At 46.1% G+C, this 288358-nt stretch overlaps 5 protein-coding genes and 4 long non-coding RNA genes across 11 annotated transcripts in view; 6 read left to right on the forward strand and 3 right to left on the reverse strand.

The window, feature by feature from the left end:
* Positions 1–6813: 6813 nt before the first annotated feature.
* Positions 6814–18421, forward strand: LOC142497777 (chymotrypsin-C-like). Its single transcript, XM_075606077.1, has 8 exons — positions 6814–6917; positions 11193–11281; positions 11366–11463; positions 13120–13242; positions 13636–13772; positions 14442–14587; positions 15894–16046; positions 18258–18421. The coding sequence occupies exons 1-8, from the start codon at positions 6878–6880 to the stop codon at positions 18273–18275; spliced, it is 804 nt and encodes a 267-aa protein (XP_075462192.1). The 5' UTR covers positions 6814–6877; the 3' UTR covers positions 18276–18421.
* A 4137-nt stretch (positions 18422–22558) lies between these two features.
* On the forward strand, positions 22559–36937 carry LOC142497776 (chymotrypsin-like elastase family member 2A). Its single transcript, XM_075606075.1, has 8 exons — positions 22559–22632; positions 28656–28744; positions 29155–29252; positions 30228–30356; positions 32137–32273; positions 34185–34330; positions 35372–35524; positions 36786–36937. Exons 1-8 carry the CDS (start codon positions 22575–22577, stop codon positions 36801–36803), a joined length of 828 nt encoding a protein of 275 aa, XP_075462190.1. The 5' UTR covers positions 22559–22574; the 3' UTR covers positions 36804–36937.
* Positions 36938–48156: 11219 nt separating this feature from the next.
* TMEM147 (transmembrane protein 147) lies at positions 48157–57639 on the forward strand. Its single transcript, XM_075606079.1, has 7 exons — positions 48157–48315; positions 48500–48569; positions 49357–49422; positions 49585–49721; positions 49994–50078; positions 50163–50284; positions 57359–57639. The coding sequence occupies exons 1-7, from the start codon at positions 48209–48211 to the stop codon at positions 57477–57479; spliced, it is 708 nt and encodes a 235-aa protein (XP_075462194.1). The 5' UTR covers positions 48157–48208; the 3' UTR covers positions 57480–57639.
* A 2726-nt stretch (positions 57640–60365) lies between these two features.
* ATP4A (ATPase H+/K+ transporting subunit alpha) lies at positions 60366–102758 on the reverse strand. Its single transcript, XM_075606078.1, has 23 exons — positions 102655–102758; positions 98749–98883; positions 96552–96611; positions 95591–95794; positions 94906–95019; positions 92959–93093; positions 92362–92479; positions 91646–91914; positions 90714–90912; positions 90380–90489; positions 89585–89719; positions 85745–85937; positions 82382–82557; positions 80921–81057; positions 68344–68494; positions 67668–67836; positions 66951–67105; positions 65808–65931; positions 65169–65314; positions 64184–64317; positions 63648–63749; positions 62115–62206; positions 60366–60945 (listed from the first exon to the last, which is right to left on the reverse strand). The coding sequence occupies exons 1-23, from the start codon at positions 102664–102666 to the stop codon at positions 60917–60919; spliced, it is 3099 nt and encodes a 1032-aa protein (XP_075462193.1). The 5' UTR covers positions 102667–102758; the 3' UTR covers positions 60366–60916.
* Positions 96702–173013, forward strand: LOC142497781 (uncharacterized). 3 transcript variants are annotated; one of them, XR_012802319.1, is made up of 7 exons: positions 96702–96926; positions 99604–99699; positions 113241–113311; positions 113559–113616; positions 114869–115016; positions 118691–118800; positions 172853–173013. It is a non-coding gene; the product is annotated as an uncharacterized LOC142497781 (long non-coding RNA). The 3 variants fall into 3 exon arrangements; XR_012802320.1 differs by lacking the exon at positions 172853–173013 and adding an exon at positions 120319–120715; XR_012802321.1 differs by lacking the exon at positions 114869–115016.
* Positions 138918–168103, reverse strand: LOC142497778 (uncharacterized). The gene is made up of 4 exons (XR_012802318.1): positions 167398–168103; positions 158621–158897; positions 141663–141754; positions 138918–139875 (listed from the first exon to the last, which is right to left on the reverse strand). It is a non-coding gene; the product is annotated as an uncharacterized LOC142497778 (long non-coding RNA).
* A 10344-nt stretch (positions 173014–183357) lies between the features above and the next one.
* On the reverse strand, positions 183358–190879 carry LOC142496560 (uncharacterized). Its single transcript, XR_012802058.1, has 3 exons — positions 190108–190879; positions 185620–186682; positions 183358–183642 (listed from the first exon to the last, which is right to left on the reverse strand). It is a non-coding gene; the product is annotated as an uncharacterized LOC142496560 (long non-coding RNA).
* A 7266-nt stretch (positions 190880–198145) lies between these two features.
* LOC142497782 (uncharacterized) lies at positions 198146–223326 on the forward strand. The gene is made up of 4 exons (XR_012802322.1): positions 198146–198552; positions 201399–201466; positions 221264–221404; positions 223017–223326. It is a non-coding gene; the product is annotated as an uncharacterized LOC142497782 (long non-coding RNA).
* A 49792-nt stretch (positions 223327–273118) lies between these two features.
* LOC142497783 (neural cell adhesion molecule 1-like) overlaps positions 273119–288358 on the forward strand; it is an 18679-nt gene continuing 3439 nt past the window's right edge. Inside the window, exons 1-7 of the mRNA XM_075606080.1 lie at positions 273119–273274; positions 276635–276718; positions 277690–277905; positions 278742–278885; positions 279580–279717; positions 281337–281448; positions 286998–287161. Coding sequence (XP_075462195.1) covers positions 273175–273274; positions 276635–276718; positions 277690–277905; positions 278742–278885; positions 279580–279717; positions 281337–281448; positions 286998–287161 — 958 coding nt within the window. The 5' untranslated portion in view covers positions 273119–273174. The remainder of the gene's footprint in view (positions 273275–276634; positions 276719–277689; positions 277906–278741; positions 278886–279579; positions 279718–281336; positions 281449–286997; positions 287162–288358) is intronic.

Below are 288358 nucleotides of genomic sequence, written 5' to 3' on the forward strand. Positions count from 1 at the left end.
CAAAACATCAGCGCCAAGCAGATTAAGCGGGCAAGTAGAAGAAACTACAAATCATGCAAATAGTTCAGGGTAGGGACCTATCTGCAGGGGTCGTGTTAATGGGCTAGAGCTCGGTGTGCCATCTACCCCCACACATGAAACATCAATATCAGACAAATAGGAAGGGTCGGGTATGTCTGCAGCTCTAATTACACTCCTGGCTGCACTTGTGTCTACCAGGAAGGGGGTGAGGTGACATACATTATTGGGGCGCCTTCTACCTGCTTGGGCGTCTGCCCATATAACCTTGGTCCACGGTCGGGTACTGGGGGGTGTCTGGGGTTAGTGTTCCAGGTCATGTTCGCCTCCTGTGCAGCGGCCTGTGACTCACTATCTGAGTCAAAACTACCGGGCGCACTGTAGTGGGCACTGCTGCTGGGTCTGTATGCTATTGTTGTGTCAGGGTAGACTTGAATCCCTACCGCTGGGGCAGTGGTTGTTTGGGGTGAAAGGGCTGGCATCAGGGGCATTAGGGGCGTAGTCGGGGTGTAATAGGAACCGTCCGCCTGCAGCACAGGATATAGTTGTGCTACATGGGCAGTCAAGGTTGGTTTGTCATTCGTGGCGGGGTAGTGGGTTGTAAAGGTGGGGGTGCTGCTGGAGCTGGGAGCGAAGGTAACAAAGGAGTGAGTATAGGTGAATCAGTCACACGGGGGCGCTGAGCACCACAATTAAAACAATCTTCCCTGCATTGGGGGTTTCGGGTGCCACACCTTAAACATGTCCAGGGGGGTGGGTCAGCACCAGCATAGGGTGGGGGTTGGTCATTTTCAGGGGGGTTACTTGTACAGTCACCGCAAGGGTGATAAAGAAATACAACCTTCCCTCCCTTTTCTATCTCCTGCTCGGTCCATTTTTTCTCTGTGGAAAGCCTTGGCAACATTAAACCAGGCTTCCGCTGTCTTCCGCAGGTTGTTATCACTTAAAATTCCTCTCTTTTCTTTCAATATTTTTCGCCACATTTCTGGTTGTAACCTGCCTTCTGCTGCAGTAATACCACATACTTTAAACAGTCTACTTGCTTTCTTTTTCACTTGTTATTATATTAACTTCTGTCCTGGCAATGATAAAAATAAATGCAGCGGGACCCTTCTGTCCCTCAACAGAATTCTTTTGACCCATATTAACGTAAGGTATGTTTCCCTGTGGGATTCAAAAACACACAAGACGACGCTCACTGAGCTTCTCCCTCCCACAGAAAAAGACCCCTCTGTCATTTAGACATCTGCACAATTTCCGTATCTTTTGCACATTCCTTTACAGGAAAAAGGGGGGTTTTGGCGCGGTCTGTGCTGCTATTGTTCGGATTCTCTTTCTAGCTGCCATTAGAACAGAAGGAAAAATAATATTTTCTGGTTTTAAAAGACCCATTCGTGTGGCCAGTACGAACAAACCCTTTAAATAATTTTTTACTAGTGGTCTACTCCCATTCCTTCCGTTCTCTTCTCTCTCTTTCCGCCACTAGGTGGCAGGCTAAGACTCCTTTCTCTGTCTTACTTGCCTGTGTTCCCATGGTTTTTTTTTTTTAAGCTACACTGCAATTACTAACAAAAATGCCCTGCCTTTTTTTCCCGCTTCTTTCTTTTACTTATAACACTTTCTTTCCCTTCCAAATAATATACACAGTCTCTTATTGTATCCCAATTTCTGCATATAAACCTTTCATAAAAATAACCCTCAATACCAACTTCCTCAACTATTGGCAAATTCACTTGCTATTTCTTTCCTATTCACTTTCTTTTTTACTGCAAAGCGTACCTTAACGCGGAAAAAACAGGAGTTCGGGCAGTTTAACGTCGTCTAGGGGCTATCTCTTTTACTCTCAACAATCCCCACCCGTCCTCATGAATTCTCAACACTAATACACAAACACATTTTGGACATAACATACAACTTGATTACGAGAGAGAGGAAAAGGTTGTTCAGGAATCAGTCAGCAGGATTCCGCGCTGTTACCAACCGTAACGCGCCTTAACACCCTTCCCTCTGCAACGCGCCAACCATGCAGTCACTCCAGGGATCATGTGTTCCTCTCTGAACCGACTATCCCTTACTCCCCCCTTTCCCCTCCTTCCACCAAGTTTACAACGTACAATGACAAGACCCCTAGTCAGCCGGCAAAAATCCCACTCCACTTTGGGCTCCCACTTGCGGCACTGACTAACACATATAACATATACCGGGTGACAGATAGTCTAGGTAACAGGTTTGAGTTTAAAACGGGCTCTGGGCAAGATATCTACCTGTCTTTAGGTGACCTTCGGAGAGCCGTATGAGACACAGAAATAGACCAACAGCGGAGACTGTGCGTATCGGTAGATAATAAATGTTATCTTAATGTACTCCAGAGGTGATCAGTCTCCTGCCGCGTCCGCACTTGGTCCACCCCGGTCCCTCTGCTCACGGCTGTCTGTTGGTTCACAACCCAGGCCCCACGTTGGGCGCCAGCTGATTTGGATCAGAACAACCGTCTGCAGAGTATCTGTCCCCGTCCAGATTAGTTTCCTACGTAGGTAATGCGTGCACTGAGAAAAAATCACGCTGACACACGTTCAGAATGATAATGTCTGACTTTATTCCTACACAGCCTGCGTTCATATACAGGGGCTGTAGGGGAGGGGGTTTGTATGCAAAAGAGCTGTCTCAGGTCTAAAGGTTATTTGTCTCATTGGTTCTTTGTTAGGTCTTGTCCTTGTATGGTCTTGTTGTTATGATTTATGGTCTTGTTATTGCAGTTTTTTTAACACATCAGCATTGAAGTGGAATTCCTAGGTGGGGAGCTATCTTCCATACTTGATGGGAGGGGTAGCTGTGGTAGCCATTTTGAGTAAGGAATAATAGCAAGGTACACATTACAGATGAAGAAATAGGCATTTTATCCAATCCATCACAAAGGGGCCCCTTTGCAGACCAGGCTGCACACTGCCCAGGGCGCCATGATAACGAGACACTGCAGCAGAAGATGCCACTGGACAAGGTAGGAGACAGTTACAGAGGCCCTGCACTCTCCCCCGGCAATCAGTTTCCTTGTTGTGGGGAAGAGCGCGGGCATCTGTAACCGCTGGGCTCAGTGCAGAGCCACCGATGGCACCACCATCTTAAATCCCATTTATTCTTTTTGTACTTGTTAGCCACTATACAGTAGTTCAACATACTGTGTGTAGTTCAACACACATGGCTAAAAGTCCTGGACTGCAATAGTCTACTTGTGTGAGGTTGGTGTAAGGGTAGACACCATTTAAACCCTTTGTATGTCGTAGTGGCGGATGAGCATGCAATGTACATGCCTTGATTAAATACTTTTGAGCTATAAAAATCCCTATACAAAAGAGATCTACTGTAGTTCACAAAGCAGATCCTTACCCCCACATTGCTCCGGAGAAAATCTGGTGGCCAAGGCTTTCAGTTGCTTATGAACTTACTCTTTCCGCATACCAATGGCTTAGTTCAGTTGCTTTAGAATTTTCGTAAACTTCTAGTCTTTGGAAAAGTCTTCAGCAAATGATGGCATATGAAACCAGCAGTTGGCACCCAACATTTGCTATCATATTATGTACTGCTAACATTCTTTAAGGTTTGCAAGGAGAAAGATGTATGTGCCTGAGAAAATGTGACCATCATTAATTAGATCAACAGCTCCCAAGCACACCATCTAAACTCAAAGAGAGAGAGAGAGAGAGAGATTGCCTTAAGGCATTGATCGCGCATGCGAGCAGAGGCAGGAGGGGGCGCGCATTGAGCAAGAAATCAGTTGAAATTGATATTTCTTGGCGCGACACGCAGGTCACGGGAGCGGTTCGCCCTATGAGGGCGAACCAGCTCTGTGACACACCTAGGAACGCCCCTCCCATGACCTGTCCACCATGGCCAGGGAAAGCACCCGCTTCACGCGGGTGACTTCACAGCCTCCGCACGCCTCCGTGCAGGCGAAGGCGCCATAGCCCGGGCCTTAGCATAGCAGGATGATCAGAACGCTAAGAAGCTGTTGTTATGGTAACTGTCTGATCTGGAAATCAAATGGTGAAACAGAATGTTGGAGGTGTAACAGGTATATAACATCAGGGCATCTTGTAACGTTGAATATCACCATATACTCGCACACGGAGGCAATGCTTAGAATGTTAGATAATAATTGGATTCTACTGGAACCTGACGAATCATTAATGCCTCAGTTAACCAATAGTTGTTTTCTACTTAAATTCTTGATAGACGCTTCCATGTCAAGGCTAAAATAACAAGATGCAGATGCTTTGTTCACACACCACAGGTGTAGAACGTCTCAGCGCAGTGCTACACCGCACAGTAATATAGTGGTGAAAGGCAGTGAGTACAGTGTAATGGTACAGGGGGTGACGCAGTCTTACCGCCTCTCTTTATATCCACATCTTCAGTTTTACATTTCAAAGACTTTTGCTTCTAAAGAATATCTCCCTTTATTTATCTTATAGCAAAAGCTTGAAATCCTGGAAAATTAGGTATAATTAAGAACGCTGGTAATTAGTCAGGATTTTGCATTCCTCTATCCAAAAACCGTATGTGAAATATGTTTGCAAAGGATACAATAAACATCAATCCATTTGGCCTGTAGAAAAAACAGGATATTCAGCGCTCGTGCTGTGTGATGGTGTGGATGATCCCTTTGCAGCATGTACATAAAGCGTCTCCCCAGAAACTCTCAAATCTAGGTGAACCCCCCTTGTAAAGGGGGGAAGGCACCCTGAAATACAAGATAATAAAAAATGCACAAATGCGCACCAGGGATTAGTGGAAGGTAATTTATTAAAAATACACAAAAACTGAGGGGATCCAACCCCACCTCAGAACAGCTGTGCAGCTGGACGGCTAAGTACTACCAAGGAGAACACCTGATGGTGACTAAACCCTAGGCTGCACAGTATTTGTATTTGTACAGTAAAATTTATATAAAAAACATGAAAGAAAAAAACAAACATGAGTACAACCTATCAACAGATTTGTATAGAAACCGCCATAGGGTTGGTCACTGGTAAGGGGAAACGGACACTCACACTGAGACAGTCAGCACACTCGCGGTGTCTGCACAGGATCCGGATCTTGGCACCGCGGAGATGGAAAAAAAAACCTCCTGACGAAGTACTTGGTACGAAACGCGTAGAGGTCACGACAGGTCATCCTGCGCGTGTATGCTGGTAAGCTGAGACGGAGCCTGCAGGAGACAGCAGCGTTTTTTTCCATCTAAGCGGTGCCGAGATCCGGATCCTGTGCAGACACCGCGAGTCTGCTGACTGTCTCAGTGTCCGTTTCCCCTTACCAGTGCCCAACCCTATGGCGGTTTCTATACAAATCTGTTGATAGGTTGTATTCATGTTTGTTTTTTTCTTTCATGTTTTTTATATAAATTTTACTGTATTTGTATACTGTGCAGCTTAGGGTTTAGTCACCATCAGGTGTTCTCCTTGGTAGTACTTAGCCGTCCAGCTGCACAGCTGTTCTGAGGTGGGGTTGGATCCCCTCAGTTTTTGTGTATTTTTAATAAATTACCTTCCACTAATCCCTGGTGCGCATTTGTGCATTTTTTATTACCATTTGGCCTGTAATTTGCTTTTCTCCAGGACCCGCACGAGTAGCGAACAGGGCTATACAGGGAGGGATTTTAATAGTAAATAAAAAAAAATGAAATGACACTGATTATTGGTAAGACTTTGCCCTTATGTGTATAACAGTGCAGGGCACATCTATGTAAGGGCATACGTATAGAGGTTGACTAAGGAGGAGCAATTGAGATGGTGCTTGGATGCATAAAATGAATTATGAGGACATGTTAAAGGACTTCAAGAGGTAAGAATATAACTGCTAAAACCAGGGACCATGCACTGAATCTGCTGGATAAAGGACCAGTATAATTTTGAGAAAGCTCTTGAAAAGTTAGACGCACAGAGCGACTTTTCATGGCCGGGAAATAGGAAATTGAATTGTAACCCATTTGAAAGTTACTTACATTGTAGTCTCAGAGGATTATTCATTAAACTGAGATAGTTCCAATCGGGGAGGGAGTGGGGGCACTATCCCACTGAAACTCCCGTTCAAGTCAATAGGGGAGATAGCGCCCCCAATCGTCACTATCGCAGTTTAATGAATAACCCCCTCAATGTCTCACACTGTGTCTGACTAGTGCAGAAATAATATCCCACAATGGGCAATGAAAGCCAACCTAACATCAAATGAGAGGGTTGAGATGTTAAAAATGACCTGAAATCCAAGGTAAGATGATCGATGGTCCTCAGAATGAATCCCTGTCCCTCCTAACCCTCCCTTTACCCCATTTTTTATTAACGATTACATCCATCAACGCAGTCTTTGCTTTAAAAGCCACTCTCCTTGAATAGTTTGACACAGAAAGAAGTCATGTTTACTGACAGCTGTCATTATTTTGTTACCAAACCCTGGAATGGTGCCTCCAAAATTAGACCTGTCACAGAGTATGGATTATTAAACAAAACTTGGGTCCAGATCCACAGAAGGTTGCCTTGCTTCACCGTGGCTTTACTTCCATGCATATGAGTTGGCCTTGGTTAGCTAAAGGCATGCTTGTCTTCTCTGGTTTTGAAGTAAAATGTCACCTTTTTTCCAAGCTAAAAACACTGATAAAGTCAAAGTAAATACGTTGTTATCAAATCTCATTAATAATGAGTCCAAAGTGAGTGTGGATTTGGAAGGAGGTCACCCTATCACTGAGGTTATTTGGGGAAAAATTGGCAATGACCTTGGTGGCTTCTGTCCTCTCATTGGCTTTGACCTTGTATACAAGGGACAGGGTATATAAGTAGCTAGAAGTGACTAGTGTTTCCCACAAGTCACAATGTTCAAGTTTGTGTTTCTTGCGATCTTGCTGGGCTATGGTAAGTTCAACATTTACCTTAATCGTCGTTCACAGAATTTAGAAAATGATAAAAGTTAAAAGTTAGAGGAAGTTTTAAAGCTGCAGTTCAAGCTGCCGTTTTTAAAAATATATATATATTTTCCCCATTCAATATGTGCATCAATACAATCTGCACACTGACAAGTGATTAGCTAAGCTGCAGATCAATCTGTTCTCCTGTAATCGATCGCTTGCTCCGGGTTATTTAGTTCAGTTCTTGCACAGCATTTTGGACAATGTAGTTCCTAGAATATGATTGGGGTTTGAGCCAAGAATTAAATTATGAAAGGGTCAATTCAATAATATAGAATGATTTATACCATATATTCAATTAAATGGCCTAATGATTTAGCACCGTTTAAAGCAGAAAAACATGAAATCTTATGTTTTTTTTCTTAATAAATCAGTTCTGTAATATTAAATAATACTTACTGACGGTTTATTTTTTTATTATCCAACTCAATACAATTTGTAATGAGTTTTAAAGCACCCTTTGATTTCTATAGCAGGCTTTAGCCCACCTCCCAAGCAGTGCAAGATTTTGCAATACTTTCCTGTTTGGGATAATTTGCTGCCAATATTCCCAGCAGTTTGAGCTGTAAACTGTAACACATAGATAACGTTACCGTTGTAATATAAGAATACATTGTAGCTGTTGAGTTACACTGACGGAAGGATTGATTGAAACGGACAGGCAGCCATTATGTTAGTCACACAATCAGTATTTTGACAGATTTATAACAGGAGCACCAAACGATTGCCAGCTTAGGTAAGAATGTAGGAACAAAGATAGAAAAAACTGAGAAATAAGGATCCAGAGGGGGCTACTTCATAAAAGAAGAACTTATTGGATCAAACAAAACAACGAACCCCTATAGAAGTAGGGGAAACACACAACGCATTTCACGCCTAAAGCGCTTCACCATGGTGTGAATAATTGTAAAAAATTAGCATATTTCAATGCTGGCGCGAGCGTGACGTCAGACACTATATTCAATCGGTCTCACGTTCCTCCTAAGGCTGCTGTCCCAGTAACTGCCTGTGCGCACGGCGCGGCGTGCGCTGTGCGTGTAAGCACCGCCCCTCAATGGCGCTGGGCCCAGTAGACACCGTCACGCAGAAGGTGCAGCCGCGCCGTGCTGCAGGGTTTTTTACAACTCAAATTGTACAAATCAAATTGAGTTCAAACCTTGCGACGGAGGCGTGGCCACGCCCCCACCGGCGGTTCACCCAATGAGGGCGAACCAGCCGCGTGACGTAATGGCCACGCCCCGCAAATCCCCGACCACGCCCCCTCCCGTCGCAAGCTTCCCTCTCCCCTGGAGACCGCAGATCGCGGTTAGCGCTGTGCACGCGCCGCCACCCCCCCCCCCCGCCGGGCGCGCGTGTCACAGAACGCACTGGGGACTCAGCCTTAAGCTGTGAGGATACGTGAGTTTCTATTGGTTCAGATATTTTTGAAACACAAAACTTTATTTATAAACATTAACTGAATTGAACTAACTAGACACCCGACCCCTGCCTAGGTTTGGGAGCACGCTTGCTTCACGGACGCACTACACCTAATCTATCCAAACTCTATAACTTTATTTAAACAAATTGTGGACAGATCAACCCATAGGCAACTAGAGTATTAAAGCATAAGATCACATAGAGCCAATAAGGTGTCTCTGTGATCTATATCCAACAAATGCCACATTAAATAAAACAATCTAAATTACATTACAAATAAGAAAAGAAAAGGGCGGGCGGGGGAAGGAAAAACACACCGGGCAAGGGGGAAAAAAAAAGGGGGGGGGGGAGAAAAGAAAAAGATAAAAGAAAGGAAAAAATAAAAATAAGAAAGGGTAAAAGATATAATAACATAATAAAGTTATCATCGACATATATGACTTTATAAAGTGTCATAAGAACTAATAAAACATATTAATAATGAAGACTTTGTTTCTGAATAGCCATGTCCAAAGAAAAACACACAAACAATAGGGGTAGTATACAACTATGGAGGAACTAATCCCATATTATTAAAAAACAAAGAGCAACACATGAGTGTTTATCAAATACAAAGAAAGAACATATATGAATTCATATTAAATCATAAAGATTATCAAAAAGACAAAAAATAATAATGATAGCATGTTCTTGTATAGCGCTGCTAGTTTTACATAGCACTTTACAGAGACATTTTGCAGGCACAGGTCCCTGCCCCATGGAGCTTTCAATCTACTGTATGTTTTTGGTGCCTGAGACACAAGGAGATAAAGTGACTTGCCCAAGGTCACAAGGAGCTAACACCAGGAATTGAACCAGGCTCGTCCTGCTTTAAACTCAGTGTCAGTCAGTTTCTGTACTCACTGAGCCATTCCCTCATTGGAGGAGATTATATTAAATCATTTAGTATAGATATAATAAAACATATTATGCTCCATAAATAAGTAAAAGACGACTTCATAGAAAAACATTACTGTCAATTCACAATTGATCCTAAATAGTCAAGTAAAAGTAAAAAAATATATAATGCCCCAAATAAAACTAAAGAGGGAATTTCATCCATGGGCAATAAGATTGAGAATTTGCAATAACACTATTTATCTTATACAAACAGACACACAGGGGCCTATGCACTAAAGGTTCATAAAAAAAATCACCGGGCCATTTAAATCACCCTTTTTATGAGCGTTGCTATCTCGGTATTCAGAAAGCCTTCATTACCTGTCATAGAAAAATTCACAAAAGCTTAGCTGGTGATCTGATGAACGACCCTCTGAAAAGGCCTTACCCGGCGAGTTGTATCTGCTGCAGAGAGAGCTGCTCTGAGAGAGCCGTCTCTCCCTGTGCAAATCTCGCCCGAAATTTATGTGTATAAAGTGTGCGTTGGTACACATTAATATTAGCACCAGAGACCCCTGGCAAGAATCCTATGCAATAAAAATGCATTTATAGTAAACTTCATTACCATAGCGGATAGCCTCAGGGACCCCCTACTTCCCGAGATACAGGCCCCGTTATGGGGTGCCGGTATCTCCTATGCATTTTATTCCCATGGTCATGTGACGTGGACATTGAAATGTATAGGAGATCCCGGCACCCCATAACGGGGCCTGTATCTCGGGAAGTAAGGTGTCCCTGAGGCTATCCGCTATGGTAATGAAGTTTACTGTAAATGCATTTTTATTGCATACGGTTCATGCCAGGGGTCTCTGGTGCTAATATTAATGTATATCAGCTCCAGAGATTCCCGACATCAAACCTATGCAGGAAAAATGCATTTTTTTTCTAAGTCCCGCCTCGCCGCTTCTCTGCAGGTTTCTAACACCTTTAAGCTAACTTTTTCTTGCGTGAGGATTTTGTGATAAAATCCCCATTCTAGAGCGGTGATAGGCGTTCATAGCCTAATCACTGCTACTAGAATTGCGCGTGTTTATGAACATGCCGAAAGCAGTGATAAGTGGCTTATCACCGCTGCCTCTGTGATTTTTTTTATGAGCAATATTTTTTGAGCGATTCAGTCTTTTGTCACCCACTTATCACCGCTTACTGAATAGTAGTAGGCATTTTGGGCGATAAGTGCTTGATAAGTGGCTTATGAACGCTTACTGCATAGGCCCCATAGTGTCCACAATAGAGAAATCCGAAAGGTAAAAATGTAGAGTTATACATTGTCACTTGCTTTACATATACAAATAAGAAGAAAAGGGGTAAAGCAGAACTGTTACTTTAAATACGGTATGTGCCTTTGTTCCTATCATTGGTTTGAGGATTGCAACAAATACAGTATACCTATAGCTTGTACAGCTTTGTCAGCATAACACATTTAACAGAACACATTTCCTGGTGCAAAGATCAAGTAAACAGATTAGTATTGAAGAGGTATACATTTGCGAATGCCTTCTAATTAACCAAAAGTGTCATTCTTCATGAATATAATTGGCTGTCTGAAACCTGTCTCTTTTTCCGGAATAGATGGAGAAGGTGAAAAGCAATGAAATGAAATTAAAACATTTGACAATGCGATGTGTTTTGTTAACAGAAGGGGATACCTTTTATTGGGCCAATGTGAGATGTCTTCATGGATGTAATTATTACATAAACTGACAAGAGTCTCCTTACCAAATTAGATATGGCTCAAATATGAATGAGTTTCCCATCCCAACGCAGGATGTAAGGCTGCCTAGGCATACAGTAATATTTATATTAAGCTTGGGACATGTTGACTAACTTGATCTGATGCCACACTCCCCCTCCCATGGTTCAGCCCACAGCTGTGGTGTTCCAAGCAATCAGCCCAACGTATCCAGAGTGGTGGGAGGAGAAGATGTGAACCCAAACAGCTGGCCCTGGCAGGTATGCAGAGCACGGGCTTGTTTCACATGTTGGACCGTTGGGTGCTGGAAAGTGATACTTCATATTGAAACTTTGTATCTGTAGATCTCCCTTCAGTATTCCGCCAGCAGCGGCTGGGGCCACACCTGTGGGGGAACTCTCATCGCTCCCAACTGGGTCCTGACTGCCGCTCATTGCATCAGGTACCATTAAAGGACGTCCCTTTCATTGGTGTGTTTCATGTATAAACGTTTCCTTGGTGCAGCACAGACAGCAGAATGATCAAAGAAAACAACCTGCTGTGACAGTGCCATTTCATGCTTAACTTTAGTAATGATGGTGCCATGTTCGGCACTGGTATTGCACCGGTATTGCACCGGTATTGCACCAGTGCAGCTCTTCTGGGAGACACAAGGACAGGGGCAAATACTTCCTGAGTTTACAAAGCCTGTGCGTCCTGTGGGATTCCTGCCAAAACCTCTTTATCTAAAACAGTATATTACTGGCTACTAAACACCGGGTGGGTAATCGTATTCGTTTTGGGAATACGGATTATCACTGAAGTCAGAATAAAATGTCTTTTCTATATGTGGACAGGGGCAATTGTCCCATCTGCACGTCTGTTTTTAAAAGAGACCCCCAGGATAGGATAACTGTGGATGGTGCTAATCCATAAGGTCTCCTTTGAATAAGCTATAACGTGCTTAGCACGGCTCAGGAAACATGGCCTTATGTGTCTCAGGGGCAAATGTAGGGTTGGAGTCATAGCACAGAGTAATTCAGTGGGCGCTAAGGGCCTGTTCGCGCCTTGTAAAAATAAGGGCCCAATTTAGAGTTGGCCAAAAATAGGTGTAAAATACAGTTTGCGCGGGGTCATTAATAGAACAACTGAAGACATGTCTATTCCTAATTTATTTAAATAAGCTCAACATGGGAGTACACAAGTTAAATAGCACCCGAATTATATTAGTGTCCAATTTAGCGTTGAATTGATAGCTGTTCTTAATTTAAGAACCCTTCTTTTTTAGATGCCTATAGGGGATCAGGTACAAATAAGACTGCACTATAAGAACCAATCAATTGCACCAGACATTTTCCTCATTTTGCAATGATTGCCCTATTGATGTGCAGACTCGAGCTGGCAATGCTTGCTACTCTTGTGAATAGAGGACAACTCCGGGGAAGAAGAGAGATAATGTGTAGGGATCCACAAGATTAGAATTACACTGGCAATGCTTGCTAGAGCGCCCAATGTTTGGCCACATCCGTCAACATCTCATTCATTTGGGTCATTTTGTAAAATAAAAGATCTAGCTCAGTAGATTTGCACGTGATCATCTTTGTAAACATTATAGATGGGGGCAAAACTGTCAATCTGTTTCGCGGAATTTTCCGAGATTTCCCTTCAATCTCCGTTCCGCGGTGTAAAATCTGTCGGCGGATTGTTCCAGTTTCAATCCATGTGGGGTAGGCAAAAAGCGCCATTGGATACAATCCGCAGGTGGATTTTACCAATCCAATATGTGGAATCCGCAATGGATTGCTGAATCCATGAATTGGTTCTTAAAATTCACCAGAGAATTGCGGAATCCGCAGACTGGTTTGAAGGTGATAAGAAAAATCCAAAAAAGACAAATCCCCCTCTTTGAGACGGATTCGCAGAGATCTGCGGACCAAAGGAACCGGCCATTCCGTGGCGGATTCAAAATCCACCCAAGAAATGTTCCCATCTCTAGTAAACATTCCGTTTGTGCTGAAACACCCCGGAAATGGTATTGGATTGTGTCCACAGACCGGTGGACTGGATGGTGCCTGCCCAGATTAGATGCATTGTTATTTTCTTGTCTTTCCTGTTTTAGTTCTGGCCGTATCTACAGAGTGGTCCTCGGGAAACACAACCTGAAGGAGGAGGAAGCAGGATCTGTCATTATCTCTCCTGAAAAAATTATTGTCCATGAGAACTGGAATTCCTTCCTTATTGTGTACGTAGCTGGGGCTTGTTGAGTGGCGTGGAGATTCTGAGTGGACATTCTAACCGGTTAGAGGAGATTTTCTCATATGCGAGTTGCAGCTCAGACCTAGGCATGTACGTCCAATGTAGGAGTGATGTCAGGTTCCTTGGGGATAGATATGACATGGGATTTTCAGGCTTTGCCACACAATGGGAGATTCTGTCAGAGTACTTCAACCCTTTGACCTAAAGCAGCTCTAATATATCGGAATGATGCTGACGTACTGTAATAGGGTTCTGACCTGTAAAGGTATTCTTTTTAATAAGGGCACTGAAGCTTGAGGTTCTTATCTGTAAGGGCTCTGGCTTAGGGTAGCATTGTCCTGTGGGAGGTACACCCTCATTCTTTCTATTCTTACCACAGCAATGACATTGCCCTGATCAAACTGGCACAAGCCGTGGAAGTGACTGAAGCAGTCCAGCCATCCTGCCTGCCTCCTAATGGAGTACTGCTAGCCCAAGACTCTCCTTGCTTCGTGACCGGATGGGGACGTCTGTATAGTAAGACAGAAGATGTGTCTAGCTGTAACCCTCTCATCCTTTCCCTGCAAAGCATTGGCTAAGATTTGGGAGGAGCGGAGTATAATACAATCATATACAGTAGTATCAGAACCCACATGTAAAAAAAAACATTTGTGATATAACATACCTGATGTCTTAACCAACATGCCTCTACAACACATTGTAGAAGCCACATGTAATGAATGATCTTCTACCATAGAAACAGCCTTACCTGTCAACCATACAGACCTTGTTATCTATTACTAATTGGTAGTTTATAATTATTAGGTGCTGACCATGTACATAGTGCTTTGCATTATAAATCTTTCAAAAAGTGTCAATTACGGAGGATACAAAACACAATATAAGATCACATCCCGATTTATAGAATGGAACATTGGGCGAAGAGAACCAATGTCCCAAGAGCTTACAGTCTATGTGGTGTGGAGTATGTGCATACTATACTAAGGATAGACACACGTACCCATGCCACAACATGTAAATACATTTTCCAATGCGCAATTAAAGAGTAACACAGCGCTGGCATATAAAGTGAGGCCAAAATGCCTCCTAGCACCACCCTCTGACATCAGTGATTACTTGTGACCGTTACCATCTCTATAACCTCCTTGAAATTGTATGGATAATTTGATGTGTTTTGTGTTCCAGCCAATGGGCCCATCGCTGACAACCTGCAGCAAGCCCTTCTGCCAGTGGTGGATCATGCCACCTGCACCCTGCGTGACTGGTGGGGAAGCCAAGTCAAGGCCAACATGCTGTGCGCTGGAGGTGATGGAGTGGTATCCGGCTGCAATGTAAGGAACTCAGCCTGCGGTTCTGTGTTTTAATATGGTTCATGTATTCTCTACAAACTCTCACAAGGCTAGTCATCTTGATAAGTGCTTATTTGCGTATTTAAAGTGTCTATATCATCTAGACACGCAAGTCCATTGGTTTCTGACTAAGCAATGTGGTTTCTCAGGCTGCTGTCCCAGTAACTACTACAGCGCACGCCTCGGCGTGCACTGTGCAATCAAGCTCCGCCCCCCCAGTCAGGCCGGTCCCAGTCCCTACCTTGTAGCGCACCTTTCCCCAGTGGTGCGCGACAGGTTTTCAGACAGGCAGGGGCATTTGAGATTAGCATTTGCGACGGAGGCGTGGCCACGCCCCGCTGGCGGTTCAGCCAATGAGGGCGAACCAGCCACGGGACGTCACGGCCACAGCCATGCCGCCTCCCATTGGCAACCTTCCCTCTCCCCTCAGACCGCCGATCGCGGTGTAGCGCAGTGCACGCGCAGCCCCCCCCTGCCGGGCACGCATGCCACAGTGAAAACTGGGGACTCACCCTCAGACAGAAGCTTAGACCAGGAGCTCTTAAACTTTCCCACATCATGGACCACGTCACTGTTAATAATCGTCTGCCCAACTCCAGTCCTCAAGCCCCTCAACAAGTCAGGTTTTCAGGATATCCCAGCTTCAGCACATGTGGCTCAATTAGTGGCTCACTGCTTCAGCACATGAGGCTCAATCAGTGGCTCAGTCAAAGACTTATGCTGAAGCTCGGATAGCCTTAAAACCTGGCTTGTTGGGGGGGTCTTGAGGACTGGAGTTGAGCACCCCTGGTCTGGAAGACCACCATACTTACCTTTATCTCTGTTCATATCAATATATTTATATATACTTGTAACATATATTTACAAAATGCTAGACCTGTATCTAAAAATCAGCCCTTAGTAGTGGTAGAAAATGCACAGACTGCAGGAGAGATTTGCCTTGAAGGGAATTTTTAAATGCTACAGGGATCACCCCTGATGTCACCATGAACCACAGTTTGGAAACCCATGACTTAGCCCATATTGTGCATGGAAATCAGTCTGCACAGAGGAGCACCCAACAAGAGGTCCATTGGTCACTTATAAACATGAAAAATCATGTTCTCTTCAGGTGACTTCCAGGACATACTTGCAAAGCAGATCTTTATGTCATTGTATAAGTCCTCCTGGCAAAGACAATCAAGGTGGATTGAACACTGACTAACTTTACTACAGAAAACTATTGCACAATGGTGGAGCACACAAAGAGCCCTTCACATGTGTTGCTTTGTCTCTTGGCTTATCACAGGGAGATTCCGGTGGTCCTCTGAACTGCCAGACAGCCAGTGGAACTTGGGAGGTTCATGGAATTGTGAGCTTTGGCTCAGGTCTGAGCTGTAACTATGTGAAGAAGCCCACAGTCTTCACCCGTGTGTCTGCTTACATCGACTGGATCAACCAGGTGGGGGTCATGTACAGTATTGCACGTCTTTTAGCAGAATTGTATGTACGCACAGAATTACATACATGTACTACATGGACACATGACTACACAGAACTCTCTCTGCAATAACCCCCTGGCTTCTGCCAGCAGGTCATTTATAATTGCCTGTTTGTTTTCTTAATACTCCTATTTTATTGGTTTTACAAGCAGTTCAATATTTATTATGTGGGGGGAGGGGGCATTTGGAAAGGGGGTACAGAAGGTAACAGGGAGGGAGCGGGTGAGGGTAGTGTCACGGGAGAACAGGCATTTACACCTTTTTACCAGGATCATTCATTGTGCAAAACAGGTCAAGTGAAATAAATTGTGATTTATTCGCATGAAAAGGCAGACACACAATGTTACACAAACTACATAAGAAAAGACACACTTACTTGGGAACTGGGGTAAAAAAACTAGACTTTCCTAGCTGCTGTGCACTCTACAACAGAGTTTTTCCTTGACCGGGGGTTAGCCCCAAACATCCTGGAACTAAAATCATCTTGAAATCCCAACCGCGACCAATACGCTCGTTTATGAGAACTTGGCCGCAAAAAGCTGGACTTAGAAAATATTCCGGGTAGGTTTTTTTGAAGCCGGTGCCTTGCTATTCGCGCAAGAGCACTTTTTAAAAAACATTTAAAGAGCCTGCCGCCGGTCTGCCGCTGAGAATCTCCCGACTGATTGGCTGAGAGGTTTCTTATAGTATTTTGGAGTTCATTCACAAAATACTACAGCCAATCACAGCGTGGGAACTTTCTTACTAGTCAATCAGAGTGATGCCGGTCAGGAAAGCCGGGTAAGCGGAGAATCTGAATCTGCCAAGGCACATGCGTAGGTTTGCCACCTCAGTCCCTTGCTATTCAGATGCCACCCGCTGGGTCAGGCTCCTCCAAGTCCGGAGGGACAAATGGCAGCCCGGACGACTTTCATTCATCCCAGGACGTGGGTACTTGAGCCCATCACTACTACCCTATTGGTCTTCACACCTCAGGCATCCTCTTGTGGCTTTCATCTCTGATGTTCTGCAGACTTACTGGCACCTAACTTGGTAGCCCTGGTAGCCTGTCAGAACATTGGTTCTGAAAGTCCCAGCTCATTTACCGTGCACAGCAGTATATACCATATTAAACATCTATTAATAAAATATACTTTTATATGTCCTAAGTCTCTGAGTATGAGGAATAGAATAAAAGGCTGCACTTTATTTCCTACTTGCCTATATTCCCCACACACTATCTCATAGACTTGTAATGGACTCATAGTTACAGGGTCACTTTACATCCCTTTGCCCCATTTACCTTTCTGGGCTGTGCTGAAGCAGGGAACCCTAGCGGTGAGTCATGCAAGCATTTTCAAGGGGAGATATTGCCGGGACAATGTGCCTACATGTATCCGAGAACACAGCATGATTTGCCTGGTGCAAAAAGAAACGGGGGAAATATTGGGGGCTGCGTATGAAGACGCAGAAGTGTTTTTCTGTTCTTATTAAAGTACATTATTAAGTATTGTTAAAATGACTTAAAAATGTTTTGCCTCATTAATGTTTGCAAGTAATATAGAGCACGGGCGCTCAACTCCAGTCCTTAGGACCCCCCAACAGGTTGGGTTTTAAGGATATATCGCCGCTTCAGCATAGGTGGATCAATCAGTCCCTGCTTCAGCACAGGTGGTTCAATCAGTCCCTGCTTCAACACAGGTGGCTCAATCGGTGGCTCAGTCTAAGACTGAGACACCGATTGAGCCCCCTATGCTGAAGCTTGGATATCCTTAAAACCTGACCTGTTTGGGGGTCTTCAGGACTAGCGTTAAGAACCCGTGATATAGAGAGAGGCCAAATGGAGGAGTCGGATGAGTTAGGGCCGGGGTTACTTGGTGCATATAAGATAATAGGATGTAATAACGGTAATGACTCCTGTAATTATTTTCCTTCTCCAATTATTCACACGTATTGTTAACGTTTGCATAGAAATGTTCTTATATTTGACCCAGATGCTGCAGACGGGTAGATTAAATAATAGAAGGAAGGCATGGTAATATTAACTGATATGTAGCCCCTATGATAAACAACCGCTCTTCTTAGTACATACATACTGTACAATATACCTTAGTACACCTGTGCATGTGCATAATTACATGTACTGACTGTGCATGATTCCAGCTGTCTGACGCTTTTGTTTATGTCTGCAGAAAATTGCCGCCAATTAAGGAGCGAAGTCAGATTTTCAGCCACGACTCCCTTCAAAGTTTCTCCGCCGTAGGAAATCAATAAATTGCTTTGTTCATATTTCCGTTAATGCCTTGTACAACTGTGCAGATGTTGTTATTCCAATAAAGAAAAATAAGCAGAGAGATTCCCATTGTATGTGTAACTGAATCATGCAAACGCCTACATTTTATCACTGTGAACTATCAATATTTATTCATGGTGCAGTGCTGGAGTTAGGTTACCATTAAGTAATGTGTCCCACTGCCCAGCCTCAATGTCCTCTAACACCTTCCAGATACCAATAGCTATTTTTTTTTTTTACCTCAAGGAGAATGAGCTTTGATGGTTTTAAAGTGTATAAAGACACTTGGTACCACTCTGAGCTCAACATGGTCATTTACACAGGGATTGGTTCTTTAATCTACACTTGTTTTAATTTAAACATGAAATATTGGTGTACACTCAAAAGGGAACAAAATATGTAACGCCATAATATTGACATTAAAAATGTGTAACAGCGAGTGCATCACTGAGATGCAATTATTCTCATTGCATATCCCACAAAACACTTGCATAGATTTATTTACATGATTATGTGGGGGGGGGGGGGGGGGGGGAAATCTCTTCTATCATTTTTTCTTATTGGATAAATTACAGACCGACTCCCCAGTAGTGTTTCTCGTGGAATGAAACCCACTTTATATTTTTAGTGCAGGGGTGGCCAACACCGGGCCCGGTATTAGGATAGATATAGACAGGGGGAATGTTCTGGATGGCAGATTGCAGATCCCAGGAGGAGGCGAAGTGGTGGGATCTCACTGTGAATAGTGTATATACGTGCATATGATAGTATATGATAAGGATCCCCTGTTATTTTTGTTATAGAGAGGGACAGTACCCTGGTTAGGTAGCATCCCACAGAGATGGCTCCCTTCATCATTGGGGGTTCATGGAGAGGCAGCTTATGCCCAGAAGGGACTCAACAGACCGTAGTCCCGATGCCTAGTCAGACCAACCCCATCGGAGGGTTCATAGCTGGCTTCACAAGGTGGCACACAGTGCCAGAGAGGGACCCCTTATTCCCAGCAGCGGGGGATAAACACCTGGCGTGCTGGGCCCGAATGAGATAGAGTTCTCCCAAAGTCACCGTGAACGGGGCTTCCGTAGGTAACAAATGGAATCAAGCCTCAATACCTCCCCGAGACATGGCCAGCTAGGGAAGTAGGTTCAGACAGCCCCTGGAAGACTGAGCCACTGGTTGAGCCACCTGTGCTGAAGCAGGGATATCCTGAAAACCTGACCTGTTGGTGGCCCTTGAGGACTGGAGTTGACCACTCATAACCTAGAGGATGCTGCTAGGCTTGATGAGAGAGGGCTACATATTGAGGCTGCTGCTTCTGGCCTAAGCAGCCTCCTAGAAGCTGTCCGGCCCTGCCCCCTACTTGTGTTATCTCTGCTTCACCCGTCAATCTAAGCTAAGCTGGTTGATGTTTCTCTTTCCCCGTGAAAGTTAAAAGTTGCCAGAATATGAGCATATATAAGTTCTGCTAGTGTTAGTTCAGCATCCATTTCTGTTTGCAGTGCCGGGGGAATCAGATGGTTCTCATATAGCTCACAGGCCCTGTAACTGGAGGTTCTGGGCAATGCCGGCCTGCCCTACTACATTTGCACAGAGAGGGGTTGAGGGCCTGATGTACAGGATTCCCCTGCTCAGGCTTCACACTGTATAGTGGAGCGGGCAACTGTGTACAGCTAGCCACGGCTCCATTTGGCTTGGGGCAGGTACCTTTGCAAACTCAGTTACACTGGCGATAACTGATTCTCAGTTCTATATTCATGTATGTCTGGTAGAAAATACAGTGCAACGTTCACAACACGCGTATGAGCGGTCCCTGTGCTCGGGGACACAAATAAATGACAGTTGTACTACAAAAGTGTCTGGCGCCCATTATTTGTACAGCCGTTCTACCTCATCGCCCAGCCGCCTGAATCCCGCCCCGTAGTCACGGTAACCCATGCGGACCAGCCATGCATAAAGGAAGGAATGTGATTTACCACTGGCATCATTTTTTTTTGGTTCCCAAAATAATTCCCTTTCTAATTTTGTCGGTATTCTCAAAGGAAAATCAACATGGCTACGGTGGTGCTCTATGTAAAGTCATAATGTCCTTCTTCCATGTGAAGTTGGTATTTGGCCCTTGGTGGGTGTTTATACCTACCGGGTGGGTAGCAGGAGGGGTTAACCCCTTCATTGCCTTAGCTGTATTAACCGCAAAGGTAATGAAGGGGATAACTCCAACCGCAATCCCCTCCCCCCCCCCGCAAGGCCTAAACACCCACCAAGGGCCAACTACCACCTTCACCCATTCCCGTTTTCCACAATAAATATGGCACTGGTAGTTAACCCCTTCATTGCCTTAGTGGCCAACCGCTAAGGTAATGAAGTTGCCTGTAAATGCCTTTTTATTGCATGGGATGGAAGCCGGGGGTCTCCGATGCTGATGTTAATGTGTATCAGCTCCGGAGACCCCCGGCATCAATCCGATGCAGGAAAAATGCATTTTTTTTCTAAGTCCCCTCTCGCCGCTTCTCTGCAGCTTCTCCCCAGCCCCACGCCAGAAAAAGTTTTTCTGGCGTGAGGATTTTGGGAGAAACTCGCCATTCTAGAGTCGCGATCAGCCTCGATCAACTAATCGAGGCTTCTAGAATTGCACGAGTTTCAGAACCTGCCGATAAGGGGCTTATCGCCGCTCACCCGGCGATCTGTTTTGGACAGCTGCAAAAATGGGCGATTTATGCCTTTATAGCCCACTTATCGAGGCTTAAAGAATAGCAGTAGGCATTTTGGGCGAAAAGGCCTCGATATGTGTGTTATGAAGGCTTATAGAATAGGCCGCTCAGTCTTCAACTGAGCCTCTGATTGAGCCACCTGTGCTGAATCAGGGACTGATTGAGCCACCTGTGCTGAAGCAGGGATATCCTGAAAACCTGATCTGTTGGGGTTGAGGGGGGCCTTGAGGACTGGAGTTGGGCCCCCCCATGCCTGGGGCATATACTGACTAATATGTCTAGAACAAGGGGCTCACTAGAGGTCAGAGGACTTCAGATCAGCTCCGGGAACACCCCCTGATTGAGGTATGTAAAACCATTAAAAAAACAAATACACAGCAGTGTAGATTTCCGCTTGAAAGCCTATGATTCGCATATTAAAAAAATTATAGCTCTCCAGGCTTGAGGTGTTCTGCACAGAATATGTTAAACTGGTCAATAAAGTATACAGAACAACCTTCCTTCAATGGCTTGGACACTTCTAAAAAAATGAGGCATTCCCTAGTCCTCCGATCACATTTTTGAGATCCCCTTGAATCTTTCTCTTGTGACTCTCCAGGCAGGAGTCAGTGCCAGCAAGCACTGTTTAGTTTTTTTAGTAGATGTAGAGAAATAATTAATTCGCCTGGAATAAAAGAATGAGACGTATTAAAGTTTGTATCAATAAATGGTGCAAGTTTGTGTAAATTAAATCTGCCAGATTCAAACTGGCTCAACAAATCAGCTCTAATCCTAATCTTAAATAACGAGTTTATAACATATGCTGCTTAATGTATGTACTATTTAATGCCAATGAAAAAGTTTGCTCAATGCCATGGAGCAAATTGCATCATTAAATTGTTCTAATGCTTAACTAAAACGGTTGATACAGTCCTGTAAAAAATCTCTTGCAATTCAGGATACTGAGTAAAGGAATTAACCGATTGCACAAAAAGTATTCGGGTCTTTCTGCGTGATAGCAACGCTGCCGAAAATGGCGATTTAATAACCCTGGCGATTTTTTTCTATTGGGCCCTAATGTCCCTCTCTGATGTGAAGTTGGTATTTGGCCTTTTGTGTGTGTTTATACCTACCGGGTGGGTAGCGGGAGGCGTTAACCCCTTCATTACCTTAGCAGTATTAACCGCAAAGGTAATGAAGGGGTTAACTCTACCCGCCACCCCCCCGCAAGGCCTAAACATCCACCACGGGCCAAATACCCTCTTCACCCCCCCCCCCGCCCTACCCACAATAAGCATGGCACTGGTGGTTGATAAAGTTATGTGGAAAAATATATCTGTACAAGGTCTTATGTCTGTGCTTTGTTTGCAATCTGTCACGATCCTGGAGGTAAACTTTCCGCATGGTGAGAAAAAAGCCATCCTTTGCTCAGAAAGCTCTTATAATTAGCTTTATCGCGCTGGAAACAGAACACGTGAACAAAACAACGATAGCCTTTTTGGATAAATAAACCCAAGCGAGTGATAGTAATGCTCAAGCAGACAAACATGTGTCCATTTCTTGCGTTAGTGCTGTTGGTTGCCGGAGGTATGTACAGTATATTGACATTTGTGGATTGCTAATGTTTTTCAGTTTTAAATTGAAATACTTTAATATACTTATTACAAACAGCTGAGTTAACCCCACCCCCTGTCTTGAATGGGTTAAAGCAGGGGGTCTCAACTCCAGTCCTCAAGACCTCCCAACAGGTCAGGGTTTCAGGATAGCCTTGCTTCAGCACAGGTGGCTCAATCAGTCCCTGCTTCAGCACAGGAGGCTCATTCGAAGACAGCCTCTGATTGAGCCACCTGTGCTGAAGCAGGGATATTCTGAAAATCTGAACTGTTGGGGGGTCTTGAAGACTGGAATGGAGAACCCCTGGGTTAAATTAAGCTTATGGGTCACAGTCTTAACATCAACAGTATGGAAATGACCGTTTTTGGGACGCTGACTCCTAGGCATACATGGCTGGCTGCCACAAATCCATCTCCCCCTGCTTCAGCAGCCAGAAGATTCCACCTAATCTGGTTCCCCTGGTTCTTCTCCCATAGTCAGATGAATGGCCTTGATTTTTTCTTAATTCTACATATAGCCCTACACTTTGGAGTGTAGCCCCCTTCTGCCAACCACAGCCCCCCCCCCTTCTCCCTTCTCTATACCACATAATCTGCCCCAGCATTCTCTGCTACCTTCTTGGACTCTACATCACCTGTATGTGTGAAGGGACAATACTGTATACAGTCAAGCTATATTTATTTGCCAATGTCATGTAAGCCTTGCACAATGTTATGTTGCTGTGTACTGCATGCTCATTTGCATAAAATAACATGTAAGTCATAAACAAATAAAAACATTGTTTAATTCAAAATCAACTACCCCGGTTTCAAAACGTGATCTGAATGGGCATAGCAAGATGATCACAAACAACTCTGTTTCTTTTCGTACCGTATCACAAATGACATCAGAACACCGTTCCTCTTGCACCCATTATTACCAGGATATGTGCAGCAGTGGTTGGTAGAGACGGGCGAAACGGTCAAAATGGGTTTATCGGCATTTCCCGAGCTTTCCATTCAAAATCCGTTCCGCGGGGGAAAAAATCCATCGACGAACCAGTTTCAATCCGTGCGGATTCATCCAAAACCGCCACTGGATACAATCCGCTGGTGGGTTTTACCAACCCACAGATTCCGCATTCCGCTGGTGGATTTTAACAATACAATCCGTGGATTCCGTGGCTTGGATTGTTAAAATCCACGAGCGGATGGCGGAATCCACGGATTGGATTGAAGGTGATATTACAAAAACCTGCAAAAGACGAATCGCCCTTTTTGAGACCGATTCGCGGAAATCCGCAGACCAAAGGGACCGACCGATCCGAGGCGGATCTAAATCCGCAAAATAAATTCGCCCATGTCCAGTGGTTACAATGTTGGCCACAGGGACATGTTTAGGTCACAGACACTGAAAACCTTGCTGGTTCTTTAAGAGCCCCTAACATAAGATAAGAGGTTTCAAAGTTTCTCTCATGTAAAATAGCACCAGCTTTGTGTATTTCCCTTTTGTGCTATCTTTGTAGGAGGAAAGATACTTTGATACATTGCTTCAAGGAATGGAAACTATGTGGGTGACATACTAGGTGTAATACATTGTTTAAAAGTGCAGCCTGATGAATGCATTCACACAGTGATTAGGAGGGTAAGCAATAGAATAAAGTGCGATGCTATTCAGAAGTGCCAGTACTTTGTTCTATTACATGGAAGTTCCCTTATTTTCAATTAAGTCGCCTTTTCTTTTGCAACAAAGTTATTATTTGATGTGTAATTATAGTATAAACCTTTTGAACAAGGCTTACAATTATCTACATACTTTCATTCAGTTCAATGCCCCTAGTTAATATGCCTGGAAGCCATCTTCCTAGGGTTGCAGAAGAGTTCAGCTTCCTCAGCATGAACAGGAGTACAATCTTTTCCAGCACAGGGAAAACGGAGAAGTTTAGGTTAAGACTATTTAGTGGTCCATGTATCAAGGCAATTTTGGAGCAAAATCGGGGCAGATCAAAGCATTTTGCTCCAAATTTGCCCCATCTGCCCCAGCTTGCACCTTAGGGGGAGTCAGTAGAAGGAGTTGGGAGGAGTTCTGTTGAACGAAACGCGCATCGGGTATCAGGGCAGTCAGATGTTGTGACGTCACGAGTACGACAGAGACGCATGTGCGTAGTGATAGAGTTATCTTTGAGTCTAGTTATAGTCTAGTCAATTATAGATGGGCAGCTTCATAATACCTATATCACAGTACTAGCTAATATATACGGATACGCTGCATACTAAGGCTTCGCCCATGCTGCTGCTGAGCTCACTCATGTTTGAGAGTGGTGGGGTAACCAGCTCTACAAGCATGAGCGCTCGCTGTCCTGCAATCATTTTAGAGCAGGAGCGGGGGTGCGTGGCTATTAAGGGAGGGGGCGTGTCATTGGCTGGATCTTGGCTGTGTGTATGTATGTGTGTGTGTGTCTGTGCGTGTCTGTGTCCCTCCATTTTCTCTCTACCCCCTTCCCTTCTCTCTCCCCTCCCTCTCTCTCTCTTTCTCTCCCTTCCCCTCTCTCCCCCTTCCCCTCCCCCCTCTCTTCCTCTCTCCCTTACCCTCTCTCCCCCCCTTCACCCCTCTCCCCCCCCTTTCACCCCTCTCCCCCCCCCTTTAAACCCTTTCCGCTCAGCCCCCCCCCTTCCACCTCTCTCCGCTCAGCCTACACTGCCTCTCTCACCCCATTTGTCAGCTCTGCGCTCTAAGCACTCTTTCCCTTGGCTCCGCAAGCACCAAGCTTGGGAGAGCGTGCGTGCCCGCGCATGAGTGTGGACGGGTGGATGAAGATTCAAAGAGGTAACCCCGGCCAGCGTCGGTGGGGACTCAGTGGAGCAGCTACAGTGCAGTGTATAGATTCGGTACAACTAATAGCTATTGAGATAGTATTGTGATCCGTGTATACACTCCATGGGAACGTGTTTTGCTAATTATTACCATTTCATTTGTATTTTTCACACCAATCGCTTATATAAAATCTTGTTTTATCTGGTGTTTGTTCATCCCTATATATCCCTTTGGCGACCTTCTGATTAGTACCCAGCACCTTAGCACTTTAGGGATTACACCGTGTGACTCAGACCGAATGCTACATTCTGTCCTTATGCTCAGTACTCTACTATGTAACTCACACAGTCGCTGCCCTAGTAGTTTTTAATATAACTTTTATTTAGTTCTCTCCTTAATTTATTTTATTCTAAGAAATAATGAAAAGTTACATTTTATTTTCAATCAGCAGAAGCTCGAGTGTATCATATGGGGAACCCCTTCCTGTAAATATTATCTAGTCCAATAGTTCCCAGATTGCACCCCTCCAGCACTAGTATTTATACCAAGCTGAGCAGGCACCCCACTCCCAGTGCAGGAGTCACATGGTGCCCACATTATAATGAGATGTATCACATTCTGCGTCTCTGCGTCAGCTTGCACCTTGGGGAGAGTCAGTAGGAGGAGTTGGGGGGAGTTACATGGCGCACACATTATAATGAGATGTATCACATTCTGCGTCTCTGCGTCAGCTTGCACCTTGGGGAGAATATGTAACGGGTAAACAATGTGTTAACCCACCAGGCGCTCAGAAAGTCACAATGCTGTTGAATGGTATTATAAAGGTAATCTTGGGACACTGGTTATGGCTGCCCCCCAGACAGGTGAGTATATATACAGTCCTTCCCAGCAACTGGCTTGTATTTAGTGTTAAGACATAAAGACTCACTCACGAGTGGGGTTAGTGGTGCCGCAACATCCAGGTCCTCGTGTCTTTTGTGGAACCACAGGTCCTTCTGCAGTGACTCCTCTGTGTACTAGGAAATGCTGGATCAATGTGGCGCTGTGACGCCACGAGCAACCGACACCTCTTCTAGCCGCCAACCCTGCACCCGCTCCGTCGCGGTGTGTGGTCATGTGACCGGCGGCAGTGTCGTGACTTCCGGGTTCAGCAGGAGCACCAGTGGAATACCAGCAACAGCCCGGCGTGCTAACGGCAGTCAGCAGTGCTATGGAAATCCTCCCCCAGGAGATGTAGACGCAGCACAGCCGAGATGAAGAGATGAGAGAAGGCTGATGTAGTGACTATAAAAAACTTTATTGGCACAGTGTGCAAACGGATCCTCTGACGCGTTTCAGCCCATCAGGCCTTTGTCAAAGGCCTGATGGGCTGAAACGCGTCAGAGGATCCGTCTCATCTCTTCATCTCGGCTCTGCTGCGTCTACATCTCCTGGGGGAGGATTTCCAATGCACCTTGGGGAGAGTCAGTAGGAGGAGTTAGGAGGAGTTACATGGTGCACACATTATAATGAGATGTATCACATTCTGCGTCTCTGCCCCAGCTTGCACCTTGGGAAGAGTCAGTAGGAGGAGTTGGGGGAGTTACATGGTGCACACATTATAATGAGATGTATCACATTCTGCGTCTCTGCCCCAGCTTGCACCTTGGGGAGTCAGAAGGAGGAGTTGGGGAGGAGTTACATGGTGCACACATTATAATGAGATGTATCACATTCTGCGTCTCTGCCCCAGCTTGCACCTTGGGGAGAGTCAGTAGGAGGAGTTAGGAGGAGTTACATGGTGCACACATTATAATGAGATGTATCACATTCTGCGTCTCTGCCCCAGCTTGCACCTTGGGAAGAGTCAGTAGGAGGAGTTGGGGGAGTTACATGGTGCACACATTATAATGAGATGTATCACATTCTGCGTCTCTGCCCCAGGGAGCAGTTGGGAAGGAATTACATGGTGCACACATTATAATGAGATGTATCATGATTTGCATCTATCTGCTCCGCTCTTTTTGCCTTTTATTTGCATCCCAAAATCTTCCATATCTGAAGTGGAGTAAGTCTAACATTCTGCCGGTGCTGGATTTAAAATGTTGCCAACCATAGACACTTACCCCGTGCCGCCAGCTCCTGCAGCGCTGCCCTCCTTCTGCAGCGTCACGTGATGACACGTTTCCATAACAACACGACGCCATATGATGTTTCGTTATCATGGTAACTCATCACCATGTGACATCACCGCATCATTTGACGCCGCGATGCTACACAAGGAGGAGGGTGGCGCGAAGGAGAAGGTAAGAGACCTTTACAGAGGCAGCACTCTCTCCCCCGGCAATTAGTGGGGAAAAGAGCCACCCCCAAATTTTGCCTGGGCCTAATGGGAAATCCACCACTGCATTCTGCATCAGATGTAAGAAACTGCTCTTACACACAGTATGCCGCAGCTCTGCTCCAGAAAACAGCAGTGCATCTAAACACACGCTCCTCTGCGCTGATACGTAGTCCCCTCTGGCTTTGAATTTGTGGGAAGGTCGGTTCAGTTACTAAAATGATTAACCAAACAGTGTCTACAATTATCACCTCTCATTTATTATCATCTTGTTCTATTAACACTGTTTAGTTTTTTTCCCCCACAAGTTGGCTTAGGGAAATACTGCATGTCCGTGTACAATGTGTGTATGTGGCAAAGTTTAGGCTGACATCTTGCCCAGTGCAGTGTTTGCAGATCTACAGTTTGCACATCCTGCAGCAAATGCCTGAGAGTGGGGGCATGATGGAATAAGCTGCAGGCGGTGCATGCAAAGTCATGGCAAAGTCAAACATCCACAAGCTGAAACAAACTGCTGGGCAGTGCTAATACCACTTTGCTGAAGGAGTGGCTCAGTGAGCCAAGACACTGACTCTGATACCTAATAACACTGAGTTTGAAGCAGGGGAACCTGGTTCAGTTCACAGTGTCAGCTCCTTGGGCGAGTCACTTTATCTCCCTGTGCCAAAAAATAGATTGTAAGCTCTCTGGGGCAGGGCCTGGTGCCTGCACAAATTCTATGTACAGCGCTGTGTACACTGGCATGGCTATACAAGAAAAAAAAAACTATTTATAATTATCATCTGGTTGCAAATGTTATTAAATTTGGGACTATTTGATGAGTACTTTAGGTTCAAATAAGGTTGAAATGTTTCACTTTTCTTCTTTGTATTGTCCCATGCAGCTTCCGGCTGTGGAGTTTCCACATACCAACCTGCTGTATCCCGAGTGGTGAATGGGGAGGAGGCTATTCCAAACAGCTGGCCCTGGCAAGTAAGGCTGCGTCCACGCTAACGCTGAGCGCGCTTGGCGCTGAGTGCATTGAGTTCAATAAATCACAATGTGTACGGCCATGCTCACACGGCGCGTGCGGGCTCGTCCCTGTACGCTCGCGGGCACTAGACACTTGGAGAGACAGATTAATTTGATTTCCAGGCGCGCTGAAGGGTCACATGATCATCAGCAATCAATCAGCACCAGTCACTACTCAGCCACGCCCCACCCCCCCCCCTACTCGCGCCTGGAAAAAAATATGCAGGACAGCCGAGCGCTCATGCTTGGAGATTTGGTGACATCACCGCACGCTCAGCAGCAGCTTGGCCGCAGCCTAAGATGTTTTGGCCTCGCTCTACCCGAATGCATGTCCAACACCGTGTTGATTTTGTACGTTTCCTTACTTACAGGTATCACTCCAGTACATTTACAATGGGTACTGGTATCATACCTGCGGCGGAAGCCTTATAGCATCAAACTGGGTCCTGACTGCTGCTCACTGCATCAGGTGTGTATTTATTGGAACAACTACTATTATTAATTATTATTAACTACTATGGTGTCATTATCCTAATACTAACATCACTTTCGCATAGGGAGGGAGGAGATAGCACACATATCGATGGTCAGCCTCTCCAGCATGGAAAGAGTTAATAAGAGTTGTGAAAAAGTGTGCTCTCCGCGGGCCATTTATCACAGGCGCCCAGCTGCGAAACGGGAGCAAACAAACTGCCCGGAACTTACTGTATCAAGAAAACCCTTTTCCCACTGAATTCCATGGGATGTTTTGCTTTGATACATCGGGGGCACCACTTTTGCACCAGATTTGCAGAGAAAAACTTTGATCAATAACACACAGTGTTTCTTTGGTTAACTCTTCCACTGCTGGATGAACTGCAGTGCTTTCCATTGTCCAGCCTGGAACTCCAAAACCAGCATTATTACTGTATGTTACCTCCACACTCTGTAGTGTTTCTATCTGAATTGGGTATCATTTGCCTTTGAGTGCCAATTTACCAACATGTCAACTCCAGATGCTCTTCCCCCGACCGCACAAATACACCAACACCCACAGATACACATACAGACACACTGATGCACCCCCAGTGCACATACAATAACGCACTAATTCATTTAGACACTGATACACACACACAAAGGCACTGGTACACAATGTCTACATCAGTGGTGGCCAACTCCTAATGACTGAGCCACTGATTGACCCACCTGTGCTGAAGCAGCGATATCCTTAAAAACCAACCTGTTGGGACTAGAGTCGGCCAACCCTGGTCCAAATACAGGCACATTAATACATACAACAATACACACAGATTGGCACATGCATCTTCACAGAAAGCTACCCATGTCTATTTACTATTTAGAATTGTAAGCCTGTAATCTCTGATTATATGGGGACTATCCCCTTATTAGTCCAGTTGCAAACTTGTATAACTCACTCTTTTTTTCTTCTTCTTCTTCTTAGTTCCTCCAATGTCTACAGAGTACTGCTTGGCAAACACAACCTTGGACTGAGTGAACCAGGCCAGAAAACCATCAACGTTATTAAACTCCTTAACCACTCAAAGTGGAATCCAAACCGGTTGTCCAACGGGTAATGTTGTCCTCTAACGGAGGAGGCTTCCAGTATGATATTATGCATAGTTAAAAGAACTTAATGCTTCCAATAATCAGAGAGAGGATTACAGGTAGAATACATATTTACTAACACTTAACGTTGAACAAATCACTTACTTTTATTGGGAGGAAAAGATGCAAGAGGGGCGAGTTTGTGTATATACATATTGTAAGAGATGTGTGCAGAGGTACACTAATGGAGACCGATTTGGGTGCAATTAAAACCTGGTTTAATTGATCCTGTCCCTTTAAACACTGTACAGCATACAAAAACAAAATAAACAAACACCTACTCCACTTTGGAGACTAAATAGACAATACATGCCCTAACTATCTGTGACTGGCTGGATAAGCCAGTTCCCAGCCCAAAAACATATCAACATATTTATCAAGGAGCACTATATAAGAAAGTTTTATCTGACTGTGCTGGTCCGGAGTCTCCAGATGCAGGCGTTTCAGTCCTGTTGCTCCAAGGAAGTCTCTTGTCAGCAACAGCCCTGGTGTGTGCTTCAATACTCTCTCCTCTGTCTTCGCCCTCCTTTGTCAGCACAGTTGTGTGCTAAGGAATCTCTCTGCAGTTTCACACCAGAGGCTTTTTTACAGCTCTGATTAGCCAGGTGGAGACTGGTTAAATGCCTGGCTGCAATTAACCAGCTCCCTGCTGCATTACTCAGAGCTCTGAGGCAGCTTTATTTAAAACAGGGTTAAGTCCCTGTTACACACACACATACTGTATATATATATATATATATATATATATATATATATATATATATATATAAAAATTATATATATATATATATATATATATATATATATATATATATACACACACACACGCAAATGGAGGGAAAGTGCACATCAAAAGGGTTCAATAAAGTAAGAATGTGGGTGCAGTATGCCTAAACACAAAGTGTTATGCCTAGAAAAAAACACAGGAACTCCATGATCAGAATTAAGTAAAAATGTATTGGTTTCCAAACTATTGACTATATATGTAAAAAAAATAAAAAATAATAATAATATATATATATATATAAATATACACAGTATACACACAATTTTCCATACAAATGGGAGGACTTGCGAAGCTCCGATAATTTACTTTAATGGCAGTTATTGACAATCAAGTTGCGATAAATATTATCTGAGTTTCATGAACGCCCCCTCTGGGCATAGGCTGCTTCTCTGTGAACCTTTAGAGTATTGTGGAGCTATTTCTAGGAACGCTATCTAAACAGGGTACTGTCCATAACTAGAAAACAATAGAAGGAATCCTTACCCTATTAAACATATGAACATATCTACACTATTGACAGTGAGATCCCACTACTGCAACTCCTCCTGGGATCTAAGTTCCAGAAGCTTGCCCCTCACTATACATATATCCTACCGTGACTTCCCTGTCTCCAGGCAGAAGTGAGCAGGGCTTAACTTCCTGCTGAGTCACCCCAGCACCATGTGATGGGAAAAGGGGCATTACTCTGTGTGGGCCCACACAGTTAACCCCTTAAGGCCCAAAGGGGGTTACAATCATAATAATTATTTATTCAAATGATTTAGACATATTAGCTTTAGCGCAAGCAAAATTAGTGCTAACAAGCTCTTGTTAAGTAGTAGTAATTTTGTTGTATTGAAAAGACTAATAGTTTTAGCAAGGTATCTAACCCACGGTGTCTCTCTTCTCTATGCTACTGCGACCGGTGCCTTTTTGTTGAATTTGAACCCACTTTCTAAATATCCTTTTCTTTCCCCAGATTTGATATCTCCCTCATTAAGTTGGAGGAGCATGTTACTTACAGTAGCACCATCCAGCCTTCCTGCCTGCCTCCCGCCGGGTATATCCTGCCACACAATTCTGGCTGCTATGTTACAGGCTGGGGAAATGTGCAGAGTAAGTGACAAAGCTTCATAATGTTGCATTCAGCCAGGAAAATCATTAAATAGCAATATTGAGGCAAAAAGTATAGAAAAGAACAATACAGTATCTTCTCTACAAACAAAAGTGCTGGCTGCCAAAAAAGTATACTTAGGTCTAAATTAAAGCTGCAGTTCAGTCAATATCCTGCATGTGTGTTTTTTTTTAATAAATCAATTCTGTAGTAAGAAAAAATACTTTAAGCATTTTCTGTTTTAAAAAAAACAACTTTGAAAGATCAATTTTCTTGTATTTTATTTTAACAACCATTTACTAAGGCACTGCCCCTTCATGTCCTGTCACAAGCTCTGGCACACCCCTTTGTCAGCACTGCCCTCCCTCTAGCACATGTCAGTGCAGGAGTGCTCATGAATATTCATAAGCTTCCACTGAGTGACAGAAGCAGAGGAAAAACATATCCCATATCTAAAGATTTCGCCAATCAATACATGGAGAATGAATTGACTGACAGCTATACAGTTCTTTAGGTAATTAGAGATTGCCCCCATGAAACTATTGAATTAAAAAAATAAATAAAAACTAAAAAAAAGACTGAACTGCAGCTTTAATCCCGTGGGATTCATTAATAACACAAGATATGCAGTGATCTAAATGCTGAGTATGAGCATCTTTCTCTCCGTGCTCCTGTGGCTGGGTTATGTAACATCAGGATGTGATGGTGCCAAGCCACTCAGAATAGAAGCAACTATTGATTATCTCACTAGGTTATTTTATTGGTGTTGTAACAATGTAATGTAGCAACCCACTTGAATGTAATATGTTATCCACAGTGATGATAGTCACGTTTTTAGTTAGCGGTGGTCAGAGACACCGAGATATTCACAGCAGTCTGTGCATCTCAGAAAACACACTGATACAAAGACACAGGCAGCGCTCACAGATAAGCCAACACCCAACATATTATGATCGTTCCTTACATTACAGATTAAACTGCTTAATCAGGACAGGTTTGGTTTACCTGGGTGCACTGCCGTCTATAACAGGGGTGGCCAACTCCAGTCCTCAAGGGCTACCAACAGGTCAAGTTTTCAGGATATCCCTGCTTCAGCACAAGTGGCTCAATCAGTGGCTCAGTCTTCAACTGCACCATCTGTGCTGAAGCAGGGATATCCTGAAAACCTTACTTGTTGGTGGCCCTTGTGGACTGGAGTTGGCCACCCCTGGTCTATACCTTTGTTAATGAAAATGAAGCTTTCCTACAAAAGGAGATTGTGCCCAAAACATTCCACATATAAAGCGTTTTCTGCACCAGCACTTTGGCCCATATGTACTATGTGGTGTAAACCCATAAGGTACAGTACATGATGTCCCTTTCAGGTGAATGGGCCACAAGGTGTGTTAGAGAATATGTATTTAGGATTTCTATAAGTATCGCCGCCTCTCAACAGAAGAATACAATTTCTATTAGAGAAGGAAACACAAGGAATACGGGCGCGCTGAAGCACTGGCTGCAAACACAATTTATTGACGAAATGTAAATTAATTTGCACTTAGCTCAAACAAAGAACACACACAGTATGTGACACGGTTGCAAGCCTTTTGGTTGTGTCCCCGCACAGCTAACTGGACGTTTTAACATGTAAACTGAGGTCTGTGGTGTCTTGTTTCTGCAATCACTGTCCCAGAGCACCTCTTCTGTCTCTGAAATAGGAACCTAGACAGGAGCAGGTTGCAAATCGAGATACCATGCACCAGTAGGGAGAAGAAACAGCCAGATAACACTATTCATTTACATCAACAATCACAGCCCTAAACACGCACATAGAACCTCCTTCCAAACCCACACTGCAACAGAGACATCATGGAAGAGATTCCTGTTAACTGTGACCAGGTTTCAGCACTGACATTGTTTGGTTATTTCTGCAGCTAATGGTCCTTCTCCGGATAAGCTGCAGCAGGGCCTTTTGCTGGTGGTGGATCATGCAACATGTTCTCAGTCTGACTGGTGGGGGAGAAGTGTGCAGACCAACATGATCTGTGGTGGCGGGGATGGAATTATCTCCAGCTGTTATGTATGTCACCACATTGTTATTCCTTCTACCAAATCGCTGTCTTGTGTTTTTATTATTCTTATTACACTGGGTGCTCATTTGCATGTCATTACCCAGAATCCCTGGCTGCAGTGGAAACAGTGGCGGATTTACAAAAATGCCGCCTCTGGCCTTGGGCACTTACCTGGTGCCGCACTTTTCCTTCGTGCAACCCTCCTCCTCCTCCAACGTGAACTAACGCTGTGACGTCACATGGCATCGCGTTACCACAGTAATGCGACATCACACTGCGTCACGTTGCCATGGTAACACAACACCGTGTACCGTCGCAGCGTCATTTGATGCTGAAGGACGAGCGCGGCATAAAGGAGAAGGTAAGCAGTTTACAGAAGTCCAGCTCTCTACCAAGGCAATCAGTGGGGAAGAGAGGGAGCCTTTGTATATTGGGGGGACGGACGGACACACAGACATTTTCCGCCCCCAGGCCTGGGCCTGTCAGGAAATCCGCCACTGAGTGGAAGCATTGTATGCTAAGAGGAAAAGGGGAAAAGCAGGGATGCCGATCTGTCTGAGGAATGTTAATGCCCTCACAGGTGGTATTTGTATTTGCTATTATTGTTACATATTGTATAAAGCCTCCTCTCCCCTTTCCTCTGTCAAGGGTTGTTCCCAGGATTATAGTTGCAATGCCAGGCAGCGGATCACTATGGCTCAGCATTATAATAATGTATTTGTAAAGAATGTCAAGGACTTTGCAGAACACAGCAGCACAGGCAGAACCAGCCCAGCTGTATCAGCCGTGAACTAAAATAGGTGTTATCATTCGAAAGAATCCTGCACATTAGTATATATCCCAAAACGTGTTCAATCACAAATAACATATCCGGGCCCATTCTGCAGCCCATAATTGCTTAGCAAATGAATCTTTAAATCACTTCAAAACAGCCCTCTACCTGCTAAAGTCTTCACCAGTGACCCATAAGATGTGGAACCCGCCGGCTGTATTATATTCTGTATGCTTCTGTGTCCTAATGCTAAGGCTCTCCGCATTATATCTGGCAGGGCGACTCCGGAGGACCTCTGAACTGCCAGAACGAGGAGGGTAAATGGGAGCTGCATGGTGTGGTCAGTTTTGGCTCTTCGAGTGGCTGTAATTATTACAAAAAGCCGTCCGTCTTCACTCGCGTTTCAGATTTCAACAGTTGGATCAGCACGGTAAGAGCCTCGACGTGCAGTGTCAGCGCGGTAAGAGCCTTGCCGCGCAGTATCAGCGCGGTAAGAGCCTCGCCGCGCAGTGTCAGCGCGGTAAGAGCCTCGCAGCGCAGTATCAGCGCGGTAAGAGCCGCGCAGTGTCAGCGCGGTAAGAGCCTCGCCGCGCAGTATCAGCGCGGTAAGAGCCTCGCCGCACAGTGTCAGCGCGGTAAGAGCCTCGCCGCGCAGTGTCAGCGCGGTAAGAGCCTCGCCGCGCAGTATCAGCGCGGTAAGAGCCTCGCCGCGCAATGTCAGCACGGTAAGAGCCTCGCCGCGCAGTGTCAGCACGGTAAGAGCCTCGCCGCGCAGTATCAGCGCGGTAAGAGCCTCGCCGCGCAGTATCAGCGCGGTAAGAGTCTCGCCGCGCAGTTCGGCTGACATTCAGGTGGTTGACTTGTTCCTGCTCAATAGCCGAGAAAAATAAAACACTAAACTCTGCCTTTCTTAATGGGATAAGAGCAGAAGCCGCCCCGAGGCTTGTTTGGAAGATAATGGAGGGTGTTTATTAAACTGTGATGGTGCTGGAGTCAGTCGTAGTTTCCTTGCTATACTGATTAGCACTAACTATAGCTAACTAGCTATCACGTTAGTTTAATGAGTAACCATAGCGTTTCCATTTAATGAAAATATACATAATTGCACCTACAGTACATTTAATACAAACAGCATTGGGGTTAAGTATATGTATCTGTGCATGTGAGTACACATGTATATAGGACTTGGAGTGTGTGTGACTTCAATTGTGTTTTATGGGATACTGTCCCGATCGGCACTATTCCAGTTAATGGAATATCCCAAAATTGGTTATTAGCTCGGAAGTATGATTTCATTTGAATTCTTCTTTTAATAAATGTTGAAACAATGTTTATCTTTGCCATAAGGTTATTACTACTATTTTGACTAAGCCACGGATTGAGCCACCAATGCTGAAGCAGGGATATCCTTAAATACTGACCTGTTGGTGGCCATTGAGGTCTGAGACAATGGGGCTTTTGGGGACCAGTGGAAGACGTAGATGAAAGTGCAGAATTGAATGTAAATGCGTCCCTCCACTTCTCATCTTCCCGTGGCATTGGAAGAATAGCATCTTAATGACATTGTATGTGATAGGAAAGTAGCTACACCTCTCTCATATTCAGCTGGCCAAGGTTAATCTGTTTTTCATTAATGTCCATACACAGTACAGAATAAAAGTACAATTTAATGTTTATCTTTTTGTCCCCAGACCATGGCATCCAATTAAACACTGCGGAGAATCTCGTGCTGAGAGCAAGAAAAACGTACAGATTTCACGTCGGATATAACACAGATGCTATAATAAATAAAAGCAATCACATTGATTTTTCACAATCTTTGAATAAATTATGTCTGTTCATTTTTCGTCTATAAGCCTGTATTAGTCATGTACGTGAACAAATGGAGTTTTGATAAAATGATGTTTAATTTAGAAATCTGTATATATAAATCCATATATAACTGATATTTATGAATATCAGACAACTAATGGGAATAGTGAGCGCTGGTCTTGTTTAGTAGGGTGTGCACACGTATTTTATACTTTCAGATCAATAACAATATAAAGTCAGTAGCTTCTGCATATACTCAATTGGTGCCTGATTGATTTATGTACGTACAGCAGCTGTCAAGCTCAAGGACCGAAGTGTATTAGTTTTGAGGATCCAGTCTCATAAGAGTGAGGTTTAACTGTGGAAAGCTTTCAAACACGTTGATGAGATTGGATTTGTAATCTGTAAACCCATCATCACAATGTATAATATATAGTATTTTTAATGCACATATATACTATACTATTGACAAAGGCATCTACATTGAGTTGGTTCTCCAAGCACAAGTATCTTTAGAAAGTAGGTTTCAAGAAAACACACACCCAAGAATAGCACTGAATAGCATTTTCCAGTGGTACATTTTCTTATTTATTGGCAGAAATGTTCTGTAATATATATTGTGCTGTTTTATGCACCATGTCCAAGCATGTCAAACTCGAAGGCTAACACGGGCCAAATAAACAAGGTTTAAGTTTATGTGGGCCGCAAAAAAACAAAAACTTCAATTTTCATAGAAACGTACAGTAGGTTTATTTCGAAAAGTACAGTATAAAAAAAGAACAACGATAAAATTAATGTTTTCTTCCTGACACTTGGCATCTCTGACTCTCTCTCTCTCTCTCTCGTGACTCTCTCTGACTCTCCCTCTCTCTCTCCCCCTCTCTGACTCTCCCTCTCTCTGACTCTCCCTCTCTCTGACTCTCTCTCTCTCTGACTCTCTCTCTCTCTGACTCTCTCTCTCAGACACACTCTCTCTCTCAGACACTCTCTCTCTCAGACACTCTCTCTCTCAGACACTCTCAGACACACTCTCTCTCTCAGACACTCAGACACACTTATACACACACATACACTGAGACACACACACTGAGACACACACACACACACTCAGACACACACACTCAGACACTCACATACACACGGGGGAATCGGACCGGAATCGGGGGGGGGGGGGATCGGAGCGGGGGGAATAGAAGCAGGGGGGAATCGGAGCGGGGGGGGGATCGGAGCGGAATCGGAGCAAGGGGGGAATCGGAACGGGGGGAATCGGAACGGGGGGGATCGGAGCAGGGGTAGATCGGAGCGGAATCGGAACGAGGGGGAATCGGAGAAAGGGGGGAATCGGAACGGAATCGGAACGGGGGGATCGGAGCAGGGGGAGTGAAATCGGAACGGGGGGGAATCGAAACGGGGGGGGGGGATAGGAGCAAGGGGGGGGGGGAAAATCGGAGCAGGAGGGCAAAAAAAAATTCTGGCAGCGTGCCAGCAAATCAGGAGGGGGGAGTTTTTTTTTTTTTCTTTGGAGAGAGCGCACGCTGCCTGGCACATCGCAAGCTAAATATTGGCTGGGCCGCAAAGATAATCGTTGTGGGCCGCACGCGGCGAGTTTGACATGTTTGTGTAGACTGATATATAGTCCACATACCTTACCTTAGGAATATCATTACATGCAGGATACACACTTACGCCCTCAAAACTGACACATTCATAGCAAAGCCCATAACCGAAATGGAAATTACATCAACAAAATATCATAACGCTTACAATATATATGTATATATATTTTAATAAGCCCTACTATGTCTCAAATGAGACATTTGAGAATGTTGCATAAATATAATTACAGCAAATAGACTTTTACAATATGTTTGAAAAGGACATCACATTCTTAATATCACAACATATGAGATATCAGAGGAACCGCCCTGAAGAAGGTCGTTCTCTGCAGACCGAAACATTGGCTCGGGTGCCTGTATTTTTCTACAATACAGAATCATTTTGAATATAATTCCTGGTGTGCTGTCTCCTCATTACTGGACTCCAATCTGGTAATATCTCCAATATATATATATAGTGACAAACGGCTTACTCCGGGACTCCGTCGTTTGTCCGGGACTGTTTAGAACACGGTCTTTTAGGGTAGGTTAAATGATGAGGCGTCACGTACTGTTCCTTTAAACAGGCTATGCCTGGTTTATTCAGTCCCAGGCACTGAGACTGCCACAGTGCATACAACAGAAAACAGATCAAAACAAAAGCTGCTCACCTGAGCGATAACTTAACTTAGATATCCCTGACTCAGGGTTGTACGTGGCTTTTCCACTTCCAACATCAAAACACGGTACTTTTGCAGTCTTACACAAATGAACAGAAAGATTGAACCTGTTTGGGGAAGAGGCTTCTCCCCTCTGTAGTTCAGCAGCCTTCCAGCCTCCTGGCTCTTGTGGGGAGACCAGAGCAAACAGGAAATCAGTCTTTCATACCTGATTCCTAATTAGCATGACAGGTGACAGAAATCAGGCAGCAGACAAACTCTGGTCTGGATCTCTCATCCCTCAGTTCCAGCGCTTGCCAAACTGTGGGATGGAGTGTATGTATTATAAGGCTGCACTCCCAGGCCAAACAGGATAGAAACTGTCTAGTATCCTGGGAGCCCTATATACGGAATTTATTACCATCCCCTGGTTTCTGTCACATATCCTCCCCCCCAGCTCAGACCTCGAGGGATGAGCGACCATGGATATTAGGGAGTGCATCCTTGACAACCCGTCAGCATTGCCATGTTTGTGCCCTGACCTGTGTTCCACAGAAAATTTAAAGGGTTGTAGGCTTAGGAACCACCTGGTCACTCTAGCATTCTTTTCCCTGTTTTGACACATCCAGGTAAGGGGTGCATGATCTGTGACCAACCGGAATTTTCTCCCCAACAGGTAGTATTTGAGCGTCTCTACAGCCCACTTTATTGCGAGACACTCTTTCTCTACTATGGAGTAATTTTTCTCCTGGGGATTTAGTTTCCTACTTAAATAAAGGATGGGGTGCTCCTCACCTTGAGACTCCTGGGAGAGTACAGCCCCCAGCCCAACCTCAGATGCGTCGGTTTGGACTACGAACTCTTTGGAGAAGTCAGGTGTGACCAACACTGGTTGGGCACAGAGAGCTTCTTTCAGGATTCTAAAGGCCTGTTCGGTTTCGGGGGACCACTTTACCATTAGCGGTCCTCTTGCTTTTGTGAGGTCAGTTAGTGGGGTTGCCTTAGTTGCAAAATTGGGAATAAACCTTCTATAGTACCCAATTAACCGCAAAAAAGTCCTTACTTGTTTTTTTGTAACTGGTCTTGGCCAATTTTGTATCGCCTCCACTTTGAGTGTTTGGGGTTTGAGTAAACCTCTGCCAATAGAATATCCCAGATACTTGGCCTCCTCCAGACCAATAGTGCATTTAGCGGGGTTAGCAGTTAGTCCAGCAGACCGGACTGCGTCAAGCACAGCTTGGACCTTTGGAAGGTGGGATTGCCAATCTTCACTATGGATTACCACATCATCCAGGTAGGCGGCAGCATACCGAGCATGTGGTTTTAAAATTTTATCCATCATTCTTTGGAATGTGGCGGGAGCTCCATGTAAGCCAAAAGGCAACACCTTATACTGAAAGAGGCCGTCTGGGGTTGAGAAGGCTGTCTTTTCTTTTGCCCTTTCTGTGAGGGGAACCTGCCAGTACCCTTTTGTTAGGTCTAGGGTTGTGAGATATCGGGCTTTGCCCAGTCTCTCTACAAGTTCATCTACCCTGGGCATAGGATAAATATCAAATTTTGACACCGCGTTTAGTTTCCGGTAGTCATTACAAAACCTTGTTGTACCATCTGGCTTTGGGACTAAGACTATAGGGCTGTTCCACCCACTTTGGGATTCCTCAATTACACCTAGTTTTAGCATTTTTTTAACCTCTAAACTTATAGCCTTTCTTTTGGCCTCTGGGATTCGGTACGGTTTAAGGTTAACTCGGACCCCTGGTTCAGAGACTAGGTCATGTTCAATTACGCTAGTTCTACCTGGCCGTATAGAGAAGATTTCTTTGTTTCTTCTCACTAAATTCTGAACCTCTCGTTTCTGATGAACAGACAGGGTTTCAGCTATGCTAACCTCTGGGTCAGTTTCTTGATTCTCTGACGGACCTGGGGGTACTAGGGTTAACAAGACTTCTCTATCTTTCCAGGGCTTGAGTAGGTTTATATGGTAAATTTGCTCAGGTTTCCTCCTACCTGGCTGTCTTACCTTATAATTTACTTCTCCCACTCTTTCCAAGACCTCATATGGCCCATGCCATTTAGCAAGGAATTTACTCTCCACGGTGGGAACCAGAACTAGTACCCTATCACCTGGAAAAAAAATTCTGACCCTAGCACCCTTATTATACGTATTCCTCTGTGCTTCTTGAGCTTTCTCCATGTGTTCCCTCACTATGGGTAGGACTGCAGCAATGCGGTCCTGCATCTGGGCAACATGCTCTATTACACTTCTGTAAGGGGTAACCTCGTGTTCCCAAGTCTCTTTGGCTATATCCAGTAAGCCCCTTGGGTGTCGGCCATACAATAGTTCAAACGGGGAGAAGCCTGTGGATGATTGGGGAACTTCCCTAATGGCAAATAACAGGTACGGTAACAAACAATCCCAGTTTTTCCCATCTTTATCAACCGCCCGCCGTAACATGCTCTTTAAGGTTTTATTGAACCTTTCCACTAAACCATCTGTTTGTGGATGATAGACTGAGGTTCTGAGATGCTTGATTTTTAGGAGTTTACATAGCTCTTTTGTTACTTGGGACATAAATGGTGTTCCCTGGTCCGATAGAATCTCTTTAGGAATCCCGACCCGGGAAAACAGAACTACTAACTCTTTTGCTATGTTTTTAGCTGAGGTGCTACGTAGGGGAACTGCCTCCGGATATCGGGTGGCATAATCTAATATTACCAATATATGCTGATGTCCCCTAGCAGACTTTATTACGGGTCCTACTAGATCCATAGCAATCCGGTCAAATGGTACCTCTATTATGGGAAGGGGTACCAATGGGCTGCGGTACGCCTTGAACGGGGCGGTGATCTGACATTCTGGGCATGAGGAACAATAATTCGTAATTTCTGCCAGAACCCCAGGCCAATAGAAGCTTCGGAGAACCTTTTCTTTTGTCTTTTCCACCCCTAGGTGTCCCCCCAATGGATGACTATGTGCGAGGTGTAATACTACGTTACGGAATGTCCGTGGTACCAACAATTGTTTAGTTGTAACTGATTTCCTTTTATCAACCCGATATACTAGGTCGTTCTCTACCTCGAAGTAGGGGTAAGCAAGTGACCTATCTGGTTGGCCAGGAGTACTATTCTGGTCCCGTATATTTCCCCTTGCTACCGCTAATGTGGGGTCTTCCCACTGGGCCTTCTTAAAACTCCCAGGACTGACCTCTAGGTCAGCGAGGGTCTTATCCGGTTCTGGGGTGGTAAGTGTCTGCTCAACATCTTGATTTGGGGTATTCCCTACCAAAGTAGTGATGGGGAAGGGAATTTTACAGCACTCCTCCTTTTCCCCCTTCTTATTTGGGCCCTCGTCAACCTCCATTTCTGAAAAAGGGAAAGGATTTGTTTCTTCTAATACTTCGTTATGGTCCGCTATTGAACTCTGGGCGCTATTCTGAGCGGGGGACCACATTTTTAGAAAATGGGGAAAGTCGGTCCCTATTAACACATCATGTGCCAGTTTGGGTACAATACCCACCTTGAAATCTAAAGAACCAAACTCTGTTTCAAAAAAAACATCAACAGTGGAATATTCATGATTATCCCCATGTATACAACAAATTGCCACTCTTTGTGAACTGTTTCCCTGTTTCTTCTTAATGGGCAAGAGGTATTCGGACACTAGTGTGACCATGCTCCCAGAGTCAAGAAGTGCCCGAACCCTCTTACCATTAACCTTTACAAATGCCCACAGATGGTTATTCAAGGGGTCCTCTGGGCTAGGGCCCATACATTGGGACAACAGCGAATAAGGTTCCACGCTGTTGCATTGCATGGGCTCATCATTTAGTGGGCAGATTTTTGCTGTGTGGCCCCTCTCATGACAATTTACACATTTAGGTACATAGTCTGTGTCCCACTTAGAGCCTTTTCCCTGCTCCCCATGTTGGCTATTGCCCTTAGTGTGCGAACCACTGTTGCTGGTGCTGCGTGAAGGTGGTCGCCGCTCTTCAGCGCCCCTTAACCCCGGTACCCTTTTACCGTCTCTGGAAGAGTCCTGGAACCTCGGGTAGTGGGGTTGCTCCACGACTGTGGGTTGCGGGTGCTCTTCTGCTGCATTGTACCTTTCTACAAGGGCCACAAGCTCATCCGCATTGTGGGGGTCACTCCGACTGACCCAACGGCGTAAGGCAGAGGGAAGTTTCCTCAAGAACTGGTCCATGACCAACCGTTCCACGATGTGGCTGGCTGAGTTGATCTCGGGTTGTAGCCACTTCCGGGTGAGGTGGATGAGGTCATACATCTGGCTTCGGGTGGCTTTATCCATCGTGAAGGACCATGCGTGAAACCTTTGGGCGCGAACAGCCGTGGTTACGCCGAGGCGGGCGAGGATCTCGAACTTCAATTTTGCATAGACGTTAGCTTCGGCTGGCTCTAGATCAAAGTAAGCCTTCTGGGGTTCGCCGCTTAGGAAGGGTGCGATTAGACCAGCCCACTCAGCTTCTGGCCATCCCTCTCTCTGTGCCGTGCGTTCAAACGTGAGAAGATAGGCTTCCACATCATCCGAGGGTCCCATCTTCTGAAGGTAGTGGCTTGCCTTGGTCATTTTCGGAACTGGGGCTGCCGCTGCCAGTGGAAGGTTACTGATAGTCCCCCTCAGGATCTCGAGTTCCTGCTGTAAGCCCTGAGCGAACCGCTGTTGCTCCTCTCTCAGCAAGCGGTTTGTCTCTTGCTGGTTTGCAATCGCGTTTTGCAGGGCTTCATTCGTCTGTTGCTGGTTTGCATTCGCCTGTTGCTGGTTTGCATTCGCCTGTTGCTGGTTTGCATTAATCTCTTGCTGGGCTATTAGCAGCTGTTGCTGGGCTGCATTCGTCTGCTGCTGGTTTGCATTAGTTTCTTGCTGGGCTATTAACAGCTGTTGCTGGGTTTCATTCGCGTCTTTCTGGGCAGCGACATTGCGTACCAGCGCACCCACCACGTCTTCCATCTTGTTTGCAGAGGATGAAAAAAACTTTTTTTTTTTCAAAGTTCTTCAACCCGCAGACCCCCTAGTGCTCTGCCCGCATTCTCCACCATATGTGACACACGGCTTACTCCGGGACTGACACATTCATAGCAGAGCCCATAACCGAAATGGAAATTACATCAACAAAATATCATAACGCTTACAATATATATGTATATATATTTTAATAAGCCCTACTATGTCTCAAATGAGACATTTGAGAATGTTGCATAAATATAATTACAGCAAATAGACTTTTACAATATGTTTGAAAAGGACATCACATTCTTAATATCACAACATATGAGATATCAGAGGAACCGCCCTGAAGAAGGTCGTTCTCTGCAGACCGAAACATTGGCTCGGGTGCCTGTATTTTTCTACAATACAGAATCATTTTGAATATAATTCCTGGTGTGCTGTCTCCTCATTACTGGACTCCAATCTGGTAATATCTCCAATATATATATATATATTGTGACAAACGGCTTACTCCGGGACTCCGTCGTTTGTCCGGGACTGTTTAGAACACGGTCTTTTAGGGTAGGTTAAATGATGAGGCGTCACGTACTGTTCCTTTAAACAGGCTATGCCTGGTTTATTCAGTCCCAGGCACTGAGACTGCCACAGTGCATACAACAGAAAACAGATCAAAACAAAAGCTGCTCACCTGAGCGATAACTTAACTTAGATATCCCTGACTCAGGGTTGGACGTGGCTTTTCCACTTCCAACATCAAAACACGGTACTTTTGCAGTCTTACACAAATGAACAGAAAGATTGAACCTGTTTGGGGAAGAGGCTTCTCCCCTCTGTAGTTCAGCAGCCTTCCAGCCTCCTGGCTCTTGTGGGGAGACCAGAGCAAACAGGAAATCAGTCTTTCATACCTGATTCCTAATTAGCATGACAGGTGACAGAAATCAGGCAGCAGACAAACTCTGGTCTGGATCTCTCATCCCTCAGTTCCAGCGCTTGCCAAACTGTGGGATGGAGTGTATGTATTATAAGGCTGCACTCCCAGGCCAAACAGGATAGAAACTGTCTAGTATCCTGGGAGCCCTATATACGGAATTTATTACCATCCCCTGGTTTCTGTCACAATATATATATATACACCGGTGCTGCAGTTACCTGTTGGCTCATAGGGGGCCTAAGCCTCCGCCACGGGAGCCTGGGGTGATATAACAACAGTCTCGGTACAGCGCCTCCACCTGAGAGGGATCCCAGCTTGGTGGGAAGAGCCCCTCACAGGAACCAATAATGATAATACACAGATTAAAATAATAACCTTTACTGCAACACATGTATATCTTAACGGCTCTACTAAATGCTAATAAGATACAGCTACCCGCCAAGCGTTACTCGGCCCACCACCGTGCACCCAACACCGTGTCCTTAAAGTCCCGCACCCATCCCCATATCTGAGCCAGCGCTGTCCCTCTTAGGCTAAATGTACAGTTGGTGCACGTGGTGTATTTAAGGTACAGTGCCAGCACCCGGGTGCGCCGACTGACAACCAGAAAGGATCCGCTGATCCAGCGCTGGAGCCCGCCTCCGCGATGAGTCCGCCTCCGCGCGGGGTGGTATCCGGCTGGAGTGTCCCACGCGAAGATAGTCTCTATGATGCAGGTGTCTGGTCCCAGACCACCTGTAATCAGGATACAGCTGTGTCCCTCAACCTGGTTCTACAGGGTAGTGTCCCTATCTATGGGCCTGTCCCTACAGCAACCACAACCTACACAAGGGAGTCGGGGACTATTGGGGGTACTCTGGCCTAGTACAGGGGTCACAGCCCCCTGAACATATACACCCTACCCTGATGGCGCCCCAGCTCTGACTAACATGTCCCCGGCACGCCAAATGTATCCTTTCCCTGATGCAGGGAATGCTGCAGCCCTATTGGCTCTGCTTGGGCACCTGACTGCATGCCCCTGTGGATGCTGGGGGCTGTAGTCCCCGCGGGACCTTTTCCTATTGCCGACTTGCGCGCCAAGTGTACTGTGCATGCGCGACTCTGGCATGGCTGCCGGGCTCCCTCTGCTCATGCGCGAACCTCCGCCCGTGCGCCCGACCTTCCAACATGGCGGTGCCCTTTACCAGGAGCCGCCAGAGCCTCCGGCGAGCCCGTCGCCACCCCCACCTCCCTGCAACATCACTCGCAGCAGCGGAGGTAAGGGAGAGGGGACAGAAGAACTGGGGGACCAGAGGGGACCTGGTTACTATCAAACAATATGAATAAAGGGTGCAAATCAGTGGATCAATAAATAAAAAATAATATCAATACACAATGTGTCATTGGAAGGTGTCCAAGGTGGCAACAAAGTCCCAAATTCTTTGATCCTAAGGAGAATGAAAAAAGGGCCACAATAGTGAAGTCCTAAAAGGCAACTTTATAAGCAGGTAGAAAATTGGCTACTTACAATGTAGTTGAAAATATCAGGCAGTGTGGGTGTGTGTCACCACACAGACAATCTGCATACAGATCAGCGACTCCCTCTCTGTTTAGAATCCTCTGTCTTGAAAGTAGATCTTCCGACAGCGCGGTGTCACGTCTCTCAGCCGAGTCTGCTGTGCCAGCAGGTAAACATTAGGCCTCGTTCAGGGTGCAGGCTTCGGAGGGAGGGCGTGCTGACGTGCGTGCGGCCGTCTGACACAATGTATTCAAATTGAATACTGGTTGTCAGGGTAGCAGCTGCACTGTCTCCGAAGTACGGAGTTGACGCTGGCTACAGTTTCAATAACAACCCAAGTCGTTTTTTGAAGCTGCAGCAGCGTCACTGGGACCTCGGCAGCCAATGAAATCATTCTTGAGAATGATTTCAAGACTGCAACTTGGATCCCTAACCTCCCGTCTGTAGCCCCTCCCCCTCCCCGTCTCCTGAAAAAGTATGCTGGGGATGAACATACATCGCCCAGCAGACTGCCGCCTGCCCTCGCGAACGCCCGCCCTCCAACTCCTGCCTCTGGCACCCTGAACGAGGCCTTAATATGCTCTCACACCAGTCACCAGCGTTGCTGCTACGGCAGTATAATCCCAAGATCAATGTCAATACCGGGAACAGTCCATTGTGAAACTCCAAAGAGCAAACAGTCCCAAGATATTTAAGCCAGATGGGTAACAGATTGTCAAAGAGTGGATGTTGCTGGATAAAAGCACTTACAATAAATGCACAAGAATAAAACCTTACGCGTTTCGTTCCTAGCGTGGGAACTTCTTCACCTCTGAAGCAGAACTTGTATATTAAAAAAAATCTCACTGATTGTGGCCTGTGGAGGTTGACATTGCTGAGTGTGAGCCTAGTGAATTACTGAATCATTTATTCCAGCTAGTTAAAACCACTGAATACTACAGAGTGGTAACAATGAGTCCAACAAAACAAAAACTTCAATTCACCTGATTTTTAAGATTAAAGAGGTTATTCACAAAGCTCCGATAGATATCAAAACGTGATCAGCATTGCGCTTACTGCAATTCAAGTCCAGAGCCGTTAACACCGATTCCGATCTGATTCCCATTATCTGAACTTCCTCAATCCCCCCCAATGGCCTTATCGCCAAAAGACATCAGATACAGATCGTAAAAACACGTCTAAAACTTTCATTTACAATGAAGAATGGAAACGTTGAACTAAATGATTTATACAGCGGTGCGCTATGTATGTTCTATTTCTTTGTGGTGTTTACATTAGATTTATAAGGAGGTTTGGATATACAGTATTATATTTGTATGCTGCGACCCTTAGAGAATGTATAGTGACACATTGTAAATCCAATAGTTTTTTTCATGTTAGGTTTACTCCCAGCCTTATATATTGAGCATTGGTAGCAGATGGCTTGTGTCACTTTCCCCCTAGGGGGACACGTGATATACAGGGCAGCCGCCCCATGTGCTACACCCATTGAGCAAGCATACAGACGATGTCATCAGTGCGCATGCGCGAAGCCTTCATTTACCGCGTCATGTGACACTCCACGGAGCCCTCGTGATTGGTTGATTGTTGGCAGTATGCGCTGACTGATTGGACGGCTGTCACGTAGCGCGTGGAGTGGTTTAGCCGGTGCGCATGCGCAGCAGTGCCGCTGTCACGGTCGCCATGACGCTTTTTCACTTCGGGAATTGCTTCGCCTTGGCGTATTTCCCGTATTTTATCACTTACAAATGCAGCGGCCTGTGAGTACCAGTCTGGTGCGGGAGGGGGGGACCGGGTCTGAGGGAGGGAGGGCGGGGGGACCGGGTCTGAGGGAGGGAGGGCGGGGGGACCGGGTCTGAGGGAGGGCGGGGGGACCGGGTCTGAGGGAGGGCGGGGGGACCGGGTCTGAGTGTTCTCTAATGGCTCTGTCCGTGTGTGTCACAGTTCGGAGTACGGCGCCTTCTGGAGATGTGTGCAGGCCGGAGCCACCTACCTGTGTGTGCAGCTGTGCAAGGTGAGGGGGATGCGGAGGGGGGAGGGGGGGTGCAGCAGTATTGGATCGTAGAAAATAAGCTAATAAAGTATTTACTGTGTGTGTGATACCCACCCTCATACTTGAGCACCCTTGCTCATGCCCACCCTTTCAACACCTTTGTTCGTTCATGCTCACACCCTCTCATGCCCACCCACCTTCACCCTTGGTCACGCCTGCCCTCGCATGTGTATATTCGGCATATGTGATAGCGGGCCACAAGTGACAATTGTATTGTATGTATGTCTTTATTTATATAGCGCCATTAATGTACATAGCGCTTCACTGTAGTAATACATGTGGTAATCAAATAAATAACAGATAATATAAATAACAGATCATGGGAATAAGTGCTTCAGACATAAAAGTAACATTAAGGAAGAGGAGTCCCTGCCCGGAGGAGCTTACAGTCTAATTGGTAGGTAGGGAGAACGTACAGAGACAGGAGGGAGTTCTGGTAAGTGTGTCTGCAGTTTTTTTGTGTTTCTTTTAATTATGTTATCTCTGCACCCTGTCTGTGTTGTTCTGCCCATGTTTTTTCTTGATTTACCTTAATGCTCCTTCACGTCCTCTTTCAGAATATTACCTATATGGGTTAATTATTTTGAATCATACTTGCATGGTATATTAGTGGTTTCGTTTGGGGTTTTACATGTTGCTGTGGGTATTTCAACCAGGTGAGTTGTGTTAACTCTGTTCTGGTGTTTGGAGCCCTGGTTTTCTTGATTATCAGACATGCATGTTAACAGAACCTCCTTTTTTTCTGTAGATGCTCTTTCTTGCAACATTTTTCCCTACGTGGGAGGGAGCTGTTGGAGCGTACGACTTTATCGGGGTGAGGAGAAAAAAAACACCTTATTACATCCTTCCCCTCCTGTCACTTACTAAAGCACTCACTGTTGGATTAATTTACTGTGTTGATAGATTTTACTGCATGAGAATGTGTTTTGACGCTTACTGAATGAGCAATGGATTTCTTACTCCCTCTCTGTCCCAGGAGTTTATGAAGGCCACAGTAGATCTGGCTGACTTGTTGGGACTGCACCTAGTAATGTCTCGGAATGCAGGAAAAGGAGAGTACAAGATAATGGTGGCAGCGATGGGTTGGGCAACAGCTGAACTTGTCATGTCCAGGTGAGATGTGTGTGACTGTTAACCCTTTTACAAGGGTTTAGATTTTGTGTATGTATGGACACACACACACACTTATGTTTGCGTGGCAGACTTGGCTGCTAATAACTAAACCGTACTAATAACAATAACTAATTAGATAATGGGCAATATTTCCAAGTTGGGCCAGGCCGTATTGCGCTTTTCAGCCGTTTTCACGTGAATCAATGCTTAGCGAGTAGGGCCTGTTATATTTATTGTGTCCTTATGAGTAACTCCCTTTTTTCTTGTTGAAGGTGTCTCCCTCTGTGGGTTGGAGCACGTGGAATTGAATTTGATTGGAAATACATCCAGATGAGCATTGATTCCAACATCAGTTTGGTAATAAGGCCTACAGACACTGATTTATTAGTGCAATAGCTACAAAGACATGGCCAATTGATATGAGTCTTCTACTTTTCTTAGGTACATTATATGGCTGTCGCTGCCCTTGTCTGGATGTGGACGCGATATGACCTCCCCACACATTATCGGCTGCCAGTTACTGTCCTTTTAGCACTAAGCATGTACAAAGCCTTCCTCATGGAGTGAGTATTTCTTTACCACCTCTTTCCCTGTCATTACCTTAACACAGAAGAATAACCTATTGCACATTCTACACTGCTAATAAACAACTCTAACACTTTCCACAATTCTGCATTCACTGCCATTACAATTCTCTATCTTTGCCCTTATTTCAGACCATGTTCTCACCAAGTAATAACCAAGTGTCCCTTTCCTTCAGGAGGGCTTTTTTTTTTTTTTGTTCTATTTAGCCTTGTGTGGTTAAAAAAACAAATACAATACATACATACCTAGCCACTCAGCCTTAATACTTCATGGTGTCTGTCGCTGAATAATCAGAGGTGCATATAGGGAAAACAATGATATGTATAGACTATAATGATCCCCAAACGGGTCGTATCATATAGGAGAAAAAAGAACCCAGTCTTCCAGCACTCAATCACAACAAATGTATAATTGTAAATTTAAAATACTTTATTAATAACCATGAATAAAAAATAGGGTGTTAAAACGTAATTAAATGGTGTATTTCAACAGCACGTGACTGTATCCTTCATAGCCCACCTAAGGCTAGGTGGGTGGATGTAATAAGATCCCTTATAGATATTCGGGATCAATACGCTATAAGTTATAGCTTCCTTAAAGGTATAGGAACGGAGCCTTTGAGAGCTCACCAAAAGGATAATCTCAATGTTGGTGTATCCGGGCGTGTAGTGCACACTCAATTGATACACTGAATATATGCATTTTCTGTGGCATGGTATGCGATAGGTAAGACCATATCTGCCCCTGATTGAGGTTGCACTGGTTACTACATAAACTCTCCAGCGCTGTCAGTGCTAGGTCTATGGTAGAAACATATATTGCCCACACAATAAATTTGCGCAGACTAATAGGCAAACACTCAGGTAAGGTATATACCGGTCGACATTGCTAAGGCATATGATATAGTTACCAGAGCACCTATACTGCAAAAGGTGTTTAATGTAGAAACACCATTACTGGCACTAATGATGCAGTGGTGTTTATAGGGTTAATATAAACCAATAAGGCACACCCTCGCTTCGGTCAGTAAGGTATAGGTGGTAATTTGTCAGTGTGAACCTCTTTGTGCATTGTACTTTCCACTCAATGTTGAGCCATTATGTTTGAAGCCACATGAAAAAGCCCTGCATACACAGATAATCACCCTTCACATAGCAGGGTGATGTGGTGCGCGGGGTGAGACGGGCTAATGTAAAAGCAAACTCCACTGTATTTGTGGTGGCACAACCGATGTATACACTGGCTAATGAGGCTGATGCATGCACATGACAGCTATAATATGCTGAGAAGCTACTCAGCAGGTAACATGTAAATGCACTTACGAAATGCCAACAATAACAGCTGATATATAGACCGGGTATATGTGGGGTTAATAATGGGATAAAATCAGTGTATGATCACCCCACCCCCCTTCCATAAAGAACAGCTATATACCCAATACCAAATATAGAGGAGCCGGTCTTACTGTTGATCGCATGGTCCCCTATATCAGCGCTGATCTTGGTTATATCAGCGCTGATATGCTCGAGGACATGCCTGTCTAGCAGGTGAGTGAATCAAAGACCCCTTGAGGTAGGAGGATCCCGCGGTACAGTTACACAGCGCGATCCAAAATGAACATGCACACCGAGGGAAGACGAAAGTCTAGTAACGCGGATCAATATCCATGAGCTGTTGCATTTAAATAAACAAGCTTCCCGCGTGTGCAGGAGGGGAATTGCCTTCCTGCACACGCGGGAAGCTTGTTTATTTAAATTTATTTATTTGTTTATTTATTTATTTATAAAATATTTTACCAGGAAGTAATACATTGAGAGTTACCTCTCGTTTTCGAGTATGTCCTGGGCACAGAGTAAAACAAATAATACATGGTTACAAGTACAGTTACGTAAATGAACAAGGTATACATTATATACAAGACATTGCGTGCACAGTTAAAGAAAATATATATTATGAGCGTATGAAACAGTTACAGACCAGGTTAAAGTGTGAGACAGCCTTAGATTTGAAAGAACTTAAGCTGGTGGTGGATGTGAGAGTCTCTGGTAGGTTGTTCCAGTTTTGGGGTGCACGGAAGGAGAAGGAGGAACGTCCGGATACTTTGTTGAGCCTTGGGACCATGAACAGTCTTTTGGAGTCTGATCTCAGGTGATAGGTGCTGCATGTGGTAGGGGTGAGGAGCTTGTTCAGGTAGCTGGGTAGCTTGCCCAGAAAGTATTTGAGGGTGAGACAGGAAAGGTGAACTTTGCGCCTAGACTCTAGTGATGACCAATCTAGTTCTTTGAGCATTTCGCAGTGATGTGTGTTGTAGTTGCATTGGAGAACAAAACGACAAATTGAATTGTAGAGGGTGTCAAGTTTGCTAAGGTGGGTTTGAGGAGCCGAGCCATATACTATGTCTCCATAGTCAATAATTGGCATTAGCATCTGCAACAGCGCATGGATATTGATCCGCGTTACTAGACTTTCAGCTTCCCTCGTGTGCATGTTCATTTTGGATCGCGCTGTGTAACTGTACCGCGGGATCCTCCTACCTCAAGTGGTCTTTGATTCACTCACCTGCTAGACAGGCATGTCCTCGAGCATATCAGCGCTGATATAACCAAGATCAGCGCTGATATAGGGGACCATGCGATCAACAGTAAGACCGGCTCCTCTATATTTGGTATTGGGTATATAGCTGTTCTTTATGGAAGGGATGTGGGGTGATCATACACTGATTTTATTCCATTATTAACCCCACATATACCCGGTCTATATATCAGCTGTTATTGTTGGCATTTCGTAAGTGCATTTACATGTTACCTGCTGAGTAGCTTCTCAGCATATTATAGCTGTCATGTGCATACATCAGCCTCATTAGCCAGTGTATACATCAGTTGTGCCACCACAAATACAGTGGAGTTTGCTTTTACATTAGCCACCTCACCCCGCACATCACCCTGCTATGTGAAGGGTGATTATCTGTGTATGCAGGGCTTTTTCATGTGGCTTCAAACATAATGGCTCAACACTGAGTGGAAAGTACAATGCACAAAGAGGTTCACACTGACAAATTACCACCTATACCTTACTGACCGAAGCGAGGGTGTGCCTTATTGGTTTATATTAACCCGATAAACACCACTGCATCATTAGTGCCAGTAATGGTGTTTCTACATTAAACACCTTTTGCAGTATAGGTGCTCTGGTAACTATATCATATGCTTTAGCAATGTCGACCGGTATATACCTTACCTGACTGTTTGCCTATTAGTCTGCGCAAATTTATTGTGTGGGCAATATATGTTTCTACCATAGACCTAGCACTGACAGCGCTGGAGACTTTATGTAGTATCATATGGGAGAAAAAAGAACCCAGTCTTCCAGCACTCAATCACAAACAAATGTAGAATTGTAAATTTAAAATACTTTATTATTATTACCAAGAATAAAAAAAAGGGTGTTAAAACGTAATTAAACGGTGTATTACAACAGCACGTGACTGTGTCCAATTGTAACCCACCTAGAGCTGGGTGGGTGGATGTAGTAATAAAATCCCTTATAGATATTCGGGATTTGGACTGCTATATGTTATAGCTTCCTAAAAAGTATAGGAGAGGAGCCTATAAAAACTCACCCAGAGGTATTGTCAATGTAAGTGTATCCGGGCATGTAGTGCACACTCAGATGATACACTTATGGTGCAATTGTATTAAGGTATACTATGCAAGGTCAGACCGTATCCACCCCTATTGTGGGAATAAACGGCTTCCTGCGTGATATCTATAGCGTAATCGGCGCTAGGTCTATTGCGGATTCATATTGCGCCCACATAATAAAGTAAAACACAGGCTTATAGGCAAATATTAGGTGAGGTATATATTAGCATTCATCAGGTATATAGTTTATTTACTGCAGAGTGTTGATTGATATAGAAACACCATAGGTGGTAGTGATAATGCCGTGGTGTTTCTAGGTGTGCTGTAAACCCTAAGGGCTCACCTATGGTACTGTCAGTGAGGTGTAGGTGGTCTTAACTCAGTATAGAACTCTGTGTGTATTGTAATTGCCTGTTGAAGCAACCTCCACTATGTTTGTGGTTGCTGCAGCTGAGATCAGCACTGGTTATGGGGCTAATAAATACACATAACAACTGACAGAGTATATGAATCTACTGAGCAGATGAACACACTGACGAAATGCCAATAGTACCAACTAATAGGGTATGTGTGGGGTTAATGATGGGATGGATTCAGTGTACAATCACCCCACCCCCCTTTCCCTGTATAGCAGCTATATACCTAATGCCAGTTTATAGAGGGGCCGGTCTAACTGTAAATCGCATAGTCCCCTATATCAGCGCTGATCTTGGTTATATCAGCGCTGATATGTTCGAGGACATGCCTGTCTGTAGGTGAGTTGAATAAACCCCTAGAGGTAAGAGGATCACGCTGTATGGTTACAAAGCGCGATCCCGGCTTAACATGCACGCCGGGGGAAGCCCACTATGTCATTGTTTTGTTTGTACTCAATTCATTGTCAGAGTGTAGGTGTATGATGGCTTCCGAGTGGCTGTCAGTATACTGCAAATAGTGCAGGGGAAAGGAACATGGGGGTTGTTTTACATTTAAATTTAACAGCAGAGGGATATTGATCCGCGTTAAGAGATTTGTGGCTTCCCCCGACGTGCATGTTCAGCGGGGATCGCGCTTCGTAACCATACAGCGTGATCCTCTTACCTCTAGGGGTTTATTCAACTCACCTACAGACAGGCATGTCCTCGAACATATCAGCGCTGATATAACCAAGATCAGCGCTGATATAGGGGACTATGCGATTTACAGTTAGACCGGCCCCTCTATAAACTGGCATTAGGTATATAGCTGCTATACAGGGAAAGGGGGGTGGGGTGATTGTACACTGAATCCATCCCATCATTAACCCCACACATACCCTATTAGTTGGTACTATTGGCATTTCGTCAGTGTGTTCATCTGCTCAGTAGATTCATATACTCTGTCAGTTGTTATGTGTATTTATTAGCCCCATAACCAGTGCTGATCTCAGCTGCAGCAACCACAAACATAGTGGAGGTTGCTTCAACAGGCAATTACAATACACACAGAGTTCTATACTGAGTTAAGACCACCTACACCTCACTGACAGTACCATAGGTGAGCCCTTAGGGTTTACAGCACACCTAGAAACACCACGGCATTATCACTACCACCTATGGTGTTTCTATATCAATCAACACTCTGCAGTAAATAAACTATATACCTGATGAATGCTAATATATACCTCACCTAATATTTGCCTATAAGCCTGTGTTTTACTTTATTATGTGGGCGCAATATGAATCCGCAATAGACCTAGCGCCGATTACGCTATAGATATCACGCAGGAAGCAGTTTATTCCCACAATAGGGGTGGATACGGTCTGACCTTGCATAGTATACCTTAATACAATTGCACCATAAGTGTATCATCTGAGTGTGCACTACATGCCCGGATACACTTACATTGACAATACCTCTGGGTGAGTTTTTATAGGCTCCTCTCCTATACTTTTTAGGAAGCTATAACATATAGCAGTCCAAATCCCGAATATCTATAAGGGATTTTATTACTACATCCACCCACCCAGCTCTAGGTGGGTTACAATTGGACACAGTCACGTGCTGTTGTAATACACCGTTTAATTACGTTTTAACACCCTTTTTTTTATTCTTGGTAATAATAATAAAGTATTTTAAATTTACAATTCTACATTTGTTTGTGATTGAGTGCTGGAAGACTGGGTTCTTTTTTCTCCCATATGATACAATCAGTCTCCATCCAGTCAGCACCTCACTGTGGTTAGCATCAGCTGTGCGGGTTTTTCTTTGTGTATAGACTTTATGTAGTAACCAGTGCAACCTCAATCAGGGGCAGATATGGTCTTACCTATCGCATACCATGCCACAGAATATGCATATATTCAGTGTATCAATTGAGTGTGCACTACACGCCCGGATACACTAACATTGAGATTATCCTTTTGGTGAGCTCTCAAAGGCTCCGTTCCTATACCTTTAAGGAAGCTATAACTTATAGCGTATTGATCCCGAATATCTATAAGGGATCTTATTACATCCACCCACCTAGCCTTAGGTGGGCTATGAAGGATACAGTCACGTGCTGTTGAAATACACCATTTAATTACGTTTTAACACCCTATTTTTTATTCATGGTTATTAATAAAGTATTTTAAATTTACAATTATACATTTGTTGTGATTGAGTGCTGGAATACTGGGTTCTTTTTTCTCCTATATGATACAATCAGTCTCCATCCAGTCAGCACCTCACTGTGGTCAACACTAGCTGTGCGGGTTTTCTTTGCGTGTATCCCCAAACGGGTCAAAAGAAGGTCCCTAGTTGACTGCACTCTCCTGAGGAGAAAAGGAGCGTCATTATTATGTTCCACAGGCTTGGATAAGCATGATTGGCATATGTCCATAGTCATATCACATTGAGATTATGACCATACTAAATCCAGGTCACTCTGAGAATAGATCATGTACGCTTATGTAGAACTTTTTATTTTATACCTAGTAATTTTGGAGACTAATGATGGGGGTCTCCCCAGTAATAGGCTACTGGGTTACCCATCATTTGTGACACCAATATCTATTGTAAGGCTATCTCTAGCCAAATAGTCTTACCTTTCCTCCTCACAGTGCAGTCAATTAGGGACCCTCTTTTGACCCCTTTGGTGATCATTATGGTCTACGCATAAAAAAACAAATACAGTAGATGTCTATTCCATTGAGTTGATTTCTACACCTTAATTAAACCCCATTGATACGCTGAAGAAAAATATAATTACGTTTTATCTAACTTATGTCGGCAGGGTGTAAAGACACTGATCCTTATGGGGATGCTGAAGTTCGGGCTTCTGGGCTTACTCGTCAATGTAAAGGAGAATAGAATTGTAGGATAGGAAGAATGTCTCTGTCTAGCTTAGTAAATGTATCTTTTAAGCAGGTTGCACAAGTGTCTTAATACATTGTCTTCTTTTTTTCGTAGCTGTTTTGTGCACATTTTCTTGCTGGGCAGCTGGACGGCGCTTCTGCTGAAGGCTGTGACTACTGGTTTCCTGTCCTTTAGCTGTCTTACTCTCTTTGTGAGTCTCGTTCATGGCAACTGAGACATTCTAGACCCTGGATGCTGCCATTGAGGAACAAGCTTTTTGGTTCCAACTCTTCAGGGGACGATGAGTACCGAGGCAGAGGGTTGGGACTCTATGAATTTAGTTTTAAATTAATTTCCTACAAACTTTATATAATAAAATATTTGCGGACCATTAATATCGGATTGTGCTGTTTCCTGAGAGTGATGGTAAAACTAGCCAGATAATTAGGAGCTTTTAATTCCATTCTTGATGAAGGTCTTTTGCTGAATAACCATGTACTTTTGTTGCAATAGTCTGTTTATTTAATTAATAATCCTATGAGCGTTTTTATATTGAACGTTTTCGAACAACATTCACTCCCCCCCACCCCCCCAAATAATGCACTTAGTATATGTAGCTGTGCTTGGTCCAGCTAGCTCTCTGCCTACCCTGTCATTTACAACACCGACAGTGATAGGTTGTCCCATGGGGTTTTCCCCCTCCTGCTGACTTCCTGAGTGACTGATGGGTGGGGGGGGGGGGGGGGGTAAAGAAATGTGCAACATATATTATTGCAAACAGTTGGCGTGAGCACTTGTTTTTGAAATAGTAAATTAAATAAGAAAAAAAATTTCCCCCTCCCATTCAAACTGTAATACTTCCTAACTCAATATACAGTATCAGGCTGTTTAGCAAAGCTGTTACTGAAGTTTATTCTCCAAAATAAATATGCAGTAGATATGTGCTTGCTGGATTTTTGCTTGATAAAGTCATTGATCAGACTTTATTAAGACTACATTGCACAGCTCTGTGAGCAGAGTGTATATGTATATGGCAAATAACGAGATACAGCAAAACCTATATGAGAAAAGAGCTTGCTGTTTTGTGGGAGAAAAAGAACAAGTCTGGCCATTTCTGTCTGTAGCACTTGTTCCCCCCCGGCCACGGAAGATCTAGCACTACTTGGGTATTGTCCCCAGTGCTGTAGCTCACCTGCTGGTTTAGGAGGTCTGAGTGGCTCCGCAGTTGTAGTTTGGGAGCAGCAACAGGGCAGGCTTTCTCCATCTCAATTGTGCAGCGCCTCCATCCCATGAGGATCCTGCTGGATGCAGGATGGTCCCCACAGGCAATACTCCTTTACAATAACCACTCACCATAGTTGGTCCAATGGCAGGTTTATTGCATAACTGCATGATCGTCCTCCAGCCCTGGAGCAGACCCCAGGGGCTTGAGGGCCATAAGAGCCCCTCCAATCTCCTTTTCCCTCTTGTAGGGAAAAGGGGTATATCACTGTCCCATAATCAACCATTCAATTTGGTGGAGTGTCAGCTTTTATACCTGGGGAAGGGCTTGTAACACCGCCCCATAACCGGGCAGGTCCAGGTACTGACAGGCATCACACCATATACATGTGACCCAGTCAGTACCCTCCCCAGGTATGACACTCCAGCTGCCAGTTTAGGCCTGCCCCTGGATAAGGCAACATCCAGGCTGCAACTGCAGGCTAGGCCCTGCGCAGGAGTTTAACCCCAACACTGCCTGTTCCTATCAGGACTTATGTTGAGGCCAGTAGAAGGCTATAGCCAGGGACACTTGGGTACATATGTATAACTGACCAATATTCAATTTGTAATCCATTCACTTGGGTACGATTCAGGATTTATGTGTCTGTGTGTACTACGGTAGGAAGGTGTCATATAAAGAATATTTGCAAGTAAAGCAGGATGAAGACTTTAAGATGAATGAAAATGCACCTCGATGCTATAAGCAAGAAAGATGGAGAGTTTCTTATGGATGATTACACGTGGGGACCATGCAAAATGTGCCCTTTCTGAGTCTCTGGGGAGAGCGGCGGCTGAGGCAAGAGTTCTCAAAGTGATTCGCAAAACATTGTGCATTGCAAGTTTGTATAATATGCAAAATTCTGTCCAATCCCAACATTCGTTTAATGCCGAGACTATAAATGCAGCACACACCCTGTTTTTCTCACTGGCGATAATTTCACTGAAAGCTTACTAATTTGGGGACATTAGTCCTTTAAGGATGGGGGGAAACTGCCTAACTTCACAAATGCTTTTTGATCAGGTTTGCTAATTTTTCATAAAGTAATTAACTTAATGCAGAATTAAAAATATAAAGTGGAGGGTGTGGGAATAGAAACACATGGGCTCATTTATGGCTATAGGTCTCAATCGAGCTAGTAATGTCTTGTTATAGCCAACTGTAAATATATGTTCCACACTTGGGAGAGGCAGGTCACACAGTTGAGAGGCTGAACATTGGGCTTTCTCTGCTACTCTCCCCCTTGGGGGAGAGTGAGTGTGTACCATTCCTACGGCTCTGATAGAGGGGTAGGGAAGAGCTAAGACTGCTGCTGGTGCCCTTGGCCTGTAGTGTAGGTCCAGGGACCATCCTTCAGCTGGGTAGCCGATCCAGACACTGCATTGGGCAGGCAACTGCCGTTTTACTATGCTGGTACAGAGAGAATAAACCGTTCCTGTTTCAATATACCTCTGGCCTGGTGTGAGGGAGAGGTAACCGTTTCTACCGTAGGAGATCGCCTCCATTCATCTGGAGCCTACAGCAGATGGAGGCGCTGCACTGCTAAAGAACCATGCGGGTAATGTACCCCAGACACCTGATCCTGTGTCCCCACAACCATCGGCGGACAGCTCAGCCCTCCTGTTACCAGCAGGTATCATGTACCACACTCCCTGTAATGGCAGAATCTCCCGTAGGGTGGGGGAAACATATATATATATATATATATATATATATATATATATATATATATATATATATATATATCAGGATTTTGAATGTATTGCTGCTTTGTCACACTTTTGCTAATAAACATTCTTCTCTTTCTTTCCCATGCCTCATTGTCTCTACTTGCAAAACAAAAACACAATCACCGCATGGTTTCATGTAATAATTTATTAGAATAACTGACATCTTCTGACATTCACACTAAACAGAGCTGCGAAATCACGCGAGAGGCGTAAAAGAACTTTGATCTCTTTGCTGTTGGAGCGTCGGGCATCACAGCTCAAACCACCCAGCACCAAAAGGATTCAAATGCATTATTACCATCTGCAACCATCTCTGGCATGATGTTCCTTTACTAAGCGTGTTCCTTGATCCAGTAACGATTAGCCGGGATGGGTCAGTCTTTGTTTTATGTCAGGGTAACAGAGCCAGACTGGCATTTTAAGAGCCGCTCACAGGCTGCGCCATTTCTGAAATCAATTTGAAAGATTCCCTTTATTTACAGAGGATTCACTTTGATTTGCTCTCTATTTTGTAATAATTCAGACTGCTGGCACTGTGATCATGGAGGAAATCAAATCGCATCAATCACGCGACTCCAGAAAGGCGAACTCTGTGTGCAATGGGCTCTCCACGTGAGCGAGAGGCCCCCGGCTCTCTGTGTCTGCGGCTGCAGAGGACATGTGAGAAGGCTTGGGAAGAGTTTAATAATACAGCTCCTTGTCCCACCAGCCTGAAGAAGAAAACAAGTTCAGTAAGTTGTAGGATATAAAGTAATTTTTTAACCAGTTATCTTTCCAAAGTCTGTTTTTACTAAATCAACTTTTGGTGCATAGACTTGGGCGAAAAGGTAGAATGGAACTTGGCTACAGTTGGTTGTAAGCAGCATAAGGCATATAGTTAAGGAATTGAAAAACAGGCCTTGATACTTGGGGGGTAATTCTATATGGTCAGAAGCAGCTGTTCTAGACTGAAAATCCCCTATGAGTAATGAAGGTTTTCAAACAAAAACATCCCACACAGCTTTGGACAATATAGAATTACCCCCTAGAAGTGACAGGAAGCCTCCTCTTCTCAGCCACTGGGAATGATATTGTCACTCTTGTGCTCTTTCACCTTGTCCTTAGTTGAGCAATTTCAAAAGCTGAGATTATACTCAGCGCGATGGTGCTCGCGCAGCAAACACAAATGGCATCACCCCTGAGCGGCCGCCCCTAGCTTTGAAAAGACAAAAGATGTTGTCTTTTCAAGCATGGCCATGTGACGTCGGCGTCATGTGAGCGGTTCAGCCAATGAGGGTGAACCAGCTTCATGACTCCTCCGCCACGCCTCCCCAATCTCCTGCAGCCAAGTTCACACATCGCTCGGGCGAGAGGCGCCCGCGATTTGCGCATGTGGACTATAATGAAGGCCTAAACTTACTCCTCATCCTATTGGTTTGCCTACATCAAACAAATTATATAGTTAAATACTTATTTGTTACTCTTCTCATAATCAAGAGTCATTTAGTTCAATTCTTTGGCCAAAGTATTCTCAGCTTACAACCACATCACAGTACGGCCCATCTGTAGGTCCTAACAATGCTGCACCTGCAAAAAGCTCTCATAACCTTTCTAATGGAAGGAGATCTGTCTTAATAGACAGAGAGGAGGGGCCACAATATATTACTTTATAACATCACAGAATATTATTTTAACAATTTTAATTTATATATGCCAAAAAATGATTGAGTCTTTATTACCACATTTTTCTCGGTACCCCTGGTAGCCCCACACAGAACCCCAGGATTCCATAGAACAGTTTGGGAATCATTGCCCTAAGATGTAATGTAACATATGCCTTGATGGGTGAAAGTGACTCCGATCCACATCCCCTCATTTGTGGTCTTTAAAGAATACTTACTTCCTGGGTGCCGGCGAACTCCGAGCTTACGGATTTCATCATAAACAAAGATCAAAATACCATATGGAAGAGGAACAAGCCACCACTGGAACCTGTGAATGTAAAGGGGGTAGGAAGGGGGGGATCCATTAAAAAGATACTCCTGAACGCCTACTGGGATTCCATAAACCCATTAACATTGGTGTTCATCAATCACATTCACTATAAACGTATTGATTCTCTTTGAGACTCTTCCCTTGCAGCAAGTTCATATGTTACAAGGTTTGTACTTGGTAGATCTGGATGGATGGAGAAGAAGTAATGAGTGACACACTTCTCATTTGCATGTCATTACCCAGAATCCCCGGCTGCAGTAGAAGCACTGTTTGCTAGGCAATAATGGGAAAAGAGAGGGTTGCAGACCTGTCTGAGACACGCAAATGCACCACACGTGGTATTTTTATTTGCTGTACTTGATAAATAATACAAAATATCTGCAGTTTTTGGGGGAAACTTTATTGAAAACAAAAAAAAAGGGTGTGTGGCGAGCGCGCACGTTTTACGTGAAACTTCTTTCTGTTGTGCCGCTGAAATTGAATGAAAGACTTTTGAGAGTATAATTACAATCAAAAACATCAAAACCAAAAAACAATTTCAGTGACAAAACACATTTAGAATGCAGGTGCTCAGCACACACTTTGTTTGGTTATTGGATGGGTCATCAATGGGTTAATAGTTTAGCCTGACATGACTAATCCTGATTACTCTTTGTGTGTGTGTGTGTGTGTGTGTGTGTGTGTGTGTGTGTGTGTGTGTGTATATATATATATATATATACACACACGTATATAGCAAATAAAAAGATCACTTGTGGGCACATCCACATGTCTCAGACAGGTCTGCACCCTGCCTATCCCCATTATCACCCAGCATACAGTGCTTCCACCGCAGCAAGGGATTCTTGACAAAGGTCCATGGTTGGAATGAAATGTTGATCCTGTTCCAATAAACATCTTTTTTTTCTTCACTAAGACCACTGGAATACCTTTATATTTCTTCGTTTGCTATTTGCAAGCCTTCCTCCTGGTTACTTGATCTTATGTGGCAGGACTGCAGTACCGTGAGTGCTCCTAACCTTGCTCATACTTTTATCGAAGACGACACATTCCAAAGTAAGGCGCCTTTCATTAATGGGTAATAGTCTGTAGCACTCATTAGCAAATAACTCCCATTATGGTGAAGGTCCAGGATGGCGAGCTAACCCAAGTAATTTATATCCAACCCTATCTCTTGAACACAACCCTCCCCAGGATGATGAGGGTTTCAGAGTTACATTGGTAGAGGGCTTTTGTATAAAGGTTAGGAGGGGGGGGGGGGGGGGTGGGGTGTGTGTGTGTGTGTGTGTGTGTGTGTGTGTGTGTGTGTGTGTGTGTGTGTGTGTGTGTGTGTGTGTGTGTGTGTGTGTGTGTGTGTGTGTGTACAAATGGGGTTAGGTTTCCTTCTGTGGACAGAAAGCAACGATGCACTTAGCTCTTCCCGCATATGGTCACTTACCGGAGTGGCATAAAGTTGAAGATGTTTGGCATCCCAGGACAGTAGCAAAGGAAGCAGCCAAGGCACAGTTGGAAGACTATGGCTGCAACCAAAACCTTGTTTCTGTAACAGAAAAGAGGCCATTTTGCATGTGTGGTGATACAGGACATACATGCACCCAAATACAAACCCAATGATAATTGGTTTAGGATCATTACAAATTATTAGGCTTAAATGAAAAACAGCCTAATTCAATTTTTTTTTTACAAAGGGGGCACACATCTTTGTACTCAAAAGATTTAATCTATAAGAAGATATATAAAGAGATTATTTTTAAAATAAGTATTTTGGTTTGAAAACATCTTTAAAATGTAATTATCTTCCTTGAAGCAATGTAATCAAAGCTAAATGTTTGCTTTAAATGTCGTAGTTTCTTTGGCAAGGATAGAGTTCCTTTTCATTGGGCCTCTCAATGAGTGCCCGTCAGCGTTGGGAGCTCCACAGCATATTAAATAGCAGCCAAAGAGAGAGACGAGAAGGCTCTGGGATGATGGTACCTGAAGAATCCTTGCTGGAAGGTGGAAAGACGACGGGTTTTTCTGATCAGAACGTCTGAGATCTGACACACCTCAATACTGATGAAGAAGACGGTGTAACAGGTGTACTGCTGATACAACCGCTGGCTGAATGTCTGAAAAGTAAAGTCATCAACATTCAGCAGGCAATAAAGGACAGAACACACGACTGAGTCACATGAGTAAAAATAGGCACATTTTGGGGGAGAATTTGGATTTGTGGCAGTTCGGCCGGTTCCATTGGTCCGCGGATTTCAGCGGATCAATTTCAAAAAGGGGCGATTCAAGACTTGTGTATTTTTGATTATTATTGCCAATACACTCCGTGGATTCCACCACCCGTGGACGGATTTGTAGGATCGAATCCACGGATTCTTGAAAATGCACCAACGGATTGCTGAATCCGCGGATTAGATTCTACAAATCCGTCCACGGGTTGTACCCAATGGCGGATTTTGATCAATCCACACGGATTGAAACCGCCCAAATTTGTTTCAGATTTTATACCGCGAAACCGATTTTGGGGGCAACATCAGCAAAAATCCGGGAAACGGATGTGGGCGGATTCTCCCATCTCTACACATGAGGTTATTGTAATAAGATTCTCATCAGCCATATGTGAAGGATCTTAATCAAGGAGACCAGACCACAGCTAAGAAAACCGCTACATGCTGAGATAGAGTATCAGTAACAGTTATCATCATCAGCTGCAGGGCTCTTCAGAGTGACAGGACCAGATTGTCCCTCTTCTCCTGCCTGCCAAGCTGCATTACCAGTTAGGGATAAGCAATGGAAATTGTGGACGTGTGTAACAAACAACTTTTATGCAGTCGTCATGTGCTGATCGTTAGAATAATGCGGGGATGAGCTGAAAGAGAATTGCTGCAATCGCTGTGCAATGATGGCCTCTCTGACACCAAAGGGGTTACAGCTCTTGTGTCCCCATGTATAAAGCCCATCATCATACCCATTCCTGGCCGTAACTGTCCTCCAGGTCTTGCAAATGGTCATTTTCCCACTGAGCACGAAGCCCCAAGCAGTATGCAGGGTACCAGCCCTCCTGGGCCATAACTGTGAAATAATCTGCAAAACCAGCAAACGACTGGATAACCCCTGGGGACGGAGAAAGAGGGACACGGAATATGACATGCAAGTTAACTTGGAGAAGAACTGCTACATAAAACACCTTCTACTGACTTGTCTGGGTTATAAGGTATCTTCCGACCCTAATATAGCATTGCTTAGTAAATACAGGCTATAATATCAAATTAGGGTTTGAATTCTTGTTTTCCAAAAAAGTGCAAACGTTGAAGGATAAAAAAATGTGGTTAAAATGATGTATTGGAAATGTAATTTTTCTGCACTGTTTATACGTTGTGCCCAGGTGTTTAAGAAAGTTTTTTTTATTAGAGCCACATAAAATTGCCATTGGATCTCAGACATCCCTCTGTCACTTCAGTGCTCCCATTTACCAGGTTACTCCCTGGCTTTATTTCATATCACTTGAGGACATTGTTCAGATTGTCTTCTGTCGGTAAAGCTCATAAAATGTATTGGGGCTGAGTACAGCAAGTGAATGAGTTTTCCACCTTTCCTCTGCACGTACCGATCTGGAAGTAGGAATACACCGCGAGAGCCTCGTTCACCAGCCGGTCCTTGCGAGGGTTCCTGGGTTTCAGGTGCATGATGTCGCTCTCCGCTTTCTCGTATGCCAGAGACACGGAGGGGAACTAGAGAGACAGAGACGCAGGTAAGGAGCCCTGCAATTCAATGTGTAGCAAGTGGTTCTGCAGAGGTGACGTAACAAGGGGAGGTTCTCACTACAACCCTCTGCATACAGCAGGCGGGGGAAAAAGCTCAGCAGGATGTAGGTTAGAAGAGCGATTTAAACATCTGATCAAATATTAACCCTTTACTAGTAAGAGGGTGCTGCTTTGCAATACATTGAAGCCTTTTTGGCAGCAAAGATGTTAATTAAAAGACTTTATGTATGTATGTATGTATATGTATATATATATATAATGGGGGCGTCGGCAACAGCGTGACGTCAGCTGTCGCAATCGCTGGAAGCCAGAAGATTTTGTTATTTCCAGTGATCGATGGGTGATGTCACGGGCACGTGAGAGGTTCAGCCAATGAGGGCAAACCACTCACGGCCACGCCTCTGTCACGCCCCCCAGTCGCGATCTCTAGCCTCCTGCACCAGAGTGCAGGAAATTGGTGTAGGACGGTGACGGCTGATGTCACGCGGTCGTGTTGCCATGGCCGTAGACCACACGATAAACTCGGCCTTATGTGTGTTCCTTGTTCAGCACAGGCATGTCTCCCTAATTTATTTGGAGGGACGTTTGAGGGGATATATATGCAACTGACGACTACTAATACAATTAGAAAGGTTTGCTCTCTCACTCTCTCGCATCATGATGAGTGTGTTCCACTAATTCCTATTCTGCTTTGTTACTGGAATCTAGTACAGTATTGGAACTTTTCAGAGATGATTAATGTGCTGACAGTAATACATTAAATAATATTATAAAATGCCACTATATATATTTGTTTATAAAAAAAAAAACTTTACCAACTAAATAAACTGAGGTGTGCGCCTTGTTTTTAAGTATTTTCCTGGATTATACTGTATGCAGATGATATAAAGCGATGGTTGGCTGTTAAGTGTTTGCCCCTCAGGCTATTACCAGAGAGTTTGGTGAAGAGTATTACGAGAGAATGTGCCTGTCCAGCCCCTACTCACGATATCCGTGGCCAGCTCTATGAAGAGGATGGTGATGCAGCCAAGGGGCAGCGGGACACTCGCTGTGATATAGATGAGATACGGGGCCAGTTCGGGGATGTTCTTTGTCAGTGTGTATGCGATGGACTTCTTTAGGTTATCAAAGATGAGACGTCCTGAGACAGAAAACGCATAAATCAGTGGTCCAATGAGAGCAAAAAGTTAACTTCTTTCACATATATCCCTATACTTTGTAACATGCCCCATTGGGCTCCACATCATTTATATGTATATGCATTCTAATGATAGATCCGTTTGTGTACATGTGGAGCTATAGATACATTTAATGCTAAACCCTGAGTAATCTCAAGGGAGGGAATAGTTCAATCTCCAATGTGCATTAACGTTTATCCTTTTTTCTTCCCTCCTTGGGATCATTTTAAGGACTTTAATAAAAGGTGGATATTTTATTTTAACTAGGTGCCATTTTTCCCATGGTTTGAGTGCTGTTCTGTGGTCCTCTGAAAGTTATTATATCTCATGAGTCGCCTCGCCATGCTTTGCAACTGTAATGGCGCTTCCCTGTATGTTGGAGCTTGCTTGTCTTATTACATGATTATTATATCAATATGCAGGACCATGGACAGCACCATATGAGACTATGTGCAGATCAATGCATTGCAAGGTTAAGCAGCACAGCTCAGGAAAAGAGAATCCATGCGTTATTCCTGCTCTCACCTTGTTCCACGCCAGTCACTATGGAAGAAAAGTTATCGTCCAGCAGGATCATGTCAGCCGCGTTCTTTGCAGCGTCCGATCCAGCTATTCCCATAGCCACCCCGATGTCTGCTTTCTTCAGAGCCGGGGAGTCATTGACACCATCACCTGTTACAGCCACAATGGCGCCCTGGGCAGAGAGAGAAAGAGACAGGAGCTAACAGCTTAGCGGGAGCAAACTGTTTCTTGGGGGGTGGGAGGGGGGAGAGATTAACCCCTTCTCTTTACAAAAAAGCACAGCAACACATTGCATTGAGGTTAAATTAACCTCTTTGTTGCCGGATGGGCTAGCAACTCATTGCAGAGGGATGCTGTGGAGATTGATCTGGAAGAGATCTGGTTCTCACAAGTACAGATAAGAAATTGCTCTGGTTTAATGTGCTTATTAACTTGCATTTTTAATGTGAAACAACTGGTAAAAAATCACCTGTGTTCCAAAGTTAAATTCCCACCTGCAGGCCGGGTGCGCAAGGTGCCAGAGTCACAGGTGGTGAAAAGTACCACTGCTTTATTTTTTCATTTTCAAAGTGACACATCCGCATTTAGAGAAAATTGCTTGATGTGTTCTCCTCTCGTGTTATTATCACGAGTTGGCCCCGCTCGGTCGGTGGCGCGTTTGGCGGAGTTTGGGGATTACCAGTTTCTGGCAGCTCTCCACAATGATGAGTTTCTGCTGGGGGGACGTTCGAGCAAAGACCATCTCGGGGTGCATCTTGAGACACTCCACCAGCTCCTCGGGGCTCATATCCTTCAGCTGGCCCCCATTGATGACACAGGCACGAGCATCCCTTTGGAAAGACAATCAGTGGCTAGAGTCTGGAAGTGTATGTATAGATATGTAGTGACAATGAGCATGGCACCATCTATATGTATATACTGTAATAGTGGTGTGCATGTGGCACCCTATTTAAAGTCCACAGAAGCAGTGCACACAGCACTTAATTTAGGTGTACTGGCAGTGTGTACAGTACCCTGTATATTGGGCTGTGTGTACAGTATGACACAGTATTTCCTTATCTTTATCAGGAGTGGCCAACTCAAGTCCTCAAGGGCCACTAACAGGTCAGGTTTTCAGGATTTCCCTGCTTCAGCACTGGTGGCTAAATCAGTGGCTCAGTCAATGACTAAGCCACTGATTGAGCCACCTGTGTTGAAGTAGGGATCTCCTTTAAAGGTGGCTCTGAGGACTAGCGTTGCCCACTCCTAGTTGTTAGTGCTGGTTCTGCATTGCATCGGCAGTATACATATACATACATATACTGCGTGTGGGGCTGTGCTTGTGATACTGGATGTGGGGCTGTGCTTGTGATGCTGCGTGTGAGGCTGTGCTTGTGATGCTGCGTGTGGGGCAGTGCTTGTGATACTGCATGTGGGGCAGTGCTTGTGATGCATGTGGGGCAGTGCTTGTGATACTGCGTGTGGGGCTGTGCTTGTGATGCTGCGTGTGGGGCAGTGCTTGTGATACTGCATGTGGGGCAGTGCTTGTGATGCTGCGTGTGGGGCTGTGCTTGTGATGCTGCGTGTGGGGCAGTGCTTGTGATGCTGCGTGTGGGGCTGTGCTTGTGATGCTGCGTGTGGGGCAGTGCTTGTGATGCTGCATGTGGGGCAGTGCTTGTGATACTGCATGTGGGGCTGTGCTTGTGATGCTGCGTGTGGGGCAGTGCTTGTGATGCTGCGTGTGGGGCTGTGCTTGTGATGTTGCATGTGGGGCAGTGCTTGTGATACTGCATGTGGGGCTGTGCTTGTGATGCTGCGTGTGGGGCAGTGCTTGTGATGCTGCGTGTGGGGCAGTGCTTGTGATGCTGCATGTGGGGCAGTGCTTGTGATGCTGCATGTGGGACAGTGCGTGTGATGCTGCATGTGGGGCAGTGCTTGTGATGCTGCGTGTGGGGCAGTGCTTGTGATGCTGCGTGTGGGACAGTGCTTGTGATGCTGCGTGTGGGGCAGTGCTTGTGATGCTGCGTGTGGGGCTGTGCTTGTGATGTTGCATGTGGGGCTGTGCTTGTGATGCTGCGTGTGGGGCAGTGCTTGTGATGCTGCATGTGGGGCTGTGCTTGTGATGCTGCATGTGGGGCTGTGCTTGTGATGCTGCGTGTGGGGCAGTGCTTGTGATGCTGCGTGTGGGGCTGTGCTTGTGATGCTGCGTGTGGGGCTGTGCTTGTGATGTTGCATGTGGGGCAGTGCTTGTGATGCTGCGTGTGGGGCTGTGCTTGTGATGCTGCATGTGGGGCAGTGCTTGTGATGCTGCGTGTGGGGCTGTGCTTGTGATGCTGCATGTGGGGCTGTGCTTGTGATGCTGCGTGTGGGGCAGTGCTTGTGATGCTGCATGTGGGGCAGTGCTTGTGATGCTGCGTGTGGGGCTGTGCTTGTGATGCTGCATGTGGGGCTGTGCTTGTGATGCTGCGTGTGGGGCTGTGCTTGTGATGCTGCATGTGGGGCTGTGCTTGTGATGCTGCGTGTGGGGCTGTGCTTGTGATGCTGCGTGTGGGGCAGTGCTTGTGATGCTGCATGTGGGGCAGTGCTTGTGATGCTGCGTGTGGGGCTGTGCTTGTGATGCTGCATGTGGGGCAGTGCTTGTGATGCTGCGTGTGGGGCTGTGCTTGTGATGCTGCGTGTGGGGCAGTGCTTGTGATGCTGCATGTGGGGCTGTGCTTGTGATGCTGCATGTGGGGCAGTGCTTGTGATGCTGCGTGTGGGGCAGTGCTTGTGATGCTGCGTGTGGGGCTGTGCTTGTGATGCTGCGTGTGGGGCAGTGCTTGTGATGCTGCGTGTGGGGCAGTGCTTGTGATGCTGCGTGTGGGGCTGTGCTTGTGATGCTGCGTGTGGGGCTGTGCTTGTGATGCTGCATGTGGGGCAGTGCTTGTGATGCTGCGTGTGGGGCAGTGCTTGTGATGCTGCGTGTGGGGCTGTGCTTGTGATGCTGCGTGTGGGGCAGTGCTTGTGATGCTGCGTGTGGGGCAGTGCTTGTGATGCTGCGTGTGGGGCTGTGCTTGTGATGCTGCATGTGGGGCAGTGCTTGTGATGCTGCGTGTGGGGCTGTGCTTGTGATGCTGCATGTGGGGCAGTGCTTGTGATGCTGCGTGTGGGGCTGTGCTTGTGATGCTGCATGTGGGGCTGTGCTTGTGATGCTGCATGTGGGGCTGTGCTTGTGATGCTGCGTGTGGGGCAGTGCTTGTGATGCTGCGTGTGGGGCTGTGCTTGTGATGCTGCGTGTGGGGCTGTGCTTGTGATGCTGCGTGTGGGGCTGTGCTTGTGATACTGCATGTGGGGCTGTGCTTGTGATGCTGCGTGTGGGGCAGTGCTTGTGATGCATGTGGGGCAGTGCTTGTGATGCTGCGTGTGGGGCAGTGCTTGTGATACTGCGTGTGGGGCAGTGCTTGTGATGCTGCGTGTGGGGCAGTGCTTGTGATGCTGCGTGTGGGGCAGTGCTTGTGATGCTGCATGTGGGGCAGTGCTTGTGATGCTGCGTGTGGGGCAGTGCTTGTGATGCTGCATGTGGGGCAGTGCTTGTGATGCTGCATGTGGGGCAGTGCTTGTGATGCTGCATGTGGGGCAGTGCTTGTGATGCTGCGTGTGGGGCAGTGCTTGTGATGCTGCATGTGGGGCAGTGCTTGTGATGCTGCATGTGGGGCTGTGCTTGTGATACTGGATGTGGGGCAGTGCTTGTGATGCTGCATGTGGGGCAGTGCTTGTGATGCTGCGTGTGGGGCAGTGCTTGTGATACTGCATGTGGGGCAGTGCTTGTGATGCTGCGTGTGGGGCTGTGCTTGTGATGCTGCGTGTGGGGCAGTGCTTGTGATGCTGCGTGTGGGGCAGTGCTTGTGATGCTGCATGTGGGGCAGTGCTTGTGATGCTGCGTGTGGGGCAGTGCTTGTGATGCTGCGTGTGGGGCTGTGCTTGTGATGCTGCGTGAGGGGCAGTGCTTGTGATGCTGCGTGTGGGGCAGTGCTTGTGATGCTGCGTGTGGGGCAGTGCTTGTGATGCTGCGTGAGGGGCTGTGCTTGTGATGTTGCATGTGGGGCAGTGCTTGTGATGCTGCATGTGGGGCAGTGCTTGTGATGCTGCGTGTGGGGCTGTGCTTGTGATGCTGCGTGTGGGGCTGTGCTTGTGATGCTGCATGTGGGGCTGTGCTTGTGATGCTGCGTGTGGGGCAGTGCTTGTGATGCTGCGTGTGGGGCTGTGCTTGTGATGCTGCGTGTGGGGCTGTGCTTGTGATGCTGCGTGTGGGGCAGTGCTTGTGATGCTGCGTGTGGGGCAGTGCTTGTGATGCTGCATGTGGGGCAGTGCTTGTGATGCTGCATGTGGGGCTGTGCTTGTGATGTTGCATGTGGGGCTGTGCTTGTGATGCTGCGTGTGGGGCAGTGCTTGTGATGCTGCGTGTGGGGCAGTGCTTGTGATGCTACGTGTGGGGCAGTGCGTGTGATGCTGCGTGTGGGGCAGTGCTTGTGATGCTGCGTGTGGGGCAGTGCTTGTGATGCTGCATGTGGGGCAGTGCTTGTGATGCTGCGTGTGGGGCAGTGCTTGTGATGCTGCGTGTGGGGCAGTGCTTGTGATGCTGCGTGTGGGGCAGTGCTTGTGATGCTGCGTGTGGGGCAGTGCTTGTGATGCTGCATGTGGGGCAGTGCTTGTGATGCATGTGGGGCAGTGCTTGTGATGCTGCGTGTGGGGCAGTGCTTGTGATGCTGCATGTGGGGCAGTGCTTGTGATGCTGCGTGTGGGGCTGTGCTTGTGATGCTGCGTGTGGGGCAGTGCTTGTGATGCTGCGTGTGGGGCAGTGCTTGTGATGCTGCGTGTGGGGCAGTGCTTGTGATGCTGCATGTGGGGCAGTGCTTGTGATGCATGTGGGGCAGTGCTTGTGATGCTGCGTGTGGGGCAGTGCTTGTGATGCTGCATGTGTTGCAGTGCTTGTGATGCTGCGTGTGGGGCAGTGCTTGTGATGCTGCATGTGGGGCTGTTCTTGTGATGCTGCGTGTGGGGCTGTGCTTGTGATGTTGCATGTGGGGCTGTGCTTGTGATGCTGCGTGTGGGGCTGTGCTTGTGATGCTGCGTGTGGGGCAGTGCTTGTGATGCTGCATGTGGGACAGTGCTTGTGATGCTGCATGTGGGGCTGTGCTTGTGATGCTGCGTGTGGGGCTGTGCTTGTGATGCTGCATGTGGGGCAGTGCTTGTGATGCTGCGTGTGGGGCAGTGCTTGTGATGCTGCGTGTGGGGCAGTGCTTGTGATGCTGCGTGTGGGGCAGTGCTTGTGATGCTGCGTGTGGGGCTGTGCTTGTGATGCTGCGTGTGGGGCAGTGCTTGTGATGCTGCATGTGGGACAGTGCTTGTGATGCTGCATGTGGGGCAGTGCTTGTGATGCTGCATGTGGGGCTGTGCTTGTGATGCTGCATGTGGGGCAGTGCTTGTGATGCTGCATGTGGGGCAGTGCTTGTGATGCTGCGTGTGGGGCAGTGCTTGTGATGCTGCGTGTGGGGCAGTGCTTGTGATGCTGCGTGTGGGGCAGTGCTTGTGATGCTGCATGTGGGGCAGTGCTTGTGATGCTGCGTGTGGGGCAGTGCTTGTGATGCTGCATGTGGGGCAGTGCTTGTGATGCTGCGTGTGGGGCAGTGCTTGTGATGCTGCGTGAGGGGCAGTGCTTGTGATACTGGATGTGGGGCAGTGCTTGTGATACTGCGTGTGGGGCAGTGCTTGTGATGCTGCATGTGGGGCAGTGCTTGTGATGCTGCGTGTGGGGCAGTGCTTGTGATGCTGCGTGTGGGGCAGTGCTTGTGATACTGGATGTGGGGCTGTGCTTGTGATGCTGCGTGTGGGGCAGTGCTTGTGATGCTGCGTGTGGGGCAGTGCTTGTGATGCTGCGTGTGGGGCAGTGCTTGTGATACTGGATGTGGGGCAGTGCTTGTGATGCTGCGTGTGGGGCAGTGCTTGTGATGCTGCATGTGGGGCAGTGCTTGTGATGCTGCGTGTGGGGCAGTGCTTGTGATGCTGCGTGTGGGGCTGTGCTTGTGATGCTGCGTGTGGGGCAGTGCTTGTGATGCTGCATGTGGGGCAGTGCTTGTGATGCTGCGTGTGGGGCAGTGCTTGTGATGCTGCGTGTGGGGCAGTGCTTGTGATACTGGATGTGGGGCTGTGCTTGTGATGCTGCGTGTGGGGCAGTGCTTGTGATGCTGCGTGTGGGGCAGTGCTTGTGATACTGCATGTGGGGCAGTGCTTGTGATGCTGCGTGTGGGGCAGTGCTTGTGATGCTGCGTGAGGGGCAGTGCTTGTGATACTGGATGTGGGGCAGTGCTTGTGATGCTGCGTGAGGGGCAGTGCTTGTGATACTGGATGTGGGGCAGTGCTTGTGATGCTGCGTGTGGGGCAGTGCTTGTGATGCTGCATGTGGGGCAGTGCTTGTGATACTGCGTGTGGGGCAGTGCTTGTGATGCTGCGTGTGGGGCAGTGCTTGTGATGCTGCGTGTGGGGCAGTGCTTGTGATGCTGCGTGTGGGGCAGTGCTTGTGATGCTGCGTGTGGGGCAGTGCTTGTGATACTGCGTGTGGGGCAGTGCTTGTGATGCTGCGTGTGGGGCTGTGCTTGTGATGCTGCGTGTGGGGCAGTGCTTGTGATACTGCGTGTGGGGCAGTGCTTGTGATGCTGCGTGTGGGGCTGTGCTTGTGATGCTGCGTGTGGGGCAGTGCTTGTGATGCTGCGTGTGGGGCAGTGCTTGTGATGCTGCGTGTGGGGCAGTGCTTGTGATGCTGCATGTGGGGCAGTGCTTGTGATGCTGCGTGTGGGGCAGTGCTTGTGATACTGGATGTGGGGCTGTGCTTGTGATGCTGCGTGTGGGGCTGTGCTTGTGATGCTGCGTGTGGGGCAGTGCTTGTGATGCTGCGTGTGGGGCTGTGCTTGTGATGCTGCATGTGAGGCAGTGCTTGTGATGCTGCGTGTGAGGCAGTGCTTGTGATGCTGCATGTGGGGCAGTGCTTGTGATGCTGCGTGTGGGGCAGTGCTTGTGATGCTGCGTGTGGGGCAGTGCTTGTGATGCTGTGTGTGGGGCTGTGCTTGTGATACTGGATGTGGGGCAGTGCTTGTGATGCTGCGTGTGGGGCAGTGCTTGTGATACTGCGTGTGGGGCAGTGCTTGTGATGCTGCGTGTGGGGCAGTGCTTGTGATGCTGCGTGTGGGGCAGTGCTTGTGATGCTGCGTGTGGGGCAGTGCTTGTGATGCTGCGTGTGGGGCAGTGCTTGTGATACTGGATGTGGGGCTGTGCTTGTGATGCTGCGTGTGGGGCAGTGCTTGTGATGCTGCGTGTGGGGCAGTGCTTGTGATGCTGCGTGTGGGGCAGTGCTTGTGATGTTGCGTGTGGGTTAGTGCTTGTGATGCTGCGTGTGGGGCAGTGCTTGTGATGCTGCGTGTGGGGCTGTGCTTGTGATGCTGCGTGTGGGGCAGTGCGTGTGATGCTGCGTGTGGGGCAGTGCGTGTGATGCTGCGTGTGGGGCAGTGCTTGTGATGTTGCGTGTGGGGCAGTGCTTGTGATGCTGCGTGTGGGGCAGTGCTTGTGATGCTGCATGTGGGGCAGTGCTTGTGATGCTGCGTGTGGGGCAGTGCGTGTGATGCTGCATGTGGGGCAGTGCTTGTGATGCTGTGTGTGGGGCTGTGCTTGTGATGCTGCGTGTGGGGCTGTGCTTGTGATGCTGCATGTGGGGCAGTGCTTGTGATGCTGCGTGTGGGGCAGTGCTTGTGATGCTGCGTGTGGGGCAGTGCTTGTGATGCTGCATGTGGGGCAGTGCTTGTGATGCTGCATGTGGGGCAGTGCTTGTGATGCTGCGTGTGGGGCAGTGCTTGTGATGCTGCGTGTGGGGCAGTGCTTGTGATGCTGCGTGTGGGGCAGTGCTTGTGATGCTGCGTGTGGGGCAGTGCTTGTGATGCTGCATGTGGGGCAGTGCTTGTGATGCTGCATGTGGGGCAGTGCTTGTGATGCTGCATGTGGGGCAGTGCTTGTGATGCTGCGTGTGGGGCAGTGCTTGTGATGCTGCGTGTGGGGCAGTGCTTGTGATGCTGCATGTGGGGCAGTGCTTGTGATGCTGTGTGTGGGGCAGTGCTTGTGATGCTGCGTGTGGGGCAGTGCTTGTGATACTGCATGTGGGGCTGTGCTTGTGATGCTGCATGTGGGACAGTGCTTGTGATGCTGCGTGTGGGGCTGTGCTTGTGATGCTGCATGTGGGGCTGTGCTTGTGATGCTGCATGTGAGGCTGTGCTTGTGATGCTGCGTGTGAGGCTGTGCTTGTGATGCTGCGTGTGGGGCAGTGCTTGTGATGCTGCGTGTGGGGCAGTGCTTGTGATGCTGCATGTGGGGCTGTGCTTGTGATGCTGCGTGTGGGGCTGTGCTTGTGATGCTGCATGTGGGGCTGTGCTTGTGATGCTGCATGTGGGGCAGTGCTTGTGATGCTGCATGTGGGGCTGTGCTTGTGATGCTGCGTGTGGGGCAGTGCTTGTGATGCTGCGTGTGGGGCAGTGCTTGTGATGCTGCATGTGGGGCAGTGCTTGTGATGCTGCGTGTGGGGCAGTGCTTGTGATGCTGCGTGTGGGGCAGTGCTTGTGATGCTGCGTGTGGGGCTGTGCTTGTGATGCTGCATGTGGGGCAGTGCTTGTGATGCTGTGTGTGGGGCAGTGCTTGTGATGCTGCGTGTGGGGCAGTGCTTGTGATGCTGCGTGTGGGGCAGTGCTTGTGATACTGGATGTGGGGCTGTGCTTGTGATACTGCATGTGGGGTTGTGCTTGTGATGCTGCGTGTGGGGCAGTGCTTGTGATGCTGCATGTGGGGCAGTGCTTGTGATGCTGCATGTGGGGCTGTGCTTGTGATGCTGCGTGTGGGGCTGTGCTTGTGATGCTGCATGTGGGGCAGTGCTTGTGATGCTGCATGTGGGGCTGTGCTTGTGATGCTGCATGTGGGGCAGTGCTTGTGATGCTGCGTGTGGGGCTGTGCTTGTGATGCTGCATGTGGGACAGTGCGTGTGATGCTGCATGTGGGGCAGTGCTTGTGATGCTGCGTGTGGGGCAGTGCTTGTGATGCTGCGTGTGGGACAGTGCTTGTGATGCTGCGTGTGGGGCAGTGCTTGTGATACTGCATGTGGGGCTGTGCTTGTGATGCTGCATGTGGGGCAGTGCTTGTGATGCTGCGTGTGGGGCAGTGCTTGTGATGCTGCATGTGGGGCTGTGCTTGTGATGCTGCATGTGGGGCAGTGCTTGTGATGCTGCGTGTGGGGCTGTGCTTGTGATGCTGCATGTGGGACAGTGCGTGTGATGCTGCATGTGGGGCAGTGCTTGTGATGCTGCGTGTGGGGCAGTGCTTGTGATGCTGCGTGTGGGGCAGTGCGTGTGATGCTGCATGTGGGGCAGTGCTTGTGATGCTGCGTGTGGGGCAGTGCTTGTGATGCTGCGTGTGGGGCAGTGCTTGTGATGCTGCGTGTGGGGCATTGCTTGTGATGCTGCGTGTGGGGCAGTGCTTGTGATGCTGCGTGTGGGGCTGTGCTTGTGATGCTGCGTGTGGGGCTGTGCTTGTGATGCTGCGTGTGGGGCTGTGCTTGTGATGCTGCATGTGGGGCAGTGCTTGTGATGCTGCATGTGGGGCAGTGCTTGTGATGCTGCGTGTGGGGCTGTGCTTGTGATGCTGCATGTGGGGCAGTGCTTGTGATGCTGCATGTGGGGCAGTGCTTGTGATGCTGCATGTGGGGCTGTTCTTGTGATGCTGTGTGTGGGGCTGTGCTTGTGATGCTGCGTGTGGGGCAGTGCTTGTGATGCTGCATGTGGGGCAGTGCTTGTGATGCTGCGTGTGGGGCAGTGCGTGTGATGCTGCGTGTGGGGCAGTGCTTGTGATGCTGCATGTGGGGCAGTGCTTGTGATGCTGCATGTGGGGCAGTGCTTGTGATGCTGCATGTGGGGCAGTGCTTGTGATGCTGTGTGTGGGGCAGTGCTTGTGATGCTGCGTGTGGGGCAGTGCTTGTGATGCTGCGTGTGGGGCAGTGCTTGTGATGCTGCGTGTGGGGCAGTGCTTGTGATACTGCATGTGGGGCAGTGCTTGTGATGCTGCGTGTGGGGCAGTGCTTGTGATGCTGCGTGTGGGGCAGTGCTTGTGATGCTGCATGTGGGGCAGTGCTTGTGATGCTGCATGTTGGGCAGTGCTTGTGATGCTGCGTGAGGGGCAGTGCTTGTGATACTGCGTGTGGGGCTGTGCTTGTGATGCTGCGTGTGGGGCAGTGCTTGTGATGCTGCGTGTGGGGCAGTGCGTGTGATGCTGCATGTGGGGCAGTGCTTGTGATGCTGCGTGTGGGGCAGTGCTTGTGATACTGCATGTTGGGCAGTGCTTGTGATGCTGCGTGTGGGGCAGTGCTTGTGATGCTGCGTGTGGGGCAGTGCGTGTGATGCTGCATGTGGGGCAGTGCTTGTGATGCTGCGTGTGGGGCAGTGCTTGTGATACTGCGTGTGGGGCAGTGCTTGTGATGCTGTGTGTGGGGCAGTGCTTGTGATGCTGCGTGTGGGGCAGTGCTTGTGATGCTGCATGTGGGGCAGTGCTTGTGATGCTGCATGTGGGGCTGTGCTTGTGATGCTGCATGTGGGGCTGTGCTTGTGATGCTGCATGTGGGGCTGTGCTTGTGATGTTGCATGTGGGGCAGTGCTTGTGATGCTGCATGTGGGGCTGTGCTTGTGATGCTGCATGTGGGGCTGTGCTTGTGATGCTGCATGTGGGGCTGTGCTTGTGATGCTGCATGTGGGGCTGTGCTTGTGATGCTGCGTGTGGGGCAGTGCTTGTGATGCTGCGTGTGGGGCAGTGCTTGTGATGCTGCGTGTGGGGCAGTGCTTGTGATGCTGCATGTGGGGCAGTGCTTGTGATGCTGCATGTGGGGCAGTGCTTGTGATGCTGCATGTGGGGCAGTGCTTGTGATGCTGCATGTGGGGCAGTGCTTGTGATGCTGCATGTGGGGCAGTGCTTGTGATGCTGCGTGTGGGGCTGTGCTTGTGATACTGCATGTGGGGCAGTGCTTGTGATGCTGCGTGTGGGGCAGTGCTTGTGATGCTGCGTGTGGGGCAGTGCTTGTGATACTGGATGTGGGGCTGTGCTTGTGATGCTGCATGTGGGGCAGTGCTTGTGATGCTGCGTGTGGGGCTGTGCTTGTGATGCTGCGTGTGGGGCTGTGCTTGTGATGCTGCGTGTGGGGCTGTGCTTGTGATGCTGCGTGTGAGGCAGTGCTTGTGATGCTGCGTGTGGGGCAGTGCTTGTGATACTGCGTGTGGGGCTGTGCTTGTGATGCTGCGTGTGGGGCTGTGCTTGTGATGCTGCGTGTGGGGCAGTGCTTGTGATGCTGCGTGTGGGGCAGTGCTTGTGATGCTGCGTGTGGGGCAGTGCTTGTGATGCTGCGTGTGGGGCAGTGCTTGTGATGCTGCGTGTGGGGCAGTGCTTGTGATGCTGCGTGTGGGGCAGTGCTTGTGATGCTGCGTGTGGGGCTGTGCTTGTGATGCTGCATGTGGGGCAGTGCTTGTGATGCTGCGTGTGGGGCAGTGCTTGTGATGCTGCGTGTGGGGCAGTGCTTGTGATGCTGCGTGTGGGGCAGTGCTTGTGATGCTGCATGTGGGGCAGTGCTTGTGATGCTGCATGTGGGGCTGTGCTTGTGATGCTGCATGTGGGGCTGTGCTTGTGATGCTGCATGTGGGGCAGTGCTTGTGATGCTGCGTGTGGGGCTGTGCTTGTGATGCTGCGTGTGGGGCTGTGCTTGTGATGCTGCGTGTGGGGCATTGCTTGTGATACTGCGTGTGGGGCTGTGCTTGTGATGCTGCGTGTGGGGCTGTGCTTGTGATGCTGCGTGTGGGGCATTGCTTGTGATGCTGCGTGTGGGGCTGTGCTTGTGATGCTGCGTGTGGGGCTGTGCTTGTGATGCTGCATGTGGGGCAGTGCTTGTGATGCTGCGTGTGGGGCAGTGCTTGTGATGCTGCGTGTGGGGCTGTGCTTGTGATGCTGCGTGTGGGGCTGTGCTTGTGATGCTGCATGTGGGGCAGTGCTTGTGATGCTGCGTGTGGGGCTGTGCTTGTGATGCTGCGTGTGGGGCATTGCTTGTGATGCTGCGTGTGGGTCTGTGCTTGTGATGCTGCGTGTGGGGCAGTGCTTGTGATGCTGCGTGTGGGGCAGTGCTTGTGATACTGCATGTGGGGCAGTGCTTGTGATGCTGCATGTGGGGCAGTGCTTGTGATGCTGCGTGTGGGGCTGTGCTTGTGATGCTGCGTGTGGGGCAGTGCTTGTGATGCTGCGTGTGGGGCTGTGCTTGTGATGCTGCGTGTGGGGCAGTGCGTGTGATGCTGCGTGTGGGGCAGTGCGTGTGATGCTGCGTGTGGGGCAGTGCTTGTGATGCTGCGTGTGAGGCAGTGCTTGTGATGCTGCGTGTGGGGCAGTGCTTGTGATGCTGCGTGTGGGTCTGTGCTTGTGATGCTGCATGTGGGGCAGTGCTTGTGATGCTGCGTGTGGGGCAGTGCTTGTGATGCTGCATGTGGGGCAGTGCTTGTGATGCTGCATGTGGGGCAGTGCTTGTGATGCTGCGTGTGGGGCAGTGCTTGTGATGCTGCGTGTGGGTCTGTGCTTGTGATGCTGCATGTGGGGCAGTGCTTGTGATGCTGCGTGTGGGGCAGTGCTTGTGATGCTGCATGTGGGGCAGTGCTTGTGATGCTGCATGTGGGGCTGTGCTTGTGATGCTGCGTGTGGGGCTGTGCTTGTGATGCTGCGTGTGAGGCAGTGCTTGTGATGCTGCGTGTGGGGCAGTGCTTGTGATGCTGCGTGTGGGTCTGTGCTTGTGATGCTGCATGTGGGGCAGTGCTTGTGATGCTGCGTGTGGGGCAGTGCTTGTGATGCTGCATGTGGGGCAGTGCTTGTGATGCTGCATGTGGGGCAGTGCTTGTGATGCTGCGTGTGGGGCAGTGCTTGTGATGCTGTGTGTGGGGCAGTGCTTGTGATGCTGCGTGTGGGGCTGTGCTTGTGATGCTGCGTGTGAGGCAGTGCTTGTGATGCTGCGTGTGGGTCTGTGCTTGTGATGCTGCATGTGGGGCAGTGCTTGTGATGCTGCGTGTGGGGTAGTGCTTGTGATGCTGCATGTGGGGCAGTGCTTGTGATGCTGCATGTGGGGCAGTGCTTGTGATGCTGCGTGTGGGGCAGTGCTTGTGATGCTGCGTGTGGTTATATTTATTTGCTGCTCATACTGTTTGTTCACTTGTTCCACCGGAATGCGCCGACGTGCAGCGATATCCTCCACCGTCTCACTGCCCTCGGAGATGATTCCCACACTCGCTGCGATGGCCTTGGCGGTGATGGGGTGATCGCCAGTAACCATGATCACCTGAGCAACAGACAAACCACTTTCATTATGCCCTGACTCGTAACACACACCGCTACTGGTTCAATTCCATGTCAATGTCTACAGATGTAGCAAGATTTACTGTCCCCGTGACAAGGTGCGAGATCACAGCCGCGCGGGCAGTATGTTCACCGGGCTTGGCTACGGTCAGCCGGCAGAATGATTTGTGTGGTTATTTATGTCATTGCAATGCAGTGTGTGTGTCCGGCAGACGGCGCACTTAATATCTTCGCCTATGATACTCAGCAGTTATCACGGTGCCGTAAGTGTGCCGCAAATTGCAAATAAATGCCGGGGATTTACACTTGGTTTTGTGCAGTGCTGAAAACAGTAAGTCTGTATGTGTCGTCAGTTCTCGCTTAGAAACTTCCACACAAAGCCCTTCAGTGTAGTAATGAACTCAAATGAAAGCTCTCTGTACATTATCATCGACAAGTTAAATCGTCACTGGGTAATGAGCCTGTTTATCGGTGACTCACAGGGATTGTCATTGTATATGGCAACGTAACAACATGGTGTACATAGCACAGAGCGTGTTAGCCAAGGGGTTCCCATAGGTACAGACAGGTGTTTTATAGAGTGAAAAAAGTGGCAGAGGCCTAAGCAAAGAAAACATGTTCTATGTCTAAAGTACAGGTGCATTCTCCGGTTGAAATCCACTTGCCAGGGACGCGACTTGTGCCGCCTGCCAGCTGTGTCCCTCTGCGGCGCGCGTTCACCCGCTAATGCTGGTAAAAAGACGGGTGGGGCACGCACATGATGCGGGTGTGTGTGTGTGTGGGGGGGGGGGGCGGGGCTAGGAGTTCCCCCGTGGGAGCCGCATGGACGGCAAGACAGAACCGGAGAGAGCATCTGTGCGATACTCAGCTTCAAATAAAGAAATCTGATAGAAAAAGCCTGCATCTACTCCGAGTTAGTATCCCAGCCCCCATTCCTAATCATTTCAGAATTACTACAATATACTGCAAATACAAATATAGGACAAAGTATCTGTTGTCTAAATTAGCATAGGTTGAACTTGATGGACGTATGTCTTTTTTCAACCTAATATGCAACTACTCTATATGGAGTGTCCTGTTGATCCCTAAAGACAATGTGTGAGAAGGTAACTCAAATAAATGGTGCAGAAACTCTGTTCCTCTGAGTCTCCCCACAATAACAGTCGTGGGTACACAGCATGTACACGTGATACTTAGTTAAGGTTGTATTGTGGGATATAGAGTGTATTGATATTGGACTCTCAGAGTCCTGCAGATTACAGCATTGTGTTTGTTTCTCAGGGTACAGCGTGTGCCCCCTTACTTACCCGGATTCCTGCAGTCCTACATTTCATGACGGCATCGGGCACAGTCGCACGGGGAGGGTCAATCATGGAGATTAATCCAGCAAAGCACAAGCCACTGGTTGGGAAATTCATCTCCTCCGTGTCAAATCTGTAACCACGGGGGTACTCCTTCTCATTCAGGTACAGGTGGCAGAAACCTGCGATGCACAGGGCAATAAGACACACTATCTGCTTTTTCCCCATTAAGTTTCTCTTTTCCCACTACAACATGGGCTATTTCTTTATAAGTCCCCCGTCCTATTACTACCTGCCCTCTAATACGGTAGATACATATGAAAAACATGGCAACTCCTAACTACCTCCTATCATTGCCCTGGACCCCCACTCTATATTGAGCATAAAGCGCGTTTCACTGTAGCTTCTCGATATAACACGTACAATCTTGCAGGGATCCCATATCCATGTGCCTATCATTTAAGCTCTCATTACTGTATGTCTGCTTCATTCCAGATGTGTGGGTGTAACCAAGTCAGACATAAAATGCAATGAGCCAAAAGAAAATTCAGCTGGCGTTGTCTGGCAACACAGCCATGCTTCCCGATGTATACACACCTGTGTATACATCGGGAAGCATGGCTGTGTAGCCAGACAAGCAGCCATATATGCAGTACCCGAACACCATCTGAATTTTCTCTTGGCTCATTGCATTTTATGTCTGACTTGGTTACACCCACACATCTGGAATGAAGCAGACATAATGAGAGCTTAAATGATAGGCACATGGATATGGGATCCCTGCAAGATTGTACGTGTTATATCGAGAAGCTACAGTGAAACGCGCTTTATGCTCAATATAGAGGTAGGGTCCAGGGCAATGATAGGAGGTAGTTAGGAGTTGCCATGTTTTTCATATGTATGTTTCTTTACAGGAGCCCTGGTGCCTGGCTAGCATCTAAAAACAGTTAACAGTCATCTCTCTACACCCAGTGTGGCCAACTCCAGTCCTCAAGGGCCACCAACAGGCCAGGTTTTAGGGATATCCCTGCATCAGCACAGGTGGCTCAATCAGTGGCTCAGTCAACAACAGCCACCTGTGCTGAAGCAGGGATATCCTTAAATCCTGACCTGTTGGTGGCCCTTGAGGACTGGACTTGGCCACTCCTGCTCTACACTGTCTTCTTTCTTCCTCAAATGTCTCCACTACACTCTGGCCTGCACGGGAGGCCACAACAACAGCGGAGAGAGGCGCCTGCTGCAGCAGGGGAGCAAATCTGGGACCCGGCAGTCAGACACGGAGCGACGCCGGGAAAGCTGGGGCCCGGCAAGAGGTCAGGTCCAACTGTCAGTGCCAGCCGGGCCCCCCGCAGCCTCCGGGCCTGGGACAACTGCCCCAGCTCTCCCCCCCTGTCGGCGGCACTGCTCCCACCCACCTCTTTCATGAAGCATTTTTTTTTTTACAACTTACATTTTATTAAGAACGTACATGGTTTACAGACATGGCATACAGTTGTAACAAAGGAACCACCTCCAGTTGGTAAAAATCAACCACATATAGGTACTTACAAATACAGACATACGGGGCAAACAGACAGACATACATACAACACAGCCCCCAGGGAAAAAGAGGGGGAAAAGGGTGTTGTAGGGGGGGAAGGGGTCCTCCTGCCATGGTTCCGCTTATTGCTTTGCGCCTACTGGCTCTCTGCGTCCGGGGAAACCGAGTGCTCTCCTCAAGTCACCCTTGACCTGCTGTAAAGTCTATCTATCTCTGTCTAGGGGTCTCTAGTCTGTCCAAATAGTCCGTTTCGTCCCAGCGTAGTGTCGTCAAGTGAGAACGCACTTTCCTCTATTAATGCCATATCGTGGCCCTTTCTACCTCTGGTATGTCTGTCTGGGCCAACCATGGCAGCCAGACTTTTAAAAAATTTGTACCAGTGTCATTGACCAAGCTCGTCAATTTTTCCATTTGGCAAACCGACCAAATCCTATTCCGAATCTTAGCAATTAGTGGGATTTCATTTTGTTTCCACCGTGCTGCGATCTCCTCTCATACCGCCATCGCAAAATGCGCCACTAATTTATTTTCACCTTTGGAGAGACCTTGTTGTGGCCTGTTGAGGAGGAACAGCCACGGGTCTAGTGGGATGTGTGTGTCTAGGATCTTATTCAGCCAATCTTTAATCGAGTCCCAGACCGGGGCAATCTTGGGGCAAGACCACAACATGTGCAACAGGTCTGCATGCTGTCCGCATTATCTTGGACACAATGGGGAGTAACTGGGCAGAAATTTAGCTAATTTTGCCTCCCCCAAATCAGACTCCCATTTAGTCATATATCCTGTTTTTTCCGTCACTGTCGCGCTAGAACCGGTTACCTCTTTGTACATCTGCGATGTGAGTCCCTTAGTGGATGTCCCTGATCGACAGAGCTTTTCGAAATTCGTTAATTGGGTGTGTGGCTGAATTGCCTGATAAAATGCTCTGATCTGGAGGTATCTAAAAACTCGGCATTGGGGATGTTTTTGCTTTATTTAAGTAGATCAAATGTTTGTATGCCTCGCCTACCCTCCAGATCTACTAGCCTATTAATAACTTTGTGTTTCCAGATAGTGAAGTCCACGTTGTTCTGGCCCGGAGCAAACATTGGATTACCCCACAGAGGGGTCATACCTGAAGATTTGTGGGTCAATTTGCATTTGAGCCTGGTGGCCTCCCATACTGAGAGCGAGTTGGTCATTGAGGATAGCGGCATTTTGGTGCCTAACCGCACCTTTTTGGGAAGCCAAATTAGATGTTCCAGCTCTAAAGGGGAGCATAGGTCTTTTACTAGAGCGACCCATCTTTTCGAATCAACGTTGGTGTGCCATTGCACAATTTGTAATAAGACAACAAGCAAGGTACCGCTAGCCCTTCAGGAAGCATTTTAATAGCACAGAGAACATTAACTAGACCACAATCTCGCTAACCCCACTTACTGACCCTCTTTGCTACTCACTACATTTCACTCATACTCCTAATGTACCTCTCTCAGTGTTTACCACGCTACTTTAACAGCAGTGATTCTCTTCTCCGGATGTCTATTTTTACACCAGCTGGTCAGGTTTTAAGGATATCCCAGCTGCAGAATAGGTGGCTCAATCAGTCCTGAAACAGGGACCGACTGAGCCACCTATTCCGAAACAGGGACCAATTGAGCCACCTATGATGAAGCTGTGCTATTCTGAAAACCTGACCTGTTGGAGCAGAGGCTTTAGGACTGGAGTTGAGCATCCATGCTCTAATGTATATTTTCGACTTGCATTGTTAAGGTTTCGGTCTCCATGCCTCTGTATATTGAACATATATCTTTCTGTATCTGCGGCTCCTATCATATCTCTCTCCTTACCCAGCACTCTCTCTCCCAAGCCTCCTAGGTCCATATATGCCGTCTGGAAAGCCTCCTTCCACTGCTCGTCCAATGGCAGTTCCTGCCCCTTTATCATGATACTGGAGCATCGTTCAAGGATGCGTTCTGGGGCTCCCTTCATCACCAGCAGGTAACGGAGGTCCAGGGGATCCTGCAGCTCATGGATGGATAGCTGGGAAGAGAAGCATCAATATTATAAGTGTTAGAAAATTCTGAACCGACATATACGTTTATGATTAACATCACAAAACATGTAACAACCCTATTCTTCAAAGGTTCAGAGATTCTTTGTAGAATTAAAAATATTATTATTAAAGGGAAAAGATGTGGGGATTCTAAATGAAGATGAATTTACATTTTTATGTAGGGAGAAAATGAAATTGCCTCGCTTTTACTTTTTCCCTAAAATTCATAAAGACATTATCAACCCACCGGGGAGACCGATTATATCGGGTATTGAGTCACTAACTAGCAACCTGTCTCACTATATTGATTGTTTTTTAAATAAATATGTGACCACTCTTATATCATATGATAAAGATACTACGGATATTATCAGGATTTTAGAAAATATTAAATGGCAAGATGATTTCATATTAATAACGGCAGATGCGACGTCCCTCGACACATCTATTACACATAGAGATGGGGTGGAAGCCATAGAGAGAATGTTGAGAACTGTTGGAGATTTTAAAGAAGACCAGATACAGTTCCTCATTGAATCCATTATGTTTATTTTAGAAAATAACTCTTTCTGGTTCAATTATAGATTTTATTTGCAAAAATGTGGTACTGCCATGGGTCCCAGGTTCGCACCGAGTTATGCCAACATGTTCATGGGCACATGGGAAGAAGACAGTATTTGGTCTAACCATGAATTCGGTGCGAACCTGGTCACATGGCGGAGGTTTATTGACGATATTTTGTTCATTTGGCGAGGGACTACAGAGGAAATGGAAGCATTTTTTGTATATATGGAAGACAATCACCTCAATTTAAAATTTACAACGAAAAAAGCAAAATTGAATTGGAGTTTCTTGACCTTGTCATTTATGTAGAGAGCAGAAAATTGAAAAGCAGAACTTTCTTTAAAAAGGTAGATAGTAATAATCTTATTATGGAATCAAGTTGTCATAATCCTAATTGGATAAAAAACATTCCATATGGACAACTCCATAGAATTAAGAGGAACTGTAGAGAGGAGCATATATACCGCCAACAATCAGAGATTCTGATCAAAGAGAGGAATTATAGCCCCACTACAATATTGGGAGCTGTTAACAAGACTGATAATATCCAAAGAAAAGATCTAATAAGAGAGAAAAGTGAGATGGTTACTACTAGCAGAAATTTTAACATGTCTTTTTTAACACAATATAATAGAGAGGCACCAAAAAGTTGAAATATATTGTGCAAGCATTGGCACATTTAAAAAAATTACCCTATTCTTAAAGATCATCTACCAGAGAACCCCGATGTAAGTTTTAGAAAAGTCTCAAATCTTAAAAGTAGATTGGCCACCACTACTTTTAAAAAGAAAATAGTAAGTAATCCCACATGGCTTGATAAACCAAATGGCTTTTTTGGCTGCATTATGTGACAAGCCTGTGCACATAAAGATAAGGACAAATTACACTTCTCATCCAAAACCACTGGAGAGTCATTTGATATTGAGGGATACATCAATTGTAAATCAGAATTTGTAATCTATTTGTTGGAGTGCCCTTGCGGCCTCAAATATATAGGTTGCACGTCCAGACCACTGAGAGTGCGTATTTTATAGCACTTGGGGAATATTAAAAAAGGAATTTTATCTCTCAATGTCTCTAAACATTTTAGTATTTATCACAATTCGGACACCTCATTTTTAACTTTTAAAGGCACTGAACATATATCCAGACATTGGAGGGGTGGGGGGAGGGGGTGATAGAGTTAACAGTTTAGCTAAAAGAGAAACCTTTTGGATCCACAAGATGCAGACCTTAGTACCAAAGGGGTTAAATGTGGACATAGACATTGGTGCATTTTTAATATAATATTTATGATATCTATTTTTATATGTTTTATGTACTCAATTCCCTTTGTTTTGATAATCTTTTGGTATGCACTGTCACTTCACGGGGATGATACTTTTATGGTTAACTTTGCATGTACTGTATAGGTGTATTTGTACTCTTGAAAATATGATTATCCATTTTTTGTATTTTAATATTTATATTACATGGAAATACCTTTACGGTTTGATACAATATTGAATATCTGTTTGCCTTCTATTTTTTAGAATTACATTTAGTGTTGTTAGGTTTTTAGGATTAGTTATACAATAAATTATATAATTTGTGATGTACAGATTATTTATTTGCTTATTATGTGTATCATAGGACTATTTAAGTCAGTATTATTGTTGTATTTATTCATTCTGATTGATTCACTGCTGCTTTCCCACATCCTTCTTCACTTGTGACTAGCTGTTATGTGTTGAACGGCTGAGTATGTAAATCGCCAGTACCTCCTGCATAATTAAATCTCCTAAGTAACAATTGATTGAAAGATTGGTGCAAGACATGAGCTATAAATAGTGAACTAAAGCAATAGGAAATATGATTCCTGATGAAGCCTAGCGAAACGCGTTGAATCTGTTTCCTGGGAGGACCTGAGATCCAAGTACTGGCTGCCGAGTGTCCAGAGAGGCTACTTCCGCCCTGATTAGAGCCGTCACAGGAAGTGACGTACATGGATGCGAAGGAGTGAGCAGTCAGAGACCGGCAGAGCGCCAAGGATCAATAAAGAGTCCTCTCCAACGAATATTACATTAGAATGAAATGTGAGTGAAATATTTGTATCTGTGCAATTTATATTCAGTTTGGATACATTACACTATTGTGAGTTCTCTCTGTTTTTTTGAGCTATTACTGGATTACACAAACATACACTTCAGAGGAGGGACCATTGCAGTGCTCCCATCAGAGAGAGGTGGATCTCTGATATGCTATTTGAACTAGAAGCAATTTGTGAGTGGGACCAACATATTCTTTTAGATAAATAGTTCCCTTTTATTATTGGCTACAACATTATTTGTATTTTTATATTTACATATTTTCCACGTGTTCAACAAGCCTTCCCCTTACCTGGAAGACTACCGGCTACTTTGGGACAAGAGGACGGTCCAACTCAAGGGAACTGCTTAATTTCTTACCTCCCTTATTCTATATGATTGGTTTGCACTTTCAATTGGTGAAAGTTTAGCACACTATTCATTTTGAGGTATTTGTATTATAATACGTTTATTTGTATTTGGGTAATAATATTTTATTTGTATTGGTTTGCACTTTGCAGTTTTACTACCCATTAGTTATAGGAGTGCCTAGTTACACCCCTCATTTTCTCTATTCTTCAAAGCCCTGAGAAAACATATCCAAAACACTTCTAATGTATGAGCCTACTAGGGACAGTGTTATATAAGGGGAAATGCACCCATTAGTCGTATGATTTATACATTTGCTATTTTACACATATTGCTCAAAAGGCCCATAAATCTGCATTTCCCGGCCTTTGCCAACGTTGTTACAGATCTTCCTTTTATGTCGATTTTTCATTTTTAAGTTAATTTATTTTTGGGAAAACAGCCCACTCTTCCTCTATGACATGTAAATATAATCCTGGACAAGTGTTAAATGTAATGATGTCAATAATACTCCTACAGAGAAACCCTAGGGGCAATGGAGACTACATTTGTAGACAGATCTCCCCATTAATAGAAAGACACAGGGACACACACGATAGCGTTTTTATTCTGGGTATGTGGTCCTATCCTCTCACCTGGAACTTGTTGGTGGAGTTAAACGGTACTTCCGTCGCCTTCTTGAAGCGATCTCTGTATTCCGTCACATTCCCCACTGTCAGCTCCGCGAACTTCAGCAACGCTGTCTCTGACGCATCACCAATCACGATACGCTGTGGGATCAGTGTACTACTCACTTCCCAATAAAGCAGTCAGTGCTTAACAGGGGCCCTGGGGTACTAGCATGTTCCAATTTGGTATCTCACTTTACTGGCGTATTCCCATTAAGACTGTTACTGCCATGTTCACATTACAATTCTCATGTGTGTTATGTTACTGGTGTGTGCGTACTGACACTGGAGATGTGCCATTTTTTTTCACAGAATTTAGAAAATCAGGTAACAAAAATGGCACACTGCATAATAATTAGCCAAATCCCAACACAGAAACTAATGGCATCGGGTCACTTGGCCTGTTATATGCTGCCAGTTTTGCAGAAGTCTCTAAATGTTGCAGTAATCTGGTGACAATGTTGCACCTAAAGTCTCTTTTCGATCATTCCTCAAAAAACGTTAACAATTATAGGAAGATAAATCTGAAGACATTTGCACAACTGTAACTGTCCCTGTGTTATATATGAACAATGTAACTGATATATTCACATTAAGAATGTGGTTGTTTTTAGATCATGTTACTATTATGTTCCTGGTGTGTTTCTGCAGCGGTGCCTAGTGTTACTGACATAGACAAATCAAGGCTATGTTACTGATGCCCCATGTCATTGCCATGGTATCTCAACATACCATTGTCTATGTTCCTAGCGTGTTGCTTACCCTGGGCACTGGTACCCCGTCCTGCCCGCCTTTGAAGGACGCTCTGTTGCAGAGGGTGACCACCTTACTCAGAGCTCTCCATGTGTCTGACGTCTGGTCAAAGCTTTGACCTGTAACATCAGAAGAAGGGAGTTTAAAGCAACCACACATCTGCAGCAAGACAAGGGTTTTAAATTAGCACTTGAGATTTGTAAACCTGCAGATAGTTCAGGTATTTAAATAATCCCATCTAATTTAAAAAACCTGAGCTCTGTTCACAACATCTGGATCCAGATGGCGTCCGTAGATCGGCATTCTATAATGTAAATCCATAAATCTAATTAAGGGAGGTCACCTGATTGATCCTCAGTGGTGTCAGCTGAATGGATTTGGTTGTCAAACCACAGGTGGGACACAGTCATTCTGTTTTGGGTCAGAGTTCCCGTCTTGTCAGAGCAGATCACAGATGTTGAGCCCAAGGTTTCCACAGCCTCAAGGTTCTTCACAACACAGTTCTTCCGCGCAAGACGCTTTGCTGTGAGAGAGAGACACACCTGCCAGGGCAGAGAGAAGCAGGAGGTGAGAAGGGGAGCAGGGAAATAATAGCAAATGAAACACCTGTAAAGACTGGTACACCTGTGCTTGCTTTGATTGACAATTTTTTTAACCTGATTTGTACCAAAAATGGAACATTCCTGAATGCAGTTGGCATTTAGTGGGCTTTTTACTTAGTAGGTCTTTTTACAAACTTCCACAGAAATACAGTATTAGGTTAATGCTAGAATTAAGATTATGCAATATTTAAAAAACAATTTATAGATCAGGTTTTTTTTCCCTGTTTAATCAAATGCAAGGCTTAGACTAATTTTGACACAATTTCAAACAATTTGACACAACACAAAAATGTGTATTTACTGGCGAATTGTATGGGCACCTCTGAGTTACCTAAGGTTCATTTTAAACTTTAAGAGGTCTTGGGAATTAACCAACTGACTTCAAATTAAAAGAACAGCTTAAGTCAGCTCAGATATTTTTCATTTGAGTTGAAGATTTAAAAGCCCAGACTGCCTAAATGTGAATTAATTCTCCTAATATAGTTAAAGACGTAAACGTCTCCTTTTCCAATTTCCAAACCAACAGCAGCCCATACATGCACAATGCTAGGTACAGGTGTTCCTTCAAACCCACCCAACATGCATCTCATGCCCATGTGTATAATACTGTATGGGTTGAAGGTCACACCTAGGCAGCCAGGGAGATATTCATGTGTGGGAAGAAGGTTCTCACCGTGACAGTGGCCAGCAGACCCTCAGGGACATAAGCTACCACAATAGCCATGAAAAAGACCATAGCTCTGAGGAAAGGGTACCCGATCACCATAGCCACAACAAAGAAGGTGAAGCCAAAAAAGACAGCAAGTCCTGCGATGATGTCCACAAAGTGTTCAATTTCTATGGCAATAGGAGTCTTCTCGTTCCCCACACCTGACGCCAGGGTGGCAATGCGTCCAATGATGGTACGGTCTCCTGTGTTGATTACAAATCCTGTGGCAGCACCTAGAGAGTCGAGAGGAGTCAACACACAAACCAACTCCATAGCCTGTAATACACTAAGAGACACATTACCCGCTCGTCCTAATGCACTTCCATGTAGTCCTAATGTCTCTCTTCAGTCTTTGTATCAGTGCAATTTTGCTACTAAATTATCACAAAGAGAGGTGCTTTGTTTGGAATTCCAGAACCAACTCTTGTGTCAGGCACCAAAAATAAGATTGCTAGCTCTTTGGGGCAGGGTCCTACTGTGCCTATAAAATTCTGTGTTACACCTCCTGCTCTATGTAAAAAATATATTATTTTTGTAAAGCTGTGGGCTCACAGGTTTTGTGGGTACTAAATAAGTACTAGGTAAACAGGGAAGTCGGCCAAGAATGGGGGTGATGGTGCCCCAATCAGCACTATAACAGTTTAATGAACTGTTACTGTAGCTGAGAACCTGTTACTCACCTTCCAGACACATTGTAGAGAAAAAGGCAATGTTTCTAGTCTCCAGGGGGCTCTCATGGGTATATTCTGGGGTGCGAGTTTGGGGCTCAGACTCCCCTGTGAGAGATGAGTTATCCACCTAAGAAAGAGATACAGTGGATGTGACAGAGGTATCAGGAATCAAAGACCCCTTAACACGTAACTTTTATGTATTAGTAGACCCCCAACATTCCCCCTTCCCAAACCCAATCCAATGGTTGAAACAGTGCCCACTACTCAAATCTGTTTATGCTGTTTGTAAAAAAACAGATGTTGGGCAGAAATAGTTTTTTATTGGCTTGACACCAACATTGTATCCTGGTACCAGGACCACCCTTATTTGGTGACTCATACAGTAAGACTGCATAAAAGTGCCCAAGTCTTTGAACTCAACTGTGAAATGTATAACTTCACCCTCAGCACTTCATCCCCATGATATAAAAGCTATGTTAGGCACCCAGCTGTGAAATATATGTAGGGAATAGGATACCATCATCCCTCGTTCTCTGTTATAAAGACATGGCACACAGTAGAGTTTAACCTCGGTGTGTTTGGGTCATTTCATGGTCAGGGGGCTACCTTGCATCCTTGGGATGTTACAATCCTTATATCAGCAGGCACACGGTCTCCTCCTTTAATCTCCACCAGGTCTCCCACTACCAGTTGGCTGGCGTTAATCTGGAACTTCTCCCCATCTCGCACCACGGTGGCTTGCTGGAATGACAGGAACACGCAGAGTAAATTATATGGAGCATGCGGCTCTTAAGGCAATTTTAAAAGACATGTTTAAATATGCACATACAGATAGAGGAGATATATCATTTGGAAGTTAGTACACAAATTGATATTAGCAGAAAGGCAATAGTACGAGTTAGAATTTCTTTCAATCAGACACAGTACCATTACTTTTTATAACCACAGTGTATATTGGGTTGCTAGCCACATAAAAACCCTGTTTTGTTCTGTGCTCTCCCCAGAAATCTTCAGTTCTGCAGAAATGTTACTGGGTTTAATGGACCATCAGAAAACAGCTGGAATAGGCAATTTTTTTGTTCTTAATCTATACGCAATTTTCTATGTCCCATAGGCAGCAAAGTCCCTGTTGGTTTAATTCTTTAGTGCCTATTTGTTAAATATTTAATCTTGCAAAAACACCTGAAAAACAAAATTCAATTTGGTTCCATCAAAATAGGGAGTTTTTTTGAACCAGTTTCTTTGATATTTGGCAACTTGGAGGATTGGAAGATCATGAATAACGGGGTGAGAATACCTAAATTCGTAGAAATTACATAATTGTCCGCCAGAAAAACCATAATGTTACAATGGATAAAGGAAATACCCCCTAACATGGAGAAGTTAAACAAATATTTAACACAATTATTCATGTTAGATAAAATGGAAGCTGAAACCAATAAAGAGCTAAAAACGGAAACACTATTTAAAAAATGGGATCCCTTTATTGAAATTTTACCAGACAGGGACAAAGAGGTTGTGATGCGGGCATTTGACCAAACGTCGTGGTATTTACTAAGAAGTCTGGTACGTGAGAGGCACAGAAGGTGAAGAGTGGGGAAAAGAATAAAATATCTAATGTCTGTTATCCCTAGATAAGGTTAGGACCTGTAGCTCAGAAATAACAAAGGGAACTGTGAGTAGGGGGTGGGGGGGGGCGAGGGAGGTACGGAATTAAATTATGCAATGCAGATAGAACTGACGCATCGATTTAAAATGTAATTTCATTTTTTGTTTGTCATTGTCTAAAGTATATGTAATTTTAATATATTATTTACTGGTTTCGTGCACTGTTAAATGTAAAGGAATACTGTAATCACTGTCAACTGTTTTTCTGTGGTCTTGTTGAAATGTAGTAGGTTTTGTTATGGAAAATGCAATAAAAAATGTAAACGATAAAAACAAAAACCAAAAGAAAGTTGTACTTGGGCTGCCAGGTGTCCAGTATTGAACCGGAATGTCTTGTATTTGGACACCCTGTCCAATAACAAATTAGAGGTAATACTGGACATGTGTACTGTATAATCAGTATGACCTCTCTGGACATAGTGACCTGACTGGCTTGGGGGGGGGGGGCGGGGCTGCGGGATTTCTCTGAGTAGGGAGAGAGCAGGGCTGTTGCTAGGGGGCTGGGCAGCTTCCTACATCCTGATTGGCTGCTGCTGGGTAATGCCAATCAGGAGGAGGTGTCAGGAGCCTGGGGGTGGGGGCAAGGAGAGAAGGAAACAGCATGGAGCAGAGAGAGTTGTGTGAGTGTGTGACTCGAGCGCATCACACCTTTCACCATTGTGTCCAGTATTTTTGGAGAAGTCACCTGGCAACCCTAATCACACTTCAACCGATGGATACTAATCACATCGCAGTAAGAGCACAAATGACTGATTTCTGTACATTTATCAGAGTTTGAGCAGCAGTGGCACAGATGTGGCTTGCAGCATTGTGGATTTCTACGGGTGAAAGAAAGTCCATGTTGACCACTGTTGGTAATCTATAGTTCTTCTCTCTCTTCCTTACCTGGGGGACGAGGTTCTTGAAGCTGGCTATGATGTTCGTACTCTTGAATTCCTGGTAATAACCGAAGCCGCCAGTGACAACCACAACAGTGATGAGAGTGATGGCTAAATACAGCTGAAAGGCAAAAACAGAAGATTCAGAGAGGAGACTAGGTTAGGTCTATGGTCTCATGGGAACATATAAATAGATGCTTATATATATATATATATATATATATATATATATATATATATATATACTGTATGTATGTATATATATATATATATACTGTATATATGTATGTATGTATGTATGTATATTTTTATTTATACAGTATAGGGCCAAAGTGTACGCAGCATTTTCACAAAAGAGACAATAATTTACAGGTAAATATAATACAATAAGTGCAGCAAACATAACATCAGACAACAGGAAACGAAACCACTGCTGCACCAGAGAGCTTACAATCTAAGTTCATATGAGCCAATGAATAAGTAGCCTGGGCATAACCCAATTTTATTCTGCAAAGAGGTCCATATCTCCGGAACAAGGGGTAAAACTCAGATCACCCGTTCCGGTTAATAAAGAGATAATTTTATCCCTGGACCGTGCGTTAGGAAATGAATGTGATACACAGTGTGGGGGAGGAGGCAAGATTTGTTGTTGGGGGTAATACTGTATGACAGAAGGGAAACACTATACTCACATTGTCAGCGCTGGTGAGATCTTTCTGGGCCATCTGGATCCCAAAAGCAATGAGGCAGATAACTGCAGCGACCCACATAAGGCACTGAAGCCCCCCCGCCAGCTGCCGTGCAAACTTCACATACTCAGGGGTGCCTTTCGGGGGCTTCAATTCGTTGGGACCGTCCCTGAGTAGCACCTCTCCAGCATAACTGCTCTTAAGACCCTATGGGAGGAGGGAACGATCATATATATATATATATATACGCACACAGTACATACAAAACTCAGGAAGTTAAGGCACTCTAACAAAAGGGAATTCCAGGGTGCACGGCATAAAACTAAATATAGAAGGACAAAAATGGTCAATACGCCTGGATACTTCAATATGCAGTTTTATCCCGTAAAATCAACCACATATTGAAGTATCCAGATGTGCTGACCATTTTTGTCCTGATATATATAGATATTAATGTTAGATAGAAGACAATCAATTGATACAAATGTACCATATAGATTGAATATATTAGAAACCTATTGTGTTCATGTTACTATTATATCCAGTGGAAATGGTATTGTTGGTAATACAGTGATATTTTGTGTTATTGCTGTGACTAATGTCACCCAATGCAAACGGTGCAGGCTGGGTACAACAGATAGATATCCTCCCTCTGGTATCTGTCTTCCTTTGAAGCATTCGCATGTCCCAGCCATAACGTCTCTAGTGGACTATCTTTGTAATACAGGCCCATATTTGCTAAGTGGTGCAATTCCACAAGACAATTTCCAGCGCCAGAAGCCTCAATACAGCCCATTGGCCACTTCTGAAATATCCCCCCAAATGCCTTATATGTCACTTGGAAGGGCATTAAACACTGACTGGGGGGGCAGTGCCCATGTGATGTATCCAGTGTGCAGGTTCCATAGATCAGGTTGGGTGCCAGTCTCTCTATCTCTCTATCTGAGGGACGGGGAGCACTCACTTTGGTCATATTTGTCTGATACTTTAATTCCAGATCCTCCACAGACAGCTCGTGGTCATCCTGAAACATACACAAAGAAGTGTTATCATTGTAACGAGCCTGGTTTGTACTGATTATCTTACCGATCGTGTATATATTCTTTCTAGAGACAATACCGCGCCTGGAACCTCGGCGTCTGCAACTCAGCATGTGACGGGGAAACACATCCCGTAACTAACTCATTTCTGAAACCCTTATATTATAATAACTACTGTCTGGCTGTGGCTGTGCTGTCTTGTACCTTCTGGAATATGAAAAGGAACAGTCTCACCTAGGATCACAGGGAAACAATGGCAGTGATACAGTAATACCAAACTGACGCCATGTCATTATCAGGTAGTGATCCAGTCCTGTTTTAACTTTTATCCAAGTGCATTCTAGTTTAAAACGGTGGCGTATTGGTATGGGGAACGGAGGCCTGGATACCTAGGACTGGACTACAGGCTCAGGATTTGATATAGAAATAGTCACGTTTTTTTGTATTGCATTTCTAAATAAATCACTCTTAAGTCACGGAGGTATGGGGAAAAATATAGGCGATTAATATTTAAAAGAAATAAATTAAATGAGACAAGTATAAGTGTCAAATATTTGTTAACCTTTTCACTGCCAAATGTGCTGCTGCCATATATACTATATAAAAGTTGCCTACATTGCTGCCAGACTGGTCTGCCAATAAAGCGGATATACTGTACACTTAATGCTTCTTTAGTAGCCAACTACTTTGGGGCGCTTTTTAATTTTTTTAGTAGACAACACACAGGGCCCCCGACAGATTTCCCGGGGCCCAGGACTATAGTTACGACTGGGGCTCCCCCCACCCCGTGTTGGCGATCTTGAGAGCCTCCCCATTTCCCACCTCGTGAGCCCCCTTCTCTATTATTCCCTCTCTTCAGGTCGGGCCCAACTGCTTTGTCCAGCCGCCAGGATCCCCGCAGCCCCCGGGCCCGGGACACTTGTCCCGGCTCTCACCCCCCTGTTGGCGGCCCTGACAAACACACCATAAAACTTGGGGACTGATTCTATATGTGACGAAGTCGCTGTTCGGGCGTTTTTTAGCGGAAATTCCCTATTGAAATCAATGAGGAATTTTGTCTGAAAATGACCTGATTGGCTGGTTCGGATCATATATAATTAGCCTTCCCCTCACTGATTGGCTTCTGTGGGGATTTCCCAAGAGTAAATCTCTTAAACCAGCTGGTCCCTGGTGATACAGAAGCAGCGGTTCTGCTCTGCGTGACCCCATGACCTGGGTCATCTAATAAAATATTACTGTGTGGAGTAGCTACCAGCCTTTCTATTCAGAAATACAAAACAATATAGTGCATGAACCCAAGATAAGCAGACAAAACATTTTTGAATTTCAAACTTGTTCACAGAAGTTAGTGTTTTCCCCCCATTGGTGAACTCAAAAGTCCTGGCTCCAAATTTTGTTCCAAAGTTTGACTCAAACATGGGAACAAACCTGAGATTTAAACTCCACCCATTATTCGTTCATTCTAAAACACAGCGGCTCATCGTAAGCTTCCGTGATTTTCAATGGAGCCTACTATATACTGTATATAGGGTTCCTACTATATAGTTTCCTTGTATAGGGATTAAACTGAGCAAAACAATGAAATTAACCCCTCCAAAAGCGCTAACCTACACTAAACTAAGTGATAACAATTTGTGCTAAAACAATGATAAGTGCTCGTGCAACATCAAAATAAAATGACTTGCACAATGCTGTGATAAACAAAGAGAAAAAAAAAAAAGCAGCTAGGTGACAATAATAACAGGTAATTCCAAAACCTGATACAAAATAGTGAACAAACAAATATAAAGTCCCCAGCGCTAAAGTCCAAGATACCGTGATCTTTAAGGCAGTCTCTAGTCTTTAAGATGGTAGTTGGGCTCACTATGTGAGTAGGATTCTTTCACATCTCAGATAGGGCTCTGATTGCTATAACACACTGCGCAATCAGGTGTGTCTGCTTATCTGTTATTTCAGACGGTGTATCCATCTACATCAAGGACATCTATCCCATCTGGAGCATCTAAACCAGAGCCCAACTACCATCTTAAAGACTAGAGACTGCCTTAAAGATCACGGTATCTTGGACTTTAGCGCTGGGGACTTTATATAGGGATTAAACTGATCTATATTTCCTCTCACAATGTCCATCTCCTTTTTCATGCTCTCCAGCTTCTCTTTCTTTTTGGCTCCTTTGCCCTTCTTCTTCTTGATTTTGACATCCATCTCTCCGTTGTCCTCTCTCTCCATCTCCACCGAGTACAGCTCATAGTTATCCTACAGAAGGGGAGGGTGGGGGGAGATGAGGAAGTCGATGAAATTCAGACAAGACGACATTTGTCCTTCAGTCAGAGTTGAGTTAATAATAATAATAATAATAATAATAATAATGAGACACAGGAGTCTTATGTGACAGACACAGACCACGTACAGCATGTTATGTCTGGGTGCTCTGTCAGCGATGCTCACCTCCAGTCCTCAAGACCCCCCAACAGGTCAGGTTTTAAGGATATCCCAGCTTCAGCACAGGTGGCTCAATCAGTGGCTTAGTCAAAGACTGCACCACCTGTGCTGAAGCAGGGATATCCTCAAAACCTGATCTGTTGGGAGGTCTGGAGTTGAGCACCACTGCTCTGTGTGATCTTGGTAACGTGCCATACGGAACTTGAGATGCCTGTGAGTTCTGTATGTGGTATGAGCCACTGTAGGAGGAGTTCTAAATAATAAAGTCTTGCGGCTGCAAAACTGGGCTAAAAACCAGGAAAGAAAAACAGCATGATATTTATCAAAGAAAAAGAATTATATTGAACTCAATGGAAGAAGTTACACTCGAGGGCTTGGTATGTGTAACATGTTATGACACTCCTGAGACCTGTGTTTCATGCAACACGCCAGGGTTCTGTATGTGTCGTGATCTTCACTTGAGAAAGACCACGTTTTGTAGTTGAAACGTTGTGTATATGAAGTAATACATTCATTCTATTTACAAATCCGCAGTGCCCTGGTACATCTCTCTTTTTTGGCTTACCTTGGCGTTTTTTCACTGACAGGGACCAGGAGCACCGGTAACAGCAAGTATCTCATTTACTTATGGTGTGTAGCATTATTATTCTTTATACTACCATATAAGACACCTGTGTGTGCTTTATTTGTCTCGTGGCTTCTTCCAAGGTCACTGGTCGTAATTTGTACTCAAACACCTTTGCACAACTTTAAAAGATAATCTAGACAAGCACCCAAAATAAACACACGTGATGACTGACGATACCGTGGAGCCCAAACCCCTCCCCTTTTGTGTACGTCTTGATTAAAAACCCCAGGTTATATAATGTCAGGAAGCCGTTTGCTATAATGTTTTACTGCTTAAAGCTGCAGTTCAAGCTGCCGTTTTAAAAAAAATATATAGCTATTTTTTCCATTCAATATGTGCATCAATACAATCTGCACGCTGACAAGTGATTAGCTAAGCTGCAGATCGATCCGTTCTCCTGTGCTTTATCGCTTTGCTCTGGGTTATTTAATTCACTGTTATTGCTGCAAAACTACCCACGATGCAAAGTTCTGTGGGGAAGATCATGTGACCAGGCAGTTACTAGATATAATTGGTGCACTGCTAGAGAGAGGTCAGGGCTCAAGAGCCAGGGCCTGTCTCAGAACGTAAATGGTTTCTATAGAAACACAAATGCTTGTTAAATTAGAATACATTAAAAATGTGTTTACATTTTTTTTTAAATGCTATAAGTATTTTCTCATAGTACAGAACTGATTTATTAAATAAAAAAAACACACGTAGGATATTTCTTGAACTGCAGCTTTAATACCCTCACTGCTGAAAAAAGCATCTATGTGCTTAACAAAGGACATTTCCATTGAGCTGAGTACTGAACTAAGGAAATTTCCATTGAGCTGAGTACTGAACTAAGGACGTTGCCATTGAGCTGAGTACTGAACTAAGAGCGTTTCCATTGAGCTGAGTACTGAACTAAGGAAATTTCCATTGAGCTGAATACTGAACTAAGGACGTTGCCATTGAGCTGAGTACTGAACTAAGGACGTTGCGATTGAGCTGAGTACTGAACTAAGGACGTTGCGATTGAGCTGAGTACTGAACTAAGGACGTTTCCATTGAGCTGAGTACTGAACTAAGGACATTTCCATTGAGCAGAGTACTGATCTAAGGACGTTGCCATTGAGCTGAGTACTGATCTAAGGACATTTTCCTTGACTGAACTAAGGACTTTTTCCTTGAGCAGAGTACTGAACTAAGGACATTTTCCTTGAGCAGAGTACTGAACTAAGGACATTTTCCTTGAGCAGAGTACTGAACTAAGGACATTTTCCTTGAGCAGAGTACTGAACTAAGGACATTTTCCTTGAGCAGAGTACTGAACTAAGGACATTTTCCTTGAGCAGAGTACTGAACTAAGGACTTTTTCCATTGAACAGAGCACTGAACTAAGGACTTTTTCCATTGAACAGAGCACTGAACTAAGGACTTTTTCCATTGAACAGAGTACTGAACTAAGGACTTTTTCCTTGAGCAGAGTACTGAATTAAGGACTTTTATCTTGAGCAGAGTACTGAGCTAAGGACTTTTTTTTCCCATGAAGCAGAGAGTGGCATTTTCCAGTATTTTGATAAATATTTACTAACGAACTTATTTGGTTGGACTCAACTTGTTTCTTGTACTGCTTTACTTATAACTGAGTATAAGTATACACTCCTGGCTTGAAGAAGGGGTTTTCTTGAAACTTTGCTTCTCTTATTTGAGTGCATTTCTGTTACTCTTAGTTACAATATGTGTATTGCTCACTTTGCTTGTTTTCTGTATTGATTTCTATGGAGATCATCTGTCCATGACACGTCACATGTGGACACTATATCTGCTGACGGATGAGTTTTCTTTTATATCTACTACTCTTGGTCAGTTATTAATACATCTATTGCATATCATTCATTCGCATCACCTGTGTATAATATTGTGATCTATTTTTGCATTAAAGAACAATTTTTCTAAACTCCTATAGTGTTTTCCCAAATACTAACAAATCCAGAGCTACTGAAAGCTGTTAGACACAAATTAACTCATTCACAAACATCTGGTCTATTATAATGATGTCAAGGGTCATTAGAGGTGACATTGGAACTCAAGTTGGGTTTTGCCATGTCCAAGGCCAGTGTCTTTACAAAACGTTTTGAGATAAAAGTAGGTAAGGGCAGAAAACATGGGTTAACCCTTTGCCTACCAGGAGTGTTGCTATGTAATGCTTTGCTGGCCCCTCTGCTAAAAAATGGGTTAGGACAAAATTTCAACACAGGCACAAATACAGGGTGGCATCATTTTAACCCCTTGGCAGCCAGAAGGACTGCAATAGGTGTGACATGAAGCAAACAGAGTAAAAGTTTGGCAACCACTAAACTAGGACTATCCTGGACATAAGATTATATAACCCAGGCGTGCGCTTATAGTAAGCACGACGCGACGGCGAGACAGAGCGACGGCTTGGTCGTGAGCGCTGGAAGTCATCTCTATTTGATTTTTCCAGTGACCTTAGCCTGGCGTCGCTATAAGCGTAGCCTTAGGTGCAGTTTGATTGTCATATATACATCTGCAAATTTCAAACTATACATAAAGGACATACAGGATTGCCACTGGGGCAATGATGCACCATTATAATCACTTTGTTTCGTACAGTATAGCACTTTTCTACCAATGGGACTCAAAACTCATTATAGTTACAGTATAGCGGGCGGTACGCAGCACTTAGGAATTTTTACGGACACAGTCCCTGTCCAGATAAGCTCACAATCTATGTTTTTGGTGCCTGGGGCACAGGGAGATAAAGTGACACCAGGAATCGAACCAGTACCCACTCATTCTAACTCAGTGTCGCTGTTTACTCTCAGTGTTTTTACTCCCTGAGCCACTCCTTCTCCCTATGAAATAGAATATAAACAGTTTGGTATAATACCGCACTGCATCTCCATTCAGTAGTTGCTATTATATGAAGATATATCCCTCACATAATATTGCTGAGAGAGACTCACCGTCTTCCCCATGTTGTTTCCTTGAAGTCCAGGAGATAGTGCCAAGAAATCTTGGCTGGCTCTTGTGGGTGCCTTTTAAAGCGCGACACCCCTACCCACCCAGAACCAACGTGTGCATCACACACCCCTCACTCCCGGCACCTTTACGTCTTTCATTCAGATCCGATCTCAGAGCTGTGATAAAACAAGGACACAGAGATTACAGAACCTTCCCCTGTCCTTCAGTAACCTCCGTTCCCCCAAGCACAATACATACTGTAACTGGGGCAGAGGGCGCACGTTCCCCGGGCGTACTTATACCCAGGTGTGGTCGTGGGCAGGAGTTTATAGTGGCAATGTTACAATTCTGAGGGGCCACAATTAATACAGATTATCATTACTTTATCCTAACATATATTTTTATGAAATATAAACCAATGATCCAGCACTCACTGACTTTACCAAAAAATTGGAAGCCAAAAATGATTTTTTTTATATGTATACACAAGATAACAATAACTTGGAGAGAGGTCTCACAGTGGACAATGACAGGGTATACATGGTATAGGGAAAGAACACAGGGTAAGGGAGTGAGAAAGACAAAAAAAAAACAAGGTGTGGGGAAAACAAACACACTGGGGGTGGGTAAATTGGGGGGCAATGTTTCGAGGTGAATACCCCTTCTTCAGGCCCGTTCCCTCTGGTCCATAAGGACCATAAGGTACTTCCCTTATCCCTCTTTCCCCAAGCAATAGTCTGCCAGCTGAATCCCACAGTCATAGATAATATGATATACAGCAAAACAGAGCAACAGCTCAAATTAGCCAGAGTCCAGAACCAGCCAGAGTTCCAATCCAGTGAACAGCAAATAACAGAAAATCAAACTCTATGATCCTTGGCAGAAATGCACTCTCTCTTCTCACTCCTGCTGTGTGGGGCTGGAGTGAGAAAGAAAGAGTGCGTTGCTGCCAAGGATCATAGAGTTTGATTTTCTGTTATTTGCTATATGATATTCATTAGCTATAGTGCTGGGAAGAGATCAATGGTCTTGTGTATAAATATGGAAAACCAACTGTCTCCCCTAGTTTCCACACATAGTAATGTGGTAAAGTTGGGCTGGGGAGAGGCAATTAATGAATGCCTGATCTTTATTTGACCTATATGCTCAATTCCTTAGTATGCACAGTAATCAAATATCTATGCCATACAGCAGGGCCGCTGATGGCTTTCCTGGGGCCCACGACTACAGTATTCCCTGACCAGTGTTGGCAGCCCTGTGAGCACCCCCTCTCACACACATCCTAACTCTTTCCCTCCATGTATCCCCCCTTCCCTATCTTCCACTCCTTCTCCCCATGTATTTCTTTCCCCCTCTCACTCCGACCCTCCTTCAATCTTCCCGTTCACTCTCATTCTCCCCGTCTTTCACTCTTGCCCCCCCCTCTTTCTCCCACATTGTCCCTCTATCTCACTCTTCTACATCCTCTCTCTCTCCCTTCCCCCCACTCCCTCCTGTCCTCTTTCTCCCCTCTCTCCCCCTCCCACAAGAAAATCCAATTTCTTAGCGATGTATTTATGCATTCAGTCACTCTTTTGACCTAGTTCATAAATGTAAGAGCTCACTAATAAAATGTGTCAATATCAGCATAAATCAATTGTGCTGGGAATATATCATCTTAATCTATATAATAACTAGAGGGCAACTGTACCCAGTTCTCTAGTCATGCAGAATAAAGTGATAGTATAAACATCAGACGATGCTAGGGAGATTCTCTTCAGAATGTGACCCAACATACAATGTGACTCCATTCCCTATTGTGCTCAATGTTTAGTCGCTATTTCTCTAGCACAGTTAGTACAATCTGAGCCTGCTGTTAATAGAGGAAAGAATCAAAGCAAACACTGGATGGGTTTGAAATTCTTGAGATTTCCATAACTTCTGATATACAGCGCACAGCATATAGAGCTAATTCTGCTCTGTCTGATGGATGTTCAGACAAAGTTATAAAGTCCTATAGGTAGGAAATAAAATTTTCATTTGTGAGCCCATTCACACGTCTCAGACAGGTCTGCACCCCTGCCTTTCCCCATCATCACCCAGCATACAGTGCTCCCACTGCAGCAAGGGATTCTGGGTTACATAGTTACATAGTAGATGAGATGAGGTTGAAAAAAGACATGCATCCATCAAGTTCACCCTATGCTAAATTTAGATGACAGATACTTTATCCTATATCCATACCTAACATACTCAATACAGTATATTGATCCAGAGGAACGCAAACAAAAACCCCAGTGACATATCATCCAATGATATCTCATAAGGGGAAAATAAATTCCTTCCTGACTCCAAGAATTGGCAATCGGATTAATCCCTGGATCAACATCCTTCCCATGTTTACTTATTTGGTATATCCCTGTATACCTTTCCCATCTAACAAGTTGTCCAACCTTTTTTGGTCAAATCTATTGTGTCTGCCATCACAGTCTCTATGGGTAATGAATTCCACATTTTAACTGCCCTTACTGTAAAGAACCCTTTCCTTTGTTGCTGGTGAAATCCCATTCCTCCAACCTTAAGGGATGGCCCGAGTCCTTTGTACTGCCAGTGGGATGAATAGTCTTTTTGAAAGCTCCTTGTACTGTCCCCAAATATATTTCTATATAGTTATCATATCCCCTCTTAGACGCTTCTTTTCTAATGTAAATAAATCTAATTTAGCTAGCCTCTCCTCATAAATCAGATTGTCCATCCCCTTTATTAATTTGGTGGCTCTTCTCTTCACTCTCTCCAGTTCCATAATGTATTTTCTAAGGAGTGGTGCCCAAAACTGTTCTCCATATTCAAGGTGTGGTCTTACTAATGTTTTGTAATGGGGCATAATTATGTTTACTTCCCTTCCATCCATTGACCGTTTAATGAAAGATAAAATCATGTTTGCCTTTGCAGCTACTGCATGACTTTGGGCACTATTGCTATGCCTGCTGTCTACACGCACTCCTAAATCCTTCTCCATCAAGGATTCCCCTAATTTATCCCCATTTAATGTGTGTCGCCTGTTTATTCTTGCTTCCCAAATGCATAACCTTACATTTATCTGTATTAAACCTCATCTGCCATTTACCTGCCCAAGTTTCCAGTCTCTCCAAGTCCTTCTGGAGAGAAATTACATCCTGCTCTGATTCTACTACCTAACACAATTTAGTATCATCAGAAAAGATGGAGACTTTGCTCTCTATGCCAACCTCATGGTCATTAATAAACAAGTTAAAAAGCAGGAGTCCCAGAACCAATCCCTGAGGGTCTCCACTCACGACTTTAGCTCAACCTGAAAAAGTTCAATTTTTGATAGCCCTCTGTTGTCTGTCCTTCAACCAGTTTTCAATCCAGGTGCATATATTTTTACTGAGTCCAATTTGCTTTATTTTGTACACCAACCTCTCGTGTGAAACCGTATCAAAAGCCTTTGCAAAATCTAAGTAGATCAACTGCATTACCTGGTCTAAATTCCTACTTACCTCCTCAAAGAAACAAATAAGGTTAGTTTGGCATGATCTATCCTTCATAAATCCATGCTGACTATTACTAATAATTTTGTTTTCCATTAAGTATTCCCGAATATTATCCCTTATCAAACCTTCAAGTAGTTCCCCCACTATTCAAGTCAGGCTTACAGGTCTGTAATTCCCCAGTTGTGATTTAGCTCCCTTTTTAAATATAGACACCACATCTGCTTTACGCCAATCTTGTGGTACTGAGCCTGTGGAAAAGGAGTCCTTGAATATTAAATGTAATGGTTTGGCTATTACTGAACCTAACTCCTTAAGAACTCTTGAATGTATGCCATCGGGGCCAGGTGCCTTATTTACTTTCATTTTATCAAGCCGCCTATGAACTTCTCTCTCAGTTAACCAATTGTTCATTAAAATAGAGGTTGTGGCTTCCTCCTGCGGCACTACAATTAAATTGATTCTTCCCTGGTAAACACAGAGTCACATAATTTGTTTAATACCTCTGCTTTTTCCTTATCTCCAATAATCTGCCTGCCCATCTCACACTAAAAAGGTCCTATATTTTCTTTTCCGATTTTTTTGTTTGTTATTAAGGTACTTAAAGAACTTTTAGGGTTGATCTTACTTTCTATGGCAATCCTTCTTGCATAATGAATTGCATATATGTAACCAGGGTTAATACACACGGCTAAACAAGCCACCTCACCTTTCTTCTGCGCAAGGTACTTTCAATTTGTTACCAACATTAACACCTTGTGTGCCCAAAATACATTACACCGGTGTTAGCTCCTTGTGGCCTTACATAAGTCAATCTGCCTCTCTGTACATCAGGCACCAAAGTTACATCAGGAGCCCTATGGGACAGGGATCATAGGTAACACTATATTATTACTGTTAGCATGTCCTTCCATCCAGGGGGTTGAAATTCAGATGTTTGGATCTAGCGCTGAATCTTATTAAGCCATTGCTAGTATATCCTCCCTGAGATAATGCACAAGCCACGCTTTCTACTCGCACGCAAAGCTGCCCAAGTACCAATCTGATTGCCTGCGAAAGTACTATTAGGGTTTCTGTATTTGATGTCTTTTGGGCCTGTAGTGAGAAGAAGGGAAGTGGTTTGGAGGTGTGATGCACCTGACTTACATGTGGGGTCTGAACACTGTTACTGTAAAACAGCATTTCATTTGGTCAAAAACTGTTTTGAAAGTCATTTAACCCATTCAATGCCAGGGGTGGGGGGAGTTGGGGGGGCAAAAATATGTGAACTCTTCTGGCTCTGCAGATCTTGCATTGCTGACCCACAGGCACTAGATGGGTTACATTTCCATCTATTTAATGTTTTCTGACCAGCCTCATTCCCTGGTTAACTACGAGGCGTGCAATGGGCTCAGCCAGTCCTGGTGTTGCGGGTGCTATACACTGGCATAGGAAAGATCTGTAGCTGCGAGGCTATCACTGACAATATGGCGACAGATAGACATCCCGACGGCGTGCGCACTACCCAAAATATATGGCAAATTATATAGTGAAATAAGTATCTGTCTTTCTGCTCATAAGGGTCATGTAATCAAATTCTTTGGCCAAAGTATTTTTAAGCCTGTAACCATGACAAGGTATCCCCTTTTTACAAGTCCTACTGTAACACTACCTGCAAATGCTCTCATAACCTCTCTAATCGAGGGGGGGGGGGGGGAGAAATGTCTTAATAGACATGTAATTCACTGGTGCATAACAAGTCCTGCTATATAAAAGAGCGATGGGGGAGATTAAAACCAGGGAGGAAGGGCTTTGGCTGGAACCCGCCCTTACCTGGCTGCTATGGACATTTTGGCTACTGGCAGCCTGCTATATTGGCTGCATCTGTTCCAGGGCTTAAATAGCAGCCAGTGACTTCCAGCTCCTGCCTGAGCATTGTATAGTTTTCCCTGTGTTCCTGGCCACCTTTGGCTCTAGTAGCTGAGCCTTCCTTGTTTGTGAGCCTTTCCTGTTGCTGTGCCTAGCCTGTTGCAGAGCCTTCCTTGTTTGTGAGCCATCCCTGATGCTTCCCTGTTCCAGAAGCTAGCCTGTTGCTGTGGCTAGCCTGTTCATTTGGAATCCCTGTTGCTGACCCCTGACTGTGACCCCGACCTCGCTGCCTGCCACCTGCCCTGCCCCTTTGCCTGTTGCCTGGACTTTGCACGACTGCTGCCAGCCCTGACCTCCTGCCTGCTTACTGACTACAGTTACTCTAACAGGACTCTGTCCCTGGGCTCTGGTCGGTTAATTTGCATCCGTACCTAAGCCCTGTGGGTCCACTTCCTGATCGGAGAAGAGCACCGTCACAAGCCAACACAAGCGGTCACATGTCTACACAACCCCCTGCTATGCTCTCTGTGTATGTTATTGTGCAGTTCTCTCTTCAGTCCCAGGAGCGGTTCCCTGTCACCACAATCATTGTTACGACTTACGACCTTCTCAATGTCATGTGATAAGTTTGCTCGGCCTATTGGACTGAAGTCTTGCTACGTCCTGGGTCTTTATGCACTTCTCTTATCATTAGCTGTAACCATATCTAATATATAAAAGGGAGATACAAGCTGCCAAGAATGTGGTTTGCCAACACATTTTGTGAAAACTCTCAGTAAGGCACCTAGTGTAAATATGCTCACTGGGTACACTCTCTCACTCACGTTGTGACTGAGACACAAACACACACATGTAACTGAGACACACACACACGTTATGACTGAGACACACACACAAATGTTGTGACTGAGACACACACATGTTGTGACTGAGACACACACACAGACACACACACGTTGTGACTGAGACACACACACACATGTTGTGACTGAGACACACACACACACACACTGTGTGTCTGAGTTGTGACTGAGACACACACACAAATGTTGTGACTGAGACACACACATGTTGTGACTGAGACACACACACAGACACACACACGTTGTGACTGAGACACACACACACATGTTGTGACTGAGACACACACACACACACACATTTTGTGACTGAGACACAAACACACACACGTTGTGACTAAGACACACACACGTTGTGACTAAGACACACACACGTTGTGACTAAGACACTCACACACACATGTTGTGACTGAGACACACACACACATGTTGTGACTGAGACAAACACACGTTGTGACTGAGACACTCACACAGAGCAGGCCTGTCCGGTCTCACTCATTTGGAATATGAGATACACTGGAAGGCAGTCTCACTCATTTCTAGCATGAGCAATTCCATAAACATCTATGGAATCCCTGGGGTTGCCAGGTGGCTTTCCAAAAATACTGGACACAATATTGACAGGTGTGACGCACTCGAGATACACACACACACACACATACACACCCCTCCATGCTGTTTCCTCCTCTCCGTGGCCCCACTCCCAGGCTCTTGACACCTCCTCCTGATTGGCTGCTGATGGGTAATGCAGCCAATCAGGATGGAGGAAGCTGCCCTGCCCCCTAGCAACAGCCCTGCTCTCTCCCTGCTCTGGGCAGTTGGGGGGGGGTTTAGGATTGGAGTTGAGAACCCCAGCATTACACACCGTACGGTGTACAGTAACAGAGCTATATATCCCCACTGTTATCATAGAACATTTAGAAACACATTTACATTCTTTCCCTTCTCCACGCAGTGAACACACAGTTTAAAAAAAAATTGTTTTATTAACCAACACATTTCCATGTTAATTATTCATAGCAGGTACATGTAAGGGATTAAACAGGCATAATCTCTCAATAGTAGCGACTATAGTAAGGATTATTATAATTATAATAATAATAATAATGTGCAGAAGATGATTTAACTGCAACTAACGTGATCCACGTGATGTTGATAGCGATTCCCAATCCTAGTGCCACCATATTCAGAATAAACGCTATACGTGATGCTGTTCCCCTCTGGAAGTGTCTATTCTCCCTTCTATCACTGACACTGATCAACCATCAGTGGTGATGCGCCTATCGGCGGGCCACTACAGTGGTACGGCAGAGGCAGAGCGGCTTACCTGTGTCTTGGTCCCGCTGCACATCGACATCCCTCGGCAGCAAGCACTGGTGCGGCTGGAGCCGCGGAAGAGTCCCACGGCTGTGGCGACTCCCAGTGTGTCGGGGGACATCCGGAGACGGGATCGGAGGAAGAGGAACCCATTGCAAGCCAGCGGAGTGGTGAGGAACCTCCTTACTCCCCACAGGCTCCGATGGAGGCGGCCGTGGAAAAGGCCCCAATTAAGGCTCATGACCTGACGGTGGGCCCGTGTGACACCATAACCACTACCATAACTGAACTGAGTGTGAGCCCGTGCGCTCCCTCCCAAATGGTCCTAGAACTGGGATCCAACGCTCCGAGTTTCCAGAAAGTGAGTGGACTGCCCCAGAAGTGCCGGGGAAATGTCCCAAGACAGCCGAGGTGGTAACAGTCAGCGTTCCTGATGACCTGCTGGACACCGTGAACCAATGCAGTGGTAAGGTATCAACCCTTTACCCCCTGCAGGATGTAACAGAGACTTTGAGTACAGAGACATTGCTAATTGCTCGCTTCCCAGTGGAAGCCTCCAAGTGCTTAGGGATAAGGACTGTGTTGTGAGTGATCCAGTGAAATTCGCCTCCTCTAAGCGTGACATGGAGCGTTTCATTCGCCATGTGGTGGGCCGAGGAAAAGGTCAAGAGCTCCTGGCCTACCGCATCCATGCCGCAGATGGCCGGGTAAAGGCCTGGCCAAGACCATTCCTTCCACCAGGGGGAGGAAGTAGTATGGAACCAGTGACTGTTGCACCTGGTCATGAGTTTGCGGAGGCTCACAAAAGTCAAAGTGAGGTACCCCCACACAATCAGTTAGGGGCACCCACAATTGGTCTCAGCAAACAGCTATTTTTCAGCTGGCTTCGGGTATTACTGTGTGTGATATGTCATGTACCAGGGATGTTAAAGTCAATATGTTAAGTTGTACAATTCATGCAATGCATTTTTATTGTGTAACTTTCTGTAATGTGACACTGTCCCAAGCGAGGCCGTTGGGGAATTCACCAGGGGGAGAGTGTAGCAGGGTCCCCCCTGGCCCCCCTCACCTGCGCAGAGTAGCGGTACCCCTGCGGTGTGTCAGGCAGTTGCAGGGGCGATCGCGGCTCCCGGCGACATCAGTGATAGGGCGCCGCCATCTTGTGCGCGGTCGCGCATGCGCGGTGCGCATTTGCAGTCGTGGCGGCCATTACTCCTAACGCAGGAAAGTGTAGGCGGGCAGGAAGGCCCCCTAGATGTTGCGCATGCTCAGGAAAGTGGTGTGGCGTCCATTAGTCTAGCGCAGGCGCAGATAGAGGTAGGCGGCCATTAGAGAGGCGCCCATGCGGTCCTCATAGGGAAAAGCCCCAGAGGGGACTACAAATCCCAGCAGGCTTAGAGGCAGGTGAGTCAGGTGATTGCAGGCAGCCAATAGTGTCTACAGTTTCCCCTGCAGAGAGTGGATACATTGTATGGGCAATGTGCTGTGAGTCAATTGGTGCTGGGATAAAGTAGGGGAAGGGTGTGTAGGTGCAGGGAGCAAGTGGCCCCTTGCACTAGGCCAGAAACCCCCCCTTAGGCCCCAGCTAGACCCCACTCCCCTTCAGTTTGTGACTGCTTTAGGGAAGGCCCCTTAGGTAGGGACTTTGCCCTGTTAGCAGTCAGTTTAGTCAGTGAAACAGCTGCAGTGCTGTGTGCTCTGACAAGAAGGGTCAGTGTTGCTGTGAATCATTCTCTGCAGAGCAGAGACAGAGACTGTCTGAGCGGTGACCTTGCTCAGAAGGAGAACTCCATCGCTGAGGCTTCGGCGCTGGACACAGACAGGTCCTCTTCCACAGTTCTGCAGTACCCTGTTGCAGGAGAGCCGGGCAGGTATTATCCAAGTCACCAAGTGCACCACCTATACATTTCATCTTAGTGGGCAGCGCTGTCCCACACGTGGGTGGGGTTGCGGGACTCTTGGGACTTTTGGGTACAAGGACTTTGGGAATACAGTGTGGGGTAAGGCCCTGCGAGGTGTGTGGATAGTTGTGCTTAGTGGTGTTACAGGGGGACACTGATGTTATGCACTGTTGATGTCATATGGCTGATGCATGTGTATTGTGTGATGTTATTATCTGCAAATAGTAAACCTGTGTTATATATACCTTTGGTGTATGTGGTTAATATATGTGGGTCCTGTGTGGGGTACATTCTACACTCTTAGAATCCTGCACAGGTGGAGGCGCTGTAAGGAAGATCGTTCCAGAGGAGTCACCCCAGGCTCTCACTAGCGGAGGCTCAGACCTCCTGTGAGCCTGACAGGTATATTGCACCACACCTGGTAACACATAGGTTCCCCCTCACATGCACTCTATATGCGATTGGGTGGGGGAATACCCATTACAAGTGTATCAAATACGGTATTATAGGGAAATCAGTAAAGGTGAACGGGAAGCAGGAACCTTAGAATCAGCAATTTCATCTTGGGTTCCCCAAGAAAAAGAAAGGGGTTTCTCAGAGAGCTTTAAAATGGGTTTTGTGCTGATATGAGTTCGGTGCTCCTGTATGTAACGTTCATCCAGAAGGTTACTGGGGGCACCCGAATCCGACAGTGCAGCTCCAGGACATGGAGACAGCACAGAGCGATGCAGCATGGCTTCTAGTCTCCTGTTGCTGCAAAATATGGATGGTAAAAAGCATCTCCTGGCTGTAAGGAAGTCATTTCTCCCTGAGGGCACTGCAGCATATTGCGTATTTCTTGCATCTCTAGCATGGCCCTCCCGAGGGATAAATAACTTTTTTATTGGCTTCACAAACGATGAGGTCTGAGTGGGGGAATTCCACGGGGGGAAAGACTGTAGTGCAAATTCACCTGGGGTTGTCACAGATATCAGCATACCGTTAATGCACTACTGCAGAACTCAAGACCGTGCAAGATACAATCAGTGAACTATTACGGCATCAGATGACTGGGGTCCGGACTAATCAGTGAATGAAACTGATAATTAAAAAAAGTATTACAGTACACACAGTTTTTAATACAGTAATTTATTTTGTGTCATTGTTTAAACTTTTTTTTTTTTTTTTACAGATTCGTCAGGCCGGTCAACAGCGACAACTTGTTCGAGTAGAAAACACATCCAGCGATAATGAATAATTAAGGTAATGTATGTGTTCCATTCAATTGGCAATACCTGTACCGCCCATGCGCACACATTCAATGAAACGTATATGCATTCTATACAGTCCACATACCAGTAGAACACACATGCGCAGATTCAATTAAACTCATATGCGTTCTATACAGTTCACATAGAACACACATGCACATAGACACAGCAGCAGTGTAGTCAACGCATCTCTTTCTTCTCGATTATTAATAAATAACAATCTCACAATTATTTTACAGTTGAAACTGTACCAGCGAAAGCCAGAAGAAGTTGTCAGTTGTAGAAGATTCTATTACTGTAAGAAGATTGTATTAATTCACAAAGTCTTTGTTATTTATCTCTAAGCTCTAATTTACTCTAAAACAAATGTCACACATTAAAAATACGTTTTAGTCATCTGAAGTTTGACACGAGTAGTGTTGGTTAACCCTTTCTATACTCTGCGGTTAGTCAGGGCAGCCATTTTGGTGGTTTTGGGCACAATTACGTTTTCTCTTTTATTTTATTTTGTAAACTGTATGTATCTATATACTGTATGGTTTTTGTAATAGTTTTTTCTGTAATACGCTCTGTACTCCTTTTGTAATATTAATGCTAAAATATAATAAGTAAAGACTTTGAGCGCTAATTGAACCTATTACCTTTTGACCAGGTTGAGCATTTTCGGACATGTTTTGCTAAATCGGGTTTCTGTTTTGATTACATATTTTGCCAGTATAAGGCGGAGCGAGGACTCCTGAGGTTTAAGCCCTTAAATTATTGCTGATGGTGGCAGCATAATTGGGGTGTAGTGAGACGGTTTGGGTACATTGACATAACTTACTATTATAACAGCAACATACCTGTATGGTAAAGCAGTGAGGATTCATTTTTCAATGATTGTGTTAATAATAATAACAATAATATTACAATTTTATATGCAGGGTTTTAGGGGACATAAACTAGCGTTAGCAGCTACATTCACTGGCAGAGAGGCCATAGATGCATCGCTCTGCAACGTGTCACTGCTCCTCTGTCAGCGAAAGGGTTAATTAAGTGAACATATAACAGTAATGGGAACACTGTATAAAGGGATGTTTGGGGCTAAAAAAAAATAATAATGAAAAAAACAAAACAAAATGAAATAACCCGGAAATTAAACAAATATACACAGCACTGTATACAATGTGAGGGCTTAATACAATGAAACTGCATCAGATGAATTGATGAAGAAACCCTATTGATTTCAATGAGGTGCACATATTTTGTCCCATAATTGTAGAAGTTTTGCCTTGACAAGTAGGCCCCATGAAGCCCATGGAGCATTTCTCTTACACAAATATACAAATATACACAATCACACACCGAACATGCAAGATTTCAGGTGATAGACACCTCCCCTTTCACCATGAAGAGCGTACCGCGGGCGTATTCTTCATCTTCTGTTTGCGTCATCCTCACTATCTCCCGTAAGCCTGGCTTACATGAAAGGAAATGTTTCCTTAATATGTGTATTTGACAACAGAGTCCCATGTCATTAATTGAGTGAGGCCAACATTTTTCTTCATAGCCAGCCACAGTATGGAATCGATTGGACCCCCCATAGCTTTCTGCATTATCCATAGGAATAGGGTTGATATGCTACAATAGCATAGATGACGCACGCGATCCATGCAACATTGATGGCAAGTCCGATACCTAGCGCCACCATATTCAAGGTAAACGCTGTGCGTGAATTACTCTCCGCTGAGGCCATGTCCTGGCGGCTCACGGAGTCCCGAGTCTGAGGGAGAGAAGGGGAGAGGAGTCACTGCCAGCGCTGGCTGATTATCAGCTGTACAAACCCTATTTTAGAAAGATATATACACTATTTTATGCTACAGTGTAAAAACAGAAAGACAGATAGCCTTTCTAAAATACATCTTTATTTATTATTATTTTTTTTCAAGTGGCAAATATAAAATGAGTGTTATTTTGGTTTTGTAATAATAATAAAAAAAAATGTGTGGTATTCTGTACCCTTAAGTATTGCTTTTCAACCATTGATCCCATACACTACCTTTATTTCAAATCCTACTGTATATTGAGAGAGGATATGACATTCTGTATATAACATGCCTGTGTTTGGAGGCGCACAGTGTACACAATGAGGAGACCGGCCTTATTGTATGTTATCTTGTGGTTATTACTAGTTATGCAGCACAGTGTTTTCCTGCAGATCCAGAGATGTAGTTTGAAGCAGAGCACAGCCAAAACAGCAGCCAAACTTGGAATTCAGTCAAGGGATCTCTATCAACGATTTCTTGCTAGGGGGTATAATTGGAGAGATCTGGATAGATCTCTTAAAGCGGTCTCAGTTATGGATGGAAACTCACCCTTGAAACAGTCATCTAAAAAACCTTTAGTTAATGAGAGTCCCTCATTCATTACATTCTATAGCACACAAGCAGAAAGAATAACATATATTTTAAAAAAATATTGGGGTGTGTTGTCACTCGATACTGTTTTAAAACCTTCCATCTCTTCAGGCTCCAACATCATTTTTAAAAGGGCTAAAAACAATAGCGAATACACTATCACCAAGTCTTTTTAGGCTTAAAACTGAAAATAAGTCTGCATTACCCAAAGGGTCATTTAGATGCAATCATTGTAAGATCTGTGTCAAGATGAGTTCTATGCTTACTACTTTCACATCCTCAGTTACAAGGGAAACCCGCGAGATCCCCACGTTTATCAATTGTAACTCAACTTTCATCATCTATTTGTTAACGTGTGGCTGTGGGCAACAGTATGTGGGTAGGACCACGAGGTGTTAAAAAATTTAGAATCAGGAACACCTTCGACTCATTGTGAAAAAAGATCAGAATCATCCTGTTTCCAAGAATTTTTCGGCCTGCCCTAGGGTTAGCTGTGTCTTTTTCAAATTAAAGGGCATTGAGCATGTCCCCTCCCTACCTCGAGGAGGTGACAGACTAAAGGCACTAGATAGGCACAAAGCCTTTTGGATTTTTACCCTAAGAACTAGGACACCATTAGGGCTAAATGTTGACTGGGATCTAAGCCCCTTTCTCTGATTCATTTATTCATATAATATCTGGGATTCTATGGTTATAGTTTTACATCTCGGACACTATTTAGAAATATTTATCCTTAGTGTGTCCTTAATATATATTCTCTCTTTATTGTTACAGCAATTTTTGATATTGCGATTCTTATGGGATCCTAAGTCAATTTAACTGAGGTTTTCTACCATGTTCTGTGCATCATACACCAATACATAGGGCAAATAAGTAATAATGCTAGATCGTTATGTTTATTAGTTGTTTATCATTATTTTTTAATAAAATACCTATTTTTTATAGGTTATTTGTCCTTTATATTGGTCTATGGTTAAGATGAAACCCAAGGTGACAAAGACTCCCTGTCTCTGCTATAGATAATACTATAGCATTATTATATCATTCATATTCATTCTTTAGGGGTCTATTGGAAATTTCCACTCTTTATATGCATATATTTAGAATAGAAGCCATTACACATATTTACACATTTTATTTATTTAAAAGGTAGTGCACTTTATATTTTTGCATTACTTTATTTACATTGATACATTACTATGTGATTCTTACCTTTAGCATTTGCACAGTAATTTGCATATTATTCATATCATTGTTTTTATACTGTTTGTGTTTTTTTTTTAAACTTTCTTTTGTTTCCGTTCGTCAAGTTTTTATGATTAAAGTTTGTTTTATTGAAACTTCATACCACCTGATCTATTCAGCCAATGAGAATGAACGTGACGTCAGCGCGACTCTCCTCGCGGTCGCACGCCGATGACGTAATTCTCGGCACTATAATGGAACAGGCTTGTATGTATAAATAGGCATGTTGTTTGCTCTCCTTTACACCTTGATAAAGTGCTCCGGCATGAAACGCGTAGGTGCGTTCATCCTGTCCCTCTTTTTCTGAGCTGCAATAAATTGATCTGCTTATGTGGAGTTTGCCTGGGATCTTTCTATTTTTCCAAGTGTGGCTGTGGTTTTGGCTGTGCTCTGCTTCAAACTACATCTCTGGATCTGCAGATACTTCAGACTGCGCGCCGTGGATGCTATTGGATGGTCATGAGGCTGACAGGTAACCGGTCATGAGGCTGACAGGTAACATAGTGCCCTGTTATATCCTAACAACTTAAAATAGTTCTATATACAATCTATAGTCCTGATTGGGTACTTATTGGTGTGTCTCAATTTGTGGTTGTCAGGTGGACACCTCTCGTCACATAACCCTCTCAGGCCAACTTTAATCATTATATATTGAACATTATTATTATAGCATCTGGATGCTTATGTTTAATATCAACAAGTTGCTTATAGAAACCACATTTGATATTTTGAGCCCCACTATCTACATTATACAGTATCAGTGTTTTCCTGCAGAACCTTAATCCTGTCCTGTACACCCCACGCTCTCCACAACGCTACACAACCTTATTCCAGCTCTATCCCCTCCCAATGCTCGGCTGTAGCACCTTCTTCTTGTCCCGATGCAGCCCATGCTATGCCGGCAATAGCCCCTCCCCCCCCCCCCCCCCCCCCCGCACCCAGTTACCTTGCAAGAGAAGATAGTGGCAGCAATTCCAATGGGCAGACAGCACAAGAGCATGTTCATGATGGACAGTCCCAGATAATCTCTGTAGGTGGGTTGTGGCACGTACATCATCGGCATGGGCTGCGTTGTCACTACCGGAGCAGGGTAGTACCCTGGGGTAGGGGCTGGGGCATGTGGGTATGGTGGGGATGAAGGATACATTTTTCTGCTGAATATGTTTAGTTCCTTTAGCAGGAGCGATGCTCTCACTCCCTTTCACTCTTCAGACACTGCAAACTGTCTCTGGGATGAAGCCGCTTCTCTTTATATAATTTGCTGTTAATAATGGTTCCTGGCTTTCATAATGGGGAAACCCCGGCCTTTTGTTTGTGATACTCCCACACAGACACACATTTCGGACACCAGGTATTGGGAACTTTTCAAAGAATGACTACGCCAAATGTATTGTTCAAGTACTGAAACGTGTCATGTTATACATGAACAGTTTATTTTAGGGAAATTAACTTCCTTAAAACTTGGCCTCCTTCTTCTTATTACAGGAAACTCAAACTACAACATAGCCAGTGCCCACTGAATCTTCCCACCTGGGCCTACAAACAAACTGGAGTCAACCAATGTTGGTTCAATAAAATGTATCTCACTTCCTATTCCTTTTGCATATGGGGGAACAGAGAGGCTTGTATAGCACTGTACGGCGTGCTGTAGTTGCAGGAGGATAACAGATTAGCTCTGTCACAGACATTGTTCTAAAATCTAAATAGTGGATTGTTTGGCTTTTTTTCAGAATTTATTGACAGTGTTTAAATTGACGACAATTGGAAACATTTAGGAGTGTTAAACCTTCCTGAAAAGCAAAGAAGAATTCTCAGGAAGAAACAATTTCTTTAGTTGCACGTAAGTAATGTCTTGAAATTGCATAACTAATTAGAATATTGTAATACATATAGCTTTATTGTGTGCCCAGGACACCATTGAAAATTATTTTTAAATATCTGGTGTATTTCACTAAATGGAAATCATTTGCATATGACGTTGAAAACCGAAGAGGTAGCATAAAAGGTTCTCTTTGTTTTAACGTGATATGTTTCATGTGCTCACATAAAAGAATTTGCTATCTCTGCCAACTATATTTCATCTATATAGAAAAAATTAGTGGTATACGCGCTCTAGCGCCGAATCCATATAGTATAACTTCCAGAGTAATCAGAAATAGTCAAAGCACAGGGTATGGGGCTAGTAATGACACATGGTGAGTCAGAAAACTACTCCCAGGTGGTGTGGCGTCCTTAAAAGAGACAAAATAAACCCTGAAGGGAGAGAGAAGGGGGTGTCAGCCCTATATATATTTCATCAATGAAGAATTTTTGTTGGTCTATGAAAAGGTGACAAAATATTCTAACTAACCTACACTTTTCCAAGGCCAATGCGGCTACTGAAACCGAGTTTGAACGAAATAATATAAATATTGTGGGGAATTTGTGACCACAAATTATTTCTTTTAAAAATTATCCCATAAAATATTACTCTGCGTAAAAAAGGCCCTTCTGGGTGATAAGGGGTTAAACCAAAAATCAGCATCTGACGTTACATCCCAAACAACTGTCCTCACAAAGTATTTTTTACACCATTAAATAACCTCGAGACGTACTGCAGTCCCTAAGTAATACAGTGTTTACTTTAATATGAATAAAATCTTTGGGAGTTTATGGATTTTGTGATGGGGTCGCCAGTAATCATTGCAAAGCACTGCTCGTGTTTTGGGGTCAGTCTCTGGGATTTTTAGTAAACGGGATCACACCCACTTTAATGGAATCTCACGGGTAAAAATGGGAACTTTTTCGTTTTACACTACCCTACCGTTACATTTTTTTCGGTGCAGAAACCCCGAATCTTCCTGACTTTCACCCTCGGAGGGTGACGTTTCGGTACTTAATTGTAAAACTAGTTTAATTTGTTCAGCAAAGGATGGCAACATAATTACTTTGCAATGGACAACGTTCATTGACAGTTTAAATAAGAGAATATATATAGTGTGTAAAAATCTTATACAGCAAATCAGAATATCATGTGTGAGCACATTCACAAGTCTCAGGCCTCTGTGAGCACGTGACTTGTATATGGGACAAGGGTTAATACACACACAGCCATCTACTCATCCAGTCTTCACCTTACAAGGTCCCACAAATAAATGACATCTCCCCCTAATCCATCACATTTTTCACGAACGGCGCACGTGTGAGCATGTCAAGGGTTAATATACACAGCTAACTCTCCTTTCACCTACGCAAGGTATTTCAAATGAGTAAAACCATATATAAGAAATAATTGAAAAGTAATTATACTTGTCTCTTTTAAGGCATCAATCCCCAGCACATATGTAATCTCGAGTATAAAACATGCCACTGTCATTAGGTGGCGCTGATCCTGGATGGGAGGGCACTGTGCTCCTCCTGCCTAGGTGTGCAGAAACCTGAGCGTGTCAGTGCTGGCAGTGATGTAACAGAGGGAACAAATAGAACACAGGCGTTTCTGGGTGTAGCAGGAGAAGGGTTCCCGTACCTGTGGCATTCTGTGCCAACATTCTGGGGAAACTAAGACAGGTGTCTTATGTTCTCTCTATGAAGTAATAAAGGGTTTACCAGCTTTGAGTGAATATAATGATTTCCTGATTAGCCTTTGTTTTAAATAGAACTTTATTAAGTGATTTACCACTTCGCAAGTCTAAGATTTTGTGAATTACTTGGTATTATGTGAGTATATAAGTGAGGAAGGAAAAACATCGGGACTTCCCTCTGATGCTAATTTATGGGGTTATGGAAAGCCACATACACATTTTTGGTGATATCAATATGTTTCGTGAGCACATTGTTTTCTACAAGAGATATATTGATGACTTGATATTCATCTGGGATGGGGATGTGAACACCCTCCTAACATTAATAGAAGCACTGAATTCGAATGATGAGAATATATCTTTCACTCATGAGCACGATTGTCACCATATTAACTATTTAGATCTCTAACTTTATATTCATATAAACTGCAATATACAGACAGACATTTATAGCAAAAACCAACTTGCAGAACACGTTTCTCAGAGCAAGCAGTGGTCATCCTAGGTCTCTAATTAACGGAAATCCCAAGGGTCAATTCTTTAGACTGAGGTGCATTCGTTCCAGTGATTGACACCTTCTTGGAACAAATCGAGGCATAATTAGCCTGTAGATTTTTATCAAAGGGATATAAAAATTCAGATATTGAAGATGCGTTAAATAATGCATGTTGGACTAATAAATCGGATTTACTGTTACCTGTAAACTATTCAAAGAAGGGTATATATACTTTATAAAATTTCTACAGTAGACCCTAACTCTCTTCTAACTATCGATCTGTCTCCCTCCTGCCTTTTGCCTCTAAACTCCTTGAACATCTTGTATTCTCTCGCCTGCTCCATTATCTCACCACCTATTCTCTCCTTGACTACAATCTGGCTTCCGCACTGCTCACTCCAATGAAACAGCCCTCACTAAAATAACTAATGACCTCCATGCTGCCAAAGACAGAGGTCATTATACTCTGCTCATATTCTTGATATCTCTACAGCATTTGGCACTGTGGACCATCCTCTCCCCCTTCACATTCTCCATACTCCTCTAACCTCTCCCATAGTACTTTCAGAGTCTCTTCTGCTAACACCTCCTCCTCCATCGATCTGGGGCTACCGCAGGGCTCTGTCCTGGGACCTCTCCTCTTTTTTTCTGTACACACACTATCTAGGTGACCTAATCACATCTCTTGGGTTCAAATATTATCTGCATGCTGATGACACACAAATTTACTTTTCAACCGCTGACCTTACTCCTGCTGTACAGACCAAAGTTTCTGAATGTCTCTCTGCGATATCATCCTGGATGGCCCTCCGCCGCCTTAAACTTAACATGGCAAAAACAGAGCTCCTCCTACTTCCTCCCAAACCGGGCCCTATTTCGTCCTTCCACATTACTGTTGGAAGTTCTGTCATACACCCAGCAGCTCAAGCATGCTGCCTAGGGGTCACACTCGACTCCTCTCTTACATTCTCCTCTCACATTCAAAACGTAGCTAAAACCTGTCGCTTTTTCCTCTACAATATAACAAAGATACGCCCTTTTCTCTGTTGCTCGACTGCTAAAACTCTGACACAGGCCTTCATTCTATCATGTCTCTATTACTGTAACCTCCTGCTGTCCGGCTTTCCTGCCTCTCAACTGTCCCTCCTAAAATCTATCCTAAATGCTGTTGCCAGAATCACTCTACTTTTTCCTAAATCTTTCTCAGCGTTTCTCCTACTGAAATCACTCTCCTGGCTTCCTATCAAATCCCGCATCTCACACCCAATTCTCCTCCTCACGTTTAAACCTTTACATTCTTCTGCCCCTCCTTACACTGGCGACACAGTTTATTGCACTGCGGCCAGATCCGCAAGCCGGGAGATTTCCCGGCTTGTTAGTGGCCGCCCCTCGGTGTGCCGCGCGTCACCGACGCGCGGTCACGCGTCATCGGGAGCGTGCGCCCCCTGCACGCTCGTCCAGGGCTCCCCGAGGGACGGCGGCAGGGGGTTCCGGGGGACCCGGCGGACCCGGCAGCGGGAGGGAGAGCGCCCCGATCGGAGGGCGCTCTTCCGCTGCTTCGGCGCGCGCCCGTCACCCTCCGGCGCGCGCCAGGCTACTGCTGCGGCCGAGGACGGGCAAATGCTCGAATAAACTCGGCCGCAGCAGTACATCTCAGCCCTAATTTCTCGCTATGCACCATCCCGACTCTTGCGTTCTGCTCAAGGATGTCTTCTCTCTACCCCCTTTGTGTCTAAAGCCCTCTCCCGCCTTAAACCTTTCTCACTGACTGCCCCACAACACTGGAATGCCCTTCCCCTCAGTACCCGACTAGCACCCTCTCTATCCACCATTAAGAACCACCTTAAAACACACCTGCATAAAGAAGCATATGAGTAGCTCCATGGCTGATAATTTACACCTCATACATTAACCTTTGCCCCTGCAAAACAGCTCACCTCTCCAGGTAGCGGTGGCCTGAGGTGTCAGCCTGGCTGTCTGCAGTAAACAAGTGACTTCCCAGAGGGTCAGGGCACGGACGAGAGTGCTACAGTACTACAGTGGGGAATGATAGCTGCCCATAGAATGTTATAGCCATGTGGCAGCCGTATTTTATATTGTCTATTAGACCAAATAAAGTGATATGTTACCTTCTAATCATGTATACACCCTCATTTGCCTATTGTGCATTCACTATTTGGGTTAATTACCAACTGCTACATCTACATTCTATCTACTGGTAATTTACCTGTTTGATATTCCATTATTAACCCCCCCCCCCCCAGCTGCCCCCCCACCAACCCAACCCCAACCTGGATAGATCAGTAAGTGCACACTATTGGGGCTTTTTCCTTAGCCTACTCCCCACCTTGGAGAGGCTCCTTGGCTCTTGCATCCCGTTTTTTGCGCCATAGCCAAACTTTGAAAGATATATTGGCCTGGCAGTGGCAAAAAACCATTGGCACTGACAGGGTTAACTACAGCCTCCCGCTGCAAATCAGGGACGTAACCAGTGTGAAAAACAGCATCATATTTATCCAAGGAAAGTAATTGGAGATTTTCCTTTGATAAATCTTTTCTTCTTTTTTTTTTTCTTTCTGCTACGAGTGTCTAAAATAAAAATGAAAAACCTTTTTTTTTTCCCTTCGATTTTTCTTAACGATGTACATGAAAACCTACAGGGAACTGCATCTTAACCCTTTCACTGCCAGGGGGCCAGCCATGCTCTGGGCTACTCAATATACCTCCAGGATTTTCTTGGTGTTGCAAGGAACAAGAAGTAGTGGAGATTGTGGTGGGAAGTTAGTTAGGGCGCATGGATCTGACCTTTTAGGCCTCGGGCATGGTCAGCGCTTATGCGCTGACCCGTGTTGAGGCGCGCTTACGCTCGGCACTGAGCCCCTGCAGCCGCAATGAGAGTCTTAGCAAAATGTTACATTTTCGCGCTCATGGGAGCACAGGGCCGGTCATGTGAGCGGTTCGCCCAATAGGGGCGAACCAGCTCCGTGACATCACTGGACCGCCCCCGGACGGCGCACGGTCTAAGGCCAGGGAAAGCACCCGCTTTCCCTCAGCCTCAGCGCGCCTCCGCCCGGCATCACTCACCATGGACGCAGCCTTATATTGCTCAATAAAGCAACTTCCTGTTCCTAGTTTCATCACAAGTGAAATAATGTCTCCATGAGGATGCCAAGTTCTGTTAACGTGAGTCACTGACTCATCGCTCAGGGCAGGGCAGGTCTGGGCGTTTGTGGGGCCCAAGGCCAATCGCTGGCAGCGGGGCCCCTATAGTGTAAGTAGTCAGGGCTACTTACCTGCCGGGGCAATTTATGGCAGAGCGGCCCTCCTGCAGCGGCGCAGCATCATGTTGTCATGGCAATGCGTCGCCATGAGACGCTGCGGCGTTATTTGAGTCACCATGACAACGTGATGCTGTAGGAGGCGGGCCGCTCCGGAGAAGGTAAGAACCCCCCATTCCCCTGTTAACACACACAAACCTTGGGGTGAGAAGCAGTCCGGCCAGTCCATGGAATCCCACGCTCCCCACTCCGGTCAGGCGGATGTTGGATCCCGGCGCTAACAGGGGGTGGGAGAGGAGGCAGCGCAGGGGGCCACCCGAAGAAGGGGCCAAGGGAAACAAGCCTCGGGTGCACAGGAACGCCCCGTCCGGGGGTGATCAATGCAAACGGAAGTCCTATGAAGGGAAAATACCGGCACTCCATAGGTCTTGGTTAAATGTTAAAAAATATTCTTTATTTGTGGAAGGATCGATTTTTCGATCCCAACCTGGAGCTTTGTCAAGATTCCACAATGGTAAATCTTCTGGAACCAGGATCACATGTGGGATGTGAGTGAGTCCAGTGGTTTAACTCATCCCCTTTTGAGAGCACACGGAGTCCTTTTATTTTCTTCAACTTTAATGGGGGAGTCAAAAACAAATATAAAGGGTACTTGCAGATGGTAATGTGTGGTGAGAGAGGGCTTCTCTACAGTATGTGAAGGTGCTCTGTTATGGGGGGAGGATAAAAAAGGATGGCCTTGCAGGGGTGTAATGGAGGAAGCATGTACTCACTAAGCCAGCTAGTTAGATCAAAGGCACATGTTCCTGTGACAAGCAGGAAGAGTCCAAGGACCAAAGTAACTGCTAGGAAGGCAGGGGAGTAGGATTGAACCAATATTCTATCTATGAGGATTGGAAGGTTGTCAGGACAACCAACAAGAACTGTGTGAAGGGTAAATGTAGCAATAATGTTGCTTTACACATGCAGCTAGCTGCTGGAACAGGAGAAATACAGGCAGCTGAACAAGGGAGACAGGAATAGTCAAAACTGCAAAGGGAGACAGAAAATGTGTAATCCTGTTCCAGGACAGTAAAGTGAGCAGTTAAAATACAAAGAGTGGGCGTGAGAAGAATACCTGAAATTGACACCAAAACTGTTGTTTGGAAACGCCAGGCAACTAAACCATACGTGTCTGTGTTATGAAATATAACAAATCTCGAAGCAGGATGTGTTGTGTCTTGAATAGATACTGTAGCTGTAGAAATGTTCTAGTCCAGGGGTTCTTAACTCCAGTCCTCAAGACCCCCAACAGGTCAGGTTTTAAGGATATCCCAGGTTTAGCACTGGAGGCCAAATCAGTGGCTCAGTCAAAGACTGATCCACCTGTGCTGAAGCAGAGACTGATGAAGCCACTTGTGCGGAAGCAGGGATATCCTGAAAACCTGACCTGTTTGGCGGCTCTTGAGAACCCCTGATCTAGTCTTAAAAAGAATACCAAAGGTGATTTGTGTAAAGTGAAAAAATTACACTGGTAAACCAACTAAAAAAAAATGAGACGGTGTACCCCATTATACAAAGAATAAATAAATATATAACTCTATAAAAGAAATCAAGCAAACTTGAAAAAGGAAAACTAGATATATGTGAAAGAGATGTGTATAACAAATCAATCTGGAAATATATTACCCATGTAGAGAATAAATAAACACACAAGATGAGCTTAAAGCTGCAGATCAAGCAATATCATGTGTTTTTTTTTATTTATTTAAATACATCAGTTCTGTACTATGAGAAAATACTTAGAAAACTAATGTCCCCAGCATACAAAAAAGGGTCCAAAGAGGAGGGGAATATGCCAAACAAGTTTTAATGAACAAAAAAACACAAATCCAAATCAACGTAAGTAAAAAAACAAAGGAAGGAAAAAGAAGAAAGAAGAAGAAAGAAAAGGAATACGGAAGTAAAGAAAAGAAAAAGTAAAGGACGGAGCAAAAAATGGAAAATACAGTAATATCCATGGGTAACATGTAAGGATCACAGAAATACCTTCAGGTCCCATTCTGTATTGAGACCCTTAGGTATTAATGTGCAAATGGTGAACATCCAGAATGCTTCACGTTGGTAAAGAGCTCTGGATCTATCTCCACCACGTTTATGAGATCTAACATGCTCAAGAATGATACATTTAAAGTTACTAAGGCTGCCAAATTGGCATTCTTTGAAGTGATTAGGCACGGGATGTGTGATATCTAGATTTTTTATATGTTTAATATGTTCCAACATCCTTATTTTAAATAGAAGGGTAGTTAACCCCACATACCGTTTATTGCATCCGCAAGTGATCATGTAGATCACATGGTCTGTGTTACATGTCACGAATGACAGAATTTTATATTCTTTAGTAAATTCTGTATTGGTAAAACTTTAAATTTTTTGGACAAATTGACATATCTTACATTTCCCGCATCTATAGCACCCCTTTAGATCTGGAAATAAATTTTTTTGTTCATTCTTGTCTGAAACCATGCTAGCTGAGACCAAGTGACCCAATGTATGTGCTTTCTGAAAAACAAATTTGGGGTCCATAGAGACCATGTCCTTTAAAAGATCATCAGTATAAAGAATGGTCCAATGCTTCCTAATTATTGATTTAATATTCATGGCCTGACGGCTGTACTGAGTAATGAAAAATGGCGGTTCACATTTATTAAAATCATTTGGTACAGAGTTATTATTCTGTTTCACATGAATAAAACCAGAAGGGTCAGAATTCATAAGATCCTCTCTTGATTTGTTCCTAGCCTTGGTATATGCCCATTATACAGATCGTAGGTCATAGCCTCTATCCACAAATCTTTGGATAAGGTCATAAGAACCATTATCAAAATATTCCATAGTCGAGCAATTCCTTCGTAAACGAAGGAATTGTCCATATGGTAGTCCTTTAAGTAGACTGGGGCTGTGACAGCTGGATGCATGTAAAAGTGTATTCCTTGAATTAGGTTTACGATAAATATTTGTAAAAACATGATTGTCCATCCCCACATAAAGACACAAGTCCAAGAAATGTATGCGATGATGGTGATATTGATGTGTGAATGATAAATTATAAGTGTTGGTGTTGAGGTACGTGAAGAAGGCATGCAGTTGTGAAACAATGCCAGACCAAACTATAATGAGATCATCTATATAATGGTGATATGTGATAATGTGATGTCGATACGGGTTTCCATCTCCAAACACGTGGGTATGTTCCCAACACCCCATAAAGAGGTTGGCGTAGGAAGGCGCAAATGATGACCCCATGGCAGTCCCACGTGTTTGGAGATAAAAAACCCCCACCAAACATAAAATAATTATGAGTAAGGAGGAATCTGATGGCATACAGCAAAAATGTGATCTGCGCTGGAGCAAGTGTCGCATCAGACTCCAAAAAGTGTCGTGCAGCTGTGAGACCGTGTTTGTGTGAAATAATGGTGTACAATGAAGACCCATCTAACGTGACCCAGAGGTGTGTGGGTGATCAGATGAAGTCAGAAAAAATAGAAAGAAGATGTGAGGTGTCTAAAAGATAAGAGGGAAGTGTAGTGACTAAGGATTGAAGATAATAATTGACGTATTGTGACAAGTGCTCCCCCAGTGAACCAATACTGGCAATAATGGGTCTACCTGGGTGATGAGAAAGGGACTTGTGAACTTTAGGGAGGTGATGGAAGATGGGTAAAACCGGGTGGGTAATATGTAGATATTCATATTCTTGCACAGAAAGTACTTGAAGGATTCTACCAAACTCTAGTAGTTCATATAGTTCCAATAGGAAACACTGAGTTGGATCCATATGTAACTTAGTGTAAGATTTATTATCCTGGAGTTGGCGTCAAGCCTCATCAACATAATAAGCATAGTCTAGGACCACCACCGCTCCCCCTTTATCGGCATTCTTAACCACAATTAGATTATTATCTTTCAAAGATTTAATGGCTTGTCTTTGTGTAAAGTTCAAATTATTTGAACTATAGACAGTATTTTTAGTTGTGGTAATGCCTTGGGAGAGCAGTAGTAGATCCCGTTCTACAGCTGATTTAAACACATTGATCGCATGACCTGTAAAGTGCATCGGATGAAACATAGATTTATTTTTAAGACCTGATGATTGACTGCCCAAAAAGCTTTGTGGATCATATCCTGTTTCAGGTTGATCATTTAATAACTCAATCAAGTCCTGTATGTGACAATTGTCCCGAAATGTAAGCTGCGTCCTGATATCAAAAATTGGACTTGGTGTGTCATTGTTAGGTATTGTAATATTGACATTGGGTATCTTGGATATTGTCTGCGATCCGTCATGGTTAGGCATAGATATTAAACTGTTCTTGTGTTTGAAAAATCTTTTGAGGGTTAATTTCCTGGTGAACCGGTGAAGGTCCACTATAGTGGAAAATAGATCAAAGTTATTGTCAAGTGCAAATGTAAGTCCCAAATTCAACACACTTAATTCAGAATGGGATAGTGTGTATTTATAGATGTTAAGAATATTGGTGTCTTCTAATTTCAGTACCTCATCTTTTTTACAGGGACCACCCACCAGCTTATGCCTGGATCTTCTTCGCCTCCGATGTCGTTTTTTGACTGTGGGTGTGAAGGAATATTCATGGCATATGTCTGTATTCTCACTGGTAGAAGTATTTCTTCATTAGATGATGCCCCAGAGTCAGCACCTGAAAAAGACACACTAGGGGGAACATATTCAGAATCTGAAACGTCAGACTCAATATTTTTCCCTGGATGTGTTTCTGATTTGGAGTTTTCCTAAGTATGGATTTGGGTTTTGAACTGGTTTTCTTATTACTATTATAATTTGTATTCTGTGGATTTTTCTTAGAGTTAATTTTGTTGTTGTATCGTTTCTGCCAAAGAGATTTATTTTTTCTGATAATCAATTTTGTCCCTTTCGTATTTCATTTGTTTAGCCAGCATTATACTTTTTTCTAGGTTTTTAATCCTCTGTGCTAATAGTCTGTCCATATCTTTGAACCTATCAATATGTACAAAAGCTTGCAACTGAGATTGAAGATCTGTAACATGTTTATGTGCAACAGTTTTCTCTGTGGATTTGTGTTGAATTATTAATTCAATTAATTTAAAGGAACATTGGTCCAAAATTTGGTTCCACTGTTTCTCAAATTCTTGTGTTTCAAATCCAAAAGATGGAGCTTTTGTCATGGGGAGCCCTCGGGGGATTCTTTTATTCATTTGATAGTTCTCCAACGTAACAATGTCCCACCATAGTCTTAGATCATGCGATATAAATTTCTCCAAACGAAAAAATTGCGCTTTAAGATCTTGTGTATCCTCGCACACAATATTACAGTCTTTATCAAACAGAGATTCAGCTTTTTTTTGTGCTGGCTGCCAAATTAAAGCAATTGAAGGCAAAATGAGAGCTTAAATCTGGTAAGGGCACTGTAGACGTATCCATGTTAGTTGAGAAAAAAATAGAATCAGTGATATAATGGTATAGAGTCCAGCAACCATATAGAGGAACAAAAAGTCAAGGGAGTATCACATCAAAAAATAAAAACCAGGGTTAATATTACCTACTGGAACACTGGTGAGTCTGTGTAGATGATCAGTAATTGAAAATCTGGGAGGGATCCGAGTGCAGGCGGTATGAAGATGCAGATGCCAGAAGAAACCGTCTGTCCCCTCTAGGACGACTCCCACAGCTGTTCAGCTTGATGAAAGATTGTGTGGAGCAGGAAAATAGCCTTACCGAGAAGCGGGGTAAGAGCGCTTGCAGACCCGCCTTCCATATGGGGCCAGCGGCTGCAGTTGCAGCAGCCCACGGATAGAGTTCACGTAACTCACAATGTTCTCGTTCCCGCTGCTGCTCCCGGCTGTGTGCTCCCCTGGAGGGGTGAATGACACACTTCCTGCGCCACTGCGATCGGAATGTAGACAAAAGGTAGGATGGTTGCTATCAGCGCTGCTCCAATAGATTCAGACTCACCAGGTGAAATAAAAATGATTTATTAAGACTACATAAAACAGATACTAAAGAACATAACAAAAAGACCTCCTCCCACGCGTTTTGGGCGAGTTCGCCCTTTCTCAAGGAGTATAACAAGACATAAAGGGAGGGTATTATTTATAACTCCCCTCTGATGATTAACAGATGTGTTGCACCTGATTAGAAAACAATTATGCAAATTTCAACACACTGGGCTCATACCAAATAATCACATAAGATATAGTTCATGAAAAAAGAGTTAATGTATAAAACATAATAAGTTCTCATGATACATAGTCTGTACTAACATGATGCCTTACAAAATAACATTGTATATATCAATCAATGTATGAAATACAGATGATCTTTCAAACCACTTATTAGCTGTAAATATGTTATTGTAATTCGTATAATTCGTCACTTTAATACAGATATAATACATAATAATATAACAGCATAGCAATAAATGTAATAAATCAATAAAATAATATAATATAGTAAAATAATATGAAAAAAAAGAAAAAAGAAAGAGAAAAGAAGGGGGGGGGAAAGGGAAGGAGGGGGGAGGGGTGGAGAAGGAAGGGGTGGGGGGGAGAGAAGGAGGGGGGAGGAGGGGAGAGGGGGGGTGAAATAAGGAAGAAAAAAAGGAAGAAAAAAGAAAGAAGAAGAAAGAAAAGGAATACGGAAGTAAAGAAAAGAAAAAGAGGAAACGAAATAGTAAAGGACGAAGCAAAAAACGGAAAATACAGTAATATCCATGGGTAACCTGTAAGGATCACAGAAATACCTTAAGGTCCCATTCTGTATTGAGACCCTTAGGTATTAATGTGCGAATGGTGAAGATCCAGAATGCTTCACGCTGGTAAAGAGCTCTGGATCTATCTCCACCACGTTTATGAGATCTAACATGTTCAAGAATGATACATTTAAAGTTACCAAGGCTGCCAAATTGGCATTCTTTGAAGTGATTAGGCACGGGATGTGTGATATCTAGATTTTTTATATGTTTAATATGTTCCAACATCCTTATTTTAAATAGACGGGTAGTTAACCCCACATACCGTTTATTGCATCCGCAAGTGATCATGTAGATCACATGGTCTGTGTTACATGTCACGAATGACAGAATTTTATATTCTTTAGTAAATTCTGAATTGGTAAAACTTTAAATTTTTTGGACAAATTGACATATCTTACATTTCCCGCATCTATAGCACCCCTTTAGATCTGGAAATAATATTTTTTGTTCATTCTTGTCTGAAACCATGCTAGGTGAGACCAAGTGACCCAATGTATGTGCTTTCTGAAAAACAAATTTGGGGTCCATAGAGACCATGTCCTTTAAAAGATCATCAGTATAAAGAATGGTCCAATGCTTCCTAATTATTGATTTAATATTCATGGCCTGACGGCTGTACTGAGTAATGAAAAATGGCGGTTCACATTAATTAAAATCATTTGGTATAGAGTTATTATTCTGTTTCACATGAATAAACTAGAAGGGTCAGAATTCATAAGATCCTCTCTTGATTTGTTCCTAGCCTTGGTATATGCCCATTGTACAGATCGTGGCTCATAGCCTCTATCCACAAATCTTTGGATAAGGTCATAAGAACCATTATCAAAATGTTCCATAGTCGAGCAATTCCTTCGTAAACGAAGTGGCTTCTTACACTAGGCCAGGTTACCCCCAGGCCCCAAGCAGGCCCCACTCCCCACTAGGTTAGTGGGTAAGTTCATTGGGAAGGCCCCTTAGGTAGGGACCCTGCCCTTAGGTGAGTGTAAGTCTAGTCAGTGACACAGCTGCAGTGCTGTGTGCTCTGACAAGAAGAGACAGTGTTGTGTGCAGTGCAGCTAGAGGAGTTGCTTTGGCTGTGTCAGCAAAAGGCCCCTCATAGGAAGAGGGGGGGTTGCTTTCTAAGTTATACAGTGTGTGTAATATCACCAGTGCCAGTTGCATATGGTGAACTGCCAGAGTCTGGGATCAGACAGAATCTACAGCAAGAGATATTCTGCATGCAGGGGCTAGGGAGAGGTATACCCCCAGGGCTCAATTAGTCCCCTGAGACACTAGAGGAATACTGTATGTGATAGGGACTGCCTTAAGACAGGGACTCCTTCACCATACTCAGAGAGGAAGAGAAATGCTGCATGACAGTGCCTGACTGTCAGTACAGTATGTAGCAGGAAGAGTGCCTGACTCCATAGCAGAGACTGTGGTAAAGGCTCATTCTGGCTGGGGATCCCTCCCCTGTGGAGTCAGCGTGTATATCCATTCCTGCAGAGAGCAGCGCAGTGCGGCATGGGATCACTGTGCGGTGTTGCTGAGTCCAAGGATTATCCTGATCTGTAGCAGTGATCAGGGAGGTAGTATAATAAGTGCACCACCGGGCCCCAACACAGGGAAGCGCTATCCCTCACACTCACATTCACCTTACTGTTGTGGACACTCAAGGGATAAAGCACATCATTATCAAAGGGTCTGAGGGTGATGTGATGATGGACATGTGGGTGAGGGGATGGTATGCATTCAGGGTGATGCAATGTTATTCATATGATGTATTGATGTTATGCCAAGAGAGTTTCATTGAAGTTATCGTTCATGCTCAGTAAATACTGTTTATTCACATTGTGTGTATTTACTGTATGGTTGTTTTGGTGAGGGCACACTCCCACCACATTGGGATCCCTCATCAGTGGAGGCGCTGCACCGAGTGTAGGTATATACCCCAGGTTCCACGTGACGGAAGCTCAGCCCTCCTGGTTGCCAAACAGGTACCGCACCACACTGATAAGTAGTCAGATAAACCTACCCACCCCAATCTCACTTAGGGTGGAGGAAAGAGGGCTACACTCCTTTTTTAAAAGAAATTATTAATATATTATATATGGTTTATCCCTGGGTCTCACTCCACTCCCTGTTTGAAATTATTCATTATAAGTGATTAATCCTAGTTTCTCTTTCTCCCCCATTTGTATTTTATCATTTTATATTTTATTTATTTTATATGTTTAAGTTTAATAAATTCATTTTTAGTAATTGGACACAGGATTATGTACTCATGTGAGATAACCTGTGGTTAACTTAACTAATCATATTTACATATTCAATTGATTCGCTAATTTGCATATTGCTATATATATATATATATATATACTGTAGAACACCTATTATGGGTAATATTGTTCTCCTGATGAAGCTGATCTGAGTCAGCGAAACGCGTTGAGCTAGTGGAGTGTAACGTGACACCGAGAGGATCAGCCGTCGCCACATTTGTCCATTTCCCTCGTGAATCCGGAAGACAGTGATTCCGGCGGATCTGACGTCAGACGCCATCCGAAGCGACCATACTGTGGGAGGATTCCACTGACAGAGACGGCTTCGACTACCCATCTTCTCGGCAGTATCAAAGTTGCATTCGCCTTTACCTGATGTGTCTGTATTTTTTGTACAGAATGTGAGTACATTACTGTTCCTTGATTTTATGTCGATAAATTTTATACTGGTCTGCACTATTGGCTCTCTTTTGTCTTTCTCTGAGACATACAAGGCAAGACTGGATTCCAGATCTGCTGACACTGCTTACATCCACTGCTGTTTTTATATCTGCCAGTCTGTAAGTATATGAGCCAAGACTCTGAAGAATTGTTTTGTCACATTGCATACCCAGAAGTGCACTATATTGTTTTTCTCTTTATTTGGGGTGAAATCCTGACGACCATGCTCCCTCCAAATCCTGGAAGTGACCCCTATAAATAATCACTATCAAGGAGTCTTGGTATGCTCCCATGCAACAGGCCGCACTTCTTCTTCAGGCGATGTCCTGCAGCATATCTCTCACTCTTACTACTGTGGAAGGGTCCCTATCTGAGGCCTTTCCCTACAGTATGCAATGTTCACAATATCTACTGGGGCTCAGGGGATCTATATCTATTTCTTCCCCTTCCAGGGGAAACAGCCGTCTCACTGGTTCCCTAGCGTCAGGTGGTACGCAGCCCCTAACCACTATGGGGCTTGTAGTCCCAGCGAGCCTTCACTACATTGGGGCCACGTGCGCATGGCGTTCTGCGCATGCGAGACTCGTAATGGCTGCCGACTGCGCTCTGTGCACCCGTGAACCTCCGGGAGTGCGCGCGCAATCAACCATGGCGGCGCCCTGTAGAGGGGGCCGCCGGCGAGCCCGTCGCCCCCTGCACCTTCCACAACATCCCCCGCAACCGCCGAGGTATGGGAGGGGAAACGGGGGGACCGGGTTACATTGGTCTGCAGCTTTAATGCCTCCTGATGAAACAACAACAACCCGTTTATAGTTGTAGGATAATGTCACGAAAAAGAGAACATTGACTCCATCATCCATGAGGTTATTAATAATGTGAATGACCTTTTCAAGAAAAATGCTTAGTTAGGATTTTCACGCAAAGCATATTACAACTTGGAATGACAAAGGGGAGTTTATTTATATATAAAAAAAAACCAGGTTCTACCAGGTGTGCTGGATTTGGTACGTGGCTTTACACAACGTCACACTGTTACAATGCGCCAAATGCCCCAGGGATGGGGCGATCTTTTCATTGCGATGGCTGAAATGAATGTCCCCTCCACGGTTGTAGGTAATGCGGAAAATAGAGATTTTATTTATTTATAAAATGTTTTACCAGGAAGTAATACATTGAGAGTTACCTCTCGTTTTCAAGTACGTCCTGGGCACAGAGTTAAAATGACAAATAGTACATGGTTACAAATATAGTTACAGTACATAAGTGAACAGGGTATATATTATATACAAGACATTGCGTGCACAGTTAAAAATAATATATACGTGTTATGGGCGTATGATACAGTTATAGACCAGATTAAAATGTGAGACAGCTTTGGTTTTGAAAGAACTTAAACTGGTGGTGGATGTAAGAGTCTCCGGTAGGTTGTTCCAGTTTTGGGGTGCACGGTAAGAGGAGGAGCAGCCGGATACTTTGTTGGGCCTTGGGACCATGAACAGTCTTTTGGAGTCTGATCTCAGGTGATAAGTGCTGCATGTGGTAGGGGTGAGGAGCTTGTTCAGGTAGTATTTGAAGGCAAGACAGGAAAGGTGAACTTTGCACCTAGACTCAAATGATGACCAATCTAGTTCTTTGAGCATTTCGCAGTGATGTGTGTTGTAGTTGCATTGGAGAACAAAGCGGCATATTGAATTGTAGAGGGTGTCAAGTTTGCTAAGGTGAGTTTGAGGTGCCGAGCCGTATACTATGTCCCCATAGTCAATAATTGGCATTAGCATCTGCTGTGCGATACGCTTTCTGACCAGCAGGCTTAGGGAGGATTTGTTCCTGTAAAGTACACCTAGTTTGGCATAGGTCTTGGATGTCAGGGTATCAATGTGCATCCCAAATGTTAAATGGGAGTCAAACCATAAGCCCAGGTATTTAAAACTAGTAAAAAGAGTTAGGGTGGTGTTAGCGATGGTTCTGATCTGGAGCTCAGTCACTACAACCCCCCTTTAACCTCTTAAAAAAAGAACCTCTGATTTGTGGTACAATTCTTTAAGCGCCCCTGGTTTTTTTACAACCCAAGAGGAAGAGTGGACTACTAATGCAGCCGGCTGAGTGGCTGAGCCTGTAAATACAATTTGAATATTTGATTATGCTATAAATTATGTATAGTTCCTCTGTAAAATAATTTTTTTGGGGTGAAATAGAAAATGTACCAACTGTAGGAATACACTACAACCTCTAAATGGTACAGTTTTTTTCCCTGTGAATATGCTATGTAATTAATATTTTAATTATTTATTTTTAAAAAATGATTTACCAGGAAGAAATACATTGAGAGTTATCTGTCGTTTATAAGTATGTCTTGGGCACGGAGTTATGACAACGATACTTGGTTAAATTAAATGCACAGAGGTTGTGCAGTCAATTCACAGACATTTGACGGAAAGTTAGAGATGATTATTGGCGTAAGTAACCTTTTACAGGCATCTCATAAGGAAGAGGTAGTGACCTAGGGGGTATATACATATTGATCACTTAATGTAGTCAGTGTGATCAGTTTATATTACTGCACCACATTCTGTAGGTGCATTGTATATTTCATAATTGACTCATGGGCAGGGTGCCTGAATACAGAAATACTATAGGTGCTAACTGTATATTTCTCTGGAGAATTTGGAATTACCCAGTATACCGAGGCTGCTAACAGGTAGTGCACACACTTTATGGCAACTTGATTGAAGAGAGACCCAGCAATGATAATCCAGGATAATGATTTCATTACGGCATTTGAAAGGTTGGTAGAAAGAGACCTTCAAATTTTATCTAAAGGTTTCTCCTGCTCATCTATGCATGCCAATAACCTGACATACACAGAGATTCATGAACTAGACACTTTGAAGCATAACAAAGACATCATGTTTAGAAATGCTGATAAAGGTGGAGCCCTTGTGGTTCTATCCACCCTACAATACAAACAGGAGGCATTACGGCAGCTAGGGAATCCGGATCAGTATAAACTTCTTAAAAAGGATCCAACACAGGACTTTATTAGTCAACTAGATGAAATTATTGAATTTGGAAAGATACTTTGTACATTAGACAAACATGAGATTGAATTTTTGAGAAGTCCACATCCCGTGATTCCGGTATTCCACCATCTCCCAAAGATCCATAAGTCACTGGTCGACCCTCCTGGTCATCCTATAGTGGCAGGTATTGGATCTTTGGGAGATGGGTTATCGCGGTATGTGGACTCTTATCTCAAACCATTGGTACTGGCATTACCGTCATTCATTAAGGATTCCACGGACCTCATGGTAGATGTAAAGGATCTGGTCTGGAAAAAGGAATACAGATGGGTCACCCTTGACGTGATCTCTCTGTATTCCATCATTAATCACGATCACGGGTTATTAGCTATCACGCACTTTTTACAATTATCACATCTGTCCACTTCACTTTGCACTTTTCTATTAGAATCTATTAAATTTTTATTAACTCACAATTATTTCTTATTTGATTCACGTTTTTATTTACAATTATTAGGCACTGCAATGGGCACAAGTTTTGCACCATCATATGCAAACTTATTCATGGGGTTATGGGAAGCACAATACATATATCACAGTAATAATTCTTATCGCTCACAAATTATTTACTATAAAAGATTCATCGACGATCTCATTATTATATGGGACGGCGATGAATCATCATTTGTAGCATTTATAAATACACTTAATATCAATAATGTTAATATTAAATTCACTTATGAACAAAATATAAATTGCATTAACTATCTGGACCTGCTCCTTTACATAGACCATGACATGCTAATCCAAACTGACATATTTCGCAAGCCAAACTCCGGGAACACACTACTGTCACCCAAAAGTTGTCATCCACAATCTTTAATCAAAAGTATTCCGAGAGCCCAATTTGTAAGGTTGAGACGGATATGTTCTGATGATGAGAATTTCTCTTTGCAGTCACAAGCATTATTTGAGAGATTCCAAGCCAGGGGTTACAAATATACAGATATCCAGACAGCATACGAGTACGCTATGACTTTGGATCGCCCTGGAATCCTTGATCAAAAGAAAAAAGACAAACATCATAAAGGGTACATACAATCTAAGAGCAAGTATAGTGATATGAGTCCATTATTCATCACCACTTATAGTCGCCAATCCAAGCTTATATGCGACATTGTGCATAAACATTGGCACACCCTGTCCCTTGATAAGGATATTGCTGAATTTACCTTGAAGGGACCAAAATTTTCATTCCGTAGGGCTAAGACACTAGCATCGCACCTCTCGCCAAGTCACTTTCAAACTAAAACTGATCTTAAAAGAATTGGTAGTATTCCTAAAGGCTTTTTTGCATGTGTAAATTGTTCCATGTGTAAATATGTTCATAGTACAAAATTTGTCCAAACTGACATCAATGGAAAAAAATATTTTATTAAAGAATTTTTGAATTGTAATACATCCTACACCATTTATCTTTTGAGATGTGGTTGCAAAAAATTGTATGTGGGACGAACCATTCGGCCAGTTAAGACCCGCATTGCCGAGCATGTCAGGCTTATTAAAAAGAATGATGTATCTCATCCAGTCCCCAGACACTTCTCCAGATGCCCTAAAGGGGGAATAGCTAACTTTTCCTATATGGCAATTGAACATATCCCTTGTAACGCTAGAGGAGGCCATAGAGAGGGGGTATTAAATAAACAGGAAATGTATTGGGTGTACACTCTGAACACACTCCATCCGGCCGGCATCAATCAGGAGTGGGAACTGAAACACTTCCTGATGGGGTAATGGCTAAGTTTTGGGGTGGGTTCACAGTGTTCACCCAATTACATTGTGATCTGGGAGGTGACATATTAAGTTACTGTCTGTCATGCGGTTGCCACTGTATTCATGGATATGAATTATGTGGATAAATTGATAAAATGTTTATATCCCTTTAAGGTGAATCTTGATACTGAAAATGCTTTATAAGTACTGAAAAGATTTTATAAGTACTAGATATATGAAATCCTTTGTTATACATCTGTATACTTCCATTAATTGATATAGCTTTATATAATAATAATGATGCTGGTAACTTAAAACATCAGTAGTTTTTAAATTTATCCATTATATGTTCTGTTTTGTTTTTAAGATTTCTTATGTGTATGTTGTAAATACCTTGTTGTGCAGCCATTGCTATGGGGATTGTTGTGGAGATAGTTATCCACTTTAATGATTAATTTACCACAGGTGAGGTTTAAATACGTTCCCTGTTCCTATTGGTGGCATACACTCACCACTCCCTATATCTATTTGGCTGCCATACACTATCAGCACTCTTTGAAAAAGTCCATAGCCTGGACGAAACATGTTAGAGTGGTTGCCTGATGTTTGCTGCTAGCGATCAATAAAGTTTTTTTAGACATCCATGCGTTGGCTGCTTAAGTTGCTGTGAACCACGGACCATCCTACCCCCTTCTTTCTGTATATTTCTCTGGTCAATCCTAATGGGCAACAGGGGCTTAAGGATAAATAATGAGATGTCCAAAATAGCCTGAATAACAATACCACTTAGTTCTCAATAGATTAACACTTTATCAGAGTAGAGAGAATAATCCGCAAAAAGATTTTTGGGTAAAAAAACAGGGATAAACCATACAAGAGCTGCAATTTCTAGTAAACATAGTGTCCAATAAATCTATATATGCACAAACACATATCTACATCAGGGGTGGGCAACTCCAGTCCTCAGGGGCCACCAACTCAGGTCGAAGGCCGAGCCACTGATTGAGCCACCTGTGCTGAAGCAGGGATATCTCTAATACTTGACCTGTTGGTGGCCCTTGAGACCTGGAGTTGCCCACCCCTGGTGTATATGAATGTATCCATGTATACCTATGTACTCACGCACAGAGGAGGCAGAAGAGTATATAATTTCCATAAATAGAAGGTTATCAGACCATCCACATAGTATCACGATTTCACAGGACATCCGGCTCCAAAACTTGACACAGGGAACGGGAGGTAGGACACAACCGGGAGACGTGGGGACAACAGGAGACAGTCCCATCCAGATATAGGACCTGGTGAAGGGGAACACAAAGATCAAGTGTTAAACAGCAGTACTGAGGTAGACCTTCATGTCCCCATCAGTGCCGTCTACTCCTACAGCTTCCTTTGCCTCTAAAGAAAACAACCGAGGTTGTAACCCTCATTTAGCCCTTCGGGGCAAGTGTATGCGGGGTATCTATCCAGTGGAGTTCTCCTTGTTTGAGGTGGGGGATGCTGTCACCCCTTCTTCGCAATGGTGGGCCACTCAATAATCTGGAATCTCAAATGCGACGGGTGCGTAAAAAAAGAAGTCCTTTGTTTTGGCGCACAGAAATGGGCCGCGTACTGATGTTAATAGTATGTACTAAAAATAATGCGTCTGTGCGCCCCAAAATAGTCTGCCGCGGATAACTTGATGCAGCAGGGATGATTCATTGTATAGGTCCGGGGTTCTCAACTCCAGTCCTCAAGACCCCCCCCAACAGGTCCGGCTTTGAGGATATCCCTGCTTCAGCACAGGTGGCTCAGTCAAAGACTGCACCCCCGGTGCTAAAGCTGGAATATCCTCAAAACCGGACCAGTTGGGGCGTCTTGAGGACTGGAACCCCTGGAATAGGTTAACAACATGTATTATTTTCACAGTATGGCTATTATAAACAATTTTACACTATGAATTGATATTTACTTAAACTTCTTATAAATTATGAATTACACATTTCTGTTATTTAATTTGAATTTGAATTGTATCACAACAAGCCCAGATGCGTAAAAACAAAAATCCAACCAGAAATGATGCAACATTTCGAGGCGCCGGGGATACGACGCACGGTTTTTTGAAGGTTTGTATTATTTTTTAGCACTGCCGTTTTTTGACGCGACACAAATTTGAAAAATATATATAAGTCCATAGGTCCCATCGTTTTACCTTTAATGTACCATTCACTTCAAATAAGTTCATATCAGCACAGAAGAGGTTTATGTATTAGGACAAACGCTGGGTAAACAACATTTATCCAACAAAAAAGTTATTTCAATAGGATATATATATACTGTATATATATATATATTTTTATATATATATATCTATATAAATTTATTTTAAATTTATATCTTGTGCAGTTTTTTGCCTCAGAATTGCTCCATATTTGCCATGATACATGGGGGGGGGGGGGAGGGGGAATAATTCCTCAAAGTCTCTCTCTGATCCACCTCCAAGCAAAGAGTACTGACAGCTAAAACCTGTCCTGTCCTCTTTACTGTTGTGGATAGACTGATGTCTGTAGGGAGATACTATCCTCCCACAAATAATCTAGTATAAGAAACCATCTATACCACTTTTGCTGCCTCTAACATCTCAGCTAGCTAAGCCGATGGTGGCTAATACCTGTCCTGTTTCTCTTATTAAATTTGGAGAACAAAGCGGACACAACAATTCACTAATGGTGCTATAGCTATACCCCACAGTGTAAACCTGTCCTGTCTCTTCCATTTATCTAGAGAATGAGTGTGGCTATGATAAACCGTAGCTCCTATATTTTTGAGATGGGTGTGACCTCCCCGATATCTTAGTTCTGCCTTAAGGGATTAGCCTGCTCTGCGATTCTAGGGACTGTCCCTAATGCAGGAATTCACACATCCCCATCACTCACCCTTTAATAGGTGAGGCACAGGGAGAATGACTTATTTCTCCCAGCTATGTGTGACACGATTCACTTATTTTATAACATACTGTGTGTTGTCTAAACGTCATTGCTTGTCATCTGTCATTTATTTTCCTAACAAAGGTTTTATATTAAAAGTCAAGTTTTAATTACGTTACCATTTCACCACACACTGATTCGAGTGCTGATCAGAAGCAGCTCTTCCCTGGCACTAGCGAGGATCTGTTTGGAAAATCTCCCGGCTGCAAAACTGGGACAAACAAACAGAACAGAATTGATTAAGGACAAACAGTCCCCTTGAAACCAATTGTATTTTCTTCTTTCAATGTATAGTACAATATTTTTGCCCTGATTAAGCTCCAATTTTGTCGCTAAAAGGCTTTGATAAATTGTCCCCATAGAAAACAAAGAGAACAAACTACCTCTGATAGCCAAGCAATATTAACAGGACGCCCTTCTGCAGGCCTTTCTCAAACTAAATAGTTTGTAGGCAGAAAAAAGGATATAAACTGATTCCACAATAGTCTCTGGGCCCCAGAGAAAGCTGGTTCATTGTGATATATAGTTCAGACTCCGCAAGACTAGAAAACATGTACTGTACAATATACCCCAACTATACTGTATGTATCTTATTGAAAATAAAAAGCATAAGAATAGAAACTCTGTTTGACCGACACATTTTTAGCCACTCTGATTATTCCTAAAACTGCTAGTGCCTTTCTATGGTCTTATAATTAGTTTATTCTGAAGCCAGGGCACGTTGGTATGAATGGCTCCCGATAGCATTAACACAGTTCCCTTTTAAATCACTCCAAGTCCTGTAATATTTCCTCCACTTTATTGGGAAAAGGTAGCAGGGTACAGATGCTTGTGGATGGTGTGTAGTGGTGATTATTAGTTAGGAACCGGTAAAAAGAGATGGCCTCACCAAGGGTTATAAACAGAGAAAGGTTCTTTACTCACTGTCTCCAGGGTTGAAAAGGAAGTGAGGTGCGGTGTGGGCAAAGGAAAAGTCTAGGGGCAGACCATGTCTGAACAAACAGGAGGGGGGGCAGACTAGCCCATTCTGGTGAGGATCTCAGAGACTGCTGTAGCAGCTCACTGATGTCATGCTCGCGGGCAAGGAGTGCAACATTGTTGCAAGCCACGCAGGCACAGTATGTGTCTGCAGACTCCATGCAGCTGGGAATAAACTCTGACAGGCAGAAACTGCAAAGGAGAGAGGGGGGGGAGTCAGAAATGTGGCTCTTGTTCCATAACACTCCCCGTCTGGTATCTGTAGATACCACTATATGGCAAGCTATGTGGAACATATGTGCAATACATACAACATAACAATATACTGCAAAGGTCCATATTTCCATAGCAATGTGATACGGGCTGGTACCACTGGCATCAAAGTCCTTTGGCCAGGCCTTCCAGTAAGGGAAGCCAGGTGGGTGCGCAGCTCTTGGTTAGCTTGACGCACCACAATGTCTCTTAAAAGTCCACGGCACTCTTGGTCGCGCAGGTATCTTTGGATACTATTGTCTCTATTGTCCTTAGTGTTTATTTGTAATTCCTTGCATGCTCCAACGAAATTGGTACCACAATCGGAGCGTATTTGTTTAACTGGTCCTCTGACGGCAAAGAACCTTCTGAGGGCATTTATGAAGCTTGAAGCATCCATAGATTCTATAACCTCGATGTGTATAGCTCATGTGCTCATGCAGGTGAAGAGTACCGCCCATCGTTTGCTGTTTGCTAGCCCGCCTCTAGTTCTACGTGAGATGACCATCCAGGGCCCAAATACATCGAGTCGTACATAGGTAAAGGGGGGGTTCTGTGTTAAGTCTGTCGACAGGTAGATCCGCCATCCTTTGGTCTTGGCTTTTGCCTCTCAGCATTCGGCACCTAACACATTTGTGGAGATTACTGGCCACGCACCTTTTCATGCCAACGACCCAAATGCCCGCCGCCCTAATGGCGCCTTCGGTGAAGTGTCGTCCCTGATGCATGACTTGTTCGTGGTAGTGGCGCACCAACAAAGTGGCGATGTGATGCCGGCCAGGGATGATAAGAGGATTGCTTTCCTCCCTGCTCAGTTGGGGCTTATTGAGGCGGCCTCCTACTCTCATGAGGCCGTCGTTGTCGATGAAGGGATTCAACTTCCAAAGTGGACTGTTTTTGTTAACACTCTTCTTTCCGCGAATGCAATTGATCTCTTCCGCATATGTTTCCCTTTGAACATGACTCAGAACAGTTTCCTTAGCCTTTGTAATTTCCTCTACGGTGCGCAGCTCTTTGCAGATGTGCCAGCCGTGGCAACCGGTAGTTTTACCGTCTGGTGTCTGGCGGAAGGAGGAGGCTATATGCCCAAGATGGGCTACTGTTCGCAGAAGGGCCGTCCACTTTGAGAAGCGTTGGAATCGATGTGATCCGAATGCGTTTTTGTGCGATACATTGGTGAGTACCACGGATACTTGTAGGGGCCTTATCTCCGTATCCTTTTCGGGATCCACGAGTTCAAAATCGTCAACTGGGGTTGGTAGCGTTTCCGCAGGCTGCGCAAGAAACATTGGTCCTGTGAGCCACGACGTATTCTGCAGTTGAGATGCGGGTACTGATCTGGTGGCGTGATCTGCGGGATTTTGCTCTGTGGGCACGTGGTGCCATTGTTCTGGTTGGGTTGACTTCCTGATTCTTTCTACGCGGTTAGCTACGTATACGTAGAATCTCCTTTTCTTATTGTAGATGTATCCCAGTACCACCTTGCTATCTGTGTAGAGTTTGACGGCATCTGGTTTGCTGTCCATCTCATTCTCGATAAGCTCCGCCAGTTCTACTGCTAGCACTGCACCACACAGCTCGAGTCTGGGTATAGTATGGTCAGGTTGTGGCGCCAGCTTAGCTTTGCCAAGGATGAACCTGATGTGGCAACTTCCATCCACGTCCGTGGTTTTTAGGTAGGCCACCGCTGCTATAGCTTTGGTGGAGGCATCTGAGAACACGCAAAGCTCTTTGCTGTGTGCGGCGGTGAGAGATATAGGTGAATAGGGGCGTGGGATTTGAAGTTGCTCGAGGGCCTTCAGGGAGTGTTTCCACGTTTCCCACTCTTTCCGTTTTTCTGGAGGTAGTGGGGTGTCCCATTCCTGTTTTTCGAAGGACATTTCTCTGAGGAGGGACTTCCCTTGTATAGTGACAGGAGCCACGAATCCTAGCGGGTCGTAGAGACTGTTAACGGTGGACAGGACTCCGCGACGTGTGAAGGGTTTTTCTTCGATGGCTACCTGGAACGTAAAGGTGTCTGTTTTAAGATTCCAGCTTATCCCCAGGCTCCGCTGTATGGGAGGCGTGTCGGTCCCCAGATCCAAATTCTTGAGATCTGGTGCTTGATCATCTGCGTGAAACTCCTTCATCACTGTGGCACTGTTGGAAGCTATTTTGTGCAACCTTAGGTTGGCCTTCGCTAACATCTTTTGTGTCCTCTTGAGTAGATCTACGGCTTCTTCTTCGGTGGGAACTGATTTTAATCCGTCGTCCACATAGAAGTCTCTTTCGACGAAGCTCCTGGCGTCTTTCCCGAACTCTGCTTCTCCGTCTTGGGCCGTTCTTCTGAGGCCGTAGGCTGCCACTGCAGGTGATGGGCTGTTCCCGAAGACATGTACTTTCATGCGGTACTCCGTGATTTCTTTTTCTACGTCGTCATCTTGGTACCACAGGAATCTTAGGTAGTTACGGTTGTCTTCTCGCACAAGGAAGCAGTGGAACATCTGTTGAATGTCTGCGGTTACGGCGATAGGTTCCTTGCGGAAGCGGATCAGCACTCCCAGAAGACTGTTCGTCAGATCCGGCCCGGTGAGGAGAACATCGTTTAGGGAGACTCCCTGATGCTGAGCGCTGGAGTCGAATACCACTCGGATCTGGCCAGGTTTCTGGGGGTGGTAGACGCCAAACGACGGGAGGTACCAGCATTCTTCGCCTTCTTTCATTGGGGGCGCCGACTCTGCATGGCCACTGTGGAAGATTTTTTGCATGAAGGCCACAAAGTGTTCCTTGGTCTCCGGTTTCCTTTGTAGGTTACGGCGGAGCGAAGCGAGCCTAGACATAGCATGGTCTCTGTTGTTTGGGAGGCGTCTTCTTGGCGAGCGGAAAGGTAGTGGGGCCACCCAACTGCCCAATTTGTCCTTGAAGAGCTCCTTATCCATTAACCTCAAGAATTCTTTGTCTTCCATTGATGGCGCCTGTTTGTCGTCGTCCTTTGTTGTCTGGAACACTGTACTCCCTAGGTCATTGGGGTATTTTCTTGCCACAGGCGCGTCTCCGTAGTTCCTTTTGGTCTCGAGCTTCTCGTGGACCTGAAAGTGGTTCGGACAAGGTTTGAAGTGGGATATACGACCGTTCTCCAACAAGTTCGTTCGTAGGGCGCCTACGTTGTCGGGTCCTCGTATCCTGTCTATGCATACTTCTCCCACTACCACCCATCCTAGATCGAGCCTTTGAGCGCTTGGGCCGTTGTGGTCCCCATTTCGCTGTTCGCGGATCTTGTGTGCTCTCATGATGTCTCTGCCAAGTAGCAGCAGGATCTGGGCATCTTCGTCTAGTGGTGGGATATGATCGGCAATGGTTTTTAGATGGAGATGGTGTCGCGCCACGTCTGGCGTGGGGATCTCAGTCCTATCTTCTGCCATGTGATTGCACTCGATGAGTGTGGGAAGGGGCATGCTCACTTTGCCGTCTATTGAGCATATGGTGTAGCCATTCACTCTTCTCCCTGTAGTCTCCATTCGCCCTGCGCACGTTCTGAGAGTGTAAGGAGAAGTACTGTCTTGTATGTTGAACATATCGAAGAATTCTGACCTGACCAGCGATCGGTTGCTCTGGTCGTCGATGATCGCATACATCCGTTTGGCTCTTTGGGGTTGTCCCTCTGGGTGCACTGCTACCAGACATATTTTAGAGCAAGATCTACCGTCGTTTCCTTCTCCGCATACTTCTGTGCATTTGGATGCTACTGACGTCGGGGGGGGTGTGTCTCCCACTTCTTCCTCCCCGCCCTGCTTTGTCGGAGGGTTAGGGGCTTTGCTTGCTTTGGGCTTCATAGCTTCCGGGTGTAGAGCGGCTATGTGCCTGTCGCTATCGCACTCTGTGCATTTCATAGCTTCTTTGCAGTCCTTGAATAAATGAGTTGTGGAAGCACAACATTTGAAACAGGCTCCCCATTCCCTGAGTAGGTTCTTTCGCTCCTCTATGGGTTTCATCCTGAATCCGAAGCACTTGTTAAGTGGATGCGGCTTTTTGTGGATAGGGCATTCTTTGTTAAGGTCCCTTGGTTTTTTGTCCCTGTCGGCCGTCTGGCTGGGACTCGCGTGGGTCGTAGGGGGCACGTCCGTCCTGTGGACCGAGATGGGTGTTCTGGAGTCCTTGCACCTTGCTGTTGACCTTTCGTTCCTCGGGTGGCTGGCGCTGGATGTGGTTTGCGCCCCTAAGACGAAGCTGGGGTCGTTTCTTGTCTTTGCCGCTTCGCAGATGAAGCTCTCGAAGAATGAGAATGGGGGGAAGACAACCTGCTTCTCCCTTTTGTATTTGGAACCTTGTGAAAGCCACCTTTCTTGGAGGTTGAAGGGTAGCTTCTCCAGGATGGGTCTCACTCCACGAGCTGAATCTAGGGCGTTGAGACCTATTAAGGAATGGTCTTTCCTTGCGAACTCCAGTTCTTGCAGCAGGTCTCCAAGATCTCGTAACTTCGAGTAGTCTTTACTCGTGATCTTGGGGAAGCTCTCGATTCTTTTGAAGAGTGAATCCTCGACTGCTTCAGGGCTGCCATAGGTCTCTTCTAGCCTTTCCCACACTAGGTCCAGACCTACTTGGGGTTGATGTGCGTTTGCCGTCCGAAGTCTCTGCGCTTGCTCCCTGGATACGTTCCCCAAGAACTTAACTAACAGGTTGAGCTCTTCCCTTGCTGAGAAGTCCAAGCTGTCGATTGCGTCTTTGAACGTGAACTTCCACGTCCGGTAGTTCTCAGGGCGGTCGTCGAAGCTGATGAGTCCTGCATGCACCAAGTCGCGCCGGATCATGTACTTGGCTATGTCTGTCAGACCTGAGACGTCGGCGCGTTTGCCCCGTTCTGAGGTAGTTGCTGGGACGGTCTGTGCGGTCGCCTCTTCCTTGGCGTGGACGCGTGATGGCTGCTGGCCAGTGTGAGGGGCTGTTTTCTCCCGCGTGGGTGTACCTGGATTACGAGCCTGTTGTGGTGCATCCGTGTGCGCTCTGGCGTGTGGATCACTGTTGCGGCTGTGGCTATCCCAGGCAGCGTGTGCCATTGACGGAGCAGCGTCTTCTCCTCGTGGTCCTAGCGAGTTTTCGTTGTCTGTGGTGTCGCTCCCTCCGTGTTGAGATGGTGCGCTGGTGTTTACACTGAAGAGGCTCCTTACGTAGTCTTCAGTGCGTTGGGCTGGATCCTCTGAGGCTATCCGTCTGTACGGTAGCTCCCCGCCATCCTGTTGCGCGGCTGCTTCTAGGACTTCAGCTTGGGCTATGGCGGCGGCGGCTTCCTTCTCTTGATTAAGCGCCTCTAGTTCCGCATCAAATTCGGCTTTCCTACGCGCAGTGGCGGCATTGGCAGCGGCGGCGGTGGTAGCAGCAGCGGCGGCATTTGCAGCGGCAGCGGTAGCAGTGGCATTCTGCTCCTCCTCTTCTACGCGCGCTTTTTCTGCCCTTACTGCTGCCTCTCTGCGACTATATTCGGCCCTGGCACGTGCGGCCTCTGCGGCGGCTCGCGCCTTGGTAGCGTTTGTGCTTGCGCTGGACGCGTTAGATTGCACTGATCTTGCTGACCTTGATGAGTGTCTGGATATGCTTGAGCGCTGCGATGCAGTTTCCAGCAAAAGGTCTTTTCTCTGGTCTTCGGCCTCAGTAATAGTGGTCTGCACGAAGCCGTCACGCTCCAGGTCAGTTGCCTCCTGCTGGTCGCGTTCGCTGAGGCTTTCCTCTGTGTTAATTCTTTTTAGGTAGGCGAGATATGTTTGTGACAGCATTTGGTAACGTTTGTGACTTGACCTCAATTGGGCTATAGCTTGCCTAATTTGTTTCTCCTGATCACTAGTGCTTGCAACGTTACATATTTCACGACCAGTGTCCTCCCAGGCCTTCTCTAACCTTTCGCGGTGTGCTTCAATGTCGCTCTCATATTTTTCGCGGGCCTTTTGTGTCAGTGTGACTGTCCGTTTAGGCCTTGCGCCTGCCTGCGCCTGTTGCAGATGCGCAGCGGTCTCTGTGTCTGAGAGATCGCTTTCCTGCGTGATGTCTGGTGAGGCTCTGAGTTCTGCCATGCTGTAGGTGTGTGTAGGCCTTTGCCAGTGCGTGTGGCGTGCGGTCTTTTACCTTGTCAGCGATGGGCGTCTGTCTCAGATGATGCCGAGCGGTGTCCTGCAGCGTGCAGCGTTGGGGTAGCTGTACTTACAGATGTCCGTTGGCTCCTCACTGTGGGGCTGAGCAGCGGGTGGACTCAGACAGAGAGAAAGGCAATTAGGTATTGTGAGAGAAGCACTGTTAGTTGCAAGGCTGTGTGCAGTTTGCTGTATAAAGCTTGCTGCCCTGTCTGGCAGAGTGAAGCTGCTGCTTGTCCTGGGGTGCAGAGACTATTCTGTATAGCATAAAGTCTTTGAGTAGTAGCTGCTGTGTGATTCCTTTGTGTAGTATTAGCAAAGTAAGGCTGCTCACTGTCTTTGCATAAAGCTGTGGTAGTTTGCTGTGTAGAGGCTTGTGGCTCTGTGTAGCAACGTGCTTGTGCAATGTGGTGAGAGACTGCTGTTTATTTATTTGCTACGTAAGCTGCTCGCTTGTATCTTTAGCATAAAGGCTGTGGGTAGCAGCTCCTCTGTGTGTATTTCCCAAGGCACACGGTCCTCTTTTTACTATTCTGAAGCCAGGGCACGTTGGTATGAATGGCTCCCGATAGCATTAACACAGTTCCCTTTTAAATCACTCCAAGTCCTGTAATATTTCCTCCACTTTATTGGGAAAAGGTAGCAGGGTACAGATGCTTGTGGATGGTGTGTAGTGGTGATTATTAGTTAGGAACCGGTAAAAAGAGATAGCCTCACCAAGGGTTATAAACAGAGAAAGGTTCTTTACTCACTGTCTCCAGGGTTGAAAAGGAAGTGAGGTGCGGTGTGGGCAAAGGAAAAGTCTAGGGGCAGACCATGTCTGAACAAACAGGAGGGGGGGCAGACTAGCCCATTCTGGTGAGGATCTCAGAGACTGCTGTAGCAGCTCACTGATGTCATGCTCGCGGGCAAGGAGTGCAACATTGTTGCAAGCCACGCAGGCACAGTATGTGTCTGCAGACTCCATGCAGCTGGGAATAAACTCTGACAGGCAGAAACTGCAAAGGAGAGAGGGGGGTGAGTCAGAAATGTGGCTCTGGTTCCATAACATAGTTAGTTAGCAACTCATAGGAAATGACTGAATATATTCTGCTATATGTAACCCTGTAGTATGCAGACATACGTGTTGACTAAAAGCACCTTTAAAATTACATAAAATATCATATTAAACTAAATGTATTGTCAGTTATAAACATAATGCGTATAATGAACTTTTGCACTATTTCTTTTGTACTTTAAGTGTACTGTACTGTATTTAGGTCAAAATGCCCATAAAACAAAACATGGTTGCACTGTGTGTGATCATGAAAATAACAAACTTTACAAACCAAGGGGATAAGGTCACACAGTCACATCGATCAGATCTTCAAATGTCTTTAATTAGCCTGGTCCAATTGGTTTACAAAGTTGGGTGTGTCTTGATCATGGAACAGTGTTACTGCTTTAGTGTGATATTTTAAATAAACCTACATGGCAACAGATAACTGTCAACACCGTCCACTCAGGACATATTTCTTGTAGCTCCTTTGCTGCCAGGGTGTTAGTTTGCATACATTGTCTGTTACCATCGCCCACTCTAACAGGGGTATTGTAAGTTATTCCATGCATGGATTCTCTCTAGGATTGCTTGCTTTCCTAGATAAAGCTCGTATCCTTCTATCTCACTATCACCTGTTCTCTACTCTCCCAAGAAGCTTCTAGTGTTGCGACAGACAGGATACTGGATGAAGCATTTGGCAGCTCCTATGAATGTTCTTATTACGTTGTTTCTATCTTTTTACATTCTCAAGAAAAAGAGACCTGTGACGTTTCAAAAGCTCTCTGTGCATTATATTGTCTTCTATTGGGCCACTAAAGTATCACAACCAACAATAATTTGCACTTCTGCTGGACAATTAGGAATGCTAGAACTATACTTTTATACTGTAAGATGAGTACAATAGATATTGGTCGGAGAAAAAAGATCCCTATGGATCTTAAAAGACATTGGATAGGAGACTTCCGGTGACGTCACAGCCGATGGTTTGCTAGTGAGAGAGCTCCTGGCGCCCTCACTACTTAAACTAATAGAAAAAGCTTTTCCCCCACCCCAAACTCCACGAATTTGGACCCCACATTAAGTCCAAACACCGGAGAGATGACAGGGAAGACACAAAAGAAGAACCAGTGCCCAGTCACCAAGTTTTCCCCCCCGGCACAGCGTCTGCCTGATATCAGCCCCGGTGGGCAAGATGGCGCCGAGGAGGAACCAGAACACGAGGCGCGCAGCGGCCGACAGAGCCCGATCGACGCGGACCCCCCCCCGTCCTAAATAAAGATTTTTTTGACTCCCTCATCATTAAAATGAGGAGGGGGGTCCAAGAAGACACAGAAAAAGCCCTCCAAATTATACGCGCCGAAGTGGGAGCGCTAACGGAGCGGACTGAGGACTTGGAAGTGAAAATGGAGGGAATTTCAAACGAGCAAGCAGAGACCCACGAAGAAGTCCTAAGATGCGGGGACGCGATCCGCAACATGCAAAGTAAGTTGGAGGACCTAGAAAACAGGGAACGAAGGCAGAACATCCGCCTCAAAAATATCCCTGAGGACATCACACACGAGGAACTCCAACCTTACCTCCGCAGACTCTTCCTGCAGCTTGTCCCCGATCTATCAGACCACGATCTGCACACCGACCGAGCCCACAGAGCCCTCGGCCCAAAGCCAGCAGATCCCAACCGTCACAGAGATGTGGTGCTCAGAATGCACGCTTATTCTGCAAAGGAACGCATCATGATGGCTGCCAGGGATCTACGCTCCGTGTCAATGGACGGTGTGCAGATCCAACTATTTAATGACCTCTCCCAACTAACAATCAGCAAAAGAAACGCGATGCGCCCACTTACCTCCCACCTCAGGGACCAAGGGGTTAAATACCGCTGGGGGTTCCCCTTTAAGTTGGTGGTGCTCCGCAACGGCCGCCACCATACAGTGTCTGCCCCTGAAGATGCTAAGGACTTCCTAAAAGCTTTAGGGGTCCCCCCCCCTCCACAGAAGAACAACCGCCCCCGCACAGATGAGACGTCGGAGACGGCCCCCCAAGAAACCCCCCGAGCATCGGAGAGACTGGCCAGTCAACGACTCCGATGAACCCTGATGCCCGCGCTGCCAGTTGAGACTCAAAAGGGAAAAAAAAAAAAACCGCAAGACTCCCCTGCAGACATCCTACAACCCAGAGGCCCTAAAAGACCGAAGCAGATGACTATCACCAAAACCACCAACAAGCGAGAGGCCCCTTAGGCCCTGCAGGTCCTAACACAGCTTCCCACAAACCTTCGCCCCCCCTCCCTCCCCACAAAAATTCCCTGAAACCCCCCTCCTTTCTCTCTCCCCCCCCTCCTCTCTCCCTCCCCCCCTCCTCTCTCCCTCCCCCCCTCCTCACTCTCTCCCCCCCCTCCCCTCCTCCATCCCCCCCCACCACTGCTCCCCCCCCCACACTCTCCCCCCACCCCCCAGCCCCTTACCCCCCCTTTTTTTTTATTTTTTAAACATGGACATACTACCTACTTACCTTCCCGCTCCCCCCTGATGTCAAGTGGACCGAAGCTGCACCCGCGGAGTTCCAGACACCAGCTTCAGGCAACAGCAACCGCACCACTCCTCAAGCTCCTCAGAAGACGCCCTCTCGCGATCTCTGCGGACGAGAATACCTCACGGGCCCCAACGCGAGGAGGCCCGACTCCAAGATCTCCACTAACAGACCCCTCTTGCCAGGGACACCTGCCTGACCCCCTCCCCTCACCGGTCCCTCTTCTCCCCCCCCCCCACCACCATCCCCTCCTCAAACCCCCCCTACCCCGCCCCCCCTCCCTCACCCGGAGTACCCAGCTTATTTACCCCCATGCTTCCCCCCGATGCCAAGGGAAACAAAAAGCTGCACCCGCGGAGACCCAGGCTCCAAAGAAGAGAATCAGCACCCGTGCTGCTCCACAAGCCCTTTCCCCGTGTTCCCGCAGGACAAGAACCCCCCCCCCCCCCCCCCCCGGGTACCCAACCCGAGGAGGACTAACACCGAGACAGGAGATCCAGGGACTCTCCCAACGGTCTCAACCACCCTAAGACTGCTGCGGGAGACCCCCTCCCCCCCCCCCACCCACAACAGACAGGTTGTATGAACAAACATTGACACCCTCCTCTCCCCATACCCCTTAATAATAAAATGTGATGTACCCCATTATCTCCCAAAGAAAGCCTAGTTAACAATGTATAAACTACATATGTCCAATCAAGGTATAATTTCACACTTTAAGTATGACCCAGGGTTAAGAAGGAGCTCTCCTCAGGAGCACCCCCCAAATACTAAAGGATGTTATAAATAAAATGCACTTCCCCCTTCCCCCCCCTCCCCCCCTCCCCTCCCTTCCCCCCCCACCCCCCTTCCCCCCCCACCCCCCCTCCCCCCCCCTCCCCTCCCCCCCTCCCCTCCCCCCCCTCCTTCCCCTCCCTGAGCAGATCAAAGACCCTCTTAGCTATCCCTCCATAAGAATCCCTCCCCCCCATCCCACCCCAAGGTGTCCCCCCCCCCTCCTCCCCCCCCAGGGTAGATCGGATATGTTTAACCAACCTGTTTCGCTCCATACTAATGTATACACCAATACTGATTGTATAGAAGACATCCACAATGTTTAAGCAATACCCCGGCCTAGGAGAAGAACTTCTCCCGTGAGCAATATTTTTTCCACCGGTTAAGGATGTAAATTCTGTGTTCCCCCCCCCTCCCCTTCCCAAGGCAAATCTGCTATGTATAACCAACCTGTTTCGTTCCATATCAATGTATGCACCAATATTGAATGTATAGGGGGAAAAAAAAAAAAAAAATGTCTAGGCGATACCTTAGCCTAGGAAAAGAACCTCTCTCGAGAGCAATGTGTCAACCCCACACTGACGATGACAACACCATGTACCCCTCCTCCTCCCCCCCCCCTCCCCTCCCTCCTATCTTCCCCCCCCTCCCTTTTCCTCCCCCCCTCCCTTTCCCTCCCCCCCCTCCCTTCCCCTCCCCCCCTCCCTTTCCCTCCCTCCCCCTCCCTTTCCCTCCACCTCCCCTCCCCCTCTCCCCTCCCCTCCCTCCCTCCCTCCCCCCTTATCCCCCCCCTTCCCTCCCTCCCCCCCCACCACCCCCCCTCTCCCCACCGCTCCCCCCCACACCCCCCTCCCCCTCCACCCCCCCCCTCTCCCCTCCCCATCCCCCCCCCTCCCCTCCCCCCCTCCCCCCCATCCCCCCATCCCCTCCCTCCTATCTTCCCCCCCCTCCCTTTTCCTCCCCCCCTCCCTTTCCCTCCCCCCCCTCCCTTCCCCTCCCCCCTCCCTTTCCCTCCCTCCCCCTCCCTTTCCCTCCCCCTCCCCTCCCCCTCTCCCCTCCCCTCCCTCCCCCCCCCTTATCCCCCCCCTTCCCCCCTCCCCCCCCTCCCTCCCCTTTGTACCCCCCCCCCCCCCTTGACACCAGAATGTCAAGAGGAATCTTTTTCGGGCTGCAGGACAGCCCACCTTCTTTCTTGCCCTATTGTGTCGCCCCCCCCCCACCCCCCTGTTGCTCCACCCCTCCCCCCTCCCCTACCCACAGCCTACCTATGGCGCAACAGAAATTCCCCCCAGCATACTCACGACAAGGCCCAAGCCGACCCTGACATGGGAATACCTCAGGGACAGGGGTTTAACCCCGAGACCCCCCCCCCCATTAATGGCGTCAATAAAGATCATTTCCATGAATGTTAAGGGACTTAACTCAACACGCAAACGCAAACTAGCCCTACAAGAATTTAAAAAGACCAATGGAGACATAATATGTATCCAAGAAACCCACTTCAACACTGCTGACCCCCCCAACACATTTAAACACACGTATCCCCAAGCATTCTTTGCATCCTCCCCCAACAAAAAAAGAGGGGTAGCTATTCTGATTAAGAACAATACCCCATTTGCCCTCACACAAGTAACCAAAGACCCGGAGGGACGATATATTCTCCTCAAAGGCACACTGTCAGGCTCCCCCATAGCCATCCTCAACATCTACGCCCCGAACGCAAACCAGACCCAATTCCTCCAGAATCTTCTTAGTACCCTTGACCACCCGACGCTTTCCTCCCTCCTCCTCGTTGGTGACGCAAATATGGTCCTTGACCCGGACCAAGATAGGTCAGCGCAGACAGCGGCCCCATACTCTAGCCAACTACAGACAAAGGCCCAAAAGTTCCAGAATATTCTTAGAGAGTATTCGCTGACAGACATTTGGCAGACCCAGCACGTAGGCCAGAGAGACTATTCCTTCTACTCAGCCCCTCATCAGTCTTACTCGCGGATCGACTACTTTCTGGGCACCAACAATGTACTCCAGGCATCCTCCCACTCTGATATAGGCCCGATAACCTGGTCCGACCATGCCCCTATCATACTCACCCTCTCTCTGCCTTTCGTCAAGACAACAGTATATTCCTGGAAACTCAGCGACTCGCTTCTCAATGACCCACAAGTGATCAAGACAATTAAACAAAAACTGCGCACCTTTTTCCAGCTAAACAAAGGCTCCGTCCCTGCAGCAGCAATGCTCTGGGAAGCACACAAAGCCACCATAAGAGGGGAACTCATATCCCTAGCCTCCTATAGGAAAAAAATAAAACAGAAAGCCCAGAAAGAACTAACCGAAAAAATCATAACGCTAGAGCAAATGCATAAACAATCCCAATCGAAAAAGGTGTTTAGAACCCTCGAGAAAGCGAGATCCGATCTAAAAATACTCCAACTTGACGAGGTAGAGAGAGCCCTGAAATGGACCAAACAGCGGTTCTATGATAGGGGTAACAAGGCGGACAAACTCCTGGCCTCAAAATTAAGAGGCATTAGGACAAAGGCCCAGATAACAAAGATCAGAACCAAAAGTGGTCAAATCTCACATAATGAGAAAGATATCGCCCGTGAATTTGCAGAGTTCTATACCGACCTCTACAACCTCCACCCCATCAACCAGTCAGACACCAATGATAAGAGCACCTCCGACTATCTAACCCAATGCAACCTCCCCTCCCTCTCACAAGAAGAACTTGAATTCCTAAACCAGAGCATAACCCAAGAAGAGCTAGATAATGCAATATCCTCACTCAAAATAGCAAAGACACCAGGACCGGATGGCTTTACCAACGGTTACTATAAAAAATTAGCAAAATCCCTATCACCCTACCTCCTAGAAATGTTTAACTCATTTCTCCAAGGAGAACAAATTCCTGGCACTATGTCAGCGGCCAACTTGGCTATCATACATAAGGAGGGCAGGGACCCACTTCAATGTGGCAGCTACCGCCCCATTTCCCTACTGAATACTGACCTCAAACTTTTCAGCAAAATCCTAGCAAACAGACTGAACCCTATTCTCCCAAGACTAATTCATATAGACCAGGTGGGATTTGTGTCAGGAAGACAGGCCTCTGACAACACCCGCAAAATTATTGATATTATAGACCACGTGCACCTCAAACAGTCCCAGGCCTTGATACTCAGCCTCGACGCAGAGAAGGCCTTTGACCGGATCAAATGGTCCTACCTTGACCAGACGATGTGCCAGTTCGGCTTCTCAGGCCCATTCCTTGAAGGAGTCCGAGCCCTTTACACCAACCCCACGGCCTTATTGAAACTCCCGGGTGGCTGCTCCAACCCAATAAAAATCCAAAACGGTACTAGGCAAGGTTGCCCCCTTTCCCCTTTACTCTTCGCCCTGTCCATAGAGCCCCTAGCCGCCAGAATCAGAACTGACCCATCCGTAAAGGGAATCCTAGTCGGAGACAGGGAGTATAAAATCTCCCTGTTCGCCGACGACATCATCCTTACCCTATCAGACCCCCTCACTTCCCTCCCCAACCTAGAAAAACTGTTAGCCCAATTTGGCCACCTATCAGACTACAAAGTCAATACAGACAAGTCAGAGGCTCTCAATATATCACTGCCGAACCCCATATGGACATCCCTACAAAAGAAATTTAAGTATAGATGGAATAGCTCCCATATTAAGTATTTAGGGGTTAAAATAGCGAGCTCATATGGCTCGCTATATCAATCCAATTACCCCCCCCCTCTTTCGTCAAATCATAAGAGACCTCGAGACTTGGCAGTCCCACCAAATATCATGGTTTGGAAGAATAATATCCACCAAAATGAATATCCTCCCCCGCCTGCTTTACTATTTTCAGACCCTCCCTGTCCCCGACTCCCCTCTCAGCCCTGCTTTGGACTCACGCCCGCAAGGGTAGGAGGCCCACGAGACTCAGCCTTGGAGCAATGAGATGCACGTGGTCGACATGGTTGAAAACCAAAGGGAAATTTGGCCTAGCTTCAACCCCCTCTCAATTGACCCCTCTATTCGGGAACCCGGATTTCCCGCCCGGTTGCTCCCGACCCCAATTCAGCCAATTTCAAGGCCTAAACATCAGAGTGGTTGCGGACTTGCTGGAAAGCGATGAGGTCATGCCCCTCCGAGAACTAAGAATCAAATTAACGTCCCCTGATCTTCCTATATTCCAATACCTACAGATTCGTCACTTCTTGAGAACCCTATCCCCTAGCTTAAAATTCCCACTGTGCTCCAGATTTGAGACCCTCTGCCTCAGAGGCGAGTACCAAAGAGGCCTCATCTCTGGGATATATAAAACATTAGAGGCGGCCCAACCCACCCCTAATCACGCATATATGCAAAGATGGAGCCAAGACCTAAACACCAACATAGATATAGAGGACTGGGAGGATATCTGGGAGGCAGCCTCCAAAACTTCAATTTGTTCCATCACAAAAGAAAATATTTACAAAATATTATTCCACTGGTACCTGACCCCGAGCAGACTGAACCAGATCTACCCAGCTACTCCTGACGACTGCTGGAGGGGATGTGGTCAAAGGGGGGACATGTCCCACATTTGGTGGACATGCCCGGAGATCCAAAAATTCTGGACCCGGATCCAGGGCCTGCTGACCGAGACCCTGGATATAGAGATACCCCTAGACCCCCTGACCTACGTGTTGGGAAAACCAGTCGACGACCTCCCCCCCCCTATAACTAGGCTCATGGCAGCGATCCTGACGGCCGCCAGATGCTGCATAGCAGCAGCCTGGAAGAAAATCAAAGCCCCATCCAGAAGAGCGGTAATCACTAGGGTAAATCAAATTATGGGTATGGAAAGATTAACGGCAATGCTGAAGCAAAAAATGCCGCAATTCTACTCGACATGGGAACCTTGGCCAGGATCACTCTCTGTCCATCACAGTCACAGTATCATAGGACGGACCCCCCTATCCCCCAAGTCCCCCCCATCTCCGCCCCCCCCCCTTCCCCTCTCTTTGTCCAAGTCGTTCCCAACTATCCACCCCTCCTTCGTCATCCCCCCTCTTTTTTTCACTACTGAAAACTGGAAAATGGACTATTGTGTGTCATCAACCTCACCCAAACTCTGTACATGTATCAAACTGTATTCCTGTGTTGATTCGCCCAATCAATGTAAATAACATGTACCAATCTGCTGTTTGACACCAATAAAGGAAAAATATTTAGAAAAAAAAAAAAAGACATTGGATAAATGAGCAAGTCTTAACAACATAAACACTGTTAGCATTTCATTCATGGGAAGCAGCAATCACCCTGCCATATTACAGCATGAAAATGATTTAATTTCTCGTTAAATGTAAACACATTTTTCAAATATCCTTCGTCTACAGTAATTGTTTTCAATTACCACTGAATATCGTTTGTCGGTAGCTGGCTGCAGATTGTGGCGTCACGCAGGCGTTTCCCCTCACATCTTCTCCCGTCAATACGTCTTAGGGATAGTTGGAATGATTGGCAGATTAGTTGTTGGCGATGGCGCGTTTCTTTCGCAAGTTGAGAAAAACTGCACAACATATGACGCCCAGGACGATTCCTACTGCCAGTGACAAATAATTCATAATCTTCATTCCCCTATAGTACTTCAGTGCTGTGCGTTCATCTCCACGACGCTTTGCGATCCATATCTGAGACAAGGAGAAGTCAAAGAGAGAGATGTCACTCTCCACTCTCAGTATGCACGTCAGAACGTCTGTTACATTTATATGTGTGTGTATATATATATATATATATATATATATATATATATATATATATATATACACATACATACATAGACTAGAAACACAGAACAACAGAACAACACATATAGTAATATGTTTGAAATGCACAGTGTATGAAAAAGGCAGATGGTATTACAGTTAGAAATAAGAAGTGGAGATCAAGCTCATCAATGAGGTAGTAATCTTCCTGAGGCTCTTATATAGAAGACACAAGAGCACAGTGTAGGAAGAAAAGCAGCGGGAGGGAGTCCAGCTGTCTCAGTGCGGTCCAGTGTTCGGTCTGGTACAGGAACTGTCACAACAACTCGTCCTTCGTTCCTGTACCAGACCAAAAGTCAGACTGGGAACACGGGGCAGGACTGAGACTGCTGGACGTCTGCTGCTTTTCTTCCTCCTGCCGTTCTGGTACCAATCATTTGGAGGTGACATCAGATACAGGTGCGAGGATGGTGGTTTGAGGAGAGAGACGGACACGTTTAGCCTACAGGCTCATGTGTTACATATATGTATTGGCACCGAGATTGCATTATTCCCAAAGCGACTGTAGTGCATCAGCATTAGATTGTATCATGTCATCACATCAATGGAATTGGCTGCCATGGAGATGTGTTGCTAATTTCCACTAGTCCATTGTACGACGAGAAGTTGCAAATTAATTGTAACGTAATTCCTATGGAAGCAGTAAGGGTGTGCTTAGTTTTTCACACATGGCTTCTCCATTTTAGCTTTATTTTTGTTAAATAAATCATGACACGGTGTAATATGTCATGTGCTGTTGTTCATCTGAGGTTGTATTTGCCTAATTTTAAGACCTGCTAAGGAACAGATGATTGTTATTATGTCCTGATATGTAAAACCATGGAATTCAAAGAGGGTGTACTTTCTTTTTCACATGACTGTATATGTGTATTATATATATAATTAGACAAAACCAAGACAAAAAAGTCTCAAAGATGAGCACTCTGAATATCCACTATAGAATAAACAAACTTTAATGTCAGATATAACATGATTAAAACATATAAAACCAAAAACAGGGGGGGCAGGACCCAATATATACGCTACATGCATATAAATCAAAGACTGACAGGATAGGTATGCTGCGTCACCGATCTAACTATAGGTGGACACAATGAGGTATATTGTGCTAACCTAAGGAAAAATGTATCTTCCTAGGTACGCAAGACCAGACGGTCAGATGTGAACAAAGGACCTGAGAGATACAAGAGTCAAAATACTAATGTCTCACCATATAAACACCATGCATGCCACATACAGAGGTAATAAGGACAATAGTGTGGCAAGGTGTCCCCCAGCGGGCGCCCCAGGGGACAGTCAGCCCCGCCGTGGCCGCCACTGCCCTGCTCCCCTCGCCGGCATGTCATCACAGTGTGCGGCTGTTGCAGGGTACATGCATCTACACACGTGGGTTTCTTGACAAGGCTTCTTTATTTAGCCTTGAAAGATATACAGCACACAAAACAAAAATAGCTTTTCATCAGCAAACCAAACAAAACAGTTTCTCTTTAGCAGACAGTCTATAAATCAGGCAGTTACCCTTTTCCTATGCAGGGGACAGACAGTTCACAATTCAACTGCCTTGCTACTCAGACCTTGTTTTCAGGAATCTCTTTACTTCTTACTCCTCTCTCATCAACAGCCAGGCTCCATGTGTCTACAGCCTGGGTTTTAACACACCTTGATTAGGCAGCTGGGATCCAACTAATTGTCCTGAGGTTCTCAGCTGAAGTTAACCTAGTCAGTGCTGCACTGCAGACTAGACATAGGTTTTCCAGGCATATAACTGGTGGCTTTTATTTACCCTGTCACATTCCTCCCCTGTTAGTGTGTGGCTGGGGCTACGCACGGCTGAAGCCCGACCATCCACTCCTTCTCTAGAAAAGAAGTCAGCATTTGCGTTCTCTTTTCCCGGCCTATGCTGAATCTCAAATGAGAAGGGTTGGAGGGCCATATACCACCTAGTCAATCTAGCATTGGAATCCTTCATGCTATTTAACCACTTCAGTGGAGCATGATCCGTCACCAAAGTAAAATGGACTCCTGCCAGGTAATGCCTCAAAGCCTTGATTGCCCACTTTACTGCGAGGCACTCTTTCTCAATCACTGAGTAGTTTTTTTCCCTTGGGAACAATTTCCTACTCAGGAAAAGGATAGGATGTTCAACTCCCTCAAACTGTTGTGACAACACTGCCCCTAGCCCTATCTCTGATGCATCTGTTTGCACTATAAAAGGGCTGTTGAAGTCTGGGCTTCTAAGGATGGGACCCTCTGATAGACACCTTTTTATGTCCTCAAAGGCTCTCTGACAATCCCTTGACCACACCACTTGTGTAGGGGCACACTTTTTTGTGAGATCCGTTTAAGGGGCTGCCACTTCCGAATAGTTGGGGATGAACCGCCGTTAGTACCCTGCTAAACCCAGCAGAGAGCGTACCTGCGTTTTTGTTTGGGGGGTCAGAACTTCTTTCAGGGCAGCTACCTTGTTGGCTAGTGGCCTTACTTTTCCACCTCCCACTGCATACCCTAAGTATTTGGTTTCCGCTTTACCCAAGGCACATTTCTTAGGGTTGGCTGTGAGCCCTGCCTCTCTTAGAGATTTGAGGACTGCTTTCCGCCTATTTAGATGGGCCCGCCTGTGTTTACTATAAATGACAATGTCATCTAGGTAGGCTGCGGCATAAGTCCTATGGGGCCTCAGTACCTTATCCATGACTCTCTGAAATGTGGCTGGGGCTCCATGCAGTCCAAATGGCATTGTCACAAACTGGTATAAACCCATGGGAGTGGCAAAGACTGTTTTGCATTTGGACTTTTCCTCTAAGGGTATTTGCCAGTATCCTTTTGTCAAGTCCAACGTGGATATATATTCCGCGTTACCAAGGGCGTCAATTAATTCGTCCACCCTTGGCATCGGATATGCGTCAAACTTGGATACCGCATTGACTTTTCGGAGGTCCACACAAAATCTTACCTTCCCATCGGGTTTAGGGACCATAATTAGTGGACTACACCACTCACTGCATGATTCCTCAATCACTCCTAAGTGTAACATTTCTTGTACCTCCTTCTCTACCAGAGCCCTACGACTTTCAGGCAACCTATAAGGACGGGAACGTACTTTTACCCCAGGTGCTGTCTCGATTGCATGGGAAATTAAGTTAGTTTGTCCTGGTAAGTCAGAAAAAACATCCTGGAATTGTGTAATTATTGCTAACAAGTCCCCTTTTCGTTCAGAGGACAACTGTTTACCCATTGGGATTTTATCGTCACTCACGATGTTCTCCCGTGGAGGCTGAGGACCCAAGTCCGTTTCCTTCTCCACCGGGTGGATGAATAGAGACCGCTGCATCTTCCAGGGTTTCAGCAAGTTAACATGGTAAATTTGTTTACCCTTCCTTGACCCTGGTTGAGCGATCTCGTAATCCACATCACCCGTACGGCGGAGTACTTCGAATGGGCCCTGCCATTTGGCCAGGAGTTTACTCTCGCAACTGGGTAACAATAACACCACCTGGTCTCCTGGGTGAAACACTCTCATGCGAGCATTCTGATTGTAATGTCTCTCCTGACTGTCTTGGGCTGATTTAAGATTCTCCCTGGCAAAATGGCCGACCACATCTAGGCGCTTCCTAAGGTCTAGTACATATTGCAGGGTATTCTTAGAAGGGGACTGCTGTTCCTCCCAGCACTCCTTTAGGAGGTCTAAGATACCCCGGGGTTGGCGGCCATAGAGCAATTCAAATGGAGAGAATCCCGTGGAGGCCTGGGGAACTTCCCGCACTGCAAACAGCAGAAAAGGGAGAAGTTCATCCCAGGCTCTCTTCTCTGAATCTACAAATTTCCTCAGCATCCCTTTTAGAGTTCGGTTAAATCTTTCCACCAATCCGTCAGTCTGTGGATGGTAGACCGATGTCCGAACAGACTTGACCCCTTGTAACTTTAAGACATCCTGCATCAGTTTAGCCATGAAATTTGTACCTTGGTCTGTCAACATAACCTGGGGAAGTCCAACCCGTGAGAATAGTTCCAACAACTTCTTGGCTACTTGCTTCGCCGTTGCTGTTCTCAGGGGGAACGCCTCAGGATATCTTGTCGCATAATCAACAATTACAAGGATAAACCTGTGTCCTTTCGCAGAAGGTTCTAGAGGTCCTACCAAGTCTACCCCAATCCTCTCAAAGGGAACTGACACCAAGGGTAGAGGAACCAAAGGGGCTGGTTTTTGTCCTTTTGGACTAGTTAGCTGGCACTCCGGACATGCTGCACATAGCTTAGCAATATCACTATGCATCCCTGGCCAATAGAATCGGGATGAAATACGGTCCAATGTTTTATCCCTGCCCAGGTGACCACCCCAAGGGACAGTATGGGCTAGAGTGAACACAGATTTAACAAACGCCTTGGGAACCAATATCTGTCTGGTGAATCCCCTGTTTGTGTCTGCCTATTCACCCTATATAGGATATCCTTTGATAGCTCAAAATGGGGGAATACTATCACCCCCTGTGCATCTAAAATCTGTTCATCAATTTTCACCACCTTGTCATACTGTCTAGCAAGGACTGGGTCTTCCCTTTGCTTCTGGCGAAAGTCAGGGAGGTACAGGTCTGGTAAATCTCCAGGGCCCATATCCCCCTTCCTTTGGCCATCCCCAGCCATCACTTGTGACCTCTGACTACTAGAATGGTCACCTTGAGACCCACATTTCTGCAACCAGTCCTGTTTGTCCAAGCGTCTTTGCTTCCGAGTCTTTTGAACCCGGTGTCTACTGGGAAAAAGGTCTGCCGAGAAGGGGAACAGTTTGCCAGGGTTCTCCTGAGCCCTAGAAGGAGGCTCCTCGTGAAAGACTGGGGCCATTAGGTCCGAAAAGAAAGGCCAGTCCTGACCGAGCACAACGGGGGCAGGGAGCCAAGGAGCGACTCCTACTTCGAGGTAAGCCTCCTGACCTTTTACTTGTAGCCGGATTTTGGCTGTCGGATAGCGTTTTACATCGCCGTGTATACATTCTATGCTCCATGGGGAGTCAAAAGAACACACGTTGGGCGGTAACAGTTCCTGGAGGACCAGAGTTTTCCCAGAGCCCGAATCTACAAGGGCCTGGACGTTTTTTCCCCCAATCAGGGCTGGAAGTGGGCTGGGCTTGTAATTTTCTCCAGTGAAGGGCGAGGTGACGGTCCTGCTGAATGAACACTCCATCAGTGGACAGTCCACATACCGGTGGCCTTGTTCTCCACAGGCAGAACATGGAGAGGGTTCCCTCGCAGGAGGAGGCTGTGGATAGCGCTCCGCTGGACCGGTTACTGGAGACCAGGCATCTGGTGGGTCCTGTGGGCGACGTCCTCGGAAGTTCCTCTCATTTTGCGACGAGCTGACATCCGGAAGGAGATGAGGGTCTCTGCGGGGACCAGCATTTGGACTCCGTCCTTGCTGGAACGACTGCTCCTTCCGTTGGACTTGGCGGTTCCGTGACGGGCCATAGGTTCCCCATTGTTTCGACCTCCCTCTTTGGGCGTCCGCAAGTGCCCGTGGAGTCGGGTCCAGGACACTCGCCTGCTGCTCAGCCCCAAGGAAGTTCTCCACAAGTCGGACCGCCAAAGCTAGGGTTTCAGCAGCGTGACGTTTTACCCATGAGCGTGCGGAAGGGGGTATTATTTGTAGAAATTGTTCCAAAACCACCTGCTCAAGAATTGCCTCCTTAGTGCACTCCTCGGGTTGTATCCAGCGCATACACAAGTCCAATAATCACTGAGCGAGGACCCGGGGTCTCATCTTAGCGGTGTACTTCATGTTCCGGAACTGTTGCCGGTAGGTCTCTAGGGTCAGACCTAAGCGATCCAGTATGGCGGCTTTTACTTGTCGGTAGTCCATTGCCTGATCTGTAGGGAGGCCCTGATATGAGGCCTGGGCTTCTCCTATGAGGAGCGGGGCCAAAGCAGTTGCCCAGCGATCTGCAGCCCAGCCCTGAGCTTCGGCGACTCTTTCAAATGTCAGTAAAAAAGCCTCTGGATCCTCGTTCGGAGCCATTTTCCTCAGGAGTATCGGGGGTCTGCTTGCCAGTTCTGCACTGGCAGACCCTTGGAATTGGGTCAGCAGCTTGGCAATCTGCTCATCCTGTGCGGCTTGTAGTCTTTCATCTCTCTCCGCTTGCAGCCGGGCCTGCTCGCACAGAAAGTCTTTCAAAAGTTCTTCCATTCTTGTGTGTGTGTGTGTGTGTGGCCCTTTAACTGCAGGAGCCTTTTGAAAAAATCCTTCCCAATTCTTGACACCATATGTTGCAGGGTACATGCAACTACACACGTGGATTTCTTGACAAGGCTTCTTTATTTAGCCTTGTAAGATATACAGCACACAAAACAAAAATAGCTTTTCATCAGCAAACCAAACAAAACAGTTTCTCTTTAGCAGACAGTCTATAAATCAGGCAGTTACCCTTTTCCTATGCAGGGGACAGACAGTTCACAATTCAACTGCCTTGCTACTCAGACCTTGTTTCAGGAATCTCTTTAGCAATCTCTTTAGCAGCTTACTCCTAACTCCTCAACAGACAGCCTCCATGTGTCTACAGCCTGGGTTTTAACACACCTTGATTAGGCAGCTGGGATCCAACTAATTGTCCTGAGGTTCCCAGCTGAAGTTAATCTAGTCAGTGCTGCACTGCAGACTAGACATAGGTTTTCCAGGCATATAACTGGTGGCTTTTATTTACTCTGTCACAGCGGCCAAACAGGTTTCCAGGCTGCTTCTTCCCCCCACACTGTGGCGGCATGAAGCTAGTGGTCGGGCAGGCAGACCGGCATCCCCCCCCCCCCCCCACACCTCATGCGGCGGCTGCGGCGGCTGCGGCGGCTGCGGCGGCTGCGGCGGCTGCGCCATCATGAAGATAGCTGGGCTTAGTGTAATCTTTGGGGAGGCGGCAGGGTGGGGGGGAGGCGGCAGGGTGGGGGGGAGGCACACTCTGCTGTGCACACACACCCATGCACACACACACACACACACACACACCCATGCATACACATACACACAGACACACACAAACACACACACACACACGACAAGGGGAAGAAGAGGAAAGGTCGCGCGACCGAGCACCACCACTGTCTCGCTCGCCCCTCCCCCCCCCCCCCGTGACCATCTCCCGCCCCGCGCGGGGATCGGCGGGAAGTCGGGGTAAGCGGGGACAGGGAGAAAACAAACACGTGTGCTGCTTGGGCCAATATTTACTCGCCCGGAGGTTAAATCCACTCGCCCCGGGTGTGTAAATGTATAGGATTGTCGAACACTGTATATATGTATATAACTGTCAAAAGGAGTGCTAGTGGGCGTGGCTAAATGTATACAACAAAAAACCGACAAAGATGCCCAAAGCTACTTCCAATGTGACAAAAATACACAGTGCAATACCTATATATCCTCTTGAAAAAAGGGACATTTAGTTTAACCCTTTGGCCAAAGCCTCTTAAGCCTGCTGCCACTTACAAGGCATGACCGTAGCAGGTCCTAACACTCCCTGGGTTACAATTCTTATTAACCTGTATAATTACAGGAAGAATGATCACATTGGATCTGTCGTAACCTGGCAAAATTAAACTGACCTGCTAACTTGGAAAGTGGGGAGGGGCAAGATAAACCTTGGAGGGAGGGGCAAGCTTAAACTTTGGGGGGAGGGGCCACTACCCTCCCAAAAGCAGCTGAGACCAGCTGCACACTGTTGGGGCCTGCTACGGCCATGCCTTGAAAGTGGCAGCAGGCTTAAGACGCTTTGGCCGAAGGGTTTAACTAAATGACTCTTTTTTTCAAGAGAATATATAGGTATTGCACTGTGTATTTTTTTCACATTTAATGTAGCTTTGGGCATCTTTGTCTGTTTTTTGTTAGCCAGTTTTAACCAGGTTTTAATGATCTGTAAGATGATTGGTTTAAGAATTAAGGAGTGGTTAGTATAATCTGCCTAGTAACACATTTTAGACAAAGGAAATAAAATGTATAAAAAAGCTGCTTGGACACTCCCTGGCAGAGAGTCTTATAGACTTTTGAATGAGTATGATCATACTTTGCAATAAACGACTTATTATCAAATGAACCCCGTTTGTCACTTTGGGACATTGACAGGAGGTAAGAAGAGGGGGACTCTGTTACACATGTATATGGATCCCCCTATGCATGCATGTATCTGGATCTCCCTATGCATGTATGCATGTATGCATGTACTGTATATGGATCTCACAATGCATGTATGAATATAAGTCTGTCCGTTTGTTGTCAAAACTTGAATATATACTGTAATGCTTCATATACTTTTAAGGATTTATAATAATGGATCCCACTGAAATCCTGCATAGGAGCTTGCCTACTCTTACCGCTTCCCTCCCAAATTCTCCATTACCTTAAGTGAAAGGATGAGGGCAATAATTCCAAGTGGAGGAAAAACAAACGCACTTGCGATGGAGAGCTTTATAAAGGGTTCTGCGTGCGCCTCTGCTTCTGACTGTCTCTGTCCTGTGGTCTGTGTATTCACCACAATAGGAGGGTGATCCACTGGAGAGTCCCAGGTTTCCTGGTGGATCTCTGACAAAGCAGGAAAGTGATCCGGTGATGAGCCTCTGGTTTCTTGATCTGAGGATGAGCCTCTGGTTTCTTGATTTGAGGATGAGCCTCTGGTTTCTTGATCTGAGAGAGTGATAGAGTATGGTGGGGGCAGCTCAGGGTAGTATGGGGGAGCAAGTAATGGAACAGGTAAGGATGGTAGATAAATGTAGGTTTGAAATTGACAGGGGGAAGTTGGACACAGGGGAGGTAAAGACAATGGATCAAGATTATGCAGAGTTTGACAAGGTAAAGGTGAGAATGGGATAGAAGAAGACACCGTAGGAGGTTGGTAGGGGGGAGGTAGATCATGGGGCAGTAGATATGAGGGAGGTGGTCCTGGAATGCTGGGGCTGTCACTGTCTGAGTCTTCATGCATGATCCTCCTTGCAGTCTCTCAATAGTGAAGTCTCTCTCCGATTGTGATAACCTCCTTACTCTGGACATGCTGTCTGCATGTGTGTTTCTCTCTCAATCAGCATGATGGGATCTGTCTTTCTAGAAATGTGAACTGTTTCACGCGACACTCAACTGGGCATGTAAATGAAGATTACACAATCCAATAGACATGCACTAACAAAAACCCCTGAGGAACACTACCTGCTTTCAGGGATTCTTCACAGATCATAATAATGTGAGAGAACCAGCAAAACTTGTCTGAAGTGTAAATAGTTATGGAATTTCAGACATTGAAATGCATGTGTCATAATGTACATTTACCCAGCATTTCAAATAAAGGGGTAGATCCACAGAAGGTCGCTAATTCAGTACAAATAACATAACTATCCCGAAATGGGTAATGGACCTTAATTTCCTACTTATTAAAGGGTATCCTCAACGCTAATGATATGCAAAAGTAAGGTCCATTAGCAAAACAACCAGCGTAACGTTACCTGGATGAACGAGGATTACCACAGCCTAAAAAGATACACTGCACATGCGCATTGGGAAAGAACGTTCTTAGGGTGACGTTAGTTGGTGACGCATCCCGTGTTTCTGCGCCCATGAGTATGTTACAATTTTAAATAAAAACGCTTGCCTAACAGCAAGCCTCAGCCATTTCCGGCTGCCAAACAGTAAGGATGGCTGCTCAGGCTTCCACCTCCACTGCAGGTGCTACTACTACTGCTGCTGGGGCAGGTAGAATCCGTAGCCAAACATTTAATGACCAGGAGCTTGGAGATTCTCAATCGAAGGAGTTGTGGTTAACCACTCCAAATTATCGGGGGCTGTGTGCCAGAAGACCCTGACTGCAGGAAAGTAGCGTATTTAGGGACGTATTCTGCAGCACGTTCTGGGCAATACTGTCCGTGCCATTGAAATGCTGAAAAGGTGATGGGCAGACAGTAAGGCCAAAGTTTACCAGAAATTGGCTCATCATGCAGCTACTGCCCAGAGGACAGGAGGAGGTCCATATGGGACACTGCACCTGAGCCGAAAGGAGGAGCAGGTTCAGCTCAGTAATTCCCACTCACAGGTAGGACTACCTGACCTTTGTTGACTCAAGGGACCGTGAGAGACCTGGTAAGTGATAATACAGTGCATTATCATACACTATTGTCACGATTCCCTCCCGCAGTACTCCTCGCAGACCTGTAGGGGTGCACAGAGGAGTTAGGTCAGGCCTGCACAACATGCGGCCCGCCCGGCCTTTCTGTGCGGCCCGCGATGAGAAAAAAAAAACTTAAAAAAAAAAAAACGTAAAAAAAAAAAAAAAATTGGCGGCGATTCCCCGCGGTTCCGGGGGTGATGTGAGGTGCATTGAGGTGAGGTGCAGGGGAGGTGAGGTGCAGGGGAGGTGAGGTGCCGGAAGGGTGATGTGAGGTGCAGGGGGGGGGGGGGTGATTGAAGGTGCAGGGGGGGGGTGATTGAAGGTGCAGGGGGGGGTGATTAAAGGTGCAGGGGGGGGTGATTGAAGGTGCAAGGGGGGGTGATTGAAGGTGCAGGGGGGGGTGATTGAAGGTGCAGGGGGGGGTGATTGAAGGTGCAGGGGGAGTGGGATGTGTGTGGTGTGCAGGGGGGTATTGTGTGTTTGATGTGGAGGGGGAGTATGTGTGTGGGTGAGGGGGAGAGATGGGGGTATGAGAGATAGATGGGGAGTATCGCAAAGGTTGATAGTGAGGGGTTCTGGGGAGATATGAGGATGATGATGATGAGAGGTGCTGGAGGAGAGATGATGATGATGACGATGATGATGATTTTACCCGTGCGGCCCCAATTTTTTTCCTTGGAGCATTTCGGCCCTTCTCGCTTTACGAGTTGTGCAGGCCTGAGTTAGGTGCAGACTCTGGGCCGGTTAGAACAGTCCATGAGGCCAGCTTCCATCTTAGTTTGGGTATAAAACCCCACCCAGTCTGTTAGTTTCTTTGCTTTTCAAACTTTGTGTTTTACAAGTCATCAGTCAGGTTTTCCTTTGTTCCTTAGCGCTGCACCTCTCACTGTTCCCTTTCATCTGGCTTCTAGTTTCTTCATATGTACAGCTACCTTATTTGTGGCTTGTGTTCCTTTTGCACTCACTATCCCCTTTTATCATTTGTCCCCCAGCTACTATTGCTCTTGCATGTAGCACTGCAATGCTTGCAGCTATCTTTAGTTTGCCTTGTTATTTTCCTTAGCATTACCTTCCTGTTTTTGCCTTTGTACTTACTGTGACCTATTAATATTTGCCCCCTATCTTTTGGATACTCCATTGGCTACCATAGCCTTTTGTATGTACTCTGCACACTTTGCAGACTCCATTTTGTTTTCCCTGTCTTATTTACGTTAGTGTACTACAAAAATGGAACACACATACTGAGAGATCTCTCCCCCCCTTGGAGGTTGGAGATGCATTTGCTGCTACAGAGCATGGGAAGTATATAATGTCTTTTATATAATGTATACCCTGTTCATTTATGTAACTGTATTTGTAACCATGTATTATTTGTTTTACTCTGTGCCCAGGACATACTTGAAAACGAGAGGTAACTCTCAATGTATTACTTCCTGGTAAAATATTTTATAAATAAATAAATAAGTATTGACATGTTTTTTAGGGGGGGGGGGGGGACAGGGGGGTTTAACTATAATTATATGGGCACGTCTGGTTAACAACCAGTTTTAACTGCACTGCAGCTCATACATAGCACTTTAAATGCTTCTTACATGTTAACCCCATGCTGTGTGCTGCGGCCTTTGCTTCCTTCCCTCTCTCTGTGTAGTGGAAAGATATATGGCAATGAAATATTGGTAGTGAATGGGGTTACCGTGTGACATGGTTTTAGGCCTAAAATACTTTGGTCAAAGTATTGAACTAAATGCCCCATGTTTATGAAGAAAGAAAATAGACAAAACATATTAATGTACTAAATGATTTGTGAAAATGGATGTCGTATTGAGGCCCTTTATGTCTCTTGTAGTAATAGCAATCCAAATGGCACCATAAAACTATATACAGTATATTCTATATAGTGGGTTTGGGTTTTGGGCTAACTAAGAGTGAGTATTACCATAGTGTACAAGAGACCCTATTAGATTTACGTATTCAGTTCTCCTGTCCTTTGTGGGTTTCCTTGCGGCCTACGAGGGTTCCATACACACCCTGATAACTATATATTAATCTCATGTATACATGTCACTTAAGACACATCCTTGAACATCCAAACAAACATTGCAGTCTTATTTGCAGTGAGTGCCCTCACACACATGCAGGTGGGGAGAACTTAACTAAATAACGTATGTGACATGTTTACACGTGTGCCCTCATAAGACCCGTGTCCCCCAAATCATGGCCCAGGATAAATGCATTCCAGACTTATAATGTTAGCCATAGCAATCATGTTTGAAATAATCCCCTTTAAAGCGCTTTACGTCACTTATTGGCCAGGACATACCGTATTTCCTCGATTCTAAGACGCACCATAGATTTAATAAAACATTTTGGGGATGGGGGGGAACATTAAATTTGCAGAAAAAATGTTTACTTTACGGTACATACATTGTGTCCCAGGTCTTCCGCGATCTTGTTGCGCTCCCTCTGCACTTCTGCTCATTTTCCACTTCTTCCCCCCACCACTTCCGATGGGTGAGGACACGTTCCGGTCCCGTTAACACTTTCTTGTCAGGCCGAGAGTCGCCGTGGGGGGGGGGGGGGTGGGGGAGGGGAGTGTGGTCACAGCTGTGGTCGGAGCCGGATAATACTGCAGAGCTGCTGCTGAGCGCTGGAAACATCCCCGCTGCGGCTGCCTCAGCAGCGCCCCCTTGCAGACTGTTTTTGTTTTTATTTTTATTAAACATCGATTCTTAGACGCATCCCAATTTCAGACGTGAAAATGGGAAAAAAGGTGCATCTTAGAATCGAGGAAATACGGTAATTAAATATGAGACATCACTCTAAATGATACAGGAAAACAAAAAGGCTTATAAATTATAGCATGCCTCAGCTGTCACTCATGGGCATGGGAGTAAAGGCCTTTTAGAGTTTAGCAACAATTTGTGGATCAGGGCTCTATATTTTGTGAAGGGAAACAAAAGAAAACAGCGCACAACGCCAAATAGTGAAGCAAATTCAACAATATATTATAGAATTAAAAAGGGGGTAATATATCTGCGTACATAAAAAAGGTTGGTAAAAGGCATGTAGTGTGTATCACACTGTTTACCACTCGGCAGCTGTTAGCTGTAGATTCAGGTGCTTGCTTCCCTCTGCTGCTGCAGCTCAGCTGATTCTGGGGCAGGACGTCAGTCTTTTCACTCCCAAGGGGATTTCCCTTCATGCAGCCAGGTTCAGCAGCTGGTACTGGGGCTCGGTGAAAACGCTCCTGCTTCCTGGCCGATATGAAGCTGCTCCTGTACCTCGGCAGGTGTATCCTCTGCAGAGAGGTTAAAACGCAGCTTGCTGCTGTCTTCACAGCAGTGGTGGATTCAATAGGGAAGTTTGAACAGTCTTACAGAGTCTCTCACAAGTGTCCAAAACAGCACACAGGATGAAATAAAAACAGGACAGGCCAACACATAGACAAAGGCCAATGTAAGCAGATATAAGGCAATAGAATGTTACATCCAACTAGTTTCGTAGAATTAACTACTTCTTCAGGGGAGTTTTTGTTTTGTTTTTTGTGTTTACTGTCTCTATATTTTGTACTGCTAAAATGTTCTATAAATAGAGACGTTTAAAAATGGCTGTTTGGTCTAAGAAAATCAATCCTAACGTGCTTACATGTACTCAAGTTTATTATGAATGTCTTTGATGATATCATGTAATTCTTTTATTACAGGGCCATATTTCAGACAGCGGACGCGATTGACTCAACAGGCAGTGCTAGTGGCTCAGGAGCCACAAGTTGAGAAGGATCTCACACTTACCATCGTCTTCGCAGAGATCAGTAAGGAGCCTGAGAAGCCAGGTGAAGCTCCGGCTCACCCTACAACTGCTTCCCAGCCAGCGAGAGAAGAAGAAAGCAAAAACAGTGCACTGCCAGGGAGTCAGGTGGTGGAAAAGTATAAAAATCTATTTATTCAGTAACACTCAAAAAGCATGACCCCAATAGGACGAGACAAAAACTCCTACGCGTTTCGGACTATAGGGGTCCTTTATCAAGGAGTAGGTTAAGGAGTAGGTTATCAAGTTACTCCTTGATAAAGGACCCCTATGGTCCGAAACGCGTAGGAGTTTTTGTCTCACCCTATTGGGGTCATGTTTTTTGAGTGTTACTGAATAAATAGATTTTTATACTTTTCCACCACCTGACTCCCTGGCAGTGCAATGTTTTTGCTTTCTTCTTTTCTCGCTGGACTACCTCTTACAGACTGCACGCCATTTGGATGTACCAAGCAGGACTTTCAAGGACAGATGGAGTGGGTAAGATTTATTTCATTATTTAATTGTGATCTCTATAGATGAGTACTATTGATTACACTGTGAGATCTCCAATGAGGTCACTTTAGGGTGCTATTTAGCATTCCTATTTGTTACCTTCAGGAGACGGGTGTTTTAGTGACTCACGCATCACAGTTTATCTTTATACCCACTCCGTCATTTATTCTGCCCGTCAGTCCTGCTCAATGATTATGGACATTTATATTTGAGGTTCCACCATCTCTGGAGCACCCATTTCACCATATGCTTCCCAGCCAACACCTCGGGCTGCTCCCGAGCCAACACCTCGGGCTGCTCCACAGCTGAAACAGCCGGCAGCGGCTCCCCACCAGAAACTACGGGCGGCTGCTCCTCAGCCAATAACCCAGACAGCTCTACAGCTAACCCCACCTACCGCTGCAGGAACATCTACCATAATGATGAAGATCCAGTGGGAATTAATGGACATCCAGAGGGCAGGATTCCAGGACATACGGTAGAGGTGCATCTTGCCTGTCTGGAGTCCAGGGCAGCCATTAATGCCCGAATGATGGAACGAGCTGCCAGATGCTAGGAACAAGCTGCTGATAGGCAAGGTCTTGTTCTCCAGAATATTAGGCAGCACACAACAGCAGTTACTACAAGCATTGCCCAGTTGACAGGATCAGCTAGTGTCCTTACCTGGGCAATGCCAGTGAGTATGGACACTTCTGTCCCAACCATATCAGTGGAATATATGGAGTCACTTGCCGCCTCTGTAGTATCCCCAATAGTTGATACCTCCCGCCCTGAGCCCGTCTTCTGAGGAGATGGCTACACCTGAGACCCCATACCCGTGGGCCGAGTGCGGGAGGAACTTCCCCGTCAAAGAAGAGGCATCGTTTGTAAATATCTGTATATATGCTTCTTGTTGTCTGTTATGTATATAGCTATGTTTGTTGAATATTATATATGTTAAATTGTTTTGTTTTTTTACACACTGCCTGAACTGCGTGTAATTAAATATAATTTTTTTGTTACTTCTGTCTCCTTGAAAATTATTTTCTCATGTGTAGATTCTTAATGGTAAATTCCATACTTTATACCATAAATTATATATACAATAGTAGGTCACCAACATATCTGATATTCACTTTCATCATTAAACAACATATGCTTAATCCCTTTAAAACAAAAAATATTTATTTGTGGCTGTATTTTCATGTCTGTTAGTATCATGTTATGGAAGGGTTAATTCCTACACTCAGTCCATTCCTATGGGTACCACTTAAGACCTTTCCTTTTACCTTGTAGGCTATTTGGAGAAATAATGCAATGCTGCTCAGGGTTTAGTAGTGAGTTGGTGCAGCTTTCAGCAGGTGCTAAATATCTAAATATCTAGCGTTAGCAGTAACGGAGGTCTGAGGATCTCCCTTCGTAGGTAAAGTGCTCGTTACCATACGATTTGCAAATGAAGAAGCCTAGGGTTCGTTAAAATGTAAGATTCCCTTATTTCTAAGGGAAATGGCTGAACAACGTAGTGTTAAGCAGCTGTGGAGATACTCGTTACGGATATGGGTACATAAAATGAGATAACGTAACGTTAAAACATTGACAACCTGACAACCATAGATGGGAGCAATGGTCAAATGATCCTCATTAAGAGGTCCCTGTCACCAGGAACAACGGGAATTCTTCCAAAGTCAGGCATCGAGACTCTATACCAGGGGTGGGCAACTCCAGTCCTCAAGGGCAACCAACAGGTCATGGTTATAGGATACCCCTGCTTCAGCACAGGTGGTGATTTGTGAGCTACTCTGTTCATCTAGGAATTAGAGAGTTACCCATGTGGAATGGAGAGACGTCTTTTTTTTCTCCCTACTAATCTTTTTTCACATTTGTCTCTTGGTTGTTTGTGTTAATGAACTGCTATTTTTAAACGTGTCCTTGTTGTTTCATAGAGCTGGTTTCTGTGGTGGGAATTGTCCGTATACTAAATATTGTTTCTCTGGAGTGCATCTGTTTCTGAGTCTTGGTTTCTTAGTGTTCTATTAGAAACTTTTTTGAAGTACTGTTTTGATACTCGTTAGGGTAGCACCTGAGCTATTAAGACTTATACAGTATAATCTAGAAGACATTGACTTAAACATATTGATGAGTGCAGGACATTTGTATGTAGTTACTGTATTTATTTACATGCCTGTCTTTCTATTTACCAGTATTGTAAGCTATTTAGGGCATGGATTTCCCTTTACTAATGCATACTTTATTGATTAATGCATTTATCCCTTAATTGCCCAACATATTGTTTTTCTCTGTACTCTACCCAGAAACTTCCCCTGTTGAGCACTGTTAAAGACAGTTTCAAAGTGCAGGGAAACCGTTTCATGCGAGGAGACTCCGGCTTGTGTAGCCAACACAACATAGACAATCAAATTCTTCAAAATGCAGGTCTCCTCTAGGACAGAGGTACAAAGTACATCTCTACTCACAAGTTCATAATGCTATTCTTCATTTATTGTGACAGCCAAGAACAGAGGAGGGGGACATCGTTTCTGGTCCCATATGAACCTTTTAGCAGGTGATGCTCCCCAGCGAACATACCAGGCTTGATGGACCATGTAGTATGACCTGGTGTTTACTATGCACTGTTTGCATTTTTGCACTGTAAGGCTGAGTCCCTGCTGGTGCTGAGCTCGCTATGCGCTTGGCGCGCTTACCTTCTGCAATTTGGATCAGCACATCCCCCCTCTCCCGCTGTGCTCGCGCGCTCATGCTCGAGCACACACGCTCTCCCAATTTTTGTGCTTGGGGAGACAAGGGAGAGATACTTTGGTGCTGAGAGCAGGGTCACATGACCCTGCTCTGACCAATGGTAAGAGAGAGGGCGTGTTCTACTCTCCTGTCACACACTGACACTGAATTCAGCAGAGACAAGTGGAAAGGAGGGGGGCCAAACGGACTGAGAGGGGCAAACGGAGTGCTGCTTTGTGGTGTGGTGTGGGGGAGCAAACGGAGTGCTGGTGTGTGGTGTTTGGGGGGCAAATGGAGTGGTGTGGGGGGAGAAGGGAGAGAGAGAGAGAGTGGGGGGGGGAGAGAGGGGGAGAGAGGGGAGAAAGGAGAGAGAGAGGGAGGAGGGAGAGAGAGGGGGGAGAAGGGTGAGAGAGAGGGGAGAGAAAGCAAGGGGGGAGAGAGCGCAGGGGGGGAGAGAATGCAGGGGGGCGGGAGAGAGCGCAGGGGGGATGGGGTAGAGAGCACAGGGGGGATGAGGGAGAGAGCGCAGTGGGGGAGAGAGAGCAATGGGGGGGAGAGAGAAAGAAAGAGCAATGGTGGGGGGAGAGAGAGAGCAATGGGGGGGAGAGAGAACAATGGGGGGAGAGAGATGAGGAGGGGAGAGAGAGAGATATATAGGGAGAAAGAGATATACACAGAAACACAGATAGCCCCTATACAGCCAATGACACCCCCCCTCCCTTAGTAGCCAAATATACCCCCCCCCCCGCTCTAAAAATGTTGCAGGACAGCGATCGCTCATGCTTGGTGAGCTGGTGACATTACCGCTCTCCAAGTATGAGCGAGCTCAGCGGCAGCGGGTCCGCAGCCTAATACATCGAGAATAATATGTATGGAAAAAAAGAGTCCAATAGTTATTAACAAACATATCATAAATTAACACATTTTTACAACACAGCACTCAGGGCCTTATTCAGAGAGGGTTGATTAAAAAAAATCGCCAGGGAATTTAAAATGCCGTTTTTTTGGGTGTTGCCATCACGGTATTCAGAAAGGCTCGATTACCAGTGATAACAAAATTCCCAAAACGGGCGAGTTGCTGCCAGCGAGAGCATCGAGCCCCTGAAAAGGCCTGAACCGGCGATTCATTTCTGCTGCAGAGAGAGCTGCTCTGAGAGAGCCGCCTCTCCCAGCGGACATGTCGCCCGAAAATTATATATTTAAATATACATTTCTTTAATAGTGTAGAGGTGCAGGGGGTCTCCGGAGCTGAACCACGTTGGTTTTATGTCCGGAGACCCCCTGCTTCCCGAGATACAGGCCTCTTTATGGGGTGCTGGTATCTCCTATGCACCTTGAGAAAGAGCGCAAGCTCGAAACGCGTTGGTGGGGGCCCCAGGGCTCATTTTTTGTGTGCTATGCTCTGATCCAATAAACCTTTTTATTGGGAACACACTCTCTAGAAGTTTTTTCCTGTAGTGCTCCATCTCTCCTCATCAAACCTCTGAATATCCTGGAGAACAGGCAGCACACGTCCATGGAAGAAAAGACCCACAGAAAACCCATCTAACAGTGAGTGATTTGCTCCTTTTACACCACAGAAATCCTATTCAATGTATGAGACTGGACACAAGCAAGTGTGAGTATTCATCAATCAAGGGATGTTGCTCTTCCAGCTTATTGATGCAATGGAAGTGGTGTGATGCTTTAAGGGTTATTAATCGTGGGACACTTCAAGGATTTGGAATTATGTCTTCATACACATTATCCAGCAAATGGTCAGGTCTGTGTTAGAGCACTATACAGTGTTGTTTACTCATCTCCTATGCAAGGAAATGTCCCGGTCACGTGACGCGAGACATTTCAATGTAGAGGGATACCGGCACCCCATAAAGGTGCCTGTATCTCGAGAAGCAGGGGGTCCCCGGACATAAAACCAACGTGGTTCAGCTCCGGAGACCCCCTGCACCTCTACACTATTAAAGAAATGTATATTAATAAATATTTAAAAAAAACATCAATACACGCCCCCCCTCTGCCCAAACCCATACAGTACAGTAATGGGGAGGCAGCCCCAGGAGTCCTATGTCACCTACGTGACCCGCATGGCTTTGTACGGGATACGCTGGGTGGAGGGCTATGAGGTACGGACTTACCAACGCCTGCTGGACCTCATCTTTCAGGAGCAGCTCATGGAGCAGTGCCCGCCAGCGGCGAGGGCTTGGGTGTACGACAAGAAGCCCAAGACTTACCAGGAGGCGGCGAGGCTTGCAGATGACTATGTGGCCAGCCGAGCCCTGATGACCGCCAAAACAGTAGCCAAGTCAGCGGTGGCGGCACCGGTCAGAAAGTCTGCCAATACCCCCCAATGGACTCAGATGCCGCCTGCGGGCAGCAGTCCACCGAAGGCGGGGGAGCTCCGGCACGAGCGCCGGTGCTACAACTGCAACCGCCCTGGTCACATCAGACCAGATTGCCCGGAACCCCTGCGTTCCGGTGGACCCCATCGGGGGCAACCTACCCCAGCTGCGAAGCCGGTAGCCCGCGTGCGGGTGGTTTTCACCACAGACTCCGGACCGGTCATGGAACCAACTCCCAGCGAGGCGTCCCATGCCACAACTGTCCCGGTTTCATCGGTGCCTACAGCCAGGAGCGGAGGACATCTCAGCGCGGACCTGCAGCAGACGGACGGACGGAGCAGACATCTCACCCCGGTCACAGTCGGTGACCGGCAAGCAGTCGGCTTGCTGGATTCAGGAGCTGCAGTGACCCTGGTCTGACCTGATATGGTCCGGCCAGAGGAATTGATCCCAGGCCTTGGGATACAGATTACTGTGGCCGACGGAGAGCCACGTTTCCTGCAAGTGGCCAGAATCTTTTTGGATTGGGGGGAGGGCCGGGGTGTGCGGGACGTGGGGGTTTTACCCGGTTTGGATGCCGATGTTCTTCTTGGCAACGATCTGGGACCGATGACCTGTACCTATGACCGAGTGCCCAAAACCCGCTGCAGTGGCGGCGGTTACCCGGAGCCAGATAGCGGCAATGGCGGCGGCGCCAGTCCCCCAGCCTTTGGGACCAACGTTAGCGGAGGGCGCAGAGGAGCCCGGGGAGGTAAGCCAGGATCAGTTGCAACCACAGACTGACTTACTGTTTCCCCTCACCCTTCCCCATTCTCCGGACAATGACATGACTGGGGGGTGGCCAGAATTAGGAGCCCAGTTTAGGGAGGCAGTGAAGACAAACCCTACCCTGGCCGGCGTGAGACTTCGGGCGTCCGAATCTCAGGCAGGGGAAGGCACTGAGCACTGCCTATGGTATACGGGACTCCTGTATAGAGAAGAAGGGAACCCAGGGATAGAGGAAGGATTGACCGGTAAGCGACAGCTAGTAGTGCCCCAGGGGTACTGACAGCAACTGTTACGGGTAGCTCACTCTATTCCGTTAGCGGGACATCAGGGGGTCAACAGAACGCGAGCCCGGTTATTACAGCGTTACTACTGGCCGGGGGCATCTCGAGATGTGGGCAATTTCTGCCGCTCTTGTGATGCCTGCCAGCGAGTGGGTAAGGCGGGCGACCGTGTGAAGGCACCCCTGAAACCCCTACCGATAATAGGGGAACCCTTCCAGAAAGTAGCGATGGATCTTGTAGGACCCCATATGATTTCTAGCAGACAGGGAAACACTGTGGAGCAGGTGGAGATAGGGGCACAGTTGAGTGCTAGGCAGAAGGGAGAAGCCAGAGACATGCTAGCTAAGTATAGGGCCCTCTTCACTGACATGCCAGGGACCACACATCTCACCACACACCCAGTGCTCACGGGGGACCTGCAGCCTCTGCATAAGCACGCATATAGAGTGTCAGCAGAGGTCAAGACCAGTATGGAGAGGGAGATAGAGGAGATGCTGACCCTAGGGGTTATTACTCCATCCCAGAGTCCTTGGGCAAGCCCGGTAGTCCTAGTTCCTAAGAAGGACAAGACCACCCGGTTTTGTGTGGACTACCGCTTGCTCAACGGTGGGACGATGTCAGATGCCTATCCCATGCCCCGCATGGATGAGTTACTAGATGAACTCGCGGGGGCAAAGTATCTGACCACTATAGATTTGAGCAAAGGCTATTGGCAAATCCCCCTGACCCTGGAGGCTAGGGAGAAGTCAGCATTCATCACTCCAAGTGGCCTCTATGAGTTTTTAGTGATGCCATTTGGGATGAAGAATGCCCCGGCTACCTTCCAACGCCTGGTCAATAGGTTACTGGAAGGGATGCAGAGCTATGCCAGGGCTTACTTAGATGACATTGCTGTCTTTAGTAATTCCTGGGACTCCCATTTAGGACATGTAGCTGCGGTGCTGGATAGGATCAGGGAGGCTGGGCTTACCTTGAAACCCACTGTGTATGGTAGAGATGGCAGAGGTCCTGTACTTAGGGCACAGGGTGGGTGGAGGGCACCTCAAACCAGAGTCAGCCAAGGTAGAAGCCATAGTTCAGTGGCCTGTTCCAAAAACCAAGAAACAGGTCATGGCATTTTTGGGCACCGCAGGGTACTATAGGAAGTTTGTCCCACAGTACAGCGCCTTGGCCAAACCCCTGACTGATTTGACTAAGAAGCAACTGCCTGCGCTTATCACCTGGACTCCTGCCTGTGAAACTGCTTTCCAGGCACTGAAAACTGCGCTGGCTGTGGCCCCCATACTGGCTGCCCCGGACTATACCAAACATTTCCTCATACAGACTGATGCCTCGGACTATGGCATTGGGGCTGTGTTGAGCCAAGTGGGGGACGACGGTAGAGAGCACCCTGTAGTGTACCTCAGCCGAAAACTACTTCCCAGAGAGGTGGCCTATGCCACCATTGAGAAAGAGTGATTGGCCATTGTGTGGGCACTCAAAAAACTCCGGCCCTATGTATATGGAAGGGCTTTCACGGTCCTCACAGACCCCAACCCCTTGAGTTGGCTGCAGAGGGCATCAGGGGAGAATGCCAAGTTGCTAGGGTGGAGCTTGGCCTTGCAAGAGTTTGAGTTTACTATTCAGCACAAAAAGGGTAGTGAAAACAGCAATGCTGATGGACTTTCACGTCAGGACTTTCCCTCTGAGACTGAGTTCGTTAAGGGTGCCAGCAGTGCACCACTCCCCGTTAGGGCCAGTGGGCCACAGGTCACCAATTAAGAAGGGGAGGTGTAGAGGGCGAAAGGGGGTGGCCCGGTATTAAAGGGGTTGCACCCCATATGGCCATCCCCTGACCTCACCAGAGAGACAAGAGGTTAACTGGACTGCGGTCCAGGGATGAGGTTTGCACCTTGTGGTACCTTGAAAATGTATGTTCCCCTGTCCCCATGTTTCATTATAAGTATGTATTTTAATGTTTTAAAGTGCATTTCTGTATCTCCAGTACTGAAGATCGCAGAGTGTTCATATTTGGCCAATATGTGGAGTCACTGTAGGCATTAAAAACTGGCAAAGGTCGATCCACTGAGCCCACCAGAATGGAATTTATTAATATGTGTAGATATTAAAGTGTATATGTATTTTATTTTGGGTCTGTTCTGAAAATGCAGACGCCATTTGCTAGGCTAATGGGTCATGAAGAGCAGACGGCTGAGTGGCCTAAGCACGGTGATCAAAAATTAACTGCCTTGATTGTTACCCAATGTCTAGGGATTAAGTATTAGTCAATCAACAAACTCTGTTACCTGAGGGCATGGGTTAGTCTGGTAGTCTGTGTCTCCACGTTAGATAATTGTTCACCAATAGGCTGTGTTCAATGTTAAGAATAGGGTTGCACAGGTATATAAACTGTGTCAACCCTACAGTTTTTAGTTGTGCTGGAGTTATGCTTCTGATACTATCTTGAATGTCACTGGATTGCTGGAGTTATGCTTCTGATTCCATCTTGAATGTCACTGGACTGTTGGAGAATTGCTATTGGATACTTCTCCATCCCCCAACACTAAGTAAGTGTTACCTTCTTGTCTGTTAATTGTACTATATTGATGTGTTCACCTTATTTAAGGAATAAATTATATTTTATTATATCTAAGCCTCGTTCAGTTCAACCCAGATATTTGGTGTCCATTATATCTTGTCATAAGCTACCGTGACAACCACTATACTCAGTGGTTGACAAATCACCAAAAAATCTACTCGCCACACAAAAAAATCTACTCGCCACCTAGTACCAAACGTGTGCTGCTTAGGCCAATATTTACTCGCCCGGGGGTTAAATCCACTCGCCCGGGGCGAGCAAATGTATAGGTTTGTCGAACACTGACTATACTACTCAATGGGTATAGGGTGGGTATAGTCAGTCAGGGGTGGGTGTTTAGGCCTCACGGGTGGGTGAAGGGGGTATTAGCCCTAAGGATGGGTGTTTAGACCTTGCGGGTGGGTAGCGGTTGGGTTAACCCCTTTATTACCTTAGCGGTATTAACCGCTAAGGTAATGAAGGGGTTCATTCCCCCCGCAACCCCCCCCCCCCGCAATGCCTAAACAGCCACTAAGGGCCAAATTCCCTCTTCACCCACCCCCGCTAGCCAAAGTATTGTATTGTATTGTATGTTTTTACAGTAAGCCTGGCACGGGTGTTTAACCCCTTCATTGCCTTAGCGGTTAGCCGCTAAGGTAATGAAGTTGCTGTACATGCATGTTTCCTGCCTTGGATGCATGCCGAGGGGGTCCAGAGCTGCTATTAATGGCTATCAGCTCCGGAGACCCCCGGCATCAATCCGAGGCAGGAAAGGGGCCTGATTTTTTCTAAGTCCCGACACATCGCAGCTCATCGAGGCCATCTCCCCACCAATCTCCAAAAATGTTGTGGTGAATTGGATTTGGGGAGAAGAACGTCTTCTAGGGCTGCGATGGGCTGCGATAGGCCGCGATAGCTGACTCGCGGGTCTCTGAATCTGGTCGATAAGCGGCTGATCGCCGCTCAGTTGGCGAATTTCGGATGTTGATAAAATTTTGCGTCGATACAGGCCGTTATCGAGCACTTATCGAGGCTATCTGAATACGAGTAGCCATTTTGGTCAATAAGTGCTCAATAAGGGCCTTATCGAGGCTTTCTGAATAAGGCCCTCAGTGTTACACACACTGCTGGCTTTTCATACACATCCCCAAAAAATATCACTGTGCCATATTACACGTGTAAATACTAAAGGCTATTTAATTTCTCGTTGCATGTAAACACTACGTTTGTCAAATTACCTTTATTAACAAAGACATCCAATTAACATAACACGAAGCATCATTTCTCTTTAGCGGTCTGCAGAATATGACATCACCGCACATCTGCTCCTTCAATGTGTACTCGGGAAAGCTGCCACAATCACAGCTATAAGTGTTCCGTAGCGTTTGCTTATGGTGTTTCCTCCATTCAGCGCCCCCAAACAGAATCACTATCAGATTCCTGACGCTAGTGCCGGTACATTCATCAATGTCTTCCTGCTGACATATTTGCTTGTGGCGAGTTCCTTTCTATTACGTACATTCTTCTGTGTCTAAAAGATGCAGAAAAGACAAAGGGGGGAAAAAAGAACATTTCACTTCAGGCACAGCCTGTTTCTCGTCTGTAATACCCCCACTTCCTCCTTTTGTGCTTTTCCCTACCTCTGTGACACCCCTACTTGTCTCTTGTGCTCCTCCCAGTCTCAGGGGTAGCACAATGCCTAATGTTTTTCTCATGTACCAATTCCTACACCTGGAACGCCCTGTTCACCACTGCCCACCAAGCCCAGTTGGGTTCCTCAAGTGAACCAAAACCTTTACTAAATAGATCCCATTGCCATTTCAGCCCATGCTATCTTATATTAGACCGGGGTGCTCAACTCCAGTCCTCAAGCCACCTCAACAGGTCAAGTTTTCAGGATATCCCAGCTTCAGCACAGGTGGCTCGATCAGTCCCTTTAACTGAGTCTCTCATTGAGCCACCTGTGCTGAAGCTGGGATATCCTGAAAACCGGACCTGTGGGGGGGGGGGGGGGGGGGCTTGAGGACTGGAGTCGAGCACCCCCTGTATTAGAAAACTCACTAATATAAAAGCAAATGCTTTTGAAACTATGAGGTTCCTTTTCCAACATTAGACGACAAGGCTTATTTCCCGAAAGCTTGTTCATAGCAGCATTTAGAGATATTATTTTTCCTGGGGGTTCCATAAAAGGTATCCCAGACTATGTAGAACTCCACTATCTCTTTGGCCAACATACTGTACAGTATCTGTACGATCTCTGTACTACTTGTATATTTATATTATCACATCCTCCCGGCCGTAGGAATTTACATGGTGGGGAGAAGTGAGCGGAGGGCCCTGATTTTGATACATGTACGTGAAACAAGCAGCCACCCGAGGTAGCGGTTAAGTGATCATCCACGAATAAATATTGATCGCTTGACCACTACCGTGGCAGGCTGCTCTTTTCACGTATATCTATGGGCCCTCACCACTGAGTTTTAGCACCTAGAAGTATTGTCTGCTCTCTTATTCTTTAAAAATGGCTTAAATATACACGAGCAACGATATAATATGTGAATAAACAGATACAGCACTGTATCAGTTGTAGAGTAATGGCACAGGTTGTAATGTAGTCTGCTTTGTCTAAATGATTTTAGGAGCCTGTGAATGGAAGGGAGCCCTGGAAATTTGAGGGGATACGGGTAACCTCAGGCCCGTCCTACCACATTTATATCTGTAACTGTTGATTCTTTTTGATGCAATGTCTGCCATTGTTTGGTCTCTTTGGTGTAATTCAGGACAAGCTTGAAAATGATATTCAGTCACATATTAACATAATCGTTGTCCAATATCTTTTTTAATAATAACTAAACATATTACCTATAAACGATGCATTAGGTGACACATAGGAAGTTGATGATTTGGGGGTGAAAGTGGGGAACTATACCATTTCAAACAGTAGCATTTCTTTGTAATTACTAGAACTGTGTGTTATCTGCAATGTGAAATGTATCTGTCTTGTGGTTATACTAAGCACCGTTCCCGTTGTAACCAATTTAACTTTCAGACATACACAATTGTAGCAAGCCAAAAATCCAAACCCACTGCATTGTATTCTGTGTATATCTGTGCTATTTGGAGTGCTACTAGGTTTCTGACCTAATGTATACAACAAAAGACAAAAAAGACCCAATGCTACATCCAACTTGACCAACCATTTAGTACATTACTATGTATTTTCTCTATATTGTTTCTTCATAAATATGGGTCATTTAGTTCATTACTTTGGCCTTTTTGTCTCTTGTCATTCCTATTGTAGACAAATTGCTGCGTCCTAACTTTGCCTGCAGCCCCTTAGATTCTGTCCCTATAGAACTCCCACTTCAAATCTCAGCATCCTAACGCTAATACCTGCAAATTGTACTGTGTATAATTAGCACCTTATTATCATAAACAATTGTCCTGCCCTGGAACACAAGCTCCCCTCCCACATTTGCTCTTGCCAAGATAGTCCTCCCACACTTACCTTGAATGAGAATGACAGCAAATATTCCTAAAGGTGGGAAAACGTAATTCAGTAAGCTTCTAATAAGTCATATCCGACAAATCACTGTGCATTGAAAGTTCTGGCTGTATCTGTTATGTGGTCTGTAGCCATTCAATTCTGCTGGAGAAGGGTCAGGTGACGAGACACGAGTGTCCTGGTGGTGATTAGAGATGAGCGAAACAGCCCAAATTCGTTTCCCGAAAATTTATCGCGTTTGCCATTCAAAATACAGTCCGCGGTGTAAAATCCGCTGACGGATTTGTCATAGTTTCAATCCGCGTGGATTCATCCAAAACCGCCGTTGGATACAACCTGCTGGTGAATTGGAACAATACGACCTGTGGATTCCGCAATCCACTGTCGGATTGCTGAATCAACGGATTGGATTCTTAAAATCCGTCAGCGGATAGCGGAATCCGGGGATTTTATTGTCAATAATAACAAAAAAAATCCCCAAAAGGTGAATTGTCCTTTTTTGAGATTGATCTGCGACCAAAGGAACCGACCAATCCGCAGTGGACCAAATCAGCCAGGGGGAAAAAAACACCCATTTCTAGTGGTGATCTACTGTATCATTGCAGGAAAAGGATCCGGTGACAACACAAGTTTCCCAGTGGGGATCTGTATAAGTGACAGGTGTACGGTGGGAACAATTTTGAGTAGGGTGGATTAGGTAGGCATAGGGTATATAAAGATGTACATAAGTTGGAGTTTGTCCAAGAGAAGGTTGGCTGGTTGGTTGGCTGGTTGGATGGCTGGCACAAGGGGGAATGGAAGTGGTGGGAGTGAGTACGAGGGATCCCGGTAGGGTGGACGTGGGCAGAAAAACAATCTAATTAATTTATCATGGAAAGTTAAGTGAACCGATATCGGGGAAGCTATTGCTATGGGTGGTATTATGTAGAAGTACCGAGGGAACCACTGCACAAACGAACAGGACAAAAAGAATTCCCATCATTAATGACAGGAGATTCATATAAATCATCCAGGTGATGACCTTGCTTGTGGGTACTGCATCTGTAAGACGTACATTGTTCCGTATCTAAAAGATGCAGAAAAGACAAATGAAAAAAGAACATTTAATTCCCAGCACTGTCTATACTGTATGTCATCTTTATACATGTATATCATCTTTAATATTCCACTCTTTTTTTCTCCTCCTCTTTACACTCCCTTCTTAGGTGATTTTCTCTTTCTTTGTGACACCCATATTTCTCTAGTTTTCCTCTAAGTCTCACTGGTAGCTCAATGCCTGATGTCCCTACAGTACATCTGGAAATCGGTCCCCCACTGTTAGGAAAATATGACATCTTTTTTTTTGTTTATCACTTTGCACAGCGCCACGTTGCAAACTTTTGTGCTCATTGGCCTTGAGTCCTAAAGCCACGATCCTGGAAATGGTACCCGGTGGGGACTACCATTCAGGCCAATGGCAGTTACCGGGATCATATGATTGAGCAAAAGGAGGAGGTAAAATAAATTGTAGTTTATTTCAGGAAAAGACATACACACAATGGATCACAATATGCAATAGAAAATACGCTTACTGGGGGTCTGGGCTAACAAACTAAACTTTCCTAGTCCAAATAGCTACAAAAGGAAGTCTGTATGAGTCCTTCTCAATGACTGGGAGGTACTCACAACAGTCCTGGAACTCAATTCGGAATGCAATTTCAGCCGCGACTGCTACGCTCCGTTTTCAAAACTTGGCCCCTGAAAAGCGGAACTTATAAAATTTCTTGCCTTGAAATCTCTGAAGCCGGCTCGCATCTATTTCTCCCAGAGCATCTTTGAATTTGCTGCTGGTTTGGCGCTTAGAATCCAAAGTCCTGATTGGCTGCAAGGTTTCTTATAGGTTTTGGAGTCCCATTCACAAACCATTACAGCCAATCAGCGCGTGGGAATTTCCCTGCCAGCCTATCACCGATTTGCCGGTATACTGCAGCCGGGTGGGCACAGATTTAAATTCTGGTAAGGGGCATGCACCAACCTGGCACCTCTGCCTCTTAGCATATTGTGCTTCAATGTATCCAAGAATCTTACCTGATTCCCGGGTACATCTTTGGGGTACCCCATAACTCGGGAACCCCGCTACATAGCCACAATCTGTAAAGACTTTCTCCGTCAAACCCACCTGAACCTCATAGCCTAGCAATTCCGGCTTGCTGGCACCCCTGGAAAGGTAAAAACACACAAAAAAATCTCTATCATCGCATCATTTACACACAGCCACAGTAATGCATATACAACAGCTGGGTCAAAGAGCTGACACTCTAGTACCCCAAAACACAGTTCAGGGGCACCCAAGTGGGCTTAACCTGTATTATTGAGCCTGGTTACCCCCTCACCGTCACAATGTGGCCCAGCTAAAATATTGCTATTGTAAGCTTCCATGTATCTTGTATTTTACACAGGTAAATACATTTGTGCCTCAATGTTTAAAGCCTTTTTAGAAGCCATTGTTGACAAAATCATATGCTTCCACCGTTGCTCCAATCTACAGTATCCAGTAAAAGGAATCATACCACCTATTCCCTCTCCTGCCTTTGTTACTACAATCTCCAGTATGGAAGAGAATTAGACCATTTATTTCATGGGGTCTATTACCCTGATCTATCAAGGAAAAAGTTAGATTTATCAAAGAAAAACTTGCTATCTCATTGGCCATATACAACAAGGCAAACACCTTATAGACAAGGTGTTCAAGGACCCCAGGTAACATGCACTCAAACCTAAGAGTGTAGAGCAGGAGTGCGTAAACGGGAGAGGGTGGGGCGCAAGAATTTCTAGGGGGCGGGGGTTACAGTTGCCCTGCGCTCATCCCCAAGGCATTTCAATTAAATGCCGGGGGAGGCTTGAGGCCTCTGTAACTCCCTCACCTGCTCTCAGCCGGCGCTTCAGCGACGCGTTGCCATGCGTCATTGGGTCATGTGATGTGACGCCGTGGAAACGCACGTCAGATTACGCTGCAGGGTCACGTGATGTCACATGACTCGCGGCGTCATTTGACGCTGGGTCCTTGGCGAGGGGAGGGGGGGGGAACTCAGGGATTTTGTGCACCCCTGGTGTAGAGGATGAAGTAACCAGAGGATGGGTACTGGATAATGGAGGGTGAGGAGTAAGTATACGGTAAACACTAACTGCAGTATATTTACTGAGTAGATGAAAGTCCTGGAAATTGGGGGGTATGTGGGGGGGGGGGGCAGGTAACCTCAAGTCTGTCTCTCCTATTTTTTTAATATCTATAAGTGTTAATCCACTTTGCTGCAATGATTCTTGGAAATTACACTTTTTATACATATTCATTCGTTTCTTGAAAAATATATATTTTTATAATTAAAACATAATGCCCCTAGAACTATGCAGTAGGTGACACATGCAGTAGTAAGCTGATGCTTTTGGGATTCAAAGTGGGGAACTATACAATTTAAAATAGTAACATTTCTTTATAAGGACTAGTTTCTGTGTTGTTACCTGCTAGGTGAAATCTATTACTCTTGTGGTTATACTTTGTGCAAAGTAACAATCATATCTCCCTGCACTCTTTTGTAATATAAATAGTACTTGCGAGTAGTCTACTCTCTGCGAGCAAGATCCGAATTAGAAGAGGACAATTTAATCTGGTAGTTCTTATTGGCCGTCAAAGCCGGCCAATCAGATCAGCAGGTAACTCACTGGTCCGAAGGACGCAGTGAGAAAAAAAATACCTGACTAACAAAAAGATGACATAAACCGGTATCTAGTGCAACAGTAAATTAAAATAGTGTGCACTACAATATGAGAGTTAGTGTAAAAAAATCCAAATGGGGGATACCGAGCAGAGCACCTCGCCGGACGCCCACAGGGAGGCAAACTCTGAAACCGTCGCAGTGGACTCAGCGTATGTGTTCTCTGCCCGGATACGGGAGTGCACCAGCGCCCGGAACATGGCCACGATGTTTGTTGGGACCTCCCTCTCCAAACACTGCTTCCTGGTCTTATAAACGGCTAGCTTGGCCAATGCCAGGAGCAGGTTGATGAGGAGATCCCTAGGCTTATTGTCCCGGGACACTGGGCACCCAAAAATAAAAAGGTGAGGGGAAAAAGTGCAGCCAGAACTGCAGGAGAAGGCCCCTTAAAGTGGACAAGAGGGGCTGCAGTAGAAGAGGAGAAGGAGAAGGAGGAGAAGAGTAGCACACCATCTGTTGTAACTTAAAGTGATTTATTTGACCTACTGGACAGACCTTTTTCTTTAAACTACAAAAGATGTGCAACTCCTCTTCTTCATCACTTTTCCTTCTGCACCCCAATCCTGCCCCTGTAGAACCCTATCACACCTACCACAAATGTTAGCAACCCAACTCTAATATCTGTAAATAGTACTGTGTATAACTAGCACCTTATAATAACCAATTATTACCCTACCCTGGAACACAAACCCCCCTCCCACAGTTGCTCTTGCCAACATAGTCCTCCCCACGCTTTTACCTGGCATGATAAGATGATGGCAATTAATCCAAAGGGTGGAAAAAGGATTAAGCTTATGATGGACCATACCATACAATCACTTTCCCTGCGCCATGGTTGTCCTTCTCGTCTCCCCTCTGTGGTCTCTACATTCAGCACTGATGGAGAAAGCTCTGGTGACGAGACACTAGCTTCTTGGTGGTGACTTGTCACTGAATGAAAAGGATCCACTGTCCAGAAACAAATTTCTTGATGAGGATCTATATAAGTGAAAGAGGTGTATGGTGGGGGATGCTCAGACAAGGGTAGTGGAGGTGGGCAGAAGGACGATAAATAGGGGGGACGTACATGGACTGAAGTAGGTCCAAGAGAATGTGAATAGGGGGGAGGTGAGAACAGCATTTCCAGGTACGGTGGAGGTCGGCAGAGGGTAGAAGACAAGGTAGGTTGTTGGTAGGGAGGAGGTGGATCGAGTGGAGGTATATACGAGGACGGTGACCCACAAATATTTGGGTTGTCAGTTTCTAAATTTTCATGCATCTTCCTGCTTGTTGTCTCTGTCTCGCTCAGTGGAGCTCTCTCTCTCTCTTTCCCTTGGCAGTGCTGTCACTCTCACTGCCTGTGACAATGTCTCTTTCCTCAGAACATTGTGTCTGCATGTAAGTTTCTCTCTCAGCGTGATGTGACCTGTCGCACTAGGAGCAGAAATATCAGTTTATTCTGGTTTGCAGATCCCACCTACTGAGCAGGTACTGTAGCTCACACACTTCTACACATGTAGACAGTCAGAAAAACCTTCTAACGTACGTCCCCCCCCCCTAACACATTTTTCAGGCTTGCAGGGATTGTTTACAGTTCATAAAATGTGAGAGAACTAGAATAACTACTCTCAGCTGTAATTGTATACTTCAAAGTTAACATTGACACTGCATCTTGAACCTCCCTTTTTTTTTTTACATAGGTGAGAAGCAGAGTTTGTTTGTTGGCGTTTCAGCTCTGGGGATCCCTGGTTCCACAAATACATACAGGTAATCCTCGTTATCCAACGTTTCACTTTCCAACGAATGGCATATCCAACACTTTACAATGTAATCCTAAGGGCCGTTTTTTCGATGCCGGAATGCGTTATCCGACGCCTGAATGCGTTATCCGACGCTCACCACCACTGATTAACATGGGACTCACTTTACAACGGTTTCACTATCCAACGCTACTTCCAGAACGGATTCCGTTGGATAACCGAGGACTGCCTGTACCTCTAAATTCCCACCAGTACCATCCCCTCCAACTTGGCTCCAAGGGAAAGAAAATGGTGGTTTACATATTATCCATCACAACACCCCTGAAGTACCTGCGTGGTTTCTGGTGCTTAAATTAAAATGGTTTCGCTCCACGGACCCCCTGCTTCCCACCTATGTAAAAGAAAAAGTTGGCATGTGTGACATAATGTTAGACCGCCAATGCCCAAGAAGCCCTAGGTCACTGGTATACCAAGTCTTGCCAGACTCCACCAGCCATAATATTTCTATGGTCCTACTGACTGCAAGGGATTCCCACCCTGGCTATGGCAAAAGGTGGCCAAGCACCTAAGAATATAATCCTAGTGTAAAACCTACTAGTTTGGTAAGTGTCACCAAATGGGACCACTTAAGAGCAACGCTCTTATACCTGGGGTACCTCCCAAATTCTCCCAATAACCACCAGCTCCCATGGGGAGCCACAACCTTGATACTATGCCTTGGTGGTTTCTAGGGGCAATAGGGCCTCCACTAACTCAGGGGTCACAGGGCTCCAATAAAACACACCAAAGCAACCTGACAAAAACACTGTGCACACAGAAACAGTCCGTCCCTAAGGCATTAGGGCCACTTTAAGGATGTGCAGAGGTCTCTGCAGGCAGGGTGGGGGAGGAGTCAGTGCCTGGCTACAGGCAGGGTGGGGGAGGAGTCAGTGCTTGGCTGCAGGCAGGGTGGGGGAGGAGTCAGTGCCTGGCTGCAGGCAGGGTGGGGGAGGAGTCAGTGCCTGGCTGCAGGCAAGGTGGGGGAGGAGTCAGTGTCTGGCTGCAGGCAGGGTGGGGGTGGAGTCAGTGCCTTGCTGCTGCTTCCTGTCCAATCACCTCCCCTGTCTGAGAGCAAATCTCACTGTTTGCGGATAAGAACTGAAAGCTGATTGGCTAAAAAAGTTGTTAGGGTGCCACAAATTCCAGGCCATTACTGAATGAATAATACCCGTAATTTTAACCAATGAGAGAGCAGGGATTTCAATAATGCCCGGAATTTAACAACAGGAGACTGCCACCCTGCAGCGCCAGGCGGCGTGCTGGTATGTAAACCTACATAAGATTCTGCTATTTGTTTTTGCGCCAACGGTGTTTTTTGGTATAATCACGGTGTTAGCCTATAATAACTAATAATGACCGGAATTTTTAGCATCTCTGCGATCAGCTAGCGGTACAGCAAATTTCAAATCCTCCCCAACCTAGGGTTGCCAGGTGTCTGGAATTGAACCGGACTGTCCTGTATTTTGAAACTCTGTCCAGTAAAAATATGTGTATGTATGTATGTGTCCGGTGCTACCTCTCTGGGCACAGTGACCTGACCGGCTTCGGGGGCCCCGAGATTTCCCTGAGCAGGGAGAGAGCAGGGTTGTTTCTAGGGGGCTTTCTCCATCCTGATTGGCTGCTGCAGGATATGGCAGCCAATCAGGAGGAGGTGTCAGGAGCCTTGGGGTAGGGCCAAAGAGAGGAGGAAACAGCATGGATAGAAGAGAGGTAAGAGGGTTGTGTGCATGAGCGTGTGTGTGTGTGTGTCCCCCGCACCAACACCCCCTCTCCTCTTTAGCGTTGGTGGGTCCCAGCTGCCATCTGAGCATGGGGGGGACGGGAGTGGGGAGTTGAGCTGAGTTGGTGAGAGGTTTGGTGAAGATTTGATTATTCATATTTTTTTGCTAATGACCCACCTACACACACACATCAGGACCGGGAGATAATTATTATGCTGATATTACCCCAGCTAACAGGCAACAAGGGCATGACGTTGATACACCACAGTGCCATCCTTTGTGCTGTTCCCTGACAGTCATAAGGCACCTAAAGTGTTAAGCGTCCTATTTTTAGCTATGGCTTTACCCATCAGGTATTTACTTCTGTCAGCTGCCTGAAAGGTATGTCTTAGTCCCATCCCTTTGTATACAGTACAATACTGTTTGTCATTTGAGGTGGAAGTTTGTAGCCTGCCCTTAGGATAGTGTAACTGTTACATATGTTCACCACTGTTTCCTGATGAACAATTTCAGTTTTGACAGCTCCAAATATTTCTCCACTGTGTTTGTTCTCTTTAGATGTAAGCAAACTTATGTCGGCTGTTTACAGGAATTACTGGTTGCTTCTTCTTTTAACTCTTGTTAATAACTTGTGTTTATACAGTAAATGTGCTTTTAAAACAATGCTAAATTAGTAACGAAAGAGAGAAAGAGAGAAAGAGAGAGCGAGAGAGCGAGAGAGAGAGAGCGAGAGAGAGAGAGATTCAAAGTGGGGAAAAGATGCCAACTCGTCCTCCTAAATTCCAGTAAAAGGGTGATTATTATTTTAGGCTGTTCCTTTGGAAATGCCCCTGTGTGTGAGTAACGTGTTCCTAGTCTCATGGGTTTGGGTTCAGGATTTCGCAGTTGTCGTCATCTTCTGTGGAGGTAGTAGATATTAAAAACACACGAATTTCAGCCTAAACTATTTCCCCACACAATAAAAATAAAATAACTCTTTGCGACAATACTTTAGAGGCATTCATGCAGCCACCACAGGGGAGGAATATATGATACATTTTCTATAGAAATAAAAAATGGTGCTGATATTACCTAATTGCTACTGGGTAACATGAGGTGAAGATTTATACCCAAATGACCCTAAGTAGAGGTGTCCTATGAGAGTAATTAAGAACATGCACTGGAGGCAAACCCTTTAACCACTGTACCAGATCTCCTTCTCATACAGTAAAACACCTCATCTCTGTTTGTTATCAAAATCTCCCCTCTGACACTTCCCCTAGTCTCTGTGCCCATGATTTGCTTCTCTAGCTCTTTTCACTCCTACATATATTATATTTCCTTGTCTTTTGGTTTCTCTTCTCAACTCTCACAGGCTTAGAGATACACACTTCTATCTCCCACAGACCCAAAGTCCAAACAGAGACCCACACCCACTAACCCCCACAGACCTCCACACACCTACTTTACAACGCCGGAATGCTGAACAAATTGATAAATCATAATGTACAAGGTCAAAACAGAGCCTGCAGTAAAGGTCAGAAATTATTTATATTATTTATTTATAAAATGTGTTACCAGGAAGTAATACATTGAGAGTTACCTCTCGTTTTCAAGTATGTCCTGGGCACAGAGTTATGATGACAAATAATACATGGTTACAAATACATAGTGCTACGTGAAGGAAGCCACACACCCTTTTTTGGCGAAACGCGTAGAGTGGTAGCCGCCCAGAGAGGAGAGAGAAGAGAGGAGAAATTTACTGACAGATACTCACAGAACCGCGACCGGAAGTGACGTATCGGGACGGAGCGGAAGTGACGCATCGGTGTGCGAGTGAAGCTGAAACATCCATCCGAGAGGCTGTATCCCAGTGGAGAACTCCACAGTGCCTGCGGGCAGCTGTTATGGGAAGGTGATCGACCCACAGAAGAGGGAACCCACGAGGGGAGAGAGACCTGGATCAATGCGCCCACCGCTGGAGGTACAAAGTCCCTGAGAGTGGTGGTCCACACCAAGTCACACCGGAGGAGGCGGGTGAGCCTGAAGTGTAAACCAAAAAATCTTCTCTCTTTGATCACAATGATTGTGGTACATGCCTGAAATACTTGTTTTTATTGTAAGTGTTCATTTTTTAAACCCCATAAAGTCTAGTTTTTTTACATTATACTGGTCTGCACTATGGTTTGTATTTCTTTTACATACACTTTGCTGCGGAGCTGAGAGCTGGAGACCCTATCACCTGGTGGGAATACCTGCACAACAGAGACCATTGAGTGTCAAAACCGCTTGATTTTGACTTACATCTTGTAAGTAGACATCACATATGAGCCAAGAAAGAACGCAGAATTTATATCACTTGAATTTTATTGTCTGCACTTAGATTGTTTTTCTTGTTTTATGTTCTTTTCCCTTCATGCTCCCCCTGGATTACAACTGGAGAGTACAAATACATAGTTACATTAAGTGAAACGGGTTATACCTTGTATATGTAATGGGTATTCCCTGTGAATACAGACGCTACTAATGCTGTATATTACCTGTGTGGCCCTCAGGAGCCTAAGCCTCCGCACGGGGAGCCTGGGGTACATATAGATTCGCTTTCTCGTGGTGCAACGCCTCCACCTGAGAGGGATCCCGACAGGGCGGGAAGGGGCCCTCACAGGACACAACCCAATGACACACAATTGGTATGAATAAGCAAGAATAACCTTTACTGAACATGCATATATAACTCTTATACTCTATAGGTCCCAATGTAATTCACTCCCACTTACTGTCGCGGCCGAGTTTATTCGAGCATTTGCCCGGTCTCGGCCGCACAGTAACCGGGCGCGCCGGGATGTGCCGGGCGCGCGCCGAAGCCTCGGAGGAGCGGTCCTCCGATCGGGGCTTCCCCTTCCCCTCTCCGGGTCCGCCGGGTCCCCCGGAACCCCCCACCGCCGTCCCCCACATCGCGGGACACCAGGGCTCCCTCGGGGAGCCCTGTGCACGCGTGCAGGGGGCGCAGGCACCCGATGACGCGTGACCGCGCATCGGCGATGCGCGGCACGCCGAGGGGCTGCGGCTCGCAAGCCGGGACATATCCCGGCTTGCGGAATGAGTCGCAGTCAAATAAAGTGTGCCGCCTCTGTATGAGTGTATGCCCCTTACCCACCACCGTGTACCCCCATACCGTGTCCACAGAATAACCCTTGTCCCGTGGTCAGCGCTGCCACTATGTGTGAGTACTCTGCAGGTGGTGCACGTGTGTAACAATACCTGCCCAGTGCGACGGCACCTGGGCGTTCAAAGGATCTTCAAAAAGGATCCGACGACCTCCTGGCGACGTCCGGTTCCTCCAGTGGGATGATCGGTCAGGGCCGTCCACCCTGGGTACAGTTCCACTCTCTCTGGATAGTAGGCTTGATCCCAAGCCTCTTGGTGGGAAGCGCAGCGTCCGCTGTGTCCCTAACTGATACCGTATATGCTAATGGGGCAACCTAGAGCCTGTCCCTGAAGCACCACAAACTTACTGAGTGGCTCAGGGCTAACTGGGGCCTAAGGGGCTGCTGGCCTAGTGCAGTGGGTCACTGACCCCTGCACCCTCACCTCCTTCCCCTAGACTCTCCTGAAGCCGACTGATGTGGCTCCGCGCGCGAAATGTATCAATCCCTCAGAGCAGGAAGATACTGCAGCCCTATTGGCTGCAGGGACGCCAGGGATAGCGTCACGTGGGGCGCTCCTGAGGCTCCTGGCGGCCCCCTCGGCAGGCACCGCCGGGTGTCCCCGGCAACCGCTCACACACGCCTCCCTGGCAACTGCCCACACTCGTCCCCGGCAACCGCCCACACGCTACTGAAGAGGCGCGCTGTGCGCGCACAAACCCTCCCCCGCGACCGGCCGCACTACTCCCGACCGCCGCGGTGAGTACCTGGAGGGGTCCTGGCTACATATACAAGACATTGCATGCAGTTAAAGATAATATATATTATGGGCGTATGTATCAGTTACAGACCAGATTAAAATGTGAGACAGCTTTAGTTTTGAAAGAACTTAGACTGGTGGCGGCTGTGAGAGTCTCCGGTAGTGTTCCAGTTTTGGGGTGCACGGTAAGAGAAGGAGGAGCAGCCGGATACTTTGTTGAACCTTGGGACCATGAACAGTCTTTTGGAGTCAGATCTCAGGTGATAAGTGCTGCATGTGGTAGGGGTGAGGAGCTTGTTCAGATAGGCGGGTAGCTTGTCCAGAAAGAATTTGAAGGCAAGACATGCTGGGCTAGGTAGCAGGGAGTAACTACTATAGCAAAGGGGAGCCCAAAAGATAAGCCACATCTAAACCCGTAGAGAATGTGTGCAAGCAAAGAAGCCAGTGACATGCAGAGGGGCGAGTAAGTGAACACAGCAATTGTCTCATTGTAGCGAACATGAAGGGTAGACACATACACTGGCAAGTTATGCAACGGGACACAACAGCAGAGCATGTATTCACAACTAAACCACTCTTTTCTTATGTAGCCCCCTTTCCCCCGTGTTTAGGGAAACTACATGTGGTGCTTTACCTGGTTGGCTCACAGGAGGCCTGATCCTTCACTGCAGGTAGCCTGGGGTGTACCTGATTCTATCTGGTGAAAGCGACTCCACCTGAGAAGGATCCCAATACAATAGGATAGCCCCTCCCAAGACACACTGTAAGGAATATTTATACACACAGTGATATAATAAATTATCTTTACTGGTAACACTAACTGATAACACCAAAACCATACAGGCCACGCACGGCCGTACCCACACAATGCCCGCTGTCCAAACACCACCTTGCCCACACCTTGGTGAGGTTCCCCCAAAGTACTGAGGTACCCTGGGCACCTAACCACCCGGTGTCCACAGAGCCAATCCCACCCCAAAGTGTGCGGTAGCACTACCCACAGAATGTGTGTGTGGCCGTTGGTGCACTTGTTAAGTTGTATACCTGCCGGGTGCTCCAGCACCCGGGTACTGCAGACTGATGACAGGATCCATCTAATCCAATGAAGACATCCGCCTCTGCGTGGGGTGAACTCCCGCTGCAGTGTCTCACCTTTATTAGTCTTTATCTTGTGGTGGTGTCTAGTCCCAGACCACAGGCCGCTTGTCACTGCACAGCGTCTTTGCTTTGTCCTTGACACTATTGGGCTAATGGGAAAGTGTCCGTAACTGAGGGGCATTCCCTGAAGCACCCACAAGCTACTGGTGAGTCGAGGCCAAGCTGAGGCCTGAAGGGGGGACTCTAGGCCTAGTCTCAGGACCACTGGTACCAGAGACACTATGTCACTCTCTTCTCTCCAGCTCCCGACTGAAGCTTAGCTGCCAACCCGCCAAATGTTTCAATCCCTGTGCAGGGAATCCTGGCAGGCCTATTGGCTGGTCGTGCCCATGTGCTTCGCAACCCCATAGGCTCATGGGACATGTAGTCCCTGCGCGGAGCCTTCCTCTAATGGCCGACGCTTGCGTGCGCTTGCACGAGGACAATAATGTACATGCGCAACTTACAAAATGACGGCGCTATTACCGGCGTCCCACCGCGGAGCTCCGGCGACCCAGCCGCCCCTCTAGCTGCCGCAGCGCTCCCGCAACTTCCCCCCACACACCACTGGCACCAGCCGTAGCCTCCGCTACCAGACACAGCCGCACCAGGAGGTAAGGGGGACCCAGAGGGGACCTGGCTGCACTTACAAAAGTCAAAAAGGTAAATTGATTCAAGTGGATCTTTTTAAGTAAAAATATAACCAAACACATGCTTCATATTCACGCCTAAAACCTCTCCTTGCTGGTACTGTTGTCATTACAGCAATGTCATACAAGGTGAAAGCAGATATCATCCATTGACAGGCAAATGGATTAGACTGAAGTCACTTTTTTAGGTACCTTTATACACAGTGCAATTACCACATTAACCTCATAGACCACCAGTTGCTATTTTTTGGAGCCTAGTTCCTCATGTGAGTAAATTCTCAGAAAATCACTGTTCATCTGTGTGATCTCAGCTCGGGGGAAAGCTGCCCTGGCCCATGTCATGTTTTTGCTGTTTCTTCCTCATTGCGTGTACAATCTAACCACAATCATAAATCCTAACCTGTGACAGGCGTTTGAAGGTTTTTTTTGAGCTCACCTAAGAAGGGAAGTTTTTAAGGGTGCAGCTTCCCTGTGGGCGCTACGTCTGTTTTTTCTCTGCGTTTCCTTGTTTCTAATAACGTAGAAACACAATGAGAAAACGAGAGGAATGTATTCACCATCTGCACAAAGAGAGAATTATGAAGGATACACTTTGGGGCAGATTCACTAAGGTCTGATGCAGAGTATCACCCCCAGATCCCGTGTTAACTGCCAATGGATATTAATGCAGGATCAAGATGCGAATCTTAGTCCTTGAGCCGAGTCACTGTCCTCTCTTACCCAGTGCAACACTTGATGTAACGTTGGGCAAGTCACTTTTGCGTCTGTTTACTAAAGTTCTGGCTTCAAATGTGGGAGGTCAATACAGCTCAACCCCCTTATAACGCTGTGCTTGGGGTCCAAAGAATCACATCGCGCTATAAGCGGATCGCGTTAGAAATAATGTACAATTGTATGCATTGTACAATAAAGTATGTACTGTAAGACACCAATAATTGTGTTGTAAATTATTCATAGATACGAAAATTGGGAGCCACCCTTGCATCGCGTTATAAGCGGATTCGCGTTGTAACGGATCGCGTTATAACGGGGTTGAGCTGTATGTACCGGTATATGTGTCTGTGGGGTGAAAGTAGAGTGGGAGGGGAAAGGTCATCGTACAAGGTCACTTGTTGTGCAGGGATCAGAAAGATAATGTGCATTTAGAGAGAAGATTATAATTTGGTCATTGTGGAAGCCAGTAGGCATATGGTAATTGTTGGGTGTCTGTGTGGGTCTAAACTACGGGGAGAACCATGCATGTCCATACCGGTATGCCTTTAATGTCTCACACATGTATCATTATTATGAGTATAAACCACAAAAGTGGTACATCAACCACTGCTAACTTGCCCACACCAACAACTGAGCCTAAAACAGTTGTTGAATCTGAATTTCTTAGTCTCACAGGAAGGGCACGGTGCCCGTGAGAGCTCCTCCTGCCATGGACGACACCACTGTCATCAGTCATAATATTTTTTTTTTTAACAAATTCAAAAATATAAGAAAATATTATTAATAGACAAGAATATTACAAAAATGTACAATACAAGTTTTGTGTGACTATCTCTCTGTCTCTCACCCTCTCTTCCCTGTTTCACCTTTTTCCTCTCACTCGGTCTGTGATTTTTAATGATGGATTAATCCTCAGGCGGGTTTTCAAAATGTCCTATTGTGGATTGACCCATCGTACTTGTTTCTTACAATACGACCACGGATTAGAAATAAACGCAATCCGCGGAAGGGATTTACTTAAGCCCACAGGGGGGTTATTTTAAAGCCCCATAACTGAGCCACATGGGGGGGAGAAGTTGTTAACTAATCTGCACGGATTGAAGTTGAAACAATCCGTCTGCGGATTTTACCCCACAGAACGGATTGTGCGGTTCCATCCTACAGCAGCGTCTGTGGGATAAGTGATCCTGCTGAGAGACAAACTCGTTGTTATTTGCACAACTAAATCATGACGTCTTATTTCTGCACCTCTCTAATACACAGCAACATACAAGCAACTGTGACCAATGCAGCCGGACCCACTAACTTTTCACGTTGACATTGAGGCAGCAAGGACACAATAGTATGTGCCAATGTTTTTCACACGGTACCCGAGAGAATAGCGGACCTAGGCATCCTAGTTTTCTTCAAAGTCACACAGGAGTTGGATTGACCTGTCATGACCAAGTCCCTCTTCATAGGCAGTAACATAAACAATGACCTCTGCATCACATCTCACACAGCAAAGCAAGGACGGAGAAATTCCTAAAATGGTGCATGTGTCATGGAACAAGAATCATATTTCTGTTTGACCCCCCTTGCTTCTGCTTGTCAGCTCCTTAGTTTCAGCTACATGTATTTGCTCTACACACACACTGTGCCTGTGTGAAATATTACTATGTTGCCTTTTCTGCCTCTGAGCATCTAGCCAGTGAGTTGCTACAGCAACCCCTGAGATCTTTTCTCAGAATGGGCTATTCTGCCCTCCCCCCTGTCTTGCTCACAGTTGGTCTGTCCCTAGAGTCAGACTATTCCTGTTTCCCAGATCCCCCTCACTGTCTTTTACTTCCTGACACTGGCTGAGTGAGTACCCCTTCTATGTTTTACTCCTCCTGGCAAGGCCCAATCCTTTTCACCTGCCCTTAACTACAAAGCAGCTATAGAGAAGCACTCTCTCACAACACCATTACATCCACAAGTGCCTGTATATACTGCTCCTTTCCTAATAAAGTGAAGAAAATATTACAGGACTTGGTGTGCTTTGGAAAGAGGGCTGAGTTGAAGCTATCTGGGTCCATTCATACCCTAGACATGACCCTGGGTCCAGAATAGCATGTGTTGGAATCTGTCTTGCTACCTTTAACACGTCCGTGTCATTTGTTGTAGGGTGACGGGTCACAGAGCATATTATAGAATAGATGATGGACCGAAGTACGTTCTCAGCCTGGACGGGGGTGAGTATTCCCTTCAGCTACATAAATGTGAGGAAGGGTGTAAAGTTTGCAACTGTGAGGGACACAGGAACACATACTGTAACACAACCTGTATCTCAGACAGTACTTCAGCTTCATTTTCTTCACTGCAGCCTGCCCAGTTCTGTTAGTAGTTTACTACGAAATGTCTTTATTTACATAGCCACAAGATGGCACAAGGTAACGTTATCTTGTATATAAGCATTGAATCACCATTGCACATACAGTACAATAAATCTACCCCAGCTGAATATAGAAACATATGTTCTAAATGAACAAAGGAAAACTACAGAAACCTCTTGCAATAGAGGAAGATTCCTTTAACCCCTATTGAAAACACGTCTTGTGTTTATAACAAATCACATCTGATTAGAAGCTCAAGAGAATGTGTTTGGAATTTACTGAATGGCATGCTTGAAACCTCAGCAATACAAGGAGTTGCATTACCTTCTGATATATCTGCTTGTTCCAAAGAAGGAATTTCACCACCACTAGCATGGTCTTGGGAGAGGACCGTATCGTCTGTGCCCATCACAGCAGTAGTATTTTGATGAAGATCCATACAGGGAAGTCCTATTTTGTCAGGTCAATAACTCACTCTCTGTAGCTAATCCTCTGAAAGTCCAAATAGTTCTAGTGGCTACTAATGAGTCTCTGGACCTGCAGGTGTACAGCACCGTTGCCAAAGATGAGATCATATACAGTATCACCTACACTCACTCTGTAAGGCCTCGGTCCCGCTGCGCTCGTTGGCGCGGGCGGCAATGTAGCAAGTTCCCCACCAGCAGGGGAATCCTCGCGAGCCGGTCCCGGTCCCCACTGGCGGCACAGCTGACTACACGCTGTCGCGCGTCAGCCGCTGGAGACACCACAGAATGGTGTTTTCTAGCTTTGACGCGTGACGTGTGTGGCTGTGAGCCAATGGGGAGGGGAGGCTGCGGGAGGAGGAGAGGCTTCGGGGAGCGGGGAGGAGTGTGGAGTGAAAGCAGGTGAGTGCCTTTCTCTGTGTGTGTGTCTGTGTGTGTGCGTGCCTGTCTGTGTGTATATGTGTGTGCCCGAGTGCGTGAGTGCCTGCCTCTGTCTGTGTGTGTGTGTGTGTGTGTATGAGTGCGTGAGTGCCTGCCTGTGTGTGCGCGCGTATGTGTGTGTGTGTGTGTGTGTATGAGTGCGTGAGTGCCTGCCTGTGTGTGTGTGTGTGTGTGTATGTATGGATGAGTGCCTGCGTGTGTGTGTGTTTAATACTTACCGAAGCTCCAGCTCCAGCCCGAGTCCGTGGAGGGAGGGGGGGGGAGAGTAGCGGGTCCCTCCGCTCAAGCCACGCCCCCCCTCCCTGTCAAACCGCCCACCACCCGCCCACCTCCCGCTCCGGCTCCCGCTCCCTACAGACCGCATATCGCGGTCTGTGTATCTCAGCGCACCGCCTGTCAGCAGTGCGGGTGCGCTGACTCTGGGAGCGGGGCCTTAGCCTAATGTATCATGTGCATTCTGATATAGCTTTTTTAAATTTGCCTCGCTTTCTCTTTGCCTGCTCCATCAGGAGGTAGGGTGTCGGGATGTGTTCTAAGGCCGCGATTATAGTCCGGAGACTTCACATCAAAACAAATGTATTGACCCCGTCGCGTGCACTTATGGTAGGAGCGACGTGTTGGCGCGACGGCTTAGTGACGTTCGCTGGAAGTCAATTCAATTTGATTTTTTCAGCAACTGCAGCGTGACAGCAGCGTCGCCGTCGGCGTGACTATAAGCACGGCCTTAGCTTCTGGGACATCAGCAATTTTGTAGGGGACTTCCCTGTTGTAATATGTGTCCCACAATATCTGAAAAGACACTTCACCTGTTATGCTTCCAAACCTCCTCTTCGCTCCATCTCCAAAACCCTTTCAGTGAGGACATTGCAGGAGGGGTGACAGTGGTTTAACCCGTTCCGTGCCCTATAGATATACAGTTTACATCATGAAGGGTGGCATCCTGAAGGTTCATATGACGTGCGCTGCACATCATCAGGGTCTGATCATTTTCTAGGGGGAACTTCCAATCAGGGCTCCACAGGACCGCAAACTAAATGGAGAGGGAGGACCCTCCCTTTCTGTTTCCATCTCCAGAAGGACAGCAGAGGTGTAGAGGAGCACAGCAGTGTTTGTTGGCAGCATACCAGTTCGTGGATCGCCAAAATAAGGGTAACTCCAGGCAGGGATGGGTATTAAAAAGGTACTTTAATGGTCAGTGCAGAAACAGAACAATGGTAGGTGCGCCCCTACCATTGTTCTGTTTCTGCACTGACCATTAAAGTACCTTTTTAATACCCATCCCTGCCTGGAGTTACCCTTATTTTGGCGATCCACGAACTGGTATGCTGCCAACAAACACTGCTGTGCTCCTCTACACCTCTGCTGTCTGCTGTTTACCCTGAGAGGACTGCACGCAGGACTGGATCCTCGTATCAAGGACACCACCAAGGGAGGTAAAGGGCCAAGGCCCATTATTATTATACCTCCTAGTGCTGGACTGTTATATGTATTTCCTTAGGGTGTAGTATACCATCAATAGGAGACCGTATTTGGGGTACCCGCGGGGGGATCACCAGGTCTCTGGTTTTACACCCTGGGATGTTATGGTTCATACTTCATGTCCCTACACCTGGATCCTCTATGGTATAAAGAACTATAAGTTCAATTATGAGCTATCTATGGTGATGCACCATAAACACCAACCATCTTCCCATCTCCAGAAGGAGGCAGAGATTGTGAGAGTGCTCAGGAGAGCGATCATGTGATCGCTGGTGCCGGATCGGGACATAGCCAAGGAGGTGGCAGCAGCACCCTCTGGTATTGAAGGGGTTAATACGCCCAATGACATTTTAGTTGCATCCAACATTGCTCCTGTTATTTCTGTTCCATTAACAGTCACCAATGCCTTCGGTAACCCCAAACTGGAAAGTGTATTCGTGGTGGCAGTGCTGTGGAAGTTGCCATCATATGCACCTCCATCTATTTTGAATAGTCATTGATAAGATATTTCCAATGAATGGACCAGCATTGTGAACCGTGACCACGGGTCAGTGCGGCCACTCTCAGGGATGGAACGGTGCTTTGGATGTCCACGCTGGCTAACATCGCAACTTTCGCTCCAGTGTTCTACTTGCTGTAGCTCATGCTCTTGTGTTCACCACACAATGTTTAGTTTTTTTTTGCAATGTTCTTCCTGCATAGCAGGTCTAAGTACCCTACAGGCAGCAGCTTAAGAACTTCCAGCCAACTTCCCGGTCCCTATCCGCATCTGCCTGGCACCCGCTAAAAATATAAACAGACGTTCAACCAGGATGCTGAGTGCCTCCACGGTGTCCACAGCATTTCCAGGTTTGTATATATATTGATAAACATAGGCTGCCAAGCTTAGAGCCCACATGGTAAGATTAACATGGGTATAACATGTTAACGGCAGACAGGAACCACTTTGGGTTTATCCTGTAGACCATGCACCATTTAATAGTGTTTCCCTTGCACACTCTCTAATATATGTATTTTCTTATTGAGATATTGTTCGCAGAACTGAACACAGTACACTGTCAGGTCTTACCAGATTATCTATAAAGTGGCATCACTATCCCTCTCTTTCAGCTGATAATACCTGTAACTTGTACAACCCAACATCCTGCTGACTTTCCCCATTGCTTTTTTATATTGCTCGCCCTACTTTTAAGTCAGCTGAAACAATGACGCTCAGGTCTCTTCTCTCTATAGTAGTAGACATTATCGTGCCATTAATCTTGTATGTCGTGTTTGATATTTGTAACCCAAGTGCATCATTTTTCCCTTTTTGGCATTAAATTGTACTTGTCACACTCTTGGCCATTTCAACATTACATTTCTTTAGGTTGACAATAAACATGATACGAAAACTGGATATAGAAACATTTGTGACCCTTTCAGCAGAATCCATGGATGGTAATGGTTTATCATCACCAACCTGCCCTTTTAATGGTTTAGAGTTCGAATTTATGATAAATATGTGCACGAAACAAGTAGGAATTAAATGTCTTAACTCCAAATACTTCTCTTTTCAGGCATATCTGATAGGATACACAGGTCCATCCATTCCAGGTGCCAATACCGCTCCTACCCTGTATGGTGGGCAGGCATCACAGGACAGAACTAGCTTCTTCTCACTGTCATAATGAACTAGAAGCTGAGATAACTGCAGCTGCATCTTGGTAAAAAAGAAGCCCCTTCTGTGGTAGCTAGTGTAAGGACTGTAATATGGAGCACTGATGCTCAACGTCAGTCATCAAGACCCCCCAACAGGTCAGGTATTAAGGATATATCAGTTTCAGCCCAAGTGGCTCAATCAGTCAACTGCTTCAGCACAGTGGCTCAATCAGAGGCTCAGTCATTGACAGAAATCCCAATATTATACTAGCTGAGAGCCCCGGCGTTGCCCGGGATGTTTGTGGTGTGGGTGTGGCATTTGGGTGGGGAGTGGTCCACGCGGCCCATGTGCGGTGGTAGTGCTGCTGTGGCTGTACTGATGGTGATTGTATTGGTGTGCTGATTTGGGAGGGTTTGGTGCTGATGTGGGGGTGCGGATGTGGGTGTGCCGATGGGGGAGGTGCAAAGGTGGCGATGTGTGGGTGCTGATGGTGTTGATGGGGGCTGGGAATGGTGGGGAGGCGAGAATGCCAGTGTGCTGGGGGGGCATACCGGTGTGCTGATGTGGTGGTGCTGGGGTGTGTGTGTGTATACATGTTTGTGTGTATACATTGTATGTGTGTGTGTGTATACATGTGTGTGTGTGTGTGTGTGTGTGTATGTGTACGTGTGTGTGTATACACGTGTGTGTGTGTATACACGTATGTGTGTGTATACACATGTGTGTGTATACACGTGTGTGTGTGTATACACGTGTGTGTGTGTGTATACACGTGTGTGTATACACGTGTGTGTGTGTATACACGTGTGTGTGTATACACGTGTGTGTGTGTGTGTGTGTATACACGTGTGTGTATACACATGTGTGTGTATACATTGTGTGTATGTATATATTGTGTGTGTGTATACGTGTGTGTGTATACACATGTGTGTGTATACACGTGTATACATGTTTGTGTGTGTGTATACATGTTTGTGTGTATACATTGTATGTGTGTGTGTGTATAAGTGTGTGTGTGTGTGTGTGTGTATACATGTGTGTGTGTGTGTATACATGTGTATGTGTGTATACGTGTGTGTGTGTATACATGTGTGTGTATATACATGTGTGTATATACATGTATGTGTATATACATGTGTGTGTATACACATGTGTGTGTGTACACGTGTGTGTGTGTGTGTACACGTGTGTGTGTACACATGTGTGTGTGTATACACGTGTGTGTGTATACACATGTGTGTGTGTATACACATGTGTGTGTGTGTATACACGTGTGTGTGTATACATGTGTGTGTGTGTATACATTATGTGTATGTATACCTGTGTGTATACGTGTGTGAGTGTATACGTGTGTGTGTATGTGTACATGTGTGTGTGTGTGTATGTCTCCATGTGTGTGTGTGTATGTCTCCATGTGTGTGTGTGTATGTCTCCATGTGTGTGTGTGTATGTCTCCATGTGTGTGTGTACGTGTACATGTGTGTGAGTATACGTGTACATGTGTGTGTGTGTACGTGTCTACGTGTAAATGTGTGTGTGTACGTGTACATGTGTGTGTGTGTGTACGTGTGTACGTGTACATGTGTGTGTGTGTCTACGTGTACATGTGTGTGTGTCTACGTGTACGTGTGTGTGTGTCTACGTGCGTGTGTGTACATGTACGTGTGTGTGTGTGTGTGTGTGTACGTGTGTGTCTACGTGTGTGTCTATGTGTGTGTGTGTCTACGTGTGTGTGTTTGTGTATACGTGTGTGTGTATACGTGTGTGTGTGTGTATACGTGTGTGTGTGTCTACGTCTGTGTGTGTGTGTGTGTGTCTACGTGTGTGTGTGTGTGTGTCTGTGTCCCTGTGTGTCCTTTGGCCCGTGACTCCGCCTCAGGGAAGGGGGGGGTGGGGGGGAGGTGGTGGGAAGGGGGGGGGGTGGTGGGGAGTTGGGAAGGGGGGTGGGGGAGGTGGGAAGGGGGGTGGAGGTGGTGAGGAGGTGGTGGGAGGTTGTAAGGGGGAGTGAAGGGAAGGTGAAGGGGGGGTGAAGGTGGGGGTGGAGGGGAGGTGAAGGGTGGGGGTGGAGGGGAGGTGAAGGGTGGGGGTGGAGGGGAGGTGAAGGGGGGGGTGGAGGGGAGGTGAAGGGGGGGGTGGAGGGGAGGTGAGGGGGGTGGAGGGGAGGTGAAGGGGGGGTGGAGGGGAGGTGAGGGGGGGGGAGTGGAGGGGAGGTGAAGGGGGGGAGTGGAGGGGAGGTGAAGGGGGGGTGGAGGGGAGGTGAAGGGGGGGTGGAGGGGAGGTGAAGGGGGGGTGGGGGGGGTGAAGGGGAGGTGGGGGGTGAAGGGGAGGTGGGGGGTGAAGGGGGGGGGTGGAGGGGAGGTGAAGGGGGGGTGGAGGGGAGGTGAAGGGGGGGTGGAGGGGAGGTGAAGGGGGGGTGGGGGGGGGGGGTGAAGGGGAGGTGGGGGGTGAAGGGGAGGTGGGGGGGGGGGGGTGAAGGGGGGTGGAGGTGAAGGGGGGGTGGAGGGGAGGTGAAGGGGGGGTGGAGGGAGGTGGAAGGGAAGGGAAGTGGAGTGAGGGGTGGGTGAGGGGAGGTGAGGTGAAGGGGGGTGAGGGGAGGTGAAGGGGGGTGAGGGGAGGTGAAGGCCGCTCCCTCACCCGTCCGGCCGCTCACTCACCCGTCCGGCAGCTCCCTCACCCGTCCGGCCGCTCCCACGTGGATCTGAGGCGGGAGGCAGCTTGTTGTGGCCGCTCCCCCGCTGTGTCCCGGGCGCTCGCTCGCTCCGCTGACTGTAGCGGCGCCGGGGGGGGGGGGGGGGTGGAGGGGAGGTGATTTGAAGGGGGGTGAGGGGTGGGTGAAGGCCGCTCACTCACCCGTCCGGCCGCTCCCACGTGGAACTGAGGCGGGAGGCAGCTTGTTGTGGCCGCTCCCCCGCTGTGTCCCGGGCACTCGCTCCTCCGCTCACTGTAGCGGCGCCGGGGGGGGGGGGGGGTGTTTGAAAGCGCGGGAGACACGGGGAGAGGAGGATGTGCGCGCGGGTGTGGAGGCTGATTTCGGGGAGGAAGAGGCGGAGGCGGAGGCGGGTATGTGAGCCCCCCCCCCGGGTTATACAATGCTGCTAATGTACACCCCCCCCCCTACTGTGTGTGTGTGTGTGTCCCTGTGTGTGTGTGTGTGTGTGTGTGAGTGTGTGTGTGTCTGTGTCTGTGTGTCTGTGTGTGTGTGTGTGTGTGTGTGTGTGTGTGTGTCCCTGTGTGTGTGTTTGTGTCCCTGTGTGTGTGTTTGTGTCCCTGTGTGTCCTTTGGGCCGTCACTCCGCCTCAGGCCAATGAGAGGTGTTGTGAGTGTGTGTGTGTGTGTGTGTGTGTGTGTGTGTGTGTGTGTGTGTGTGTGTGTGTGTGTGTGTGTCCCTGTGTGTGTGTTTGTGTCCCTGTGTGTGTGTTTGTGTCCCTGTGTGTCCTTTGGGCCGTCACTCCGCCTCAGGCCAATGAGAGGTGTGCGGGGGCGGCCCAAGGGACCAATGAGATTTCCCCTAGGGACACCGGACATCCAGCAGGCAGGCAGGCTGGCATGCATGCAGGCAGGCATACAGTGCTTTCACTAATATAGTATAAGATTACTATGTAAATGTATGCCAAAAGCTAAATTCAGCATGTTTGCAACTTATAACATAGTAAGTAGACAGAAAAGAACAAAATCTAAAATCTGATCTTAAAACCAATGACAGAGAAGCCCAATGCTACATCCAATATGACAAAAATACACAATAAAATACTTATATATTCTCTTGAAAAGGGGTCATTTAGTTTAACCCTTTGGTCAAAGCGTTGTAAGCCTGCGAGCCACGACAAGGCAGACCCTGTTCGCAAGTCCTAACACTACCAGGTAAAATACTAATATACCTCTATTAGGATTACAATTCTCATTTACCTCTATTAGGAGGGAGGAAGACCACATTGGATCTATATCCAGTAGAATGAAAAAGACCTGCTGACTTGGGAAGTGGGGAGGGGTGAGCTTAAAACCCTGGGAAGGAGGAGCCACTAACCTCCAACAGGTCTTAAAACCAATGAACCTAGTGCAGAATATAGTCAAATTAGTACAACAACAAAAAAAAAGACACATTTGAGAGACCCTGAAAAATATTTCCCCTAAATGTCTGTTTCTTTATATGCTTTGTGAGCTTTAACTAACCTATCCACTGCAATAAAATTTCAAAGTTATACTAAACAAGAGCATCAAAAGTGATTCCACTTCTGGGCACAGTAGTACTTTAGAGTTCTCTTCCTTCCAAGCAATACTACACAGGGGTTTGTGTTCACATTTTTATAACACTTTAAGGGTGATGTAACAAGGCAAAATTGGACCACAACCGGCATGAATTATAGCATTTGTATCTTGCATCTCTTTGCCTCAGTGTGCACTATTGAGGTCTTTCTTTGCTCCAAGTTTTCTCTTGAGTTTACCTGCTTACAATTTGGGGAGCGTCAGCGGGGGGCTTTATAATCGCATGTATCAAACCCTGCGTCTCTGTGTGTGACTTTTTTTTTTATCTTGTATTTACTCCAAAAGGGGGATCCACGTGGTTGTTCTGGCTGCAAATTAGTGTCAAGGAGAAAAAGGAGCAATGCTTTAAAACAAACTTGTACCTGCACTTTGCTTACATTGACCCGTCACGCACACTCCTCTTCCCAAAGTGTACCTGGGGCAGAATTAGGGCACCTGTATCTCACTGAAGGCAATGGGTGTTCCCCTTTGATACATCTGGGGCAATTCTTTTGCACTGTCTTTGCCCCTCTTTTGCAGCCAGGAGATTTTAGTAAATGACCCCCATTATATCTAAAAAAAAACAAGTGTAACGTATAAAAAGATTTATTAAAAATGTAAATTCATTTTTTTTTTCAAATCCATGTTTATGTGGGCAGAATTCCCCAGGGGCAATATTTTATGGGCAAAGTTATAAAACCGTGTAGTGGACTATAAGTGTACATTACAAATGACCATTTCTGATTGTATATTTGGCTATTTGATGCGTGCTTTCTAATGTATTTTCAGTGCAAACGGGAGAGCAGAGTTATAGGTGGAAGATGTTTTCACGTTAGACAGAGACCCAAAAAACTTTTTCACATCCTTTTTGTTAAATGAAATTCCTGTGATTTGTAAGTTTTTTTTTTTTTTTTTCATTACTACTTTAAGTAACTTAATGTAATTTTCTGTGACTCTCCCTTTGTGTATCTAATGGATTGGAGAATGTGCAGAGTAGAGGGGAGCAGTGGTTCTTATCTGTGCTCAGTGTTCAATGTTTCTATGTTTCAGGTCTGTATTGCAATACAATAAATTCATGTCGCTTTTTCCTCCGCAATATTACAAAGATACGCCCTTTCCTCTGTTGCTTGACTGCTAAAACTCTGACACAGAAACACATTCTCTCCCGTCTCGATTACTGTAACCTCCTGCTGTCCGGCCTTCCTGCCTCTCACCTGTCTCCCCTACAATCTATCCTAAACGCTGCTGCCAGAATCACTCTACTCTTTCCAAAATCTGTCTCAGCGTCTCCCCTGCCCAAATCACTCTCCTGGCTTCCTATCAAATCCCGCATCTCACACTCAATTCGCCTCCTCACTTTTAAAAGCTTTACACTCTTCTGCCCCTCCTTACATCTCAGCCCTAATTTCTCGCTATGCACCATCCCGACTCTTGCGTTCTGTTCAAGGATGTCCTCTCTCTATCCCCTTTGTATCTAAAGCCCTCTCCCACCTTAAACCTTTCTCACTGACTGCCCCGCACCTCTGGAATGCCCTTCCCCTCAATATCCGACTAGCACCCTCTCTATCCACCTTTAAGACCCACCTTAGGACACACTTGCTTAACGAAGCATACGAGTAGCTCCGTGGCTGATACTGTTCCCCATGATCCAAAAGTTTGGCCCCCTGTAGACGCACTTACAGAATGCCCTCCTACTGTCTCTGTACGTTCTTCCTACCTACCAATTAGATTGTAAGCTCTTCGGAGCAGGGACTCCTTTTTCCTAAATGTCACTTTTATGTCTGAAGCACTTATTCCTATTATGTGTTATTTCTATTATTGGTTATACTGTATATATGATTGTCACGTGTATTACGACTGTGAAGCGCTATGTACATTAATGGCACTACTGTAAGCTGTGGTACTCAGGAGCTCATCCGACATCTTTTATTGATTTGTATTTCACATTTATAATACCAGTTTATTTCATTTTGTTGTCATTTACAACCTTATTTTTCACTTTACGAACAGTGAGCACTCTTTATTGTTTTGCGCCTTATTCTATCATGTTCACTTGTTTATTTATATACTGTACGTGCCCTTATTTCACTTCTATCTTGTGAGTAGGCATTTATTAGAGCCAATATTTCAGCCTGAGATTTACCCACCTGTACCATTCAACTGCACTTAGAGTTGGTGTTGTCGATTCTCCTTTTTTTTCATGCTCCCCCTGGACTGTGAGGCTATATAAATAAAGACATACATGCATACATGCATACATACATACATATGTAACGGGTGTTCCCTCTGCCTGACCCACCCAATCTCATATTGGCCCGTGTAGTCTAACCAGTCCCCCATTACAAGGCGTGTGTGGTGGTGCACCTGCAAGTAACAGGACTCTTGAGTCTCCCGCTTGGCGTTATTAGGTGATGTCATCAGGACAGGTAACTGAGGTAGTGGGTACGAGTCCAACTTACATCATGTGCAGCACCTCCACCTCATCAGGATCTGTGCTTCCGCAGGGAGATGGTCCTGGTGAGGAACTCCTTCTTGGTGCCATCCACTGTTGAGTAATCTCACACTCACACAGTGGGGTTCTTTTTCTCAAGGACATCTTTATTGAATACAGGGATGTAGCAGACTGCCCCATGCAGCTGCCGGCTCTAGCCGCACATCTCTCCGTGCTGTCCCTTTGCCAGGTACGCCCTCCCGTAATGAAGTGGGATTCCCTTTCTCCTAGGGAGATCACCGCTGTGCCAGGTCCCTGGACACAGTATGGCGTAGACAACCTTAATTGATCACTCTGCTACCGCTAGTTACTGCACTAGGGTCACAAAAGTGGTTCTTCAATCTCTGTACCTTCTGGTTACTATTTCTCTACTGTGGGCAGGCCTGTATTTACCAGGACTTACTACCAACAGGGAACATGTATGCAGTCATTATTATGCATGGCTACATACTCCCCCTGGTTGATACCCACCGTCCCGGCTGGGACCTAAATTTGGTGTACCTTGCGCCAGGAAACACTGCAAAAGAACACACAAATAACATAGCAAACATCATTACATGAACATAATAATGTAAGCCTAGTACACTCACTGACCAGCAGGGAGCGCTAAAGAAAACAACAGACCACTCTATTGGATACTCAATAATAATGCCGAGGATCGGGCTTCTTCACCTCTCGCCCCGCGGCATCATGTACAGTTACGCTGTATTCTCTGGGTACTCCTCGCTCATTGCAGTATACCACCTTGTGCATATATACACTGCGCCCTATCTTCCATACCCTCATCAATTGAGCTACCCTCTGCTCGGCCTGTATCCCTTTTATGGCTCCCCCTCTCTCCACGATATAATACTGTATATCAGTTTTGAGCCATCTCTCCCTATTCTCCTCGATCTCTCGCATTAGAGGTTCAGGGACGTAAGGGTAATCAAGCCCATGGGACCTCCTATACTTCGCCGCAATAGCCCGTTCAACCCGACACGACCTGGTCAAGCCACCTTGCCCCGCAGCTCCGGGCAACACCCATGACAGGGGCTCATCCGTTTCTACCGGATCATCCAACCCTGCGGACCCTTTAGGAATAATAAGGCCTGCCTGGATCCGATCCCACCTTACCCTTAGGGCCCTAAGGTATGACTCATCGTCAAAGTCACCGGCAGCCCACCAGTGATCAACCACCCCCTCCCTCTCTAAAATAAAGCGGGTACGGTCGAACCATGATACATAGCCCTCGTACAATGGGGCCCACCATCTAGTTTCCTTCCGTTCCTCGGAGCTAGGATCGGTACTTTCTTCTATGGACTCCTCATCAGGCCCACCAGAAGACACCCCAGATGTACCCTCAGATCTCTCATTAACCCTTTTATACTGAGAGGTGTTGCGTACGGTGATACTAATCCCACTAGGACAATCGCTAGATACCGACACTTGCCTAGACATACTCCCTCCTCCCTCCGACCCATCATCCGACGTACCCAAGTCCAGGCTTCCAGTCCGATCATCGGAAGGACCCCGTGACTCCCCGGACAACCCTAAGCTGGAACTGGACCCAAATAAAATAGTGACGGGTACAGGGGCTTTAGCTAGGGCCTTGGGGCTAACCTTGGGTGTGGACGAGGTTTGGGGACGGGACCGAACAGTAGGTACTGACAGGGTTTCGACCTGCTCTCCAGCGATACCTGTCTTAACGTCGCCACAAAGTCCATCTTTATCTTCAACAGCGGAGCTTCTGGGGTTGCAGTTCAAACGTCCGTTCCCCCTGGTAGTAGGGGATCGTTTCCCGCTGCTTGACCTTAGAGGCGGCACCATCTCCCACTCGGGGCCTCCCTGGTCCGCCTGAACCACCTCCGCACACGCACGTGCTGCGACGCCATCTTGGGATGGGTCCCCAATCGAGATCTCTTCCTCTATCAGGACATCCGGCAACGCCCGTCTGCTGCGCGATCCAGTCTGGCTCTGGACTCGCTCCTCCGGCTCTTCCTCCCCTCGGTTCTGCAACAGGCACGCTGTCTTAGTACCTCGCAGGGTCGGGGTTGATCGACCCGCCTCCGATCCACTAGTCACCACGGCATTGGGACTCCGGCGATCAGGTGGTCGCGGTACGGGAGACACTCGACTCCGCGTCTCCATACCACGAGGAATTTCATCCCTCCATGGCGTACCAATGGTATGACAGTCTCGTCTGATGACTGTCTTACTCGCCAGCCTTGCACACTCCTCGTCCGAGGATTCCAGTTTGCAGTTCGGCCGAGGCACCCCAGTAGGAGACCGGCGATGGGCTCCTCGGTGATCACCTCTCCGATGGCTGAGTTTCTCTATCGGAGGCACCAATGATGGCTCCGACTCTGCGGGACTGGCACTCTTGTTCCAGAGAGCTCCCGGCTGTTCTTCTATTGGAATCGGGACATTCCCGGCCACTCCCACAGCTTGCACCGGTACGAATGTGGTCATTGGCCACATGTACTGCAGTCCGCAGTGGGGGCATCGGGCCTCGCTGCCCACGGCTCCGCCCGGCAGTCTGCACTGCAGGCAAAAACACGCCACAGTCTCCACACCCTCCACACGGATTATCAGGAAGCCTCTTGGAGCCGAATAAGGGTGAGTGGAAATCACAGGACCTTGGTCCACTTTGTCAGCAGCTTCAGCCATCTTTACCAGCGGAGGCACTCGTCTCAGAGGTCTATACTGGTCAATGGCTCTTCGCAACTGAAAGGCATGGGCTGATGTAGCAACCCTTCCTCCCATTTTCTCTGTCGACATCCGGTGAAACCGCAAACCACTCCCCCTGGTTGAAACTAGGGGGATGTCTCGTAGACTTGTAGGCTGACCCAGCACAGGTGCGGAGTGAGTCATAGTCCATGAGGGCGCGGCTCCAGCTTTCGCGCCAAACTCCTCAGCGGGGTGGAGTTTTCTGGTTGGCGCCAATCCTGGCCAACATTTAGCAGACTGCAAAGTTGCAAGACTTTTTGCAGCATGCCCACGCGGTATCCCGGGGAAGCAGGAACCGCCATCTTGGTAAGCATTGTCTTTTCTTTCATTGAAGGCAGCGTCTGGCTGTTTGTTAATTGGGGTATAACAAAGTCCATTTCGTTCCTCCCATCGAAGCACACTGTCCTGCTCATTATTCTCAGGGGTATCATCCCGAGAACAAAAACACGACAAACACGGCGCAGCCACGGCTTTCACGCCATTCCATAACAAACTCACAAAAGTCTCTTCTGTAGTCTGTTCTTCACCCACGCACAGTTCATATGCGTGTTCTTCCTCTGACCGCAATCCTGGACCTTCTGCTCTGTGCAGATCCTCCATTCTTGTGGTTCTCTCCCTCTGCCATCCTGGACCTTCTGTTCTGTACAGATCCTCCATTCTGACAGGTCTCTCGTGAACGTTGAACACCGATTTTCTGTACGTGGAGCTCCGCTCTGCGGGGCAGCTACCACATCTGTACAATAAACATGCCTTGTGCACCACCTTGTGTACCTAACGTAGATCTGACTCGTGTTTGCACTACCTCAGGCTAGGCTCACTCTTTCTGTGTCTACTGTAACACATTCCTCCAGTCTGTGCTCCTTGGTAAGTGATCTGGAATGGAGACTAGAGTACTCTGGCTCTTCCATGCAGTACTTTGGGCGTCGACCTACTTTTGGCTAGCCTAGTGCGGACCCGTCCAGAATTCCTGCTCTCAGTTACCAGTTTACTCCTTAGGCGTCCCCCGCTAGCGCTACCTCAAGGCGACTAGAACAGCAATAGCCCCCGGCTCCAGACTCACTAACCCCTTACGGATCCCAAGGCGTCTTTGCGGCATGCAGCTCCAGCATCTCCCTGACTACCCCTGGCTCCGTCCCACGCAGCACAAAGTGGCAGCAGACACTCCCCTCTTTCCCAATGTGTGCCTAGCAAAAGCCTGTCCTGTTGACAGGTATCTCAGCAGCGCCTCCAATTGTAACGGGTGTTCCCTCTGGCCTGACCCACCCAATCTCATATTGGCCCGTGTAGTCTAACCAGTCCCCCATTACAAGGCGTGTGTGGTGGTGCACCTGCAAGTAACAGGACTCTTGAGTCTCCCGCTTGGTGTTATTAGGGGATGTCATCAGGACAGGTAACTGAGGTAGTGGGTACGAGTCCAACTTACATCATGTGCAGCGCCTCCACCTCATCAGGATCTGTGCTTCCGCAGGGAGATGGTCCTGGTGAGGAACTCCTTCTTGGTGCCATCCACTGTTGAGTAATCTCACACTCACACAGTGGGGTTCTTTTTCTCAAGGACATCTTTATTGAATACAGGGATGTAGCAGACTGCCCCATGCAGCTGCCGGCTCTAGCCGCACATCTCTCCGTGCTGTCCCTTTGCCAGGTACGCCCTCCCGTAATGAAGTGGGATTCCCTTTCTCCTAGGGAGATCACCGCTGTGCCAGGTCCCTGGACACAGTATGGCGTAGACAACCTTAATTGATCACTCTGCTACCGCTAGTTACTGCACTAGGGTCACAAAAGTGGTTCTTCAATCTCTGTACCTTCTGGTTACTATTTCTCCACCAACAACAACACTAACTGTCAGTGTTGTGCCCTTTATACTCCAGGGGGCAGGCGCATCTCTGAGGTCACTATCCAGGGACTCAGAGCATACAGCCACTCCCTTCCTTACACAGGGCACCACACTAGGGTGTGAGGGAAAACCTCCATAACTACTGTGGGCAGGCCTGTATTTACCAGGACTTACTGCCAACAGGGAACATGTATGCAGTCATTATTATGCATGGCTACACATACATACATGGCATATCCATTAAGGGTAAGAAGACTCCTTGCCAGGCGCGGCTAAACAGAAACAATTCCCATCGCTATTTTCTCCCTTGGCTAATTTTAGCAATGCAATGATCTGTTTCATCCTGTGAAGATCTAAACAGCATTGTTTTTGAGGGAAGATAACTGATACTATTTTTGTGCAGCCCAATTCTCGGAGAACACTGACTACGGCTTTCTGTGCAGTGATCACACATGGGCAGCAAAGGCCTGACGTTGTGTCAGCACGAGTGCCAGACCTGCCACACGGTTAAGTGTCCTATTTTAGCGGTGGCTTTACCCATAAGGCAGAGGTGCTCAACTCCAGTCCTCAAGACCTACCAACGGGTCAGGTTTTCAGGATATCCCAGCTTCAGCGCAGGTGGCTCGGACTGAGCCACTGATTGAGCCACCCGTGCTGAAGCAGGGACTGATTGAGCCACCTGTGCTGAAGCCGAGACTGATTGAGCCACCTGTGCTGAAGCAGGGATATCCTGAAAACCTGACCTGTTGGGGGAAAGGTGGGGGCCTTGAGGACTGGCGTTGAGCACTCCTGCCCTGGGGTATTTACTTCTGTCAGCTGCCTTAGTCCTTTCCTTTAGTATATGTCATTGGAGGTGGAAGCTTATAGTCTGCACATTAGATAGTGTCACTGTTACTTATACACATTAGTGGTTCCTGATGAAGGTTTTAACTTAGCTGAGATGGCTACAAATCCTTCTTCTGTTTGTTTTTTTATCTGTAGATGTAAGCAAACCTTATGTAGCACGTTTAAGAGAATTACTGATTGATTCCTCTTTTTTCCTCCTTAATAACTCCTGTTAATCTGTTTGTACAGCCCGCAGCTTTGGTACACCAGCCCCTCTGTGTCTCTCTGCGACACTCTTTCCCCCCTTTTTTTATTTTGTCCCGACAAATCATCAGCTGTAAAAAATAGTTCTCACATACGCCGCAGCTCTGCTCCCAAAAGCAGAGCACCGCGTCAACACGCCATCCCCTGCGTTCATACATAGATCCCATTGAAATCAGTTTTTTTCTTTGGTGCATACTGTATACCAGGGATGGTCAACTCCAGTCCTCAAGGGCCACCAACAGGTCAAGTTTTCAAGATATCCCTGCTTGAGATAACTGTGCTGAAGCAGGGATATCCTGAAAACCTGACCTGTTGGTAGCTCTTGAGGACTGGCGTTGGTTAGACGATGTTTTAATATAGCTCAAGCACCCACAACAGGTAAGGTTTACAGGATATACCTGCTTCAGAACATGTGGCTCAACCAGTCCCTGCTTCAGCACAGGTAAGATATTGGGATAACCCGAAGACATAGTGCATCAAAAACCTTGTGTGCAAAAAACTTGAGGGATGTATTCACATATAATAGAAATAGAATAGAAAAGGTTTTTGGAATGATTAATGAAACCACATATGCGTGTAAGTAATAAAACCCGCACCAAAAGGGTAAATCCTATTAATTACAATGACTTACATTTATAAAACAGTTCCCGTGTGTCTTTGAACTAATATATAAGGTGTATGTCCGTAAATATTCATGAATAATAGATCCCACGAAGTAAGGTAAGTCCTCTTGACAGAATTAAGTTGAACCAATATAGCATATCCATATACATCCAGTATGTCGAAGATTAGAGTCTTGCGCGAAACGCGTGAGGGTTTTTTTTTTACCCAGTTTTAGAGATGTGCCATTAAATCTTTTCAAAATATTGCCGGTTCCAGCCCTTGGATTTCCCATCGCTATGCACCGTCTTTCCATTTTTGCAGTCCTGCTTCAGCACAGGTGGTGGTTCAATCAGTCCATGCTTCAGCCCACGTGGCTCAATCAGAGCTTACAATCTAATAGACATCTATCTCAGGGATGGAAGGGGGTCACAAGACCTGAGAGAAACGCGCTTCGGTTCTTAAACATTTTTTTTTTAAAACAACTTAATTATCAGTGTACAGTAATTGGTATCATTAGAAAATATAACATGTTGACTTATCTTTCCTGGGAAATCATAAGTCTTTACATATTCCTTGGGTCCCATTGAAGTATTTCTAAAGTCTTAAAAGAAAAGCTGCCTTGGAATATAGAAATCGTGATTGTAATCAATTCCCCCTGGCAGATTTATCATTGTGGGAGCTCCGCGCCCCCACAAAACGCCCTCCCGACCGGGGATCTGAAAAAGGAGTCCGCAAGAAAAAGGTGTGCAGGGGATTAGTATTTAACACGGTATAATAAAATAGCCGAGGTTACATTGGTAACTTACAGATAATTAAGCAACAGCGAATATCTGCAGAGAACCCCAGAGCCCAGGCGTCTGCAGTTGAATTTCAGAGCAGGGACAGTGTGTTTATAGTTAGTTGTGTATGTAGTACGTATACCTAACTATATGTGTAATAGTTTCCCTGTGTATAATTAACTAATTGCCTAATGGAAATCAATGAATACACGTATACATTCATTAATACTTGTGGGGCCTTAAAGTGGCAATACAGTTTGCATTGTGTTATTTTGTTTTATTGTTTGTTTTAACAGATGCAGCAGTTGCTTCACTTTAAGGAAATGTAATTGTCTAAGCTGCCGATCGATTTGTTCTCCCGTGATCGATCGGCAAAGATCCTGCTTCCAGGGGTTCACTAAATGGCTGACTATTTCAAATGAGGAAGTGCTCTGCCTTTGCAAATGCTTGCTATAGCAACCCATTAAAACTCATTAAAAAGGACATCAAAAGTGGGGAGGGGAAATGAAAAAAATGCAGTATTATCCAACACGGCACATCTGATGTATTTTTTTAAAAAAACACGTAGGATGTTTAATGTAAAAGTACTTCATTAAAAAGGGCATGAAGAGTTGGAGGGTAAAACATGCAGTAAGTATTATCTAATCCTATACAACTGATTTATAAAACAAAGACACATATAGGATTTTGAATGTATTCTGCTTGAAGTATTATCTGGTAACTTTATCTTCTGCTTTGTCTTGTTGGCATCTAGTGGCAGCATACTGTAATTAGTACTCACCAAACAACAAGGGGGGAAACAGTGTGACTGTGAATACTGTACACGAGCCAACAAACATGGAGACTGTGATGGCAGATACAATAGATTTGTTCAAAAAAAGGTTGGACATCTTTTTAGAAAGGAAAGGTAAACAGGGATATACCAAATAAGTAAACATGGGAAGGATGTTGATCCAGGGATTAATCCGATTGCCAATTCTTGGAGTCAGGAAGGAATTTATTTTTCCCCTTATGAGATATCATTGGATGATATGACTCTGGGGTTTTTTGTTTGCCTTCCTCTGGATCAATAAGTAAGTATAGATATAGGATAAAGTATCTGTTGTCTAAATTTAGCATAGGTTGAACTTGATGGACGTACGTCTTTTTTCAACCTCATCTACTGTGTAACTATGTAACGCTCCAAAGTATTGGGTTTCAAGGAAGACATTAAAAGGTAAAAAAAACTATTGCAACATATTGCCTAGTTGTATTTCAACGTCATGCACCTATAAATATTTCACATTCCATTGTCACTTGATTGTGGCCATAGGGGACAGTACAGGTTCTGTTTCCCGCAACAGTCACATGTCCCGACGGCGAAAAACATTGTAATCATTTTTCACGCCACTTGCAAATTAATAGGGAGTCACAGTGGAAGCCCAGTTACTGCGCATGCTCTTTCGTTAGATATTTATAGGTTAGCACATTCAGCAGCTATCTATAACTGAGGCTGAGAGAGACAGTCGGTGCAATCTCAGCATACACCGCCCGTATAAGAAAAAGAGGTCCACAAAGAGACTGAATCCTCCTGGGAGGGATAGCGGTTGCCAGAAAGATACCTGGGATCAGAAAGAGAGCATCGCCGAATATCAGTGACAGACATCTGCAGACGGGCATTATCCAGAGAGAGATACACTCTCCCAAAGAAACTTACACACGGCGCAAACATGAGCAGTGAATTTCCAAACTCCACAGGGGTGTACTACAACAAAACGTGCCCTTCTAACTTCCCACAGGCACCCCCGCCTTACTACAGTGATCCCTGCTTCCCACAGGCACCCCCGCCTTGCTACAGTGATCCCTCCACTAATGAGCCACAGATCGCTTTTGTCTCCCCACAGTGTGACCCCAGTCTTGGACATTCGGTTGAACCGCACACTGCAACAGCAGTACCGAAACCAAAAGATTTTCTGGCATATTCCATCGTCTGCTGTTTGTTATTCTTTCCACTTGGAATGATTGCTCTGGTCTTCTCTATAAAGGTAGGAGAGCAGGAGAGCTCGGTGCCTCTCCATCACTTCAGCACTGGAGGCGCTTTGTATGTCTTGAGTTGCCTGCATATTATGCATCTAAAAGGGGTTTAAAGGGGGACTCTAAAGAGCAGCAATGTCCACTTGGACACTGGATGGACGTTTAATTAAACTCCCATCAAATATACGATCAGTAACAGTATTTGTCTTCAAAATTTACCTTAGCTTGAACGCGATGGATGGATGTCTTTTTTCAACCTCCTCTAGTATGCAACTGCTCAACTATGTAGTTTATTACTGGTCATTATCCACACTCATTTCTTTTCAATTTACTATTCTGTTTTGCTCGTAGAGTATCTTAGCCTTCAAGTTTTGCCTTCCTTATACTGTATATATTTGTTATGAATTTGTTTTTATTGTTAAACATACATTACGGTGACCAAAGTGGCTTTCAAAAAGTAATGCTGCTCAACACCCCCTCGCACAATCACCATATGATCACAGATTATTTCTGCTTTTATTTCAATGTTCTAATGTTTTGGTGAATACTCGCCCCTTCTAATTAATTGAACACTTCCTGTGCGTATGCGGTTCATGGGACAGTTGGGAAGAAGCTGCCTTATAACAGTCCTGAATAGAGATGGGCGAATGTTTTGGGCAGATTTGGATCCACTGAGGATCGGACAGTTCTTTTGTTCCATGAACTTATCTCAAAAAGGGCAATTTGCCTTTTCCGGGTTTTCTTTTGTAACCACTGACAATCCAATCTGCGGATCCCGCAATCCACTGATGGATTTTAAGAATCCAATCTGCGGAATCGGATTGCAGAATCCACAGACTGGATCGGTAAAATCCACCAGCAGATTGTATCCAATGGCGGTTTTTGATTAATCCGTCAACGGATTTTACACCGCGGAACGGATTTTGAACGGAAAGCTCGGGGAATTCCGCAAAACGAGAAAGCTCGGGGAATTCCGCAAAACGAGAAAGCTCGGGGAATTCCGCAAAACGAGAAAGCTCGGGGAATTCCGCAAAACGAGAAAGCTCGGGGAATTCCGCAAAACGAGAAAGCTCGGGGAATTCCGCAAAACGAGAAAGCTCGGGGAATTCCGCAAAACGAGAAAGCTCGGGGAATTCCGCAAAACGAGAAAGCTCGGGGAATTCCGCAAAACGAGAAAGCTCGGGGAATTCCGCAAAACGAGAAAGCTCGGGGAATTCCGCAAAATGAGAAAGCTCGGGGATTTCCACAAAACGAGAAAGCTCGGGGAATTCCGCAAAACGAGAAAGCTCGGGGAATTCCGCAAAATGAGAGAGCTCGGGGATTTCCACAAAACGAGAAAGCTCGGGGAATTCCGCAAAACGAGAAAGCTCGGGGAATTCCGCAAAACGAGTTTTGACATTTTCGCCCCCGTCTCTAGTCCCGAATAGTTACTGCAACGCTGGAACGTTTGCTGCAATCTTCCCATTGTGCTTAAGAAAGTCTCCCTGTATTGTCATTTTCTGATACATTTTGGCAAGCCCCTGAGGAATTGGTGCTCGGTTTTATTCTTTTATCCTTCTAGCTTTTTTTAAATTATGATGTAATTTCTCTCCGTTTTTGTCTCTCTCTGCATCTCTTCCTCAGACACGGAAGGCTAACAATCGTGGCGACCTGATGTCCGCATGCAGAAATTCCCTCGTGTCATTTCATCTGAATAATACAACACTTGCTTTGTTGGTTCTTGCCGCAGCTGTAGGTGGCCTTGTTGCAAAGTTCTACGTATACAGCAATTACATGGGCTGAGAGAACAGTCGCCAAGCTAATCCTAAAGGGAACATATTTTGCAAATACAGACTCCCGGTTACGCAATAACACATGAAAAATGTTTCTTTATTTTACAAAATAAAAGAATGACTCTTGATCCTCGCAACCATGGCTCCAGTTATTCTGCAACCTGGCCTCTTTTCTAATCATCTCTCTATGATTCACAAACCATCTTCTCTTGTGTATGTCAGAGTGTAAGGGAGAGAAGCCTGCAGCAGGGGAGAGCTGGGCCCGGCGGCAACTGCTTTTGCAACCGCCAGCCCGCCAGCCACCACCGAGTCCTGGCCTGGGACCAAGCTAAGTCAGGATATTTATTATGTATTGTGGATGGGGTGGGGGGGTGTATTATGTATTGGGAAAGGGGGGATATTTATTATGTATTGGGGAGGGGGGTGTATTTATTGTGTATTGGGGAGGGGGGGTGTATTTATTATGTATTTGGGAGGGGGTGTATTTTTATTATGTATAGGGGAGGAGGGTGTATTTTTATTATGTATTTGGGAGGAGGGGGTGTATGTATTATGTATTAGGGTGTATTACATAGTTACATAGTAGATGAGGTTGAAAAAAGACATACGTCTATCAAGTTCAACCTATGCTAAATTTAGACAACAGATACTTTATCCTATATCTATACTTACTTATTGATCCAGAGGAAGGCAAACAAAAGCCCCAGTGTCATATCATCCAATGATATCTCATAAGGGGAAATATAAATTCCTTCCCGACTCCAAGAATTTGCAATCAGATTACTCCCCGGATCAGCATCCTTCCCATGTTTACTTATTTGGTATATCCCTGTATACCTTTCCCTTCTAAAAAGATGTCCAACCTTTTTTTGAACAAATCTATTGTATCTGCCATCACAGTCTCCATGGGTAATGAATTCCACATTTTAACTGCCCTTACTGTAAAGAACCCTTTCCTTTGTTGCTGGTGAAATCTCCTTAACTCCAACCTTAAGGAATGCCCCTGAGTCCTTTGTACTGCCCTTCCTGTACTGTCCCCAACTATATTTGTATATAGTTATCATATCCCCTCTTAGACGCCTCTTTTCTAATGTAAATAAATCTAATTTAGCTAGCCTCTCCTCATAAGTTAGATTGTCCATCCCCTTTATTAATTTGGTGGCTCTTCTCTGCACTCTCTCTAGTTTCATAATGTCTTTTCTAAGGAGTGGTGCCCAAAATTGTACTCCTATTCAAGGTGTGGTCTTACTAATGTTTCGTAAAAGGTCATAATTTTGTTTACTTCCCTTCCATCCATTGCCTGTTTAATGCAAGATAAGATCTTGTTTGCCTTTGCAGCTACTGCATGACTTTGGGCACTGTTATCCCCCAATTTATCCCCATTTAATTTGTAAGTCGCCTGCTTGTTCTTGCTTACCAAATGCATAACCTTGCATTTATCTGTATTAAACCTCATCTGCCATTTACCTGCCCAAGTTTCCAGTCTCTCCGAGTCCTTCTGGAGAGAAATTACATCCTGCTCTGATTCTATTACCTTACACAATTTAGTATCATCAGCAAAGATGAAGACTTTGCTCTCGATGCCAATCTCAAGGTCATTAATAAACAAGTTAAAAAGCAGGGGTCCCAGTACCGATCCGTGAGGTTCTCAACTCAACTTAAGCCCAACCTGAAAAGGTTACATTTATGACAACCCTCTGTTGTCTATCCTTCAACCAGTTTTCAATCCAGGTGCATATATTTTTACTGAGTCCAATTTGCTTTATTTTGTACATCAGCCTCTTGTGTGGAACCGTATCAAAAACCATTGCAAAAGATATTTTTATTATGTAGTGGGACGGGGAAGTGTATTTATTATGTATTGAGGAGGGGGTGTATTTATTATGTATTGGGGAGGGGGGTATTTATTATGTATTGGTGAGGGGGTCTATTTTAATATGTATTGGTGAGGGGGGTGTATTTATTATTTTTTGGGAAGGGGGTGTATTTATTATGTATTGAGGAGGGGGTGTATTTATTATGTATTGGGGAGGGGGGTATTTATTATGTATTGGTGAGGGGGTCTATTTTAATATGTATTGGTGAGGGGGGTGTATTTATTATTTTTTGGGAAGGGGTGTATTTATTATGTATTGGGGAGGGGGGTGTATTTTTATTATGTATTGGGGGTATTTATTATGTATTGGGGAGGGGGGTGTATTTTTATTATGTATTGGGGAGGGGGGTGTATTTTTATTATGTATTGGGGAGGGGGGTGTATTTTTATTATGTATTGGGGGTATTTATTATGTATTGGGGAGGGGAGTGTATTTTTTATAATGGATTGGGAGTGGGGAGAGATGATGATGAGGAGGAGGGATGGGGAGAGCTGAGAGAGAGGATGGGGGAGGGAGAAAAAAATTGCAGTCTGTATTAATATTAATGGGTGTAAGGATTATGGAGACACGCCGTTCACGGCGTGCCTCCCACTTACCTGCTGCCTCGCCTGACATCATCTTGACTCGCAGGGACGCCGGAGAGAGGCGCGCGAGATCCTGCACTGTGCGCGCGCGCACACGTTCTTCTCTCTCTTCTGCCCTCGGATCAGGGCGTGGGGGTGCGCACGCAGCCGCAGGCGCTGCTACACAGAGACGCGGCCACACGGTGGCGCAACCGCCTCTTAAAGGTACAGGTTCCAAGACTGTTGCTGCTATTGAATGCAGCCAGGTTGCTGCCCTTTATGCCTCATCTCCTGGGACTCATAAGGGACCTATCCCTGCTACAGCTGACTCCTTCTACACACCCCTTTATGGCTGCAATCCTATTGGACCCTCACTCCTTTATATACCTGCCAAAATCACTGGTTCTTTGGTTGAGCATAGTATCAGTTGTCCTTACCATTCTCTGCCTCCCTAGTTCTATTTTTACAGATCTCCTCGTGTATCAAACCGGCTTCCGCTACGTCTTCCTGTACCTCTGGCATCCCGAACTCGGCACACGGCAATTCGACTCTCCGCATCTCTGGCATCCCAACCCTGGCTTACGGTAAACGACAACGTCCCTCTCTCTATCCCTGGATTTGGCAAACGGCACTCTCTACCAACCGTACCTCTCCTGCCCGATCCGGAATCCCCAACCAATCTACTTTCAAGACGTGTCCTCGTGGCTGTGGGTGGTGTTCCTACCTTCCCACCTCAGCACCGTGGTCCCGTCTCGTTTGTGGTGAGCACATCCTAACATTATGCTCAACCCAACAAACATGGACCAAGCTGAGGTGGAGCGGACTTTAAATGCCCATTCTGCTCTGTTTACCAGATTAGAGACTTATTTGGAGCAATCCGATAGACGCTTGGATACCATGCAGCAAAGCCTCCATTCTCTTACTCTTCAGGTCCGAACCCTCACTCGGCAATCTCCTCTCGTGGCACCTACTGCACAGCCTAACCCTTTTTCGTTATCTCCGTTCACTCCGGAACCACGTATTCCGCCACCAAGACATTATGCGGGGGATCCTCAAGGATGTCCGGGATTCATTAACCAATGTCTTGTACAATTTAGGCTCTCTCCCTCTCGCTTTGTGTCTTCTGTCTCCAGGGTCGGCTACATCTACTCCCTTCTCACCGACCAGGCACTGGCGTGGGCCTCTCCCATCTGGGAGCAACAGGGGGCGCTCACACAGGACATCGATCTCTTCGTTGAGGAATTCCGAAGAGTTTTTTACACACCAGCACGAAAGTTAACAGCAGCTTCTGCTCTTCACCACATTAACCAGGGAGACCGTTCGGTTGCTGTATATGCGGTGGAATTTCGCACTCTTGCTGCTGAAACAGGTTGGAACGATGACGCCCTATCCTCCGCGTTCTGGCAAGGATTATCGGAGACCCTAAAGGACGAGCTCGCCGCACGAGATCGTCCTACTAACCTAGAGGACTTAATCGCTCTGGCTATTCGGGTGGATCAACGCCTGCTGGAACGTAAATATGAACGTTCTCATTATCGTTTAAGGGTTCCAAGAACTCTTGCACCCTCCTTCGTGGCTCCGTCACCTTCTTCCGGGGACATTCCTGAACCCATGCAGTTGGGGGGCAACCGACTATCTCCGGCTGAGAAGTTACGTAGGCGCACGGCCGGTCTTTGCATGTATTGTGGCAATTCCACTCACGCCGTGGCCCAGTGTCCTCTTAAACCGGGAAACGCCAGCTCCCACTGAGACCCGGGAGAGTTTCATTGGGAATACTGACCCCTTCTTCCATCATCCAAAACATCCTTCCCACCAGGATAGTCTTACCTATAATACTGTCTGGAGAGGGGTTCCACACCCGGGCACGGGCGTTCATTGATTCCGGTTCGGCAGGTAATTTCATTGATGAAACTTTTGCTAGACAGAACAATATCCCTTTTGTCAACAAGGAGACGCCTGTAGGTCTGGAGGCCATCGATGGTCGACCTCTTAAGCCAGCATTTATCACGCTTCAGACAGTACCTCTCCTACTGCAGTTCGTGGACGTCCATACAGAGATCATTACTCTCAATGTCATCCACACGCCCTCTGCTGAGTTGATTTTGGGTCTTCCCTGGCTTCAACTTCATAATCCTCGCATCGACTGGACGGATCGGGAACCGGTTCAGTGGGCTCCTTCTTGTGCCAAGACATGTACCAGGGTTTTCCAGAGGATTGGAAGAGTGTCTACCATATCCGAGAAGATCAACTCCTTACCTTCTGTGTACTGGGATTTCCGTGACGTATTTGACAAAGCACGGTCTGAGGTACTACCGCCGCACCGCCCGTTTGATTGTCCCATTGACTTACTTCCTGGCGCACCTCTTCCCAGGGGAAGATCTTATCCTCTCTCTCTCCCAGAGACAAAGGCTATGAACACCTACATTGCCGAGAACTTGGAGAGGGGTTTCATCAGGAAGTCTTCCTCCCCGGTCGGAGCAGGTTTTTTCTTTGTCAAGAAGAAGGACGGATCTCTCCGTCCATGCATAGACTATCGGGGTTTGAATAATATCACTCGCAAAAATCGCTACCCCCTGCCTTTGATTCCAGAATTATTCGACCGCCTCCAGGGAGCAACCATCTTTTCTAAATTGGATCTTAGAGGTGCCTACAATTTAGTAAGGATACGAGAGGGGGACGAGTGGAAGACTGCTTTCAACACCCATGACGGCCACTACGAGTATCTTGTTATGCCTTTCGGGTTGTGCAATGCACCAGCAGTTTTCCAGGATTTTGTCAACGAGATCTTTCGGGACATTCTCAACACTTTTCTTATTGTTTATTTAGATGACATCCTCATCTTTTCTAAGACCGCTCAAGATCATATTAAACATGTTCAACAAGTACTATTACGTTTACGGGAGAACCATCTTTTTGCGAAATTGGAGAAGTGCCAGTTCCACCTTAAATCCGTGGCATTCTTGGGTTACGTTATCTCGGATTCCGGTTTCAAGATGGATCCGGAGAAACTTAAAGCTATCTTGGAGTGGCCTCTTCCGACTACTCTCAAAGCCGTGCAACGCTTTTTAGGTTTTGCGAATTATTATCGACGGTTCATCCGCAATTTTTCTGATACCGTATCCCCCATAACCGCCCTCACCAAGAAAGGGGCAGATCCGTCATCATGGTCAGTGACCGCTAAAGAAGCGTTTGAGAGTCTCAAGAAGGCTTTTGTGTCTGCTCCCATCCTCACCCACCCAGATCCTGGACTCCCGTTCACCTTGGAGGTAGATGCCTCGGACATTGGGGCCGGGGCTGTTCTGTCCCAGAGAACTTCTCCGTTAGCCAGACTGCATCCCTGTGCTTTTTTTTCTAAGAAATTCTCTTCCGCTGAACAGAATTATGATGTCGGAAATAGGGAGCTTTTGGCGATCAAATTGGCGTTGGAAGAGTGGAGACATTTCTTAGAGGGTACCGAGACACCTATTACCATCCTTACGGACCACAAGAACCTCCTTTACCTGGAGGGGGCACGTCGGTTGAATGCTCGACAAGCCCACTGGGCTTTGTTTTTTTCACGATTTAATTTTCTTATTTCTTTTATTCCTGGCTCCAAAAACCTTAAGGCGGACGCTTTATCTCGACAATTTCTTGCGGATGACAGGTCCGAGGAACAGCTTGAGTCTATTATCCCCTCTAGTTGTATCCTGTCTGCCAACTCCTTTGAGGTCATGAGCAAAATTCAGTCGGAACAGTCACAGACTCCGAGGGGACTCAAGGTTCCGGAGGGAAGACTCTACACGGCATCTCAACACCGCAAGAAGGTTCTCGAGTGGTGTCATTCGTCTAAATCAGCAGGACACCCAAGGATACGGAAGACCAACGATCTAGTTCAACGTACCTTCTGGTGGCCAGAGAGGGCTAAAGACGTAGAGGAGTTTGTCAAAGCATGTAGCATTTGCGCTCGTAACAAGGTACCTCGTGTCAGACCCGCTGGTCTACTCCTTCCATTACCCATTCCAGATCGCCCCTGGAGTCATATCTCTATGGATTTCATTGTGGAACTTCCAGAATCCAAAGGGAAGAATACTATTTTAGTGGTCATCGATAGATTTTCCAAGCAGACGCACCTTGTTCCTTTGAGGGGTCTTCCAAATTCCCCCAGGCTGGCAGATGTGTTTATTCAGGAGATTTTTCGCCTTCACGGAGTTCCTTCTACCATTGTCTCTGACCGGGGTTCGCAATTCGTGTCAAAATTTTGGCGTGCCTTTTCCAAAAGGTTGGGAATCGCTCTTCACTTCTCCTCAGGATACCATCCACAGACCAATGGGCAAACGGAGAGAGTCAATCAAAGCTTAGAACAATATCTCCGATGCTTCATCACGGATACTCAGGAGGACTGGGTGGATCTACTTCCTTGGGCCGAGTTTGTCTTGAACTCTCTCCGCAATGACTCTACCCAAGAATCTCCGTTCTTTATAAATTATGGATTCCATCCTTCCCGGTTACCCTTCTCTTCACTACCATCTGGGGTGCCAGCAGTGGACAAACACGTCTCTCACCTAAAGGTTTTATGGTCTAAGATACAGGAGAACTTGAGGGTAGCTACAGGGAGACAGAAACTCCAAGCAGATCGCCTTCGACGACAAGTGCCGGAGTTCGTTCCAGGGGACACGGTGTGGCTTTCATCTAGGAATATCCGGTTGAAGGTTCCTACCATGAAGCTTGCTCCCAAGTTCCTCGGTCCCTTTCCCGTGGTTAGGAGGATTAACCCTGTGGCTTACGAACTACGCCTTCCACCTTCTATGAAGATTTCACCAGTTTTTCATGTATCTTTACTCAAACCAGTGTTTCGCAGCCCTCGCTTTTCCAAGAAAACTTCTTCTCCACCTCCGATTATGATTTCGGGTCAACAGGAGTACGAGGTCCAGTTTATCCTGGGTTCAAGAAATTCCAGAGGAGGAGTACAATACCTGGTTCACTGGAGGGGGTTCGGTCCAGAGGAACGTTCTTGGATTCCTTACCGGGATCTTCACGCACCTCAACTTCTACGGGCTTTTCATCGAAGAAACCCTTCCAAGCCTTATCATGGTCGCCCGGAGGTCGCCCCTGAAGGGGGGGGTACTGTAAGGATTATGGAGACACGCCGTTCACGGCGTGCCTCCCACTTACCTGCTGCCTCGCCTGACATCATCTTGACTCGCAGGGACGCCGGAGAGAGGCGCGCGAGCCCCTGCACTGTGCGCGCGCGCACACGTTCTTCTCTCTCTTCTGCCCTCGGATCAGGGCGTGGGGGTGCGCACGCAGCCGCAGGCGCTGCTACACAGAGACGCGGCCACACGGTGGCGCAACCGCCTCTTAAAGGTACAGGTTCCAAGACTGTTGCTGCTATTGAATGCAGCCAGGTTGCTGCCCTTTATGCCTCATCTCCTGGGACTCATAAGGGACCTATCCCTGCTACAGCTGGCTCCTTCTACACACCCCTTTATGGCTGCAATCCTATTGGACCCTCACTCCTTTATATACCTGCCAAAATCACTGGTTCTTTGGTTGAGCATAGTACCAGTTGTCCTTACCATTCTCTGCCTCCCTAGTTCTATTTTTACAGATCTCCTCGTGTATCAAACCGGCTTCCGCTACGTCTTCCTGTACCTCTGGCATCCCGAACTCGGCACACGGCAATTCGACTCTCCGCATCTCTGGCATCCCGACCCTGGCTTACGGTAAACGACAACGTCCCTCTCTCTAACCCTGGATTTGGCAAACGGCACTCTCTACCAACCGTACCTCTCCTGCCCGATCCGGAATCCCCGACCAATCTACTTTCAAGACGTGTCCTCGTGGCTGTGGGTGGTGTTCCTACCTTCCCACCTCAGCACCGTGGTCCCGTCTCGTTTGTGGTGAGCACATCCTAACAATGGGGCCCTGAAAAAAATGTTGCCCGGGGGCCCGCGCATGTCTAGCTACGCCATTGTCACGTGTATTAGTGCTGTGACGTGGTATGTACATTAATGGCGCTATATAAATAACGACATACATACATACGTACATTGTAGGTGAGGTTATTGTGTGTGAGTGGCAGAGAGAAATACATGGGGAGGGAGAATGAGAGGGGGAAGTTTGGGAAAGGGGAGAGGGAGGTTAGAGAGAGGGGAGGTGTGTGAGAAGGGGGGACAGTAAGCGGAAGGGTCTCGCAAGGCCGCCGACATGGGGGGCTCCGGAGGGAACTTTCATCCTGGGCCCCTGGGAAAGCTGTCAGCTGCCCTGCTGGTACACCTTAAAAACTCCAGGAATGCATCCAAGACTGGCACCCCTAAAATTGCCCCTTCTCACCTACCATCCCCCATAACCTCTTGCCATTCTTCTGCTGTCCCCCACATATAATAATTTGATGTTTTAGGCTGCGGCCATGCTGACGCTGAGCCGCGCTCAAGCTTGAGAGCAGTGACGTCACCAACTCTCTAAGCATGAGTGCTCGGCTGTCCTGCAATAACTTGAGAGCAGGAGCGGGGGTTTGGGGTGGCTATTAAGGGAGGGGCGTGTCATTGGCTGGATCGGGGTGTGTGTACCTTACCAGCCTTTCCCTCAAATCCCGCCTCCGGCGAATCTCCACGCTGATTGGTTACAGGACGGCCATGTGACCATTCTCAGCGCTTGGAAATCAAATTTCCAAGTCCCTCCAATCGCTGAGCTTTGGGGAGCGTACGTGTACATGCACGAGCCACACGAGCGTGGCCGTGCACATTTGATATTATTGAAGTGAGTGCGCCAAGCGGCAAGCGCGCTCAGCGGCAGCGTGGCCGCAGCCTTACTTGTATTTGATTATATATCGATGGCGATGTTTCCCCAGAAGACTGGCACTGTATTTGTAAACCTTATACTTATGAACAACTTTCAAAACAAAAAAAAACAACGCTACCTTAAAAAGTAAAAGCAAACAGGCAACGTGTGAACGAAGACGAGACAGGAATTATTCCGGGGATGTTGCAATTAATAGATATAAATGATGTCGTCAGTAACTCTGGGAAGGTGTTTGGACATTGGGGGAAGTTTATTTTTATGAGCCAGTGTTCTACCATAAGACCCCTTATAGCCCATTCCCGGGAATGGCCCACACAAGCATAGCACCGCTTAGTGAATATGTGTTTTTAACCAATGCAATGGAAAATTATTTGAAAAATGAATACGTGTTGTGATGAGTAAATATTATATAAGTTATGCAAAATTGTACATATAATCATGTATATGTAGTAGCATTGAAAATCCTTATAATAACTTTATATCATATAGCGCTTTTCTCCCAATGGGACTCAAAGCGCGTCACAATTACAGTAAAGCGCGCGGTGTGCAGCACATAGGGTTGTTACAGACGCAGGCCCTGCCCAGAGGAGCTCACACTCTATGTTTTTGTTGTCTGAGGCACAGGGAGATAAAGCGACTTGCCCAAGGTCACACGCAGCTGACACCGGGAATCAAACCAGGTTCCCCTGCTTCACACTCCGTGTTAATGTCGCTGAGCCGCCCCTCACTTATGTTGGAACAACTGCATTAGAGGACTGAAATAGTGATATATATTTTTTAATGTTAATCCATTTTTTTCAGTACAATTTAATGACTTCCTGCACGTGCCCAGGGAGTTCATTTTCTGCGAATAAGTATCTTTTTCTGAGATATCAATCCCCAAGAAACATAGTTTTTCAGGCTGTGTTAAGATGACCACCAAGTATTGCCAAATAATACATTTCCGCTAAACAAAAATAACTCGTTCGTCTTTATGAAATGTGGGAAGAGAAAAGCAGCGCCCTGCTCGGAGAGCACTGCTCCCAGATACAGAAGGAGCCAAACCTTCCAAAATGCAGTCGCCATATTTTTAGTGGGTATTTCGCTTCTTGCGAAACGTTTAGCGGACTCGGAGGGCAAATAATGTCCACAATGAGTCTTAGATTTGGCCCTCTCGCAAGCTGTCAGCCAACTATCGCCAGTGAGCGCAACATGGTGAGAGACCAATGCATAGTCTCGACATTAAGCAAACCTACCGACTTCAGCAAATTCTGGAAAAGAGCATATTATGCGAAATTGAAACACTTACTGACTAAATGCCCCCTAATGCCATACAGCAGGGGTTCTCAACTCCAGTAATCAAGACACCCCCACCACCAAAAGGTCAGGTTTTCAGGATATCCCTGCTTCAGCACAGGTGGCTCAATCAATTGAGCCACCTGTGCTGAAGCAGGGATATCCTGAAAAAAAACTGAGACTGAGATCCTGAAAAGGTCAAAGGCTGAGCCACTGATTGAGCCACCTGTGCTGAAGCAGGGATATCCTGAAAACCTGACCTGTTGGGGTGTCTTGAGGACTGGAGTTGGCAACCCCTGGCATGCAGCGTACGTCAAGAAAAGTGTCACCCCTTAGGTCCTTATGGCGTACGCTGAACTATCGTGGTAGCCTGCTCGATTTTTAGGGGCTGTTTGCGACCCGGTGTTCTAATGGCGCCCTACCTGAAGGGGGGGCCCTTCTCATGAACTTCAGGTATGGCAACCCCAGAAGGGATCACGTGATGGCTCTGAAGAGCGGTCTCGTGATCTGTCAGTGCCGGAGGGTCCGTGGCCCCGGAGGTGGCAGGTTCAAACGGAAAAAAAGTGACAGCAAGATCCCCAAAAAAGTGTAAGATACTAGTTACAAAGTTCTGGTCAAAGTATTCAAAGAAGATCTATTGCAGGAATCATAGGGAAGCAACAACAATGTTCCAGCTCCCCCCAGGTGGACCTTTCTTCAGGTGAGGTAGTAGGGCCTTCTGTCACTGAAGGATTCAAGGCTGCGATCATTTTTGGGGTCTGACAAAGGGTAACCTTTTGCCTGGTTGGAGACATTGAATGAAAGTTTTTTAACAACAACAACATCGTAATAATATCTACTTGTCTCTGGGGGCCCACTGGTCCTTCTCCATCCCCTGGAATCAGCTGTTGGAGTCATTGTATGGCATGTCACTCACGATAAGTGAGCAGAGATTTCCATGTGTACAATGAGGAGGCGTTGTGGAGGAGGGAGAAGACGAATCTGTTATTGTCAGTGGACGGCAGTATGATTCTCCTGGGAGACCAAAGGAAGGATGCTTTCAATGTACACAAGGAGCTAATTTAGGCCCAACGAGACGCTAAATACAAAGCCTCATCTGCTTCAACTCTTTCTAACGCTGCCAGGTGCCTCCTACATTATTGGAACAGATTGGGCTAGTCCTGTTTTTTTGTTTGTTTGTTTTTTACAGTACCCTCCCAAACGTTCTGGGATACAAAACCTGTCTTTCCTATTAAAAAAGAGAATGATAAAAACAGAGCCGGAGGATGTTGAAAATCTCCCTGCAACTGACTTGTCGCTTGCACACAAGCTGTCCCATTTTTTGCACCAACACGAGAGAGAACCAGGGAAAATAACAACCGTATTTGTAACACAGGTAGGAAGCAGGGGGTCTCCGGGCTGAACCACTTTCATTTCAGCTCCAAGGACCTCTTGTTTCCCAAGATATATAACTCTGTTGGCCATGCATCTTAACCCAGGCTGTGCTTAAAGCTGTGACCATGCAGCAAGCTTAAGCCTATAGGGAACCATGTTTAAAATGGTTATGAAGCAAAAAGTGGCACTGTGTGCTCATTTGCATGTCATTTCCCAGAATCCCTTGCTACAGTGGAAGTGCTGTGTGCTGGGTGATAATGGTGAAAGGCGGGGTTGCAGACCTGTCTAAAACATGCAAATAAGCATACAGTATATTTACATTTGCTGTGGAGGGTTTTTGTCACTTTTGTTACTCACATAACTTAACTAAGTATGGTAAAACCCGTCCCAGGCGATCGGTTCCCCCCCCCCCCCCCACACCAGTCCCCGGTGCTTGTTTCCCCCCCCCCCCCCCTCTCCACCCCTCCCCGGCGCTCCCGGGTGTGAGGTCAGCGAACCACGCAGGCCAATGAGGCGTGCGGGGGCGGGGCCGGGCCACGGACCAATCAGATTGGCCAGAGGGTGAGTGACAGACCAACGGACCAATCAGATTGCCCATAAGCACAGCAAATATACAACGTTTTCAGCAAACAAACGTTTTCATTTTTTATATATATATATATATATATATATATATACTATCTAAGTTGGATTCCGTTTTTCGCGCGTGTGACGTGTGACGTGCGCGAGTGTGACGTGTGGTGTGTGTGACGTGTGGTGTGTGTGACGTGTGGTTTGTGTGATGTGTGGTGTGTGACGTGTGTGTGACGTGTGTGTGTGTGACGTGCGTGTGTGTGACGTGCGCGCGTGTGACGTGCGCGAGTGTGACGTGTGTGTGACGTGTGACGTGTGTGTGTGACGTGTTGTGTGTGTGTGACGTGTGGTGTGTGTGACGTGTGTGTGTGTGACGTGTGTGTGAGAGAGATAGAGTGTCGAACATGTGTCATCCAGATAGGGGTTCCCCGAAATTTTACGCAATACTTAAAGGGTTCCTCCAAACAAAAAAGGTTGGGAATCACTGGTGTATGTGATGTGAGATGTGCGGGGGAGATGTGGCGGGGGGGGGAAGAGGGGGAGATGTGCCAGATAGCAGGACGGGGGGAAGAGGGGGAGATGTACCAGCAGGGGGGGGGGGAGAGATGTGCCACCAGTGAGGGGAGATGTATCAACGGGGGGGGGGGAGGGCGGGCGGGGAGATGTGCTGGCAGTGAGGGGACATGCAACAGCAGCGCATGGAGATGTGCCGCCAGCGGGGGTGGAGGAGGGGGCACATGTTCCGGCAGCATGGGGAGTACACACATATACACACAGAGACAAATCTCACCCCGCACTACATCCAGCAGTGGGGGAGGGGGGGCCGGGGAGATGTGCCGGCAGCAGTGGGGGCGGGGACATGTATTCAATATTACATTCCCCGGGCGAAGCCGGGTACAAAAGCTAGTGTAGCCCCGGTAAGAAATAGTGGGCTACATATCTCTCTCCTACTGGATTAAGTCCTGTTAAGGGCAGGCGCCAGTAGTAATCACGGGTTTTCCCCCCACCAAGCCCTGCCTTGAGTGATAGAGGTAGGCTTCTGACTCTGTGGCAGGCCTGAGACAGAGGGGAGGTCCTGCTGACATCATGAGGGGCAGGGCTGTATCTATTTAGTGGGCAGCTCCTGTGTGTGTAAGAGAGTTGAGTGAAGTGGAGTTCTGCCCTGGGAGCTGGAGAGTGTGTGTGAGGAGTCCTGCCCTGGGAGCTGGAGAGTGTGTGTGAGGAGTCCTGCCCTTGCAGTTGTGCCAGAGTTGAACCAAGAGAGTGGAGAGTGCTGGAGCAGAGAGAGCATGGGCTGGGAGTTTCAAGGAGACAGGAGAGAAGACACTCAGCCATACTGAGTAGAGCTGATAGCACTAAGTGCGGTGGACCAATGCCCCTCACCCTGCAGATTGGGGTGAGGGGGGAGATCTAACCTCACCCAGAGGGCCTACCCTTGGGTGGAGGTAGGGGTATTGAGGCCCCATTACAGCCATCCTGCAGGGGTACATTCCTGGAGGAAAAGGAGAGGAGGTCAGAATCCTGTGTACTGCCATGACTTGCTGCTGTGAAATGAACTGCTGCTGTGTGCGATATTAAGGACAATAAAGACATTGCTGTTTTATATAAAGACTGTGTGAGATTGGAATCTCTCGCCCTGGGACCAGGGCTTTCTCTGGGAAGATTCCAACCTATCCCCTAGGTTTCGCCAGAGAATGGAGGCGCTGCACCACCACCACTAAAGATGAAGGCATATACCCCAGAAGCCTGGCCCTGTTATCCACGAAACCACCGCGGGAGACTCAGGCCCTCCTGTTCCTCACAGGTATGCACCACCAACATACATGTAGCCAGCCCTCACTACACCCTAGAGGTCCAGTCTGCGACCGGGGGGGGGGGGGACATGGGTTACACTAGTATATATATATATATAGAGAGAGAGAGAAGAACAGAGAGCGCACGTCCCATAGTGTAAAACAGTACATTTAATCAATAAAAAAGAGGACAAGGGGATTAAGAACACTCACAAAAGTACAAGATAAAAAGGCAGTTTGTGATATATATAATCACCACCAGCAAGGCCACACCATCCTGGAACAGATCAGATGGTAAATCGTCCCTCCGGTTCAACTCCAGCAGATGTCAGCTGTTTGGGAACAATATCTCTCAGCGTCCGTGCAGTGTAGAGATTTTTTCAGCCTCAGATCAGCTCCATGCGCTCTCCGGCCGTAAAGCGCGCACTGCGTGATGACGTAGTGTCGTGGTTGCGTACCCTGACACGTTTCGTCACGACAGTGACTTTTTCAAAGGGAATCAATTGGTTATTCCTTCTGAGAGCAGCAGTGGATCCCTGAGCAGCATTTTATATCATCATTGATTTGTATTGGACTTATACTAAGGGTTGGACTTTCCTCCATTTTTGGTTCTCTTTTTTCTTTCTGTGTTTGGTCTGTATATTTGCACGTTTTTCAATTTTTAACACACTTTTTCTAAATCACTGTTTTTCATTTTTTTGATAGATTGATTATTTATAAATTTGATTAATATTATATTTATTAATTGCACGTTATCATTCACTTTATTTTTACTTGGTTTCACGAGTGGCGCTACTGAATATTTTTTCTCTCTCTATATATATACCATTATATAGCTTTCTCCTAACTACAAATGAACCTTTTCATTGCTTAAGCTGCTAATAAAGATATATATATAATGTCTGTATCATGTCTGTTCTCCATTTGTATCCTGCAATCCTGAAGCTTAGTATTAGAATAAATAATTATTACTACTAATTATTACTAAAATAAACTACTACATACAATGAATCTGTATTTTCAAACAATAATTTATTTTCAGTTCAATTTGAGGTTGCGGAAATACAATGAGAAAGCACGTTCAGGTACGAAGCCTCCTATCAGCGTTCGGGTGAGAAGCCTCCTATCAGCGTTCGGGTGAGAAGCCTCCTATCAGCGTTCGGGTGCGAAGCCTCCTATCAGCGTTCGGGAATGAAGCCTCCTATCAGCGTTGGGGTGCAAAGCCTCCTATCAGCGTTGGGGTGCGAAGCCTCCTATCAGCGTTGGGGTGCGAAGCCTCCTATCAGCGTTGGGGTGCGAAGCCTCCTATCAGCGTTGGGGTGCGAAGCCTCCTATCAGCGTTCGTGAGCCTCCTATCAGCGTTCGGGAATGAAGCCTCCTATCAGCGTTCGGGAGCGAAGCCTCCTATCAGCGTTGGGGTGCGAAGCCTCCTATCAGCGTTGGGGTGCGAAGCCTCCTATCAGCGTTGGGTTACGAAGCCTCCTATCAGCGTTCGGGTACGAAGCCTCCTATCAGCGTTCGGGTACGAAGCCTCCTATCAGCGTTGGGGTGCGAAACCTCCTATCAGCGTTGGGGTGCGAAGCCTCCTATCAGCGTTGGGGTGCGAAGCCTCCTATCAGCGTCAGGAACGAAGCCTCCTATCAGGGTTCAGGTACGAAGCCTCCTATCAGCGTTCAGGAACGAAGCCTCCTATCAGCGTTCGGGTGCGAAGCCTCCTATCAGCGTTTCGGGTGCGAAGCCTCCTATCAGCATTCAGGAACGAAGCCTCCTATCAGCGTTTGGGTGCGAAGCCTCCTATCAGCGTTCGGGTGCGAAGCCTATCAGCGTTTCGGGTGCGAAGCCTCCTATCAGCGTTCAGGTACGAAGCCGCCTATCAGCGTACGGGTGCGAAGCCTATCAGCGTTTCGGGTGCGAAGCCTCCTATCAGCGTTCAGGTACGAAGCCGCCTATCAGCGTACGGGAGCGAAGCCTCCTATCAGCGTTCGGGTACGAAGCCTCCTATCAGCGTTCGGGTGCGAAGCCTATCAGCGTTTCGGGTACGAAGCCTCCTATCAGCGTTCAGGTGCGAAGCCTCCTATCAGCGTTCGGGTGCGAAGCCTCCTATCAGCGTTCGGGTGCGAAGCCTCCTATCAGCGTTCAGGTACAAAGCCTCCTATCAGCATTCAGGTACAAAGCCTCCTATCAGCATTCAGGTACAAAGCCTCCTATCAGAGTTCGGGTGCGAAGCCTCCTATCAGCGTTCAGGTACGAAGCCACCTATCAGCGTTTCGGGTGCGAAGCCTCCTATCAGCGTTCGGGTACGAAGCCTCCTATCAGCGTTCAGGTACGAAGCCTCCTATCAGCGTTCGGGTGCGAAGCCTCCTATCAGCGTTCAGGTACGAAGCCTCCTATCAGCGTTCGGGTGCGAAGCCTCCTATCAGCGTTCAGGTACGAAGCCTCCTTTCTGCTTCTTCTCAATTTGATGTTAGGGTTTCGTTCCAAGTTCTCTATCTAGCTTTTCAGGTTTCCACTGATGCCCATCAGCGTAGCAGCAGCAGCAGTGTCACAGCACACCAAGCACGGTGGCAGCACGAACGGGCACCAAGCAACGTGGCTGCAGGAACAGGCACCAAGCACCGTGGCTGCAGGAACAGGCACCAAGCACCGTGGCTGCAGGAACAGGCGTCAACGTCCATTCCAACACTGTATTAATGGCGCATGTGCCTACGTCCTACGGAGATAAATGAGAAGAACAGATTTATACATAAGCAAGAGCTGGGCCAATCACAGCAAGTAATACTCGGGGGCTCTGAATATGAAAATGACATTTCAATGGGAGTGTTGCCTTCAATGATTGAAACTCCATTGATGTCTGAGAGCTCTAAAGAGTGAAGGGCTGGGTTTCAAAAGTGAGACTCACTGAAAATTAGCGAGACCCAAAGAGAAGTCTTAACAAAGCAACAAGGCTTTGGAAAAATGGCTGGCAAAATAGCTACTATTTATGCCCGAGCTTACAGGGGGATTATGTTGGTATGGGGGGAGATAATGATATTAAATAGATTGGTACCTGTTCTGCTGACATGTATCCTTCTATGGCTCCTGCGGCTGATCTGCTTCTGTGCCGCGGGCCTCGCCTCCTGGTACTTGAGGCCATTTTATTGATGTTACCAGTCTTGTAGCAGGGGACTTCTGACTTGAGGGCACCAACAGCCAGGTTATATACACATTGGCATTATGAGATCAGGTGACCTCATTGCCTAAACCCCATTTTGTGATGCCCTAACATGGACATGTGGGTGTGGCAAGTAAGTGGCATAAGGACCTTGGGTGACCTCATGTCCCAAATCCAACTTAGTATATGCCTTAATATGGACATTTAGGTGTGGCAAGGCGTGGCCCAAAGCCGTGGCACTTCACTATTGCTCATATATTAAAATGTCAGTTTCTGACAATGTTTTTTTCCTTTTCTGTTATGTTATTGGAGGGGGGCTCAACTCCAGTCCTCAAGACCCCAACAGGACACATTTTAAGGATATCCCAGCTTCAGCACAGGTGGTGCAGTCGAACCCTGAACCCCTGATTGAGTCACCCCCTGTGTCCCTGTGCTGAAGCTCGGATATCCTGTAAACCTGATCTTGAGGACTGTGGAGTTGAGCCCCCCAAGTCTATCCACCCAGATTCTACCGAACAGCGAGCAGAAGAACCAAGAAAGATTTGCTGGCCTATCTTTAATGTCTGCACAAGTCTGTGAGATCTGCACATTGTTACTACACCACCCAATCAGTCACTGTCCTTCTCTTTCACCGCTGACTTCTGTTACCATAATATCATGAGATATTAAATATTTTAAGCAGTCTGGTACTGCAGGGTTTAATGTGGTTACAATTTGTCTTAAAACATTTCTTTGTGGGTTTTTTAATGTCCTATTAACCCCTTGGCCAGGCATAGCTGCTGACTGATAGAATGTACAGATAAGAACAGATGACGTTGCAGCTTCCTATCGGCCCGCGGGACCCGCACAATTTGTAGGCCATTTTGTTTCTTCTGGAGGGAGATGTAAAACCGGTGACTTCACTGTTAAGTATTCCCCCACCCCCACCCGGGGTCTCTTCCAGTGTCTCCTAATCCCTCCTGGTCTCACAGTCTCTGCACTAGTAAACATCTGCTTGTTTTCAGGGGTTTTTCCTCCCTGGCCATCCTTATAATCATTCTTAAGGCTGGTGAGCTGAAACCTACCAAACGTGAGTTCAATTCCAACATGGTGATTATAACAAACTATCAGGTTACAAATCTTCCTGTCCTGCTACCCCTTATTTACCACGTTACTGTGTCAGTTTAGAACAGGTTTCTATAAACTGCTGTTTTACTTTAATATACAAACTGAAAGTTATTAGCCGGGACAGTCCTGTTTTTTTGTCCAAACACGTGTGGTCATGCCATGTGACCGCTGACATTATATGTAGCCCAGGAGTGGCCAACTCCAGTTCTCCAGGGTCACCAACAGGTCAGGTTTTCAGGCTATCCCTGCTTGGTGTTGAAGAAGAGATATCCTGAAAACCTGACCTGTTGGTGGCTTTTGAGGACTGAAGTTGGCCACCCCTGTTCTAGCCCAATTATCTTGCCTACAAAGTCATAAAAGCTGGTTAAAGAAGAGGCAACAATTATATCAGTTAACAGCGGTGGCAACAGTTCTATAATCGCCTCCGGAGGCAGAAAAGCAACAATCACTTTTCTGAGCAGTGTTCAATACAGCGGTTTCCAACCTTTTTATTGTTGTTAAGGTTCCTATAAATTATATTGTGCAAATCTGTGGAACCCCAACCCTCTCTAATAACGTATCTGAGATCAGATGCATTGTAAGTAACCCCAATCCTCTCTAATAGGCAGCTGACCAAACCATTATGAGGTAATCGATGACCTCATCAAGCAGTCACAACGTTGCAAATGTACACCTATAGACTTGCAGTAAGAGATGGTTTGAGTTTATTCCACAGCAGTGGCAAGCTTTTTTCAACAGTACATTGTAGTGTTCACTTTAGATAGTATTGCATTGTAATGAACCCCGACCCTCGGTGGGGAGAGAAATACATGCGAGGCAGCGGGGGGGGGGGGGGGGAGGACTGAGTGAGAGTGGGGTTATTGGAGAGGGGGGGAGACAGAGGGGAGAGAAATGCATGCGAGGCGGGGGGAAGGTCTGAGTGAGAGAGGGGTTTTTGGAGGGGGAGGAGAGAGGGGGTGAGATGGAGGAGAGAGAAATACATGCGAGGCGGGGGGAAGGACTGAGTGAGAGAGGGGTTATTGGAGGGGGGGGAGAGAGGGGGTAAATGAGGGAGAGGGAGTGAGACAGAGGGGAGAGAAATACATGGGATGAGGGGCGGAAATAGAGGGGGCTCACGAGGTATGAAATGGGGGGGCTCACAAGACCGCCAATACAGGGGGGACACACCGGGGGCCCTGGTCGTAACTCTAGTCCTGGCCCCGGGAAATTATATTTTTTTTACACCCCGCGCCATTTCCTAGTTTTCAGAGAGGCGATCATCACGCCGCTGGCTACTCGCCAGTTTTGCAAATGTTGCTATCACCGGTCTTTCTGCATACCGTGGTAGCAACGCTGTCAAAAATGGCGATTTAAACAGATTTTCCCGGCACTTCGTGCATAGGCACCAAAGTGTGTTTTCCTTAATCTAATGGCGGTTTAAATGTGCCATGTCACACAGGCCAATAGGACGCCCTGATGTCATCCGGTGCAGATTCCTATTGGCCCGTCTGACCTGGACCTTTAAACTCCACAGAGATACCGGCCACACCTACGGATGTAAGTATCTCTGCAAGCAGGGGGTCCCCGGAGATTAAATTAACGAGCGTCAGCCTCGAAGACCCCCTGTTTCAATCCTCTAATAAAAAAAGAAATATACAGTTAGGTCCGGAAATAATTGGACACTGAAACAATTTTCATAATTTTGGCTCTGTACGCCACCACAATGAATTTGAAATGAAACAACCGAGATGCAATAATAGTGCAGACTTTCAGCTTTAATTCAAGGGGTTAAACAAAAATATCGTATGAAACGTTTAGGAATTGCAACCATTTTCATACACAGTCCCCTTATTTCAGGGGCTCAAATGTAATTGGACAAATTAACACAATCATAAATAAAATGTTAATTTTTAATAAGTAGAGAATCCTTTGCAGGCAATGACTGCTTGAAGTCTGGAACGCATGGACATCACCAAACGCTGGGTTTCCTCCTTTGTGATGCTTTGCCAGGCCTTTACTGCAGCTGTCTTCAGTTGTTGTTTGTTCGTGGGTCTTTCTGCCTTAAGTTTTGTCTTCAGCAAGTGAAATGCATGCTCGATCGGGTTGAGATCAGGTGATTGACTTGGCCATTACAGAATATTCCACTTCTTTGCCTTAAAAAACTCCTAGGTTGCTTTCGCATTATGTATTTGGTCATTATCCATCTGTAAAGTGAAGAGCCATCCAATCAACTTCGCTGAATTTGGCTGAATCTGAGCAGACAATATATCCCTATACACTTCAGAATTCATCCAGCTGCTTCTGTCTTCTGTCACATCATCAATAAACACTAGTGACCCAGTGCCATTGTAAGCCATGCATGCCCATGCCATCACACTGCCTCCACCGTGTTTTACAGATGATGTGGTATGCTTCAGTTCATGAGCTGTTCCAAGCCTTCTCCATACTTTTTTCTTCCCATCATTCTGGTACAGGTTGATCTTAGTTTCATCTGTCCAAAGAATGCTATTCCAGAACTGGGCTGGCTTTTTTAGATATTGTTTGGCAAAGACTAATCTGGCCTTTCTATTCTTGAGGCTTATGAATGGTTTGCACCTTGTGGTGAACCCTCTGTATTTGCTCTTGTGAAGTCTCCTCTTTATGGTAGACTTGGATAAAGATATGCCTACCTCCTGGAGAGTGTTCTTCACTTGGCTGGATGTTGTGAAGGGGTTTTTCTTTACCATGGAAAGGATCCTACAATCATCCACCTCTGTTGTCTTCCGTGGACCTCCAGGCCTTTTTGTTTTGGAGAGCTCACCAGTGCGTTCTTTTTTTCTCAGAATGTACCAAACTGTTGATTTGGCCACTCCTAATGTTCCTGCTATCTCTCTGATGGATTTTCTTTTTTTTGCAGCCTAAGGATGCCCTGTTTCACTTGCATTGAGAGCTCCTTTGACCGCATGTTGTGGGTTCACAGCAACAGCTTCCAAAAGCGAATGCCACACGTGGAATCAACTCCAGACCTTTTACCTGCTTAATTGATGATGAAATAACGAAGGAATAGCCCACACCTGTCCATGAAACAGCTTGTGAGTCAATTGTCCAATTACTTTTGGTCCCTTGAAAAAGAGGGGGCTACATATTAAAGAGATGTAATTCCTAAACCCTTCCTCCAATTTGGATGTGAATACCCACAAATTAAAGCTGATAGACTGCACTTTAAGACCATATTCATTATTTAACTGTAACTTGAATTTATTTCTGTACACAGCCGAAATAACACAACTTGTATCAGTGTCCAATTATTTCCGGACCTAACTGTATATTTTAAAGGTTAACCTGTATTGCTGCTTTAAAGAAGCGCATAGCCAGTAAACCTACTCACAGACAGCTGTTTAAACTTTTTGGGTCTCATGAGAACGAGGCTGGTTATACTGGCTTTGCCGTGTGAAGCTGAGATAGGTTTCAACCACACATTATATAAGTTATGGTGGGTAAAAAAGTGACAAAAACCCTCCACCGTACAGTAAATATAAATAGCACTTGTGAGCACATTCACATGTCTCAGACAGGTCTGCAAGCCTGCTTTCCCCCATTATCTCCCAGCATACAGTGCTTCCACTGCAGCAAGGGATTCTGGGTTATGAAATAACAGAATGACACATTGGAATGTTCCAACAAGTGATCCTGTTGTTACAGAATTCAAACAAGCGCTGTCTACTGTCATGTTCTCACATGTGTGTATGTGCCTTCAAGAGGCTCTTATGTGATAAGAGAAATATAGTTGTCTGTGGCAGTGAAGGGGTTAATAAACATTCACCCACGCTGCTTATTAACCCTTTCGTCGCCTGATGTCTGTGGCACCGAGTGCCACTAGGATCACATGATCGCAAGTGTAGTAAACGTGGTCCCACCATCCTGTGACATTAGGGGGTTTATGTATCAAGGCTAAACTGGTGCAATTCTGGGGCAAACCAATTGCACTACATCAGGGGTGGCCAACTCCAGTCCTCAGAGCTACCAACAAGTCAAGTTTTCGGGATATTCCTGCTTCAGCACAGGTAGTGTGTGCAATCTTTAACTGAGCCACTGATGGAGCCACCTCTGCAGAAGCAGGGATATCCTGTATACCTGACCTGTTGGTAGCTCTTGAGGACCGTAGTCGGCCACCCCCGCTCTGCATGTATCAAAGAATCCTGCTGCTTTCAATCAGATTTGTTCTTCTTCCATTCATCTGATGCGGTTTGTTTCCACCAGAATCGCATCACTTTCCCCTTGGTGCATATTATAGGCCCCTGATGGGAATTCCTGCTGTCCCGGAGAGGCACCGCCCGATCTGTCCCAGACATATGGAAATCCCATTCATTGCACATCATTAGGGCAGAACCCGACTTCGCAACAGGCCCGTCAGGCCGCGGCCTCGAGCCCCCCAAATTTTAGGGACCTCTCGTCGGGGCTATTGCCTCGGGTTGTATTTTGTGCGCAGCTGAAAACATTGATCTGAAATCCCTCCGTTTCTCTTCCCTTCCCCACATGTGCGTCGCCAGAAAAGTAGCGCAGGCAGCGAGCGGCCTGTTGATGGGACATTGTTTAACATGGGACTCAAAACTTTTAACTATACAAGGGAATTTAAGGTCTCCCCCGGTAAAGATGCAGGCTTCTTTCAGATATGGAGAGACAAGGGGATTCGAGCTCTGGGCCAGTTGGTGGATGTGAACAATGGTAGGTGTTTGATGTTCCAGGAACTGAAAGAACAACTGGGACTGCCTCAAACACATAACTTCCCATATATATGTAGCCCTGCTCCCCACCAGCAGGGGAATCCTTGTGAGCCGGTCCCAGTCCCCCCTCGCTGCTGGCTCACTACGCGCTGTGACGCGTCAGCCGCCAGGGGATGCAAGAAAATTGTGATCCTGAGCGGTGACGCGTCACGTGGTTCGCTGATGAGCCAATCAGCGGCGGGACCGGGAGCTGTCACACAGCTTCCTACACAAGGTAGGGGGTGGTGTGTGTGTGTGTGTGCCTCAGTGTCAGCGTGTGTGAGGGCATTTGTGGGGGAAGGGGGAGGGAGCTGCTTACCTTCCGGCAGCCCGCAGCAGCTCCCTCCTGTCCTGCAGACCGAGCCCGAGCCCGTGGAGGGAGGGGGGGAGTAGCGGGTCCCTCCGCTAAAACCACGACCCCCCCCCCCCCTCCCACTCCCGCCTCAGCACGCTTCCGCCAGCAAGCGGTAAACATGGCCGAGGCCTAAGATACTGTAGAGGGCCTATTATGGTTTCGATATCAACTATAAGGGGATAGAGACATTTAAAAATAAATGCCCCCAGGAAAGAGCAGATTTAAAACACTATTTGTGGGATTGTCAGGTTATTTCTGCTTTTTGGGATGTTTCTGCAGTACATACAAGAAGTTATTGGGGTAACTACAATAAAAGAGCCCTTAGCCTTGCTGTTTGGAAATATGGAAAGTTGGAAAGAGGTCAATGTAAGGAACAATGTCCCCAGAGAGATTGTCATGTTAGCAGCAAGGAAAACAGTGATGGTGAAATGGAAAAAAAGCCAAAATCCCTCGCTTTAGATATTTTAAACGATTATCTGAATAAATTGATGATGATGGATAAATTAGAAGCTGAGACGAATAAAGAATTACGAACCGAGAATTTTTTTTTAAATGGGGAAAGTTTATTGATACTATGTCACAAGATAGGGATTCAATCATAGAGACATTTGAACATACCTCTTGTGTTCTACTCACACTGATTGCGATGGGGCACAGATAATTTCTCCCTTGCGGAGATATGAGAGTACAGGGTTGATGGGGGAGATGGAGAATGGGGAATCTTATGCCAGTTTCTGCTAGGAGGCCGTGTGGTGAGAGCTTTGATGTTAATCTTTGAAAATGCTATTATCTGTTTTTTCTTTTATTGATATTTGTGTTAATGTGTTGAATTTTGAAATTATAAGTATGAGCAATATTAAAAATCATTTTGTGTTAACGTATGTTTTTCTGTGTATCTTATTGTTTTTTTCCGTATTGTAATGTTGTTTAATGTTTGAAAACCCAATAAAAAAAACATTAAAAAAAAAACAAAAAAAAACCCGGTTTCAGAGACATGTACGTACACGATGTTCAGAGGAGTAAAGTTTGTGGTTTTATTGACAATCAGGCTGTCTCTGGGGATACCAGTTGTATTTACAGCATCCAAACAATTTGTTTCTCAAACAATTAGCATCTTCCTCAGAGGAAGCTATCCCCTACGTCCCTTTGTCTAAATGTAAGGAGCTGTTTTGGGCTAATTGTCTTTTCAGGATCACAGCTGGCTTCCCCATTATACAGGGACACCCTGAGGATACTACTCTTTCATTGGGGATTCAAGAAATTGGGGATGGAAAATCTGACTTAAGGGGAGAGGCTAGCTGAATTAGATTTGTTTACATTGGAAAAGAGGGGATATGATAACTATATATAAATATATTTGGGGTCAACACAAGGAGCTTTCAAAATAACAGTTCATCCAAAGCGCAGTTTGATTCCTTACGGTTGGAAGAAAGGAGATTTCACCTGCAGCAAAGGAAAGGGTTCTTTACAGTAAGGGCAGTTACAATGTGGAATTCATTACCCATGGAGACTGTGATGGCAGATAGAATAGATATCTTCAAAAAAAGTTTGGACATCTTTTTAGAAAGGAAAGGTATACAGGGATATAACAGATAAGTAAACATGGGAAGAATGTTGATCCAGAGAGTAATCTGATTACCATTATTGGTGTCAGTTAGGAATTTAATTTGCCACCTTATGAGACATAGTTGGATGATGTTACATAGTTACATAGTAGATGAGGTTGAAAAAAGACGTACGTCCATCAAGTTCAACCTATGCTAAATTTAGACAACAGATACTTTATCCTATATCTATACTTACTTATTGATCCAGAGGAAGGCAAACAAAAAACCCCTTTAAGGGGAAAAATTAATTCCTTCCTGACTCCAAGAATTGGCAATCGCATTAATCCCTGGATCAAAACCTTCCCATGTATACTTATTTGGTATATCCCTGTATACCTTTCCCATCTAAAAAGATGTCACTGGGGTTTTTGGTTTGCCTTCCTCTGGATCAATATACTGTACATACAAATATAGGATAAAGTATCTGTCATCTAAATTATCATGCGTTATACTTGATGGACATATGTCTTTTTTTCAACCTCGTGTTACTATGTCATTAAGTCCCTATGTAACAATGTCATTATGTAACTATGTCACTATGTAACTATGTAACAATTGCATGGGTCAAACGACCTAATCAATAAGCTCAGATATTTCCAATGCAAAATCGCCCGAAAACGGCAATGCAATGTAAAAATCACACTGTTTGACATCCCATTCGCATTCACTTTTTACCCCATTTGCAGCTACACTGTCCGGAAACTGAAATCTCCACTGCTTCATATAGGGGACAAATGGCTTTAAGAGGCTTCTAAAGCTAATTGACAAAATACCTCCAAATACAGTATATTCTACAACAGGGCTGGGCAACTCCAGTCCTCAAGGGACCCCAACAGGCCAGGTTTTCATGATATCCCAACTTCAGTACAGGTGGCTCAATCAGTGGCTCAGTGGAAGACTGAGTCACCTGTGCTGAAGCAGGGATATCCTTAAAACCTGACCTGTTGATGGCCCTTAGGACTGGAGTTGCCCACCCCTGCTCTACATGGTGAGATTAAAAAAAAGAACGATTCCTGCGCTCCTGCCAATTAGGCTAAAATAAAATACTGTAGTGATCTCATGAATAAGGGTTATTTTGTTAAACCCTTTGTCCAATGCAGGCTTATAACGCGTTGGCCAAAGGGTTTAACTAAATAACCCTTATTCATGAGATCACTATTTTATTTTAGCCTAAATGGTAGGAGTGCAGGAACCGTTCTTCTTGTTTTTCTATATGTAAGGCCTGTCTTTTTACCAGCAGCAAACTTCTATAGGGAGCAGCACGGTAATATGTACAGTCTCCTACATGGTGAGATACCTGGAAGCACACCTGAGAATACCTGGGAAATATGCTAATTGAAATCATTTGAATATATTTCCCAAGTATCTCCGGTGTGTTCACAGGTATCTCCCCACGTAGAGTATACAGAAGCTTATCTATGTGTAGGTTTATAAGTCAATGGGCCCCTCTCCCTAACTGGTCTCTCTTGCTCTCGCCCACCTGAGGGAAACTAGATATCCGGGCGTATCTTACCGGCCGACCGGCAAACTCGCAGCTCAATAACCAGACCAAGACCCTCATTTGCAGAGCACATGGAACCACAAAGCCAAATGGTGCCATACCCTGCCATTTCCGCACGGCTCGGACCCGAGGCAAAGGGCTGAATGAATACAGCGAGGTGCAAATACGTGTGAAAACGTCCCTCAGCGTAACTACTTCTCTCACAAATAAGTTACCATCCTTATGCTGCGTGTTTATTTCTTTGAAGGTCTCTGGCAGCAGCTTTATTCCCTCACTTCTTTGGCCCTCTGAAATTCCCCCACCTACCAAATTCCAGTGATGTTGGTGCAGCCCTGAGATAAATAAACAATCTCGCAGATCGATATCTTCCAAGATTCATACTCATAAACACATCAACGGTACCCATGGAGGTGATATGTAAAATCTGCGTTTTAAGGGCATAGACCAACTGCCTGAGAACATTCGCAGAGGAGACTGGGGTAGAGAGCTCCTTAAAAAGGAGGCAAAATGGATCTACACCTTGGGCACCCTCTATCCCCAGGGACTCAATGAGGGATTCATGTTTGCCCCATTCATCGGCTAAGATCCTCTCATCCCTTAGATTTGTACCACATATAACAACAAATTATGTGTATATATTTATGTGTACAGAATCACCATATGCAATATATATTACAGAGGTATTAATACCCTTTACCTCATATTTGCAGCCTATGCCCACCAGATTATGGTTCAGATAGGTGCTGCTATTTTGATATCTAGATCTATATTCGGATCTAAACAGTACTTACAATTTTCAGGGCTGTCATCTTTGCCCTACTAATATTTATGACTTGTGTGACATCACTGTTCATTTAGCTATCAACTATCCAGAGCGTCATCTCCCTCCCCACTCTCCTTTATTTATACACCAGTCCTGGTAATTGTGTTTTGTACATATCCCACAGTGAACTATTCCATGGTAATTATGTGAAACAAGTTAGCCTGCAACTATATATTTAAAGATCACAAACACATCACAGTACTGTAGTATCTCTTTATTTAACTGAGAAGCACAATACTTACTACAGCGCCACTGTCGCCATAGCAACGACCGGCTACTTAAACATCCGGCTACTGTGAAGGCGGGGCCACCTTGAGAAAGCGTCAGTGTGAGGCGAAACGATCGTCGGTGGGTGCACACTCTGTGACGTCATCCCGCTTAACAGCGAGGCGGGAGCGGATAGCTGAAAGCAGCTTTTCTTCACATCACCACTGTGGAGAGTTACTCTCTGATACAGACCTAACTAGCTTACCCCACTCGGCAGTCCAGTTCTGTGGTGTTCGTTAATATACCACGCTGAGTGGGGATGTGTAACCTGTATGTTCGCTGGAGCTGAGATTTGCCTTTATTCTGAGGCAGGCGTTTACTTAGTTTCACCAGGCACCACTGTGCTCTGCCTTTAGAGATGCAGTGCATAGTTTAATATATAAGTATCCATTTTTGGAATACTATACATTTAAGCAGCTGGAGATTATTGCTACAGTTCCATAAACGACACCAGGCACTTCAAACCATTACTACAGTGGTCAGTTCAGAGAGTAACTTGTGTTATATACCAACCTCTCCCTACTCAGCAATTCAGTTTTGTGGTGCTCATTAAATACACCAAGCTGAGTAAAGGGTATAACCTTTGTTTGCTAACTGTTACTAATACGTATCTCAAACAGAGACAGGTATACACCTAATATCATTCACATTAATAAATAGTATATAGTTAGACACTCAAGTATCTACTATATGTATTCAATATAGAGAAGCACCTCGGGATCACTGGCTCAGTGATATACACCTAAGGGTTCTCTATAGGGTATTCTCTATTTCAGCCAATTTTAAACCTTGTGGTGTTCACTAACATACTACGCTGATTAGGGTACCTATCTATACACTATCCGCTGGGGTTCTATACCCAATGTACCCCTAACTACTTAATAAGATATTAATATTAGGCTGTTGATGCCATCACAGAGTAATGGAGCAGTAGTTCTTAACTGACACTATGCGTTTAGACCTTATGGCTTAATACCAAATATTGGGTCTCGTTATAAACTGATAAGTGACCACTTGACCATATACTGCTCCAAACAGGCGTTGGTGTTTTGATGATACTACACACCATTGCTAGGTTGCTGAGTGGATATTTTTATTGTTAGCTACCAATACAATTAATTTGGGGGTTTTCATTCACCAACCTCATACTTATAGCTACACTGTAGCCTATCCTGATACTATTCAAGCTTTTTAATTGTGTTGCCTACAAGGACTACTTTATGGTGACTAGTCTTAAATGTCACTCTTTTTTAGTATAATGCAAATACAATTAACTTGGCAAGACTTAGCCTAAAGTATTCATACTATATGCTGCATCAAGTATACTTGGTTGGACTACTTTTCTGTATTAAAATCAATTATTATTAACAAGTGGGGTGTTGCCTATAACCTCCCCCTTCATTGTTTTTTCATTGCAGCCTGTTATTACATCATTTTAATGACTATTTAGTCAGGAGTGGTATTTATGGTGTTAGGTCTTTACCCACTACACACCAGACCTATTAGACATATACACCCACCACCCTGAGGCATCTCTTACATTACCATTGCAATCTATTTAAGGTGCCAGTCCTTATATCTATACCAATTAGTCCCTCTGCACATCATCCCAACCATTGTGCTTCGGTTCTGATGTGTGTTGTTTAATACTTGTTTTATTCATCTATGTGATTAGCTGTTATAAGTGTTGTTTGTCTGTGTTTTAGCGTTCACACCAATTATATATATTAATTTGAAAACCAATAAAGGTTAAGTTTTATCTTGTACATATCACACACCCATTCAATGAGTGCTAGTTATATAGGGGTCTTTTTTTCACTTGTCTAGGCAAGTGTACGTCTGCTGATTACCTCTCCACCCCTGGCACCATTTCATAGACTATAACAAGAGCTAGCCTTTCTCCCTTCTCTCCCCCATCTTTCCCACTCTCTCTCTCAGATTATAAGATTCATACACAAACAAATACAGATCATTTAGGCAACCACGGATATTGGCCTTTGTTAAAGGACAAAAACATCCTGTGCTGAATCCCTGACACACCCCGAGACAACGGCCAGCGACAGACAGAAGGAGACCCATCCCATAAGCAGCTTCATCCCACAGGAGGGAAGGATGTACGAAGCATAACATGTTCTGTAAACATTGTGATACAGGTTCTAACGCAAGCTGGGTACCGCTCCCATCTAATCCTGCCTTGCTCTCACCTAGCTATCTCAGTGTATTATCGTGTAGTGGAGCGTGCGACAGCCAAGGTCCCTTTCTGGCTTTTTCCTAATATCAAAGCAGCATTTGACCCCCATGTATCATGGCAAATGTGGTGCTATTCTGGAGCAACAAGACCAGATGTGTCCTACAACAAAATCCAATTGGGATCTATGTATCAAGGCAAAAGTGGAGTAATTATAGTTACATAGTTACATAGTAGATGAGGTTGAAAAAAGACTTCCGTCCATAAAGTTCAACCTATGCTAAATTTAGACAACAGATACTTTATTATATATCTATACTTATTGATCCAGAGGAAGGCAGACAAAAAACCCCAGTGACATATCATCCAATGATATCTCATAAGGGGAAAAATAAATTTCTTCCTGACTCCAAGAATTGGCAATCGGATTAATCCCTGGATCAACATCCTTCCCATGTATACTTATTTGGTATATCCCTGTATACCTTTCCCATCTAAAAAGACGTCCAACCTTTTTTTTAACAAATCTATTGTATCTGCCATCACAGTCTCCATGGGTAATGAATTCCACATTGTAACTGCCCTTACTGTAAAGAACCCTTTCCTTTGTTGCTGGTGAAATCTCCTTTCCTCCAACCTTAAGGGATGGCCCAGAGTCCTTAGTACTGCCCGTGGGATGAATAGTTCATTTGAAAGCTCCTTGTATTGTATATAGTTATCATATCCCCTCCTAGACGCCTCTTTTCTAATGTAAATAAATCTTATTTAGCTAACCTCTCCTCATAAGTTAATAAAGTCCATCCCCTTAATTAATTTGGTGGCTCTTCTCTGCACTCTCTCTAGTTCCATAATGTCTTATCTTAGGATTGGTGCCCAAAATTGTACTCCATAAATGTGGGGCAAACATATTTATTTGATATTTATTTGATATATATATATATAGTGATATATATATATATATATATATATATATATATATATATATATATATATATATATATATATATATATATATAGTGGTTATTTCGCCCCAGAATTGCACTAGATGCCCTGATAAATATGTCTCTACGTTTTCTGTTACTAAAAATACCGTTTGTTTTCTGTTGGCGTCAATGGTACAATATTGGAGCACAAACTGCCCCTGATTTTCCAAATAAAAATCCTATTGTTTTCAATGGAATTACTTTTCTTTGATAAATCTGGTGCTGTTGCCTGCATCCGCTGTGCCACATTATGGCACCTACTGCAGGAGACCCGGCCATCTTTATCAAAGATGTCGAATTGTGAGCAATTGTCTTTTTTTTTCTTTGTAAATCTGATGGGTTTTTTTCACGCCACTTTTTGCCGAGTTTGCCGCTTGGAGATTTTGATAAATAGGCCTCATTAATAGCTGTGGTGGAAAAGAGAGAGGAGTGAGGTGCAGACTAACAGGAAGAAGCACGGAGGTCAACCTCTGGCTGCAAAACTTGAGACAACCCAGTGTTACCAGGGCCTCTCTGATAGTGCAGTTATTTTGCACCAGAATGACATCACTTTTGCCTTGATACAGCTCTGTGCTCTATCAGGCTAATTTATCAGAGTCTAACAGCTGAAAAACAGCATCACATTAGTTAAAGAGAAGTCCTGTGCTGTTTTGCGCAGTATGTGGGCAGCATCGTTCCATGTGTTATGGTCATTTAAGCTCAACCACTACATATGACACTTGCAATATTTCATCATTTTTTACTGGAGTGCTGTTGCGCCGTGACCAAGAAAGCTAACATGAGCATGTAACATAAGACAGAAAGGCCCAGTGCTACTTCCAGTATGACAAATCATATAGTTAAATACTTATCTGTGTTTATTTTAGTAAGTGAGGGTCATTGTTAAATGTCTTGTTTTTTCTATAGATTACTCCAGCATAACAGCACTCAGCATTCTAGTCTTTGCGCACAAAAAACAAACGTTTATTTTGAAGAGAATTACTTACATACAAATGTAGTAAAAATGGCAATGACGTTCCAAATAGGTTTGGGATATTGTGATTGACGATTTCATAATCTTCTTAATCTTTTCTATTAAATCCTGGTATCTTCTGATGTTAAATCCCCAACTCTTCAGATCTTAACACATCTCTTCTCTTGGTGGAGTCACTATGTTGCCTACATCATGGTGTTATCAAGATGGGCTGCTCCTTCTCTCGTTCCCTGCCTATCTCAGCTAACACTGCTGGGAATGTATCCGGATAATATTCCGTGAATCAGCTATTACTAATATATTTCTATTCCAAATTAGGCCCTGCAGGTTCAAACTGATGTCATAGGAACTGCCCACAACTCCATACATAGAATACTGGAATATTCTCAGATCTCCTTATTAATCCAACCTAACGCCGCGTCCATGCTGAGCGTGACCGCGCAGGTGTACGCTCACGCGGCGCGATCAAACACATTGAGGTCTATGCTCACATCCACGGTGCACGCGCTGGCACGGCTTGTTTATCGTGAGGCAAAGTTTTTTTGTCTTTGTCTCGCGACGGCCGGGTCATGTGAGCGGCTACATCAGCTACAGCCAACAGTTGTCAATATTCACCCAGTATCAACCAAAACAGGGCTTCTCTATAGAGACCTTTTAGAGACAGCTGTACCCTTACTATAACAATCCACTGTACGGTAACTGACTATATCCCAATATATACCAAGTAAGAATATACAACCTATGTAATATAGAAAGAACCATCAGAATTATACTGCATAATCTGACACTCCGTATTGATACCAGATTCAGACATTGCAATATAATTATCGTTGAATTGGATTTCTTACAGTCGTTTAGTTAAATTCTTTGGCCGAAGCATTTGAAGCTTACAATTCATGTCACGATATCCCCTCTTCTGCAAGTCCTAACACCACTGCACCTGCAAATGCTCTCCTAACTTCTCTAATGGAGGGAGAACTATCATAATAGACTGGTCATTCACAGGTGGGTAACAAGAACTGCAATTAAAAAGTGGGTTGAGTGAGCTTAAAACCAGGGAGGAAGGATCCCGAACCTCCAAACAGTTCTTTACCAAGAGATATTTACAAACACACACATCCCCTGCAAGATCAGAACCCAAACCCACCACACCATATATATATGTGTAAAAAGGAGCACTGCTGGGAGTGTGACTTTATGTATATAACAAAAGACAAACAGTCCCACTGTTACATCCTGGGTGTAGCACTGGGGAGTTCTGTCGCTTGTTCTTTACATGAGGTCACAATCCCAGAAGCGCTCCTTGTGACACGCCATGATAACAATAAATAAGACAAGTCCAAACTTCGGATTTCCTTTTTGTTACCTGAATTCCTCCTGCTTCTCTCGTTAGTTTTTTTTTTGAGGAAGGCTCTACAAATGTAAATATATTTAACTGTATAATAATAATAATAATAGCATGTTCTTGTGTAGCGCTGCTAGTTTTACGTAGCGCTTTACAGAGACATTTTGCAGGCACAAGTCCCTGCCCCGTGGAGCTTACAATCTATGTTTTTGGTGCCTACTCAGCTCCTTAAGCTGCGCTTATAGTGACGGCGACGCAACCGATGACGTCACCCGTGGCCATTGCGATAGTTGCAATTCAATTTTGGCTGACGTTGCTGGCTACAAGGCCAGTGGCGTCATAAAAGGGGAAGGCAGAGGGACGGAGAAGCTCCTGATTGGCCACAAGGAGAGACCGTCGTTGGTAGCGCCGTCACCTTTGCGTGCACTATTAGCGCCGACGATGGCGACAATGCATTTGTTTTTGCCGCAACGTCGCGTCGCTGTCACTATAAGCGCAGCCTAACTCTTCTCCTTCCCTGGGGGAGTGGCTAGTAAGCCGGTCTATTTCTATCATAGACACCCCTCCCCCCCCTTGCTTTAGTGAGAGGCCACGCGTAACTTTATTGCTCATCCCTGCTGAACAACATAATATTACACACTGAACGTTAGAACAGACCCCATAGGAATCATGCCCACACTGCCCACACCTTATGGGGACTTACAGGGGAACCAGGGTCAGGGAATGATAGTACAAGGAGACTTGGCTACACACGCTCTTGTTTAGAAGCGGTTTCATTCCGGCTCCGACCAACCCCGATCGGTTTGTCAAAAAAGCCTCCAAACTCGCATCGTATGACAAACTGCAATCCCCGTCACTCCGTTACGCAAAACCTCTTCTGAAAACGCGCATTTCTTTCACGCCACCTCCGGGGGCGGAGAGATTGGTATTGTGAGTCACATCCAGAGCCTGAAATATACCGGTAGATTTGGCTGAGCAAAACCCATAAATCAGACCGGGGGTGCAGTCAGCACCGCCTCAGGACATTCAGCTTCTAACGCGCGTACAAACCGGGCAGTTTGGCTTTTAAACCGCACGGTTTGTTACTTTTTGTAGACACGGTTTAGAAGAAGCGGTTTGCGATGCTAAACCGTGCGGCGGGAACATGCCAAACCGTGCGGCGGGAACATGCCAAACCGTGCGGCGGGAACATGCCAAACCGTGCGGCGGGAACATGCCAAACCGTGCGGCGGGAACATGCCAAACCGTGCGGCGGGAACATGCCAAACCGTGCGGCGGGAACATGCCAAACCGCGCGGCGGGAACATGCCAAACCGCGCGGCGGGAACATGCCAAACCGTGCGGCGGGAACATGCCAAACCGTGCGGCGGGAACATGCCAAACCGTGCGGCGGGAACATGCCAAACCGTGCGGCGGTAACATGCCAAACCGTGCGGCGGTAACATGCCAAACCGTGCGGCGGGAACATGCCAAACCGTGCGGCGGGAACATGCCAAACCGTGCGGCGGGAACACGCCAAACCGTGCGGCGGGAACACGCCAAACCGTGCGGCGGGAACACGCCAAACCGTGCGGCGGGAACACGCCAAACCGTGCGGCGGGAACACGCCAAACCGTGCGGCGGGAACATGCCAAACCGTGCGGCGGGAACACGCCAAACCGTGCGGCGGGAACACGCCAAACCGTGGCTTGACAATGACAACTTCAGAGCTTCCAGTATAGATCCCACAGCCCCCGTGTCTCACAACGGAAAACATACTCACCGCTGACTCCACCATACAGCCATTACATTACTCCTTGCATGTACTCTGCTTATATTTGAATGTGTTTACGGAATCCGTTATAACTTTCCTACTACTGTCTATCTGCCAAAGTCTCCAAGAGAAGTAAGCATTTGTCCATAGTGAAAGCGAGCGCAAGCGCTACAGTGCTACTCGCCTCGTGCAAGCTTTTCTGTCCAGCGATGCGTGGACTGTAGGTTTTTGGAAAGCGAGCGAGGGGGTGGGAGTGGTAATGAAGGGGGGGGGTGTGTCAAGGAAGTGTCATGCATGAGAACACGTCTTTAGCAAATAATAAAATGCATAATGCCATGCAATTGACAGAAGTATTGTGCAAACATATATATACATTATGTCAGGGGTGTGCAAACTTTTGCTCCTGCGCCCCCCTGCCTCTTGTCCCCCGGTGCTCGTGCTTCCCCCCCCCCCCCTTCACTCAGTGCGGCATCAAATGACGCGTGGGGTCATGTGACGTTGCGTGACCCGCGGCGTCAAATGCCATGGAGACGCTTCCAGGCGCCGGCTGAAGCAAGGTAAGCTGAGGTTCCAGAGTCCTCACGCGATCCCCCAGCATTTAATTTTAATGCCTTAATGAAGAGCGCGGGGCCTCTGCAACCACCCGCGTCCCCCCAGAAAAATGTCACGCCCCCAGTTTGCGCACCCCTGCACTATGTCATGCATGAAAACATGCGTTTCTGAAATGTTTTTATAAAATGTGATGCATTAAAATAAGCATTGTACACTACAAAAAAAATACAAAATGTACAATTAAATACAAGTAATGGACAATACATCCGAAATTTCTCTCCATAAATTATTATTGACATTTCTGTCATGGTATGAATTAAAAGTTCACGTTTGTAAACTTCAGAAATCAAATTTTCAATAGTTGAGTTGTCCATATTCTCACCGCAAGCACAACTCCACTGGCAAAACGTCATTTGAACAGTATCCAGGCAGAATAGCTTACTACATCTTCATTGGCTGAAAGCCGCTCACATGACCAGGCTGCCTCGCTGTAATAGCAAACAAGTTTGTCTCCTCTGCTTTTGGTATCCTTGTATCTCACGTGCACGTGCAAGCTCGCGCTCACTATGGCCATGCGCTTTGGAATACACACGTTTGTTTGTAGCACGAGCTATGCAGCTCGCTGTGTATTTTGCACTATGGACGAGGCCTAATTCCACATCTTCCTGGAAAGACGCCTTCCTTCTCTTACATTCAGGGTTGCCACCTTCAACTGATGGCCAAACCGGAGGGGGGGAAAAATTTCCTTACTTGGTGGCGTGCTGCAGCGGCGTCTCCCACCATCCTGCTGCAGTGAACACTACTCCCCTCCAACTGCAGTGAACATGGCTGCGCGGCGTCATAGGATGCTGTGTTGCCATGGCAATTGAACGCTACGTGACGTCATGATGCTACGCGCATCACGTGACACCGCGTAGCACCACGACGTCACGTGGCATCCCGTTGCCATGGCAAATGTGGCGTCATATGATGCCGCGCAGCCATGTTCAGTGCAGTTGGAGGGGGAATTGCAGAAGAATACCGGAGACGCGTCCGCCATATTGTGCCGCCACCCCTTCCCCCCCCCCCCCCCCCCCCCGCAGCAGCACACCGCCGCCCGGAGATTGACGGGCTAAACCTGTAGCCCGGAGGAAAGTACCTGAAACCTGGAGTCTCCGGGTCAAACCTGGAGAGGTGGTAACCCTGCTTACATTCCAGAGGATGAGCATATGTTCATTGTAAAGCCTTCGGGGTTAAAAGTTCCCTCCTTGCGTTGAAGGGTGTTAAGGGCAGGTCCTGCAGACGGGTAGGGGGTTAACTAAATTATACTCTGCAGTTTTGTTTAACAAGAGGTGAATGGGGAAAAACTCTGCAAGGGCTATTTTGGGAATGAGCTATTTTTAGTCCTATTTAACCAGAGAACAATAGGATGCTCTGAGATCCAGGAAAAGCTCCCACTGATACCCAAACATATAGCACACGTATAGGCTGAGCACAAGACACGGCTATTTGTGGGGAGGTTCAATGTAATGTGTACGTGCGTGCACAGGCATTCACTTATACATATACATAGCAACATACTGTATACAGAATACTGCAGGTTTCCAGGATATCACAGCTTCAGCACAGGTAACTGAGCCACTGATTGGGCTATCTGTGCTGAAGCAGAGAAATCCTGAAAACCTGACCTGTTGGTGGCCCTTGAGGACCGGAGATGGCCACACCTGCAGCATACTCACATATTCATACACACGTGTACACGGGCGTGGCTACACAGGAACGTATTGAGAGAGATAAACAAAATATTTCATTTGAAATGAGACAGATAGGAAAGTTGTAATTTTACTGCAATATCTCCACAGAAGTAACTTTTGCCATTTCACCAGCCGATTTCTACTGTAAAACCTCTCTCATTCTTGACACTATCTGTCACTCACTGACACCCTTATTCTGCGTTACCTCAGGGTGCCCAGGCAAACCCCTAAAGATTTCTGTAGGCAAAAATAAACTGTGATTTTAGTGTATTATGGATGACAAATGATGCATTACATGTAACCTATAAAACTTTAAAAATATATACTTGCAACATTACAAGAAAGGTCAGCAGCAGCAGCAGCGCAGAAATATGATACATTGCATTGTATAGGTACCGCCTAATGCTTACATGTGAATATACTCATGTATCCCCCCATCCATATGTACCATATTATGGAAGAGAGGATAGAGTAATTTCCTAACAAAGACATGTATTGAAATGAGTCTCTGTGAATATTTCTATGTAAGGTAAACACTCTCTGTGTCATGGAACAAGAATCACATTCCTGCCCGACCCCCCTTCTGCTTGTCAGCTCCTTAAGTTCAGCTGCAGGCATTGGCTCCACATACACACACTGTGCCTGTGTAACATGCAACAATGTTGCATTTTTTGCCTCTGAGCACATAATCAGTGAGCTGCTACTGCAGCTTCTCCAGTCCTCCCAGTTAATGGACTTTCCCATGTTCTCCCCTGTCTTTTGCTGACAGTTAGTGCAGTCCCACTCAACCTTTAGTGTGACCCCTGCCCCTCACTTTCTTTTCCACCCTAGATTACAGTGAGTACAGACCTGTCTGCATCCACCCCTGGTAAGGCCTTTCTCTCTTACCATAGTCTAACCCCATAGAAGCATCCCACATAGAGAAGCACTCTCTACCTACATTACACCCACAAGTTCCTGTGTTTTCTAATCCAGCAATAAAGTTAAGAAAGACATTAAGGACTTGTCATGCTTTGGAAGAGGGAGGACATGAGTTGAGCTTACTGGAATTATTCATACATTATTCGTGACCCTGGTTCCAGGAAAGTAAGAGAGAGACCGTGTATTAGAGGTCTACGCAGAAGCTATCACTCACAGCCTTCGTGCTACAAAAGTGCAGCTCTACACAGCTATACAGCAAACTGCTACAGCTTTCTGCAAAACAAGCAGCAGTTTAAACAGAACAGTAAAACAAAGACCTGTGTTAGGGAATCACACAGGAGCTACTACTCAAAGACTTTATGCTAAACAGAATAGTCTCTGCACCCCAGGACAAGCAGCAGCTTCACTCTGCCAGACAGGGCAGCAAGCTTTATACAGCAAACTGCACACAGCCTGCAACCTTACAGAGAAGCAAGCAGCTCACACTGCACGAGCAACCCTGCACACAAGGCAGCAGCTTTGCAAACAGACTGTACACACAAACCTAATTGCCTTTTTCTCTGTCTGAGTCCACCCGCTGCTCGGCCCCACAGTGAGGAGCCAACGGACACCTGTAAGTACAGCTACCCCAACGCTGCACGCTGCAGGACACTGCTCGGCACCATCTGAGACAGACGCCCTACGCTGATAAGGTAAAAGACCGCACGCCACACGCACTGGCAAAGGCCTACACACACCTACAGCATGGCAGAACTCAGAGCCTCACCAGACATCACGCAGGAAAGCGATCTCTCAGACACAGAGACCGCCGCGCAACTGCAACAGGCGCAGGCAGGCGCAAGGCCTAAACGGACAGTCACACTGACACAAAAGGCCCGCGAAAAATATGAGAGCGACATTGAAGCGCACCGCGCTAAATTAGAGTTGGCCTGGGAAACAACCACACTGGGAATACGCAATGTCACTAGTATTGGCAACTATGCGCAGCAGCTCGAGCAGGCAATAACGCAATTAAGGACTGATCACTCGCGTTATCAAGAGCTATCAGAGGCATACGTTACTTACCTGACCAGGGCCAACACCAGCGAAAGCCTGCAAGAAAGAGACTTACAGAGCAACATTGACCTGGCACGACACAGCCGCGTACGTACCACTATCACGGAGGCTGAGAGTAGGAGAAAGGACCTTTTGCTGGAAACCGCATCGCAGCGCTCAAGCACGTCCAGACACTCATCAAGGTCAGCAAGATCAGCGCAGTCTAACGCGTCCAGCGCAAGCACAAACGCTACCAAGGCGCGAGCCGCCGCAGAGGCCGCACGTGCCAGGGCCGAATATGGTCGGAGAGAGGCAGCCGTAAGGGCAGAAAAGGCGCGCATAGAAGAGGAGGAGCAGGTCGCCGCCGCCGCCTCCGCTGCCAATGCCGCCGCCGCTGCTGCCGCCGCCGCTGCTACCACCGCCGCTGCCAATGCACGTAGAAAGGCCGAATTAGACGCGGATCTAGAGGCTCTAAGCAAAGAAGAAGACGCCGCTGCCGCCATAGCCCAAGCCGAAGTCCTAGAAGCAGCTGCGAGACAGGACGGCGGGGAGCTACCCTACAGACGGATTGCCTCAGAGGATCCAGCCCAACGCACTGAAGACTACGTAAGGAGCCTCTTCAGTGTAAACACCAGCGCACCATCTCAACACGGAGGGAGCGACACCACAGACAACGAAGACTCGCTAGGACCACGAGGAGAAGACGCTGCTCTGTCAATGGCATACGCTGCCTGGGATAGCCACAGCCGCAACAGTGATCCACACGCCAGAGCGCACACGGATACACCACAACAGGCTCGCAATCCAGGTACACCCACGCGGGAGAAAACAGCCCCTCACACTGGCCAGCAGCCATCACGCGTCCACGCCAAGGAAGAGGCGACCGCACAGACCGTCCCAGCAACTACCTCAGAACGGGGCAAACGCGCCGACGTCTCAGGTCTGACAGACATAGCCAAGTACATGATCCGGCGCGACTTGGTGCACGCAGGACTCATCAGCTTCGACGACCGCCCTGAGAACTACCGGACGTGGAAGTTCACGTTCAAAGACGCAATCGACAGCTTGGACTTCTCAGCAAGGGAAGAGCTCAACCTGTTAGTCAAGTTCCTGGGGAACGTATCCAGGGAGCAAGCGCAGAGACTTCGGACGGCAAACGCACACCAACCCCAAGTAGGTCTGGACCTAGTGTGGGAAAGGCTAGAAGAGACCTATGGCAGCCCTGAAGCAGTCGAGGATTCACTCTTCAAAAGAATCGAGAGCTTCCCCAAGATCACGAGTAAAGACTACTCGAAGTTACGAGATCTTGGAGACCTGCTGCAAGAACTGGAGTTCGCAAGGAAAGACCATTCCTTAATAGGTCTCAACGCCCTAGATTCAGCTCGTGGAGTGAGACCCATCCTGGAGAAGCTACCCTTCAACCTCCAAGAAAGGTGGCTTTCACAAGGTTCCAAATACAAAAGGGAGAAGCAGGTTGTCTTCCCCCCATTCTCATTCTTCGTGAGCTTCATCTGCGAAGCGGCAAAGACAAGAAACGATCCCAGTTTCATCTTAGGTGCGCAAACCACATACAGTGCAAGCAGCCCGAAGAACGAGAGACCAGCGACGAGATATGGTAACCCCCAAACACCCATCTCGGCCCGCAGGACGGACGTGCCTCCCACGGCCCAAACTACTCCCGATCAGTCGGTCGCCGGAGACAAGGAACCAAGGGACCCAAACAGGGAATGTCCCATACACAAGAAGCCACACCCACTCAACAAGTGCTTTGGGTTCAGGATGAAGTCCATGGAGGAACGCAAGAGGTTACTTGGAGAATTCGGAGTTTGCTTCAAGTGCTGCGGTTCCACGACCCATCTAGCCAGGGACTGTAAGGAAGAGATCAAATGCACAGTGTGCGAGAGTGACAAGCACGTGACAGCGTTACACCCAGAGGCGATGACACTCCAACAACTCAAGAACCCATCCTCCATAGCGGAGCATGGCGGGGAGAAAGAAGAAGGAGAGTCAACTTCCGTCACATCTCAGCGCACTGAGGTTTGCGGAAAAGAAGGTGACAAAATGTCCTGCTCCAAAATATGCCTTGTCGCAGTGCACCCCCAGGGACAACCTGAGAAGGCTATTCGGATGTACGCAATCCTCGACGACCAGAGCAACCGATCACTGGTCAGGTCAGAGTTCTTCGACATGTTTAACATACAAGACGGTGCCTTTCCTTACACTCTCAGAACGTGCGCAGGGCAAATGGAGACCACAGGGAGAAGAGTGAACGGCTACACCATATGCTCAATAGACGGCAAAGTGAACATGCCCCTTCCCACACTCATCGAGTGCAACCACATGGCCACAAACAGGGACGAGATACCCACACCAGACGTGGCACTCCATTACCCCCACCTCAAAGGAATAGCCAACCACATCCGGCCGGTGGAACAAGACGCCAAGATCCTGCTGCTGCTCGGTAGGGACATCATGAGGGTACATAAAGTCCGTAAACAGCACAACGGACCCCACAACGCGCCATACGCCCAAAGACTCGACCTAGGATGGGTGATAGTGGGCAACTCGTACACTAACAGAGAGCACGGGCAAAACTACGTTGATGCCCGCAGAACGGAGGTGACAGAATGTGGACACACATCTCTCTCTGAACCATGTCTTGGCCATCTCCAAGTGACCGAAGGGCCAAGTGAAGAGGAAAGACAAGGTCATACCCCTGAGACCAACAAAGACATCCTCACGCCGATGGGATGCGACAATGGCTTAGGATGCTCAGCAGTCCAGACAGCCAAGGATGATGAGTCGACTCCACCGAAGGAAGAGAGTAACCTCCCAAAGGTGACCGATAAAGGGATCGTCCTAAAAACAACAAACAATCAGACAATACTCCCGCGAGCAAGGGCACAATTAAGACGTACAGTTGTTCCTCTCCACAGAGTATCAAGCAACAGAGCAACCAATTGCCACGGCTGGCATAGCCGCAAAAGATTGCGCCCCACAGGCGAAGCCACAGTGTCAAAAGGACTGTTCGTTCAAACACGTAAAAGGGGACAGTTGCAGAGACATTTCCCAAAAGGATTTACAAGGACAAAAGAGACTGTTCTTCGTCATGTCCAGGGAGAAAACAACCTCCCGATGGCAGTCAACAAAGAAACACAAAAGCGTTTCACCAAACTACGCGGAGATGTTCTCGTGCAAGAGAAATGTACCGATGAACTACGGTGCACAGAGTTCCAGACAACAAGGAACGATGACAAACAAACACCATCAAGGGAAGATAGAGGATTCCCGAAGTTAACAGTCAAGGAGCTCTCTAAAGACGGACTAAGCAGTCGGGTGACTCCGCTACCATTCCGTTCACCAAGGAGGCGCTTCCCAAACAATGGAGAACATGCCATCTCTAGGTTCACCTCGCACCTCTGCGGCCTACAAAGGGAACCAGAGACCAACAACAACTTTGTGGTCTTCATCCAGAAGATATTCTTTACCGGCCACGCAAAGCCAGCACCTCTAATGGAGGAAGGCAAAGAATGTCGGTACCTCCAATCACCTGGGGCCTACCACCCTCAGGAACCCGATCAAATCCGGGTAATGTTCAACCCCAGCGCTCAGCTTCAGGGAGTCTCCCTGAACCACGCCCCCTTTATTGGATTACATTCGACAACCAGTTTTCCAGGGACAGTAATCCGCTCCCACAAGGAGCCAAAAGCCCTCTCCTTCTGCCAAACGCCAGGTGATAGAGCGACAGACTACCACGGCTGGTATACCTACAAGGGGATACACTCTGTGGGTGAAACTACAGAGACAAAAGGACTGTTCTCTCACAAGACTAAAAGGAAACAGTGCCAGAGACTTTTATACAAAGACATTGTGGTGCAACCAGCAAACCTGGAGCTGTGCATCCACCCTGCATCCTTTGCCAAAGAACCTTGGCCAAGGGACCTTGATACCAGTGATACCGGCCGGTGTCACATCGCTATGTGGACATGGACTCTTGCATTGTTTGAGAATGTGATGTTATCTTTGTCATGCATTGTACATATGTTCCACATATTCCAGTTATATAGTGGTATCCCCAGATACCAGACGGGGAGTGTCATGGAACAAGAATCACATTCCTGCCCGACCCCCCTTCTGCTTGTCAGCTCCTTAAGTTCAGCTGCAGGCATTGGCTCCACATACACACACTGTGCCTGTGTAACATGCAACAATGTTGCATTTTTTGCCTCTGAGCACATAATCAGTGAGCTGCTACTGCAGCTTCTCCAGTCCTCCCAGTTAATGGACTTTCCCATGTTCTCCCCTGTCTTTTGCTGACAGTTAGTGCAGTCCCACTCAACCTTTAGTGTGACCCCTGCCCCTCACTTTCTTTTCCACCCTAGATTACAGTGAGTACAGACCTGTCTGCATCCACCCCTGGTAAGGCCTTTCTCTCTTACCATAGTCTAACCCCATAGAAGCATCCCACATAGAGAAGCACTCTCTACCTACATTACACCCACAAGTTCCTGTGTTTTCTAATCCAGCAATAAAGTTAAGAAAGACATTAAGGACTTGTCATGCTTTGGAAGAGGGAGGACATGAGTTGAGCTTACTGGAATTATTCATACATTATTCGTGACCCTGGTTCCAGGAAACTCTGTGTGAAACAATCCCCATTCATGGTCCTGTGCCAGAAAATCAGGGCAAATACAAGGGACACGGGCCAAGATCACTGAAATCACTGCCAGTTTGCACCAGATTGGGGTGCGATGTCAGGCACATGGTGGCTTACCGAATCCTACCACCGTTTGTAGCGACACAAATCGGGAGTTTTGGTGAAAAACTGTAGTTGGAAACGCCTCCAGGAAAAGACATTTTTTTGAAAGGCTAAAAAAACAAGAAAAGTAAATGTGAGAGCAATTCTCCGCGCTCATTCTGTATAGTTATCTGCAATATAACAGCACTGCACTGTTTTTCGTTTTTCTCTTGCGCCCGGGGGTTTGGTTGTTGTATAGTGTTTTTATTGGCGTTTGGGTAAGCCCCAATACCTGTGGCTGCAGGATTGTAATATCATTCATCTTATTTGTTTATGTGTGCATTATATTCGGTCACATACACATTGATATAGAAGTTTTGTTGTCTAGTGTTCACTTTTTCACACATCAGACATTCGTTTTGATTTATTTCACTATATATTTAACACTTGGGGGTTTATTATTTTGGCTCATTTATTTCGGCTTCTAATCATCATTGATAATATATTCACTATACCTACGGCTGCGTCCATACGGCCTTCGCCCGCGCGTAGGTGTGCACGTCCGTGACGTCAACCGCGTGAAGCGGTTGCGTTTTTCGGACATGCAAGACGCACTGTTGGGGGTGGGGGGAGCATATCTAAGGGTGTGCCTGTGATGTCACTGAGCTGGTTCGCCCTCATTGGGCGAAACGCTAATGTGACCTGCCCGTTGCCCCGAGAAATCAGTTGCAACTGATTCCTCGCGCAACGCGCACCCCCTCCTGCGGTAGCGCCCGCGCCCTTAGGCAATGTGACTGCGCCGCACGCGGACACCTCCGCGCGTTCATCGGCAGCATGGACTCCGCCTAACACAATGTTAGACCACTTTTACTTATTGTTAAACAATTCAAAGCATTTTGAAGTTTGTTAGAAGCCCTTTTTTTATATTGTTATCTGTTCCACAGGAAGATAGGTCAAGACTGGTTATGGTTTGGACAGGCAACTCTTTAAAGAGGCAATCCAAGCGAGCGGTTTTTTTTTTTAAAAACTTTATTTAAATTAATTTTATATGCAGGGTTGAAGCAGGAGGTCTCCGGGGCTGAACCCAATTCGTTTCAGCTCCGGGAACCCCCTGCTTCCCGAGATACCTCAGAAAGGGTTTGCCGGTATCTCCTGCAAGTCCGAAACTCCCGCATGACGTGGGCCAATAGGAAGCCGCACCGGATGACGTGAAAGCTTCCCATTGGCCCACAAGACGCGGAAGCTTTGAAACGCCGCCATTACAGGAACCCCAGCTAGCAAGCAGTAGCTGCTCCTGGCACCTCATACGAAGGTAAGTATCTCAGGGGGTACCCGGAGCTCGTCTAGTCTAATCTTACACAAAGAAAGCTGTGCTGGCAAGATCTTGTTTTCCGCTCTCCCATTGGCAGTCTCTGCACGGCACTGGGCAGCGTCAAATACATGTTGTGGGCACAGTTGGCATCCCTGCTCTGGGTCATTAAAGTAACTTTTGAAGTATCTGGTTCTGGGAGATCAAATGAGAGGTGCGGCGGCAGGAAACCGTGGAAAGCGGCAATTAGGAAACGACCCTTTTCCCAAAGAGGCTGCAAAGCAATAAAAACGATCATCGCCCTTTTCTGTACCGCATCAAAGACTGGCACACACAAAAATAAAACGCCACGGCGTCAGCGAGAGCCAGCAACGGCAGCCGTAACCTGGAATGATCCCTTTCTGTCAAAAAAGAAATATAGCTAATCATTGGTCTATTTTTATAACGTAAGTATTGTATTAACCAGGTGGGGGCCAAATTCAGTCCTCATGGGCCACCAACAGGTCAGATTTACAGGATATCCCTGCTTCAGCACAAGTGGCTCAATCAGTCCCAGCTTCAGCACAGGTGGCTCAATTAGTCCCAGCTTCAGCACAACAAGCATTTGCAAAAAAAATATCTATACCCATAAAGGGGCATAAAATAAGCACATTGGCCGTCAATGGTCAACCAAAAAAAAATAAAAAAAATACAAGTAGCACTTTTATTTACTTTATGCTGGCTGGTTTTATTTTTAATGGGCAAATGCCCTATTATCCATATCTAGATAATAGTAATTTTGCCCATTACTGTACTGTATGTGTTGGGGCTGGGTGTGGGGGGTTGTTGGGGGCATAGGGTGGGTTGTGTTTTGGTAGGTAGTAGGTATTTTAATGTGTATTGGGGGTAGAGGGATTTAGTGAAGGGGATACTTGGCCCAGGGTGGGTGGTTAGGCCTACCAGGTGGGAAGTGGGAGGGGTTAACCCCTTCATTGCCATAGCGGTTACCACCGCTATGGTAATGAATGGGGTTAACTCCTCCCACAACCTTCCCGGTAGGCCTAACCACCCACCCTGGGCCAAGTACACCCTTCACTCACCCCCTCTGCCCCCAATAAACCAGCTACTGTTTCTTAGCGGCTAGCCGCTGAGGCAATGAAGCAGCTTCAATGTGATTTTTACTAATAGTGTACGGGAGCAGGTGGTCTCCTGAGCTGAAGCACATTCATTTCAGCCTTGGGGACCCCTGCTTCCCGAGTTATAGGCCCGGTATGTGGATCCGGTATCCCCACAATGTTTAAATCTCCCCACAATGTTTAAATCTCCCGAGGGCCTATAACTCGGGTCTCCCCGCAATGTTTAAATCTCCCGAGGCAGAATTTAATGTGGTTCAGCTCAGGAGACCCCCTGCTCTATTTTATCAGAGAAGAGCTATTTTAGGTAGAGACTAATTTTAACTGAGAACAATAAGATGTTGAATAATACAGGAAAAGCAGCAGCTGATGCTCAGACAATCAGCGCGTGTAATACGGCAACAACGGGTTTATAAGATGTGGCATGTGATATGTATCTCAGAAAGGGGAGTATATTGGCAACTGCCATTGGGGAATTGTATTATGGCTTTGACCCAGTTGCGTTAGCAAAAAGAGATTAGAAAATGTTTGCTCCATTAAAGCTGCAGAACCAAGCAATATCCTACCATTGTTTTTTTTCTTTTTTTAATCAGTTCTGTTCTATAATAAAATACTTGTAGCATTTTTTTAAACAACTCTGAAATGACATTTTTAATGTATTATAATGTAACAAGCATTTTTTGTTTCTAAAGCAACCATTTACAAAGTCACATCTCCTTCCTCTTCTGAAACAGTCTCTGGCACACCCCTTTTGAGCCATGCCCTCTCTCTAGCAGTGCATCAACGGTATCTAGTGACTGCCTGGTAGTCACATGATCTTCCCCACAGAACTTTGCATCTTTGGTCCTCTTCTGCTGTGTTGACAACCATTTAGTGTACCCCCAAGCGAATCTTCGCCAATCAGTCACAGGAGAATGGATCAATTAGCAACTTAGCTAATTACTTATCATTGTGTGGATTTCATTGATGCACATATTAAAGGGAAAATATATATATATTTTAAAATGGCAGCTTGGACTGGAGTCATTCCTATGTAAAGTGAGGAGTGTTGTCTTGAAGCCTATACAGAAGAAAAGCATTGCATGTGTTGTAGGAGAAAATGGAAAAGCTACAACAGCCTGTGTTTATGTGCAACTGTATGAAGTTGTTCCCATGCAAGGGAACCTATAATATAAGAGTCCTATTGTACCGCCCAAAAGTTTCTGGCGCCCTATTTGTCATCGCCCAGCCGACCACGGCCGCCCTTGAGACAAGGTCAATTATTGCTGAGTTGGACATTACACCATATACCGATGTACCCTCCTTATAAGCCGGGCAAGGAGGGTTACAGAGATTTCCTAAGATACTGGCCGGGTTAGTTAATGGTGTTACTTCAAACAGTTGTCCAATAAGAAGCCACAACGTCATGCTCCCGATGATGTTGCAGCTTCTTATTGGCCCACAGGACTGTGAGATTTGGCCACCAGTTTGATTTTCATAAAGGGAAGGAAAACACTGGCAAATAAACTGGTATCTTGAGAACAGGAGGTCCCCGGAGCTGCAAACAGTGCAGTTTAGCACTAAGTGGGACCACACAGCTGGATATGGATAAAAAAAAAAATAGTTAATAGAAAAAAAAAAAAAGAACAGGTAGACGAGATTAATGCTTTAACATTGAGGGGCATTTTTACTAAGCAATGCTATTCCAGAAGACATCTTATGCTCTATGTGCTTATTTTTATTGAGCTGTAAGGAGTCCTCCAGCGTTGAATGGTGCCTTATGGAATAGCCCTGCTTTAAACTCCCAAACGTCCCGGTGTACCCCGAGACTTTCCAAGTTTAGCGCAGCCTGTAGTAAAGCACAAATAGGTCAATGATAACTGCAGATGGCACAAAGGTTTGTTAAAATCCCCTGTGTTCTTGTAAATAAAGCGTCACAGATTTAGTCCCCCAGAAATACAGGCATACCCCGGTTTAAGGACACTCACTTTAAGTACACTCGCGAGTAAGGACATATCGCCCAATAGGCAAACGGCAGCTCACGCATGCACCTGTCAGCACGTCCTGAACAGCAATACCGGCTCCCTACCTGTACCGAAGCTGTGCGCAAGCGGGGAGCCTATAGAGCCTGTTACACATGCGTTATTTACATCAGTTATGCACCTATATGACGATTGCAGCACAGTACATGCATCGATAAGTGGGAAAAAGGTAGTGCTTCACTTTAAGTACATATTCGCTTTACATACATGCTCCGTTCCCATTGCGTACGTTAATGCGGAGTGTGCCTGTATTGTAACTTTGGGGTATTTGGGCTCTACAATCAAAACACAAACATAAGCGCCCGATCTTTATTTAAACCCATATCTCGCTGAAATATCCCTGCGCCAGACAGCTTCTATGTAGCAATCTTACTTGCGTAATTTTGGGGTTTGTAACGTATACGTCATTAGGGATTTGGGGAGCAAGTGGGAGGAGTTAGGGCGGAGTCACATTTGCATATTGGCGCAGGTCTATCAGGAAATGTGCAGCTTGCGTTACTTTTCTTCCGTTTTCTCCGTAAGTAGTTTTTTTTTCCGCTCAGAATAATGCGCAGAATGCTGCAAATTCTACAAGAGTAGAAATACACTGAATAAATACGCTGTGTTTCAGACAGAACAAAGGCTGATTTTCTTCCGTAAAAGCGTCACCGCAGTGACTCCTCTGACCCCTTTGTATCAAGGCAAAAGGCAATTCTGGACCATTGCTGATGTATTAAAACTATGTAGGAAAAAAAAAATTGCGTTCAAAGGAATTGGGAAATAATAACATTTAAAATGAAAATCTAAAAAAAAGAAAACTAAAAGCCGGTTGTTATGCCTGATGAAAAAAAACATATTGTGTAGTTAGAAGGAAAGAAAAGTTCCCAAACTGCTTGGATAATCCCACTGGATGTATCATCCCACTATCTCCTTAACAACTTTGGCAAAATATATATAAACAAGGTATATACATTCTAAATCTATGGTTCATGTATCAACAATATATCTAGAGTGCGCAGTACCTATGTGAAATCTCACGAGAAAACATTTTTTTTGTTAAAAACACCTGTCAAAAAAAATAAACTCCCAGTCTGTGTAGAACTTTTTTAACTCTAGGGTTAAATCTATTATGAATCCAGCTGTGCCCAAGACCAGGGCAATATGTAAGGGTAGGATAATATATGGTATCTGTACATGTAGATGGGGTGGGACATGCTTCTGCCATATCAGGGCTAGTAGTCAGGGCTCACAGTATAAGTCATTGTAATATCCAAATCTCTCTAAGCATCAACAGGGCCAGTTTCTTTTAAATCAGAACGGTTTGTAACAGCACCCTTCCTTCCTCAGTACTGGGACAGTCAGGCACACGTCTCTTCTTCTTTCTCTACTCCCCCCCCCCCCCCCTCCTTTCCTCTCCCCCCCTCCCCCTGGTCTCAGGAGTCCCCGCCTGTCCCAGATGCTGGCGCCTTACAGACTCTGAGATGACATAGGAGTGAGGTGAGCAGGGAGCTGAACGTGCTGTGGGGTGAGGAGGGGGCTGAAGTGCAGGGTGGGCGGCAGAGGGCAGGGTTAAGCTCAGCAGGGTATAAATTCCATAGGGATGAGCTGCTGCTCCAAACTCTGTCACAAGGACATCAAGATGCATAGGATGGGACCACAGAGATGTTCAGTGCTAAGCTTCATCTTCCTGGCAGCTTCAGGTGAGGAGACGTTATTAGAGAGATAGATAGATAGATAGATAGATAGATAGATAGATAGATAGATAGATAGATAGATAGATAGATAGATATTATTATATACATTTTCATACTGTATATATACATATATTTATATATATTCCATATTGATACATACATTGTATGTATATAAGCTAAATTCCTTAGACACTAAAATGTATATTTAGTGCTAGGAAATAATACAGTAATAGTACGCTATTTTTTATTTTTTTTAAAGGCTGTTAAATACAAAAGGGTGATATATCAGGAAAATGTGGAGCAAATTTGATGTAAATTGCATACCTTTAATTTAAATTGGACTTGTTTTCTTTGATTCATACAGTATGGTGCAGATATTGTGCCCCAGAATTTTGGCTTGATAAATATGCCCCTACGTATCAAGACAAAAGTGGTGCAATTTTGGGGTAAAATAAACATTACCAGGAGGTATCAAAGAAAAAATCCTGCTGAATACCAAAGGGATTTTTCTTTGATACATATGGGGCAGAAGTTTTGCCCCAGAATTGCCCCACTTTTGCCTTAGTACATAGCGAGTTATGTATCAAAAAAGGTCCCATACAATACAATGTCATTATTTTGCTTTGATAAATATGGTGCAGGTTTTATTTGCCCCCGTTTTGCAGCTGGGAGTATCGATGGGCGACACTGTCCCCACTGTGATCGCAACATTCCCGCTTCTAAATGTTGCTGTTTTTCTAGATATTTCTCTCTCGTGTTCTGAATTTTGGTGACATAAAATGATGCTTGAGAAATGTTTCGCTCCAATTTTGCATGTTTCTCGCAGTGCTGCAAACTGTGCACATCTCTGGCTGGGAGACTTAGCCCTCCAAATTCCATTAGTAAAAGATGTTTCCTGTAATATCAGTTCAATGCGTGAGCTCTCGCACCTGCACGAATGAGCCCCACAGATATAAGCCTATGCGCAGTTACACTGACAGCGTGGCTTTCAGTTACTGACAGGTGGAAGTTCTCTTTGTATGTCTGTGCCATGCGGAGAGACGTACAGTACAGGGGGAAATTCATGACACATTATTTAGGTCAGTGATTTCCAACCTTTTTGTGGTTAAGGAACCCTAAGCGAAATTCTGAGAACCCCCACCCATCTGTAATAGCAACTCTGTGGTCAGGTGCATTGTAAATTCTTCTGTAATTCATACCATTTTCAATTGACCAGAAAATTGCAGGGATCCCTTTAGGGATGGCCGGGGAACCCAAGCGTTCCTAGGAACCCTGGTTGAAAAGCACAGATTTAGGCGTTGACTCGTGTGTATACTGTATGAGCAGTTGGTGCAGTGCCAGGGTCTGAGCACAGAATCTGAATACTGCACATGAAACCTGCAAATCATTCAATCTCAGACGCTCCCGTTACTTCTTACACGTTGTAGCGCATTATAATTGTGTCAACGCTGATGGCTGAGTCAGAATTTACATAGTAAATTAATCTTGAAGTGTTTAGAGCAGGGGTGGCCAACTCCAATCCTCTAGGGCCACCAACAGGCCAGGTATTAGGGATATCACTGCTTCAGTACAGGTGGCTCAGTCATTGACTGAGCCACTGATTGAGCCACCTGTGCAGAAGCAGGGATATCCTGAAAACCTGAGTTGGGCACCCCTGGTTGAGAGCATATTTCTAGACATGTAATGCAGTGTACATGCCTTTATTCCTACTAGAAATATTGACATAAATTACAGTGCATTTGTGCACTTAAGGCTACGAAGTAAAATGTTGAGGACTTTACATTGTGTAAAGATGCTAAGTACCATTTGATGGTTAATACCTCCCATAGCTTTCATCTTAGACAACATTTGCAGTGCATTGCGCTGTCTGTAAGGGTAATTATGTACATTGCTTGTCCCTAGGAGATTTCCTTCTCTGCCGCTTAGTAAAGGTGGTACTTAAACTTTTGGATCAATTTGTGGCAGTGTCAAATAATAAGAATTTGCTCTTCATATTTCTTACCTTTTTGATGCTGATGTCTTAGAGACAGAGAGGTCAACTCCACTACAGATATGACTGATTTAATACACACAATTAATCCCATTCTAATATCGTACCATACTCTTTCACTAGGGACATTAAACAATTTGCTCACTAAGTAAAAGTACAAAGCTAAGTAATTGAACATAAAATATAGTGATATTTTACATTTAGACCCCAAAATGTCTTTGTGCATATTTATACATTATTTTTTCATGAAAAATGCATTTCTCTATGAATCTCCTTTTTAGGTATGTCCTGGCTCCTGAGAGGTGTCTTACACTCAGACAGACTGCACTGCTGTGTATGGTGCTCTGCTGACAATAGCTAGCAGGAATAAGGCATTACAGGGGTCTATTGGTTAAGGCAGCTTTTTTTTAACCTTTTTTTCGTTAAGAAGGAACCCTATATTTATATTGTGAGATTCTGCGAAACCCCAACTCTCTCTAATAGCGATTCTGAGATCAGATGCATTGTAAGGAACCCCAACGCTCTCTAATAGCGCGTCTGAGATCAGATGCATAGTAAGGAACCCCAACTCTCTCTAATAGTGAGTCTGAGATCAGATGCATTGTAAATTCTTCTGTATTTGGTACCATTTTCAAATGGCCTAAACATTGGAGGGAGCCCTTTAGGGAGGCCCATGGGACAACTGTTGAAAAACACGAGCTTAAAAGTTTCTCAAATGGAAAACTGGGTCAAAGCCAATGAAAAAAATACTGCACTAGCAGAAAAACATTGTGTGTAATTGGATTCCCTTTTTTGCTAAACATGTTGCTGCTTCTTCTACTTCTGCAGATGGGAGACTTTGCTAAATAGACCCCATGAAGTGATCTTCTTAACGTCTGACAGGCAGTAGAGGGGTTAATAAAGTGCTGTGCTGCAGGTCTCTGGCATGGACATGGTTGATTGGTTCAATTCTCCGCAAGTCTCTATCAGAGAAGAGCTATTTTAGGAAGAGACTCATTTAAACGGAGAACAATAAGATGTTGAACAATACAGGAAAAGCAGCAGCTGATGCTCAGACATTGCATCTCATATTTGCCGCGGTTAAATGTTGTTATTAAGGGGGGGTTTCCTTGCAATCGTGCCCGGGGTTGCAAAGGATAGAGCAAACCCGCCAGCTAATGCCAGCTCCCCTATGTAAAAGTGATCCAGTCCTGATTCTGTATCCTGCTTTTCAGTCTGCTGGGACTTTTAGGCTAAAAAAGGAGATTAAAAAAAACGCTTCTCTGGATCCTTATCACACATGTGACTTGGATTCACACGGTATAACAGTGTAATGCTAATTGTGTATTGAGCTTTTCAGTGTGTGAATGAATGTGACTTTCTCTCTCCCTTTCCAGTGTATTGCAAGTCACCGACCATAAGCATCATCCCACCAAATGGGGAGGTATATTTGGGATCAACCAAGTACTTTATGTGCAAAGGTACGTATATAATACCCTGCTCTCCCGAATGCTGCCACACTATACTGCCAAATGGGTGTCCCATTTAACTATCTCAGATGAGTGAACCTGAATTGATGCACTTAGTTTTAGGATCTGCCTCGGTCCTTGGGAAGTGTGCACCCTATACAGATGATGGACCATCATGAAATAGTGAAATATTATAAAAGTGGGCACAAAAGTTTCAAAACCTCACAGTCAATGCGTTTTATTGAATCATCGCTGTTCGCGGTTTTGTTTTTCTCTATTCCAGCACCACTGTTTGGGACACCAACAGGGTCACCTGCAGCGGACCACATGTGTATGGAGGGGGCTTAGGCCAGGTCCCCAGTGGCCGCTACGGCTTGCGCGCCAAAGCACAGCCCTCTATGGGGCAGGCCCCAGTGGCCGTGTGTGTGGGCGCGCAAAGCGCTGTGACACGTACGCTGGCAGGGAAGACAAGAACTTTGTCTTCCCGTGCCGCGACGCGGTCACGTGGTCGGCGGGCACCAATGGAAGGGCAGATATGCCCCATCATGGCCGCGCCCTCCGTCATGGCCCTGCCATCCCCTACAGACCGCAGATTGTGGCTTTAAAGTATGCACGCGCCGCCAGGATGCTAGGTGCACGTGCAGCAGTGAGGACTGGGACCGTAGTCTTAGTGTGATTTGTGGCCATCCCTAGTGAGAGGATATAATTTAGCCATTGGCTAACATTTTTATTTTCCAATACAAATAGAACAAACCAGTTTAGTGCTTACAATATGCTGCAAACTGATCACAAATGCAATTAACTCTTTGTGTCAAGGAGAGGCAGGCATATTTAATAAAGGTGTTAAATATAGGGCATGAGACTTCTAGGCCAGTTACCGCTGGGCTCCCAATAGGGTATAACCGGCCCTTCTGTATCTTCGTTGTCCCACCTGTACAGTATGTCTCCCATGTGTCTATCCTACACTCTCCTCTCTCCAACAGTTACTAGTGGGGGTGATGCAGCCCTGCGATGGACAACAGCTGACGACGAGGACATTGAGGATGAGGAGGGGCGTTATACGCTGAAAAAGGTCGATGAGAGCGTATCCGGCCTGTTTGTGACATCATTGCGGGTTGAGGCAGAAAAGGTCATCAAGTGTCATGGAGAGTTTGACTCGGGAGAGAAGTCGGAAGCGGAGCTCAAAATAAGGGTTATAAGTGAGTCGTTCATCTATTCCCATCTAATGGGTCTATACTAAATACTCCTGGCTGCAAAACTGGGGCAAAATCAGTGCAAAAACAGCACCATGTTTATCAAAGAAGAGCTATCCCAAATAAATAAATGGCTGTTTTTTTTATAAATCTAGTGCAAATCTTTTGCTGGGGTTTTGCGGCCAGAAGATTTTAGTAAATAGCCCCCCCGAGTCTCTGTGTGCAGGAAAATGACCATGTAACACGTCTCTGACACAGAAGGGATCTTGCTTGGCCCATATTTACACGAGTGGGCGTAAACCTATTGCTCAGCGCTGTGTAATACACCTGGCCCTGGATATTTAAGTCTGCAAACTAGGGTAAAACAATGCAAATAAAATACACCGGCTTTATACAAGAAATAGATCCGTTTGCTTCCAACGGGATTTCTTTCCTCTGCTAGATATGGTGCTTTTTTCCCCACTGGTTGTGTCCCAGTTTTGCCACTGGGAGACTTTAATCATTAAACCTCTTTAAAAGGGAAAGTTGTTCACCATTTCTAGCACTCGTTTCATAAATCCTGATATATTTTTTTTTAGGCTTTTAAATTTGTCTGACGACTAAACTTCAAACAACATATCAACTACAGGACACTGTGTATATACTGCTTATTTTACCGGCCAATTTGAATCTTATTCCTGATTGAAGGGACGAATGTTGCAGCTATTCCAAGGTTGAAGGAATCAGACTTGAGCCCTCTCATAATTAGCTGGGACTGATAAAAAGGAATAGCTTACACAAGGATTTCCAACTGTATGCTAAATAACATTATATAACCCAGTAACCCCTTTTCTTTGCTACAGAGAGACCACAGTTTGTAGGAGACTCACCGATGGATAAGGAATATGATGCTGGAGCGTCAGCTAAGCTCCCATGTTCAGCCACAGGCATCCCTGCTCCCAAAGTGTCCTGGATCCGCGATGGAAAAACGGTGTCACTCTCCCGAGGTCAGTCTCAAAGCTGTGACCTCTAAAGGTCAGTGTCCTGGCAGCAAAACTGGGGCAACTGACATCAGACGGATCAAAGAAGAACATACCATTCGTTTCACTGGGAATGTTTTTCGGGCATTAACCTGCAGTTTTTTTTGCCCCAAATTTGCCCCCAATTTTTTTTTTAAACTATATAGCAAATAAAAAGATCACTTGTGCGCACATTCACATGTCTATGACAGGTCTGCAACCCCGCCTCTCACCATTATCAGCTAGCATACAGTGCTTCCACTGCAGCAAGGGATTCTGGGAAATGGCACGCAAATGAGCACACCATGTGAATGTGCTCACAAGTGATCGTTTTATTTGCTATATGCTTTACGGTGGAGGGTTTTTCGTCACCTTTTTCACCCACCATAAGTTATCTAATTGTGGTTAAAAAAATAATATATATATATATAAATATCTGCGGGTATTAAAAAATCCCATCTCTCTCTCGCTCCTGTGATCCCCTTTCTTTCTCTGCTTCTCCCCAATGTCTCCATCTGTACTTTATTCTCTCTCACCTTCCTCCTCTTATCTTCTTACCCTTCTTTCTACTACACCACCCCATCTTTAAGTATCCCACTCACTATCTCATCTCTCCTCTCATTACATCTCTCATGCCCTCTTCTCTCTCTCTCTAATGAGTTTTCCCCCATCGCCCTTTTAGGCCACCTCTATGTCAGTGCCGATGGGACTCTAAACATAGACAAAATCCAACTGTCCGACGCAGGAACATACAGCTGCCTAGCATATATCCAAGAGCGGCAAGAGGCAGAATACAAGAACGTGTCCATTACTGTCAATGGTGAGTGCATGACTGCTAGATTCCTTCCATGTATAAAAATAGCCATTCCACCCAAATCCCCAATAAAACACAACAATCCCCCCCCCCCCCCCAACAGGTCTGATTTTAAGGATATCCCAGCTTCAGCACAGGTGGCTCAATCAGTGGCTCAGTTTTCGACTGCTTCGCCTGTCTTGAAGCTGGGATTAGCTGACCTGTTCCGGGGCCTTGGGGACTGGAGTTGAGAACCCCTGGTTTATACATTTCTTTAAAATTAGGGAGAGGAACGTCTTCCTCCGGTGTTTTTCCTAAAATGACTGACCGCCCCTACATGAGCTTTATAATGTTCCTGTTACCAGCCCTCACTCCTACCACATCCCCCTATACTCCTTGGCATCAAAACACCCTTTGGTGTCATAAAAAGCCCTTATCTGTCTGGGCCAATCACTCCTGTCATGTGTCCCATTCACTATGATTCCATGGGACCTTGCAGAGATGCTGCTGTTACTTGAAAGTTACACGTGCAGAACAATTTGTGTGGGTCATTTTCCTCCTGCATCTCTGCATCAGCGGTATTTTGCCCCAATTGTGAGAAGTTGGGGAGGAATTCTGGTGCACAGGTTAGAATGAGATCACATTCTGCGTCTCTGTGCATCGTTCTTTTCATTTTCCCAAATAAAATCCTCCCGATCTGAAGTGGTGTAGGTCTAAAATGCCGCAACAGATGTAAGAAACTGTTCTTACCCACAGTATGCCGCAGCACTGCTCCAAACAACGGAGCAGTGCGTCTAAACACACTTTTTTCGCCGTTGGTACCTAGCCCCCTGCGTTGTGGTCTGTAATAATGAGGTTAGTGTGCACAGTTACGTGCAGTTATTAAACATATGAATACAGACAATTTGGTCTATTTATTTGATCTCTCGGCTGCAAAATTGGGGCAAAATTAGTGCAAAAAACCCCACAAATTGCTTTCAATGGAATTCATGTTCTGATGCTGTTTGTTAGCACCAACTTTGCTCCAGTTTTGCACATGGGAGACTTCGAACAACAGACTCCCAAAAGGTTATGTATCAAAGTATACCAGCTTCTAAACTGCGGGGGGTGGGGGGAGGGGAGAGGGGAAAAACAGCACCAAGTTATTAAAAAAAGTTATGTCGGAAGAAATTAGATTTTTTTTGCTCCACTTTTGCCCCCGTTTTGCGCTTGGGAGACTTGTATACATATCCAGCTACAGATGCAGCGGCCATAATTTTACGAAATCACGCGGTTTATACCTCGGAATACGCTTGTGATGGCGCGGGATTACTTCCAACCGTACCGCCTTAAGACGCGAATGTAGGCGAGTGCAGAAAATGGCATTTTAGCGTTCTGGCTTTTAAACACCTGAAACTGACACAGTAGCACAGTACTGTACACATTACAATTCATTCATTTCATTGCATATAATTGCACGCAATCCATAAAATTCAAACAAAGCAACCGCGATAAACGCGCGTTCCTGGGGCGATTGGCCACGCTCATGCCGCGTGGAGTACAGCAGCGCACACGAAAACGGCGCCGTGATGCCTTAAAATAACGGCCGCTGCATCTGTATAGAGACAAAAACAAGGTTCCAACTCGAGCTATTTTTTCCGCCCCAGCTGCTCCAGCTGTGCAGTTCCAGAACGGCTGTCAGAATGCTACCTCCGTATCCAACACCTCCCTCGTCTGCCAAGTGACTGGACATCCCCGGCCCACCGTCACCTGGAAAAGGTACCCGCCCAGTATCTAAACCACTGCCAGGAAATCTGCTATTGCAATCCGGGGGGTCAGTTTAGCAGAGAAACTAAAGGGGACTTGTAGATAAGCAAAGCAGTCTGCCCCTTTCATACAAGCAGGCAGAAGGGAACAATGGCGCACCCAGGACAAAACATCAAGGAAACCGTGGAGGAGAGTTATAAAATTACATCTGGTACTCAAATCTGTGCCAAGTGTTACTACAGTCCAGTACAGTGTTACTACAGTCCAGTACAGTGTTACTACAGTCCAGTACAGTGTTACTACAGTCCAGTACAGTGTTACTACAGTCCAGTACAGTGTTACTACAGTCCAGTACAGTGTTACTACAGTCCAGTACAGTGTTACTACAGTCCAGTACAGTGTTACTACAGTCCAGAGATAGAGGGTTGTGCACGCACTCAGACATACAGGTGATAGTGGGGTACTTAGCTGCCGGTGTGCTGATTCTGGGGAGCTCCTGATGTCCCAAAATAGTCCAGTAGAAAAGAAGAAGCAGGCACACGGTCTTAATCAGCAATGAATAGGTTTAATGTGCCAAGAAATCCAACATTTCGGCAGTGATACTGCCTTTCTCACCTTGAGATGCTGCCTTTCTCACCTTGAGATGCTGCCTTTCTCACCTTGAGATGCTGCCTTTCTCACCTTGAGATGCTGCCTTTCTCACCTTGAGATGCTGCCTTTCTCACCTTGAGATGCTGCCTTTCTCACCTTGAGATGCTGCCTTTTTCACCTTGAGATACTGGCTTTCTCACCTTGAGATGCTGCCTTTTTCACCTTGAGATACTGCCTTTCTCACCTTGAGATACTGCCTTTCTCACCTTGAGATGCTGCCTTTCTCACCTTGAGATGCTGCCTTTCTCACCTTGAGATGCTGCCATTCTCACCTTGAGATGCTGCCTTTCTCACCTTGAGATGCTGCCTTTCTCACCTTGAGATGCTGCCTTTCTCACCTTGAGATACTGCCTTTCTCACCTTGAGATACTGCCTTTCTCACCTTGAGATGCTGCCTTTCTCACCTTGAGATGCTGCCTTTCTCACCTTGAGATGCTGCCTTTCTCACCTTGAGATGCTGCCTTTCTCACCTTGAGATGCTGCCTTTCTCACCTTGAGATGCTGCCTCTCTCACCTTGAGATGCTGCCTTTCTCACCTTGAGATACTGCCTTTCTCACCTTGAGATGCTGCCTCTCTCACCTTGAGATGCTGCCTTTCTCACCTTGAGATGCTGCCTTTCTCACCTTGAGATGCTGCCTTTCTCACCTTGAGATGCTGCCTTTCTCACCTTGAGATACTGCCTTTCTCACCTTGAGATGCTGCCTCTCTCACCTTGAGATGCCGCCTTTCTCACCTTGAGATGCTGCCTCTCTCACCTTGAGATGCTGCCTTTCTCACCTTGAGATGCTGCCTCTCTCACCTTGAGATGCTGCCTTTTTCACCTTGAGATACTGCCTTTCTCACCTTGAGATACTGCCTTTCTCACCTTGAGATGCTGCCTTTCTCACCTTGAGATACTGCCTTTCTCACCTTGAGATGCTGCCATTCTCACCTTGAGATGCTGCCTTTCTCACCTTGAGATGCTGCCTTTCTCACCTTGAGATGCTGCCTTTCTCACCTTGAGATGCTGCCTTTCTCACCTTGAGATACTGCCTTTCTCACCTTGAGATGCTGCCTTTCTCACCTTGAGATGCTGCCTTTCTCACCTTGAGATGCTGCCTTTCTCACCTTGAGATGCTGCCTTTCTCACCTTGAGATGCTGCCTTTCTCACCTTGAGATGCTGCCTCTCTCACCTTGAGATGCTGCCTTTCTCACCTTGAGATACTGCCTTTCTCACCTTGAGATGCTGCCTCTCTCACCTTGAGATGCTGCCTTTCTCACCTTGAGATGCTGCCTTTCTCACCTTGAGATGCTGCCTTTCTCACCTTGAGATGCTGCCTTTCTCACCTTGAGATACTGCCTTTCTCACCTTGAGATGCTGCCTCTCTCACCTTGAGATGCCGCCTTTCTCACCTTGAGATGCCGCCTCTCTCACCTTGAGATGCTGCCTTTCTCACCTTGAGATGCTGCCTCTCTCACCTTGAGATACTGCCTTTCTCACCTTGAGATGCTGCCTTTCTCACCTTGAGATACTGCCTTTCTCACCTTGAGATGCTGCCTCTCTCACCTTGAGATGCTGCCTTTCTCACCTTGAGATGCTGCCTCTCTCACCTTGAGATGCTGCCTCTCTCACCTTGAGATGCTGCCTTTCTCACCTTGAGATGCTGCCTTTCTCACCTTGAGATGCTGCCTTTCTCACCTTGAGATGCTGCCTTTCTCACCTTGAGATGCTGCCTTTCTCACCTTGAGATGCTGCCTTTCTCACCTTGAGATGCTGCCTTTCTCACCTTGAGATGCTGCCTTTTTCACCTTGAGATACTGGCTTTCTCACCTTGAGATGCTGCCTTTTTCACCTTGAGATACTGGCTTTCTCACCTTGAGATACTGCCTTTCTCACCTTGAGATGCTGCCTTTCTCACCTTGAGATACTGCCTTTCTCACCTTGAGATACTGCCTTTCTCACCTTGAGATGCTGCCTTTCTCACCTTGAGATGCTGCCTTTCTCACCTTGAGATGCTGCCTTTCTCACCTTGAGATACTGCCTTTCTCACCTTGAGATACTGCCTTTCTCACCTTGAGATGCTGCCTTTCTCACCTTGAGATGCTGCCTTTCTCACCTTGAGATGCTGCCTTTCTCACCTTGAGATGCTGCCTTTCTCACCTTGAGATACTGCCTTTCTCACCTTGAGATACTGCCTTTCTCACCTTGTGATGCTGCCTTTTTCACCTTGAGATACTGGCTTTCTCACCTTGAGATACTGCCTTTCTCACCTTGAGATGCTGCCTTTCTCACCTTGAGATACTGCCTTTCTCACCTTGAGATACTGCCTTTCTCACCTTGAGATGCTGCCTTTCTCACCTTGAGATGCTGCCTTTCTCACCTTGAGATGCTGCCTTTCTCACCTTGAGATGCTGCCTTTCTCACCTTGAGATACTGCCTTTCTCACCTTGAGATACTGCCTTTCTCACCTTGAGATACTGCCTTTCTCACCTTGAGATGCTGCCTTTCTCACCTTGAGATGCTGCCTTTCTCACCTTGAGATACTGCCTTTCTCACCTTGAGATGCTGCCTTTCTCACCTTGAGATGCTGCCTTTCTCACCTTGAGATGCTGCCTTTCTCACCTTGAGATGCTGCCTTTCTCACCTTGAGATGCTGCCTTTCTCACCTTGAGATGCTGCCTTTTTCACCTTGAGATGCTGCCTTTTTCACCTTGAGATGCTGCCTTTCTCACCTTGAGATGCTGCCTTTTTCACCTTGAGATGCTGCCTTTCTCACCTTGAGATACTGCCTTTCTCACCTTGAGATGCTGCCTTTCTCACCTTGAGATGCTGCCTTTCTCACCTTGAGATGCTGCCTTTCTCACCTTGAGATGCTGCCTTTCTCACCTTGAGATGCTGCCTTTCTCACCTTGAGATGCTGCCTTTCTCACCTTGAGATGCTGCCTTTCTCACCTTGAGATGCTGCCTTTCTCACCTTGAGATGCTGCCTTTCTCACCTTGAGATGCTGCCTTTCTCACCTTGAGATGCTGCCTTTCTCACCTTGAGATGCTGCCTTTCTCACCTTGAGATACTGCCTTTCTCACCTTGAGATGCTGCCTTTCTCACCTTGAGATGCTGCCTTTCTCACCTTGAGATGCTGCCTTTCTCACCTTGAGATACTGCCTTTCTCACCTTGAGATGCTGCCTTTCTCACCTTGAGATGCTGCCTTTCTCACCTTGAGATACTGCCTTTCTCACCTTGAGATGCTGCCTTTCTCACCTTGAGATGCTGCCTTTCTCACCTTGAGATGCTGCCTTTCTCACCTTGAGATACTGCCTTTCTCACCTTGAGATGCTGCCTTTCTCACCTTGAGATGCTGCCTTTCTCACCTTGAGATGCTGCCTTTCTCACCTTGAGATACTGCCTTTCTCACCTTGAGATGCTGCCTTTCTCACCTTGAGATGCTGCCTTTCTCACCTTGAGATACTGCCTTTCTCACCTTGAGATGCTGCCTTTCTCACCTTGAGATGCTGCCTTTCTCACCTTGAGATGCTGCCTCTCTCACCTTGAGATGCTGCCTTTCTCACCTTGAGATGCTACCTTTCTCACCTTGAGATACTGCCTGTCTCACCTTGAGATGCTACCTTTCTCACCTTGAGATACTGCCTTTCTCACCTTGAGATGCTGCCTTTCTCACCTTGAGATGCTGCCTTTCTCACCTTGAGATGCTGCCATTCTCACCTTGAGATACTGCCTTTCTCACCTTGAGATGCTGCCTTTCTCACCTTGAGATACTGCCTTTCTCACCTTGAGATGCTGCCTTTCTCACCTTGAGAAAGGCAGTATCACTGCCGAAACGTTGGATTTCTTGCCACATTAAACCTATTCATTGCTGATTAAGACCGTCTGCCTGCTTCTTCTTTTCTACTTACTACAGTCCCGTACAGTGTTACTTAGTATCAAAATAAAAGGAACACAATGCCTGTGATCACAGTTGCCACACACAGACCTGAAAGTTTACCTGTATAGTGCCATCATACTGCAGCGCCTGTGAGATGAGAGGGGCGTGAACCCGCTGAGAGTCACACTCATTGTTATTTGCACTACTAAATCATGACCTATCAGGTCTGCACCTCTCTACTACACAGCAACACACACAAGAAACCTGTGACCTGGTCAGTCAGACCAGGGGTGGGCAAGTCTAGTCCACAAGGGCCACCAATAGGTCAGGTTTTCAGGATATCCCTGCTTCAGCAAAGGTGGCTCAATCGGTCCCTACTTCATCAGAGGTGGCTCAATTGGTCCATGCTTCAGCACAGGTGGCTCAATCAGTGGCTCAGTCTTTGACTGAGCCATTGATTGAGCCACCTGTGCTGAAGCTGGGATATCCTGAAAACCTGACCTGGTGGTGGCCCATTAGAACTGGAGTTGGCTTCCCCTGAGTCAGGCCATCTTCTCTTTACATATTGTCATGTTGAGACAATGTATTGCTCATCAAGTGTATGCCAGTTTGTCTACTTTATTCAACCTGAAACAGACAGAATAGATTGAGTCACCCCAGGTTGCTACAGAATAGTTGTAATGATATCTTTTAGGGGACTAACAGTATAGTCCTTTAAAAATGATGGCTTACAGCTTTTAAAACCCCACCGGTCTTTTTCCCCCCCGAGTGCCCTGTGAAGGAGGGACTTGTGAGGTTTCTAAAGGCATCACAAAGTACGACTCTACACTTCTGCAGGACCAATACATCCAAGAGACCTGTGAATGAGTTTGCTTCAGAGTGAACGTCCCATAGCCAGATCCCTCTTCATAGCTAGTAACATGAACGATACTTTCTGCCTCCACATCTCACACAGTGAAAAAAGAGACACTGGTTTATAATAGAAGGGGGGGGAGCGGTTGGGGTCAGTCTTGCTGCCTTTAATCCGTTTGTGTTATTGGGTGCAGGGGGACCGAGCTTGTCGAACATGACGGGCAGAAGTACATTCTTAGTGTGGATGGGCGTGAGCTGTCGATTCTTCAGGTGGACAAGTCTGATGAAGGGGAATATACCTGCAATGCCATCAACAGATTAGGGCAGGAGAGTAACACACTACTTCTGCGGGTCATCGGTATGTGTATTTCTTTGTCCGTTAATAAATAAACATTCCCAGTGGGGGAATAAGAGACTACTGCTGACCACTGTGTAGGAAACTATTTACCACCCTAAAGAGGCCTTTTGCAATGCTTTGTAGGTCTCTCCAGCAATGGTGGGGTTAATACAGCAGGAATTAAATCATGTGTTTTTTTTAGCCTTATGTGGTTAAAAAAAGGGGGGAAAGTATGTGTTATTTCTTTTTGAAGTGACATAAGGATATGAAAGAGCCGGTCAGTGTGAGATACCAGGGCTTCAGGTCCCGCGCTACGGGCTGGCTCTTAGTACAGAGCTGCATATCCCTCTGCCTCTCTGGGAGATCATTGGTTGTGTCTCTGTGAGAGGTTAGTGTGTGCGTTGTGTCTTTGTGAGAGGTTAGTGTGTGCGTTGTGTCTTTGTGAGAGGTTAGTGTGTGCGTTGTGTCTTTGTGAGAGGAAGGTGAGAGGTTAGTGTGTGCGTTGTGTCTTTGTGAGAGGAAGGTGAGAGGTTTGTGTGTGCGTTGTGTCTTTGTGAGAGGAAGGTGAGAGGCTTGTGTGCGCGTTGTGTCTTTGTGAGATTAAGGTGATAGCTTTGTGTGTGTGCGTTGTGTCTTTGTGAGAGGTTAGTGTGTGCGTTGTGTCTTTGTGAGAGGAAGGTGAGAGGTTTGTGTGTGCGTTGTGTCTTTGTGAGAGGTTAGTGTGTGCGTTGTGTCTTTGTGAGAGGAAGGTGAGAGGTTTGTGTGTGCGTTGTGTCTTTGTGAGAGGAAGATGAGAGGTTTGTGTGTGCGTTGTGTCTTTGTGAGAGGAAGGTGAGAGGCTTGTGTGCGCGTTGTGTCTTTGTGAGATTAAGGTGATAGCTTTGTGTGTGTGCGTTGTGTCTTTGTGAGAGGTTAGTGTGTGCGTTGTGTCTTTGTGAGAGGAAGGTGAGAGTTTTGTGTGTGCGTTGTGTCTTTGTGAGAGGTTAGTGTGTGCATTGTGTCTGTGAGAGGAAGGTGAGAGGTTAGTGTGTGCGTTGTGTCTTTGTGAGAGGAAGGTGAGAGGTTAGTGTGTGCGTTGTGTCTTTGTGAGAGGAAGGTGAGAGGTTTGTGTGTGTGTTGTGTCTTTGTGAGAGGTTTGTGTGTGCGTTGTGTCTTTGTGAGAGGAAGGTGAGAGGTTTGTGTGTGCGTTGTGTCTTTGTGAGAGGTTTGTGTGTGCGT

This window comes from Ascaphus truei, chromosome 6 (assembly GCF_040206685.1).
Source record: "Ascaphus truei isolate aAscTru1 chromosome 6, aAscTru1.hap1, whole genome shotgun sequence".
Classification (NCBI taxonomy): domain Eukaryota; kingdom Metazoa; phylum Chordata; class Amphibia; order Anura; family Ascaphidae; genus Ascaphus; species Ascaphus truei.

What these genes read in the sequence shown, in the direction of transcription:
- LOC142497777 (XM_075606077.1), top strand. Translation starts at nt 6,878, where the DNA reads ATGTTCAAGTTTGTGTTTCTTGCGATCTTGCTGGGCTATG. An exon ending in CAAACAGCTGGCCCTGGCAG is followed by an intron (nt 11,282 to 11,365) that starts GTATGCAGAGCA and finishes TTGTATCTGTAG; the next exon opens with ATCTCCCTTCAGTATTCCGC. An exon ending in CGGATGGGGACGTCTGTATA is followed by an intron (nt 13,773 to 14,441) that starts GTAAGACAGAAG and finishes TTTGTGTTCCAG; the next exon opens with CCAATGGGCCCATCGCTGAC.
- LOC142497776 (XM_075606075.1), top strand. Translation starts at nt 22,575, where the DNA reads ATGCTCAAGCAGACAAACATGTGTCCATTTCTTGCGTTAGTGCTGTTG. An exon ending in CAAACAGCTGGCCCTGGCAA is followed by an intron (nt 28,745 to 29,154) that starts GTAAGGCTGCGT and finishes CCTTACTTACAG; the next exon opens with GTATCACTCCAGTACATTTA. An exon ending in CCAAACCGGTTGTCCAACGG is followed by an intron (nt 30,357 to 32,136) that starts GTAATGTTGTCC and finishes TTCTTTCCCCAG; the next exon opens with ATTTGATATCTCCCTCATTA.
- TMEM147 (XM_075606079.1), top strand. Translation starts at nt 48,209, where the DNA reads ATGCGCAGCAGTGCCGCTGTCACGGTCGCCATGACGCTTTTTCACTTC. An exon ending in GAGCGTACGACTTTATCGGG is followed by an intron (nt 49,423 to 49,584) that starts GTGAGGAGAAAA and finishes TCTCTGTCCCAG; the next exon opens with GAGTTTATGAAGGCCACAGT. An exon ending in GCTGAACTTGTCATGTCCAG is followed by an intron (nt 49,722 to 49,993) that starts GTGAGATGTGTG and finishes TTCTTGTTGAAG; the next exon opens with GTGTCTCCCTCTGTGGGTTG.
- ATP4A (XM_075606078.1), bottom strand. An exon ending in ATCTCACCAGCGCTGACAAT is followed by an intron (nt 95,020 to 95,590) that starts GTGAGTATAGTG and finishes TTTGCCTTTCAG; the next exon opens with CTGTATTTAGCCATCACTCT. An exon ending in AGTGACTGGCGTGGAACAAG is followed by an intron (nt 67,106 to 67,667) that starts GTGAGAGCAGGA and finishes TTTCTGTCTCAG; the next exon opens with GACGTCTCATCTTTGATAAC.